This window comes from Pelodiscus sinensis, chromosome 9 (genome assembly GCF_049634645.1).
Source record: "Pelodiscus sinensis isolate JC-2024 chromosome 9, ASM4963464v1, whole genome shotgun sequence".
Classification (NCBI taxonomy): Eukaryota; Metazoa; Chordata; order Testudines; family Trionychidae; genus Pelodiscus; species Pelodiscus sinensis.
Genome location: NC_134719.1, coordinates 8,749,709 through 8,972,066, shown reverse-complemented (window position 1 = coordinate 8,972,066; position 222,358 = coordinate 8,749,709). Strand labels below are relative to the sequence as shown.

The 222,358-nt window shown below is 44.1% G+C and overlaps 2 protein-coding genes across 6 annotated transcripts; one reads left to right on the top strand and one right to left on the bottom strand.

The window, feature by feature from the left end:
- Nucleotides 1-2,509: 2,509 nt before the first annotated feature.
- On the top strand, nucleotides 2,510-49,763 carry NRDC (nardilysin convertase). Its single transcript, XM_006126447.2, has 31 exons — nucleotides 2,510-2,870; nucleotides 8,174-8,483; nucleotides 9,013-9,094; nucleotides 11,125-11,278; nucleotides 19,758-19,831; nucleotides 21,309-21,404; nucleotides 22,550-22,672; nucleotides 23,580-23,637; nucleotides 27,023-27,096; nucleotides 27,329-27,398; nucleotides 27,856-27,933; nucleotides 28,762-28,882; nucleotides 28,968-29,026; nucleotides 29,674-29,728; nucleotides 31,155-31,259; nucleotides 31,487-31,610; nucleotides 32,181-32,267; nucleotides 32,861-32,980; nucleotides 34,624-34,675; nucleotides 36,375-36,525; nucleotides 39,338-39,465; nucleotides 41,003-41,165; nucleotides 42,796-42,827; nucleotides 43,144-43,282; nucleotides 44,192-44,239; nucleotides 45,200-45,252; nucleotides 45,701-45,784; nucleotides 47,837-47,927; nucleotides 48,313-48,429; nucleotides 48,768-48,857; nucleotides 49,212-49,763. Exons 1-31 carry the CDS (start codon nucleotides 2,689-2,691, stop codon nucleotides 49,404-49,406), a joined length of 3,315 nt encoding a protein of 1,104 aa, XP_006126509.2. The 5' UTR covers nucleotides 2,510-2,688; the 3' UTR covers nucleotides 49,407-49,763.
- Nucleotides 49,764-50,823: 1,060 nt separating this feature from the next.
- OSBPL9 (oxysterol binding protein like 9) lies at nucleotides 50,824-184,118 on the bottom strand. 5 transcript variants are annotated; one of them, XM_075935962.1, is made up of 25 exons: nucleotides 183,695-184,118; nucleotides 156,250-156,300; nucleotides 140,296-140,374; nucleotides 123,058-123,134; nucleotides 109,489-109,584; nucleotides 94,923-94,970; nucleotides 87,904-87,933; nucleotides 85,574-85,624; nucleotides 81,033-81,071; nucleotides 70,869-70,962; nucleotides 69,995-70,099; nucleotides 68,739-68,898; nucleotides 67,738-67,850; nucleotides 67,264-67,382; nucleotides 59,483-59,568; nucleotides 59,076-59,250; nucleotides 57,981-58,065; nucleotides 56,968-57,078; nucleotides 56,476-56,539; nucleotides 56,233-56,373; nucleotides 54,942-55,020; nucleotides 54,329-54,420; nucleotides 52,117-52,252; nucleotides 51,442-51,516; nucleotides 50,824-51,321 (listed from the first exon to the last, which is right to left on the bottom strand). In XM_075935962.1, exons 1-24 carry the CDS (start codon nucleotides 183,803-183,805, stop codon nucleotides 51,442-51,444), a joined length of 2,217 nt encoding a protein of 738 aa, XP_075792077.1. In that variant the 5' UTR covers nucleotides 183,806-184,118; the 3' UTR covers nucleotides 50,824-51,321. The 5 variants fall into 5 exon arrangements, with proteins under 5 accessions (XP_075792077.1, XP_075792079.1, XP_075792080.1 ...); XM_075935964.1 differs by lacking the exon at nucleotides 81,033-81,071 and having other exon boundaries at nucleotides 50,824-51,516; XM_075935965.1 differs by lacking the exons at nucleotides 123,058-123,134; nucleotides 140,296-140,374; nucleotides 156,250-156,300; nucleotides 183,695-184,118 and adding an exon at nucleotides 120,032-120,207 and having other exon boundaries at nucleotides 50,824-51,516.
- Nucleotides 184,119-222,358: the final 38,240 nt, after the last annotated feature.

The following is a 222,358-nucleotide window of genomic DNA, read 5'->3' as shown; positions in this document are numbered from 1 at the left end:
GATTTGCATGCTAGATGCTGTTTGTGAGCAATCCAGGCTAGAGGATACAGCAGTACAGCATGGTAAAGGACACCCCAAGAGGGGAGGGGTGACACAGATACTCAGCCTGAATTGTACCCTGATATCTCAGAGCATATCATCACAAAAGAGTGGCGGGCGGGGGGGGGGAACAAGCCTCCTTCCCTTACTTGCAGGATATGCAGCCTGAAGATCTGCCATGCACACAGGTGCCCTGGAAACCTGTGAAGACACAATTCTGCCTATAACACCCTGGAGACCTCCCTGTTGTTCCTTTACCATGCGTGAGCTCCCTATTCCAATTTCCTTGTGACATGGCTCTAATTCCAACTTCAATTCCCTGATTCCAGTGGGAACCTTACTCTGATTCCTTGCTGCTTTCTACACTGATTCATAGGCTCCACATGTTGCTCTGGAAAACACAAACAAACCCAGTCCCCCCTCCCTCCCTCCCTCTTGCAGAAACAGAACCAAACCAAGCATTTTGCAACAGAGGCAATAGAAAGGGAACACGCATGCACTGACATGGATCTGGCCTGGCCTTCAGGAGAAATGCTGCAGGGAATTTCACATTGTCCACCAGAGCCGGTGAGGGAAAAATCCCAACCCTAGCAACTTACTGCTCCCCAAACCCTCATCCCCAGCTCAATCTCAGGGCCCGTATCCCCTGGCAGGAGCCCTCACCCTAACCCCTATCTCAGCCTGGTGAAAATGAGGGAGTAAGCAAGGTGGGGGAGAGTGAGTGATGGAAGTCAGGGGGTGTGGTCTCAGAAGAGGCATGGCTGGGGCATTCAATTTTCTGCAATCAGAGAGTTGGCAACCCTATACCTCTCCCTTAAACTAACTCACCACTGATTCCATCCCACCCTGCCACAGCCACATGCTCTGCGCTGCCTTCATCCCTAGTCACAAGCCAGTGCTAGCCATGACACGGCATTGGCAGGATCCCCACATAAGTCCAGGAGGGTGGGAGAAGTGCAGGTCTCTCCCATCATAGCACTTTAAAAGTAGTGTGTCCAGGTTCCCTACGGCTCCCAGAAGCAGCCACCAGGTTCCTGCAGCCCCTAGGTGCAAGCGGAAAGAAAGAGGGGCCCACTGGCTATGTGCCCCCCTCAGCCCGGGGAAGGGTGGAACAACCATATTTTGTCCCAGACCCCACCCCTCTCCTGCTTTGCCCTCCTCCTCCTCTCTTTTTCCCCATCCTTCCTCTGCCCCCACTCTATCTCTTCCTTCTCCCCCAAGCAAAATGGCCCAGAGGGAATAGCAAAGCCAAGGGCTGGTGCCAGCAGCAGCCCCTGTGCCTCCCCGCCCACTCTCACTGGCGGTGGCAGTGGAAGCGGAGCAATGTAGCCCAACTTGTTTTGCTCCTCCGCTGCGTTGCTCCGCCCCCACTAAGACCCCTGCCGGCTACTAGTCAGCCCCTTGCCCATTCCACCACTGGTGTTTGGGGGCCCTTGTCCCCTCACCCTCTCTGTCACCTATGGGTGCAGGGGGGGGGGGTCTGCACACTGGACCCACCACAAGTGTTAGCTCTGCAGCTACCAGCAGCCAAGAACCAGCAACAGGAGCTGCAGAGGTGGCATCTACAGGTGCAAGGACAGTGAATGAAACTGTCTTGTGCTTAGAGGCCAGGGACCTGAAAGCTTCTCCCTGGGGCTGCAGTAAGTGCTGCTAGGATCCTGCACCCTGCCTAGACCAGCCCTGAGCTCCCTGCATCCCAACCCTCCTGCCCCAGCCAGAGCCCTCGCCCCCTGCACCCATCCCCTCCTGCATCCCAATCCCCTGCCCCAGCCAGAGCCCTCGCCCCCTGCACCCATCCCCTCCTGCATCACAATCCCCTGCCCCAGCCAGAGCCCTCGCCCCCTGCACTGCAACCCCCTGCACCCATCCCCTCCTGCATCCCAATCCCCTGCCCCAGCCAGAGCCCTCGCCCCCTGCACCCATCCCCTCCTGCATCACAATCCCCTGCCCCAGCCAGAGCCCTCGCCCCCTGCCCCGCCCAGTGAAGGGACGGAGGGAGGGGGAAGGAGCAGACCGGGGCGGGGCCTAGGCAAGAGGCGGGGCGATCGGTTGAGTGACAACCTAACCCCACCCTCTCCCTCTTTCTAGCCTGGGTGGAACCTCCCTCGCCATTTGATTGGTGCCCTGGCAGTGCGGGCGCTTCATGGGACCAATGGGAAGAGAAGCACCGCCTCCAAACCGGCTGTTGGAAGAGTCCAACGCACGAGCGGAGGGGAGACTTAATCAATCAGCCCGAGCCCTGCAGGGCGGCAGCGGGAAGAAGCGGCGCTAATTCCCGCCGGGAGCCCGTTACGCTCAGCTCTGTCCTGCTCCCTTCTGCGCCGCCGGCTGGATGCCCCGCTCTGCCCCTCCCCGAGTCGCTATGGTTTCCCCAGCCCCCACGCCACAGGCGTCCTTTCTGCCAATCAGAGCCGAGCAGCACCGGCTGGGGCTGCGATTGGTTCATCCTGGCCATGTGATCCTGAAGTGGGCCCGCGGATTGGCCGGCAGGGGAGGCCTGCGTGAGAATCGCTGGTGCGGCCGCCGGAGCAGCGCGAGCCCGGCGGTGGATGTGGAGGGCCCTGGGCGCCCTAGCGCGGAGGAGGCCGGGAGCGCGAGTCGGTGCGGAACAAGCCCCCTCAGCCGCCCCCCTCAGGCCGCGCCGCCGCCATGCCCGGCCGGAACAAGGCCTCGTGCAGCTGCCCGGACCTGCCCTCGGGGCAGCAGGTCGGGGACGCCAAGGGCCGCCTGCTCCACGAGGCGCCTGAGGAGGAAGCAGGGGACCGCGGGGCCAAGGCCAATCTGGGGGACCCCGACGTGGTCAAGTCCCCCAGCGACCCCAAGCAGTACAGGTGAGGGGCGGCCCGGGCAGGGGAGCGGCCCCCCAGCAAGCTTGGGAGGGGGGCGCAGAGCCCTGGGCGAGCCGGGCGCGTGGTGTACACCCCCCCCTCCCCCGTGCTGAGTTATTAACCCCTAAGGATCACCCCGGCCGCAGGCGGTGAGCGGGAGCTGGGGAACCAGCAGCCGGGCCCCGGCAACTTCTGGGGTGCTGAGTTGACTCTTGTCTGAATGGAGTTAGCTGTGCCGCCTGCTGCTTGGGGGGCGGGAAGGGGGGCAGCCGCGAGGGCTTGGTTGCGTTTAGCAGAGTTATGTTTTGCTTGTTCCCCTCAGCTTTTTCTCCTCGTGAGAGGGATATTTCATAGAATCCCAGGGCCGAGTCCAGCCCCCTGCCCAAAGCAGGACCAACCCCAACTAAATCATCCCAGCCAGGGCTTTGTCAAGCCGGGACTTAAGAACCTCTAGGGATGGAGATTCCATCATCTCCCTAAGGAACCCATCCCAGAGCTTCCCCACCCTCCTAGTAAAGCAGGGAACACAAGGCAGGGAGAAGCCCTGTGGGGGAAGGGTGTAAGGTTGGCAGGATACCTGTAAGGGAATGGAGACTTGGAGTGGGGAAGTGCCTTGGAGGAGGCAATGGGAGCCTTGGGGAGCCAGCCATAAACAATACTGGGATACATGTGGAGAATGTATTAGGTGCTGGGTTTCTAGCATTACAGGCTTGATGTCTGGGGAGGATAAGAAGTTTAGAGTTGAGAGAAATCTAAGCAATGGGGTTTGGGTTGTGGCAAGGAAGGAAGTGTAGCTTGAAGCGTCTCAAACAGAGGACAGAAATTGTGGTTAGCTATCTTACTGTAGTAAGATGAGGGACTAAAACATACCCCACGGGCTGGTATGAGGCCTGTGCACTGACAAAACAATGGTTAAGATTTTGCTAATATAAAGCAAAGCAAGGCTTGAGCAAAAGGCAGGTCCTGATAACACAATCTGGAACAAACAGGGTTGATGGTGCATATACACTAATTGGTCATAGGCACAGGTTGGAAGCACAATCCAGTGAGATGATATCAAAACTTTAAGGAGCATCTTCGTAACAAAATACTTTTCACAGATAATAGGGATATACCAACCCAGGTGCAGGACAGGGTCTAAAATGACAGCATGATGGATAGAGATGTTTTTTTATCGAACCACCACATTCAAAGTAATGGGTGGTATCTAGGTAGTGTCAGAGGATGACAGCCTTATATGTCAAGAGTGATATGCAACTTGTTTGCACCTATGTATAAAGATGTCTGGAGGGGCTGGCTTTATCTGGCCTAGGGTGCCCATGTTATTAACTGCACCAAGTCCATTGTTGGGGGCACGTATGTACTAGCAGAACTACAGATATCTGATTTGGGGAGCTGGAGTCTGTTTTGTTTGACAATAAACCTGGCCTGGTGCCTTCAATCCTTATCTGATTTTCAGGTCTTTGGGGTCTTTCTTGGAGTCTGCTGGGCTGGCTACCTTTGCAGAGCTAGCACAGCATAAAACATATGCAGCCAAATGGTTATCATTAAATGGAGTACAGTATGTGTCACGTATCAGAGGGGTAGCCGTGTTAGTCTGAATCTGCAAAAGAGGCGAGGAGTCATCTGACGAAGTGGGTCTTTGCCCACGAAAGCTTATGCTCCTACGCTTCAGTTAGTCTATAAGGTGCCGCAGGACTGCTCGCCGCTTTTGCAGTATCTGACACCCCATTGGTGATTTCTGACCCACATTTATCCCTAAAAATTTTTTTTGAGGGCAGTGCAATGTCAAAGTTAGTGATAGGGTTGGCAGTATCTTGCAAGCCTTATCTGTTACTGTGTTGTCACTGTGTCTTATATTTTCAGGGTTCAAAATGTAAGGTCAGCCCTAAACTAAGATTAAGTATTTGGTAATTGCCTAATCCCCAGCTGATCCCAGGCTTCATGCTGTACTGCTGCTTTGAAATGCCAGGAGGAGCCTGAAGCCAGGCTCCCTGCAGCATTCAAAGTGACAGCGCTGCACAGAGCAGCTGACCCTGGGCTCTGTGTGGCGCTGCTACTTTGAAGTACAGTAATTCCTCATTTAACATGTGCCCGCTTAACATGTTTTCGTGATAGCACAATTTTTTTGGGGAACGTTTTTTGAATTGCACGACTTCCCCATCCGGCCTGTTTGCCAGTGGCTGCGCGGTGCTTCCCCCACCTCCCTGCAAAGTGGCGGAGGGTTTGCTGCTCGCTGCGCCGTTCCCTGCTGACTCCCCCTTGCCAGATGCCTTGCTCCCTCTCCTCCACTCCCGCTTGCAGGCCGACGGCTGCGCAGGATTCCCCTGCCTTCCTGCAAAGTGGTGGAGGGTTCGCCACTCACCACTCTGTTCTCTGGTGACCTCCTCCCTCCCTCACCGGACACAGTGCGGGTCCTGGCAGACCTGTCACAGCGGCATACTCCCAATCCAATCCCCCTCCCCTTTCCTTCCCTTCCCCAGAGCCAAACACCTCCCCTCTCTGCTGTAACGCAGTCCCCTTTTTCCTCCCAACCTTATGTCCTGGTCTCAACAGACGCCACCGCTTGAAATGCAACCCCCACCTTTTCCATTATTTCCAATGGGAAAATTGACCCCGCATAACATGTTTTCACTTAACATGATCATTTTCTGAAACATATCTATAGTGTTAAATGAGTAATTACTGTACCCTCCTCTTTCTCTCCCTCCTCCCAGCCCCATTGGCTTCTATCTCATAGAGGCAGCAAGTGGGGGGGTGGGGGAGGTGATTAGTTGACTATCCGATAAGTATTTGCTCATTGGATAGTTGACTAGTTCTTCACATCTCTATTCTAAACCAAAAAAAATTGCTGTTATAGCTGAACAAATAAACTGTCTTAGGCCTTTTCTACACTTATTGTGAAATCAGTGATGCAGGGATAGATCCCCTGGGTGTTGATTTAGCAGGTCTAGTAAAGACCTGCTACGTCAAGTGCCGATCATGCTCTCATCGATTCTGGTGCTCCACAGGATGAAGGAGCATAAAGGGATTAGATGGGAGAGTTTCTCCTGTTGCTCCCCTGCAGTGAAGACACAGTGACAACTCGACCTAATGTACATTGATTCCAGCTATGTAATTCATGTAGCTGGCGTTGTGTACCTTAGTTGGACCTTACCCCGTAGAACTGGCCTTCATGTAGATACAGCTTTGTACTTTCAGAAAGTGGGGGAAAAGTGTTTTTGGCAGTATAACTATATCAGTTTTCTGTGTAAAAGAAGCTATGTAGGCAAAAGCATGTTGGTGTAAGTTGTAAGTGCCTCTACACTAGGGATTTTGTAGGTATAGAATTGTTATCTCTCCTCCTCGCCCTCTCAAAACCAACACTGCTGATCAGGCAAAAAATTTGTAATAGACCTGGCCTAAATTTTCGAGTTTGCTAGTGACGCAGTGAAATCTAGTTCTGTCAAGCAAGAGGGAAACCAGTCTGGGGAGTGTGTGACTTAGCACTTCGAGTACCTTGCTCACATAGAGCCTGCAGCATAAACTACTACCTGATGTAGAACATGTGGAGTTACTTTCATGTATAAATACTCCGTGAATTCAGCCAGGCATTTGCTTCAAGGAGGTAAGACTGAATACTTCCGTGGACGTGGCTAAGTGGCCCTTCTAATGGTGGCACATGATATCTGACTAATGAGGCACTTTTCTGGATCTGTTTAAACTAAGAAGGGTGTGTGTGTGGCGGGTGGGGGTATTTATTTATTTAAATACAGGCACTAAATTGGGATATGGATGGTTAACTGGTAAGCATCACCCTCAACTGGTGATGCTTACTGCTTACGGTTAATTGGCGGCCCAACCTGGCTAGGATAGCTCCCTCACCCCCTGGTTGGGGGGGGGATGGGACAAAGCCCACTATGCCACGCTGGGGGTGGGGGATGCTCCAGCCCCGCCCTCTTCTGTTTAAGCAGTTAACTGGTTAAGCAGAACATTTAACCAGTTAAATAATTAAACAGGGTTTTGCATCCATAGTACCTAGCCGTTTGAAAGCCATCTTAACATCTAGTGTAGGTACAGTTTAACAATTTTAAAATTATCTGGCTGACACCCTCCTCACTAGCTAACTTGATTTTAACGGTGTTAATCTGTATTTTATGCAAGTATTAGGAGTTTCAAAAGGTGCTAAGTCCCCCATTTTTTAAAAAGCCCACCTGTCTTCCTAGTTTAGACAACACCTCAGGTACCAGAAAAGTTACTTTTATGTGTTGAGAGAAAAATGAAAGGGAGAGTCTTCCTAATAGAGTCCTTAGCATAAATGGCCACTGTCTGCATTTCTGGCAACTATCTAGGTAATTGCTGCTCACTTCCCAACCATATTTTGGCCCATTCCTGTAAATTGCTCTTTTGATAGACCCTTGCGCAGTCATAGGGGTCTGTTATGTGGAATCCCATTCACTTCACTGAGCTTTCTGGGTGTGGAGGTCTGTATGCATAAAACTAGTTTCACTATAAGCATATTTGCTTCAGGAAACTTATCTAGCATGCTGTTTATGAAGTTCTTTCCCTAACTGCAGCATTTAATAGTTGATGAATAAAAAGTTATATGAGGAAATAAGCTCATAGTTTTCACTGATTACCTGACTCTAAATTTTTCATCTGCCTTCTGCCAGTGCTTTGAGCTATTTCCATTTCTCTCCAGTAATTTTTAAAATGCTTGTCACATATAGTCTGCTCTCAATGGGTCGTCAACAACACTGGATACTTCACATATCTATATGGCTTGTCGTGCTGTATGCTACTTTATTAGACTGCGTAATTGACAAATAATGAAATATTTCACATCTGTGTCTTAAAAAAATGCTTTGCCAATAATTAATTCAAATAAAGATAACTGTCATCAAGTAATTTAGCTTAATTATTATTTTTTGTTTTCATACTTCATAAACCTAGAACTGAAAAACCTGAATTGGGGATTGGTCCTTGTAATCCATAACTGCATGTGACTTAATTATGTAGGCATTAATGTGTGCAGGCAGCTTTATAAAATTTAAGCCCACGTGACCCTACAGCGCAAATTTGATTAGATGGCAAAAAAAGTACTGGTAGATTAAGTTTTGATTTTATGTTTGCATAGTAAAACTATTCATCTTGCTTAGATCTTCATTTGTTTTGCTTTTAGCATATTTTTGATTAAGGAAGTTTAGTTGATGAGCCTGTTGTGATTTTTTTTTTTTTTTTGCAAATCCAGAAACTCAAACTTTTTGTGAGGTTTAGAGGTTTTCAGAAACAAGTGAAAGTCTTCATTCCCATACTTATTCTTTTAGGTACATCAAATTACAAAATGGCTTGTGTGCGCTACTGATTTCGGATTTAAATAACATGGACGCTGCCCCTTCTGTGGTGTCTTCGGAGGGGGAGGACAGTGATGAATCTGAGGATGAAAGTGATGAGGATGATGACTCTGGAGCAGAAATTGAAGATGACAAAGAAGGTTATGATGATGATGATGATGATGATTATGATGAAGATGACAATGGTGGCGATGATGAGGATCTCAATGACCCCGACGACAGTGAATTGGAAGAACTAGCAGAAAAGGAAGAGACAAGAAAGAGGGGTTGTGCAGAAAAGCAGGTATGTACTAATTCTACAAAGTGAAAAATTGTTATGCAGAGGACTCTTACATAGTCCCAAACTCTGAAGTACTGTGATCAGACAATCAGGATAGTCTTCCATTCCTGTGTGTGTCCCCTACCTAAATTATCTTTGTATTTACTAGGGGGCTGCGCCCTCTGCTCACTACGCTCACCCACCTACCTCTCTCTGGCCACTTTCGCTTCGCTGAGAGAGCCTATTGATGCTGATGATGTGGTGATGTCATTCTGTCGCCCAGAGAGAGAGATCTATATATATAGAGAGAGATTGCCTTCATCACTTTTATGTGAGACACTATGTCTTACCCAGGTTTGAGACTGCTTTTACTCATGTACACAGTGTTTGTCCAGTGATTGTAGCAGGAATAGCATCAGAATGAAATATAATATAGTTGTGGTACATTTTCCTCTACTGTTCATGGGAGAATAGGGTAACTACTTGGTAGGTGTGGGAGACATTGCTATCTGATACTCTTTTGAAAAGTGGCTGACTAAGGTATATTTTCTAGTCTGCAGCTGCCCTTTGTGTAGGTGTTGGTAGCTTCTCTGATCCTGAAGACCTCCCTGGATTAGCACACTTCCTGGAACACAGTAAGTATCTGCTTATATTTCATGTTTTCCTAATTAACTGAAAAATATGCAGCATTCTAGACTGCAGAATTATTTTCCCATTTCAGATAGCTTGTGCCTGAGATTTTTTTTCTCCGCTAAACTCCAGCCAGATGTAAAATACTTGCTTAAGAACTCTTAGGAAGAATTATTTTGTATAAAATCTAAAACCTTGTGATATATTATTTATAATATAAAATGCAGTTGAAGTTCAGTTTGCTTTCATATTGAAGTATAGAGTGTACTGTTTTGGAATAACCTAATTAAATAAGAGAATGCAAATATATATAGTAAAAAAGGGGTGTGTGCGTGTGCGCGCGATATAAATGTGTTGTACAAATTAACTCCTTAACTAGATTGTTATGGCCTTAAGTATTTGACAGTATGAGTAACATTAACTGAGTCTAAATGTAGCCTTTTGTATCTGTGTGACTATAGCACTCTACAGAAACTAGGGATGTGACTGTGTAACCATGTACACGGTTAACTGATGATTAATGTGCACAGTTATACACAGCAGCCCCCCATTTCTGCTTGCAGCGGGGGGGGAGGTGTTGGGAAGGCAGGTGGGAGCCCACTTTTAAGCTGGCTCCCCACACACATTGGCTCCCATCAAACTGTCTGCCCTATCTGTGTTGCTGCCTCTGTATCTTCCATGTGTGATCCTCCCCCCATGTTTTCAGTGATTACATGTTTACTTGAATAAACACATTTTAATATCTCTAACACGCCCACGCATGCCACTCTTTTTATCTGTGCACAAATAAGAGAACACTGCTTCCTAACACCTTCTCACACAACTTGATTTGATTATACTTTGTCTGGTTAGGTGTGCTGGTCTCCAGTAGAATTTTAAATTCAGCTATTGTTTTCCTTGATCTTTCATTTTAATTCAATGAGTTGCTCCATTGCAAGTGTCAAAACTTTTTTTTCTGAGAGCCATAGTTGGGTGATAGATTTTTCTTGTTGCTGTTTTGAGTATGCTTTCCCCTCTGTAAACATGTAAATTTGGGGAAGCATCTACAAAAACCATAGCAAAAATGTTTTTGTTTAGTGTATAATGAAGGTTATCTTATAAGCTTTTTGGTTTTCACAGGTGGTACCAGAAATGAGAGAAAGCACTTTAAAAAAATCCTTGGTCTTGATTTACATGATCTCTTGCTCCCATGTAACTTGACTTCAGTAGAATTACACTGATGTACATCAGGCACATGTGAAAGCACAACCAGAACCTTTGTTTTTGTTGTCATTCTTTGTGTTTTCTCTTAGGGTAGGCTTCTTCTGTGTTCAAATCTTAACTTTTCTGTCAAACTGACTTGACTAGAAGAAAATTTAGGGTTATTATGTCCCATCAATCCTGAGCTTTTTTCATTATAGCTGATCTTCCTCTCCTTTTTCTATATGCAGTGTAGTTACAGCCTTATTGGTCCCAGGATGATAGAGGTTCACAGTAGGTGAGATTTTATTGGACCAGCTTTTGTTGTTCATGGTAGGTGTACCTTTTCCAGACCTGAAGAACTATGTGTGGCTTGAAAGGTTGTTTTTCTCACTAACAGAAGTTGGTCCAATAAAACCTCTCTACTTTTCTGCGATGAGTCTACAAATAATTCAGTGGCGGTGCTGCTAGACAGCTTGCATAACTGTACAAAGGCCAGACACCACTGGGACTAGATTCAGATCAATGTAGTTGTGGCTTAAAAGCAGGATGAGTTACTGTGGTCCTAACACCTGGAATAATTTAGAAACATGACACTTGTTATCAAATATGCTTTTAAGTGCCTTATCCATGGTACAGTTATTTATATTTGAGGCAAGTTAGTGTAAAATTTTATTATTTGGCAGTATCTGATCTTATACTCACTTGCTACAGGTGTAAATGACTACACAAAATGCAAGACAGTAGAAAAATCAGGCTATCCATATGCAATTACTTCTCATTTTGAGCGGTGACCCTTTTAGGTGTCTTTCTGCAGGCAAATGCTTCAAAAATCTCTCTTATGCTTTTGTTTCAGTGGTATTTATGGGCAGTTTGAAGTATCCAGATGAGAATGGGTTTGATGCGTTCCTGAAGAAACATGGGGGCAGTGATAATGCTTCCACTGACTGTGAACGGACAGTTTTCCAGTTTGATGTACAGAGGAAATATTTCAAAGAAGCACTTGACAGGTAACTCAATCACACGAAACAAAGGTTAAAAACTATCTGCTTGAGGAGCATGTGTGTAACTTTGCATTGCTTTGTTTTGGTCTGATTGAAGGGAGTCTGCTATGGCTTAACTTCTAGGGGTCGTCTTATCACAACAGGAGACATAGATGGAAGGACTGACTTTCTCTTGCAGTCTTTGGGGACAGTAGCTATACGTCATGGGTTGTGTACATTCTTCTCGGGATTAATGTGATTTGTGCACTTGCTACAAGAGGAGAAAAGACTTAATCATAGAATCCTAGAATACTAGGACTGGAAGGGACCTCGAGAGGTCATTGAGTCCAGTCCCCTGCCCTCATGGCAGGACCAAATACTGTCTAGACCATCCCTGATAGACATTTATCTAACTTACTCTTAAATATCTCCACAGATGGAGATTCCACAACCTCACTGGGCAATTTATTGCGGTGTTTGACCACCCTGACAGTTAGGAACTTTTTCCTAATGTCCAACCTAAACCTCCCTTGCTGCAGTTTAAGCCCATTGCTTCTTGTTCTATCCTCAGAGGCCAAGATGAACAAGTTTTCTCCGTCCTCGTTATGACACCCTTTTAGATATCTGAAAACTGCTATCATGTCTCCCCTCAATCTTCTCTCTTCTAAACTAAACAAACCCAATTCCTTCAGCCTTTCCTCATAGGTCATGTTTTCTAGACCTTTAATCATTCTCATTGCTCTTCTCTGGACCCTCTCCAATTTTTCCACATCTTTCTTGAAATGCGGTGCCCAGAACTGGACACAATATTCCAATTGAGGCCTAACCAGCGCAGAGTAGGGCGGAAGAATGACTTCTCATGTCTTGCTCACAATACACCTGTTAATACATCCCAGAATCATGTTTGCTTTCTTTGCAACAGAATCGCAGTGCTGACTCGTATTTAACCTGTGGTCCACTATAACCCCTAGATCCCTTTCTGCCATACTCCTTCCCAGACCGTCGCTTCCCATTCTGGATGTGTGAAACTGATTGTTCCTTCCTAAGTGGAGCACTTTTCATTTGTCTTTATTAAACTTCATCTTATTTATCTCAGACCACTTCTCCAGTTTGTCCAGGTCATTTTGAATTAGACCCTATCCTCCAGATTAGTCGCAATCCCTCCCAGCTTGGTATCATCTGTAAACTTAATAAGTGTACTTTCTATACCAATATCTAAATCGTTGATGAAGATATTGAACAGCGCCGGTCTCAAAACAGACCCCTGCGGAACCCCACTTGTTATGGCTTTCCAGCAGGATTGTGAACCATTAATAACTACTCTCTGAGCATGGTTATCCAGCCAGTTATGCACCCACCTTTATAGTAGCCTCATCTAAGCTGTATTTCCCTAGTTTATTGATAAGAATATCATGCAAGACCATATCAAATGCCTTACTAAAGTCTAGGTATACCACATCCACCGCTTCTCCCTTATCCACAAGACTCGTTATCCTATTAAAGAAAGCTATCAGATTGGTTTGACATGATTTGTTCTTTACAAATCCATGCTGGCTGTTCCCTATCACCTTGCCACTTTCCAAGTGTTTACAGATGATTTCCTTTAATTACTTGCTCCATTATTTTCCCTTGCACAGAAGTTAAACTAACTGGTCTGTAGTTTCCTGGGTTGTTCTTATTTCCCTTTTTATAGATGGGCACTATATTTGCCCTTTTCCAGTCCTCTGGAATCTCTCCTGTCTCCCATGATTTTCCAAAGATGATAGCTAGAGGCCCAGATACCTCCTCTATCAGCTCCTTGAGTACTTCACTGGGTATGTGTGGGGGAAATCTCGTTCCCCTGGGGTACAGAGCCCCCAGAAGGGTCCGAGGCCGGAGGTCAAATCAGTGAGGCAGGAGAGAAATCTAGAAAGGAAAACTTTATTATGCATGCATGCAGGCTGACAGCGAGCCATCGCAGTCAGCCCTGAGTTACAGGTTTTGGGTTCCTTTATACAGAATGCTTAGACAGTTCAGTTGTGGATTGTTTTTCTTTAACATATCAAAGTCTCAGCAGAAGTACAGGCAGTCCCCGGGTTACATGGATCCGACTTACATCGGATCCCTACTTACAAACGGGGTGAGGCAACCCCGCACTAGCTGCTTCCCCCCAGCAGACCAAGGAGACGCGAAGCTAGCGCCCCCCCAGCAGACCAGGGAGACGCGGAGGAACTTTTCTCAGCAGACACCTCCGCTTGGGAATAAAGGACTGAGGGAAGTGAGGTGTGGGAGAATAAAACTGAGCTCTGGAGAAATGTTTGGCTAGAGTTTCCCCTACAATATGTACCAGTTCTGACTTACATACAAATTCAACTTAAGAACAAACCTACAGTCCCTATCTTGTACGTAACCCGGGGACTGCCTGTACTCTGAGACTTCTGTTCACCCCAGGAGTGCTAGAAGTAAGTTTTACAAAACAAAGGCACATGAGAATGTGGAGTGAGTAGTCTTACAAGGCAAACTGACAAAGATAAGAGTATACATGATGATTTGTGACAGACTAGGAGTATCCATGAATTTGAGAGAGACATTTGTAAGGGTCTTTGATTAGAGTTAATTTGATTTCACTCTGATACAGGGGGAGAGGTCTGGAAAACTTTTAACCCTTACAGCAGTTTTCTTTTAGAGAGTTTTGATTTCTGCACAGTCCCCCCTTTAGACACAATTGGAGTTATTTGATTTTTCTCCCACATATGTTTGCATAGCCTGTGGCAACAAGCCTTCTAGTCTGGGTTAATAGACTTGTGCTAGTGGTACTCATGCAGGTACTCTAAAAATAATACGTAGACAGCATGCTGAAGTTGTGCGTCAAGAAACAGTTTGTGCTCTGAAGTCTGCCCTCCTTGGCTTTGGAGCCTGTCCCTGAAACCCTGTCTGTGCTATTTTAAGGGCATTAGCGCAAGCCTGCTAGCCCAAGTCTATCAAACTGGGCTTTGTTTTCTTCAGATGAAGATATAGTTTTATTTTAGGACTGTGTAGTACAAGTCTCCTATTGCCATTTCTAGTTCATTCCATTTATCAGTTACTCAAAAGAATTGCGGCTAGAATCTTTTAGTGGCCTATTTCTTTTAAATATGTGCCCCCTGAAGCTATTTAACTTTTGGCTAAGTGACTTTTTAAAAAAACAAAAACCTTCGGTCTTATAAAAACTCTAGTTTGTCATTTAATATACTATTCAAGAAAGTACCTGTTTGGTGCCATGAAGATCATTTTAATTTTCTACCACTAGGCCATAGGACATGTTAAGACTACAAAGTAGGGATGGGGAACTTTTTTTGGGTCGGGGGCCGCTGACCCACAGAAGAATCAGGGGTTGCACACAAGTGAGAAGCAAAAGAAAAAAAACCTGAGGTGGCCCCCAACTGAGGAGGAGAAAGACACTCTCCATATTCCTCTTGCACATCATAGTGTGGGGCCCAGGGTAGTAGATTTTGAGTGCTCCAGTTCGGCGGGGGAGGGAGAGGACTGGAACACTAACCTTGGGGCTGGATCCAGCTCCCGGGCCTTAGTTTCCCCACCCTTGCGATAAAGCTTCATCAGTCTAACTGGATGCCTGCATCGGGGGGCGGGGGGGGGGGGGGGAGAATCTCTCTTTATGAAAAGTGCAAGTTAAATATTTGATACAGAGATTTCTTTTCTCTTGCTCATCCTCCCACAAGTGGAAAGTAGACTGCATTGCAATTAAGCATTTTTATCAAAGTCCTTAATATGTTTATTGAGCTAAAGTCTGCACCAGAATATGTACACAATAGGAATTCTGCTTTTTGGGGGAGATGAGCAAACATTTAAAGGCAGAGTTGAACCTTTTAAGAGTTGAGATCAGGCCATTTTAAAGGGGTCTTAAAACTAGCAATAAAATTATTAGAGGTATGCTAAGATTTTTCTTGTATAGAGAGAGTGAGAAGAATGGGGCTGTTCAGACAAAGATATAATGGAGGTCTAAAAAGTAATGTATGGGATAAAAGGAATTATTTTTGTAACCCTTACTCATATGAGAGTGACTGCTACTAATGACATTCAACTGCAACAAATTACAAACTAATGAAAGAACGTAGTCTTTTGCTCTATGCAAAATATGCTTATGGAACACATTCCCTCAAGATGTTACAGTAAAAAGCTGAATAGGACTTTAAAAAGAGATAATCGTTGTTTTAGTTTTCAATAAAAGATCACCTACTCAGAGCTCTTAACAGTCTCTAAAAATACATGTCTAGGTAGACTTGTTAGTTATTTCAGGATCAAATCGCATAGCTAATGGGGATGTTAACTGTGTAGTTGACACAGATTTTGTCAATTACGCAATTAATCGATAAGGGCTAGCCCTACAAGCACTCAGTTCCAGCATGTGCCAGGTTTGGTGTAACTACCCCTGCTGTGGCTCTGCACTAAGAGTATTTTAGGAGCCGGTGAACAGGCAACCAGGCTCAATCCTAGCTTGTGCCAGGTCCCAGGGGCAACCCCCAATGTGGCTCTGCAAGGAAAGTATTATTGCAGAACCACACGGGATAGTTCCTGGGATCCAGCACAAGCCAGGACTGAGCCAGGCTCTTGGCCAGCCCTCTAAAAAACTTACTGGCAGAGCTGCTGGGGAGGGAGAGGGGATGTGCATAGCCAGTAGCATTAATCAATAAGCTTTTGCTTGTAGGTTAATTGTTTAACTGACTATACTATTACATCCAAGGTTCCCCATAAGCTGTGCGCTCGTGCAGGTGTGCAGCCCTTTTCTGAGCCTGCCTGCTGTACTGGCTCCAGCCTCTACTCTGGTCCTGTTTTCTCACTCCCTTCCCCGCCCAGGGTCTGTACTCACTGGAGGTGAGCAAGTTCTCCAATCAGGGAAGCAGGAAATACTTGGGAGATCATGTGACCCAGATCATGGTGAAGCTGCCAGCTGAAGCGGAGGAGGGATTGGTGCTTCATTGCCTGCCACCAGCCAGAAAAGCTGGGTATTTACAGGCAGTGCCAGATCAAGTCAACTTCTCTTCTATGCTCCCAAATGTTCCCTGCCCTGCAAACTGCTAACAGTGCAGCAGATTTCTGCTCCTTCCTGCTTATCCCGTATCCCTCCCATTGGGGAATTAGCTGGGCAGGGATCCCCTGTGTTTCCCTGTGTCCCCTCCTCTGCTGCCCGTTCAGAACAGGACATTTTACTTTACTTCTCTGCCTCTTATTTTCCTCCTTCTCTTGCCACTTTTCACCACTCTTTCCCTCCCCTCTCTCCATGGTAACAAGACAATACCTCTCTCTTCCCCCTTCCTGTGCTTTCATACTTTCATCCCGTTTAAAATCAGGTCAGCATCTCACCAGTGAGAAGACCAAACTTCTTGCCGTTTCACTGAAAATGGAAACCCCCCCCCTCCCCCCCGTTTCAGCCATCTCTCTGATCACTTTAGCCCTCTGCCCCACATCCCCCTTTTCCATGCTTGGAAAGCTTCCTTCCCTGGCTGCCCAAAATAGGACAGTCATAGTCTATATGTGCAGAGGCTGCAAATGAGTCGGGGGGGAGGGGTCTTCCTGTTAAATCAAGACAGCTGGTAAGTGTAGGGAATAATTCAGGACACACTGGGTGCAGGTGAAAACAAGCTGAAGATTTATTGAACACCAGCGCTGGTGGAGTACCAACCAGGGGTTAACCTGGAGAGCACTAACTTAACCAAAACATACATTAGATGATATCGGCAGCAGATGAGCGGAGGGGAAGTGATTTGATAGGTTTAGCAGCGGAAATTAGATGAGCACATAAGCCAATGAACTACAAAGGTTACACAGTATCTCCGCCCATTGCCAATTAAACATGTTATCACTAACACGTGTAGTTATTCCTAACAAGCTAAATGAACCAACATAAACAAAATGGACATGTTGATGTTAACTTGTTTTGCTGAAATTGTGATGTGTCTACTGTGAGATGACTACTTTATCGCATTGGTACTGTCCTTGGGATCCAAGCTGATTTATCTGGAATTACAGGAGACAGTGAGGAAAAACTGCACAGCCTGGCTGGTACCAGCCTGGCTGGTACCAGCCTGGCCTTACCAGAGTGAGACCCCTTTGGAATGTAGTTGCCGGAGAACCAGGGTCACAGTTACTGCCTGTCTGTATGCTTCCTAAGTCTGGACTAATGCTTTAGGATTTGAGTTCTTAGTTCTCAGCAAGATACCATGGACTGCCTCAGTTTACCCCTACAGTAAGGATTTTTGGGGAAAGGGAAATAACCCCATGTTGTGAGGTGACATTGTGAGAGGTGGAACACAACACTTTGGATTGAAGTGTAAAATGATTGTGAAGCTTTGTGTTTCCTTGGAACAGTACAAGCTGGAGCCTCTGGTAAATCTGTTGTGTAGATATTATCTTAGGCAGTTAAGGGAGGGAGGACTTATTTTAGTACCATAGGATATAATCTAATGTAAAGCAGGCTACATGGGGAGGAGGGTGTATCTGCCAGCACATTTGCATGATTACATTTCAGACAAAGTTTACATAGATGTTAATGGCTTAAGGTAAGAGAGAAAAAAAGATTCTTTTAACATAATTTTTTTGAGTGTTGCAGATATCTAAAACTCTGAACTTAATGATTATTTAAAAATATTGTGTTACTAATTAATACATGGTAAACTGTCTTGCAGTGGTCCCCAACACTGTGCCCGTGGGCGCCATGGCGCCTGCTGGTGCATTTGTGTGTGCCCACCGAGTGACCAGGGCCAGTCCAAGCCATTCTTGCGCCCCGGGCACGCGGCAGCCCCAAAAGGTTGGGGATCACTGCTGTATTGCATTAAGGCCAGATCTTTGCTATCTGGTAGAATTCTGTCTCTTATGAGTCAGAAGTAGGAAGTACTAGGTGTGATACTAGCTGTTTTGTAGGATGAAACCTTATTTGCAAGATCTTTGAAATTTGTATCTGTCTGTTAGAAAGGATGATGATGATACAGTAAACTTCCGATAATCCGGCACCTTTAGGAACCAGGGGGCGCTGGATTATCAGATTTGCCGGACTGTCGGAAGGGGGGGCTATGAGGAGTCTGGGGTTAGGGGGATGCCACCCTAGGCCCCTCATAGCCCCCCCCTTCCGATAGTTGGGCTCTGCCCCAGGCGTCCCTGATTCAGCTGCTGCTGGTCAGTTTCAGCAGCAGCTGAATCGGGGACGCCTGCAGCAGAGCAGCTGGAGTGCTGCCGGGTTGCTCCGGTAGCGCCGACCCTTGGCGCGGCGAGACCAACCGGGCAGCACCCCAGCTGCTCTTGGGGACGCCTGGGGCAGAGCAGCTGGGGTGCTGCCGGGTTGGTCCAGTAGTGCTGCTCCTCGGTGCTACTGGACCAACCCGGGAGCCCCCCAGGTGTTCCCAAGTCAGCCGCTGCTGATACTGATCAGCGGCTGACTCGAGCTGGTCTGCCCCGGGCTTTCTGGAGTCAGCCGCTGGTCAGTTTCAGCAGCGGCTTAATTGGGGACAGCTGGGGTGCTGCCGGGTTGGTCCCACAGCCCCGAGGGACAGCGCTATGGGATTCAGTTTTAGCAGCGGCTGAATCGGGGAAGCCGGGGGCAGAGCAGCTCCAGTGGTCCGGCTGCCCAGAGCACTTCCGGGTTCCTGATGGTGCCGGACCATCAGGAGTGCCGGAGCATCAGATGCCGGACCAATGGAGTTTTACTGTACATATACTCCAGGGTCTCAGAGGGGTAGCCGTGTTACTTTGTAACTAAAAAAATAAACCTTTAAAAACCAACAATGGTCCGGTAGCACCTTAGAGACTAGCAAAAATATATAAATAGTATCATGAGCTTTTGTGGGCACAACCCATTTCTTCTGCCAAGGGTAGTTATAATTTTCTTTTTATTTGATTTTAGTATTACATAATCATATGTATTGCTCCTTGTTAATGATACCTTGTTTTAATATATTTTCTTCCACATGTATGGATTATTAAAAATATAGGTTTTTATTTGCACTGGTGGGTGCACATCCACACACTAACTCAATATTGTTGTTGCGCACAAATTTCAACCCGCTCAAGGATGGAAAATCTTAGAGGGAACACTGATTACATCCTTAATGGATACATTGATATTGTCATCTTTAATTTAAAATATCTATACTTAATCCCTGACTTTGCATCTGGTACTGGTGGCTGCTGTTGGAGATACAATCAGGCTAGATGGGCCACTGATATGATCATTCTTAGGATGGAAAGGCAAGATAGCTGTGTGTTCTTTATTACCGAGTTCTACCAACAGACTTCTGCTCCAAGAATGGGCCTGCCTTCTGATTTTAAAAAAATACTCATGAATTGATTTCATATGTTTTTATAAAAGCTTCAATGGGTGAAAATGTATAGTTTAGAATTAAAGCATTTCTGACTTATTGCACATTCTAAATGTAAAAACAGTGGATTTTTATCACAAATGGATTTATTTGGAATTGAAAATCTTGTTCTGCTTACTAATAAATTGTCAAAAATGTATTTTTTTTTTTTATTTAAGGTGGGCACAGTTCTTCATTCACCCACTAATGATCAGAGATGCAATTGACCGGGAAGTTGAGGCTGTAGACAGTGGTAAGAGTAATGTTCTTCTCAGCAGTATTTTCCCCCCCATCCTCTTTGTTCTTCAGAATGTTTATTTGGTGCCTGGTATAACAATATATTACAAAACTCACCACTTAAGTACTGAATTTATTTAGACTCTGATTTCTTCAAACTAAGGATGTTAAGTGTCATGTAATTGACTAATCAAATATTCGATAGGGCGATGCTGCCCTTTTGAAACTCCACTGTGGTGTTTCAAAGTGGCAGGGCTGCACGGAGCCCAGGGTAAGCTGGGGAGTCCCCAGCTGATCCTGGGCTCCAAGTGGCGCTGCCACTTTGAAATGCCATGAGGAGCCTGATGCCCGGCTCCCTGCGGCATTCAAAGTGGCAGCACCACACAGAGCAGCTGACCCTGGGTTCTAGTGGCACTGCTGCTTTGAAGTACCCCCCCCCCCCCCCCGGTTGCCTCTATCAGATAGAGAGAGAGGGGAGGGAGCAGAGTGACTAGTCGACTATCAGATAAGCATTTGCTTATTGGATAGTCGATTAGTCCTTAACATCCCTACTTCAAACATAGTCTATAGGCTCTACTTCTCATCCGCCACATATTCTAATAAAGCCAAAAGCAGTTTCCATCTGGGCAGGAAGAACCAAAGCTTCTGATAAGTCACTAAATAGAACAGCCAGAAGTATACCTGAAAGCTTTGCTAAATCAAGGAAGCAAAACAAAACTTGTACTTAATGAAAGAAAACAAGGTTAGAAGTAATCTGCAATGAGTTGAAAAAGATTTGTTGCTTTTTTCATGGTCTTCTGATACATGAGAGGGGGAGGGAGAGGGAAGAAGAGGAGAAATATATATTTTGTGCTTGTTTTTAAGTTTGGAATGATAATCTGGTCTTCCCTGATCTTGTTAGAAGACTTCAAATTTGCTTTGTGAACTTTCTCATCCCATCCCTTGGTGGGGAAGGTGGGACAATAGGATCTTTAATAAGGACCACTTTTCTCTGAAGTGCTTCTTAGGGGGCTGAGTTAAGTTTGTTATTAACAAAGTTTTATACAATCTAAGAACCATTACCCTTCATTAACTCAGTGTTCGATCTCTTAATTTCTTAATCCTGCTAGAGTTTTAGGATAGATCAATTTATATAGACTACAAAATATTAATATTGAACTTATTTGTTGCACTTTGTTTGTCAAGACCCAATTTTGCAAGGTGTCACAGGCCTTTCATTTCCACTAAATGTAAGTTGAGGGCATGTAAGATATTGCAAGGTTGTGCACTGCATATCTCCTTGCCTCCCCATTCTTGGCTTCTGAGAAAAAACTGAGGTTTTGCTCTCTGCTCTTGTGTCCATTTTGAGCATGGGGGCCACGTGGTGTAGTTTGGCTGCTTCGTTGCTACTTCATGAACCTGGTAAATGCGTGTCCCTTTCAAAGGTTAGTGTTAGTTACGTTGGAACGTTGCTTCACATGGTGATGTTTCATACAATGCTAATTCTTTAACAGAGTATCAATTGGCAAGACCTTCCGATGCAAACAGAAAGGAAATGCTGTTTGGAAGCCTTGCGAGGCCTGGGCATCCTATGAAGAAATTCTTTTGGGGTACGTTCTTCCCTGATATTTTAAGACTTAATCGACTATGGGGTATAGAAAAGGAAATAAGTCTTAATAATATGGGATTATTTGTAGTGGCAGTTGAACTAAAATTTGATGGCACTTGAAATGTGTGAAATGTGTTCTTCATTCTGAATACAGCAAAACACTTTGGGGGGGGGGGGGGAAAGGGCAACATCAGTTTAATGTATTTTCAGTAGTAGCCCTGATGTTAATGAATGATTGTTATTAGTCTAGCTAATGTTCAAATTCATGGTCATTTTGTGTTCATGTATTTGTGATGCCCCTAGGGAAGTTCTGGTTTGCATAACCTCTTTTCTTTTCCATTAAAATTCCTTGGAAAAATGTGTATCCACATGCCAAAGAAAGTTATATTTGGGCTCACAAGGACTGAATCTTGGGGTAGGAGTTGGTTCAGTCTCAGCTGCTACCGCAGCTTCTGAAATATTACTTCACTGGTACTCCACAGTCTTGTGGGTAGGAGAGAATTAACTTTATATGGTCTCTGTAGAGCTCTCCTGTGTGCTGCTGTGCATAAGTTTCAAGGTAGTGCTTATCTTAAATCCTGTCAGTTTTGGAATCCAGTCAGGTACAAAAACAGAGTTTTGGTCCATGTGGTACATCTACAGCTGAATCTTTCCTAACAGCTGATGCAGTTCTACAGTCACGTTTTCTTTTCTTTTTTTAATTACTTTTGCAGTGGGGGAGATAGTCACATATATAGGGGAAACGATGAAGGCCATACACCAAGAGCTATCCAGTGCACAAAGTGAACATGCTGCAAAATGCAGAGAATACTTTTTCCTGCAGTCTTTGTTACTTGTAACATTTCATACAGTTTTTACTTAGTAACTTCAATGTTCCTTTAACTCTCATTTTCCTGACAATTGCTTCTATGGGGTTAATATGAACTTTAACATTACTTTAAAAATTGACCTGCCTTTGTGCATTTATGGCATTAGAGCACTCTGTGCCAGATCCTGCATCCTTGGCATATGGAGAATTCCTGTTGACTTTTACTTGGAGTTTTTGGTACTCCTAGAGTCCAAGACTGGGTCCTGTGATCATATGGTAAATGGGACTCTGGCATATCAGTATCCAAGTAACTGACCATTTCTTGGAAATTTTTACAGGCAATGCAGAGACCCTCAAACATGAACCTAAAATGAATAATATTGATACCTATACCAGGCTGAGGGATTTCTGGCAGCGCTATTACTCTGCTCACTATATGACTTTAGTCGTCCAGTCTAAAGGTAACTGCATTTGTTGCTTTTGTTAGTCGGTTATATATTACTTTGAAATAGTGGTCTGTTTCAATCTCACCTCAGCTCTAGCCCCATCTGTTTACAGATATGAAGCATTATGTAGTCTGTATTTTTCTACAAACTTATCAAGAAAGCATCTGTGTGCATAGCTTTTAAACATTTAAATTAGTATATGGGAATGATCTCACCATGATTTGTGAAATACCTAACCAGAGAACCGCAGGCTTGAATCCCAGCATGACTCTTTCACCTGCCTTTGGTATCCTTACGTTGATTTCCAGCAGCTATTTTTTGTGTGTTTTTTCAGGTGAGATCTTAACACAGAGGATCTGTCTTCTCTGTGTGGAGATTAAAGATTCTGTGATTTACACCCTCCCTTTCTCCCCCTACCCCCAGAATTATGGGTTTCTCCTGGGCAAAACTGCAAGGCATACATCACAACTGAAGGCAGGTGAAAGTGATAATATTTTCAGTGGTGAAATAATTTTGTACTGTGCCTCCCCCCCCCCCCCGGCACTGCCACATCAGTCTTTGGGATAATTGCAAAATGCTTCATATGTTAGATCTGTTCAAATCCCAAAGCTGTTAATGCTTATAAATAGGCATGCCAAGTACCACCAATCTTTTAATACTGCTCTTAATAAGCATGTGGTGCAGGAGGTACAGCTCGACATCAAGACATGACCCAAAGCCAAGTCTTTATGGAGTTTGGGAAAATCCAAGTCAGCCTAATAGGTTTTGATGTTTGCACTCCAACACTTAAAGAACTGGTCTGCTGTCTCCCTAAGCTAACTTAGGCAAATGGGTCCAGATTTGTAAACTGACCTTATTTTCCTGAGATTCTGCCTTTGTCCTTCGGTAAGGTGTCTTTTTTTTTTTTCTTTCTCATTACTAGAAACTCTGGATACTTTGGAAATATGGGTGACTGAGATCTTCTCTGCAATTCCAAATAAGTAAGATTCTCGTTTGATTATTTGAAAGCTATGAAATTACATGTACAAAATTCTATGAATGCACTGTTCAAAAATGTTTAGTGTTTTTTTTTTTAAATGTCCTGTTACTTCCATTATTGAGGAAATTATCTTCTTCTGACTACTGTTTGAATTACATGTTAAAAGTTAATGTCTTTACATATGAAGTTTTGAGCATTTAAGAGGATATCTGGTATCTCTCTGAATGCTAAAACATGACTGGCCTCTGCTATTCTTGTGCTGATGCCTTGTTGCTCGCTGTAGTTGAATGGAAAACTTAATCTGCAGTTACATCATGCTAAACTTTACGTCACTGCTTTGTTAGCTAAATGGCAGCAAGTTAGAGCTGAATTACAGTTTGTGTTGCTTGTTAGCTGTCATCTTTATAGCTACAACAGATTTTGTGGCTTTTCAAACTAATACAGTATAATCCACTACAGCATGCTGTCCAAAATGGGCACATGATCCGAGTGATCTTAACCTTAAAATTGCTGAATTCATAAGGGAATATTCCCTCAATAAACAATGACTAAATGTAAAAACAATAGCTATCTGTGGGGATGTGCGTGTGGATTTTGTGACGTTCTTGCCGGCAGGTGCTCCGAACTCTGTTCCCTGCTAGCTTTGGGAGATTGTGCCATCTATAAGTGATGTGCCCAAAACTTGGAGGGCAGGGTTTGTGAAAGTAATCAGGAAACCGTTGTATGTAGTGTGTTCTTTTATTCAGGATCTGTGTGGATCTTGTGCTATAATCCAGACACACATTTAAAAGACTAGACATTCCCTAGGGCAGATGTCTGCAACCTATGGCTCCATACAAAACCAAATATGGCTCTGTAGTCATTCCTAAAATACACAACTTTTTAAATTTGACTGCAAAATTCATAATTTTAAAAACATGTAATTACTCATCTCACAATTTTATCTATTTCACCTTTAACTGTTCATTTTAACAACCATCCATCCTCTCCACTCAGTGGGGGTCATGCATATTCTCTTTTTATTTGATTGGTCAAGAAATCCTTCCATCATATGCCATAACCCCCTAAAAGTAAAAATGATGAAGAGAAATGACGAGTACCAACATTTTTAAAAGGAGTGGACAAACTTGTATGCATTTGTGGATAGGTCTGGATTCTCCACACTATCTCGTTTGTAGTGAGACACTGTTCTCAAACAAACAAACAAAATTAAAAGATTTCATGACAAAACATGCAGCATTTGCTACAAAATACCCCGAGGGTAATGCACAAAGAAAAGCCTGTGAGGAGCTGCAGTGAAAAAGGAACATTGGACAAAATAGCCTGCTGGCATGGTCCAAAAAAGGTGGGAGCTTAAAGTCCGCAAGTTTTGCGGGCTCATATAGCATTATTTGAGAGGGGAAGTCTTCCACTGACAGGGATTACGTGAAGAGATGCATTCTAAAAATTGGTCATGAACTATTTGACAAATTTTACAAGGACAAAAATGTTACAGAAAATTCAAGACATGCCATTATCAGCAAAAACAGTTCATGACAGAGTTGTGATGATGGCCCATGAAATGCAAAATTTCAGTTATAGCTTATTTTTTGTTTGCTTTGAACAAGACAACTAACACATGACATTAATCAGGTGTGTATTGTAGGAGGATATATTTGTGGAAATACTGTGCATGAAGAAATTATTGGGATATTACCAGTGAAAAATCAAACAAGGGGTGAAGACCTCCGTAAAACTGAACATTGTAAACAAGAGAGAGATACAGTTGGGTAATCTTATGTCTGTGTATACAGACAGTGCACCTCGCATGGTCGGCAATTACAGGGATTCCTTACTCTTGTCAGAACAACTGAACCACCCACTTTTGTACTTTCATTCAGTTGTGCATCAGGAGGCACTTGGTGCACAATCTTATGGAACTGAACTCTGACTGGTCATTCATGTTATGTTGTCAGTTGGATTCTTGCCTGACCCCTTAATCGCTATCAATTTCAGTCAGTGCTTGAGGAAGTACATTCTGAATACTAATCGACTAATGTACAGTTTCTTGTTGCAAAGTTTTGTCTCATTTTGCTGCCTGCATTGATGAGATTAAGTCATTTTTGGATATGAAGGGTATCCAGGTTTTACTATCACATCAACATTACTGGTCATTTGAATGAGTTGAACTTTAAGCTATGGGGCAAGGAAATACAGTCCTACCTCTGCAGCAGGCAGTGTTTGATGAAGATAGTCAATTTTGACTCTCATCCAAAGATATTGACACAGGAAGACTGGCACATTTTGAAAAATTATGAATGTTTCATGATTCGTATCAGAGAGAAAATCCAAATAGCCTTGATTTGCAGCAGCTTGCTGTATTTGTTTCTGAGCTCCTGAAGGCATTCAAGTCTTGTTTTATTGACTTTTGCAAACACGGTGCTCTGTTTAAGTTGATGATGTGTCCATTGGAGAACTGGATTTGAGAGTCTTTCCCGGCATCTCAGTCAGCAATTTTGAAATGGAAATAGCAGATTTCAAAGAGTCGGATATCTGAGTGGAAAGATTGGTCAAGCTGAATTCTGATTTAGAATGCCTTGCTCGACAACATGCTGAATTGGCAAAACTGAACACATGGATTGACACAAAGAAATTGGAGCATGATGCTCTGATTCTGCAAACTTGGAAAGAACTTCCTGACACATACAACACCATGCAGATTGTCAGCTTACACTTACTTACACATATGTGGAGCCAAACATTGTGAGCAGCCTTTCTCTCTTTTCAATCACATCAAAGGTAATTTGCACTCAAGATTGATAGGAGAGAGCCTGAATACGTGTATGAAGCTGAATTTGACCAGTTTTGCTGCTGCACATTTCTTTGATGTTTACATCATAAGTCCCATTTTAAATAAAGTCCTTGAGTACAATGTTTCATTTATGCTATTAATTTAAACACTAGAATAAAATTGCTTTGGGAGGTTGTAGAATCTCTATCATTGGAGATATTTAAGAGCAGGTTGGATAGACAGACGTCTGTCAGGGATGATCTACAGAGTCCTTGGTCCTGCTATGAAGGCAGTGCACTAGACTATGACCTCTTGAGATCCCTTCCATTTCTATGAATCTTAGATTCTATTATTAATCATCATGTCCATTATTAGTAGTATTAAGTTTTATATTTTCAGGCATGTAAATAAGCATTCTTATACTGGCTTTGTGTTGACCACTTGTTCTGAATTTTGATGTGGTTTGGCTCTTTGATTTGAAAAGGTTGCTGACCCCTGCCCTAGGGGCTTGGATTATAAGTACAAAGCAACTTGCACTTGCATCTGTGTGGCCCTGGATTGTGGCCGGTAAACATCATGCTACATACTTCAATTTTATTTTTATTTTATTTTTAAGTGGCTTACCCAGACCAAATTTTGATCACCTGACACAGCCTTTTGACACGCCAGAATTTAACAAACTCTACAGAGGTGAGTGAATTGATCTCTTCTGTCTGTATTAAGTGTTCTAAATGGGAAAAGTATATGCCACCGTGCAGATTATCCCTTTGTTTTAAAATGGACATTTTTGTTGAATTAATGTATTTACCTGATTTCCCACCATGTTCTTCAATAAATAAAATATTTTGCTACTTCTGATTATCAGACTTAGACAGAAGTTGTGGAGTGTCTGCATTTAATTAATACATTTCTTCCTGTTCAGTTGTTCCAGTCAGAAAAGTTCATTCATTGAGCATCACCTGGGCACTTCCTCCACAGGAACAGCATTACAGGTGGGGTTCGATGTTTTATTGAGGACACTTGCTTGATTATAGCAAAAAAGAGAATTTGCTAAATAATTGAGGCTCTTAGGATATGTTCATATTGCAAGTTAGTGGTTTAAGTAAAGGTGTGTTTTTAAATCTTAATAAAGTAATGTGTGTGAACACTCTGAAACTGATTTAAATCCATTTTATATAGATGTAGCTTAAATTGATGATGAATCAGTATGGGGGCTGTTAATGTCAACATCCTAATAAATTTTCAGTTGCGGTCACTAGGTCCTGTCTTCCTGAATTCCACTTGTATTTTCAATTTGATACCTCTCTTTATAGAGATGCTGTTTAAAGATGACTGCTGTGGGTGAACTAGGCAGTTATATAATAGTAGTTAGTCTGGTGTCATGGGGTCTTTCCATAAATGTTTTTATTTTCACTTCATGTTGTCATGAATTTTTTTTGTTTGTTTTAGGGTGAAACCACTTCACTATATCTCCTGGCTGGTAGGACATGAAGGCAAAGGGAGTGTTCTTTCCTTTCTTCGGAAAAAGTATGGATCAGATTGCAATATAGTATCCACAGCAATAAAGGGAAAATAATATTCTGAAGTTAGGATAATTGGGAAATTTGATTTAAGATTGAGGCAAATTCTCATGGTGATTCCTTTTCAAGTTGGTGACAGCCATGTTAATTATTGCAGGATACTCTGAGAATTTACTTCCTTATTGTCATGGTAATAGAAACAGAACACTGCATCTGAAAAATTGTATATGAAACCCTCTATTTTTGTTAGAGTTGAGGATTGAGGTGGTAAAGCTACTTTGAACGTGAACAAAATGCTTTTTAATAATGCTTATCAAATTCTAAATGTTGAGAGTAGATAGAAACTCAGAATTGCAAATTGTATGTAAAGAAATTAAAAGTGAATTATTTTTCTTATTTACCGGGGCCCTGAAATTCATTGCTTCTCCTCTGGTATATTTGGATAACACAATGTAAAAAGCACTCTTCTCTACACTTGTTAAAAAAACACAATAGACATGCAATCAAACCTCCAGGAGAATGAAGTGGTCATGATTTGTCCCAGCAGCATATTTGTTCTTTAAAGTATTTTTGGCTTATGCTAAATAAATGTCAAGAGGGTGTTTGCCCTTCTAAAATGTTTTTTTTCTCTTTTTAAATTTCTCAAAGCTCTGTATTATGTTGTGTGACTTGGTAGAAAGGTATCTTCTGGTAGCCTGTTTTGGTATCATTTTAAAGGACTGTCTGAAGGACTTTCAATTACACAAGTCAGAAATGAGCTCAAATCAGAGTACTGTTATTTCTTCAGGATAGCTTTTAACTGTAATAATTGATACTAGGTTTGATTCTTCAATAGATTTTGGGCTCTTGCGTTATATGGAGGAAATGGTGAGACAGGATTTGAACAAAACTCCACCTACTCTATCTTTAGCATTTCTGTGACTTTGACTGATGAAGGTTACAAGCACTTTTATGAGGTATACCTTATAACAGCTTGGATTTCAGATCATTTTGGTAATTTTCTTTGTCAAAAGAACTTCATCAGTTTGTCTTTGTCTTCAGGTTGCACATGTCGTATTTCAGTATCTGAAGATGTTACAGAAAAGAGGGCCAGATAAAAGGTAACCATTTAAATAATTTGTAGTGTTGCATCCTTTTACGATAACTTAATTGTTCCTAGCAGCCTTAAGGTAGACCAAGCAAGCCTGTTTTAAACAGAAATACGTGTCCACACAGCCTTTCACACTGGTTTAACTATATTTATTTTAAAACAATAGTATAGTTAAACTGGTATAACTTGGCATGTAGATATTCATTCCCTTAGTGGGAGACACACAAGCAAAAAGTGAAGAGTTCTGTTCTGAGGGAATTGTTAAAGAATTCCCTGCATGATGCATCCTTACCAAATAGTAAGCTCAAGCATTTCTGAATGTGGTATAGTAGTTAGTCTGAGACTAAAAGTCAGGAGTTCTAGGTTCTGTTTTCAGTTCTTCCACTAACTTGCTATCTCATCTTGACTGTTTCCATCTTTATTAAGGGGCTGATTTGCAGGAATATTGAGGGCAAACTTAACAAAGGTATAGTGCTTTGAGATTCCAACATAAAAGGAGTGATATGTGTATTTCAAGTACACTTCTCATCAGGTTACTAGGTCTCATAGATATCTGAACAATTATTATTGCGAAGAAACTAACTTGAATATCTACTCTGGTATCTTGTCTAGAAATGATGCAAGGTAATCAGGGAAACTCCTTTTTTCCTCTTACAGAATTTGGGAAGAGATCCAGAAGATTGAAGCTAATGAATTTCATTACCAAGAACAGGTAATAGTTAATCTTCAGGTTTTATTTTTTTTGGATAGAAAGAGAAGCCAATAACTCTCAAATTGCTGTTGGAAATTTCATGGAATAGATTGTAAGTGGATTTGCAAAATTCTGATCTCTCAACAATCTGAAAGCAAACTGAAATGAGGCAGAATGAGTATTAAAGAAATCACATTCTAGCTAGAGAAATAACGAGGCATCCCATGGCACCGTAGAGCCTGAACAGATTTATTAGGGCATAAGCTTTCATGGGTAAAGTGGGGTTTACCCAAAAAAGCTTATGCCCGAATAAATCTTTTCAGTCTCTAAGATGCCACAGGACGCCTGTATCTGCAAAAACAAGGAGAACATGGCTAGCCCTCTGAGACTTTTTAGCTATAGAACTGTTGGACTCGTGAAATTTAACAACTTTTGTTTCTTTGAACAAAACCAAAACACAGCTTGTGGGGGGCTGTGTGTGTGTGTGGTTTTTTTTAATATAGTGCTCTTGCAGCAGCAGTCATCTATCTTCATGTTTTGATCTTTTCTTGTTATAGTTAGTTTCTCTATCTTCTGATTTAGATTTAATCAATAATTTTACAACCTTGTCTTAATTACCAGTAAGGTGCTATGAATGCTTAATGATCACACTTTCCATACATTTCCTTCTTCCCCACTCTTCTCCCCATGTTTCTGCAATAGTTCCCAGGGCTGGGAAGCCACAGCGTGGCTGTGGATCCCCCTGGGGCAGGGGCAACAGGCAGGAAATAGGAATGTTAAATATCACTAAATGAATAGTCAAGTAACCTAACACATTTTTATTGGTTAGTTGACTATTCTCTAGTCCCTGGGTGCAGGGCTGGCAGCCAATGTGCTCTAGCCTCACTCCCACGGAGCCCCCCTGCCACTCCATGCTGCTGTCTCTGCACCCTGTATCAGAGGCAGCAGCGCAGGGTGCCAGGTGGTAGCTGGTCTGCAAGGGATGACAGTTTAAAAACTAGCACCCCTTGCGGACCAGCTGCCTGTTGTCCTGTGCTGCTGCCTCTAATAAAGGCTGTGCTGCTGCCTCCTGTCTGGAGTGGGACGGGGGCTGAGCTCCTAGACCCAGCTTGAGCTGGGCTGCTTGTCTGCCTGGCTCCTAGTACACTTTAAATGCAGAGCTGGAGCGGGGGGTGGTTCCACGCCTAAGACAAACCAGGACTGAACTGGGCTGCTGGCTAGCCTGCTGAAAAGCTTACTGGCTGGTGGGTGGGGGAGGAAATGTGTATAGTCTATAGCATTAACCTATAAGCTTTTGCTTATTAATTAATCGATTACACTCTTACACCCCTATCTGGAAACACCCAATCGCTTGTTTGGGACCGGTCAGGTCCCGAGGGTGTTGGACCAGGGAGGTCCAACCTGTATGTCAGATGTCTGCACATGTCACTGTTTTCCTCATTTACAGACTGATCCAGTTGATTATGTAGAAAGCCTTTGTGAAAATATGCAGTTGTTTGAGAAGGAGGACTTTTTGACGGGAGACCAGCTTCTGTTTGAATATAAGCCTGATGTAAGTAGGACTTTAGCTCTGAATGTGTAAATTGGGGAAATTTAGGCATTTGGAATGGGTTTTCTAGGTTACCTGTATCATGTCACTTTTTTAAATTTATTGCTTGCTTTAGGAGTAGATCTGTAATCTTTCTTCTGAATTTTCAGAGTAATTTTAAGTTTTTTACAGCTTGGCAGACATAGCTAAGGTTCATTTGAACTTAGATAGATGTTGGTTTATTTTTGTAGGTCATTGCTGATGCCCTTAACCAGCTTTGCCCTCAGAGAGCCAACCTGGTTCTGCTGTCTGCTTCCAATGAAGGAAAATGTAATCTAAAGGAGAGATGGTTTGGGACACAGTACAGTGAGGAAGGTAAAATGACCCTTTGAAATGTCTGAGAATTCAAAATGCTCATAGAAGCTATTTAATTGGGTGGTAATACAGCATGCAAGTACAGAGGAGTGCAGTGTGATTCTCAACTGGGACTTTGACCTTTTTTGAGTCATTAGAGCCTTAGGTATGCTTTGTGCTATTTTATAGCCACTCTTCTCTGTGGCATTGGCAGGTCCTTCTGTTACGGGTCTCTTTTTTGCAAGGTATATAGGGGACACTGAGTCTTCCAGTTCACTAAGACAGTATTGAATACAGATTAAAACAACACAGATAATAAAGACTAAGGCAACATGTTTTTCGTAGTGTGTGGTGCTAATGCACCCAGCCTTGAGTTGTAAGCATAAGTTTGCTTGAAGTGAGGTCTGAGCGGAGACCAGGAAGACCAACCAAGGGGCATCAGGAAAGGAGAGCTAGTCTTTTTTTTTGCAGACAAACACCAAGACAGACTAAAGAGAATAATTTTTTCTTTAAGGGTCAGCACCTGGATATTGATGCAATAACTTCCATGCTACTAAGTGTATCTGCTTTTAACTTTCATGTTTTTCACAGATATTGACAAATACTGGAGCGATTTATGGGCCAGTGACTTTCAGTTAAATGAGGACTTGCACCTCCCTGAAGAAAATAAATATATAGGTGGGTGAGACACTGGTATCTGGTGGACTCTTGTCACTTTTCCCTTCCCAAACATTCCATTTGCAAATAGTGGTTTTCCTAGGACATGATATTTTTTCCCTTTATTGTTAATGATTAGCTGGAATGATTAATGAAAAGATGGAAATATGTGTTCCTGAATTTTTAATAAAGCAAACTTATATAAGTTTAATTTTTTGGACTAATTTGACCTGACCGCTTGTCTCCAAAATATTGTCAGCACAAGCAGAGCAGCTAGGGTGCACACGTGAATCACTTGCCTGTAAGGATAGACAATGGTACTACTGAGAGAAAGCAAATATAGGGTTATTCCCTGCTCTGCACACCACATATTCTATTTAAGGCTCTGAATCTGTTAACCCCCCTTACCCGCACCTCCAGAACAAGATATAAAATGCCGCCTCCTCTTTACAGTGCAATGACCAATCCATACTTCACCAAAGAAAAGTGTGCAACTGAATGTACTATAGTGACAGGAGCGAGGAGAGCTGCTGCTTACAGTTTTGAAACCTGCATTTATGTTAATGGCTGTGGAATTGAGATACAGTAACCCACATATTCTGTTTCTTTATTAGCCACTGACTTTGCTCTGAAAGCACCTGATTGCCCGGAGTCAGAGTATCCTGTCAAAATATTAAGCACACAACAAGGCTGCCTGTGGTACCGGAAGGATGATAAATTCAAAATTCCCAAAGGTAATGCCTATTAACTGGTATATTACACACTGTGCAAAGCTTTTCACATGCAATAATAAGCATCTAAAATAGTTCTAGAAATGTATTTGGAGTTAGGACTTGCAGCTTAACTTTCTTCTGATTTTCAAACATCACTGAGCATCATTCCAATTGTCCTTGCCCTCATGAGCCTTTTTGGGTTTAACTCTTTGTTTAGGTGGCTTCAGGATGCTTGGTGTTCAGATTTTTACATTCATAGAGAGTTGGATTCATTCACTGCATAATCCATTTTTCCCTAGCTAGCTTCTGCTCCTTTTTCCTGCCACTCCTAGTTTGTCGGTGGTGGTGTTTGAGTTTGAGTTGTCGAATATAAGCCTGGAGGACATCCATTCCTCATTTAGGCTGTTTCATTGGATTTTGCTTGACTATTGTTTTGTAAGCCTGCTTGAAGTGATTGTTCATAAACTCTAGGTGCCACTTGCTTGCACTAGTAATTGTGGTAATTCCTAGAGGCCCTAGTGACTCAGCTCAGTTGTGTGCACACTACACATACATATACATGGTAGGGATGTGAACAGGTAACTGGTTAACTCTTACTCAGGAGCAGGTCTCCGCTGCGCTGTTGCTTCCACTCCCACACAAGGCTGCTAGAAGCTTAGTGCAGAAGCAGTGGGGCTGGAGCAGCTCCTAACTGCCTGTGTTCAATGAGTTAACTGGTTAAACTTAATGATTAACTAACTAAACAAGGTTTTACATCCCTAATCCACATATCCCAAAAAGGACAGTTCTAGCCCAAGATTTCAGCTTAGGCGGAGTATATTTCCGGGCTAGGTACCAAGAGGTCTGGATACTATGTAAAATGTAGAGCATTAGTATCTTTTAAATCAGCTCTCAGCATGCACCAGCTCCCAGGGAGCCAGTTGCTCCCCCGTGCTACTGCTTCTGTATGGGTAGGCAGGAGCTGTTATACTTAAAAGCTGGCTCCCGATGCATACCAGCTCCCGCGGAGTTGGGTGCCGCCCCGCAGTGCAAGTGGGTTTAACTGTGTATTTCAGCAGTTATACTATTACCTATTTACCTGCTTGTTAACATCCGTAGTTAGAAGAACTTTAGGCTTTTCCTTTAAACAGAAAATGTGATCTGGAATCATTGTTCCCACGTTTGAGTCTGTGTTGCCATTCTTGAATTATGTTTTCAAGCAGAATGGCATTTTAGTTTTCAGTGAATGATGGATGCCCTTTTAGGGTTTGTATATTTTTAGAAATTTTTGTACAGGCTTTACTTTGCTTTAAATAAAAGTACATTCATTTATTGCAAATACAATCTAAATGCATACAGTTTCTGCTCCAGTTCACACTCTGATTGTGTTGTCTGTTACCAAACAAATTATGCCTCTTTACAACCCTGACAGTATAAATAGATTTTTTTTTTCAAGGTTCAATTATTAGTAAGTATTTAGTTTAAGGAGTAAATGTGGAAAGAAGGAAACTACTTTGGTGATTTAATGTGGATGAAAATATTATCTCATCTGAGCAAACGTTACACATGGGGTTCAAATACAGTAACTAACTGGAAACAGCAAATGGTGTGAAGGAAAAAACAGTTGACTTGTTAAAACTGCCTGTAGTTGCTCATGTGTGTGTTTTTTGGCTCTTTTTTTCCAGCTTACATACGTTTTCATCTGATATCTCCACTGATACAGCAGTCTGCAGAGAAGTAAGAATTACCTTTCTGATGCTTATCTTGCAGAACAGTTAAAATTCCTAGACAGGGTTTTTAACACCCCCCTCCTTCCCCCCCCCCCCCCCCATCAGCTTGAAAATAGAACAGGGTTCTCAAACTGGTAGTCAGGGTCTCTGAGAGGGGTCATAAGCTGTCAACTTTCAAACTGTTTTGCCGCCAGCATTTATAATGCTGTTAAATATATTGAGTAGGTATTTTATATTTATATAGTGTGTGTTGGGGGGGGGGGGGGGAATCATAATCAGAGGCTTGCTATGTAAAAGGAGTCGTCAGTACAAAAGTTTTGAGAACCACTGAACGTTTCATCTTTCATGTTCTTTACAGTTCATTAGTTTTGGGGGAATGGTGTATTGGTGGGAGTGGAGAAATATTGGAGTGAAGAAGGAAAGTGAGATTTTTAGTGCAGTCTTCCCATGATCAAGGGCAGGGAAAGTGAGTGACAGTGAGTGACATGAGAGTAGTAGTGCATCTGCTAGAACAGAATGTTTCTGCAAAGGCTTTGTGCTGAAGAGTTACCTGTTAACATTGTAGCCAACAACTTGGAGGAAAAAGGGTTTAGATGAGGGGGAAATTAGATGGAGAGCAGCTATAATATGTGAGGATATTACACAGGCTTTGGATTACAGTTCAGCATATGTGCCTCATCGTCCCATTCAAGGCACCACTACACACCCCGAAGTGGGACTATCTGTTGTAACAAACAGCATAGCGACCTTATCAGAAGGGCACTAATAAGGAGCTGCAAAGGAGGAATGGTTTTTTTAAATATATCTTTGTGGAACTGATGTGCCTAGACCTATTGGTTAAGCTTCATGGTTAAGTGCAGGATCCTCCTCCTTGCTGCTACCTCTGTATCAGAGGCAGCAGCATGTGGGGGTGGGTGGGCAGGCGGGAGCCAGTGCTTGTGGGGAACTGATTTAAAAGTCAATTTCTTGCACGCACTGGCTCCTGCCTGCCTGTCTCTCCCTCGCCCCTCCTACTACTGTCTCTGATACAGAGACAACAGTGGGGGGGAGGAGGGGAAGGGAGAGAGGAAGAGAGCGGGCTCTGTGGGAGCTACCTCCCCAATGAGTAAACATGCAACTGCTTACTTTCAGCAGTTACATGTTTACCAGAATAAACACATTTTAAGATCCCTACTTTTTATACCTATTAGGATTTAATAACTTCAATTGTAACTCAAACTCACTCTCAGATTGCTTTAACATATTTTTATATCAACATCCTGATGATATTCAACAAACACATTTTATTATGAGCTGACATTGCTGAAAATCTGTATGCTTTATTCCAGATGATTTCAGCCACATATGCTAGACCACTTAGGTTGCTTACATGCTATCCTGATATGCCCCATAAAAGGGAATAGCTTCTCTTTTCTTATGCAAAGGTATTTTAATTAAAGCCAGAATGACTTGTAGGTAATCTTGTCTCTTAAATAAAGAGAGAAATTCATAGCTGTAGACTTAATTACCCAGAATTAAACTTCTTGCAGGATACAAATCTGTTTTTAAATTGGGTTCTATGATTTAAGTCATAAGTGTCTTTAGTTAACTAATTAAATGATTCTCAAGGACAACTCTGGGTATACCCTCAGAATTATTGACCTTATGGAGGCTTGTGGTTTTTCTCTCCCTTTCTGGTTTGCATTTTTACCCCTTTCTCTATGCAGCGTGGTGCTTTTTGATACTTTTGTGAACATTCTCACCCATAACCTTGCCGAGCCAGCATACGAAGCTGATGTTGCTCAACTGGAATACAAGCTGGTAGCCGGAGAACATGGTTTGGTCATTCGAGTGAAAGGATTCAATCATAAACTACCAGTAAGTACTAACAGCATGTTTGCTCTGCTTTGACTCAACCAGCCATCTGCTGGGCACCATTTTCTAAACGGTTCATAGTTCTGTCCTTAACTATTGGTGTCTGTTAGCGATCTTAAAGCCCACTAATGGTTTTGTATGCAGTAAAACAAAGTCATCTTGCTGAGATGCTCATAAATCTGCAAGAGCAGAGAGAGAGAATGTGAGTTCGCATGTCAGTAAGAAGGTATAGTGAGAGTGAGTGATGCTGGTAGAGGTGCAGGGGGAGTCCACCAAGCATGAAGTGCAGCAGAGGTTCAAGAGAGCTGGTCGTGGAATAGTGTTCTGTAGAGGTGATCAGATTAACTCAGTCTGGCCATGATCAGGGGAAACTGCAAAATACATTCCTATTTGATCACTTCTACCTCCATGACTAGTGACACTGTCAAAATCAAGTGTCTCCTCTTATCTCCGTCCAAAACTAAAAAGAAGAAAAACTTCTCTCAAACAAAACTTCTGATAAAAAGAAAAGCACTAGAGACTTTTGACATTCAGTAGGGATTTTGATATTGTTGGTGTATTTTACGTAGAAGGCACTCAGAGATATGGTGACAGGTGGCAACACGATAGCCTAAAACAGATATTGTCTGCGTTAATGCTCTGCCTTTCCTTCTCCTCTGATCCAAAATGAGTATTTTTAGTAAGAGTTTTTCTGCTGTCTTCCTGGTCTTACATATTCAACTGTATTTCCTGTGTCTCAAATAATCTTTACTGAATAATCTAGTTGGGTTTTTACACTCAGAAACACCAAGCACTCTTCATAGTTGTAGAGCTGTTGAGGCAGCTGTAGGCACTTCTAAATAAAACTTTGAACATTCCTTTTCACTATACACTTCACTAAGTAGTAGATAAAGTTACTCAGACTACTAAGGATGTTGGCTATCGGTTAACTGAATAGTCGACTAACCACATGCATTTTTAGCAGTTAGTTGACTATTTTGTGGTCCATGAGGGCAGGGCCCATTTTAAAAACAGCTCCCCTCACAGACTGGCTGCCTGCTGTCACCTCTGGTACAGAGGTAGCAGGATGGGGTGGCAGAAGTCCCTGTCTGCGTGGGGTCTGAGCCATCGACAGGCTGCATAGGTGGAAGGGAGTGTGGGAAGTTGCCCCAAAGTAGTCTGTCTGCAGTGGCCCAGGCTGGGCCCCTGGGGGCGCAGGGGCTGCTGCTGCGAAGGTGGAGGAAGCAGTGCAGAGCCTGTGCTGGGAATTTGGCTTTTAAGCCAGCTCCCCCAGCATCATCTCCTGCTTCTAAAATAAGTCTAGGCTTCTTGGTTAATCAGCTGGTCGACTGCTTATTCGCATCGCTAGAGATTACTGCTATAAAATTCAGTTTCCAGGTATTTTTAAGTTTTCCAAATCTCTTTTGAGCAGCAGCTTTCCACACTTTTGTGGATTTATTTAAAATGAGGAAAAACTGGTGTGGAGGATGGGTGTTAAGTATAGGACAGTGCAGGAAAAATATTATTTACATACATTGTTCATCTGCAAGCCAGAAGGTGAACAAATCAGACTTGCATGCATACTATTATTGTCTGTGAGAACAGTCTACTAGATGAACTTGGAGCAGGAGGTAGAATTAAGTTAAAACTAAGCAATTAAAAGCTACTCCTGAGTATGCTTGCTTGGATCTAAGATTTTTATTAGAGGTTAACAAATTTTCACTCCACACCTCACTCCTCCTTCTCTGCTGCTTACATAGCAACCTCAAATGCTGTTGCTGTCTGGATGCTGATGGGCATTGATGAGGGAGAAGTGCTTATCTGTACTACAACTATTACTGGGTCAAGGGACATGGTTACAACACTATTCAAACTTGTGGGGTAGACCAAAGTTAAGTTGAAAGTGTTGGACAGTTCAGATTGTAGCTGGCACTTGATTAGTAGTAGTATATATGGGACTAACACGTATTCTTTGAAATATACAGAGCAGAATCTTCAACCGAGAGAGAAGGAAAATCAGGGGTGTAGAGCGAATTGAGGCTCTGATTTGAACTGTATCCTGTAACTTTTTACGCATTCTCAGCTTCCCTTAATAAACGCCATTTTAAAAAAAGTACTTTTTTCCCCTCTGAGGAAATACAGTAGTCAAAATAAACTAATAAGGCAACAGAACATTGAAGGTGACCTGCAAACGAGGGATAATAGAATTGTGCGTGCATATATAAGATTTTTGTCCTTGTCCTTTTTACTTTAGATTCAGAATTAATGATATTTCTAGTCTTCCCTGTTGTGTCGGGGCATTGCTGGGGAATCAGAGTACTTGACTGGGAGCTTTTGCAGCCCTCCACCACAGGGGCATAAGTGGGGAATCTTTCACAAGAGGAGGTTTTTTTTTTTCCCCCAAACATTTGAAATTCCACATAATCAAAATAGACCCTGGAGATTTTAACATTCTGACTGAACACTCTTTCCCTTGTGATGTTCAGATATTTTGTGATGTCATCATAGTAATTCTGTAGTTGCCCGAAAAATATGAATTAATATATGGAGATATACCCCTCTCATAGAACCTGGAGAGATAGTCCAGTCCCCTGCCCCCACAGCAGGACCAAGTACTGTCCCTGACAGATTTTCCCCAGATCCCTAAATGGCCCCCTCAAGGATTGAGCTCTCAATCCTGGGTTTAGCAGGCCAATGCTCAAACCACTGAGCTATCCCTCCCTTCAGAAAAGGTTCTGAATTTATAATACAGAAAAAAGGTTTAGAATTAATTTATTTACTTAGTCAAATGTTCTCCAGTTGACAAAAATAATTTAGAAAACAATTTTTCTTTCAGCTACTGTTTCAACTCATCATCGACCACTTGTCTGACTTCAGCTTTACCCCAGCCGTTTTTGAGATGATAACAGAGCAGCTAAAAAAGACCTATTTTAATATCCTCATCAAACCGGAGACCCTGGCCAAGTGAGTGCCTATGGGGAGATTAAATAGATGGACTTAATCTGACCTAGGTGGAGGTACAGGCTGAGTGGAGTTTACTCTGGTTTTAGTACATTGTCCTGCTAGAACTTTGTAGCCATTGTTACAAAGAAAAATTGTGTAGTGTTCTGCCTGGCCAGTTATAAAATGACTCTGCATCTTTAATAGAGAACGGAATTTAAATGGTAACATTCTGCTTTATGATAAGTGCTGACGTAGCTGAGTAGATGATAAAGCAGAAGTGTTTTTTCATTCATACAAGGGTAGGTATTAAGTAAATTACAGTGCAAAAGAAGTTAGTATAAAACAGTTCTCAGTAATCAAGAGAGGATGGCTTGAGTGGTGTGATTTGAGACTAATAGAATCAGTTTGTAAAATTAACTCTGGACTAATATTACAGAAAGTTGCCAGTCTATTTCACAGTTAGAGGAGGGTTGGTAAAAACATTCTTATGATACATTAATACTTCATCAATTTCATGGGCCTTCATCTGACACCATTTCTATAAAAGTACATTTAAGACACTTGTGCAGGCCTATGCTTGACATCATTTTGAATTAAGAATTGTGGAAAATCTGATTTTATTCTCCCGAACAAAATTATTTTTGATTTACTGAAAGCTGCCGTGGATACCTGCATGGAGTCTCTAAAGTGGTTTTTTCTCTGCTCATAACAACAATGCAGTTATCCTTTTAAGATGACAGAAGTGAGCAGAAAAATGCCCATCTCAGAACAAAGATATAATTGTCTCATTACCATAGACCACAGATTACATTAATTTTGTTAATTGGGAATCATGTTTAATGTCTAAAACTGCTTCTAAAATCATATAGGCCTTTTACCTCCTGTTCCAAAACACAAATGATACACCATGTAAAGAGAAAATTCATCCCTTTCCTGGTGGTTGGTGCTATTAATTAAAGAAACTAGTAATAAAATGGATCAGTCTACACCCTTGGGCTGCTCATGAGCTCAAGAATGGTGTGTCAATACAGTCAGTGCAGAAGCCTGCCTCTCTCTCTCTTCCTTCCAGCTTGATATTTCTGGCAGATGGAAGATGGGTCTGGGCTGGCTTCTGCTCTTTTTGGCTGAACCCTGTAACCAACTGCCTTGTTTTGATACAGGCCAGGTCTGCTTTAGTGGAGAAAAATCAATGTAAGATACACAATTGCAGCTATGACAATTGCATAGCTAGAGCCGGCTTACCTCACATTCCCCCTCTCCCCCCCCATTCCCGGGGTGGCCCCATAGCAGGACTTCCCTTACTCCTTGCAAACATGATTTAGCTTTCAGTGTTTTCCCCAAGGACAACCCAGAGCAGGGCTACAGGAATCACAGATTACCTGAGGCATTTTGGAGATGAAGCAGGGCAGAAATCCCAGGGCAGACTGATCAGTACTTGATATTTCTAGTTAGGATTAGCTGAAATGATGCTGGTCATGGACCCTGGGTATAAGAAATTAAGGGCTGTAAATCCTTGATGGGGAACATCCTGAACTAAATATTTTTTCTTTTGTTACAGAAATGTGCGTCTCTTAATTTTGGAGCACGGCAGATGGTCTATGATAGATAAATATGAGACATTAATGAAGGGCCTTTCCATCGAGTCTCTCTCGTCCTTTGTTAAGGCTTTCAAATCTCAACTCTTTGTAGAGGGTCTTGTACAAGGAAACTTCACAAGCAGAGTGAGTACTATCCTGCTCAGCTGAAGCCAAAATTGAGTTCAGAAAGTGATTTAAACACAGTTGGCACAAACCCTGTTTCACCAGCATATGGTTTTATCTCCACTGGCAGTTTTGGAGATATCTCACATAGGTGCAGATCCCCTATTAATGTCTTGGGGAGACTTTTATGTAGAACTGGCCACTAGTGATTTTATCCATGCTGGCTACACATGCTCAGTAATTTTTAAACTCCTGGTATTGATGGCATGTTGATTTAAACACTTCAGTGCTGGTGCAACTGTGAAAGTTCTCTAAAACTGTCAGTGCAGTTAGTCTGTATGTGGCAGGATGTTATATGGCAGGGCTACTCAACTTGAGAAGCTCTAGTGGCCACAACAATATCGCCTAGGGCCACAACTTAAGTGTGGTTGCATATACATGCAAATATATGTAAATAGCTTCTTTCACACTGATGGGCATGAATACAAAGATGAAGGCAAGACTACTCAACACGTAGACCCTATTTAAGGCAGCTCTGCTGATATTAATAAAATGCAATATTTACCCGATTTCCACCCACATGACAGCACTTTTAATGAACAATGATCGTCTGGGAATTTAACTACTAAAATGTGAATCAACAGAAGACCGATATTGATTACTCTTGTTTTGGCTCCCACCCACGTAACCCTCAACTTGCACTGCAGGCTGCAAACAAATGGGCCACATGCGCATGTTGAGTAGCCCTGTTATACGGTGTCTCTGGGGTCCAATATCATTCTGGTTACTCTCTCCACTGGTACTGTAGTCCACTGTAGACAGACTAGGTCAGGCCTATGGCAGGATCAGGCAAACAAGCTTTTTAGAACTTGGATACAGCAGGGTTTGAACCCCTCCATGCAGCAACATAAACATGGCCACTGAAGCACAAAACTTGCAGTCTTCACTTTATGCCCATCAGTTTGGCCGTGGTCTGTCAAGCCTTTTGGGAAAAGGAGCACACTTGGTGGGGGTGGGGATTCTTGTAAGGACAAATGTGACCACATGGATTATAGGGGAAGTTGAGATTCAGTTATGGTTCTTACTGAGTCTTTATTTGCAATGTATTTGGTCTTAAGTGCTGTAGTTTGAGTTAAATACATTTCAGAACCCTGGATGTCCTGCAGTCGCACAGTGAGGTTCTGCAGCATTTTACCATAAGCTCTGCTTTTTTGCTCATTTGCTGGCAGTGCCCCAGAAGGGGCCCAACCTGCTCCTGCGTCGCTTTCCCACTTACCTCCTACTTTTTGTGCATATCTGTTGCTGCTAACATCTGTTAGCTTCTCTGTACAACATTTCTCTCATTTAGTTAACTCTTTCCTAACTTCCACATTGTCCTCGCTGCAAACTCCCAGAGAAGAGACTGGATTGGAGAGGTCTTTTTCCTCCCAGTGTAACACAGATCACACTGTACTGTCACATTGTAGGGGAAGAAGTGATTTGTGCTGAGTTAACCTCTGACCGAATGCTGTGATATGTGGCAAGTCTGGGGAAGACTGGGCACTTCTGTGTTTGCTGGTTCCTTTCTGGAGGCTGTAGTATATATTGGGACTGCTACCTAATAGGCTACTAATTCCATTCTCCAAAGTAACTCTTTATGCTTTATCTTTAGGAATCAAGGGATTTTCTGAATTATGTTGTTCAGTGAGTATTTCTCTTTCACCTTTTACCCCAGATGGAACTATAATTACATTACAAAGCCCTGAACCTTTCTTTTTTGGGGGGTGAGAAGAAATGTTGGAAATAGTTGGAATCTCCTGACCACTTTTTTGAAGAATTGGTCACAATTTTCTGGAAATCTGGTTTTAGTCAGATTTGATGGCAGCAAGATGTGTTTCTAATTTTTGGAAGTGGGAGGGGATTGTAATTTGACGTGGGGTATCTGGAATATGAACATGGTTTTGTTGTTTTGGTTTAGGAATGGGAGGTATTGAGTCTTTACTGTTTGGACTCTCTTTAGAAAGCTGCAGTTCAGCCCCTTGCTACACCCATGTCCTGTTCAGTTTCGAGTGGTGGACCTGCCTAACACACACCTACTCTGCAAGGTGAAGGCCCTTAACAAAGGTGATGCCAACTCAGAAGTGACAGTCTATTACCAGGTACTGTTCATTATTTGAGTAAGCTCATTTTTTTTTCTTGTAACTGCTGCTTGTTATTCTGATGGCTCTTCTAATCTAGACTTCACATCAGTTCTCCAGCCGTTATTTTCTACAATATGTTCTGAATTCTAAGTTACCCTGTAAACAGAATCCCCATGAACAAGGCCCAGGTTGTTAATAAAACGTTGTTAATGAAGTTATAGTTTGTATTATTTGGGTGAGCAATCTAGAACTATTACTTCTCAGAGGGGCAGCTGTGTTAGTCTGTAACTTTAAAAATGTAGTCCTGTGGCATTTTAGAGACTAACAAAAATATATATAGTATGAGCTTTTGTGGGTAAAATCCACTTCATCAGGTGAACTTGAGGGGAAAGAAAAAACAAATCTAAGCTTGAAGCACATAGGCTGCAAGTAGAGAAGAGGTTGCTGATCTATAATCCTGTTCTATGTTCCTTGTAGAATAAAGCTTGTTTCTGGTGGTTTGTCTAAGTGGGTCTCGTCTGAGTTGTGTAAAAAGTCACAAGGCTTCCCCTATGGGCTAGTGAACAGGAGAAGCTACATTTTTAGCTAGATCTGTTACATTGTATGCAGGTATTTCATCCTCTTCCATCTTAATACTGCCTTCCTCCCCAGACTGTCTCCTTACCTCTCTGTTCTCTGATTGCCTTGAAGTTGCATTTCCACCCTTGCAGTGATCTCTCTCTCTCCCATGAACAGACCCTTGTCTCTTGCTCAGGGAGCTGTTTTGAGCACACATCAGATGCCAGAAAGGCTGAATTCTTTTGTTGCAAATTGCTTAGCGCTGAAATCTATCCCGAGTTTTTTCTTTCTTAATGAGGCCATTCTAGTGACATAGCTCTACCCTTTCCATGAGAAAATCCTAACTGCTTTCAATTTTTTTTCTTTTAGTCTGGAGCTAGGAGTTTAAGAGAATACACCCTTATGGAACTGCTCGTGGTAAGTTTTTTTTTTTTTTTTTGCTCCTTTCCTAACATATCTTGAATGCTTATTAAGATGCAACCCCAAAAGCTCCTGCTTTCAAAACAATGGCTGGTGTCACAACACTGCTACAGATGAAAATAAATCACAGGTGAGACACATAGTGCCTGAGATTTGTTCTAATGAATCTTTTACTTCCTTTCTGGATGTTGGGGATACTGCTGTGTGCGCTCACGGAAAAATGAGCCATTTCAAACAGCATAAATGAGACATTTCACTCAGCAAATGAACGAAGCGAGCTTGCTTCCTTCCGTACACTAATGTGTCTGAATATCAGGGTCTCTAGAACTACCATTACTTTACCCTTCCCTACTTTTCTCCAATTCCTTTCTGAAATGGAAGCAGGGAGAATCATTGAGGCTTTAGGTTATGGCACTGCAGGGGTGCAGCTGTAGCATTTTAGTGAAAATACCACTATGTCAATGAGAGATTTCGTGTCCGTGTAATCCACCTCCCCAAAGGTGGCCGCCATGTCAACAAGACAGCTTTTCCTGTCCACATAGTACTGTCTATACTGGGCATTGGGTTGGTGTAACAAAGGTTAAGTCTACACTGCCAGTTCATTTTACTGCACTGCAACTTTATGGCTTAGGAAAAACACCCTCCCCCTGAGTGCAAGTTACAGTGCTGAAAAGCACCAGTGTAAAATGGGCTTCAGCACTGGGAATCATGCTCTCATATACTTGTGAAAGTGGATTATGTAGAGCACTGGGAGACCCCTCTCCCCCAGTGCTACTGCTGTGGCTGCGTTTTAAACTTTCAAGTGTAGACAGAGCCTACGTTGCTCAGGTGTGTGTTAGTGTAGGCCTGGTCTCCATCTCTTTTCACTGTTTCCTGTTTGACTCTTTTTTGTGCCAAGCCTAAACCAGAACTGCTGTACATAGCAATGTCTTCTGATGGACTCATACTTTATTTCAGATGCACATGGAGGAGCCTTGCTTTGACTTCTTGCGAACCAAGCAAACCCTTGGGTAAGTCTGCTGTACTGGGGGTACTGCAAGTTCAGCTTTTTATTATAATTCAGTTCTGTGTATCCACGCTGTATATTGGCTGTCACCTGTCAGTGGCTGAAAGTAGTGTAACATACCACAATCAAAACTGGCAGCATTCTTTGACACTATTTTTAAGTAAATGGCTTTGGTGCCCTTGGAAAAAGGGCAAGGTTGTGCACTTTCACAGATCTGGGTGGCAGGTTAAGCATCTTACAAAGCCCAAAAACGATTTGCTGAACAAGAAGAGGTCCAGACCATTTGATGCAACCGATCTGGTTTGTTATTTGAGTGAATCTCTTGCATTGATAAGACACCTCTTTGTCAATATTTGGATATAAAGTATTAGCAATGTTCTGATTTCATAGCTATGGATGGTAAATGTAAAATAGCTTGAACTAGTGGAATGACTTTCTTCTTTTGGTTTAAGCTACCATGTGTACCCGACCTGTAGGAATACATCTGGGATTCTCGGGTTCTCTGTTACTGTAGCGACACAAGCAACAAAGTACAAGTAAGTCTCTTACTAATTAAAGGGACTACATGTTGATTCCATCTTGGGGCCCTTTGAATTCTGAGATGCCTCACAGCTAACCTCTGTAGATTTTGGCTGGAGTAGTAGCTGCTTATAACCTTTCAAGTAGATAGGCCATGAAGGTCTCTCCTAAAGGTCACCAGAGCACAAATGGAGGTGGAGCACCTCATCTCTGGAAACAGCCTGGCACGCTGTTACACAAACAGGGTTCAAAGCTAGGGGTGATTTGAGAGAGCCTCCCTGATGGACTCAAGTGTTAAGAAGATGAAATAAGTGCTCTTAACTCTGAAATTGGACTGAGTCTGGTGCAGCATATAGGGCTTTATATAACAAATATGATATCTTGAAATGCATCAAAAAGCTAATTGGAAGCCATTGGAATCACAGGTGCAATGTGCTCCAGACAAGAAGCCTGGCTTAGCAAGTGGGGGCATTATGCAAAGCTTCTAGGTATAGCTACAAACACGCTGACCTAGATTCCCCCATTCAGCAAAGTAACTTTAAGCATGTGTTTTGCTGAATTGAGACCTTAAGCAGGAGCTGGTAAAAAGATGGTGTGGAGAACTGGGTATGCTCCACAGCTGAGGAGAGATGGTAACTCCTTACCAGCAAAAAGCAGCACTCCAAATTGGAATTCAAACTACAATGAAGGGAGGGATATTAACACTCATTTGATAGTGCAGTTGGTTGGAGTGCTGTTTCTCTATTTTTTGATCCCTGCATTATTCTTATGGATATTAATGCATAGCTCTTGATGATGATGAATACTGAAAATAACAATGGGGAATTTATTTGTGATGCTGTAGGAAGTGAATAGAATGCGATGAAATAATTGAAAGATGTAGCTTAAATGTAAGGAAAAAAATCTTCCTGGTGAGCTGTAACCCCCAATGTGTGACTTAAAACTAAGCTGCACAAAGAGCTAGAGAATAATCCTAGAGTAGCAGGGGTAGGGACTACTTTGTCAGGCAGGGTCCTCCGGCTTTAATAGATCCTTTTTATCTCCTATTCTAAAAAGAGTTGGATCTAGATGAAAAAGAATGTAGGCAGTGTAACTTGTGAAGTCAATCAATTCACACACTACAACTAGATCTATATTTGATCTGGTTTATGACAATGGGCAGCTTTCATTGACTAAAACAAATCTGGTGTCAGTGATTAATCCACTTCTCTGAACCACTGTAGAGCTAACAGTCTCTTCTTAAGGAACAATTGTGCTTTGAAAATCCTTGAATGATACTCACTTTAAGATTATTTCCTTTGTGTAATTTTTTGGTGACCAATAATCTGACCACACAGTTGTGCTACTAGATACATCCTTGTTTAGGGCTGGAGTACTAGGACTTATTTTCCCACTATTTGTAACTACTGAGATAGGAGATGTGTATTCATATACTCATCCTTTTGGGCCAGTTCAACAGGAGTCATCTTTCCTCATTTGCTTCACTCCCCCCATATGAAGGGGAACTATTTTTGGTAACATTGTGTCTGCCTTGGCAGATGCTGAAAGAGGCAATAATATTCTCTTGCTTGATGTGTCAGTGGCATTATGTTCCAAGTTCTTTCATAGCTGTATTTACCAAGGATAGGAAGAAACTGAAAATAGAAACATCTTCACATTGGGTACATCTAGACTACAGAGTTTTGTCGACAAAGCTTCTGTTGACAAAGAGCGTCTACACTACATTCAGTACTGTCAACAAAGCAAGCTGCTTTGTCGACATGGCAGTGTAGACGCAAGGACAGTTTACATGCAATAACACCTTCTGTCGACAGAACTCAGCGGTAGTGTAGATGAAGGTATAGTTTTGTCGACAAAAGTGCACTTTTGTTGACAAAACTCTGTAGTCTAGACACACCCATTGTGTGCAACATGGGGGGGGAAGGTGGCATGTTGTCTTCCACTAGGCCAAAATATGGGTTTCTACTTTCTTTTAAGTGTATAGTTCCTCAGACACTGCTTTGCTTTTGATATTAGAGCCCATATTCCAAACTGACTTATTTTGTTTCTACTAATTTATATTTCTCCAGTTCTGAACTTGTTGACAAGAAGATAGAAGATTTTCTTTCTTTCTTTGAAGAAAAAATCAAGCACCTAACTGAAGAAGCATTCAGCACACAGGTAAAGGTGACCAATCAATGACTTACCCCCCTTCTACTCTTTAAGCAAAACATACTATCTGGTTGGAGAAAGCAGAATTATGTAGCTACAATAATATCTGCTCCTCTCTGGTTTCTAGGAAGTGGCTGCAGTGCAGTGTGGCATCGCTGGAGGCTAGTGTCTGAATTTCAGGACATTTTTCTCTTTTGTGAATCTTCCTTCCCTCCTCCCCACAATTTGTAGTGGAGCTTAGGACACCTACTGCCTCATGCAATGGAGTCTAGGGCTGTTAAATCTGCTATACAGTTTATATTGGGTCTGTTTTAGATACTGAATTAGCACATGGGATTCTACTTCAAAGCAGATAGTCTCTTTCAAGAATACTCGCTGAGGTTTTCTTCTACAGGTCACAGCTCTAATAAAGCTTAAAGAGTGTGAAGATTCTCATCTTGGAGAAGAAGTAGATAGGAACTGGAATGAAGTGGTGACTCAGCAATACTTGTTTGACAGGCTTGCCCGTGAGGTAGTGAATTTAATGTTACAAATAAAGTTGATTGTTTTAACTGCATTAATGAAACAATTCAAATCAATGTGTGTATTCAGCTTTATATGCACATTGGACCTTGATGCTTGTGGATTGCAGAGTGTTTTTTTAGGACTTGAAGGCATTGGTTCAATGAAGGAATCTGCTCCAAGTGTCAATGTAAACTATTCAGAGCTTTTAAAAGCTCTAAGTGTATCTGTTCATGTTTCCACCCCAAACTCTTGCTTTGAAGGCTTATAAACTTGGCTGCAAATAAGTTCAATGTTGGTGTGTAGTAATGTTTCGCAATTTGAAAAATGCGCTGTTGTGTATTTTAGATTGAAGCGCTGAAATCTCTTACTAAAGCAGACTTGGTGGACTGGTTCCAAGCTCACAGAGGAAGCGAGAGGAAAGTGCTCAGTGTTCATGTAAGTATGGATGGATGCACTGCAGTCCTTCTTGTCATTACTCTTTTTAGGCTCCATATTTAAATTTTGGCTTGCACCCTTGTGCTATCATTTTAGAAAGACAACACCATTTTTAGACTAGTTGTGTTGTAGCTAGTTAACTGGAACATGTCCAGTTACCTCTTTTTTAAATCCTTCAAGGAAGGAGTTACAGGAATTCAGAGTACAGTATAATGCTTAACACTGAATTCAGAGGCTGGATTTTTTTCTACAATTCTATTTAGTCTTTTTGGGGGGTGCTATTAAAACAATTTTAATGACTGGGTCTCAAAGCTTTAATTTTCCTTGATAACAATCTGGCCTTTGGCTTTTCAGGTAGTTGGATTTGGAAAACATGAAGGGGACTCAGAAATACCTGCTGTGGTTGATGTTCAGAACTCATGTAGTGAAATACCTCAGCTAACTTTCTTGCCTCCTTCCTCCTTGATGACTAACATCACTTCAATCAGGGACATCAAAGCTTACACATCAGCTCTGAATGTTCTCCCTTACCATAAAATATTGAAATAAATGTCATCTTGCCCTGCAGTAATAGTGTGTAATTTAAGTTATTTACTGTTTGAGAATTACAAAAAGACTCTTACTACTTACCCCATTGTAAAAGCTGGGACTTCAGCTGTAACAAGGAAAATGTTCCTGCCCTAAAGCAATTGCCTATTTTTAAATAGCTTTTTGCCTTTAATGTATTTCTTTATTAGAGGGACAAAAGGTTACTTTCTGTAACTAATCACATTAAGTTCTCAAATTTACAAAAAACTATTTTAACATTCATGTGTAAGTGAACAGTGCAATAATTACTGAAATAATTGGCTGATAAAATGCTTACTCCTATAACAAATGTATTTAAATAAAAATGTTTATTTTCTATATCCAGGCTGCTGTATATTTAAGGTAATCATCACCTTTTTTCCACTCTACTACTGTGTAGTGATTGGGCTGTTTAAGGCTTGCATTTGAAGTTTAAATTTCACTATTTTAACTCATCTTAATGGTAAATACCTACATTTAACTGAGTAATTTAATTTCCCACACTAAAGAATTAAATAGGATTGTCAGTGTATGCTTGATGAAATTATAGCCTAAACCTACATAATTATTGCACTATTGTCTGGTTTAAATGCTACTTTCACATCCTCCAGCCCTTAATTAGACAAAATGAATTTTGTGTGTGCAAAAAACACTTCTCTGAAACAGCAACAAATCAGTTAACCTGCACTCTTTCCCAAAGCAACAATTAATCAATAACCACCTCATTTTCATCACTGTTGTGGGAGAAAAGACTTCCTCTAATCACAGAAGAGACAGACATGGCAATGGATAGAAGTTAGTACTCAATTTGCAGCCATGAGGAAAAAGAAATCTAAGACCAGTTCTACCAAAGACAAATAGTTACTCTTCTTCACAAGAGTGCTACAGGGAAGAGGTCCCCTCTAAAGCTCTTCAAGCAGCTCCTATATTAGATAGGTTTCTAGCAATGCTCAAGTCTTTGTACAAGCTGACAACACTGGATAATGTTTCTTCAAAGCACAGTCTTAACTACAATAGTGAATACAAACACTGTTCAACTCTTGTATATCATGCTTTTGGAAGCCAGGGCTAGCCTACAGAAAAGTCCTGTTACAGCATTCCCCTCAGCCCTTGTCAAACTGTCTCATCCTGTCCAGTGAACACTACTGGAGCATGGGCAATCGCAAGAATGTGGAGGCACACATTTCACTTATTAGAGCAGCTCAAATTAAGAAGCAAACTGATGATGGGTAAAACATTCAAAAATACATAATGCTCAAGCTACCATCTGCTTGTAAATTTTGAACTAAGATTCAGGGGCTTTAGAAGAGGGATTTTTATGAAATGATACTGACATTTCTTCCAAATGTTCCATTTCAAAAGAGTCTTGCTTTAGAAGTTTGAAATAAGTACAAGTCGATAACTTTGAAAAAAATCTATTTATGAAGCTTTAAGATACACTGAGTATTTCAATTGTAGACGAGGGTTACATTTTAATTTCTAAAATAAAAAACAAGCAGTTGAGTGAAATATGCCAAAAGTTGATTATCATACAGATGGTAAATAAGATTGATGTCATTTTCTAATCACCTGTTCAATTAAAGGAATCCTCATATTTACATATCAAAAATGTTAACGGGATTTAAAGTGAAGTCTTGCATTTTTATATATGATGCAGCTGATACCAACTATGTCCTTTACAGCGGTTATATGGAGTGTATGCATCCCATGACTTAGGCCCAGGTTTTCTTGATGCTTCTGAAGCACGGTGAGGGCTCAGCCATCATGTCTTTGAAGCTTCAATACATTATCTGAATGGTAAAGTCCAAAGCTACTACATGACTGTCAAATAGTTAAGACGTTTCTTGCTTTAATTGTCAATTTGCATTATTGAAGCCAGTATCCCTGAGAGGAACCACTGTAAATGGAAGAGGGACCAAGATCTCCTAAATAAAAGTACTTGATAGTCACAATTTATTTTGATATCCGATGTAAAATTCACTAAGCCAAAACCCATGTTTTAGGTTTTTAAAATCACCTAGTGTTTAATAGCAGCAAGTCGTTTCAATAGTGGCTCGTCGTAAACCCAACATTCGCCATCTTCATGGAATAACTAGAAGAAAAAAGGGGATAATTACCTTTTTATGGAAAAAGGTAAAAGCCTGAGGTCACAGGCAGTCCTTGCTGCAAGTTGTGTGCTCAGGCAGCCACCCAGGAAAAATTCAAATTAGGGATGTAAGGCTAATGCTTACATGGCAACTGGGGTTACCAGCATGCTTACTTGTGGGCAGCCAAGAGCAAGCTGGCCATCAGGACCAAAACCAGAGGGGCTTGCCTGGAGCAGCCCCCACTGCAAGACCCTAGTCACTCTGCAGCAGCTGTCCAGTTAAAACATTAAAATTCTATTGTTTAACCAGTTAACTTTTTAAATGGGTTTTACATGCCTAATTCAGATGCTACCCCGCTGATTAGCAAAGCACCCACAGCTGGCAACGTGTGTTTCTAGTGGTGGTACACAGCTGCACATGCCTCAGTGCACAAAATCTGTCCTGTACATGGATGGAAAAAAATTAGAGGGAACAGTGATGAGGGCACTGGAAGAATTTTGATGGGAGGGGCTGATGATGGAAGCCATACATGTGGTGTATGTTATTACTACTACATTTTAAAGGACAAAGGCCTTTCAAGTTTACATTATTTAAATAAAGCTCACCCTTGTTTCCCATGGTGTCTCTTTCTCCTTTCTGGCTCTAGCCTCTGCTCTTTGTCTTTCTTCCAGTCTGTGCTTTGCTTCTGTGGCTTCATCAATGTCTCTGATTTTTAAGTTGTAAGTTACATCTTTCCATAGGCTAAAGAAATAGAGGCTATTATTTTTAGATACCTATGGGAGGAAGCAGTTCTACCAGGTTTTAGAAATATTTTTACTCCATCTTACCACTATAAATAAATCTGTAAAGCCTTTAACATGTTGCTACAACTGAATCAAGAAAAAATTCTTAAGTCCAGGTTTGTATGTACTTATTTGGGAAACACTAATTACTCCTGGGGAAATTCTGCATTGCTGTGCATGTAACAGAGTTCATGGCCCCCACATCCTTTTGCTTCCCTTTGGAAAAATGACTTCTGCAGGGTATGTAAAAGAAGCTACAAGAACGCAGCGTTCTAATTTTTTATGTGGAATGACTTTGATCATGTGCACCAATATGGAGGTGGTGCATCACATTAAAAAAGTCATTCCACTCGTGCACAGTGCAGCAGGGGAGGGAGAAGCGCACATGCTGAGGGGGCTCCAGGCTGGGGTGTAGGCTGAAGAGGACTATACCCAGCCCATTTTCTCCACAACTCCTGTGGGCACAGCTAGGACAAGTCTGAGCTAGGCAAGGTAGGGGCAGCTCTAGGCTGGTGCTAGGGGAAGAGGCACTCCTGGCCCCTGCAGTCAGGGCAGAGGAACTCCTGCCCCATCAGTCTTGGCCCAGAGCGGCTGCAGGAAGAGGACTCCAGCCCTACAGCTGCTCCAGGCCAGAGTGGGCACTCTGGCAGCCCTGTGCCCATGCATGGGGCTTATGAGGTAGCTGCATGGTCACACAGCTTGGAGGGAACTTAGGTCACACATCCTTCCTCTGCAAGTGCAGGCAGGTTTGGGCTCCCAAAGCAGTGGGTAAAGATGGTAAAATGACTATTGGAGCAAGGGGAGTAGGCAGTCATGTATGTGTGAGACACTTTGCTCGTAGTATGCTTGTTGAGGAGGGCCCAGGGCTTTGGAGTGTTTCTGTGTGGGGGCAGGCTCTGTTCCCTCAGACAGAGCAGAATGTAGGCACCTGCTTGCTTTGTCAATTCCCCCAGGAGTATAAAACAGGTATAAACATTTTAAGGCTCCTTTACATTGTAATAGACAGTTAGGCCTTATAAATGCTTATGGTACTTTAGTGGTAAGAACTTTTGTCAGTCCAAAAACTAACTAGTTCTCATTAGAATGTAGTTTGGTGTTTCCTACTGACCTTTCTGGACAGTGTTACTATAAATTGTGTTGTTGAGTCCACAGCCCTCAGTTGCTCTTCGGTTGCCTATGATGTTACACTCATATAGCTACATAGAATTGGACTAATAACTAGAAGTAAAGGATTACTGTTCAACCAAGTCTATGTCTAGACTTTACATCTCTCTTTTGAAAGAGAGATGTAATTAGACATGTTGAAATTGCAAATTAAACCAGAATTTGAATTTCCCATGCTTCATTTGCATAATGGCAGCCACGCGTTTTTGAAAATGGGTATTTCAAAAGTGAAACTGCTGTCTAGACACAGTTCTTTTGGAAAAAAAAACCCTCATTTGAAAGATCCTGTATGCCTTGAAAAATTAGATTTACAGGATCTTTTGAAAGATTTTTTTTCCCCTGAAAGAACCACAGACAGACATTTCACTTTAGAAATACCTGTTTTCGAAAGAATGCGTGGCCGCCATTATGCTAATGAAACACAGGAAATTCAAATCCCGGCTTCATTTGCAATTTCAGTATGTCTAATTTACATCCCTCTTTCGAAAGAGGGATGTAGTCTAGAACTGCACAACGAGGTTTGCGGAATTTCCGTCAATACTCCGCAATCCCATTCTCCACCCATTATACTGTTTTTTAAATAAACTACCAAAATAACTGAAACCAAAGTGACAATACTGCATGTTAAGAAATAAAATATATAGAATTTTGAAGAATTTTAAAATATAATGTACAGAATTATTTTTTGTACAGCATTCTCCTTGGAATATTTAATTTAGCACCAGAACTGATCAATGAACTATCAGCTATAGCCTCACAGCGCTGATTAGTTTGAGTAAATTTAATTCAAATCAGCTTTTCACTGAAGTTTTATTTTTAAAAAACCCCTCAGATTTATGAACCAGATAAGAAGTCTTCATTTGTCACTTACCAGCGGGATTCATATTCCTCTTGGTCTTCCAGTTTCCTTACCTTCTTCTTAATTGTAGGCATTTTCTTGGTATCTATAAAGACTACACTCTCCTAAAGACAGAAAGTTAATGTGCTGTTAATGTGTGAAAAACAAAGAAAAAGTTGAAGTTTAGTCTAGGCTTTGTTGATATGTACAAACATATTTCTTAAGATTTTCTGTCCTCTGCAAAGAAATGTTAAGAGAAGAAACAGACCTTTTTTTATAGATATCTGTAGCAAAAGCCTACAGTGTTCAGCTACATGCAATTTTAATCTGGTGTGAACATTATTCAGCACTTTCTATGAATATTCACGCAGCATTCTCCCTATGCTTTTAACATCTCAAACTACTGAAATAAAGGAGTGTAAGGTGCTCCATCTCTTCACTTCAGGTCTTTAATTTTGACTTAAGATCATCATTTATAAAAAGCAGGAGTGAAACTGTAGTCTCTTACTATACAAAGTCAGTCTCAGTGTCTCTGTCTCTCTCTCTCTCCCTCCCTCCCTCCCTCCAACTGCATACTCTAATCTGCCAGCAATACCAGATCCCTGAACTGTTTTTGATACAGTAAAAACAAGGTAAGTTGCTTTACCCCTGTTGTGTATTTTGCGTACATGACACCATTCCATTCACCTTCAATTGAGCAGAAGGATTTCTTGTCATTAGGAGAACTAAATGGAAGGAAAAGTTCATTATTGCACTATAAAACCCCACTTAGAATCAGTTCCTAGTTATCTTAGGTAATACACTCCTAGACAGTAAGGCAGTGTGTGACCTATAGAAATCATCAACAGAGATGGGAGAAATGTAGTATCTCCATTTTACAAATGTGACAACAGGTGGAGAAAAAGTGGGGGGGCATTTTTTGGTTTAACTGCTCTGGTGCAATCCTCTAGATCTCCAGTGCACATTACCCTAATCTAGACAAGCCCTACATTAATAAATACAATTCACAAAGCTACAAGCAATCTCTCTGGAAAACCAGTAACAGAGGGCAAGATTTTCAGAGGCTGAAGATGGAGTGAAAATGTCCAAATTGCATTGAAATGCAATGGGATTCAGCAGTCTAGCTATTTTAGACCTACCATATGAAAATCCCAGATAGCTTGATAGTACAGCTAAAAGAACAGGACGTATTAATATACATGATGTGATAAACTAGTAGTATAATGCACAGCCCTTGTCAGCCTCCCTCTCATTAATTATTTGCGTTACAGTAAGTGACCAGTCAGGACTGGACCTCTAATGATGCTAAATGCTGATTTAATGCTAAGTAAAAGACAATATTTGTATTGAAGAGTTTACAGTCTAATTTAAGACGATGCAACAGGTGAATGTGATAAATAAGGGAAAGGAAAATGAAAATATCATTGACAGGATCACGAGCTTACACAGTCTCTCTAGCCACAATAAGCCTGAATTTAACTACACAGAAAACTTTTCTTAGTCTCCCTGTTCAGAGGCCCACAGAGAAACTAAGACACTATTCTTCATCAGCAACATTACAGAAAGGATCTTTTAGGAGTGGTTCTAAAGCCGAATAATTTCTATAATAAAGTTTTTGCTGCTATGTATGTAAAATATAATTTGTTTTTGGTATATGGGCAGGATCCATCTCTTATTGCAAAAGGAATCAGGAATATTTTTGGAGGAGGGCATGATGGATCCAGGTTCAAGTGGTTTCTCTTCCATCCTAATGCACGTCTTCTGACTTGACATGCCCAAATAAATCATGGCTCACAACTGGGAACAATGACCTAGATGTCATCTTTTGCTATAGTTGGAGATACCAAGAACAGCCAACTAAGTAACCCTTTCTTTGAAAAAAGAGTTGTGAATATTTGCATGAATGGAGCCAAACTGAAAGGGAAAAAAAGGCTTACAAAATTTCAGCTGTAATTCTATGCTTCTTTCCTCCATAGAAAGGTTTTGTGTGGAAGATGATGCTAGCATTGTAGCCTGTTTTTGAGCAACTAATACTGCATTCTCCACCCAGTTCTATCCATGGCACTGTGAGAATAGATCTGCAATGATAAAATAATTGCACTTTTCAAAAATTAAAAGAAACAGGTGCTCACTGCCATCTGAAAAACTTTTAAAGACAAAGAGATATAGCATTTACTTGCCTTCCATAACCATTGGGGAAAGTCAAAATATAGTGTTCATCATAATCTAGGCATGTCACACAACCTGTCAAAGAAAATAATTACTACTATTCTAATAATCATGAGCACTTTTAGAGCACATTCATACAGAAATCTCAAAGCACTTCACAAGAGCAAATACTAAAATAATGAAGAGATTAGGCCCCATTTTCAGAGAGGTCGAGTATTAATTCCTACTGCTTTCAATGTAAGGTGGAGACGTTCAGCACTTCTGAAAAGTGGCTCACTCAAGGACAAACTGAGTCTGTGATACGCTGAAAAAGGACCATGGGCCTCTAGCCACTGACAAGAGTTTTATAATATCTACTTAGTCAAATCATCAATTATTTTATTGAGCTTGAGGAATACATCACAAGAAGTTTATAGAAATTGCTTTTGCTACACAATTAAAATGGAGCTAACAGTTTCCGAATGCTCCAGTGTTTACCTTTTAAACTACATGCACACACTTACCTTGCCCTATATTATGAACCCCAATAGACATCCCTAAGAATTTTGACTTGGTCCAGATGTGAGCATTGAATTGTATTCTCTTGCTAAAACACTCTGCATAAAATGCTGAAACTTAAAAAGAAGAAAAATTAAAATACAACAAGATACAGGTTGTACCCCCCAAAACCAGCACTCTCTGGTCCAGCAACATCCATCATCTGTCAGGACCACAAATGCTCCTGGGCCAGAGAGCCTACAGGCAGGAAGGACAGCTGGACCCAGAGCAACAAGGTTAGAAGTCCAGCTGGGGGCAGCATGGGGCTGGGCCAGAATCCTTTTGCAGCATGGGTCAGAGCTGGGCTGGTGCCCTGCAGTAATCCCCAGGAACTAGTGGCTATGATAGGAGCCTCAGGGCAGCGTGGAACCCACAACCCCCAGCAGCTTCCTGGAATGCAGGGCCGGGACACTGCAGCAGCCCCCAGGAGTGTGGGACTGGAGTCCCACAGCATGCAGGGCTGAGGCCAGAGCCCTGCAGCAGCTCCCTGGAGCATGGGTGTGGAGCCATGCAGCTACCCCCAGATGTGCAGGGCTGGAGCAAACATCCCAGACAGGTTATGGGTGGGGAAGCGCGAGGCAGGATGCCTGCGGGGGGCAGCCTGCCAGCAGCAGGTGATGGGCTTGAGAGACGGTAGCAGGAGACTTCCCCTTGTCCGGCAAATTATCTCATTTGGGACGGGTCAGATCCCAACTGTGCCAGACCAGAGAGATCCAAACAGTATTTACAGTAATTGTAAGTGATTTTTACAACCAGATAAATTACAGGATATTTCACCTCCCCTGCAAAGGGTGGAAAAAGCGCTACAGAGAATTTGCTATTTACTTCCCAGAAAAATGGTTTAAGGAAAGAGAGGTTTCAGACTGAAAATTCCTTTCTAAATAGAAAATATTAATTCAAGGTCACAACTTAAAAACTGACTTCACTGTTAATCAGTTTTTGTCCAATAGCATAAGACTCTAGTATCATATCAACTTACTTGGAGGGTGGTGAGAGACCTGCTCTGCTACAAATGTTACACTGTTTTTGGTAACCCAAGGAATTGGTCCCTCTGAAACAGGCTCCTGCAAGCAAGTTAAAAGTTAACTTATTTTAACATGGCATATACAGTTTTCAAAGAGGTCCGCTGAAGTAGCTTCTAATGAATACAGTTTCTAGAATCCCAATATGGTTGTCAGTTTCTTGGTTTCAAAAGGAAAGGTCTGAACCTAGCTCTGTATGTGTGTCAGAGATAGAGTGTGTGTGTGTGACACACACTGTATGTATGTATGTGGAAGAGGGCACATATCTAGGATAGATTACTTCTGAGTTCACACCTTGATATCTAAAATCCCTAGGAAACATTTATACCTTCTCAGGCTGGGAAAGTCTGGGTTTACTAGAAGGGTCTGAGAAACCGGCAAGAGACTAGAAAAATGACTACATCTGCCATTCTGAAGACCAAGGAATATACAGGCAGTCCCTGGGTTACATGGATCCGACTTACATCAGATCCCTACTTACAAACGGGGTGAGGCAACCCCGCACTAGCTGCTTCCCCCCAGCAGACCAGGGAGACGCGAAGCTAGCACCCCCCCCAGCAGACCAGGGAGATGCGGAGCGGCTTTTCTCAGCAGACACCTCAGCTTGAGAATAAAGGACTGAGGGAAGTGAGGTGTGGGAGAATAAAACTGAGCTCTGGAGAAATGTTTGGCTAGAGTTTTCCCTACAATATGTACCAGTTCCAACTTACATACAAATTCAACTTAAGAACAAACCTATAGTCCCTATCTTGTATGTAACCCGGGGACTGCCTGTATCCTTGGTACTGGAAGGAATTAAAACAGAATGATTTCTGCATGACAAAGGGTTCTTAAGAAATTAACTACTGAAATTATGTATTGTTTGCAAAGTAACACACATTTGAGAAGTTGTCCTAAAAAGGAAGGTCGGGAAACATCCGCTAGGAAAGGAATCACAATATTTTACATGGTTTGCTTCTGGGTTGCATATCCCATGTAATTCTAGTCAGAGATGTGGGGAATTATTAGAAAATATTCTAAGTAGTAAAAACCACCACCACCACCAAACTAACCAAATTATCTTCATTTTCAGCATTTGGTAATATCCAATGACACCGGAAGATCTCGCCCAAAATCGGATTGTAAGGCTTTTTAGCAACAGATCCTTTCCTTCCCGCATGAAATGCTGAGAGGTACCACCTAACCACTTGAACCATTCGGTCTTTTGGGTCCTTCTGGTCACTAATACTGGGGGAGGGGAAGATGAGAGAGAAAGTATCATTACTAAACAGTGAATTAAGTCATTGCTATTTGAAATAGGAATAAGACATAAAATTAACACTCCAGTGCGTTTTGGTTTAAACAGTTTGAGAAAAGCTTTTTCAACAACGAAATGCAAACGATGATAAATAGATGCATTCTGTATCATATGGATGAAGACCAAAAACATTCTTCAAAAAAGTCAAGTATTCTCAAATACCTCACAAATAAGTCCGGATGTGCAAAAAAGTCAGCATACATTTCCAAAAGAGAGCGTCTTTCCAGAATAAAAGTTGGGAGAACCACCTAGAAAAAGAACAATACCTCAATATTCTTAGAATGCTAGTATTTTAGTAGCTAGATAAACATAACTCTACAGCATACATGGTTTTCTATACAGTTAAGACTAGCAATTAGCATTCATAAAAATACTTGGAATGTGTAACACAAGGGGTGAGTATTATTACTGATGACACACAACTACAGGCAGTCCCCGGGTTACATACAAGATAGGGACTATAGGTTTGTTCTTAAGTTGAATTTGTATGTAAGTTGGAACTGGTACATATTGTAGGGAAAACTCTAGCCAAACATTTCTCCAGAGCTCAGTTTTATTCTCCCACACCTCACTTCCCTCAGTCCTTTATTCTCAAGCTGAGGTGTCTGCTGAGAAAAGCCGCTCCGCGTCTCCCTGGTCTGCTTGGGGGGAGAGGGGGGGCACTAGCTTCGCGTCTCCTTGGGGGAAGCAGCTAGTGCGGGGTTGCCTCACCCCGTTTGTAAGTAGGGATCCGATGTAAGTCGGATCCATGTAACCCGGGGACTGCCTGTACAAGAAAAGCCTTATTATCTGACAGCTACTGAATAAAAAAAACAACCTTTCCAATCTGTGAGGTCTGTGATGGATTTGCAACTGCTCTATGATTACTTATGGACAATGTATATTGACCAGGTTATTGGGATGTTGACTGTATGAATGCAGGTTTAGTTTAACGAGAGCATTAATGGGAAACCAACACTCAAGATAAGCCACCCCACATTACACATAACAATGCCAAAGACATTGGAAGCTTTGGAAGATCACAGAACTGAAATGAACCTCAAGGTCATCAAGTACAGTCTCCTGCACTCATGGCAAGGCCAAGCACCATCTAGACTGGGTTGGAGAACTGGATCAGGCTCACTGCTTAATTTGATCGGCCCACAGCAAGTCTGCATCGCTGCCTGAAGTCCAGAGTCACTTCCCCCCGTGGAGCTAGTGTTAGTGAGGGGCAAGTGAGATGGGATGGTTAGGATTTTTTGGCTTGTCAATGACACCCCCCGGCCCATTGACTTTTCTGTGGCTCAATGGCCCTTGATGGAAAAAACTTTCCCCACCCTAGACCACCCTGACAAGTATTTGAATAGTCTGCTCTTAAAAATCTCCTATGATGGAGATTCCACAACCTCCTTAGGCAATTTACTGCAGTGGTTAACCACCTTAACAGGAAGTTTTTCTTAGTGTCCAACCTAAACCTCTCTTGGTGTAAGCCCATTGCTTCTTGTCCTACCACCAGAAGTAAAGGAGAGTATTTTTTCTCCTTCCTCCTTGGAACAACCTTTTACTTACTCGAAGTAAGGATGTTAAAATATGATTATTTGGCTAATTGTATAGTCGATACAATCTGTGGACATGGGTTTCTTTGCAGCAGTGTCCCCTATCCCCCACCCTTGCTGCCTCTGATAGAGGAAGTGGGGTGGGCAGCACCCCAGAGATAGTGCTTTTAAGCTGGCTCCCCCCAGCACCGGCTCCACAGAGAGCATGGGGCGAGCAGGGACTGCTTGAATCCCTGCTCGCCCCGAGGTACTTCTGCTTCTGAAATGTACATTTCAAAAGCAGAAGTGCTCGCAATGGGAACCCGTGCAAGAGGGGACTGAAGCAGTCCCTGCTCACGCCGTTTCCCACTGTGCTTCTGGCTCCCTTGCCCACCACAGAGACAGTGCTGGGGGGAACTGGCTTTGACATGTGTGGTCTCTAGTAGGCATGTCAAAAAGCAGTTTTTTTGGAAATGCATACCATTGACATTTTCCTGCCTTGCTTTCCCACCCCCGCACCCCGGTGCTGCTGCCTCCGATACAGAGACAGCAGCAGGGGGAGGGGAGGAACTTGTGTGTAACCGCGAAGGTTAGTTAACCATTTATCTATCTACACTATCACATGCCTAGTCTTTATGGGTACGTCTACACTTGCTCCCTACTTCGAGCTAGGGATGCAAATGTAGCCGACTAAAATTGCTAATGAAGCGGGGATTTAAATATCCTGCGCTTCATTAGCATAATCTCGCCCATGCGTTATTCCGCTCAACAGCTGATTCGAACCAGGAAGTGCACTCCGGGACACGTTAGTTTGAATCAAACCCCTTGGGTCGAACTAACATTACTCTGCACTTCCTGGTTCGAATCAGCTGTTGAGCAGAATAACGCACAGGCAAGATTATGCTAATGAAGTGCAGGATGTTTAATTCCCCGCTTCATTAGCGATTTCAGTCAGTTACATTTGCATCCCTAGCTCAAACTAGGGAGCAACTGCAGACGTACTCTATGAGTACTATTCACTGTGGGTGCTCATGCACGCAGTGTGCCTGGGACCAGAAATTCTTTAGTAGTGTCCACTGATTTGTGCCTGCACCTCCCTGAGCTGCAGAGAACTCCAGTTACTATAAAGGAATTAAACTTATTTTGTTCTTCTTCAAGTGGTGATCCCTATAGGTACTCATAGTGGGTGTCTCTCAAGCAGAAACTAATAAGGAAGCGGCTGGGAAGACAAGCTTTGTATTGCAGCTAGGAGGATCGTTGAAGCGAAAGAAACATCCCCGTACAGAAGTTTGAATCAGGGACAGTGCTTGGTAAACATGTGGATGAAGATCCAGACTGCAAAGATCTCTGTGGGACCTTTTGCAGGGATGCCATTGAGGCTGCCTGTGCACCGACCCAGTGAGCCGTGACAGGTCGAGGAGGCGATCTTACCTTTTCATATTAGAGAAGGCTATAGATAAAAAATAATTTTGAAAGTCTCCAAGAGGAAATAGCCTCTCTGCTATGGAGAGGAAGAGAGATGGAAATTTATAAAAGCCTTCATCCTATCAAGATAAAAAGAGAGAGCTCTATAAACATCTAGGGAGCAAAGCTTCATGTACTCATTCTTCTGAAGCTTCAGATAAAATGCAGGTAAATGGACAGTCTGGGTTAAGTGCAAATCAGAAGGAAGCTTGGGAATGAATCTGAGATGCACCATAAGAAAGGCAACTCAAGGATGGTACAAGTCAGATCCGCCATAAGAGCATCAAGTTGGCCTGCTCGTACAGCCTAGGCGACAGCTGTGAGGAAGACTCCCTTCACTGTTAAATGGGAGAAGGAGCAGGAGGGGGCCAGTGGCTCAACTAGAGGATTTGCTGAGGCAGAGAATACTAGATTCAGATCCCAAGCCAGTGCTAGTCCTGACAATCTGTGGGAATGTTCTCATGATACTTTTCAAAAAGTCTATTGTGAAGGGTGAGTGAAAACTGATCCGTTTTCTAGCAGGGAATGGAAAGCATTAATGACTGCTAAACGTACTTTCAGTGAATTGAGTAAAAGGTCTAAAGATTTCAGTGAGAGGAGACAGGCAAGAACAGAGGGAATTCCAGCTACCTTTGGAAGCAACTGATGCTTGTAGCATCACAGGGAAAAGAGCTTCCATTTGACAGCATAACACTACATTGCAGACAGCTTCCTGCTATTGAGAAAGATGGCCGGGATTTGTGTCAAGCAGGATTTTTCTGTTGGTCTCTCATGCAAAAGATAGGGTGTCAGATGGATGGATGCCATATTAGGAGAGATAGTCCTGACCCCATTCTGTTAAAAGATTTGGAAACATCCATTAGGTCGGATAGACAGAATACCATTTACACGGCCTCATTGTCCCAGGCAGGTGCAATGCAGAGAGGACGATCTGATGTTGGCCGTACCAATTCCAGAGCTATACTGCCTCCCTGCAGAGTAATGCGGTACTTGGTCTGCCCTGTTTGTTTATATAATAAACTGATCATATTATCTGAGTGAACCTGGACTTGAGTGGACTGGATGAAAGGCAGCAATTGCTTGAATACTCTTTATACTGCTTGACATTGCAAAGTTCCCTGAATGTTGGGGAAATAAGGGGGTCAGGGCAGGGAGCAGGAAACCCCATATGTACTAACCGAACTACAACTATTAATACTACCTATAAAACTAGGAGAGTAAAGCCAACAAACTACTTAGGATATTTTTACATGAAAAACAGATTTACAAAGCTAGAAGTTATGGAAGAGGATTTCATCCCAAAACAAAACAGCTTTCTCAGTTCCTTTTCTACTATCAGCCTATGCTACCTCGTATGCCCTTGTATGCAGGACGAGGCAGTGCCGGCATGGACCAATGGACACTGAAGAGTTCCTAGGCACATGGAATACATGTGCACTTACAGCGAGTACCTATATAGACCAGCATTAAAAAAGAACCACTGCCAGAACTAAGTCAGAACTGCTAGGTAAGCATGGTTGATATATAGGGTGGAGTATTTTCCAATCCAATAATTTCCTAATAGAAGCACCTCCCATTAATTCTGATACATATGGGCTATTTCCCTCGAGTCTGCATTTTCTCAAGGCAGTTGGAAGCTACAGCACAGCTTGTGTTAGGCACGTTGGCTTGCTGCCAAATGATTCATTTCAGAGCTGTGAAAAACTATTACAAAATGGTAAGTAACAACAACAACAAACTTCTATGCCAATTAATTAGGTATAGCAGGCCACTTCTTACGTTTCTGATCTGTGAATGGCTGTAAAGCTAACCAGAGTTGCAGTATTGTGGAAAAGGTGGCAAGCAGAAAGGAAATTATCAGGTACCTAATTTTTAGTTCTGTGGCACCAGCATCTCCCATGATTTGGATATGTATGAGAAGTATCAAACTGTGAACAAAGGAGTGCGGAGGGATGTAAAAGTGAATATAATAGGAGACACCTCTGCCCCCTTTGAAATGTTCAGATAGCAGCAGGGTTAGATCTGGACCACCACCTGCAGCACCTTCTGGCCAAAGGAGGCCTCTATGGAGACAAAGTCCACCTTGCACCTTTGACAGAGGTGTTAGCTGATGACCATGTGGCTTCTCTCAGATTTCTGCAGAGGAAGTGTGTGCTCTTTTGGCCCAGGAGGTAGCCGTGCATGTGCACCCAAATTCCTTCCAGAACAGATGACTGGATGACGTGTATGCCTCCAAGATGCATAACCTAAGCCACCTATTGAGAGGTTGGATACTTTAAGCAACATGGGCTGAAAGAAAGAACAGGGACCCCAATCTCTTTGGGGATTCCACATGCTTGAGATAAGTCTTCAATGCTCTTCTAACATCAAGGGTGCACCGCAGCTTCTCACTTGAGGGTTCTGGGAACAGGCAGAATGAAGGAAGAGGCTCAAAGGGATGAGTCGTTAGTGCTTTCACCATCAGATTTAGGAAAGATCTGAGCAATCAGACTGGCCAGAAGGATATGGATGCCTGATGGTTCTGTCAAGCTGGCTGAACGGAGGATAGGCAATTCTGAACTGCTGCCAAGCTTAAGAAAGCTTCCTCACATACAATATTGCAGGATACTTGTGCATCTGCTCTGCCATGTCTGAAAGGGTATAGAGGAACCCAGCAGAGAGGCACTTCAGCAGAAGCTCCAGATAGCTGTGACCACCATGTTCCTAAATTCCCAAACCAGGAGAAAGCAAGTGTGCTTGAAAACAAATAAAAACATGTTTGCTGCTCCCTCCCTCACCCAAAAAAAAGCTAAAAATAACAAATCTAAAAGAAAATTATGGGAGAAAAATGAACCAGCATTTGACTGATGCCACAGCTGCTTGCAGTAGGGATGTAAGCGAGTAGTCAAGTAGTCTGCCTCACAATTCTGACATGCATGGGCCAAGTCCTTGCTGCCTCTGTATTAGAGGCAGTGGGGGGGATGGAGCAGGAGCCAGAGCGGGGGAGGAAGGGGGCAGCTTAAAAGCAGCAGTGTGGCAGGGAAGTGAGGCCGGGGAGGCTGCCACAAAGCAGCCTCTTTCCCACAGTGGGCCCAGGCTTGCCACAAGCAGAAGCTGCTCCACATCCCGTGGAGCAGCTCCTGTCCACAGGGGTGCCAGCGGGGAGCTGGGACACCTCCGTGGACAGGGGCTGCTGCCAGAACAGTCTGTGTTTGTGGCACAGCAGGCTGTAGCATAGACTAGCCCACAGACTGGAAAGGGGGGCAATGGAGCAATTAGACCTGTAGCAGTCACAATGTTGATAGGTTTTTCTTCCAGCAAGAGAATACAGAAGCAGCAACTAGTCCTTTTTTGTGGGGGGGAAAGGGTTAGGGTCAGAGACGGGGACGACTAGAAGTCCACAAATAGCCTGCCTAATGACTTATAACAGAAGAAACCAATAGTCTTTGCTAACAAAAGTAGCAGCTCAACATGCTTTTGAAGCCAGTTTAAGTCAGTGTAAACCTTCTGCCAACGAGGCAAAGTAATCCACCTAGTTATTGAGAGATTCAAGATAGCATCTTTCTTCTATCACTTCTTACTGAAAGAGGATTTCAAATAAAATATTGCCATGGGTTTCAAGTACTGACATATTGCTAAACAGCCATCAGGTTCAGGGAAGTAGAGAAGAAAATTTAAGATGAACCAATATACTTACTGACCAATAAAGGTAACTAAATTTATGTACAAAAGGAAATAAAAACAAAACAGACTTCTATATATCACTAGTACATGGAGACAGTTGTTAACACTATGTTACATACATCAAGTACACTTAAAAGGTAACTGCATAAATTTAACATGCAGGCTTTACAAAAATGTAAATACATGAGCCATAAACAGTGTGGAACCTCAAATCAGTGCCATGAAACTACAATGAAGATAAGGCTATATTAACAAAAGCATCTGAAGATAAATCACTTCTCTATTCCACTCCCATGCGGAGAGACTGGAAATCATGGATTATTAAGCATCTAACCACACTTTTAGTGTTTATATAGAGCTGGCTGGAAAAAATCAATTAAAACATTTGTCAGAATTTGCTGATTCACTGAAATTAAATCCTTTCATGGAAAGTGTTAGATTCTAAGGAATTTCCAAAAAAGACTTTAGGCAGGTTTCTATTAGACAACTGACTAGTTTCCTGCCAGCTTGTCCCCAAGCTTCTCAGATGCTTGCTAAGATAGCAGCCTCACAACTTCGTGGCCAGTTGTCCTAGACTCCCCTTCATCCAGGCAAGCAAGCTGCCAAGGATCTTGGATTCCTGGCTCCCTGGAAGCTAGCTCTACCAGGGCCTGTGAAGTACTGAAGACAGAGCTACCCAGATCACCAGCAGTCCCTCCAGCTGGTTTGCCATGATGTCACATACTCCAAAAGCTTTGGCAGCAGCAGACTAAAATGGATTTAATTCTTGTCAGTTTCACAGTTGCTTAAAACTGAACAGCAATTCTGAAACTGATCAAATACTTCTTAACTTGACAAGGACACTATGATCTTGTACATCTCTGCTTTGGGCTGTGAGGGCGAGAGGGTAGCAGGAAATACTGCCTCTACAGAGCTTTCTTCTCTTATCCCAAATTCATAGGCAGTTTAGGGAATAGGACTCAGTTGCATAGTAATAAGCAAATGATCATTTTGCTGGCTAATTGCTTCCACAGCTCATCAGATTTTAGCAATTTAATTAATGTTCTTAGCATTAAATATAGCCTCTTTCCCTCCTCTACATTAAGACATATCCACTCAAGGAATAGAAAGAGTAATCTATAGAGAGGCTAAAATAGTTAAAACATGGTATGAAAACAACAAATGTACAATACAATAATATGAGAAGTGTAATATCCTAATGAATACCCTCATTTATTAAAATCTTCACTTAATACATTATTGTAGCATTATTTCACTACAGGGCATTCAAATTTTTCATGAAGTACTGCCTTTCAGTCTTACCTTTGTTAAATCCATTCCTAGTCTAACCTGTGATAAAAGATGCATAATAACACTCTTATGTTCTTCCACTGACTCTCCTTCACCATCATCATCTCTATCATCATGAGGATCAAAGAGATCTGAAAAGGAAGGCCACTCTGCTTATTATATTTCTTAAAATACTCTCAACATTCATAATAGAAACGTATGTCAGTAAGTCCTAACACATTTTATTTAGCATACAAATGGATTTTCTTTATTGTTTCATTGAATAAAGCCCTGCTGATAAAAACTGAGATAATAAAATATTTTAGCATATAAATAAAAAAGCTGAACTTACACATGTGCTGAAATACTCTCTTTTAAGATTATGAGACAGACTGAACCCTCTTTTTTGCACAAACAGCCTATTAGAAACTATTTAGTTAAGTACTACATTATACCTGGATTCATGCGGAGAACTTTCTAATAAAAGAGCTAATGCAATTATCTTACCAGCATCATTTGTTCCATTAGACATAGAAGAATTAAGGGATTCTGTGGTGTCTGGGCGTTTCAAACTACTTCCTGTGCTGCTGCGAGTCAGGACTGCTGCAGATCCTGAGGAGCTATAAAAGCAAGGTATCAATTTCTCATGATTCAGAACCTTTATTTCAGGGGAAAATATTAGGATTTAACTAAATTAAAACATGTATGGAGAGCTGGTTACTCAAGAAGTGTATTTACAGAGAAATGACAAGATATTGGAATATTCGGAAACTGAGACAATATATGCCGCTTCACAGAATACAATATTTGGAATGGAATGGAGCTTAATGATTGAGTAAAAACTCGTAAGTCGACCGTTCGCAACTCAGGGACCGGCTGTACATTATCGACGGTGAATACCACTAATTTAAAGAGTTAGTTTACTCTCAAAATTCCCCAAATGGCAGAAATAAATAAAAAAAGAAATTACTTAATTTGAAAAATACTGAGGTGCATGGAAAAGTGGGACAATGACTGCTTATCAACTGCTGTAATATACATCAGGTTGGGCATTTGACCAGTCAAAAATTAACTGGTCAATTGACAAGTCAAATATTGATCAAAAAAACATCAAAAATAGTCTCATATTTAAAAGTGTTAATTTATTGAAACAGTAACAAAAAAGAGTGAGACTTCATTGTCTCCAATAGATATAGCATTAAATGCTATACCTAATTAAAAACCTTTAACTGAGTTATTTTAACTCAGTTTGTTTTGCAATTTTTCTAACTTCTAAAAAAAATGAAAGATTAGCACAACAATGCTATCAAGGCAGGCTGGCCACTGGCTATATCAGGGCATTCTTGCGGATACATTTGGCAGTAATCAAATAAGACAGTAAACTGACTGAGCCATTGACCAACTTTCTAAGCCAGGCTTTCAGGATTACTCCCAAATGCCCACACCAATAGCTTCTTACACTTCCAGGAACTATGTTCAATAGTGCGCTGTGTTCTTTTACTACTTACTCCATGCATTGCTTTGGGGAAGAACTGCTCTGATAGAATTCATCAGCATCATAGAACTCATCTTCACTGCTGGAGTAAGAAAAATCTGGAACTGTATTTGGAGACAGATTGACATGGCTTGGCGAGGTTAAACTGCTGCTGGGTGCCGACTGCCCACTTCCTATGAAATTAAAGACATCTCTAGCTGTGAAAATTATTTACTGCTTTTTAAACCACACATTTGTAATCAACTAACTGAATTGATTAATTTGATAAAGATATCAACAGAGTTTAGAAACTAGAATTAAAAATCAAAATCAGTAATGTACACATGTAATTTCTCACAATAGGTAACATAAAATACAGTACAGGGAATGATCAATGAGATAGAGTACGAGGCCAAAATTTTCCAAAACTGTGCATGAAGTTAGGCTCCTGAGTGTATGGCAAGCCTCCTAAATAAACATGATCTAGTTTTACAGGTTTTGACAAACTTGCAGCTCTTAAAGAAATCTCAGTGAAGTTTATGGGAACTGCATGGCCTCAGAATCTTAAATAAATAAATAAATCAGGCCACATTTATTTAGGAGCCTAACTATGGATTCAGGAGCCCAAGAACCAACATCCTAATAAAAGATACAAAAATAGAGTGCAGCTGAGACAAAGAACAGCTAACATAAAATAGGCACATATGTAGGGGCTACCTATCCTTCTGTTTTTTACATTTTTTCTATGTTACCAGCAAATATACATTTTTTTATTATACATTTCAAAGTAATTTTAAAAAAAGGGAAAGAGAACTTTAGAGGCCAGAGAAAAGAAAGAAGATAAAAGCATAGTTGAGGATTTTGCTAAGTCAAGGTATGTGATAGCCAGGCAATCCCTACAGAGACAGTCAGATATAAATGTGTAGGAGATACAGGATGCTAGTTCATTATAAAATATAGTGAAGCAAATATAGTCTCTATAGTAATGTGATGAATGGACTCCTCTTACTTAAGTGATACACTTAAATTTAGTTTAAATAATCCTAGAAGTTGATTTGGGTAGGATTAATACATTACATTTTTTTAAAATTATGTCCAATTGAATATTAACAGGATTAAAATGGTAGTTAGTGTGGAAGTTTAAGACAAGGGAAATGTAGCTTGAAATGGTGGACTATACAATGTAACTTTCAATTTTAGGAATACATCAGATATAAATTCTACAAAATTCAATTTAGATTTAAAAAAACCTAATACTTTAACATGAAAGATAGTCACCCAGAAATATACCTGTACTATTTGGTGTTGAAATCTGATGGTGTCCTAGTGATGTTACTACAGGTCCAACTGGCAAGGATGAAGGTCGCTGCTCTGATTTCAACAACTGAGCAGGTTCTAGAAAATATTTCAATATGTAAAAACAAAAACAAAAAACATGCAAGTGTCAGATCCCTGCTTTGGTATGGAAGGAGACTCCTAGCAGTTTTACAGTACCTTTGATAGCCATGATTTAGATAATTTTTGCCATTTTCAAAGAGAGTAAACGATTATTTCCTTCTTTGCTGTTAATCTTTTGTATTTAACAACCTGTGAAGCTGGTTAGAGAGTCTCGTTTCCCCCCACCAAAGGAAAAAAACCTTTATAAATTACTGGCTTATATATTTTCATATTGTATTGTTTCTGTAATACAACATATCTAAAAAAGGGACATAGTAAGAGGACTGCCATAGAGAAAAGGAGTAAAGAAGAAAGGGATAGAAAGACGTTTAGTCTCTAATCAATAGCTGAGTGCTACCCACAACCTTTAAAAAAATTGAGATGTATTCTCTCTCTGAAGTGTATATGTGGGGGGGGAGGAGGAAAGGGGCATTGGGAGGAGAGAGGCAGACCAAAATGAACAAAGCCAAAGTTGCACATCAGCAAAAAACTATATTTTTCGTTAAGGATCAGTGAGAGCCACAGTTACATGGACTATATAACCCAGTTCACAAGCCACTGGTGTACGCTGACAACAGAACCCAATAAAGAATAAGCCTCTGTCCTTGTTTTAGCTGTATACAGTTTTCATTCGTAGCTATGCTAGAAAGAATAAGCCAGTGACTTAAACCAGCTGAACGTAAAGAACACAAATAACTTTATGAAAGCATCTATCTGTGTACTGTACCTGGAGGTAAGACAGTCTGGGTGGGCATTGTAGTGATCACTGTAGGTTCCAAAGGACTAGGCTGATATATTGCATCAACAGGGTTAATAGTACTCTGAGAAAAATAAATTAAAGGTTATTTTTAAAATAAAGTAAAATGTGTTCCACGTATGAAGATGCCCAAATGCAAGACAGCAAAGTCCTGAGAGAGAGAGACTTGACATACAAATTGACAGCTGAAGATGTGAATTATTTTTCAATTGAGAACACTTTTTATAAAAATGCTTAATTAAAATATACTAAACTCAATTTGATGTAGATCTGAATTCTCCTGTGAAAAAGTCTAGTTCCTCAGCTTTAGTTTCTATAGCTCCCATTAATGGCCATTGTGTACACAAAGGAGAAAGAAAGTGAACCTATTTTTTCAACAACACCATCAGATATGTATACTATCATTTAGAAAACAAACCACTATCCAGACTGCACTAAGGTACTACATTACACTGTAAAATCACAACATTTATAGGCATACCTTTCGTGGTTTTACAGAATTCATCTCAACACAGGCACTCTGATCCTAACCCAACTTCCATTAAAGTCAGTGGAACTGTATTGATTTCAGTAGGTATGGATCAGGTTCTAGCAGAATAACCATCTCAGAAACATACAATGCAAAAGGCTTTTGAGTCAAACAACATGTATGATTATCCCTCACACTTCATTCTATAATATACCTATGGCTCCCTGCCACTACACTGGACTGTTATATTTAGGTTTGGAAAGATTAGACTTCTTCAAAAAGACTGGGGGCAGATGCAAGGCCAAACGGTAGCACGTGGTATTGAAAATGATCGTCGCCGATAGTGAAGAGGAGGAAATGCCTATGGGCTGGATGGATCGCTATATGAAAATACGCATCTTGCAAGTCAAGGGCTGCAAACCAATTGTTCTTTTCCAATGACGGTATTATTGTGGAAAGGGTAACCATTTCAAACCTTTGTCGGCAGAGATATCTGTTCAACTTCCTGAGGTCAAGGACAGGCCTTCACCCTCCGGTGTTTTTCCCTGTGAGAAAATACTGCAGTATAGAACCCTCTTCCTCTGAACTAGGGAGGAATGGCCTCTATTGCTCCTATGGACAACAGATGCTGGGCCTCTTGCTTCAACAGAGTCTCATGAGATGGGTCCCCGAAGAGGGATGGGGTTGGTGACTTTGTCAGTGGTATGGTTGTGAAGGGGATGGTGCGCCCGGATACCACAAATTGTAAGACCCACAGGTCTGATGTAATAGCCATCCATTGAGTTTGAAAAGGTCATAGTCAATGGTGAAAGAGATAGGTGACCTGCTGTTTCGCCACTATTGGAAGGACTTGCTGCATGCCCTCAATGAAAATGTCAAATCTGCTGTTCTGAATTTTGCTGGTTGGCAATACAGGGGGGGTTGGAGTCGTCTGTGCTGCAGACGTTGCCTTGTGCGCGACTGGTCTATAGGCCGTTGTTGCCTCTGGAAGGGGTAGTCATACCTCCTGATAGGAATAGTATCTTCTGCACCTAGAGGGAGGTGTATACTTCCCCAAATTGTGGAGCGTTCAGCAGGAATCCTTTCCCGAATGGAGGACTCGGCTGTTTTGTCCGCAAATAGCTTGTTTCTATCAAACGGGAGATCTTCCACTTTCGCTTGAAGCTCCTTGGGGACCGCCGCAGAGGTAAGCCAAGACGAGCATCTCATTGGTATTTCTGTGCCTGTGGTGCAAGCTGCTGTGTCCGCCACAGCCAATGAAAATTTGCAAGCTCGCTTGAGCTGCTGCAAAACCCTCTTGCACGTAGGATTTCAAGAGAGAGTGCTTGGTTTCCGGTAGATACTGAAGCAGTTGTTCTATCTTCTAATAGTTATCAAAGTTGTGATTAGATAACAAGGCAGCATAGTTCACTACGCGTAAGAGCAAGGTTGCGGAAGAATAAACCTTCCTACCAATTATGTCTAATTTTTTCACATCTGGCGTCGTCTTATACTGTGGTGTTTTGGCACGTTATTGGGCCACGGAGTTTGGCTGTGGGTGATTAAACAGGAACTCCCAATTTTTGAAAGGGACAAAGTATTTCTTGTCCACTCTTCTGCAGGTCAGTGGAACTGACGCTGGTGTCTGCCAAATGACCTCCGCAGCCTCCATGGTGGCTTCGTCTATAGGGAGTGAAAGTTTTGCACTCTGTCAGGGGTGAAGATTTTTTTAATAGCCAATACTGCTTTGTTTGCACCTCTATTAATTGGACCTCCTGGGACTGAGCCACCCATTTGAAAAGGTCCTGAAACTGTTTGAAGTTGTCCGGCGGAGACATGTCCGCTGGGAACACCGCTTCGTCAGGAGAGGAAGATGAATGGTCGGGAATTGGGATCTCCGTCTGTTGGTCCTCCACTTCCGACAATTGGCCTTCTTCCAGTTCAGACTATTGTGTGGTTGCGCCTGGACTGCATACAAGAGCGGTCGGCTGATGATTATGTTGCAACTGTGGTGATGTATGTTGCGCTGGCGGCCAATCAGAGCATAGAGATTGCTGATGTGTGCGCTGGTGATAGCAATAGCGTGAAAAATAAGGTGAGTTATGACAGTGGTCGTAGTAACGGTCAGATGGGTGAGGTGACGAGTACCTGGACGATCTGCAACTTGCATATCGCCTCTCGTAACTGGCATGCGGGGATCGAAGTGGAGAATATGAATAATGTGGCAACCGCCTGTGTGGCAGGGAGTAGGATCGTCGCCTGTAATGATCATTGTAATGAGGACGAGATCTGTATGGCGAGTAGTGAGTCCTGTGGTAATAATGATATCTTGGACTATCATGACGGTAGAGACATAGTGGTGACCGGTATAGCGGAGGTGAAGGGGAGAGTCCCAGTGAGAATGTTAGAGATGGAGAATAGAGACTCCCCTGCTTCTGTGTTTTCCCAGCTGCTTTAGTTGGTGCTGTTGCCTACGTCAGTGCCGGCGCTGGCACTTGACTCCCCAGAGGCTCTGTTGCCTCCGCCGGAGTCATCTGCACCGCAGGATCGCCACGCGGTGCTGGCATGCTTGTTGGTGCTGGCAGAGTTTCCTCCGGTGCTGATCCTGCCCAACGGGGTGCCCGTTGCTCTGGTGCCTCATGCAGAGTCAAATAGCACGGTGCCAGCACCTTTGAAGCACGGGCACCGCTTATCGGCACTGATGCCGCTTTCGGGACCACTCAGGGGCTGTCATTTTTTTATTTTGTGACAGACCCTGGCACCGAGGGTTGGGGGGGTAAAGCCAGCGGTACCCGGCTTATCTCCTGCACTGATCCTGTTTGCAGGATCAGGAGGCAGTAATCGCACACGGGATGCCTTCCTCCTTTTTTGCGAAGCCGGTTCAGGGGAGGAGACTCTTCGTTTGTGAGTCCCTTATGGTTGGCATCCTGCAGCTGATGTGCCTGGCTCTAGTGCCTTGTCAAATAACATTCTTAGGCACATCTCTCTGTCCTGGCGGGCGCGGGCCGTAAGCTTAGAGCATTGCCCACATCTGTGGGGGATGTGAGCCTCCCCTGAACAGTGTATACATGCTGAATGGCCATCCGAACCCCGCATGGGTTCCCGGCAAAGAGCACACTTTTTAAAGCCTAGGGATCTAGGCATCATTTAGTTTTCAATTATGTCAGTTTCGTGTCAATTTCACTCAGCGGCTAAAGCCGCTAACCGCAAGAAGCCGCGGCAGTTCAGTACTTGTTAAAACAATCCTTTTTTTTAGGTAACAGAAGAACATTGAAGAGAAAAGGAGTAACCTATTTACAATTAATTATATACAGATCTCCTGAGGGAATTCAAAGAAAACGCTGAGAAGAGAAGAGCTCCGTCTGTGGCCGAGGATGGTTGAAAGGGACTGAGCGGGGAGCCGGGTGCACGCAACGATCAAAGGGCGCAAACTGTTGATCGTGCATGCGCGGCCCGGCTGAACACAGCTATTGAAAGTCTCCGAACTGCGGTGGCAGGATGAGCCCGACACCATCAGTGGAGCACCCACAGAGACCACTCAAAGAAGAAGATTAGACTTATTACTAAATATCAGTAAATATCAACTCACTGTACAAACAAATCAATGCATTCTTTCTACTGATAATTGAAATTTATAGATAGAAAGAAAAATGCTACTTGAGACCTTAGGATCAAAATCTAGTGATTTAAACTGCTGAAGTAGGCTAGTTACAAATGGACTAGAGAAAGTACAGTAAACTTCCAATAATCCGGCACCTTTGGGACCAGGGGATGCCGGATTATCGGATATGCTGGAGTATCAGGAGGTACTCCGAAAGGGGGGCTATAAAGGGTCTGGGGAGGGGGTAGCAGGGGAAGCCTCCCACGCAGCCACCAGCGACGGGCCAGCTGGGGCTGCAAGCGGCAGCGGCGACTTAGGAAAGTGGCGGGGCAGAGCAGCTGGGGTGCTGCTGGGTTGGTCCCGCAGCGCCACCCCTCTCCTGAGCTGAACTACAGGACCAACCCAGCAGCACCCCAGCTGCTCTGCCCCACAGCTTTCCCAAGTCCACCACTGCTGAAACTGACAAGCTGCGGACTTGGGGAAATGGCGTGCAGAGCAGCTGGGGTGCTGCCCTGGTCCCGTAGCGCCGTCCCTCACCCCCTAGCTCGGTGCCCGGCAGCACCCAAGCTGCTCTGCTCCACAGCTAACCCAAGTCCGCCGCTCGTCAGTTTCAGCAGCGGCACGGAGCAGAGCAGCTGGGGTGCTGCCGGACACCTAGCAGGGGGGTGAGGGGCGGTGCTGCGGGACCAACCGGGCAGCACTCCAGCTGCTCTGCGTGCCACTTCCCCAACTCCGCCACTGGTCAGTTTCAGCAGCAGCAGCAGACTTGGGGAAGCAGCACGGAGCAGCTCCAACTATCCAGCTGGCTGGAGCACTTCCGGGTTCTAGTTGGTGCCGGACTACTGGATACCAGACAATTGGACTTTTACTGTATAAAGTAAAATAAGGTTTGCTTTCTGATTTAAGAATATTTACTTCATGTATTGTGACAGGCAGAGCTGACAATTTATGTCTAAGCAGTTTAAAAAGCTTTAACTTTTTTAATTTCAATGTCTACTGTGAAATATTTCTCTTGAAACTGTCAACTGTACAATTGCCTGAAACTGTAAACACTTTTTGATCAAATTAAATTTTCAAAGACTACTTAAACTTTAATACTGTCAAAATTATTTAAAAAAAATGAATTTTGCCAAGTTTAGCTATACTCATTTTTCTTATTAACTGGATACATAAAGTAGATCCTGTCCCTAATTCCAAATATTTGTGCTATTTAAGGTGACACAGATTTTGTACTCAAGACCTATGCATGGATGCCAGATCCCAGACTAGGGTCTAACTAAACAAGGACCAGGGACAGGTGCCAACATGAGATTACTCCGTTCCTACTTTCTTTGCTTACATATATTTTTCATCCTTCCTTATTTACCTTTATACGTTTTCTTTCTTTTAAAAAACTCAACACTGCTTACTTTCTCATTTATGTAAGTCTAACCTTTAATCCTACTCTACTTTCAGATCATTTTCATTACCCTTTGTGAAGTGTATTGCGGTTGCTGTGTTTTGTTTTTACAAATGCCCTATTTAAAAATAAAGATGTTAAAAAATAAATTACTGCCTGTGCTCATTGCTTTAGCTCTGATACTTCCCTCCTCTTTATGTTTAAGGACCTTCATGTTCTGATACAGGCTAAATGTGGTAACAGCTTTCCCCCCTTCCCTATGTAGTGGTACAAGAATCCAATGGGAATTAATTATGTTACGTGTCAGTGGACTACTGAAGAAATGAAAGTTAATTCATTTTCAGATATTTAACTGGCTCTGATGGAAGCTGTAATAGGAAAGAACAAAAAGCAAACATCTAATTTTCAAACTCTTAAGTCATCTTTTGACTTCCTCTCATTCAGCTTACTTTCCATTTTTATATGGATAATATGGATATCAGTAGCATCAATAAAACATTTTCCCCCTTTCAAACAAGCTAAATCAAAATTTTAACCTGTCAAAATTCTTTGGAAGCCACAGCACAATAGTAGAAAATTTAACTCAGTAATTCCAGTGTCTTTCTTAACTATGAAAGAACTACTTAATATTATAAACAGCAAATTTTTGAAGTGAATATTTTTAATGTGTCAAAGGCTCTCCGCTGCATGTAGCAAATTAACTATCTATATCTAGGACTGCTCATCTTTTAATTTCCATTAATTATTCTGCTATCCCCCAAGAAAGCACATCAACAAGTGAGTATTTGACAGCTCAGCAACAAATATGGTCAACTGGATTTGAAATATTAAATTAAAATATGACAGTTTAATCGAGACTGACAATATGGGTCACATGCCAACCCACTCTGTTTCAAATGGGTAAGATATTAAAGTTCGGTGATCAAAGTTTGCAACAGAAATCCTTAATCTGAGCAAAAAAGGTGCTAAATTGTTCTCAATGAAGGTCTTAGTGTACACAAGACAATCCCTTATGTAGATAATGCTAAAAACCTTTCATAACTAGGCAGAAAATACAAGCTTTCAAAATGAATAATAAAGAAGTGCACTGACGGTTTGTGCACTGACGGTTTCCCTTTCAAGTGCAGATTTGAATGTCTTCTGAAAATCTGTCTTCAAATCTGCACTTGAAAGGGAATCCTCTGAACTGGCATTCATGCTAAAATTCGACACTCTCCACACTGGACTTAACAAAGACCCCAACTACCTTACACATTACAAAGATAGCTTCCCCAATTATCACCTCTAATACTATTTACTCACAGACATTTCCCCTTCCCCACCTCTAATATCATTAACTCACTGGCATTCACCTTCCTTTCCCCCCCCCCATCCCCCTTCTGTTCTGTAATGTGATTTGTCCTTTTCATGTGTGTTCATTTTTTTTAAATTGTATCCTTTGGTATATATGGTTGTGACTATTTTCTTCCATTATTTGATCTGAGGAAGTGGGTCTGGCCCACGAAAGCTCATCATCTAATAAACCATCTTGTTAGTCTTTAAAGTGCTACATTGTCCTGTATTTTGTTTCAGCTACACCAGACTAACACGGCTACATCTCTATCACTATTCTTTTAGTTGACTATTCTACAGTTCCCAGGGGCGGGACCGGCAGTCAGTGCACTCAGGTCTCACTCCTGAGGAGCCCCCTACCACTCTACGCTGTATCAGAGGCAGCAGCGCAGGGTGCCAGGCAGAGCTTGTCCACGAGGGGAGCCAGTTTAAATACTAGCTCCCCTCGCGGACTGGCTGCCTGTTGCCCTGTGTTGCTGCCTCTGATAAAGGGGCAGCAGCATGGGGTGACAGCAGCCCTGTTCGAGGGGGGAAGGGGTGTCTGAGCTCCCAGACCTGGCACGAGCTGGAACTGAGTCAGGCTGCCTACCCACACAGCTCCTAACACACTTTAAATGAAGAGCCGCAGCAGGAGTAGGTCCCGGACCTGTGGCAAGCCAGCACTGAGCTGGGCTGCTGGCCAGCCTGCTAAAAAATTTACTGGGGAGGGGAGGGGGGGAATGTGTGTAGTCTACAGCATTAACCTAGAAACTTTTGCTTATTGCTTCATCGGCTACACTATTACATTCCTACTCTACATGCCACTGTAAGTGTAGACCTTGCCTTAGGGTGAAAGCCTGCTCTCATTAAAGTTAATTGAAGTCAATGGCAAAACTTCCATTATGTCAAAATTTCACCCTTGGTATTCAATACAATGTTTGTTAACATGTGTTCTAATGAACCAATTTTCTAATGTAAACAAGCCCAAGGACGACTGGCATAGCTGTTACTACAAGCTCAAGGCTCGGACTACAAATAAGTTGCCAATATCCCTACCCACTATATCCATGTTGGGGATTTTTGCCAGGGGATATGCATAGCTGCAAATCCACTGTCCACAGCTCCAAACCCTCTCAAGGACCACAGAGTGCTGCTATACAATACTGCTGCACGACTCCTCTCTCTCCTCCATTCCATGTTCCAAAACTGTTCTGCTACATGTACAACAATATCCCCTCCATGAATATAGGAAAGGTAATTTACACTCTCACTCCAAAGTTTAAACAGACACTTATCCACGTACAAAAAACATTATATAACTGGCATTCTTTTAGCGCCCTTGATCACATACAAAAAAAACCAAGTAGACATAAAATTGGTCTACCCTTCCACCTCCAGAAAGAGTCCTTCCACACTGGAGGGGAAATCAGAAGAAACTATTAGACCTGATCTATAGAGGAGAACCTCAAGGTCCTGTCCCATCAATTTGGCAGTGTTTCCTAGCACTAAATTTTGAACTTTTCCTTTAAAACTGTAATTTCACCTTCAAATCTAGATGTACATGATTACCAGATGATAAACATTTCCTTTCACAATTAGAATAACTATTGTGTTGGACCACATCTGCTCTTTATTGTCATGAGATTAAGTTCCCCAAAACAATTCAAAGTTCTGATGAGCTTACATGTAAATACATTTCCAGATCTCAAGCATGTTGACAAGGGTTGGTCTCTACAGTTTTTGTAAATGCTACATTTAGAAGAACTGTAGAAATTCTACAGCTAATATTGATGTCTACTTGAGATACTGCCTCTCCCCATGCCATGACAGATGGGGTGTTCTTTGTGAGGGTTCTTTGGCTCTGGAATTCACATTCCACATTGGTTTGAGATAGCCTGAATGTTTAGATCTTCAGGACATACTACAAAAGACATTAATCTGATATGGCTTTTGGGGATGGCTAAAGGGAGGGGTCTAGGTGGTATACTTTGCACCTGCATAATGACTTCTATGTTGTATTTTTTTCTGTTGAGTTATGCTGTTGTCATGATGCCTCAAGCTTATGCATGCACTTTTTATATGTTGAACAGAAATGTACATTATATCAAGAGTAGAATCCATGGAAGGAACAGATTAAGGGATCAGAAATAACAGTCAATAGTCATGAAAATAAACAATAAAAACTCCAAGTTTTTAAGGAAATCAAGTTTGAGAGCCATAGTGTCAAACCAAGTCAGAAGCAGTTGTCACTACAGTGGCTTCTGCTATAGCAAGCTAGCCACACTCAATCAGCCAAATAGCTACATTGTTCAAGCCAACTAGCCACACTAAATGGCTAGTGGCTAGCTTGTTGGACACCACAATTCAAGAGGAACCAGTCCCTTATCAACAGGGATGTGATTCATACTCAAACAATGACAAAAAAGAAATAAAGGACTGAAAACAAAGATAAACAGGAAAAGTTATATTAAAAATGAAATATGGTTGAAGCAAACTTGATAGAATCTTTTTTCATTTCTGTAACTCAAATGCAAAATACCATACAGAAAATATCACCCCACTTACAGCATATGTAGGGATTTAAGCGACTAGTTGACTAGTCAACTATCCAATAAGCATGAGCTTATCGGATAGTCTAATAATGACTCAACTAGTCGCGCCCCCCCCCCCTCCCCCCACACACACACCTTGCTGTCTCTATCAATAAGGGGAGCTCGAATACATTTAAAAAGCAGAAGTGCAGAAGGGGGACCAAGCACGAGCCGGGAATTAGCTGTCCTGGCTTGTGCCTGATCTCCCCATGCTGCACTTCAGCCTTTTAAATGTATTAAGAGCCTGGTGGTTCTTAATACATTTAAAAGGCAGAGCTGCAGCGAGGTTAGCTACCGGGGCCGGGAGCTAACCCCGCTGCAGCTCTGCAGTTACCCCCCTTATCGACTAATCAATGGAAATTCCATTGACTAATTGATTAAATGCAATTTACCATCCCTAATAGCATGTGGACAATAAAACATATTCTATTTATAAAGTATGTCAGCCTTAACATAATAAGCTTATTTCTGTCCCAACCATTTCCCCTTATATTTGGTTCACATGCAGATTTTCAATTTGTTTAATAAAGTTTAAATAAACAAGGATACATTCACAATACAGCTCTTTAAAAGGATAAGTAGAAAACCTGGAAAATATTATTGTTCCTAATGGAAATGATGGATGGCCAACTGCAGAAGTAAAGTTTCAACAGATAAAAAGCAAGACATTTGAAGCAATGAATAAGAGAAAGAAGGAAGCTTGCTGTAAATGAGTGGAAATTCAGGTCTCTGTTCACATGTTCTGCAGAAATAAAGGGAGATGAAAGATTAGATTTAAACTTACTATAAGTCCATCTGCGTGCTTCTCCTCATTACTTTGATCCTTAAGGAAAAATGTTAAAAATATTAACATATCAATCTTTTATAATTAATTCAGTTATGTACTGTGACAAATATACATATTGTGTGTTTCTCTTAAGGATGGCTCAACCTGTGATTAAAAACATGAAATGACTTTTGAAATTAACATTTAGATGAGATTTTTCAAACACTTTTATCACAATTATAATAGATCATAGTTGTTACCAGGAGGTAAAGATTTAGCATGACTTACATTACTTGTGCAGGTGAAACTTTTTACCTAAGAGTCTGTAATATAAGCATAAGCCTTAGGGAAAAAATATCCTATACACACAACCATGGGAATAACACTAGCCACGCTGCTACCAAAAAAAAATCTGCAATGAAAGGCACAGGGGCATATGCACACCTGAAGTGAAGTACCCATAAGGACACTACTCAAAGAAAAAGTCTAAATTTTTGAATACTGTGAAATGCTATGCTTAGTTTAATATAACCATAGTACCATGGTCTCCTCATATTAGAGTAGTTGTATATCTTTGCTAGGAACACAAGTTATATAGATTTATTACACATGTGAAAGACCAAAGCTGGGCAATTTGAGTTGTCATGTATACGGAGGACTCTTCAATCTATCAGAGAAAGGTATAACAATCCAGTGGCTGGAAGTTGAAGCTAGACAAATTTCATATTAGAAATAAGATCTAATTTCTTGAGGGCACAAGTAATTAACCATTGGAACAATTTATCATGGGTCATGGTGGCTTCTCCATCTCTAGAAACTTCTAAATCAAGACTGGATGTTTTTCTAAAAGATGTGCTCTTGCAATTATTATGGGGAAATTATATGGCCTGTGCTATCTAGGAAGTCAGAAAAGATAATTTCTGGTTTTGGCCTATGAATCTACAAAAAGAAATTAGCCAGCTTTTGCCTTTGTGGCTTTGGAAAAAGAATAATGCTGGAATCTCAAATTTTTATAGAACAGACCTCTAAACAGAAAGCCTAACAGTGCAATCAATAAGCAGTTTCAGGGCAACCAGTTCATAAAGTGGCTTTAAGTAAATGATAAGAATATAAGAATGACCATACTTGGTCAAACCAGTGCTCCATCTAGCTCAGTAACCTGTCTCTTGAAAGCAGCCAATGCCAGATGCTTCAGAGGGAATGAAAAAAAAGGGCAATTATTGAGTGTTGCCCAGTCCCAGCTTCTGGCAGGAAGAGGTTTGGACCAAATCAGAAGATAGGATTATGTCCCTGACCATCTTGGTTAATAGCAATTAATGGACCTCAATATATAATGTAACTGACAGAACTACACAAAAATTCCATTGCTATGAACAGGACCCATTGCTAATATTCAGAAATTCATTCAAGAGAAGATTTATGTAGCTTTACAAAGATTCAGAAATACTGGGCAGCCACAAATTATAATTACATGTGAATGATCTTTAAGATGGTAGAGACAGAACTAAAATGTCTTGTAGTCAATAGTATATTTTCTCTGTGTTCAGTTAACTTTTCCCAGTTTGTGTATAAACTGAACATTTAAACATTTAAAACATTATCTCTTAATTATTTACAAAAGCCACAAATGAATGTAAATGTACATGCTGGCAAAACTAAAATATAGAGTAATTTTTTTTTTTTTCCTTTTTGTTAAGCGAACACCAGGTACCAAAGGAAGGACTTGAGGGAACATTGGTCCAATTCAGTAAAGGCAAACAACTACATTTGTAAGCTCACAGGAGCACAAATTGTGTCTACCACTATATCTGTACAGCACTCAGAACAACAGAGCCCTAATCCTTATGAAGGCTGTGCAGCTACTACTACTTCAGGCTTTTCAAGGGCCAAGAAACCATTTACTAAAACTTAAAATGTTTATATTGGTATCAATTGACGATTATAGGCCATATTAGTCCTTCCTATAAACCTACCTTGGACATGAGAGAGATCTGGAAATTTTATATTTAAATGAGGACAAAAAGCCAACACAGTCACTGTGACAGACTTTGAAGATTATGTTTCAATATCTCCTAGGGAGAATCTGCATTAGGAAATGTTGCCCATTTTTGCAGCTATAGTGCAGTTACACTTGTGCTATTTACAGTGAAAAATGTAACATAAGCCAGGCATAGATGGTTCATCACCATGTCAGCTAACTCAGAACAGGATTAGATGACATTGTGCTAAATAAACCTGTGCATGGAGACTTTACATGACTGATAGCAATTGTAAAGCTACACTGGGATGAAAACCAGGTACAAAATTTTGTATATACTGAACCTACCTACATGACAATAGCAAGCTACCTTAAATTATGCTTAAACCATTTTAGCACACCATATTTAGTTTTGAAATGAAAGATCAGAAGGCCACATGGAACAATGTTTCTTCAAGAGATATCTGGACGTTAAAAGCTTACATTTCTTCACAAGGCAATAGGAAAGTCTAGATTTGTACTAAATTTAATCTATAAATAAACCCCCTCAAGAAATAGGTTGTTCTAGCTCCAGGTTTACATGGAACGAATTGTATGTGCCCTTTGAAGCAATTACAGTACTACAAATCCAACATGAACTATAACAATGTTTTTAAATACACAAAATGATATTAAACACATTTAATATATTTTGTAACTTTTAAAATATTATTATTCCATATAAACATGTCAGCTAACACAATTCTCCCCCAACTGAACAGTTTTCCGAAAACAAGTTTGACTGTATTTTGTTAGGTTAGTAATTAAGGACATTCTCACTTTATCCCCTCTAGGACAAAAAATAAAGATGTTCTTCTATTATTCTTCAAAAAAAATTTCCCCCCAAAAATTTAACTGAAACAACAGTTAAGCATACCGAATCTCACATAAATACTGGTCTGGCCCTAAATATACAGAGATCTGCTCCCAATTCCCAATGGCATCAACCCATCACAGGATGTACTCAGCACTACAAGATAAATCCCAAAAAGGAACACTATCTTTAAAAACTTTTTAAAAATAAGTTAAGTCTAGAATACAACTGCTTCCTTTAAACTATTCAAGAACCACATTACAAGTTGGTGTGCTTTGGTTGCCAAGATCTCAGTCCTACAAATACTTCTGTAAATGCTCAACAATTTGCAGAACAGGGGCCTGCATATTATATCCCAGCAAGCAGTAACACAGTAAATTGGACAATGTTATAATTAACATATTTTAAATAGAACAAGTCCCAAAAAAGTAAAACTTTTGAATATATTTTAAAACACTTCTTAAAGTGATATGGAAAAGCCTGAGAGCATTCCCTGTATCTTAATATGATATAATATATTTTCTACTTCAAAAAGGCCCAATGTCAACCTGGAAATCATTTTTTTAAAATTTGTTATCTGTGTTAAGGGCTTGAAAGAACCTTGTTGAATCTAAATTTGGATATTAAAAGGGATTTTAAAATATAATTTATTTTTTCTTTCATCATAGATCCTGTTTTCATTATTGTCCAACCTGAGTGAAATGCAAAGTGCAGTTGTCAGTTTCACTTACTTTTCTTGTTTGTTTAACTTTCTGGGTATCCCTGCATGTTGCATTAGCCAAACTGCAAGCCCTCTTCACTGAAATACTTTTAATATAAAAGCTGAGTGGCAATTTAAAAGGTTGGGTTTTGTAAAACCTACATTTTGGGCCTAAACTACCTGAAAATACCCTCTCAAAAATTAATAGGTTGGGAGAAGGTGTTTTGTTCACGTGTACCCCAAGGCAAGTATAGAGGACAAAGAAAGAGTATTCCAGGTTACCTGCAACTCAGAAACAAGTTCAAAGCACCATCAGTGACAGTGACTTGGGGCTGCAGCAGGTTACCACTCTGTTCCTATTTGAGGCAATACTAGTAGTATTACAGTTATTGTGGTATAAAACTCTAACGATTGGTTTTATAATGGGTACTCTGAACGGACAACCCAACAGGTTCTTCACCAGAAACAGAGATTAAGCTCCGACTGGCAGGCAAGTGAAAACTACTGTTGCCCTCCCTGCTGTTTATCAGATAAAAAATCTGCACTCACCAGAAAATAATTTTAGCTGTACTTCCCTGATCTACTGGTTACACTGCCATTATTACTTTTACTAATGCATTCTGAGATTCAGAAACAATAGGAAGCAAACTTTATGACAAAGGAAAAAAAGTCACCCTTGGCTACTATCTTCTCAAGGAACCTTCAAATTTAGGAAGTGCTTTCTTCTTACAACATAATAAACGTTACCCACGTAACTAAGAACATTTGCAAGACATTGCAAAATAAAACTGGTTCACATCTAAGAGCTTAAAAACTAATAGTTTATAATTTTATAATTATGATTTACTGGAAAAAAGCAAAAGGACTACAGTAACATCTGGTTTTCAGTATGAACTGCACACACATTTCATATAACCAGAAATATTTCAAAGATATTTATTTTAAACAGATGTAAAAAAGGGAATACAATTTTACACAACTGTGGGAATACCTTACAATATGAAGTTCAGAATAGACAGTATACTTACTTTAGCAATCTGCAGCAACACAATGCAGTGTTTTATTGATTCTACCATAATCTAAGAGAAGGAAATAAAATGTTTAATATCTTTCTGTCACAAATGGTTTAAATATAAGCCATTAAAAACTTCTTGCCTATGATGAATGTTAACGAAAAAAAGATTTTGGCTAAAGAGTTAAGGGCCACTCAAAGTTCGCAGAGCCACGACCTATTGTTCTCCTCTCCCTGTTTACAAAGAGTGTGCAAAAACGTGTCAATCTGGAATGTTAAAGAATCTGTACTAGCAACATGTACACAACACTGGAGCAAGGGGGAAGGAAAATCAATTTCAAGCAAAACATTTAAAGACATATTCATAATGTAAATGTCATACCAATGCTCCCCACATCTCCTTTGTGATCATGTCAGATTCTCCTCACACCACTGCCCCACAGGTCTATTCACCGGCTCCTGTCACTTTCCTAATAAAGATGAAGTTTGAACGTTGATCCTGCTTGATCTCTCCCATCACTCTCCACTGCCAACCTGTAGTGTCCCCACCTCCTTGCTTCCTTCATCATCTTTTCCCTCTCACCTTCCTGTCATTTTGACATGCTGCTCCCCACAATAGACAACACATCCCTGTTTTCTTTGATAAGTTTCTTCACACTTCTTCAAACCCACTCCTTTCAATTTGTTTTCCATGTCAAAGACTCTTAACTTTAACTGCTGAATCTTGGAATACCGAAAACAGGGGGACTGGGAAAGAAGTGAATCAACGATTTAACAGCAGGGAAAAGAACAGATTTTAGAAAGGTTAATAGAAACATCAACAAGATTTGGTGAAATCCTGGTTAGGATATGAGAAGTAGCAAGGAAGAAAGTCAAAGGTAACCTCACAGCTTGACAATTAGAGAGCATAAGAATATTTGTTTGTCAACAGTCACTGAAGAAAGGAGAGCACAGAGAAAGGGAGTTGGGTAAGAAAGATGACGTGATCAGTTTTTGTCATACAATAAAACTCCAGTGGTCCGGCATCCAATGGTCCGGCACTCCTGATGGTCTGGCACCATCTGGAACCCGGAAGTGCTCCGGGCAGCCGGACAATTGGAGCTGCTCTGCCCCGGATTCCCGGAGTCAGCCACTGGTCAGTTTCAGCAGCAGCTGACTTGGGGACTCCTGGGGCAGAGCAGCTGGGGTGCTGCCGGGTTCTTCCCCTAGCGCCGCCCATGGGCGCTGCGGGACCAACCCGGCAGCGCCCCAGCTGCTCTGCCCCAGACTTCCCTAAGTCAGTCGCTGGTCAGTTTCAGCAGTGGCTGACTTGGGGAAGTCTGGGGCAAAGCAGCTGGGGTGCTGCCGCGTTAGTCCCGCAGCGCCGAGGGGCACACCCCCCCCCACTCCACCCCAGACCCCTCATAGCCTCCTCTTCCGATAGCCCGGCATATTTGATAATCCGGCACCCTCTGGGTCCTAAAGATGCCAGATTATCAGAAGTTTACTGTATTACTTGTAAAGCAGAACATGCATAAGGAGACAAGTAGAAGAGATGCCCAGAAAGAGCAAGCAGAAGTTAAACACACAGATACATCTGAGTGTCTGAAGAGTCACAATGACAGATCACTATAAATAGTTGAAGTTACCCAGGGTAAGTACAAGAGGAAAACTGGAGAGGGAATAAGGATGGATCCATGAAGAAAGACAACAGAATAGGAAGAAGGGAGACAACCTAACAAATAGCAACTATTAATTAAGTGTCAGCAAGACTGGAAGAAAGCCAGAAAAAGGACCACATGAAAAAGCCCAAGGAAGATCTAGAAAAATGGGTTCTTTATTTGTCATCAAAGTTTTACAGAGTCATCCTTATTGACTCTTTAAAAAGGGGTAGCGGGAGGCAGGCAGAAATGCTTGCTAAGGAAAGAGTAGCACACTGGTCAGAAGTTTTCTGATGGAACATTCTTTTATTAGAGAACACTGATCTTTCTATTCAAACTCTTTGGAATAGACTGCTTCAATTTTCTGTTCATGATATTTTGTTTCAAGTTTTTGGTTTCATTATAAACTATAAAGTAAAAATCCCAATGAAACTTTTTAAACGTCTAGAAACAAAAATGTTCAAAATTAGTGTTTTCGGGAAATGTTTAAATTTTTTTCTTCCCTCCTGAATTGGAATGCAAGGTTTCAAAATTGTGAAAATCCCCATAAAACCAAAAAGCTGATTCCTACACAGCTTTAAAAGAAACAAATACCTTTTCTGCCATCATATTTTTTAGAACTTTAAATGTTTAAAGGATTAAAAACAAGATCTTTCTCTGTACAGTCTACAGAAAAATAAATGGAAAAGTTATTTTTAAAACTTACATTGGTTGTTTCTTTGAGATCTTCGATTTTCTGTGAAAACAAATTAAATAGTTTTAATAATTTAGCTAAAACAAGAATTCTAGCCTCTGGTTACTCCCTTTATTAGCTACTGGTATAAAATACTATGCATGTTAAATACCTGAATGAGAAAACAAAACATTTTAACTTCTGTATGTGTAGACATTTATGAAAAATGCATATTATCTGTAATGAACAAGAGAAAATCAAATTAACAATTAAACCAACAACATGATCAGGTGAGAAAGCTATCCACGTACTATATATCCACCATCTACAGTAATTCCTCGGGGTCTTAACTCTCTCCTGACAAGACTTACACTTGTTCATTGCAATATAGACCACTGAAAATTTTAACCTGGTATAAAAGAACCCAGTTTTATACCTGGAGCTAGTTCCTATTGGCTAAAGCACAGATATAAAGTAAGTTATAGGAATAAGTTAAAATTGTAATGCAAAAAGCCTATAAGCCAAAGCCTGTCTAAGACAATAACTTCACACAGTGACATTCAGACTTCAGGACTCTAATTAGTGACCTATATTTCTCAAAACAATCACAGTAGTGTGAATTCACTGTTTCATTTATTATGGTGCTATATTATTCATTAGGGTTGTCAACTGATAGCAGTTAACTCAAGTTAATAATTAAAAAACAAATTAATTATATTAAAAATAGCCACAATAGTAATTTTAATCAGTTAAATATTTTATTTTCAAATAGTGATTTCAATTACAAAACAGAATAAAGTGTACAGAGCTCACTTTATATTATTTTTCATTACAAATAGTGCACTGTAAAAAGAAAAAAAATGTCTTTCATTTCACCTCACACAAGTACAGTACTGCAATCTTTATCATGAAAGGGAGACTCACAAATGGAGAATTTTCAAATTTTATTTTTACATAACTACATTAAAAAATAAAACAATGTAGAACTTTAGAGCCTACAAGTCCACTTTTTCCTACTTCTTGTTCTGCCAATCGTTAATACTAGGGACGTTAGCATGTTCACACCATTAACTGATACACCTGGACTCATCAGTTAATCCTAACAACTGCATGCATCTCCCCCTTCCTGCCTCTGTATCAGATGCAGCAAGTGGTAGGAGGCAAGAGCGGGTGCCTGTGGGGAGCCAGATCCTGCAGAGCCGTCTGCCCCTGGCACTACTGCTTCTGATAGGGTATGTTTATACTTCAAAGTTAATTCGGAATAACAGACGTTATTCCAAATTAACTTCCATAGCGTCTACACAAGCAAACTGCTTTTTCGAATTTAATTCGAAATAGCAGGGCGCTTAATTCGAAATAAGCGCTGTGTAGACGCTTATTCCGAATTAGCTGACCTCCAGACCTTCCCAGTTGTCCCTGGTGGCCACTCTGGGCCAAACCAGGACAACTCTACTGCTCCCTGCCCCTCCCCCCCTAAGCCCCGGAGCCCTTAAAGGGGTAGAGTCTGTTTGGCCACTGGGCCCGTGCCAGATGCAGCCCTGCCAGCCCAGAGCCTGCAGGCGCTGTCCCTGACGCAAGTGCCAGCATGAGCCAGCAACTCAGTGCCAGCCAGCCTTCCACAGCTCCCCAGGACCAGTCTGGCAGTTCCTAGGAGCCTGCCAGGGGACGGAAAAGGTGGGCGCCATCCGGGTCCAGTGCGGAGATCATGGACCTAATTGAGGTTCGTGGGGAGGCCTCCAATGCCCATGATCTCCACACTAGACACAGGAACCCAGCCGTCTACCGACGGATGGCTGACAGCCTGGCCACCAAAGGCCACGTGCACATTCAGGAGCAGGTGCGCACCAAAATTAAAGAGCTGCAGCAGACCTATGCCAGGGCCACAGCGGGCAGCTCCCAACCAGGGGCAGACTCAGACTCCTTCCCATATTTTGATGCCCTGGACCGCATCCTGGGGGATCAGATGGTCTGTGCCCCCCAGGTGGTCATTGACGCAGGGCACGGAGGAAGAGGAGGACGATGGCCAGGAGTCCCAGGAGCCTGGAGGGAGCGTGCCGGGCACCCCGGAACCCAGAGCCATGCCAGCAAGCCTATTGCCTGTGTCGTCCAATGCTGGGGAGGCCTTGACATGTGAGTGCCATCACTGTCACCTTATGTGCGGGGGGATGGGGAGCGGGAGCCCAGGGACTGCGCATGTGGTTCTTGCTGACCACGGATCATGCAAGAACATGTGCATGTGCCGCGCCAGCCAGGGTATGTGGCCCCAGCTGGCTGCCACACAGGAGCACTGGCCTGTTACCCACACGCATGTATGTATGAAGGCACATGACATGCTCCTGACCCCGGGGAGAGAGACTGCATAATGCCCTCCCTCCAGAAGCACCCTCTACGCAAAGGCAGGGCACATCTCCCCTCCCACACCTACACTAGATACAGCACAGAGGCATGGGTGCAGTCCCGGGCCAGCTCACACTCCCGGGGACAGCAGGACATAATGGTGCAGAGACCTGCTGTCCTTGTCTTGCAGAGCGGGGCTGGGTTTCCCCCACTGTGTCCCCAGGGATAACAGAGCACATCTCTGGTTTCTCCACAGGTCCACCAGCTGAGTGCGCAGAGCGCACCACCCTGGCCAGGACAGCCTACCGCACCCAGGCCAGCAGGATGACCCGCCACCTGGAGGAGTACCACCAGCAGCACCTGGCACTGTATGCTAGGCAGGTCCGCTGCCAGGAGCGCTGGGTGGAGAAAGACCTGCAGCTGCGGCGGGAGGGCTTGCGGGAGCTGCTTGCTCAGGGCCGTGCCATACGGGATCACCTGCAGACCCTGGTGCATAGATTGGTGCCTGCTGCTGCTCCAGCCCCTGTGGCCACCCCAACTATCGCTTCTCCTCCCACTCCTGCTTCCCCTCCCGCTTCTTCCCCCTCCTCCCGCCTGCCATACCCGCTCCCCACCAGGAACACCAACGCCTCCACACGTGCAGTGCTGCGAGACAGGAGGGCCAGCAAGACCCCCAACCCTGAGCTTCTCCTCCCCCTTCCTCCCCTTGCCTCCCCCTTCCAGCTCCCTCCTCCCAGATGTCCCCCTCCCCTCTCCCACTCTCTCTCTTTGCCTCTCCCACCTCCTTTCCCGAGTCTCACCGGGGTGGTGGTGATACATGGAAGCGGGGGAGAGAAGGGCAGGATCCGGACTTTGGGGACGAGGAGCAGCTGAATTTCCTAAAGGAGAGTCACATGCGCTTCTTCCAGCGCTGCCTGCAGATCCTGCCTGAGAGATACTCGTTCCTGGAGACCAGCAGATACCAGCCAAGCTGCTCCTGCCCCCTGGTCAGATACCCACCAGTGCCCTGCTCCTGCTGCCGCTCCCCATGGCTATACACCTATCCCCAGCTTGCTCCTGCATCCTACCTCCCATCCAGATTCTGCACCCCCATTCCTATCCCATTCTCTGGCAATTATGTCCCGCACATTGGACCCCTCATTTTTGTGCCCACCCCAGAGCTTCAGGGGGGCCCACAATCCACTAACCCTGGAACCCCAGAAGAGTTTATCAGTCCCAAGGTCCTGAGAACCTCAGTCCTCCCTGCTTTTCTCCCCATGGGGCTGGAATACAGGGGAGTGAGGTGTCTCATTTGGGGGCCACATCAGTGAGGGTTGGAAGTTTTTGGAGGGATTGTTTTTTGCTTCTCACTTGTGTGGTCCCCGACTGAGCTTTCTGTGGGACAGTGGCCCGACCCAAAAAGGTTCCCCAACCCTGCCATAAATAAAGACAATGCTGAAACCTTGTGTGCTGGATATAATATTTTACTTTATTTTAAAATGAAGCCAGGCCAACAAGCCCCCAATTGGGGACCAGCCCGACATGTGGCCACAGTATCATAACACTCCTGCATCCCCCACATTTCCCAACCATGAGTCCATCATTCACCTGAACCCCCTGCCCTGAGCCTCTCCTACCCCCACATCCACAAACTGCTGCACCTCCACATCCCCAGTCTCCTGCCATAACATTTCTGCACTATCCTCACACCCCAAACCTGTGCCCTGAGCATCATCATATACCCAAACCCCTGCACCCTCACATCCCCAGCCCCTGCCATAAGACTGACAGAAGACAGACTGAATGCATGCATGAAGTTGGATTTGATCAATTATGTAAGCTTCCAAGAAATGTGCAAAAAGATGCTGCAGCAGAAGTCCCATTAAATAAAGTCTGTGAGTACAAATGTTTCATTTATGTTATTTTTAATAATGTCAATTATCAATAATATTATCTGTATATTTTCAGTCAGCTGCTGGTCAGTTTCAGCAGCGGCTGAATCAGGGAAGCCACGCACAGAGCAGCTCCAATTGTCCGGCTGCCCTGAGAACATCCGGGTTCCTGATGGTGCCGGACTGTCAGTAGTGCCAGAGCATTGGATGCCAGACTAATGGAGTTTTACTGGAATTTATTCAGAACATTCCTATTTGCCATAAATCCACAGCAAAAACTCAAGTAAAAATTTAAATCTATTGCTTAAAAAAAATTCACAATTCCCTAACACAAGAAAAGGCTTTGGGGACAGAACCTATAATACCTGAAACTAAAATGAAGAAGCAACTGTCATTTTAGGGTTCAGTTACAGTAGCTAATTGTAAGAACTGGTACATTACTTGAAGAAACAGACAAAATCAGTTAAAGATACCTTCCAGAATAATTAATTTTTAGACTTGCCACTAAACTAACAATTAGGACAATATATTTAAATTGTTACTTTGCATCTAGTCTTCAATAGGTGAAGAATTCAAGAGTTGCTTGATATTGTTTTTAAAAGCGGATTACTGAAAAACTGAAGTATAATTTTGCCTTAGGGTGAAATCCTAACCACTGTGCAATCAGGATTAGGGATGTGCAATCAGGATTAGGGATGTGAGTAGTCAACTTCTCTCATTTCCCCCCCCCCCCCGCCCACACACACACCTTGCTGCCTCTGTGTCAGAGGAGGGGGGGGGGGGAAGAGGAGCTGAAGGGGGGAAGGGGAGAAGCAGGAGCTGGTGCTGGGGGGAGCCAGCTTAAAAGCCAGTTCCCCCCAGCACCATCTCCACAGAGCTGTCTGCCCTCCCCCCCCATGCTGCCACCTCTATCAGAGATAGCAGCACAGGAGGAGGGGCAGGGGAGGCTGCTGCAAAGCAGCCTCTGTCCACAGCGGCCTGGGCTGGCTGCAGACAGAGGCTGCTCCGGCCGGGCAGGCAGCCCAGCTCAGTCCCATCTCGTGGGACCTAACCCTGTTGCAGCTCTACAGTTTAAATGTACTAAGAGCTGAGCAGGCAGGCAGCCCAGCTCACACCAGGTCTGGGACCTACCCTCACTGCAGCTCTGTAGTTTAAATGTACCAAGAGCTGGGCGGGAGTAGGTCCCAGACCCAGCACAAGCCAGAACTGAGCCAGGCTGCCTGCCCACCTGGCTCGTAGGAGATTTAAACTGCAGAGATGCAGCGGGGGTAGGTCCCAGACCTGGCACAAGCTGGGACTGAACCAGGTTGCCTTTCCTTAACTAAAGCCAGAGCAAAGCCTCAGAGGCGCGGGGAACCGCCGCTGCTGCCGCTTCAATCTGGGTGCCTGTGGTCTGCTGGGGACCGTCCCCAGCAGACCACAGGCTCCCAGATTGAAGCGGCAGCAGCGGAGGTTCCCCGCGCCTCTGAGGCTTTGCTCTGGCAAAGCCTCAGAAGTGCGGGAACCCGCCCGGTGCCCCTGGTCTGCTGGAGACAGTCTCCAGCAGACCGGGGGCACCGGAGCAGCTTTCGCCCCGACTCATTTCCTACCCTAGGCTGCCTTATTTCCTACCCTAGGCTTATACTCGGGTCAATACTTTTTCCCAGTTTTTTGGGGTAAAATTAGGTGCCTCGGCTTATATTCGGGTCGACTTATACTCGAGTATATACGGTATGCTCTTGCTGTTTGTTCAACTACAAAACTGAAAGGAAGAAACTTATCTTTTAAAAGCAGGGTGAGAATGGGTGAAAGACGTACACAAAATTTCCAAAAGCTATAACTTTAATTGTAATTCCCTATTTCCATATATTTAAGTTCATTAGGGTTTTTTGTTGTTTTTGTTTAACATTCCTTCCCTTTCCCCACTCCCAAGGGAAAAATAGTAATTAATAACATATCTGTCTTTCTGAAAGATCACAATTTGAGTTGCTTTGTCCTACTGCCACACTGTCAAAAATGACACTGAATGAGTACAAGAAAATACATCAGTTTTTAAACTGAGCTCTAGCCTGGCTGAAAGTTGCAAGTTGTTTATTCTCTAGATGACACCTTGCATTCTGAAGCATACAGTTCCAAAGCAAGTGAATGTGTTACAGACTGTACATTTACACAACCCTCCCTGACCAAAAAAACCCCCCCAAAAACCAAAAAACCCTTTTGTTGTGGGTTGGGTTAAAAGAGAAGGGGAAAAGAAATAAGTGAAGACAACCAAAATGAATGTATTTCAGCATGATCAAAAATAAGACTAGCTAATCAGATTTTTCAGTAGGTCTCTCTGAACGTATGGAGAGTTCCAAATATTTGGAGCTCAGCACTTCACATATGTGCACTACTTAAAAAACAAAACAAAACAAAGTATCAGTGAGCTATAGTTGCATGCTTTTCCACTATGCTCGTTCAACTTTCAAAAATTGATGAATGAACCAAAATTTTAAACCAAAATTTCTTCAAACACATCAATGACAGTTGTGTTTCAGAAGATTTGGTGGCTTTAAAATTATGCTCTGTTGTCCAAACATCTACAAAAGGTATTGGAACTGTTTCTTACAAAATAAAACTTTAAAGTTTTAAAACAAAGATATCCCTATGTCATAAAACTTAGGCCTCTCATATAAAATTATATTCACCGAGTTATTCAAAATATGCAACTCCTGTAAAAATCCTATGCAAGACAGATCAAGAGTTTATTTTTTAATCAATTGCAGACCCTAAAAACATAATTCATAACTATGAGATCAAATAAAATAAAATAAAAAATGTCAGAAAGGAAAGCCTAAACATGTAAACAAAATAAAGTGTACTTGCTTTTCTCTGTTCTTCATCTATGCAGTGCTGAAGCTTCTCATCCAAGAGCTAAAAGAAAACAGACTTATGAAAATACTGCAAGTTGTTTTCCATAAGTCAACCAGTTTGAAACTACAAACAAAACACTTATTAATCATCCAGAACTTTTCCAGAACTTGTTCTTCAAGAGGTGTTGCTCATGTTCATTCCAATATTGGTGTGTGCATGCTGCATGCACAGTTACCATAAAGTTTCTCTCAGTGGTATCTGCCAGGCAAACTCTGGTGCCCCAGGAGTTGCACCCTCAATGTGCCAGTATATATGGTTCTGCTTTTTCTTGCTGGCTAATTCTAACAGAAGATTAGGAGGGCGAGTTGTGAAATGGACATGAGCAACACATCTAGGAGAACAGCAGTTACAGAAGGTTAGCAACGGTTTCTTTGAGTTCTTGCTCATGTCCATTCCAATGTAGGTGACTTTCAAGGCAGATGTAGGTGACAGGTTCAATAACAAGCAGACAGTAGCCAAATACAGCATTGTTTCTAGCCTAATGAGCGATGCCATTATGAGTTGCAAAAGTGTGGACTGAAGAAATTTTGCTGCTCTACAGATATCCTAAATGGGAAACTGCACCATGAATGTGGCTGAAAATTTGGCTAGGTTGTAGCATGCATGAGTACAAAAAGAGATCCACAGTGAAATTCTCAGGACTGACACAGGGAAACAGGGTGGATAAAAAACAATTATTTAAAAAAAAAACAGATTTTTTAAATTTAAATCGGATGTTTAATGTTTTAAAATCAATACTAAATTTCTCTAATTTAAAAAAGCTACAATTAAATTTAATCATAGAGATGCTAATCTTACACTTGCAGTCTCATAAAAATGAATTAATTGCTGTAGTCTGTCCAGCCTATCAACCCTTGCTTCTTGAAAGTTCTGGGCTTTTGGATTCTGTTTCTCAACGGACTAAAGTCACCTGTGCAAAGAAAGACAAGCTGGATAGGACTATTGTTCTGTGCTTATGTGGTGATGAAGTTGGCCCAAGTAAAGTAGAGGAGTTAGTTAAGACCTTGTCTTAAGACAGACAGAATAATAAGAAATGATAGAGGCAGAAGAGAAAGGAACAGTGGAGTGAACTGCAAAGAAAAAGAGAAGACATTATTCAGTACACACTAAGGATGTTCAGGACTAATCAACCATCTGATAAGCAAATGCTTATTGGGTAGTTGAGTTGACTAGTCACTCCCTCCTCTCCTTGCTGCCTCTATCAAATAGAAGAGGGGTTACTTCAAAGCAGAAGTGCCACATGGAGCCCAGGGCATGGGCTCCATGCAGCGCTACCACTTTGAAACGCCATGGCTAATGAAGCTAATTTTCATTAACATGGGTCCTACAATTGACAGGTATTTCTTTTGCTGTTATATAGGTCTTGAATTCTGTTATTTTCACTCCAACTCGTCTGATGAAATGGGTCTTACCCACAAAAGCTCATGATCCTATATATTTGTTAGTCTCTAAGGCAGGGGTGGGGAACATAAGGTCTGGGGACCAGATGCAGCCCCCAGCTTGTTTGGATCTGGCCCCCAAGCTCAGGGCTCCCCTACCAGCATTGGGGAGCCCACACTGGTGCTGCAGCCCCCCTCGCTATCCCTCCTGCAGGGCTGGCACACACAATCTACTAGCCTGGGTCCCCTTAGGCTCCGATATGTAAGGGGAATGTGGGCAGTGTCCTTCTTCTCAGTTGGGGGCAACATCAGTGAAGATTTTTTTTTTTTTTGTTCCTCACGTGTGTGTGGCCCCCAAGTGATTTTTCTGTGGGTCAGCAGCTCCCAACCCAAAAAAGTTCCCCACCACTGCTCTAAGGTGCCACAGAACTACGAATTGTTTTTAAAGTTACTGCCTAACAAAGCTACCCTTCTGTGATTTAACAATTCCCAAGGTGTTTGCTGTGTTGGATGTTGCTAGTGGAAAAAAGTTAGCTTAGCTAATCCTTATGGTTACTTTCATTAACTAACTAGGTTTAGAATCTATCCAAGCATAGATTTAGAATCCAAGCATACATTACAGAAAGCTACAGTGAGAGAAATCTAGAGTTGCCAGTTGCTGTCATTTTCTTATATTACACTAGCACATTTACCTCATGTTGCTCGAGTCCTTAAGTCACCCCTGAGCTCCCTAGCCACGGTGTAATGCAGCAAACTCTGCACTTTCTCTGAATCTCTGACAGTGATGAAGGAAAACAGTCAGCAATGTCCCTGTAGAAATCTGGGGAAAGGGGAGCTTCAGCTCCTTCCTGCCTAAAGGGCATCTGTGGAGTGAGAAGCTCGGGGTGGGGATAGTCGTGGATGAGGGGTGCCAGCCCCTTTCATCTGCCTAGTGATTCTGTCTCTTTTCTGTATGGTTTTATAAGAAACAATCCCATTCCAGGGACATCCCACTTTCCTGGCACAATCAACCCTAATGTTGCTTTAAGTTATGATAAGAAGCAGCTATATACTGAATTTGGTGGTCCTAGCTCTTACTGTTTAGGAAGAGTTCTTGAACAAACAGGGGATTCTCTCAAATATATAATAGAGAAGATGGTAATACATGCTCCTTATTTTAGGGCATCGTGGCCACAGATTGTAATGATGCCGCCATAAGTCTATTCCCTATTTTACTTCAGCATAACTCAGCTTTGCCATGGGAACCCCATCCTATACTTGTTTTCTCAAAAAACAGAAATGCCAGTGAATTCAAAGGGGCTTACTTCAAAATTTAGTACACTCTAAGTTCAGTCTTAGGTTTTGGGGTAATTTGGAATTGAATCTGATTGCTGAAAAAAATCGAATGATTAACTGAATAGCAGAGTGAGAAGAACTGAAAACTATTCAAAGTCATTTATAAATTCTGTTTCAGAATCCCATTTAAGCCTAAGAGAGTTAGACAGTCCATCTGCAACAACTTCAGAATGATCTATTGGTACTTTTAGCAGCAGTGCTGTGACTAAACATACTGTCAACAACAAAGTATCAATAGCAAGCAAAAGATTTCAATCATCCAGTAAAACCACCACCATGGGATGGTCTGCACTCTGCACTGCTTGACTAAAGCCAAGAAATAGGCTCTAGATTTCTGTAATATTAACTTCTTGAACAGGGCTGTCACTAGGGATTTATGGGGCAACCCCCCTATCTGATCCAGGTGCCATCCCATCTCTTCCTGTCATTGCTCCATCCCCATCTCTGCTCCAGCCCCATTGCACCACTTTCACCAACATACAGCTTGGGTGCAGCAACAGGGTTCCCCACACTCACATTGGGAAGCAGAGCAACCCAGCAGCCTACTCTGCCGCCATCTCGCAATCAGGTTTCTCTACTTGACGGGAAGTTGAGTGACCAGGTCCCAGCCTGTCATGTTCCCCAAACCCCGCATCACTCACGGGACTGGAGTGGGAGGGGGGCCACTCTACTTCCTAATGTCATGGTGAAGTTGAGCAACCCAGCTGGCATATGGCAGCAGAGAGGAGTAGGATGCTGTGCTCCTGCTGCCCTGGTGAATGGGGGTGCTGCACAGCTGAGCTGGGGGTCAGCTGTTCATTGCTGTCCTTTGAACTCCGCCTCGGTGTTTCAAAGGGGCAGCTCTGAGCTTCCCCAGCTGATCCCGGGTTCCGCTGAAATGCAGTGCAGAGCCTGGCATTTCAAATTGGCAGCGCAGCATAGAATCTGGAGCCAGCGTGGGACTCTGAGTCTCCCGCTGACCCCAGGCTCCAGGAAGTTGCTTGCCTTTTAAGTACAATTGATCAAGTTGTTAAATTTAATTAAATAACTGACTAGTTGATGGAAAACCCATCGATTTGTCGATAAGAAGGGGAGCTGCAGCAGACTTAGCTTCCACCCCGGGTGCCAACCCCGCTGTGGCTCTGCCTTTTAAATGTATTAAGAGCTCTTAATAAATTTACAAGGCTGAAGTACAATGGGGGGGACCCAGTGCAAGCTGGGACAATGATTCCCAGTTCATGCCATGTCTCCATCCCACACACCAGCCTTAAAGGTAAAAAGGCTGGAGCGGAGCGGGGGACCTGGCGTGAGCCAGGAATCAGCAGTCCCAGCTCGCGCTGGGTCCCCGCTGCACTTCTGATTTTTAAATGTATAAAGAGCTGGAAGGTTCTTAATACATTGAAAAAGAAAAGGTGCAGTATCTGAGACTGGGAAGCCAGGAACCAGCTGATTCCCGGCTCGTGCCTGGTCCCCGCTACGCCCTGCCTCCCTTGCCCCCGCTGCGGAGCGTAGCCAGACAGCTCCCCCCATCTCAAACAATCTTGCTTGCCCTCTGAGATGTCTGTATACAGGGCAGAGAAGGAACAATAAGAAAATCAGCATAGCCATTAAGCTTTGATCTGCTTTGATGCAAGACCAGGATATGCGAGTTTCTCTGACTCTGAGTAACGATTAAGGAAATAAACTGAGCTCGAGGCTGCAAGAAGTGCCCGGCTGGCACCCATGTTGATTCGAACACACACAGTCCCTGGGAGAGGAATTTCCCACTGAGAAAAAGAATGTCCAGTACTTCCAATTTAATCCTCTCAATTCTCTCTTACAAGTGTAAATTAAGTTCACACCTCCCTTGTAAGAACTGGTCTCACAAAAGACAGACCAGCATCATTTGGCATTACAGATAAGAAAGAGAAAATACGTGACCCAACGGATATATAAGGTGGTACAGCAGCACACTCTCTTTTGAGTGTCAATCTGCCCTCTATCTGCTGGTCGGGTTAGGTGTTTGACCTCCCGAGGTTCCACGGGGACGCCCACCTCGTATTTTCGTCTTTCCGAGGAATTGAGGGACCGATCCTGGCCTGACACGCTGGGATCGAGTGACACAGAAGGGGGTAAAAATTGTACCTGTATGTGTCCTTTTGTTATAGTGCATGCATAGAATAGAGCTCTTTAAAGATTAAGCTGTCATTTGGTACCATTATTTTCTATTTCCTATCTTTATCTTCTTTGTAACCATTTTTTTATATATGTCAGCAGTTAAGAAATAGAACAATAGCCATTGCAACCATATGATTTATAAGCTTCCTCAATAAACCTGTAAATGTTTAAGTTTTAACCTGACTCCTTCAGTTGCTGTAACAGAACCAGGCACAATTTAAAAAGAACTTCAGCCGGTCATTAGGGACAGATACAGGGAGAGCTTGGGCGTTTGGATTTGTGTCACACCCAGGTGGCAAAATCCGTTGGGGCATTTCTCAGCCTCCCCGAGGCTGCCCGCTGCGAAGGAATCACAGCTTCTAGCAGCTAAAATCTGAAGTGTAATAAGCTCTTCCTGTACACTTATTGGGGCGCCCATCAACCTCTTCCAGGTTGCCCACTGCAAGGGACCCCGGTCTCAGCAGCTGAAGTCTTGGGTGTATAGTGTATATATACACACACACACACACACACACACTGCCCTGACCGTCGGCTGACACGGAGACTGTGCTGGGGGAATCGGTTTTTAAGTCAGCTCCCGCCAGCGCTGGCTCCTACTCACCGCCCCCCTTCCTGCCTTTGAGGGGGGAAGCAACTAGTCGAGGGACTAGTCGATTAGTCACTTACATCCCTAGTGAGGATCCTGTTAGGACATGTACAGTTCCTGTCCATCAGGACCTGAAGAATCCCGCAGTATCAGGTTGTGACTTTCAGTGCTGGGCTTGCTACCAGGTCCTGATTCCTGTACTCAGGGAGGTGACAAGGGAGCTCTACCCTCTGACACAATGGCATAAGATCTCCTCAACTGAGACTCTGGATTGGATGGAAGGCTCAGGGATTCCAGAAAGGCCACTGCATTAGCATCTGACACTGTACTGGCCAGCCCATTGGTGGGAACCCTTGGCTGTCAGGTGTCAGAGGTCAGATCTGTTTTACCTCCTATGAGATGTACAAGATTCCACCTCAGAGTCCAATTGCGAGAAATCTCTTCTTAGTGGCCATAGAGTAGTGGCACCAGGAAGGAGGCGACTGGTGCAGTATCATCAACAGCGTCAATTTTCCCTTTATGGCACAGGGGCCTTAGTACCATAGCCATTATCATCTCCCCTGCCCACTCATGCATAGTGCAGGATGGCGATACCAAGAGGGACAGTAAATCCCTTGCTGCCTCAAATGCCTCTGGCATAGATGGAAGCACCAAAGCTGCATTCCAATAGCTCTCCCTTGGAGAGGACTCCAACAGTACCGGACTGGATGGGTCCCTCTCCTGGGCAGGAGTCAACAGTAGTAGATCAGCAACCACAGAGTTCAAATGGCCCAGCACAGGTCTCAGTCTGCCAGCTTCCCTATGACCTGTTATCAGAGCTCAGGGCACCGCTGACCATTTTTCTTTGCTTTTTCCTTGGCTCCAGTGACTGGGATGAATAATGAGTAAGGCATAGATCTCCTCTATTACACAGTGCCCTAACTATGCAAAGACTCTTGGGACATGTACAAGGAGTTCTTCTTGGGTGCTGGAGGGGCCAAACTATACTGCCTGTCCCTCAGAGAAGCCAATGCACTGCTCATCAAAGCAGAGGTACTCTGTGCCAAATCTGCATGACTTGGCTTTGAGCATCTCTATGAATCTCTGGTCCCTGTTCTTTTTGGCATGGGGTTTTAACACCTTTCAAATTCTGTAGTGCTCCCACAGATGAGACTCCCCAAATACTAAAGGTAGCAGAATGGGTGGGTCACTAATTGGCATGAGTTTATGGCAAGCCTCACATGACTAAACCCTGGAGACAGAGACATGCTCTGGTGCTGGGGCAATCCTGGTAAGCATGGACCTAATATAGTTACTGCTACCTAACAATTAATTCTAAGCTCTAACCACTATTATTGAAACTATAGATAGGAAAAGAATCAAAGAACACTGAGGAAAGCACTTTTGTGCCCTGGGACTTCACCTCGCTGATCGACTACTGGCCAGATGAAGGATGGTGACCTTGATTCCATTTCAGAGGCTTCAGGCATGAAGGGGGCCCTTTCTGGGTGATTGTATTAGCCCTGTTGTTGGGTGTCTTGCGGCTTGAACTGCTTCCTCTCAGACCCGGGGATGTACAGGCCCAGGGTTTTCAAGGTAGCGCGGGAGTCCTTAAGCCTGTGCAACCTTGTATCTGTCTGTTCTGAGTACAGGGCTCCCTGTGTCAAACAGCAGGTCCTGAATGGAGTTCTGTGCCTCTGGGGACAGACCCAAAAGGAGGAGCCAGGCTGCCTACCTCATACAAATGGCTGAGGTCATGGATCGAATGGCTGAGTCCGCAGCTTCCGATGCCGCTTGTAGAACCACCGAGAAACCTGCCTCAACGAGGGCCTAAACTCCTTGCGAGATGCTTCGGGCAAGGGTGCCTCAAATTTTGCCAGCATCCCCCAGGTGTTCACAGCATGTCCTGCGAACAGGGCCTGGGGGTTCACCACCCTCAGCTGGAAGCTGGCTGAGGAGAAGAGCTTTCTCCCGAACAAGCCCAAATATTTGTGGAGTCTTTATTCTTGGGGGTGGGTACTGGCCCTGGCATTTCCTGTAGTTCATGGACACCACCACAAGAAGTTGGGAAGTCGGTAGGTATAAAGGTAATCATGGCCCCCTACCAGGTCAAAATACTTCTGCCGGAATGGAGGAGTGTGCCTGGCAGAGCACCTTGGTAATCTTGGCCACTCCCTCATGCAGGGACAATGCCACCCTACCCAGGCCCACCTGACCCAGAACCCCGAACAACAAGTCCGAGGATTCTTGCACTTCCTCAGCTTGTAGGCTGTTGGCTACCCTCTTGAGTAGATCCTGCGAGTGCTCCTAGGGTACCACTGGGGAGGACGCCACAACCACCTCATCTGGCAGTGAGGAGGAGAAGGCCAGGACCAGCTGGGCTTCCTCACCATGCCGTGACTGGTCCCCTGTGCCTGCCACCTGTTGCGGGGGGGGGGGGGGGCAGGCATGCCCATGTCCCCTTGGGGACTGTGAGGCCCTGGCAGCACTGACAGGGCTTGGGACGCACCAGCAACTAAGAAGGTAACCTGGGGCTGACCCGGAAAGCCCTCAGAAGTCCATAGGCACCATTAAGCCTGCCACTGTGACTGTGGCCACAGCATGCCCTGTGATGGTGCCAGCAGCACCAAAATTGACGGTACCATCTGTTGTGCCATTTTCTGGCTGGGGGGGAATGGAGGCTGCTGTTGACATGATGCTGCTGGAATGGATACTTGCCGATGCCCACAAAGACAAGCAGGAGTAGTGACCTTTCCGGTGCTGGGCTCCACAGTGTCAGGAGAAATAGGATGTGCCTCTGTGGCTATATGAGCTCGGTGCTGGCCAGTATCTGTGACACAGCAAATGGTGCCGGTGCTATGGCGAAGGGTCCCTCCGATGGCAAGTAGAGAGAATCACTATCTACTCGATGCCTGTGGGGCCGGGGGCACATGCCTGCACAGGTCTGCGCACCGAGTCCGGCAATGTAGAAGATCATATATTGTGCCCTGGTGTCTCATGTGCAGACCTATTGGGACTTAGCAGTGTTCTCCTCTCAGATGTGGGAGGGGAATGGGAACAGACTATACTGGGCAATCAAGGACCAAATGGTGGTTTACCCCAGTGCCAGAGCCCCGTTGGTTTCGGGGTGGAACTGGCATGGCACTTATGTCAAGTGCAGCCTGGAAGGCCTCCAGAGTGAAGGCAATACAGATCTCCAATGACGAAGACCCGGACGCCAGGCTTGCTGACCTCTGACCTATCTGTGGGTTGATTGCCCTCCCACCCCCCTTGTCTTTATGAGGGAACTTGTCTCTGCCCAGCTTCCTAGCAGGCCTAGCTGTGGCCGACGAATGGTGCCAAGCCATCAATAATGGAGGTGCACTGCGCACCAAGTCAGTGGAATCCGGTGCCGAGGCCAACCGCTAGTCCAATTATGCTAGCGTGGACTCCATCAAGAGCACTTTAAGCCGAATACTACGCTCTTCAATAGTTCTGGGACAGAAGGACCTGAAAATGCAACACTTGTCCAACACAGCAACGTAAACAGTCAGCATACAGGTCACTAACTGGCATGAGCCTGGGATACCAGAGAATGCGGGACATGCCCAGGGGCAGAGTCTTTCCAGGAAGTTAACAGTTCACAGGTACCTCAGAGTTCGTTAAGGGGAACTTGAATGCAAAGGGAGTGCTTGCTAAAGCCAAAGCTGGAGCACGCTGTTCCAAGCACCTTCTCTGGCAGTAAGAAGGAACTGAGAAGGGCAGAGATGGGGAGTGCCCTATATAGCACGGTATGTGTGCACCACTCCAAGAGGCGCTGGGGACCCCTGCCCCTACGGGTATTGCTTAGGGAAAAACTTCTGGCACCGGTGCACATGGCAGGCGCACACATGTACGTTGAATGGACATGAGCAATCATTTGAAGAAGAACAGGTAACATATTACTGGACAAACATCACTGACATGGTATTTTATAAAATACACTACAGGCAGTCCCCAGGTTACATACAAGATAGGGACTGTAGGTTTGTTCTTAAGTTGAATCTGTATGTAAGTCGGAACTGGCGTCCAGATTCAGCCGCTGCTGAAACTGACCGCCAGTTCTGACTTACATACAGATTCAACTTAAGAACCCCAAGCTTCTCCAAGTCAGCTGCTGCTGAAACTGATCAGCGCTGATTCCAGGAAGCCTGGGGCAGAGCAACTCTGCCTCGGGCTTCCTGTAGTCAGCGCTGGTCAGTTTCAGCAGCGGCTGACTTGGGGACGCCTGGGGCAGAGCAGCTGGGGTGCTGCTGGGTTGCTCCAGTAACACCGCTCCTCGGCGCTACTGGACCAACCCAGCAGCACCCCAGCTGCTCTGCCCCAGGCGTCCTGATTCAGCCACTGCTGAAACTGACCAGCAGCGGCTGAATCAGGACCTGGGGCAGAGCAGCTGGGGTGCTGCCGGGTTGGTCCAGTAGTGCCCAGAGCGGGCGCTGCAGGACCAATCCGCAGCACCCCAGCTGCTCTGCTCCAGGGTCCAAAACAAAAGCCTGGTCTGCTGGGGGGGGCACACTAGCCGCGCCCCCCCAGCAGACCAGGGACACAGGGAGCAGAGCCGCAGCGGCAGCGGGGTGCCGCGCCTCTGAGGCTTTGCTCTGGCAAAGCCTCAGAAGCGCAGGAACCCGCCCGCTGCTGCAGCTTGAGTCCCGGTGCCTGTGGTCTGCTGGGGACCGTCGCCAGCAGACCACAGGCACCGCGACTGAAGCGGCAGCAGCTGCGGGTTCCCGCGCTTCTGAGGCTTTGCTCTGGCAAAGCCTCAGAAGCGCGGGAACCCGCCCGGTGCCCCTGGTCTGCTGGAGACGGTCTCCAGCAGACCAGGGGCATGGGAGCAGCTTACGAACGGGGCTCTCTCGCCCCGGAGCTCGCAGGTAGCAATCCGCTACCTCGACCTCCGGGGCGAGAAAGCCCCATTCGTAAGTGCGGATCCGACATAAGCCGGATCCACGTAAGTCGGGGACTGCCTGTAAAGTACATCTTGAAAGCAGTAAAAAATGCAGTACTCATTTAGTAAATCGATGTAGTAAGCAAGGATGTTAACTAGCGGTTAATTCACTAGTTGATTAGTCGATGGAATTTCCATCAAGTAATCAATAGGCACTTCCGCATTCCACCTTTGAAATGTACAAAGGGCTCCTGTACATTCCAAAGGAGAAATGCGGAACTCTGAGTGCAGCACAGGACCAGTGGGAAGTCCCCCGACACCTGGCTGCATGCGGGCCAGCTTTGAAATGTACAAGAGTCCCCAGCATTTCAAAGTAGAAGCACCCTCCGGAGCCTGGGGTAAGCAGGAGTCTCAGAGTCCCACGCTGGCTCCGGGTTCCATGCTGTGCGGCCAATTTGAAATGCCAGGCTCCGCACTGCATTTCAGCGGAACCTGGGATCAGCTGGGGAAGCTCAGAGCTGACCCTTTGAAACACCAAGGCGGAGTTCAAAGGGCAGCAATGCACAGCTGATCCCTGGCTCAGCTGTGCAGCGCTGCCGCTTTCAAGTACCTTCTCTTCCCCACTCCCCCTTTTGTTGTCTCTATCTGATAGAAGTAATGGGGGGAAGGGGATGGGGGGGGAGGGAAAATCGATTAATCAACTGACTATCCAATAAGCAGGGCTCAACAAATCCGTGTATCTACTCGCCCATGGTGAGTAGATTTCAGCCAGTCGCCCTGTTCACTGGTGGCGTGCGCATGCGCAGTGAGGGTCTGGTGCATGCGCAGTGCGGGGCTGGAGAGTGGATTTTGCCACGGTTTGTCAAGCCTTGCTGATAAGTATTTATTTATTAGATAGTCGACTAGTTCTTAACATCCCTAGTAGTAAGTAGGGATGTTTACAGATAACTGGTTAAATAGTTACCCAATAAGCATCTCTCTTTATGGGGGATGCTTACCAGGTAACTGTTACCCAGTACCAGCCCCACTGCCTGCTGCCCAGCCATGTGTGCAGAGCTGCTCCAGCACTGCTGGGGCACCTGTGTGTGTGGGGATGTGGGGGGGAGCCATGGCAATGGCAGCAGCCTCTGTGGGGGGGAATTGGGGTAAGGATCAGCTGGGCTGGAGATTCTAGCCTGGCCCCAGCGAGCATGGGGGCCTCTCCAGCCTCTGAAGCGTGCCCTCCCTCCCCCGTTTCATCAGTCATATGTAGTGTTAGCAACCAATTAAACAGGATTTTACATCCCTTGCTGTAAGCAGTTTAAGACAGATATCTGTGACTCCTGAATATACTTTTCTGCCCCCAAAAGATATACTCTTGAAATTATTTTGAAGACGTTCTATGGTCTATTATACAAAAAATCAAACTAAATGATCCAAGTAGTCCCTTCTGACCTTAACATCTATGCCAAAATGCTAAACAAAAAAGAAAAAAAGGAACGGCACTTTGGCCATTAAACCTCACAAATCTGACTTATGAGAAAGAGAAAAAAAAACTTATGAATTCTATTTCAAGACCAAATGACACCTCACAAATAGAATTCCACTTATGCCCTAGAGACAGACAATTCTTTTCCTTTAGATTTGAACTTTCCTGTTCAATGCTTAGAACATTTGCATGACCTTACAATTTTATACTGTTAAGTATTAATCTGCTCCTACAAAGTAAAAGAATGTAAAGGCAGCTAATTTATATTATTACTAAGAGTCCAAGAATGCACCTAATTTGCATACAATCTTAATTTGTCGATATCAAAAGGGAAAAAAAGTCATTTGCATTTGTAACTTCCTTAAGAGATTAGTTAAAATTGTTTATTTACATGCACCAGCAATTAAAACTGGAGGTTAATCACAATTGTTCTTACTCTGCAGAGAGAGAGGGTTAAGAGGGACAAAGAGTGCATTTTATGTCTCAACTGATCAACCTTTGCTTTCAGACTGCTTTTTATATATTACTACCACACATCAAAGATTTACTCAGCCACGCACACCATGTTCTCCCTGAAAGAGGACTGGGAAAGCAGGGGGGGAAGTCTGAAAATTTTTTGTTTTCTATGTTACTTTCAGGTACCAAATTTAATAAGATATTGAAAAGAAACATAGGAACACCAAATGCAATCTTCTGTCTAAAACTCAATGTGTCACTTTGCCCATCTTTACCTCTTCTCTGGTGCCATATCTCTCTTTCCCTCAAATACTGATATCTTCTTCTGAAAAACCCTTTGCCTTTGTTTCTGGAAGTCTCTCCCATCCTTTGTTTCTGTTTTGCTTTCCCTCAACTATGAGCTATGACAAAAGACTGAAAGAATTTTAGGAGGAGGGAGAAAAATTGTTCTCCTTGGCCTCTGAGAATAGAACAAGAAGCACTGGGCTTAAACTGCAGCAAGGGAGGTTTAGGTTGGACATTAGGAAAAACTTTCTAACTGTCAGGGTGGTCAAACACTGGAATAAATTGTCTAGGGAGATTGTGAAATCTCCATCACTGGAGATATTTATAAGTGGGTTAGCTAGACATCTATTAGGGATGGTCTAGACCAGCATTTCTCAACCAGTGGTACGAGTACCCTTAGAGGTACTCGAGAGAAGTCTGGGGGTACATCAACACAACTGAAATTTGGAGAAAAGTGAATTTTTGTTAAGTTTTACAGAATTTTATTATTTTTGTACTTTTTACACCCAAAAATTGTCATCGCCTGCCCAGCTATGATTAAATTGTTTAAACAAATGTGTTGCAATAGTAGAAAAAAAATTGTGCATCTGAAAACTGTAGGTACAGAGGGTACTTTTTTTTTTTTTTTAAAGGGGTACTTTATTAAAAAAAGGTTGAGAAACACTAGTCTATATGGTGCTTGGTTCTGTCGTGGTGGCAGGGGACTGGACTCAATGGCCTCTCGGAGTCCCTTTCAGTTCTTGTGTTCTGTGATTCTATGATGTGTTTCCATCTTTTCTTCAGTCACCCTCAGGAGGTCACTGAAGAGAACAATCCTTTCCTCCAAAGATAAGGGCTGCCTGTGATGATCTCTGCTGACACAAGAGCAAGGAGCAAAGCTTCATCCTAAATTTTTAGACCTTGGGCCAACTCTTACTCTGTATGTCTCCCTCATCCAGCTCCACCGTAGTAGTGCACATACACCTTTCTCTACTGCAAAACTAAATTTGTGCTGATGGTCTCACACACAGAGCTTGCCCAGTAATATCAGCAAGAGAAGCAGAACTTAAATGAAGCAGCGTTAATCAGTTTTATCTGCTGGGTTAGGGGAAAATGTTGTAGGCAGAAAATGTCAAAAGTGTCATCTTCTGCTGTTTCCAATAGCGTGGTGGGAGATAGGAGTTTGTCATTCCTCATCTCTAGCTCCTAACTTCAAAAACACATCAGCAGAAGACAAGTAGTCCATATGTACTGCTCCTACTTGACGAAGGGTAAATTGCTCTATCAGAATCACACAAATACAGCAGCAAAATGTTCTCAGTTGCCAGCAACCCAAGTTGAGCACTATGTGCAGGAGCAACAGCAAAGGTGGGATTCCTCTACAGGGGAAAAATTAAATGTGATGGGCAAGATGATAATTCTAAGAATTCCACTACAAATTTAAACTCATTTATTTAAGCCATCTCTGCCAATTCCCCAACACTGAATTTAACAGAAAGCAGATTTTCCTAATGATTGTTAGACTACCTGTTTTGAAAGAAGTCTACATTTAAAGTTTGCTACTCCCATTTTCTAACTCAGTTTTACTTGAGTGATACATGGTTCCAAAATATCCATTCATCTCAAATTCAACATACCGGTAGTTGTTATGTCTGTCTTTTCATTGTTACTTTTTGTAATTTTCTTTTTTCCAAAAAACATATTCCTTTCTACGGCAGATCAAGAGGAAAAAAGAGCTTTGTCATTAGCAAGCTCCAGGGATGAAAAATCCTTAAGCGTCTGACAGGCTTCTCATGTGGTCACATACGCCTTAACTAATCCATTCCATCTCTTCTACTTTTTCCATGTCATAAGACTGTCTTCTCTGATACTGCATTGCAGTTCTGAAATATGGGAAATTCCCCACCACAGCTGACAAAGGGCCTGACTGAGACAAGTTCCAGAGGAGACCCAAAAAAGTACCCAACATTAGCCATTCTCTTTATAGGTGCACAAGAGTTAATTCAACATACCTTCAATTGGTCTATCAAGATCTGTAAATAAGCATCAGCCTCTGTAAGTTTCTTATCAAAATCCTGAACACTGGGAACAAATCCTGGATCCACACCCTACGTATAAGAGAGAGACACACAAATCAAATCTATAATAGTGTTTGAGCAATTTACTTATTATATTTATTCATAACTGAAGAACAATAAATGAAGACTACCTTATTTCTGTATATCACATTGCATACATGTCAGGCTACTTCAAGCACAAGATAGTTTTCTTTTGTAATACAAGTGATGCACAACATGGTAACATCCACCGATTACCATTACTCTTCTCTGGTGTATGTAAGATTACTGTATGACCATACTAGCAGATGTAATTATAGTTACTAAAAGATTTATTTTTCATGTAGACATTTCAATTTCATTTGAAACAAAAGTATCAAAGAAACAAGTTTCCCGTTTCAGTGCCAAATATATACCACCAAATACCATTACACTGACTATGCTAGTCAACCAGTACAGCTGTTGGATAAATGTCCTTATAACAGCTGAAGAAGTACTTTTAACAACCAAAAGCTAGCTTGATTCACAGATGAGTAGCCAAAGAATGAAAAAACATGAATACTGAACTAACCTCTCACTATTAGAAATGGTAGCTCCTGAAAAACATTTCAGCCTCAGTAGGACAGCTGGGAAATTTAAGTCCAATTGTTAACTCCTTCTGAATGTGTAGTAATTAGTGTAACTATTACCGTACATAAAAATTCCAATTGCAACAGACACATGTAAATGTATTTATTTTTCCTGACTTCTGCTTTTAATTTGTCCACTATGAAGTTAAATTAACTAAGTTCATATTTAATATTTTTCTTTCTTAAACTGAAATGGGGTTAAAATAACTGTTCCAAACTGAAATACCACATATTTAATGGAAAAAGGAAAGGCAAACAGATTTGTGACATTTAGTACTTCTCTTTTTGTGCACGTGACAGATTTACACACCATGCGTTTCTTCTCTCCCACCCCTCCAGGTAGAAAATAAGCTTTTTCAGCATATTGAAAGAGTTACAACTAGCAGATTTGATGGTGCAGAGTGTGTTATTTTTCCCAACCGTACCCAATGTAGAAAGTTAAGCCTGTCCCAAAGTTTTATTTATACATCATCATCCTTACAGATCGACAAGAAAACATACCTAACCGGAAGAACTTTACAATGTATACCAAGACAAATGACAAAAAATTAGAAAAACGTGGAGGAATAGGAAGAAAAAAGGACAGACAAATGTTACTACAGTAACATAATATGGAAGTTGTGATTACTAATTAATAGCTCTTATTAAATCCACAACCATAAAAAATACGTCAGACTATGAAATCTGGTCTTGTGTGCTTTTAACCTGTAGTATAGATTGTTGCTGGGGGACGGGGAGCAGTGTGTCTCAAACTGGGGGTCCTGACCCAAAAGGAGATATGGGGGGATACAATATTATTGTAATGGGGGTTGGGTATTGTCACCCTTATTTCTACACTGCATTCAGGACTGGATAGCCAGAGTGATGCCAATAAAAAAAACTTCAAAACCTCATAACACAAAGAAAAGAAATAAGTGAACAATGTCAATCTTGGCGTAAATCAGTACAGGCAGTCCCCGGGTTACGTACAAGATAGGGACTGTAGGTTTGTTCTTAAGTTGAATCTGTATGTAAGTCGGAACTGGCATCCAGATTCAGACACTGCTGAAACTGACCGCCAGTTCTGACTTACATACAGAATCAACTTAAGAACCCCAGGCGTCCCCAAGTCAGCTGCTGCTGAAACTGATCAGCAGCTGATTCCAGGAAGCCCGGGGCAGAGCAACTCTGCCTCGGGCTTCCTGTAGTCAGCGCTGGTCAGTTTCAGCAGAAGCTGACTTGGGACGCCTGGGGCAGAGCAGCTGGGGTGCTGCTGGGTTGCTCCAGTAGCGCCGCTCCTCAGTGCTACTGGACCAACCCAGCAGCACCCCATCTGCTCTGCCCCAGGCGTCCTGATTCAGCCGCTTCTGAAACTGACCAGCAGCGGCTGAATCAGGACCTGGGGCAGAGCAGCTGGGGTGCTGCCCGGTTGGTCCAGTAGTGCCCAGAGCGGCGCTGCAGGACCAATCGGCAGCGCCCCAGCTGCTCTGCCCCAGAGTCCAAAACAAAAGCCTGGTCTGCTGGGGGGGGGGGAGCTCACTAGCTGCGCCCCCCGCCCCCCCCCAGCAGACCAGGGACACAGGGAGCAGAGCCGCAGCGGCTGCGGGGTGCCGCGCCTCTGAGGCTTTGCTCTGGCAAAGCCTCAGAGGCGCGGGACCCCCCCGCGGCTGCGGCTTCAGTCCAGGTGCCTGTGGTCTGCTGGGGACCGTCCCCAGAGCAAAGCCTCAGAGGCGCGGGGAACCGCCGCTGCTGCCGCTTCAGTCTGGGTGCCTGTGGTCTGCTGGGGACGGTCCCTAGCAGACCACAGGCACCCAGACTGAAGCGGCAGCAGCGGCGGTTCCCCGCGCTTCTGAGGCTTTGCTCTGGCAAAGCCTCAGAAGCGCGGGAACCGCCCGGTGCCCCTGGTCTGCTGGAGACGGTCTCCAGCAGACCAGGGGCACCGGAGCAGCTTACTAACGGGGCTTTCTCGCCCCGACCTCCGGGGCGAGAAAGCCCCGTTCGTAAGTGCGGATCCGACATAAGTCGGATCCGCGTAAGTCGGGGACTGCCTGTAATGGGATTTACTTGTGACACTGATCTGGTATTTTCTACAACTTTAATAAAAAAATTGCTTCATGGCTAAAGGAAGAAGACACTATCTAGCAGACAGTACTGCCTTACAGTAACTCAAACATTCTGAAATGATAGTTCATGACTATGTATCAAACTTAGTTGAGCTACAGAAGATTTCTGGTAAAGACACTGCACTACTATATACCTTTAACATGACAGCACAGAATACTGTGCAAGAGTAGTCTTTATATCACTTACAATTGCTAATTTTACTGCAGTCGCAATTCAAAATATTACAATGTGAATAGCATGGTATTTAGATCATTACCTATGCTGATAGGAAGAGCTGTCCCATTGTCATAGGTAATCCACCTCTCAAACAGGTAGTATCAAGGTCAATGAAAAAATCTGCAGGACATACAGCTGTCTACACCAAGGACTTAGGTTGGTATAGCTAAGTCTCTCAGGCGTGCGGATTTTTCATTACCTTAATTGGAGAAGTAAACTTTCTTGCTAACATCATCTCAAATTTTGCATACCAGAAGACAAAGGAGGCAAAGTATGTGCATCAGCACCACAAACACACTGCTTTTATGAGCAGCTTCATACAATCCTAGGAGGACCAAACCAATCCTAGCTAGGGGGGACCCAAAGCAGTCTGAGAATTCCAACTAAGACACTCCTCTGGCAGCCTCGGGAAGCAGTGTGAAGGACGGTGTGAATGAGCAAGGAGGAGGAGAAGGGTCAGCAGGCGAATGAAGCATTCAATCTCACTGACAGCCAAGACCTTTTTATAACTTTGGAGACAATCCCCTCCCTCCCAGGTCATCTCACTGTCGACTCCTGATGGCGGGGAGGGCACTTCTGGTGAGTTCACATTTTTTAATTGTTACAACTGAGTTAAGGCAATTGAGTGTGATCTGTGGCTGCCATTCTGCCTACACAGCAAGGACTCCCTGGAACAACTTGTTAACATGTCTGACAAAGAAGCGGGAATCCTCCCTACACCTCTCCATAAAGCCGTGCTCACCAACCGGTCAATCGCGAGGCCTCAACCAGTCGATCGCGAGGCGTTTGAGCCCCCCTATTTCCTCCCCACCCCCGAGAAGCCCCACTATCTACCTCCAGCGAAAATGGAGGTAGTGCCGGTTTCCCACAGGGTGGACAGAAGTCCTGCAGCTTCGCGCCACTTCCAGGTGTTCCAGAAGTGCGCTGTCTCCTCCCCTCCCTAAGTTCTTTGGCATGCTGGGAACTTGCCGGGAGGGGGAGGGGGAGTCCCCAGAGGAGGCACACGGGGGCTTCCCTGTGCCGCGGGAGGGGGCGTCAGCCCTGGAGGAGGTGTGGGGGGGGGGGGTTTCCTGCGCCACGCGAGGGGGAATTTGGGCCCGGAGGGGGCCCGTGCGCGTGTGGTGGACAAGGCTTCTCTGTGCCGCAGGAGGGGTGAGTCGGTCCCAGAGAAGGCGCACGCGGGGGCTTCCCTCCTCTGCGGGGCAGGGCGGAGTCCTGGGAAGGGGGGCTTCCTGCCCCCACTGGCACCCTGTCCCCTGTTGCAGAACCCTATCCCCTCCACCTGGCACCCTCTCTCCTGCTCCCCCCTCGCACCCTGTCCCCTGCTGCAGAACCCTATCCCCTCCACCTGGCACCCTCTCTCCTGCTCCCCCCTCGCACCCTGTCCCCTGCTGCAGAACCCTATCCCCTCCACCTGGCACCCTCTCTCCTGCTCCCCCCTCGCACCTTGTCCCCTGCTGCAGAACCCTGTCCCCCTCCCCTCATCCCCTCTCTCCTGTTCCCGACTGGCACCCTGTCCCCTCCCCCCAGCACTCTGTCCCCTACTGCAGAACCCTGCTCCCACCCCAGCACCCACTAGCACCCTTCCCCAGTACCATGTCCCCTGCTCCTATCAGCATAGTTGGGACCACTTTAGTGAGCCTTGGGGTTTTTTGGAGAGGAGGTTGGGTTTTTTTGCATCTCCCTTGTGCGGCCCTAACTGACTTTTCTGTGGGTCAGTGACCCCTGACTCAAAACAGGTTCCCTGCCCTTCTCATAAATAAAGACAATGCAGAAACTTTTTGTGTTTAACACAGTATTTTATTTAAAAATGAAGCCTGGCCAAAAAAAAAACCCCAATTGGGGCCAACCCCCCATCTGGCCACAGCATTATAACACTCCTGAACCCCCCAGACTCTAGATCTGAGCCTATCATATACTGAAACCCTCTGCCCTGAGCCCCTCACATACCCCAACCCAAATTCCTGCATCCTCACAGCCACAAGCCTGTGGCTTGCTTAGTACTGCAACCTTCCATCTGACCCCAACACTCCCCAGCATGGAGTCCCCTCCCCGAGCCAGCATCCCCTTCACCTCCTCCTCCTGCATCCAGATTTCCTCCCAGAGCTTGCTCCTCTCACCCCTTCCCACAACCAAATCCCTCATTTCCACCCCAGAGCCCACACATCTTGTCTCAACCCAGTGAGGGTATGGCTAGACTGCAGGAGTTTTTCCAGGATTCCAGATATATCCTGGAAAAACTCTTCCGCATCCAGGGATGCATTTGTTCTTATGCTCTTTCAGTAACCCCTATATTCCTCATTCCACGAGGAATAAGGGGGATTCCAAAAGAAGGGTTTTTTCTAAAATTTGGTCCAGTCTAGACAGGCCAAATGTTGGAAAAATCTCTTCCTACATAAGAATTGGGAAAAAAGTGGCAGTGTAGAGTGTATAAGGGCTGTGGATAGCAAGTGATGGAGAGGAGGAGAATAGAGAGGGCGGGGCTTCAAGGAAGGGGTGGGGTCTTGGGGGAAGGGTGGGGCAGTAGATCTTCGCTTATTCTGAGATTTAAAAAGTGATTTTGAGTGTAAAAAGGTTGAAGACCACTGCCATAAAGCTTTCATAAAGGGAATTCTTTCATCCCTCTCACAAGGTTTCTGGGGAGGCTGCCCTATTCCATCCTCCATAGCAGGACCTCTTTCCACAAGCCAGCAGTAAGTGGCCTGGTATCATTGCAGCACAAAACATTGCAGTATAAAAGTCCAGGTTTCTGGCGCATACACTCTCAGTCCACATGTTTCGGAGAAAACTGGTATCTCCAGGGCTGTTGCTACACTTCAAAGGCAAAAGCGATGCAAGGAGCACTGTGCCAGCGGGAGACTGACTGAGTCCCCCGCTGGGTCCTTGCTCTCCCCAGCGTTTCAAAGCGGCAGTACCGCGTTGAACCTGGGGTCAGTCCCCCGCTGACACCAGCTCCACGCAGCACTGCCACTCTGAAGCTTCCCCTCTTCTTCTTTCTGATAGAGGAAGCAAGGGGGGGAAGGAGAGCAACTAGTCAACTAGTGTATCAATTATCTGATAAGCTTTTGCTTCTCAGATAGTAGACTAGTCTTTCACATCCGACAGTAAACCTCTGTTTTTTCATTCCCAATGAAACATGGTTTGAGCCCCTGCCCTGCCTCTAGTCTCCTACCTGCAGGATCCTGTGGGAATAGAAAATTGTATCCTTCCTGGCAAACAACGGGTGACAAACACATGGTCATCATGTGAGTTCCTGCCCTGCCACCATGGTACCATGGGCCCGCCTCTGCAAATGCAGATACTTGTCTATCTGCAGGAACTACTATTTGCAAGCACTGTCACATATGCATTCGAAGCAGAAGCAAGAGGGTGAGACCTGACCTCCGCCTTAACATGCCTGTCACCAAACTGAGACAAGCTGCTCCCAAGATCTCTGACATACCTGCTGCATAATGGGTACTTAAAAACGTAACTGTGGCCCTGTACATAAGACATGACTATTGTCTAGGGACAAGACTTCCTTTATGTTAGAGATTAGATTCTACATTCCAAAATGTACCTCCTGTAAAGCCTGCCCTTCACTTTTCATTACAGCAGGAACAGCAGTACGCCTGCTGCATACTTACCCAGATCTGGCTCCTCCAACTATTAGGCTACCACACATCCATTTTTGGTTCAATGAGCAAATGCAATCTGCACACTTGGACAGGGCACGTTTAAGTGAGTGGAGGCAAACACTGCTGCAGGAGATGTGAGTGAAGTATGAGGACAAGAGAGCTTGGAATACGAAGTGAAGACACAGGAGAATACCTTGATGGACGTGACAGAGCTGATGATGCGCATGGTGGACTTAAAGGACAGTCAGATGCACAGGTACCCCCTCCGGCCTATGCTGACCCATGTTCCCTCATCACCAAGTTATACAGTCTCCTTTCCCAGGGGCCCTAGAACATGGTGTGTCAAGGGCAACCTCACACTCAACCCCCAAGGATATGCTCTGGAACAAAAGGCTGTCCTTCTCAGACTTGTCTGATTGCTGCACAAGAGGACTCTAATACATCGCCTTCCCTACTCTCTCTCCTGAAGATCCCAACCTGAACTCCTTTATTGCCCGTTTCCTGTCCTCCCCCCCCCAAAAAAAAAACCCCAACAATTTATCAACAACAGTAACTTTATTGCTTCTGTTAAAGGGGGCAGAGAGTTTACAGGCAAGCACATTTAATGCAGTGTGCACCTCATTAAGAGCAACACACATGACTGTCATATCACTGTATGGCCATTCACAAAGCTGTTTTTCAAAGCCTCTCTGATTTATAGCAGTGTTTCTCAACCTTTTTTCATTAAGTATCCCTTTAAAAAAAATTATAAGTACATTCAGTATCTACAGTTTTCAGACACTTTTTTTTCTGCCATTGCAACACATTTGTTTAAACAACTTAAACATTGCGTGGGCAATGAAATTTTTGGGTGTAAAAAGTATATAAATAATGAAATGCTGTAAAACTTAAAACAAAAATTCACTTTTCTCCAAATGTCAGTTGTGTTGACATACCCCCAGACTCCTCTCGAGTACCCCTAATGGTACTCATACCACTGGTTGAGAAACGCTGATTTATAGCGCCCCCTGATGTGCTCTCTTTATTGCTCTGGTGTCTGGCTGCTCATAATTACTGGCTAGGGGCTGTGCCTCAACCTCCCCTACAGCCTGCCATGTATCCTTCCCCTTTACCCTCACAAATACCATGGAGCACACAACAGGCTGCCACTAAAATCGGAATGTTCCTTTCACTGAGATCTAACCACAATTAACTGCAAAACCTTCCCTTTTAAGTGTCCAGAAGCACCTTCTACCACCATTCTGCACTTGCTTAGCCTGTGGCTGAACTGTTTCTTATTGCGGTCCAGGCTACCTGTGTACTACGGATGCCGATGTGTAGACAACTACACAATTAACCAATAAAGCCTCATCTTATTGGTTCATCTTGTTGACTACACGCATTCCTCCCCCCTGCTGCCTCTGCATCCCACAGAGCAGCCTCTGTCCGTGGCAAGCCTGGGCCCACCACAGACAAGGGCTCCTGTCATGGAACAGCCTCTATTCATGGGTAGCTCTGACCCTCCACGGAAAGAGGCTGCTGCCACCCTGCACTGCTGCCTCTGTCTCAGAGGCAGCAACATTGGGCAGCCAGCAACTTTGAACTGGTTTTTAAACTGACTCCCCTCAAGGACCAGCTCCTCCCATCTGCCACCCCACCCTGCTTCCTCTGATACAGGGCGGCAGGGGGCTCCCCAGGAGTGATGCCAGAGTGCACTAGCTACTGGGTCCATCTCCGAGGACTATCGAATAGTTGTGTAACCATTAAGACTTCATGAGATTACACACCTATTCAATTATACGACATCTAATATCCTTACTGCGTACAGCTTTATGAGGCATGAACAAAGAGTAGGCTGTGTTGCCAAATATTACTATTGGCATTTCAATGCCTCTGGTGGTAATTTTCTGGTCTGAGAAGAAATTTCTAACTTGCAGTGTTCTGAAGAGGCAGGAACTCCTAAAGACGCATGCATCATTCACCATTCCGAACCATCCCATGTTGATGTCAGTGAAATGGCCCTTGAGATGCATTTCAGCACATGCAGCACCATCGTAAAGTATTTCTTGAGGTTTACGTACTCTTTGGCTAGGCTGTCAGGGTGCCAAGTTAGGGATATGCATTCCCATCTATCATCCCACTGCAGTTAAGGAACCCCATCGCAGCAAAGCCCTTCACTATTACCTGCACATTTCCCAAAGCCACTACCCTTCCCAGCAGAAAGATATTGACTATATTAGCTACTTGGATCACAGCAGCCCCCGCTGTAGATTTCCCCATGCCAGATTGGTTCCCAACTGACTGGCAGCTGTCTGGCATTGCAAGATTCCACAGCGCTATTGCCATTTGTTTCTTAGTTGTCAGAGCCGGTCTTATGCTGGTATTGTTGTGCATCAGGGCAGAGAAAACAATTTGCAAATTTCCATGAAAGTGGCCTTAGGCTACTGCTGATTGTCCCCCAGTCACATAACTATACGGTTCCACCAGTCTGGCATATGCGCAGATAACCAGGGATAAGAGTAGTCTATAGACCACTGAACAGGTAAAAAGACAGCATAAACTAAGAAAGAACTGAGCCATGAACAAACTGAATAAACAAATTCTATCCTGATATGTCAGACAAACAGCAATACTTTTAAAAAAAATTCTACAGAAGGGAGAGGATAAAACTTGTGTATAATTTTTTCATAAAGTTTTACAGAAAAAATATTCTAAAATTATTCCCATACTTTATCCCCAACACATGGTGTAAAGGAAGATGAAAAAATTGCACTGACAAGACTAACATCAGGCCAGGTCTACGCTAGCACATTAGCTTGGCATAACTACATGAAAAATTCACTCCTCTGAGCAGTGTGGTAATGTCAACAAAGCCCTCATTTAGACGGAGCAATCTGACATGTAGACAAAACCTAGTTATAACCTCTCAGGGCTTGTCTGCACTGTCAAGTTAGCCAGCTAAAGCTTCCTCGCTCAAGGGAGTAAAAAATCACCCCCCTGCACACAGCAAGTTTCAGGAACTTGCCAGCACAGACAAGCTCCCAGTGCTGGGAGCTAAGCCCCTCACCTACACACCTAAGCACTAGAGTGATGCTGCTGTGTCACTGTAGCGTTTTAAGTACCGACAAGCCCTAAAACACACTTCCCCAGGTCTCTCTCATCCTCTTATGCTTGTTTCCTTTTAAAGGTTTGTGCCACTAGTAGACATTCATACCTAGCTTTTAGTGTTAACTTTTCAGAGCTCTATAATAGGTACTGACTTTTTCCACTTTGCACAAAAAGCTCACTTCTGGCATGGCAAACTTGAAGAATCCTGAGTCAAAAATTAAGTAAATGTTTTCTGCTTTATTAAGACAAGAAATTAAAAGTTGGATTGAGAAAGAGGAAGTGTCTAGTAGACATAAAGGGACACTAGGGCAAAAAATAAGTTTTTAAAACAATGTTTTTATTAAAAAAAAATCTTTCCACATTTAATTGTAATTTCAACTAAAATAATTCTACAGCAAATAATCCCTCATATGCTGTTTAAAAGCCAAACTGAAAGAAATGCAAAATGACAACAGTGCACAGATAGTCCCTAAAGCAAAGGCATTCCTTGAAAACAAACAATCGCTACCACATATCTCCTTTACGTTCACAGAACACCCCCTTAAATACCGAAGCGCGGCAAAAGAAACCCGGCAATAACTGGAGCCGCAAATGAAAGTTATTTTCCCAGGAGTTCCTACGAGCGGAGGAAACACTCGGCCCCGGTTTTCTTCCCGTGTCGAGCGGGACCAGCCGCACTCGCGCCTTGTGGTGAGCTCTCGGGCTGGGTCCCTCCTACCTGACAGACTCGCCGCCCGCCAGCTGCGCGGGGGACTGGCGGCGAGAGCTGCGCCACAAGGGGAGCGGGAGCTGGGGACCCCCGCACCTGCAGACCCCGCGGCGGGGGCAAAGCCCCCCCGTACTCACAGCGGCCATTCTCCGCCCGGCGGCTCCGCCTCCCGCTGGGCGCGGGGTGGGGAGCAGCCCCCGGCCGCCGCCACACGCTGCTCGGCGTTGACCTCGGAAGCAAGGCGGCTCCCGATTGGCTGCGGGTCAGACGCCTGCCCCCACCCCGAGCGAGCGGCGGTTGGGGGAGGGGCGGCGGAGTTGGCCGTTCTCCCCCCTCCCCCGACCCCGGCGCGCTCCCGGCGCAGGGCAGAGCCCCTCCCGCCCAGGAGGTGACATCCGGCTCCCCTGAATCCCGCCGGCGACTGCTCCTCACACGGCTGAGCTCAGGCACGTGACTGGGCTCCGCGAGCGCAAACCGGCCCGCGACAGAGCCCGGGCCCGTCGCTCCCCGCGCAGCAGCGGGGTAACAGCGAGAAGCGCCGCCTGCGGGCTGCCCGGGGTCCGGCCTGGCCTCCACCCGCACCGAGCGCACGCGGCCTAGGCCTCCTTTCGCCCTTGCCTGCGGGTGGCGACAGAGGCTCCGCCCCGGCTGTTTCCCGGGCACGTTGCTCTCGCCCCTGCCCTCGCTACGAGGGGAGCTGCGGCAACACAAGTGGGAGGAGAGGGACGAACATCTGCGGTACTTGTAGTTGGCTCAAGCACCAACAGGAACCCCCTAGCCGCGCTCCTCCCTCACCCCCAGGTCTCAAGAAGGACCACAAACCGAACGAGGTGTAACAGGCCAGAGAAGAAACTTTTCAATAAGGGGGTGTCCATAAATGAGGCAAGCGGGAATGGAAGAGACCTTGTGTGCATGGAACACAAACAAGGGTAGTCGGTCTTGGAAAAAAAAATCCACCCAAACGTGTTAGAGCAATTATGGACAAACAGCCTGTAGCGATATCTCAGGGTTTGCTACAACCTATAGGAGCCTTGTCTGCAGTTAAGACGTAAAGCTTTGTTAGATGTGGTAGTTACCTTGATCCAATTTACATAAACCACCTGAAAGTCTGGACAAACAAGACAAGCTTCTTTAGCAAATGCCTAATTGGTCCAGTCCAGTTGAAGTGCTTGATAAAGTATTGCATGTCTGCCTTTGTCTTGAGGAGCTTTAGGAGATGTTCCTTAGATCAAGTCAGCAAATACAGTGTGACAAACCTTTAAATCCTTATGTAAACAGAGGCTAAAGCAGGGGTGGGCAGGATCTGGCAACAAACAAAAATGACACCCTGCAGAATATTCCCTTCCTGACACCTACAACTAGGTCTCTGAAAACCTGAAACATGAGCTTTTAGCAAGCTAGGACAAACTGAGACCCAGGACTGGGAAGTCTTGTCTGCTACTATCACAAGCACCACACTCATTCACTGCATTCAGAAATCTGTCCAACTCTCTTGAAATTAAATTCTTGGGCCTCACAACTCTTGGATGGTGAGAAACTCTAAATTTCCAGCTAAAATTTGTTCATGGCCTGTTCTTGTGCACACATTATTCTTTAGCATACATAGCTTTTCACCCTCCCTGATATTTACCTCTGTAGCTTATTTACAGAGCGTAATGGCCTTATTTTTTGCTATACTAAACTAGCCAAACTTTTATAGGATCTTCTCATTAGATAGATCCTCCATTCCCCGATCATCCTAGTAACACTTCTCTGCACCTATTTCTATTTAAATTCATCTTCCTTGAACATGGGTGATTACAATGGTACACAGTATTTCATGTGTGGTCTCATCAGTGCCTTGTGTAGTAATTTTATATAGTATAGTAATTCTGTATGGTTGTTAGAAATGCCTCATGGGATACATCCTAGGATCCCATTTGTCTTTTTCACAGCCGCATCACATTGGTGGCTCACAGCCATCCTGTGATCAACCCACACTTCCAGCTTTCTCTTCTCTGCTATCACCTTCAACTGATGAGGTCCCAGTTTGTAACAGAAATTATTGTTAATAGAACATAAGTGCATGATTTTGCACTTTATACCACTGAATTTCATCCTACTCCCCACTCTCTTTAGAGCATAAGAACGGCCATACTGGGGGTCAGACCAAAGGTCCATCTAGCCCAGTATCCTATCTTCCAACAATAGCCAATGCCAGATGCCCCAAAGGGAGTGAACAGAACAGGGAATCATCAAGTGACCCCTTCCATCACCCATTCCCAGCTTCTGATAAACAGAGGCTCAGAAACACCATTCCTACCTAGCCTAGCTAATATGTATTGATGGACCTAACCTCCATAAATTTATCTAGTTCTTTTTTGAACCCTGTTCAAGTCCTGGTCTTCACAACATCCTCTGGCAAGGAGTTCCACAGGTTGACTGAGCAGTGCATGAAGAAAACCTTCCTTTCGTTTGTTTTAAACCAGTCACCTATTCATTTCATTTGGTGACCCCTAGTTCTTATGTTATAGGAACAAGTAAATAACTTCTCCTTATTCACTTTCTCATACCTGTCATGATTACATAGACCTCTATCAGATCCCCCCTTACTCTTCTCTCCAGAGCACTCTTACTCTGGGAACCATGGGGGGAGGGTGTTTCAGCCTGTAGTCCACATTTACAAAAAGCACCCCCCCCCCATGGAAATTCCTGCCAACAGGCCTATGATACAACACTCCCAAGTAGTCTGACAACAAAATAAGGGGGCTAAAGTTGGTAATGAGAAAGGGAAAAAAAATCTCTTGACAAACTGAATATATTATTCAGGTTGCACTATCTTGCCACTTACCTTTCTCATCTTTTTAAGACTATAAACACTTGCAGTTAGAGACTGTATTTCTATTTGCATGGCACCTTCCCTCTCTCACATCTCAATCACTGTTGTCTTAATATCTTCTCCCCTGAGATTAAGGCTTTTTAGCAAGGACTTAGTCCTTAGGCCCAATACCTAACAACACTGAGAGCTCCCAGCATTGTAACCTGGTTCACACTAGTGCTTTACAATTCACACTGGCACTGTTGCACAATGTTTTACAAGGTATAGTGGAATATCAGAAGTTGTGTCAGTCAATTTAGTTATTCTGAAAACAACTGCAGGATCAAGAGTAACAGTTAATTTTACCTGAAGCTGAAGAGTATGACGGACAATTGTTTCCTCTAAAGCATGAATCCACTTCTCTCTTTCATCAGCATCTCGAGCTGCAAAAAATATTAAAGATCTTAAAAAAAAAAGACATATAGCATTTCTAAATAGGCATCATACTTTCTCTTGGTCAGAAGTCAAAACCTTTACTCAGGCAAAACACCTTTTAGCCTCAATGGTTTATTTCAGTAAGGATGTCAGGTTTGGACCTCACAAATAGTTCCAATTCATGTATTAAATTTTTATTTAACTTAGGCTCATAAATTGACAATTTAAAAAATATATGTTTAATGTTTTTAAGATATCAATTTTTGAGCAATATCAGAAAAGGTAAGTTAGACATTAAGACTCCAATCCTGTCATCAGAAACATGTAAACAGGCCTTTACACCTGCACATAGCGCCAATGAAATCAGTGCAACTTGGTTTTGGTACAAGAATCTTCCCACATTGATCTTATTGTGAGATTAGGGCCTTAGAAGCTTTTTCATGCATTACTTATTTAAACACTGTCAACCCAAAGCAAAAAAAAAAGTTTATAATTCTTCCTTGTACACAGCTTAACAGAACCCAAAACAAAGAGGAGAAAAAAATACATTGCCTTTGCATTTTTAACCCCATTAGGAAGTCAGTTTTTCAGAGCTTCCTCAGACTTTACCTACATAAAACGGTTGCACTACTTTTAAAAAAGTGTCAAACTAAACATATTTAGTAAAACTAGTGCAAAAGATTGTGTGGGCACATATTTCAGTTTAAGAGTGGCTTACTTTGGTTTATGCTAAATGATTAATTGACAGCTTTTTACATGAGTTTAAGATGGTTTAAAATCACAATTTTAGCTAAAGAAGTCCAAGTTTTTCCACGTAGACATGCTTTCACTGGTGAACCTGTACACCATTTTGCCAAATCAGATGCTGAGCTTTTATCATCTATAACAGTGTTTCTCACCCCCCCTTTCTTTTTTTATAAAGTACTCCTTTTTCCAAAAAAAGAAATTGTAAGTACCCCCTTTCTCAAAAATAAATTGTAAGTACCCCCAGTACCTACAGTTTTCATACACAATTTTTTTCCTACTATTGCAACACATTTGTTTAAACAATTTAATTGTAGCCAGGCGGGCGATGAAATTTTTGGGTGTCAAAAGTACAAAAATAATAAAGCGCTGTAACACTTAAAACAAAAACTCAGTTTTCTCCAAATTTTAGTTGTGTTGATGTACTCCGCTCCCTGCTCCTCCTCCCCAGATTTCTCTCAAGTACCCCTAAGGATAGTTGTACCACTGGCTGAGGTTATCTGAAGAAGTGGGCTGTGCCCGTGAAAGCTCATGATACCATCTACATGTTTTGTTAGTCTATAAAGTGCTACCAGACCATTTGTTGTTTTTTACTGTTCTCTAAAGTACAGTTTTGCATTATACCAGCTATGGAGAATACACCAAGCTTTCCAATAAAATATCAGTTCTTCAGGTTTATAGTTTAGCTGTTAATAAAAGGCACTCCAGATTCAGATTAACATACACCATGTCATCTTTGATGTTATTTATATGAAGTTAAATAGGGAGATTTTGAAAACTACCATTGCAGGTTTTAACAGCTGTTTTTTCAGAGTTTTTCTACTCTGATCAAATATTTTAAAAATCTAAAGACATTCTTGCCTAACATCTCATTTCTTGGCCAGAAGATGCACTTAAGCCTGTCAAATCAGTAGCATGTGATTAATTTTAAAATGTTATATATTTAAAAACATATATCCAAAATTGGGGCATGTCTGAATTCATTTGTTCAAGAACTAGGGATGTTAGCATATAGTTGTTTAAATGATTAACCAATAAGCCTGGGCTTATCAGTGAATCCAAATGACTACATGAACACACCCCTTCTCCTTGCTGCCTCTTTATCTGAGACAGCAAGGGAGCGGGGAAGGTGGAAGCTGGTGCCCATCAGGAGCTGGTCCCTGCAGCGCTAACTCCCCCTCCCCCCCCCACTGCCTCCCACTGAGGCAGCAGCGTGTGGGGCAGGCAGGAGCAGCTCCCCACAAGCACCAGATCCAGCAGAGCCATCTGCCCTCCCCCTGCACCCCTGGCTCTGATTGAGAAGCTGCAGTGCAGAGGATGACTGGGACAGGTGGGGGCCAGTATACACAAGAAGCCATCTTACAAGTTAGCTACCCACACATATTGTCTCCCACGGAGTTGCTTACCCTCCTATGCTACTGCCTCTATATCTGAGGCAGCAGCATGTGGAGGGGGAGGCAGGCGGAATACTGGAGTCACGATTTCAATTATTTAAATCTGAAATGTCCTGGTCTTAATTGTCAGGATCCTGACCCAAAAATGAGCTGTGGGGGTTATTTGTGTGGGGGAGAGGAGTGATGGGAATGTAAGAGTGTAGCCATTTAAATGGGTACCTGGTAAGTTCATGCTTATCAATTATCTAAATGACTACCCCCAGCAGGAACACAATGGCTACTGGGAAGAAGCTCAGCTCTGAAAGCACAGCTACTGCCAGCAGTAATACAGAAGTAAAGGTGGCATGGTATGGCCCTCATTGCAGGCTATCTGGGGGGAGAGTGGCAGGGCTCCAGGGCACCCCTTCTCCCGCAGCCTTGCTGGGGCCAGGCCATGGTTCTCAACCCTGACCTTTCTTGCTTGGGGAGGGGGGTAGGATCAGAGGGACTACCTACTTGGTCTGGAGCAGTCAAGATGGCAGAGCCCCAGCCCTGCTGGCCACTGTCTTGGTAGTGTGGCTGCCCCCACTGGTCTCTCTGCATTATGGTTCTCCCCTATATGGGTTTGGGCTACTGTGGACTGCCCCCAGTGGCCACTCCCAGTATTGCATCCCTCCTCATTTTCCTGGCACAACTAAACCCTGACCTTGCTTATAGGTAAGGTAAGAGGAATCTGCACACCAAATTTGATGTCCTAGCTCTTATTTTGGAAGAGTTCTTGACAGGGATGTTAGATATTATTTTAGTAATCAAGCAACCACAACAATTTTTAGCAGTTACATGGTTATTAAAATGTTCCCCCCAGGAGGCAGGGCCACCACTCAGGTGCTGGGGATAGGCAGCCCACAGGAGCCCAAACCCCTTGTGGCCCCTGCAGGCCCGAGCCAGCACTCTCACATCCTAGACGGTGCAGCTACAGCGCCCCTGGGCTCCAGCCCCAGGGATCTGGCAGCCAGGCAGTGCAGTAGCCACACCGCCAGGCCCAAGCCCCTCCATATACTCCACTTAGAAATATAACTTTATAACCACTAAAAAATCATAGCAGTTATATGAGTTACAGACTCTGCCAAGCCTGCAGCCAGGGGCAGATGACCGTTTTGCGGGGCCCCGGGCAGCAGAATTCCGCGGGGCCCCCCCTTTGCCACGGCGCATGCGCAGTGACGCCATGCGCATGCGCGGCAGCGCCACGGCGCATGCGCAGGGCTTTCTGAAGCGCGGGGCCTGGGGCGGCCGCCCCATTCGCCCTGCTGTATATCCGCCCCTGCCTGCAGCAAAGCCTCCCTGGGAACAGGGCCAGCAGGGACATCCCCAGTCCTGCTCCCAAGGAGGCAGCTTTGGTGCAGCAGTGGGGCCTGGGCAGGGTGAGGCTTAGTGGTTAACCTTTTACAGTCATACTCCCAATCCCCTTCCTTGAGGCCCCTGCACTTCATCCCACACTTAAATTGCACATAGGTACTGTTCCATGGCAACCCCCTGCCCTAAGGCCTCTCCATCCCTCTTTCCCCCAAGAGGTGTTGAGCAAGGTTAAATTATCCAAATTCAACCTTTAAAGGCATTTTCAAAGTACACAAATGGCAATTAGAGGCCATTCCTTTAAATAATTAAGTCATCTTAGTTAAACTAGAGCTTTGAAATGCAAACTGATATTCTTAGACCATTGGAAGAAGATACTAATTGTGTTTGTGTTTACCTATCTCATTAGATATTATATAACCAAACACATCTTGTCTGTTACTGTATTTTATTGATTCAGAGATCAAAAGAAATACTAAAGTTTAGATGAAACTTGAGTACAATCATATCTGAAGTTCGTAATAAAATGTCTATAACCTGTTTAATGGAAAATTACCTTATGCTGATGAATGCAACTATTATCTGAAAAAACATAGGAAGCACAAGTTTTACTTCAAAGCCACAATGCTTCACCCTAGGAATACCTGCTGTCAAAAAGCTAAGTTTTGTCAGACATTTATAAAAGAAAGTAGAGGGAGAGAAAATACTGAAAAACCAAGAAAAAAAATCCTGTAGTCAGGTCCTTGTCAGTCCACAACAAGAGAGGCATCATAAGAAGCACTGATTCAGCCAGGCATCAGGAAAGGTGGGCATAAGAAGGGCTGAGTCAGATGAGGGAGAGGAGAGATACAAAAAAAGATTTTTTTTTTAAATTCTGATGAAGTTCGATAGATCATAAAAGGGAAGATAAAGAAGGGGTCTCATTTCCTTTGCAGAAGGACACTCAATCAATGTTCTTTTCTCAAAATACTGCAGAATGATTCAGTAGTTTGATCTTCAGATTCATCATTGTATTCTAGTACTTTGTTTTGTTTGTCAGTGCTAGAGGGACTATGTGTTTATAAACAACATGTATGTGGAAGTTTTGGGTTACTTTGCTTAGCAAAGGCTCAATGGCATTCTAACAAGAAGATATAAACAAGTTTGACATGTCTTCTAGATTACACAACACTGGCAGTTAGCATTTCTAGGTCATACAAGCAGTACATAAGGACACAATGTACAAATCCACCATCTCAAAATTAGCTCTGTAAAAAGCAGCAGCAAATGAATATGAAAAGGAACAAATATAAAATTAGTTTTTAAACAAATTGTTGTAGCACATATGGTCTCTAAGTTTAACTTTTGTTTTCATTCATTTTGACCTACTTACCAATTGATTGATCTGTCTGTAAGTAATGTCGTCTCCCTAACAAAGGGGGGAAGTCTATTCCACCCACAGAGTGAATGGGGCTAATTATGCATTCTTTATTCAGGCAAAACTCTGAATTCCTGCATTCTTTAATCTAGCAAGATCAAGCCCTGTGTTTGGTTTAGTCAAACTCTTGGGGTGAAAATCTGGCTCCACTGAAGTCAGTGGTAAAACTCCCAATGACTTCAATACAAAAAGTGATAGAAATGTAGCCGTGTTAGTCTGGTGTAGCTGAAACAAAAAACAGGACTATGTTTTGATTTGCGGAAGTGGGTCTGGCCCACGAAAGCTCATCACCTAATAAACCATCTTGTTAGTCTTTAAAGTGCTACATAGTCCTGTTTTTTGTTTCAATAGAAAAAGTATTTCACACTCACTACAAGGTAAAGTGGGAAAAGTCAGGACTCATTGAAAGGCCAAAAGGCTATTTCATGACTATGACCTTCTAGATCAGGGATCCACGGCTTGCCTGGATCCGATCCCTATGCCTCGGGGCTCTCTCTCCTCCAGCACTGGGGAGCCCACACTGGTGCTCAAGCCTCTACCGCATCTCTCCCATGGAGATGGGGAACACAAAATTTACTAGCCTGGGCTAGGGATGTAAGCGACTAGTCAACTGCTCAACTAGTCACTTCCTTCCCCCTTGCCACCTCTATCAGAGACAGGCAGCAAAAGGGGGAGCACGAGCCAATGCTGGGGGGAGCCAGCTTAAAGTTGGTTTCCCCTCCCAGCACTGTCTCCGCGGGGGGCAGCAGGTAAATGGTGCAAGCAGGGACTAAAACAGTCCCGCTCACGCTGGTCCCACTGCTGCCGCCTGCGGCTCTTGCACATTTCAAAGGATGAGGCATAAAGGAAATCCCTTGCCAGTAGGGACTGCTTTGCTCCCTGCTGGTGCAGGTTAGGCTGCCCCTCTCTCTCTTTGAAATATAGAAAAGCCACAGGTAGCTCCTATACATTTCAGAGGGAGAGAGGCAGAAGGAATACTGTGTCTCTCCCTTTAAAATACACAGGAGCCGCAGGAGGCTATTTTACATTTCAAAGGGAGGGGCAAAGCGGAATAGCAAAAGCCCCCCTTATTGACTAATCCCTCATGGGGAGTTTGCCAGTGAATTCAGTACCATCAGATCTGGTGCCTAGGAAGTGCTCAGAGGAGTGGCCATGAGTGCAAGGCAGTATACCACTGGTTCCAGATTCAAATACACCCATGCATGAATTGCTTCCTCCATCAAGAATTTCCAGAAGCAAAGTTCTTGAGCCTCCCATGTTCAAAGCAGGAATGACTTGCAGATAGTGCAGTGGATAGCAATGTAGACCCCACATAGGCAGTACAGGCATGGCTGGTGCTCCATGCTCACCAAAAGTGAGCACAGGGAAGAAGCAGTTTTTAAAGCCAGGAACTCAGAGTTCCTGTGGGAGAGGGTCCCACAAAGGGGCAAAAAAATTTACACTATCAATTAGTAACTACAGCTACATATCACTAAGAACAGCTACATACAAGAGAAACAGACATGAGAAAATAATCAGTCTTAGAGCATCAGAGAGAGGCAGCAAAGGGGGGAGCACAAGCCAATTAGCAGTGTTCTTATTATATGCTCTAAGAGCATTAAAAAACCCAGGGATTCTAACTCCAGCTGTGCAGCTGTAAAGAAGAGGGAAGTGGGGACACATCTATACACATGGCCTATGATACCATCAGCACGAGGAGATACACAGGCAGGTCAACAGACACTATTAAGAAAACTTTCTGGCTCCAGCACATGATGTGCATGCTTATCCATGTCTTTAATCTATTTATGGAAACATCACTCAAAAAGATCCTCATTATTCTGTACTAGATAATCCATGGGAATGCATTAAAAACATACACACAATTTAAATATTCTGAAAATGACAATATCAACTTGGTAAAAGCTACCTTTGGGGCTGAATCAAAATCTTTATTAAATTAGTCCAACGTCTGGCTATTACTGAATTAACAGACAGAACTTAAGTTATTCCTGCTATTCAGAGTTTTTTCCTTGTTCAAGTTTTAAGTGGAAATAAAGGAAAGTCACACAAAATGATGGTGAAACTGCTTACACTTTTTTCACCTGTTAAAAACTGAAACTAAACCTTCCTAACCCCACTTCCCACCCTTCTTTCTACCCTGTTGCCATATTCCTTCCCTTTAGGTCAGCAAAGCACTCTTCTCCCTAGAATATCTCTGATGCGTGTACATCAAATGTATTACTTCCACTGCTTTTCTCCCAGGTCTAAATTTTGCTAGCATGTGGTCGGGAATCACATACCTAACCACTAGGATATCCTGGCTAAAGCTCGTGTCGACGTATATGGACAAAACAGTGTCCTTTTGATGGTGCAGCTTATTTTGTTTGAGGAACTTTGAACTATATGGCAAAAGAACTCATTTGCTGGCAAATCCTTTCTAATGGAGGCAAGATCAGAGGAGGAAAAAAGCCTGGTTGATCTGCAGTCAAAGAAGAGGACAGAAGAGAACATATATTTTTTTTAAAATCCTATCACCTGTTCAGCAGTTTGAGGGCCCCATATTCTGTGCTCTTCTGTCATATGATGTCTGGAATTTTGCTACTTAAACAGCAAAGGACTGAGAAGCCATTATGGCCATATTTTTTGCTAACAATAAAAAACTGAATTCATGGGCCACAGTGGAGGTTGCACATCACATCATGGCTAGAAAAAAAACTAGAGTAATTATTCAGTTACTTAAGTCATCAGAGTGTGAGGAATTCCATGGTCTAAAAGAAATTATACAGTACAAGAAAGTCATAATTGTACAGACTCTGCACTCTGCTTGAAAGTTTTACTTCAGCATGATGATAGTATTGTGCTAGGGTGTGCATGTTTGTGTGTATTGATTACCACTACATTATGTTTCAGAATGTCTCTCTCAATGATGCTTCAAATGGCAAATATACCCCCAATTAATTTTTGGCATATCTGCAGTACAAAGAGAAAAAAAAGACTGAATGTAGAGGTGACTGTTCCCCTCCTGAGGCCCAGCTCACAGTGCGGGCATGCATGTGCACTTGTGTTATAGGGGGCTGAAGTGGGCAGTGCCAGCTGAAGAGTTCATGGTTATCTGATTAATGCTCCTTTAAAAAAGAGGTGAGGGGGAGGAGTTGCTACTAATGTAATCCGGGCACACTGAGAATTGTTAAAGAAAATCCGTTAGATCTCCCAATAGTGTTATGGTTCAGAACCAACCCAAGCAGTCAAAATAGTTTTAATCCCCTGTTGAAAAATTTGATCAGGAAGCGCCCAAGTTTTGCACCTGTTAAATGATCTATAGCTGTTTCCTATTGTAAACAAAGACTTGGAGTACAAATTTTCAAAAGTCAGTCAAAAAAAGAATAAAAGGCTACATTTTATGTATAGTAATTTGAGTATTGTTTAAATAATCTAATATACATGATTAGACATGATTGGACAGTTATAAGAAAACCTGGTTCACAGAGTAAGAATAGTTTCCATCACACCCAGTTGTCCACAGTACTGAAGTTTGTTATAATTTTAAAATAGACTATGAATACAAATCTCTCCTCCCTGTCCTCTGATGAGAAACAGATTTAAGACAAAAGGAAACAATCATGTAATCTGATCTCCTGGATAACCAGCTAAAGAATTTCACCAAGTAACTCCTGCAGCAAGCCCACTACTTAGTTGGTTGAATTGGATCAGCTCTTAAAAAAAAAAAAAAAAAGACAACCTCTCAATTATTCCAGTGCCTAGCCCTTCACTGAAAAAATGTGCACCTTATTTTTGTCTGAATTTATGCAACTTCAACTCCTAACCATTAGCACATATCTTTTCAAAATCCATTTACGAATACATATATTCCCTATGTACATATTTAGATAATGATCAAGTCATTTATTAACTTTCTCTTTGTTTTACTAAATACATAAAGGTTCTTTAATCTCACTGTAAATCAGGTTTTCCAGACCTCACATTTTTTAGCTCCTGAGCACTTTCCAACTTGGTTAACTTAATTTTGAAGTACTGACACCAGTACTGGAAATAATGTTTCAGAAATGTTTTCACTTAACAAGATAACACCACCTCACTACTTCTTTTGGAAACGCCCCTACTCACATGCCCAAAGATCACATCATCAACGTGACAGCTCATGTTTAAAGAAGTCAATATGAGTGCTCCATTTAGAAACATGCATGCACAATTGTGCTCTAGATCAGATTTTCATCGCCAGTGTCCTTGGCTCCACATCCTATATATCCTTGTGCTCCAAGGTGAGGGTATATAGGGGACGGTGGACCCACTGACGCTGCACTTCCTTCTTAAGCATGAATTCTAGACAAAGACTGAGGCAGAGAGGAAGGCAAATAGATAGGGGAGCACCCATAAAATCAAACTATCTTGAAAATTCTAATAATTGTATATGGTAAGAAACCTCCCCTCTGAGGTTATAATCCCCACGGGTACTCAACTTCAGGAGATTCCAGAGCAATATTTTTATTACAGAGTAGAGTAGGGAGGTGGCAGATCCAGTATGGACCATAGAACTTCACTCAAAGCTGGGTCAGCTCTGGAAACAGGCAAAAGAGCATAGCACTGGAAAAAGGTATATACTGAAGACCAGGTGATAGCCTTGAACATTTCTCTGATGGGTATGATTTCAGAAGAAGATTGAGCCTTGGTCTTACACTGTGTGAGATGGTCTTTTGTATCATCCACAAAGGCTCCTATCTCTGTAACCATTCTGGCCAACGCGATGGCTATGAGTAATGAGGTTTTGAAGGACAAACAAAGGAGGGAACACTACCCCACAAGTTCAAACTGAGATTCTCTCAGTGCATTAAGGACTACATTGGCATTCCATGGTAGAGTAGGTTCCACGTTCCCTTAAATCTCACAACTGTAGTGTGACCAAAGACTTAAATTTCTTTGGGTGGGGGCAACTGTAATTGAAGTCACATAACCTTTAATTGGGCTTGAAATCGGTTTGATCCCCAGACACATTTAGGGAAGTCTAGAATGAACCTGATCAGCATGATAGTAGTGTTGCTGCTGCTGGTGTGTGCTGAAAGATGCCCATGAGTCTCCAGTAGAGCCAAGTGGGAAGCATGGGCATAAGAGGTGGTAGCCATTGGTTAAAGTGCCACTGAGGTATCACAGGTTGTGGCTGAAGCATCTTCAGATAAAGGAGGTGCAAAAGCTGTTATAGTTGCTGGAGAGAACCTGGCTAGTGCCAGGGTGGTGTCAGTACCGAAAAGCAGAGTTGTGGGCACTGAGGTAACTTTTAGTTGGTCTGCAGATGTAAAAGAACAAGTTTGAGGCACAGATGGCAGGAGGTACCGTGCCTGTGTATCTTTTGACTTGCCTGGTACCAGGGAAGGTGCACACGCCGACGGTATCAAGCATGGGGCTTTGGTGAAACCACTATTTTATCAATAGTGGAGCACGGTGTCGGCGGAGACAGTGGTACCAGGCTTGCCCTGGGTTTTTGTGCCGCAGGGGGCTTAGGCTTGCTAGCCTGATTCGGAATTGTGGCCAGGTCCTGGGACCCTGAGGACACAGTGGGCAATCACAGCCCCAGCAAGCTCTTGTCTGGAGCCCTCACAGGGGATGGAACTGACTTGGATTTGTAGGATTGCCCTTTCTGGGGTGAAGGGGATTCCGTTAGCATCTTCATGTGGCCTCAGACTGTTTAGAGGTTGCAGAGCTCGCAGCTGAGACAGCCTTGTCTGACATGGCCGCTGTGAGAGTTTAAGCAGGGATGCAGAGGACTAGAGCCTAACACTGGTCAGATTGCTGTTCAAGTGAGATAGGTTTCCGTTTTAGCTCTCTCGCTTTGTGTGGTCTGGCTATCAGGTATCTATGATGAGCGCACTGAATCACACAGTGGTGCTTCCTCAGGCAGTGGAGATAAATGAATGCCCTGCCCTTCTGGGTGCAAAATATACAAGCAGCAAACAGATGGCACTTGAACTCAGCCCAGTTTAGTATGCACCTGAAGGGGGTGTTCTGAGGAGGTTTGAGAAAATTTTTTCCTCAGATGGAGTAAATCAAATAAAATCAAATAAAATGCAGAGGGAATTGAGGAGGAGAGCCCCTGTGAGGCGAGCCCCGCAAGGGGAAAGCAGGAGATGGGGAGCCTCTGCTTATCTGTGGCTCCACAGCTGATTGCAAAAAGAAAAAAAAATCCTCTTTAAAGTGAAAGGAAGGCGATTTTAAGGCTAAAGCTGACTAAAATACTTGGTAAAAAGGCTAACTATCTATCTGAGGAGCTCAATGTAGAGCGCACTTAAATGAGCCAAAATGTTCCATAGAATCTCTATGGATAGTAACTCCATGCTCCAATAATAAGAATATAGCAGTATTGATATATTATCAACGACCTGATCAGGACAGTGATAGTGACTATGAAATGCTAAGGGAGATTAGAGAGGCTATCAAATTTAAAAACCTCAATAATAGTAGGGATTTCAACTATCCCCATATTGACTGGGTACACATCATCTCAGGACGGGATGCAGAGATAAAATTTCTTAATACTTTAAATGACTGCTTCTTGGAGCAGCTGGTTCTAGAACCCCCAAGGGGAGAGGCTATTCTTGATTTAGTCCTAAGTGGAGGGCACAACAAGAGGTAAATATAACTGGACTCTTGGAAACTGTGACTATAATAAAAAATTTTAACATCCCTGTGGAGGGAAAAACATCTCAGCAGCCCAATACTGTGGTGTTTAATTTCAGAAAGGGGACCTACACAAAATTGAAGTTAAACAGGAATTAAAAGGTAAAGTGACAAAAATAAATTAAAAAACACAGTAAGAGAACCAAAAAGTGCCATCGTGGCCTAACCAGGTAAAAGTAGCAGTGACAGATAAAAAGATATCTTTTAAAAAGTGAAAGTAAAATCCTAATGAAGAAAATAGAAAGGACCTTAAACTTTGTCAAATTAAGTGTAAAAATAGAAGAAGAAAAGCCAAAAAGGAGTTTGAAGAACAACTAGCCAAAAACTCAAAAAGTAATAGTAAAATGTTTTTCAAATACATCAAAAGCAGGAAGCCAACTGAACAACCACTGGGCCCCTTGGATGATCGAGATGCTAAAAGAACATTCAAAGATGATAAAGTCATAGCGGAGAAGCTTAATGAATTTTTTGCTTCGGTCTTCAAGGCTGAAGATATTTGGGAGATTCCCAAACCTGAGCCATTCTTTTTAGGTGACAAATGTGAGGATTTGTCCCAGATTGAGATGTTGTTAGAGGAGGTTTTGGAACAAACTGATAAACTTAACAGTAACAAGTCCCCAGGGCCAAATGGTATTCACCCAAGAGTTCTGAAAGAACTCAAATGGGAATTTGCAGAACTATTAACTGTGATTTATAACCTATCCTTTAAATCAACTTCCATACTTAATGACTGGAAGATAGCTAACATGATGCCAATATTTTAAAAGGGCTCTAGAGGTGATCCTGGCAATTACAGGCCCTTAACTCTAATGTCAGTACCATCAGCTGAAATATAGTAAAGAATAAAATTGTCAGATACATGCATGTATATAATTTGTTGGGGGAAGTCAGCATGGTTTCTGTAAAGGGAAATCACACCTTACTAATCTGCTAGAGTTCTTTGAGGGGGTCAACAAACATGCGAACAAGAGAGATCCAGTGGATATAGTGTACTTAGATTTCCAGAAAGCCTTTGACAAGGTCCCTCACCAAAGGCTATTAAGTAAAGTGAGTTGTCATGGGATAAGAGGGAAGGTCTTTTCATAGATTGATAACTAGTTAAAAGACAGGAAACAAAGGGTAGGAATAAATGGTAAGTTTTCCGAGTGGAGAGAGGTAACTAGTGGCATCCCCCAAGAGGATGTCCTGGGACCAATCATATTCAACTTATTCATAAATTATTTAGAGAAAGGGGTAATCAGTGCGGTGGCAAAATTTGCAGATACCACCAAACTTCTCAAGATAGTTAAGATCAAAGCAGACTGTGAAGAGCTTCAAAAACATCTCACCAAACTAAGCAATTGGGCAACAAAATGGCAAATGAAATTTAATGCTGATAATTTAATGTTGTCCTGCCATGAGGGCGGGGGGGACTGGACTTGATGACCTTTCAAGGTCCCTTCCAGTCCTAGTATTCTATGATTGATTGATTATATAAATGTAAAGTAATGCACATTTTACGCTCTGCACTGAGATGGACAGAACACTGGCTATGTCTACACAGCAGTGTTATTTGGGGCGGGGCGGTGGGGGGAATATGCAATTGCCACTCCAGGTAAACAAACAGGTAGCAAACTACAGAACAACACTAACAACGCTCAGGCCCATTCCTCCTCCCCTATCTGTGCACACACTTGCCCATCATGGCTACAGTTTCACTTTTGCGGTTGCTCTTGCTGGCCACTTCCGCTGAACCAAGCTGCTGGGTTGCCTCTTCCACTATCCAAGCTTCTTGATGCTCTTTCATGGATCCCCTCCCTCCATTTGTAGGGACTGGCCTCTCCTCTCACTGTCAAACTCTCAAACACTCAACCCTTAAGGGCCAACTCTAGTACCTTGCCCTTACTTGCTGGGACTTCAGGATCCCCGTATTTACAGTGGCTGTATGTACCCACACACCAACTGTCCATGTTACCTGCTTTTCCCATGAACTGAGACTGTAAGTTCCCACCAGCACAAATATTGATTAAGGCTCATAGCTTTACCCCATACTAATAAAGTGCTTGCTCTTTTCTCTATGCACAAAGACTCTGTGCCTGTCCAGTCACTTCCTCAACTTCCTAGCTGTGACTGGAGGCATCCAAGAAAGGAATTGAGGGGCTGAAGAGGCAGTCATCTGCTTTTCTATCTCACAGTTTCACTATGGAAGCAGAAGAGGTACACAGGTGCATTTATACTTTCTTCTCACAGCACTGTTGTGAAACTATGTTAAGGGCAGCATGGGAGAAGAGGTTCTGCTGTTTTCTATGGCTAGCTAGAAAAGGCATGAGCTACTTACTCCAAGTCTAGCTCAAATCAATGCATGGCTCCTCTCTGATCTCTCAGCCTTTTATTTACACCAGTCATGCTTTCTTGCTGCAAATGCCTGCTATGAAATGATGATCTGTTCCCACATAACACATTTTAAGATGGAAGCAAGAGTGTGTGACATTGATGAGCATCTCTTCAGAGTTAAGAATTCCACAATTTATAATTCTTTACATAAATACACCAAAATCACCACCACATCACACTGTAAGCCAACAACCACCACCACCAATGCAACTGCAAGGTGCGACAAATCAATTCACGTATCAAGGAGGCAAAACTGTAGCTGGAACACTGTATTCTGTTCATGAGATGTGTTTCAAACAGTTAATATTCTAGAGGGCACTGAACAAAAAGTCATGTAAGGGGATGAAGGATTGACTTTTCAAATGAAACAATCTAAACATGCCTAGCTTGACTAAGCAATTAGCCAAATTTGTGGTGGGAAAAGGAATAATACTCTACAAGTATTTCAAGGATGTGAACACTTAGGCTATGTCTACACAGCCTCTTTTTTGCAGAAGAGGTAATGCAAATTAAGCGCTCATTAGCAACTATTCATGCTTCATTTGCATATTCTCTTCCGATGCTTTTTGCGCAAAAACAAGCAGTGTAGAGGGTCTGTTTTGCACAAATAAAACCTCTTGCGCAAGATCTTTCAGAAGGCAACAACTCTTATATTGGATGAGTTTCATAGTTATACAGGGAGCAAAACCCAATACATTTGTTCTGAGCGTGGTTAAATTTCTACTCAGGGCTACACGATTTTATAGATTCACACACATTATATATACACACTAGGGACATGAAACGTTAACTTGCAAGCATCACCCTAAATAGGTAATGCTTTCCAGTTCCAGTTAACTGTGGAGGCTGGAGCAGCTCCAGGCTCACCGTGGGCAGGGAGGTGCTCCAGCCCAGTGGGGCCTACTGCAGGCAAGGGCTACTACAGCCAGCAGGCCAGAGCAATCTCTGTCCAAGTTGGGCCCAGCCCAACCCTGCCCCCATTCTCCCACCACCACCGCCGCAGGTTAAATGCTGGCTCCCTGGGAGCAGGGCCGACAGGAGCTACCAGCCCCACTCCCAGGAAGCTGGCTGCAGGGCCTGCAGCGAAGCCTCTGCCAGCCCCACTCCAAGGGAGGCGGCTTCCCTGCAGCAGAGAAGCCACCTCCCCAGGAGTTGGGCTGACGGCCCCACTCCCAGGAAGGCTTCACTGCAGGCTCTGCTTTATACTACGAAGCCCACAGCTTGCACAGCCATTACAATTTTCAGCAGTTATACAGGTACCTTTTTAAACTTTTTGCATCCTTAATATACACACAATATGGGCACACACATATATCCTATATAACTGTGTGTGATACATTTTGTAGCAACAGTTTTTAAAAAGAAAATTTCTACAAGGCTAGGCTTGTTTTATATTGTGACCTCAAGGTATTTCCATCTTTACAGTAAATTAAAAATACAGAGACATGGGTGTACACTGATATTTTCTCTAACCTCAGCACAATTTGTTGGCTATTGGCCAATTTACATTAATTCTCTGAAGACTGCAAACACTTCTTAAAACTGTTCTAACAATAAAATTGCAGTTTCAGACAGATCCTAATTTAGAAAACAAACGTAAGAGTTTAAAACTGACCTGTATTTTTAACATCTTAAATTCTGAAGCATGGTTTATTTATGTGAATATGAATGACAGAATTAGTACTTATGGAGAAAATGTTTAAACATCCTACGTCTTATAGATTATTGTAAGAAAAACTCATATTTGTATCATATCAAAATCTTCTCTCAAGGAGGTACTGTTCCCTTTCCATAAGGAAACGATACAGCAGATGGGGAACGACAGCAAGAGGGAACTTCACAAGGGCTATTTCCTTAGAAACTGCAAACAAGAATTCTGGGTTTCACCCTTTACCTGAGTCAAGCTCTCATGCAGAAATATTTAGCTTTGCAGCAATGAAGAATGCCGGTGTTTTGTATCCAGTCATCTGCATTAGCAGTTGGCTTATCCTTTTGTTTTATCAGCTATCCTTGAGAACAGAGGAGTTATGTGTTGTTGTCAGCACAGCTTTATAAAGGGAAGGTTTATTAGGCTTTAATGCAGTGAAGCTTGAGTACAGCCATATCTCATTTATGAGATACTGTAGCATAGGAAATAAATATCCCAGTGACAACATGACTAATGTTTATCATAGGATATTCTAGAAATACACATTCTCAAATACTGCCCGTATTTCACTTGAATAATTCAAAATGCATGTTGATTTTGAAATACTCATTTGCAAATCTACACAGCACAATGAAGGTTATAGACACATGCCCATTTTTTACAACTGTAAATAAATACTGATGGTCACATATACACCCTGAAAGATCAGTTACATTTCCAACTCTATATGAGTTATGAATAAAATTCTTCCCGCAGTCTACGTTTCAGAGAAGCAGCAGGGATAGGGGAGAGAGAGGGAGAAGGACAAACAGATGTTAATTTAAAATTGTAACCGAACAGACAGATACATGATTTTAACTTTACAACAGGAGAAAACAAGTACTTTAGAACAAAACATCAAGAGAACATCTACTAATGCTGTGGTTAAAGATATGTAAGGGTTCTATAGCAACCAGAATGAGCACAATTATACAGTACCTTACCCTTTCTACCGGTGAACCATAGCATGCAATGACGAAACATAGCAGTGGCAGATGGCATTGGAGTTAGTAAATATGATTAAAAGGATAAGAGCAGAGAAATGGTGATTGGCAGACAAGACACAGAAATGCAGATGAAATGAATGCAAACTTGCAGATCTTGAAGCAAAGATGCATCTTTAAACCAAATGTCGCCTCTAGTCTCCTCAAAACTGAGTTTTAAATCCAAATGAACACAAATTGCAATCTTTACATTGGTCTTTTCACTCTTTATCCTGAAAGACTAAATCGTACATCCTGACAATGAAGATTTGGCAATGTTTTGTCAACACAACCCATCAGCAGAAGCCCATTATAACTGATTTATCCTTTAAATTTTTAATCACAGAATCCTGCTGAAGATATAGTCTTTTCTAGTACACATGTATCCACTGCAGATATAAATCCCTGCCTAACCTGCAGCACCTCTGGATCCAGAATGTTCCCTGGATGCTCATTCATGCAGCTCAGTTGCCAAACATTTTAACATCATCCATCAAACACCAAAACAGGAAGGTAAATAGCAGCAGTCGGATCTATTACAAGAAGAAAGAACCTCATCGTTCAGCTCACCCTGGAAATGGAAGGTCTTCTGATCAACAGTTATTGTGAAGGTGCTGTCGTCCTCATCGTCTATACCAATCACAGCTCCCTGTGAAACAAAGAGCAAAAATCCTGATAAGGCAAGCAGTGACATCAGCAGCACACACTATCACTACCCTACTGGAATGTACATAGCATTGACAAAATTGGAAGTAGCCTGCATACTGCAAAGGGGGGTGGGATTTACCGTATTTAGGTACAAGAATTAATAAAAAAAAACTACCTTGATTATAGATAAAACAATGGCTATTTCTATAAAGGCTTTCTAATTTTCTAAAGAATATATTTTGTTTTTGTGATAGACTTATTGACTATAACAGCATTATGAACCAAACAATACTCTGTTCTGTATTGCACACCAAAAAAAGTAAGGAATATCTTTAACCCTATCGTATATGAAACAATAGTAGTGTTAAATACATAATCAAATGAAGAGCCTCTCTTCAATCTCTCAACTCCAACTGGCAGAGACGGCCTGTCTATTGGAGGGCCCTGTGCTTTGGGGGCGGAGGGGGATGAGAGGCTTGGGCAACATGGGAGCCGGCAGCAGCATGACCAGCTCAGCTCTGCTGGCTCCCAGCATTGTTCAGAGAGGAAGGATCAGAGGTTTTGGGAAGAGGGTGGTATGGATATGGGACAGGAGCAGAAACGGCGGGGGGGGGGGGGGGGAATTGTCCCAGTCCTACACCCATAGGACAGCCCTGCCTAGTGGCTAAATTTTGCCTTTGGTTTCTCATGTGCTGAGTTACTATAAACAATAATAGATATTTAAAATGTATTTTCACTCAAGTATCAGAGAGGTAGCCGTGTTAGTCTAAATCTGCATAAACAACGAAAAGTCCTGTGGCACCTTATAGACTAACAGATTTATTGGAGCATAAGCTTTTGTGGATAAAGACCCACTTCATCAGATGCACTCCAGTGTTCATTTTGACATTGGTCACACAAAAACAACTGTATATGCTTGAGAAAAAGACAACAATGAGAAACATTCCAATCCCCTGCTGGCTTTACTTCAACTCTATTCTCCCTCCTCAAGTCATCTAGCAACAGCCTTCCTCTTTGTCCTTTCCTTACGATTGCACCCAATGAAAGAGCCTTCTCCTGTGCAACCCATAAGTCTGAAACTGTCTAGCTATCATCTCTCTCATTTAAAATTTCAATTGATGACATATTTTCTGCCCTATTACTAATTACATCTGATTTTAACACTACTGAAACAGAGATACAGCTTATATGAAAGCTGATCATACAAAAAATTTTAAGATAAAATCACTTATCCTTCCCACTCCAACACACAGACAGAAATTGTTGTGCATAAAGTGTTCTCAACAAGCAGATAGATTCCCTTTACAATCTTCTTCAATGAACTGCCCAAAAAAAGTCACCTCAAGTACAGACTCACCCCTACACAACCACTGGCTGAAAGACTGTAGAACCCAGCTATTAGCTTTTACTTAAACCAGCGAAACCTAGAATTGATCTGGATTCACTGGAGCATTAAGCATACCTCATTGTGCAGAGGTCACTATTAGCCACATGTTTACAGCAAGCTAATAACATACTACGTCATCATATAAAATACATTCACTCTTGTCTGATACCTCAGCCAACTGAATTTCCACTTTGAAGTTTGCAGTGTTGTTGAAATTACATGCTGGTCCAAGATATTAGCTACTGACCAGGTGCAAGATGTAATATCTTAAATTTGACCAATTACTGTGGATGAAAATGACATGTCTTTGAGCTAAACAGAGCTTTTCCTCAGCTCTGGAAAAAGGTACTGGAATGTGGTCCACACTAAGAAGTTAGGTTGACCCAGATATGGAAAATGCACATTTCATGAGCAGCATTTCCTACCTAAACACTAGTGTAGACAGTGCTAGGGTTGACATAATAATTCTTCTATTTACCTAGCTACCGCCGCCCTAGGAGATTGATTATTTATTCTGCTCTTTCCGTACAGATGTCTATGTTGAAGCACTTCAGCCTTGCAGTCACAGTGATACTGCTGTAATATTGTAAGCCTAGACAAACCTTCATAGCATCACAGCTAAATGAAAGGTGGAACAGATTGTTTAGCATAAGTAGTTAACACACATTTTAAGAGGCCATTCGAAGAGAAGTGGTATTTTACCTTTGCAGAAAGAGGATAAAAAAGGAAAAGTTAGTGGTTGAAGACTGTCATAACCACCCATAACTCCAGGGTCTTTATTAAGACCATGTTTTAGTATGCAACAAAATTATGAATTTAAGTTCACTAGCTCATCTTTTGAACAACTGTCAAGAAGAGTAAGTAGTCATTTACAAAGGTAACCATGTAACCACTAAAAATCTTAGCAGTTACAAGTGCTGCGGGCTCTGGAGTATAAAGCTTAGTTTTAGATTGGAGAGCCCATGGGGAAGCCTTCCCAGGAGGAGGGCCACCAGCTCCCAATGACTTTGCTTCCAGGGAAAAGGCTTCACCGCTGCAGGGAAGCTGTCTCCCCAGGGGCAGGGGCAGGGCCAGCAAAGGCTGCCAGCTCCTCTACGAGCTCTGCAGTCAGCTCCGTGGGCACAGGCCAACAGCCCGATAGCCCTGCTCTCAGGGAGCCACAGCAAGTAACCTACATCAGGGGGAAGAGCTGGGCCTGCCATAGACAGGGTCTGCTCCAGCCGGAACTTCCCCCATCTGCAGTGGGCCACATGGGGCTGCAGCAGTCCCGTCAGGGCGGGTGGGGAACTGCTCCAGCCTCTACTTGTTAACCTTTTACAGCCCTAGTTGTGAATGATTTCATTTGAGGACAAGGAGAACTGTGGAGTGATCGTCTCATGAAAAAAGTGTTCACTCCTGCGTGACCGGGTGGTTTTGCCTTGTTTTTCTATGCAAGTTCATTAGCAAACCTAGTTTCACTCATATAGTTGCTGAGGGTGCATTTAATGAACCAAATGCAGTACACCACAAATTTTGATAGGCAAGCAGAGGACCCGTGGGTCTTGAGAGATGTGTTGTGGAAGGCAATTATCACAGAAGTGGAGGTATGCCTGCAGATTTGGAATCTGTTATGGCAAAGTCTGGTGCCACTTTGATTGAGAACATCCTGGCTGTGGAAACAGGGATGTAAAATCTTGTTTTGATTAGTTAACTGGTTAAACAACAGGTGGAGGTACGAGGTAGGGATGGATGTAAGCGAGTAGTCAACTAGTCGATTACCCAATAGACAACTCACATTCCTCCTCCCACCCCTGCTGCCTCTGTATCAGAGGCTGCAAGGGGAAGAGGAAGCAGGAGCCAGTGCTAGGGGGAAAAAGCCGGTGCTAGGGTGCTTAAAAGACGGCTCCTCCCAACACCATCTCCGCCATGCCACCTATCAGAGGCAGCAGTGTGGGAGGAGGAGGCAGAAGATCGCTGTGGGCAGAGGCTGCTCCAGCAGTAGCCCCCCGTCTGCCAGGGGTCCCTGCTCCCCACTGGGACCCTCCCATAGATAGGGGCTGAGGACCCGGGATTGAGCAAGCCAGCTCAGTCCTAGCTCATACCAGGTCCATGACCTACACCTGTGCAGTTTAAATGTTGTAAGAGCCGGGCTGCACACACAGCTCCTACTACATTTAAACTGCAGAACCAGAGTGGGTGTAGCTCTTGAACCAGGTATAAGCCGGGACTGAGTGCCTTCCCTTATCAACTAATCATATAGTTTATACAAATTATATCAACCACACCATTAGCCAATTATTCGCCTCTTAACATCCTTAGTATGAGAGGCCCCATCCCTCCACCATGGCTGGACTGGCCACACCCTCCACTGGAGTAGCCTCCTGCCTGTGATGGACCTCACTGGGATGGAGCAGCCCCCCTTCCACAGTAGCAATCCTCTTTCCACGGGATGCTGCTTCAGCCCCTACCAGTTAACTGTAACCAGTAAGACTCACTTTTAATGAGGCTTAATGGGTGATGCTTACCAATTAACCTTTCACATCCCAAATTGTAGCCAGACACAAACCCCATCTTGTTTTTCCACGAACCCCATCTTGTCGTCCCCCCCCCCCAGAGAGCAAGAGAAAGGCAGTCAGCCTTTGATGCCCTGGGCACGCAGGTGTGGTGCCTGTCCCTGACTCTACCATAAACAGAAACCAGACAGTAAATGGGCTAGCTGACGATTGGGAGGCCTCCCGTCGCCCTGATGGCTAGTACCAGTAATTGACACGCCTGCACTGTCTCAGGAGAGGAATTTTCGCCCATCACATACCGGAGGTGCCCATTGTCTGCATTTTCCCAGGTGTAAATTATGCTTTGCACCCTTCATGGGAAACTTGGCATTCAAAGCCATTTTTCCTAATTGGCCACTTGAGACCAGGAAGAAGCCTATGTGACCCAAGGGGTATAAAGAGGGGTTGAGTTGCCCACCCCATTTGAGCTCCAGTCACCTACACCTGCTGGCAGGTATTGATTGTCTCCCGAGGTCCGTGGGACGCCCAACCTCACCCTACTTCTTCCCGAGGGATTGAGAGAAAGACGCTGGCCACGCCAAGTCTGGAACGCAGGGGTGAGAATTGTACCTGCAATGTGTTTTCTTTATGTGTACACTTTAATTGTCTCTGTTATAAGTTTAGTTACTTTGTTATAGTTTTCTTAAGTCAAACTGCTTCATTTCTATTGTAAACTGCCTTTGGTAAAGTGATTTAGCTATAAACTTTGGGAATAAGTGGGGTGCCCTCATTCACTTATAATATATATATATATATATACACACACACACACACACACACACTGAACCAAGTTTCTTTATTTCTTTTCTCTTTCTTTCTCCTATAAATAAGCCAGTGCGTGTCAAGCTTCTGACTTGAACCCGTGCTGCTGTACCCGAACCGAACACAAACAAAAGAACTTCAGCCGGTCAAAAGGGACAGGTATATGAAGAGCTTGGGCGTTTTGGATCGTGTCGCTTCCAGGGGACAGATCCATTGGGGCACCTCTCAGCCTCCCCAGGCTGCCCGCTGCGAAGGGATTTCTGTATCCTAGCAGCTAAAATCTGAGGTGTTATAAGCTCTCCCTATAAACTCATTGGGGCGCCTGTCAACCTCCTCCAGGTTGCCCGCTGCAAGGGACCCCGGTCTCAGCAGTTGAAGTCTCAGGTGTATAGCACACACACACACCGGGGCGTCTGAGAGCCTGTTGGCTGCCCTCTGCGACAGGACCCCGGTCCTAGCAGTAAAGTCACAGACGTTAAACTATTTTTCGGGGCGCCCTCCAGCCTCCTAGGCTGCCCACTGCAATGAGACTTTGCGTCTCAGCAGTTGAAGACTTGGGTGTAACACACACGCACACACTGCCCTGACCATTTCGGCTGACACAAATGGAGATCTTGCCTCTGATGTTCATCTTAGCGAGATTGGGAAGTTGTTAGAAGGCCAGAAGAGGGGAGTTTGGGAGAGATTTCATGTCCAACTACATGCCACATAAAGAACCACCTTCCTCCAGCAAAGAAAAGGCTTCCTCCAGACACTCCTTATATTAACCACCTCCTTCAGAACACCATATTTCCCATGGATGTCACCTCATTATACACCAACATCCCTCACAATGACAGCACTGGTGGTTGTCTCAAATATCTACAAGACGATGAGTAAATACAGTCATCCACCCCAAACATCAAATGTATCCATTTCTTCTTCACCCATAACAATTTTACACATCACCACACTTTGTCAAAACCATAAGAACAACCGTGAATACAGGGATGGCTCCCCAATATACCATCCTCATTTTGAGCCACCTGGGCAAAGAATTTATGGACAAGCGTACCACAAAATGAATGATATACCCAAGATACAGTTAAGATAAGGTCATCTGTCCAGAGGATGCAAGTAAGTCACTCAGATTTCCATCAGCCACCACCCATCCATCAAACTCTGTAAAATATTCCTGCACCAGCAGCGGCTTTCTAAACACCATAATCATCTTCAACACTGGAACTCTACCAACAACTATATATGAAAAACCCACCACACACACCTACAGAGATCCAGTAACCACCCCAAATATACCAAGAAATTTGATATCTGCAGCCAGGCCCTAAGATATGACAGAATATGCTCTGAGGAAGAACTCACTATATTTAAAGCCACCTTCGCCAAACAAGGACTCTCTACCAAGGGAGTAGCTCACATCATGGAATGGACCACCCGAATACTTGCAGAGAATCTGCTTTACTATGGGAAAAAAGCCCACAGATACGGTTTCATTATTGAAGTTGACTGTGGTGTCCATCAGCAAGACAACTGTTCCATATAACTTTATCAATGCATCTCTATCCTGATGCAGCTGATCCAGTTCATGATTAATGTTCATGAAATAGCTTCACATGTGCTGGACTTTTCAATTCACTTTGTGCAAAATTTTAGCACCTTGACTTCTCCACAGAAACATGGACAGTGACATTGCATACTTTCCTACACCAGCATATCAACAGATTCACTTTTAAAGTTGAGGGAGAGGTTTAGTCTAAAAGCCCCCTCAATCCTGAGCACCTCACTTATTCCAGTAATTGTAATCAGTATCAAACACTACTAAAATACTATTGTAGAACAGACCCAAATGTTGCCTTTTTGAAATAGTGAATGCCTACAAAGATGCCTATCTCCTGCTCCCTTGCCCCTTTTGCTGCATGCTGCCAAATTCTTTTTATGAAACTTTCTTAGCATGAAGGAGACACTGTTTTAGACTCCAATCCAGTTGACAAGTTCAAGGTGCCTCAAAAGATCATGAAAATTAGAGAGACAATATCCAAAACCAGCGTTTAAATAAATTGACGCTTAACCAACATAACCGGACAAACTTGTTAGAATTTGACAATTTAGTGTTCAAAATGTTCATGGCATCCTAGGGGCTGCAACCCAAAAGCTGAGAAAAGCTCTCTAGTCTCAAATAGATTATAGCTTTTATATGAAGAGCACTATTCCCTCCTTGAATGTTTAAAGCTCTGGGCTATGCAAAATTAGTTTTATCCAAAAACAAAACTCAATATAACTAACTGATATATGCTTTCTGAACAGTTCTTCCTACCCCAAGTAAATGAAGTGGATGTTCTGTTAATATCACAACATAACCAGGGCTAATGGATCTACAAAAAAAGAAAAAAAAAAAACAATCAATCCCCCAGCACCAGCTTCTGCTCCATCCCTTGCTGCCTCTATCAGAAAAGGGGGGGAAGAGGGGAAGTGACTAGTCAACTCGACTACCCGATAAGCCTATGCTTATTGGGTAATTGATTAGTCACTTACATCCCTATTATCCATTATCCTTTATACACTACTCTATTTCCCCTTGTAAATAAAGTGCATCTTGACTACCGGTTCATCCATTACAGAGATGTTAGAAATGTATATGTGGTATCAGATTAGTCAGAATTCCTGACCACCTCAGACAGGTAAGTGGAGTCACTGTCAGTTAGTAGCCAAGAACACACGCCACTGATACCTACCACACCCAAAACAGAAAGACACCAAAGTAAGGGTGTCTCCTGGGGTATGTCTACACTACCCCGCTAGTTCGAACTAGCAGGGTAATGTAGGCATACCGCACTTGCAAATGAAGCCCAGGATTTGAATTTCCCGGGCTTCATTTGCATAAGCGGGGAGCCGCCATTTTTAAAACCCCGCTGGTTCGAACCCCGTGCAGCGCGGCTACACGGGGCTCGAACTAGGTAGTTCGGACTAGGAATCCTACTCCGAACTACCTAGTTCGAGCCCCGTGTAGCCGCGCTGCACGGGGTTCGAACCAGCGGGGTTTTAAAAATGGCGGCTCCCCGCTTATGCAAATGAAGCCCGGGAAATTCAAATCCTGGGCTTCATTTGCAAGTGCGGTATGCCTACATTACCCTCCTAGTTCGAACTAGGAGGGTAGTGTAGACATACCCTTGATGATTAGCTGCTCATAAGGGTTTAGCAACCCATAAAACCCGCTTACACAAATATTTTTGACCACCACCAAAACAGAGACCAGCTTAGAAAATAAGTGATCCCTCATGAGGGCTCTTCAGTCTATGGCTGGATTTGAACGAGATTATAGACAAATTTTGCCAATCACGTATTTGTTTGTCTTAACATTTCCTACCCACTAACTCTGAAAGATACCACGCCACACAAGAACAGCTTACACAGTAGTGATTCTGTACTTCTTTTGGATTAGGGAAGAGGAGAAGTGAAAGAATGAGAAACGGCAATATTTTAATGCATGTTCCATTTCAATATCATCTGCATGATCCTCTTTGGTTTCCTTTAATGTTGTCAGAATGGTGCCAAATAACTTCACACTTCAGTCTCCACAGTGCCCAACTCCCTCAACAAAGCAGCCGTAACAAGGTTATGTTGTACTCAAATATTTCAGATCTTACATGTAGATTATGCAATAAGCAAGCCCTTTGTATATCTCATGACAAATTAGACGTCAACTAAAAACTCAGATACTTTCTGACCTTAAGCTCTCATAACTGGAACAACAATAAAGTGACATCATGAGAATTAAGTGAGTGAAATCTATTAAGTGGAAAGGATTTCTGAACAGACTGTTTAATAACACTTCTGTTTGTTTTTGTTCACACCTACTTAACTGCTATGATTAACAATCAATTTAAATAGAGGACATCTTTGTTGGAGATTCAAATTTACACTTCCCCTGCTCCAGACTGCCTTCATTTTCATGTGTGGTAACAGCAGCTTAAGTGACACTGAATGGGGAAAGACTGGGAAAAGGAAACCAAACAAACTACACTCATAAAAAATGAAAGCATAATAAAAAGGCCTGCTCTGAAAATCTTCAGAGAGTAATCTAATAAATACCTAGTAAGTTAATGTTCTTACTCTGCTCTTTTTTTTTTAAATAAGTAGCTGATATACTACACAGTTAACATGATAGCTATCAATGTTTACTCCTTCTCTGGAAAAGAACTTGACCCGTATCATAAAGTAGCAGTCTATGCTGTGACTATCCTCTGCACTAAGGACTTACCTTACATGCCACTGCCAGTGTAGATATGTGCAGCCACATGCCACAATGAAAAGTGGACTATCCATGCTAGGGATGTTAAAAAGCAATTCATCACGTAAAATGTAACTGCTGAAAATTTCTGCAGTTACATGTGAGGGAGCTGGTACTCCTCTACCCCAGATACAGAGGCAGCAGCATGGGGAGTAGGGGGACAGATGGCTCCTCTGAAGCCAACATGCATTGGGTCCATACAATCATGACTGGTGTGTAGTAAGTAAATAAAGAAGCGTTACTCCTTATAACGAGAACTATGGGTCAACAAACTAAACTAATAGGCAGATTCACAATTTTTAAAAATATTTCTTCATACAACTCTCAAATATGTAGAACTACTTGCAGGAGGATGTTGTGAAGGCCAAGATTATAACAGGGTTCAAAAAAGAACTAGATTAATTCATGGAGGATAGGTCCATCAATGGCTATTTGCTAGGATAGGTAGCCCTACCCTCTCTTCACCAGAAGCTGGGAAAAGACAACAGGAATGGGATCACCTGATTATTGTTCTGTTCATTTCCTCTAGGGAACATAACATTGGCCACTGTCAGAAGACAAGATAAGGGACTAGATAGACCTTTGGTCTGATCCAGTATGGCTGTTTCTACATGACCCAGCTACAGAAGCAGCAAAGAATCCATTACTGCAATGGCTGGCCACCCATAAACAGCAGCAATTCATCCAGGAGCTAACATACCACCAAGAACAGCAACACCACCTGGTCCAGAAGATGGCAGCACAACAAATCCAAGTAGCTACTGCTAACCCCTAGGTCAGGCATGTCCAAAGTCCGGCCCGCGGGCCAATTGCGGCCCGTGTTCCGGTTTAATACGGCCCCACAGGTAATTTGGCAATATCTATCTTTTATGGCCCCCAACGAATCCATATGTATTGAGATGAATACATTGTAAAATCTCAGTTAATGTCAGTTGGTCTAAATCAGTTATAAATATATTTGGACACAACATGTATACTTGGTGTTATGTTCCTGTTCATATTTTTTGAACTTAAAAGTTGACAGACAACTTTTATTACCAATAATATGTAATGTACTTTACAGTGTTCCTGACATATATTTCAGCTTCCTGGATTTTTTTTTCATCTGGCCTTCAGATATGAAAGGCAGAGTGATTTAACACCTGTTTAGATTTGTCATCCATGTGACGAAATGAAAAGTATGCCGTTTGCAATAAACTTTGCATAAAATAGTTAATTTGCATTTAATTTTAATGGTTCAAAGAATGTCAGGCAAAACGGTCAGCCCTCACGCATGTTCACTTCAACAAATCTGGCCCTCTTTGAAAAAAGTTTGGACACCCCTGTCCTAGGTAAACCTGATACCAAGAATCCCAGTCAGACTGAGAAAGACAGATCCAGAGAATGACCCTGAACCCTTCTTGGTGACATTTGAATTTTGTGGCCACCATAGTAGCATGGCCACTGAGCCACATTCTTGGCCCTATACCTGACTGGGCAAGGCCAAACAGTCTATAGGATGCTAGATCCTGGGATGCCCAATATTATCTTACATATACTGACAACTCTTCCAGAGGGAAAAACACCCACCAGGGGCCTGACATCAGGTAGTCACCTAGCACCTGAAGAATTGTTGTTGGTGCTGGTTAATCCCAGAAAAGTGCACTAGGGTCCAAGCGGTGGAGGATATGTTCAAACAATTTATCCAGGTACTTGAGGACTGGGATTGGGTCCAGAGACATCTAGAAGCTAAAGCATCAGAGAGAGTGGATTTATGGAAAATTAACTGGCTGTGAGAGTACCAAGCCCCCAAGGCATGGTTGCCAAATGTGGAAGCCCCAACACAGCTAGGACAATGTGGCAAAGGAAACCATTGGCTGGGGCGAGGCCCGAATGCCTTCCAAGGCAAAGACTACGAGGATGAACAGAGAGCTAAGGCTCCTCTGACCAGGATAACCCTAATGAGCAGGGAAGGAAGAACAGCAGCCCCAGCATCAAGAAAATTGCTTGAAGCATGGCAGCACAGTCACTTTCAATTGAACTGTCCTTTTATGGACAGTAGCTACACGCTCAGAGCCCACAAACAGGGACTGGACAAGATGATAGCTCCAATAAGGATCTACGGTCCAAAGCCATGTACTTAAGAGGGTCTAGCTGCACCTTGAATCTCTACAGGGAGAAGTTGGCTGAGGCTCATGAGACACCATCTGTCATCTTCCTACATTATTTACACAGAGATATGTGCCCAGACCCCACAAAGGACATATAGTTATCAGTGAGGAACCACAATGAGACACTCTGTGTGGGAGTCCTGTGCCAACCCAGGAGTCCTGTGCTATGACCAAGAGTATTTTCATGAAGTCTTGCAGATGCAGGAGAAAGATCTAGCCATAGGGGATTACAATGCCTTTGAGACTGGAAAAGAGATGAAGTCTGTGGAGCTGGCTGATGCTGGAACATGAGAAAAGCCAGGGGAGGGGACTTCACAACTTGTGAGAAGGCCCCTGAGGAACCAGTGAATTCAAAGTCCTGTGGACAAGAAACGGCTCATCTAAAACAAGGATACAGGGGAACAAAAGATTCCACTTTGAGCAGAGCACATCAACAACTGGCCACTGCCAAAAGGGAAGTAGTCAACCAATAGACGCTAAGACAATCGCCATGAGTCCAATTACCACCAGGTGGTATGTGACCGCCAATCATCAAACTGTGGCCTGAATTTCTGGTGCTGTGGCCCTTTAGAAGAGAGTTACTCCAGCTCACACAAATTACCTTACATCAGTCACCTGGAAAAGGAAAAAAAAAAAAAAAAGCCTTGAAAGAATTACCAGCCAATTCTATTGGCCAGGCATCTACAAAAAGTAAGGGATAATTTACTAGTTTGTCCTGCCTGGAATGTCAGTTGACAGGACCCAAGAGCACCCTAAGGAACTCCCTGATACTGATGCCAATAACACAATTCCCTTTGAGAGAATTGGCATTTGTTCAAACCCCTAGAAAAAAGCATGAACAGCTAACAGTTCATACTGGTGATAATGGATTATGCCACATGGTGCCCTGAAGCCATTCCATTTCCATAGCCTATGCATTGACCATGGCTATGGAACTCGTGATTGTCAATGTTCGCTCTAAGATTTTTCATCCATGTATGGAGTGAATTTCGTTCTGTTTACCAATATTGAGGTCATGTACGCTTGTGCGGATGTGTGCCAACATGGAATCCACCAGTTACTAGCAGAAATCTTAGATCAATGATTTTCAAACTTTTTGGCCCATTGAACTTTAGTTGCTCATGGAAACTCACCATTAATTACACAATTACGCCCGAGCCATTTTGCTAGTGCTGCAGCTAGGGAGATTGGTTTAATTTAAATTATTAAACAGATTACACGCTTTAACTTTCTCGTGTTATTTTATTTAAAACTAAGTTTGATAAACTATTAATTTATGTCCAGCACGAAAGGTTTCAATATTTTATTTATGGCATGTGTGGGGAACCTCTCTTAGGTCGGGGGTCCCCACAGAAAAATCAGTTGGGGACCACACAAGTGAGAAGCAAAAAAATTCCTCCGAAACCCCCCCAGCCCTAACTGATGTGGCTCCCAACTCAGACACCTCACTCCTCTGACATTTCAGTCCCATGTGATGAGGTGAAGGGACAGAGAGGACTGAGGTTCAGGGCTGCTTGGCCCCTCCCCCCAGACTGAGTCCCCGTGGGTGCAAAGCCCCCACCTGCCTTCTGCGTGTGCAGGGTCCTCAGGCCCAGTGTTGCTTCCTCTCACCGCTGCCAGGTGTGGTGCAGCCCAATCTGCAGCTGAGGAAGGAGGGGCGCCAGCCACTCATGCACCATGAGAGCCCACCCTGCCAGGCCAACCCTGTGCAGCCCAACCAAGTTGGGACACGCCGCTGTTACCATGATGGCAGCGTCCTTATGTGTAGCTCCGTGGCCTGCATACAGAGCACAGGGTAGGTGAGTTTGTTTTCTTCCCCACCCCTCCTGCCAGCCGAAGCCGGTACAGTATCCTTGCAGCTCTGCACCAACCACAAGGCTGCAGCAACAGCGCAGGCTCCCCACTGCACAGGCATAGGGGGGCAACCTCTGACCATGGACCACCTGGCAGGCGGCCACACTTTGAGAACCACTGTCATGTATATATTTTTAAATGTGATGGAAGAAAAAAAAAATACTGTAACAAAGGACAATTAACAAGGTACATGACTTTATTTAATATTATCAAATAAAAAATTAATACTGCAAAATTTTCAGTAGCCATTTGGTATCTTACATGTATCTGTTCCTTTGAGGCAAAAAACAAAATTGTCCATTTTCTTGACATAGCAAACAAAATATTTTATCATTAGTATCGATACATTAAATGAAATAGTTGTTCATTTTATGCTCAAAATTAAAGGTTATTTTATGTAATGGGCTCATTTCTGAGCATTTTTTTGTGCACATATTGCTCCCCATTATCTAGGAAACTGTGTTTTTTAAATATTTCATTTGTTTACATATCACAGATCTTTCATTGATCAAGCTGGTGTGATTCAGCTCTGTGTAAAGAGTGAGGAATGAAATCCTTCTGCATATTTTATTCATTTATTTGTATTTGTGCACCTAACCAGTGTCTGAATAACATTGGTGGACAGCAAGCTTCAGCATTTTAGCACCAAGTTAGCACAGTCTCATTCTCAGGTCTGGATTGCTCTCTCCTTTTGTGGGTGCTTCCTGCCTTGTACTCTCAACAGCCACCAAGCACCTCGGGGGAAAGGTGAGGGGGCAAAAGAGGCTTTTTTTTTTAAAAAAAGCAGACCAACAAAACATGGGGTTTCCACTAGAGAGAGGGAAGGGAGAGGGGGCAGGGGGCAGAGAGATTCCTGGCTGGCTGACAGGCTCTTTTTAAAGCAGCTCAAACTCTCCCCCACCAGCTTACCTTTTTTCCACTACCAGCTACAAGGTCAGGAGCGCTCTGGAAGAAGTACCTAATTAGGGCAGGGCTGCAAGAGCTGCTGAGCAGCTCTGCTAATGAGGTGGGCGGGTCTTAAATTATTCCTACACAGCCATGCAATGCACACCCTACAGGGAACTACGATAATGGTCTTTGTGAATATGGGGATGTCCAAAGCAACAAATCTGGGGATGAACTGCATCACAACTGATTATCAGTAGCTTGCAGATTTTTTTTTTAAAATCAAATTTCTAGATCATCTGTCTACTACTCCCAAACAGATGGTGTAGTCAAACACTTCAACAGAACCCTGCAAGGGATAACAGTTTGTGGCTGAAGACACTCACCACTGGGACCACTTGTTATTGTCCCCACTGTTTACAGTGCACAAGGGCCTCACTCCTCAAGTTATATAGGAGACAACCTCAGGGGATTCTACATCTGATTGGGACTAGAGAACTTATGGGAGAGGGAGAAGAAGAGGGCAGAGCTCAGTACCCACAGAGAACTAGATGTTCAAGGGCTCCACTCAGCACAGCTGTGTCTCAGCACAAGAAATCCATCAAGAAAAAGTACTTGGACACAGATATACTCAGGTTCTTTGATGCAGCTCTCTGTTTCTCCCCATTTCCTCAATTCACATTGCTCCCCACCAGCTGAAGATTCTGTGGTTTTGCCTACTGCACTCTTCCTGCCCTACCGCCCCCCCCCCCCCCCCCCCCCCCCCCCCACACACACACACTTTTTTTCCGCTCAGCGTTCTGTTTACTACCTCTGGCCAATAGCTATTTGGTGCTGTAATACCAAGCATAGCAGCACTGTCAAGAGGCAGAGATGGTAATATTTCCACTTTTTTCCTGCCATTTTAATACCATTCAATAGAGACCATATCAGATCAGAGTGACTGAAATGTACATGTTTGGTACATTGTGCTTAAGTTCAGCAGGCATTTTGGGCCTAAGCTCACTGTTTCAAACTATCTAAAAATTTAAAAGCAAAAGCATGCAGCTTTCTCATTGTACCTAGTTCAGTAGGTTCACATTACTACCTGCTTCTTTATAGAGCTCAGATAGGTCACTACCAAATTCATGGTCCATTTTGATCAGTTTCACAACCAGAAGTTTTTTTAATTAGTCAACCTTTTCAGTTGTTTACATCTGAAATTTCATGGTGGGGGTCATGGTGAGGGTCACAATCTAAAAGGTACCCAGAAGTGGGTCTAATCTTTCTGTTTCTCCCCAGCCCAGCAGAGACTCACAATTGAGAGCTCCCTGGCTGGGGCGCTCCTAGAAGCGGGGGGATATCTGACCCACCTCCACAAGTCTTATCCAGTTGCAGGAACTTCTGAGGCTCTAGCTTCCTGCAGCAGTAGGGAGGCAGAGACTCCCAAAGGGTTTTCTCTCCTACTGAGAGCAAGAATTGGCCAGTGGAAAGACAAATCCTCTCCCCTCCCCAGTCCAGCCAGGACTTGCAGCTAGGAGCTCTAGGACTGGAGCACAACCAGCAAGGGAGAGATCAGATTTCACATAGAAAGTCTTATTTCACAATCCATGACACATTTTTCATGCTGTGAAACTGGTAGGGCCCTAGCCATAGATCTCAGGGCATTTGATTAATAAGGTACAGTATCGTTATCACTGTTTTATAAATAAGGAATGTTAGGCACATAGGTCAAGAGCAGCATTCCCTGTAAGCTGAGCGACTGGGTGGTAACCAAAGAGAGATTCAAATGCCAACCAGCCAATTAGCAGAGTGCACAAGCCGGCAGCATGTGTTTCCACTGGTGGTGCACACTCTCACATGCCTCAATGCACATACATTTTATTCTGCACATGGATGGGAAAAATTATAGAGGGAACATTAGTCAAGAGATCTTGACAGTTTCTGACTCCCAAGTCGCAGTCCAATGCCCTATCCAGTAAACCACATTATCCATATTACTGTATAAGGAATTAATAAGTGTAAGAGAAGAATACTTACTCTCAGTCTCACACACCCTCTTCGTGATCCTCTCATCATTTTGTCCTTTGACTGAAAGAGAACAGATTCATTAGATTAATACATTTACTAAGAATCACAATTCTTCAAGACAATTTGGAAAGTAGTAAAAAAATTTGGAATACATTTTAGTCTGGTGAAATAAGACTACTGCTTTGACAGACGTTATACACTATATTGCACAGGAAGAAAACAAAAAAACTGTTTCCAGACCAAGAAGTGCTAAAGTGAAAATTCTCAATGTTTTGAGGGGGAGGGGAAAGGACAAGTTTGTTTTGCAATCTGTATCCAATCTGTCAAACAGCTTTTGAGGAGCAAAAATAGATTTGTTTGCTTGTTCATTTAAAATAAATTGTTGGCAATATTAATAGTGGAAAGAAAATTGCTTAATCTATTATGTACATTTAAGATGCATTTTCTGTGCAGATTTTTTTCAATACACTACCCACTTTAGAGCAAAGAAAAAAGATTCAAGATACAGCAATTGAGCAAAAATGTAAGCTACTGAAAGATAATATATTAGCCCCCGTTTTAAATCTTACTCAGAGGAATCCCTCCCCTCTCAGGCACAGAGTTAAAACTCATGCAATCTTACATTATGTTTGACAGACAATGTTTGAGGTCATCTAACTACCTGAGTCAATCTGGACGTTTGAATCTTAATAGGGCAGTAGATATGAAAGCACTATGGAGGTTGTATCTCCCTCTGGTGGATGCAAGAAGCAACAGTAGCAGAAACCTTATTCAGCCTTAAACTAGCAATCCAAATATGCTGATTAACAGGGGAGGAGGGAGACAAACAAAAGGGACTTTTTACAATCACCTCAGACTTGGGAGAGAAATAAATGGAGTATAATTGTATGAGTCCTTGTTTTAAAAATATATCTTGTGGATTTACACATGCACACAATTCTGCTCTTAAGTTAAGTTACATACATCAATATGCATCTGCAGGATTTATTCCAGTTAATAGAATAAATTACCTAGGTAATCACTGTCACTGGAGATTTTTAAGAGCAGGTTAGACAAACTCCTGTCATCAAGGATAGTCGAGATGATGCTTGGGGTTCTGCCATAAGAGCAGGGAACTGGCTTCATGACTTCAACGTCTCTTCCAGTTCTATTCTTCATTAAGGCCATGATTTGGAAAACTTATAGCCCATTTACAGACTTGAACCATTTTGATTTTTCTAAATGTATTTAAATGTAGCATTCTACCTTCTCCATACTTTACTGCACTTCTCAAAATATGAAGTTTAAAAGTCATACTAATGATTAACTAATAAAATTTTTTATTATAGAAGTTAAGGCTCTTTTTGGTTTAGAAACAGTCACTTTCAATTATCACCTTATTTGCAAATTATGGCATAATCAAGTACAGGCAGTCCCTGACTTACACGGATCCGACTTATGTCGGATCCGCACTTACGAACGGGGCTTTTCTCGCCCCGGAGCCCACGGGCGGCGGGACCGCCCAGAGCGCAGCGGTCCCGCCACCGCGTCCTCCGGGGTGAGAAAAGCTGCTCCGGGTCTCCCTGGTGTGCTGGGGGGGACTCCCCAGCACAGCAGGGAGACCCAAGCAAAGCCACACAGGCGGCGGGACCCCGCTGCCCATGCGGCTTTGCTCCTTTGCCCCCGGACTCCCCCAGCACAGCAGGGAGACAGGAGCAAAGCTGCAGAGGCGGGGGACCCCGCCACCTGTGAGGCTTTGCTCGGGTCTCCCTGCTGTGCTGGGGGGGACTCCCCCCCAGCACAGCAGGGAGACAGGAGCAAAGCCGCAGAGGCGCGGGACCCCGCCGCCTCTGCGGCTTTGCTCTGGGTGTCCCTGGTCTGCTGGGGACACCCCCCAGCGAACCAGGGACACCCGGAGCAAAGCCGCAGAGGCACGGAACCCCGCCACTTCTGCGGCTTTGCTCCGGGTCTCCCTGGTCTGCTGGGGAGGGGGCACAGCTAGTGCCCCCCTTCCCCCAGCAGACCAGGCTTTTGTTGTGGACGCCTGGGGTAGAGCAGCTGGGGTGCTGCCGGGTTGGTCCTGGGGGGACCTACCCGGCAGTGCCCCAGCTGTTCTGTCCCAGGCTCCAGATTCAGCCGCTGTTGAAACTGATCAGTGGCTGATTCCAGGAAGCTCGGGGCAGAGCAACTCTGCCTAGGGCTTCCTGTAGTCAGCCCCTGGACAGTTTCAGCAGCAGCGGCTGAATCTGGAGCCAGTTCCGAGTTACGTACAAATTCAACTTAAGAACAAACCTATAGTCCCTATCTTGTATGTAACCCGGGGACTGCCTGTAATTGCCAATGACACTAAAACAAAACACTGTAGCATTAAGCAGAAGCCTTGTTTTAAAAATGCAAATTTTATCTCCATCCAAAATAAATTTTTTACTACATGGAGACTGAACTTTTTTCGAGGCATGATGTAATTATTTTGAGGCTAATGGACTTATGTGCAGATGTAGTGACAAGGAAGTATATAGTTTAAGATACAGCTCGATCACTATGTATAAGAACCAGCATAGAGGTAAGACTTTCCATGCAGTGAGAGAGCACAGTTTCTTCCAGAAAAATCCTAACAGTGAACAGATATTGTACAGTTTTTCTTCCAGATTTAGTGTTACTTTTGACCCACACAAAATCTAACCCTAAGTACAGAATCGGTCTAATTTCTGGCATTTTGTCAACATTTAAGATTAAAATTTAAGATTAAAAATTATGGTTTGATTTATTTTTAAATGGTTTGATTTATTTTTAAATTCCTTTGAAGTAGGAATAAGAGCCTCCGGAAAAGGGCACTTTTTCCGGAGGATCGGGGCCAGTCTAGACGCTCTTTTCCGGCTTTTCTAAAAGCCGGAAAAAAGCGGCGGACATTTTTATTTAAATGCCGCGGGGGATATTTAAATCCCCCGCAGATTTCCCTACGACGACTAGTGAAATTTACATGCCCCTTCCGGAAAAGGGGCCAGTGTAGACGTAGCCTATATGTATAGGGTTACTGCTGATTTCATTGCAGAAACTTAAAATACCATGTAGAGAACTATATTTCAGTATAATACTCTATCACTAAGTATACCCCATGCCATATCCACACTAAAAACTTACCAAGTCAAGGCTGTCAGTTAAGAATATGAAGTGTGATTCCTTAATTGATAACTGTGCCAATAAAGCCTACTCATGCAGATAATAGTCACCCAGGCATAGCTGCACTTCTTCCTGTTATAGATTATTTTGTGTGGTGGGGCTGTAATAAACTGTCCTGGCAAAAGCAGTTTTGCTAGTATAAGCTGCATCCACACTAGGAAACACTGGAAGTACTTCAATACCAAGCAAGAAAGTACCCCACTTCTATTTCCAAAGTAAGAACATCCATGCAGATTTGCAATAAAACAAAAAATATTAAATCAAGCTTAGTTATTTCAGTGTACACCTTTATGTAGAAAAGCCCTTAATGAGGAAGATGAAGGGATCCACAGAGCTCTATCAGTGTTGAAGACTCAGGGTATGTCTACACTGCAGTGTTTTCCCAGGGAAAAAAAAGGCAATTTTTCCAGAAAAACAATACTTATGTCCACAGTGCTATTGTGTTCTTTTGAAAGAGTCAAAAGAACAAACGGGTTTTTCTGACAGCATTAAACCTCTTTCTAGGAGGAAAAAGCTTTTTCCACAAAAGACTTATCGGAAAAAGGCGTGTGTGGACGGGGAAGAGGGTGTTTTTTCAAAAGAAAAGGCCTCTAGGAAATAACACAGGTGCCCTGGCGGTCACTCTGTCCCAACTAATCAGAACTCTATAGTTCCTGTCTCCTGGCAGCTCTTAAAGCTGCAGGCACCTAGGACAAGGCTTGTGTCAGGAAGCCAGGCCTGGGAGCTACACCTTACCACACAGCTCTGACTGCCACCCACATTTGCAGCAATGGCCCAGCCACAAGCCCCCTGGCCCTCACAGGGAACACCACCAGGACTCCCAGGAGCCAGCCAGGGGCACAAAAAGACGAGCACCCTCCTGGTCCACAACGGAGATCCTGTCCCTCCTCAAGTTCAGGGGAGAGAGGGAGGGAAGAGACCCTGCAGGATATCTCCACTCCCGGCCAAGAAATGCCAACATCTGTGGCCAGACGGCTGAGGCTCTGGCCAAGAGGGGGACACACCCCAGACACTGGAACAGTAAAAGAGCTCTGCCAGGGCTATGCCAAGGCCAGGGAACACAGCTCTTGCTCCGGGGCAGAACCCCACTCCTGCCCCTACTGCTAGAAGCTCCACCAAATACTGGGGGTGGTGAAGCCATTTCCCCACCCGTAGTGGAGGAGTAGGAGCTTGAAACGCCCATCATCACCAGCCCAGAGCTCCCCGCTGAGAAGCAGAAGGAACAGCAGCTGCAGGAGGAGGAAGACATGGCCAGCACAGTCACCCTCACCCTGGAGCCGGTACTCCAGGCCCTGGAGATCTCCCAGGCCTCCTGTGACGACGGAGAGGGATCATCAGGTTAGTGCTCTCAGTCTGTCATACACAGAGGGCAAGGGAGGCGGGCACAGAGGGAATGGGGTGCAATCATTGCTCGGCCTGGACATCGTGCTGCAATCCGTGCATGTGGAACCATGTGCAGCGCCAGTCTGCACGACGCAGCCTCAGGAAGCAGACCCAGAGCACCCCTGGGCTCCTGCTCACAAGTTTGGGGAGGCCCCACACACGTGATACCCTGGGGGGGGGGAAGCCCTCCCACCACCCACCAACACTAGAAGCAGGGTGGTCCCAAGGGCGTGCACACCACCTCACTCAGCCCGAGGAGTGCCACACACAGCACATAGGGATGCCTGCCCACGCGAGGCACCACTCGCTCCTGCAGACAGTGCTGCCAGGCGCAAGTGCATGTGTGGGCTCCATGGAAGGCCAGGCTACTCCAGGTGCCTCTCCCACCCATGGAATCCCACTGTGGCCAGACACCTCCCTTGCCTGGCTTGTCTGTGGGATGGTGAGGAAAGCAGGAAGCATGGTCCTCTGGGCACCTTGGAACCCGTGAGGCACAGCCAGCTGTGCAGGCTACACATGGGCTTGGTCCCAGGACCTCCCCGTCTTGTGGCCCAAAGACAGTTGGTCGCAGCTCTCAGAGGAGGGCATGGCCTCAGGGACAGTGTTTGCATGGATGACCGACCGCCTATCCTCCTTTGTTCTCCACAGCCAGACCAGCTGTCGTAGAGGGATGATCACCGCCAGCCGAGGCAGCCGCCCAACCCCGCGGGAGCCGCAAGTGCATGAGGGTCCAGGAGGACCTCATAAGGAAGCATATGGACGTCCTGTGTGACATGCAGCAAACTCTGGCCAAGAAGATCTGGGAGGACACCGAGAGACAGAACCGCACGCAGAACCAGCTTGCGCAGCAGACTGACAACATGTGTGCCATCATCCGGGGAAACAATGGCACACTCAACTCCTATCCTGTTCCTGCCCCCCACACTCCTTCCCCCCCCGCTATGCCCATGCCCCCACTCTCTGTCCCCCATACAATGCCTATGTCCTCTCCCCCTGTCATCTCTGACCCCACTCCAGTTCCCCCTCCTGCTCACCGCTCTGTTGTCCCAGGCCACACCCAACCCCAAGTTCGCCGAAGTCCCTGGACCTGAGGTGGCACTTCCAGCCGCACCACACGCCATTCCCAGCCCCGAGAGCCCCCCTGCTCCCTCCCCCATCCAGGTTCTCAGCCCCCCCGCTCCCTCCTCCTTCCCAGTTTATTTTATTATAAAAAAATACAAAGTTGTTTTGTTCAAATAAAAACAGATGTGTTTATTCAGAGTTCAGGGAAGGGAGGGGTTGTGATGGGAAAGGTATAGTAGAGAAAGGTACTCCCCCTAGTGGAGAGGCCCTGGGGACAGTTACTGGGGGCCTTGAGAGAAACTCTCGCTCAGGGCCTCCCGGATGCACACCCCCAACTGACAGGCCTGTGCATAGCTGTTCGAAGGCCCTCCGTTCGTGACTGGCCTCTGACCCCCATCCCAGTAGGAAGGTCTCCCCCTTCCTCTCCACGTTGTGGAGGACACAACACGCAGAGACCACCTCAGGGACATTGTGCTCCCCACATCGAGGTATGTCAGGAAGTATCTGAACCTCGCCTTGAGGTGCCCGAAGGCGCATTCCACCTGCATGCGGGCCCGGCTCAGGTGGACACTGAATTGTCCCTGCTAGGGTCCAGGTGGAGACGTACAGCTTCATCAACCGCAGCATGAGGGGGGAGGCAGCGTCCCCCACAATGCACACTGGCATCTGTAATTCCCCAACCCCAAAGTCACACTGGGGGAAAATGTGCCAACCTCTAGCTTCTGGTAGAGGCTGGAGTTTCTAAATACGCGGGCGTTGGTCATCCTGCCCCACCACCTGATGAAAATGTCTGTAAACTGTCCACGGTGGTCAACCAGGGCCTGCAGCACCATCGAGAAATAGCCCTTCCTGTTGATGTACTGGGCGCAGATTGAGATGTGGGTTCCATCAATGACTCCCACACAGTTGGAGAACCCCAGGGTGGCAAATCCTGCAGCAATCGGGTCCAAGTCTCCCAAGTGGATGACCCTGTGCAGCAGGATGGAGTTGATGGCCCTCAACCTGAAGAAGGAGCAAACACACAAAACAGAGTGAGAGGGAGTGCCTGAGCCCTCAGGAAGTGCCCGCCCTCTCCCATCCCCTCCCAACATTCCAGGAGCTACCCTCTGAGGCTGCCCCTTGAACAACAGTGCTGTGTGAGGGTAGGCCAGAAGAACCCCCTCAGGACTTACCTCCCACCCACAGTCTACCCCCACACCCTCCCTTTCCAGGACTCCCTCTTACTGCAGGGACTGCAGCCCAAGAGCACCTTACCTCCATGAGGAGGGCCCCAACGGTGGACTTCCCCACGACGAACTGTTTGCCCACTGACGAGTAGCTGTATGGGGTGGCAAGCTTCCAGACGCTGATGGAGACCCGCTTCTCCAGGTGAGTGTCCCATCGTCGGAGGACAGGGGCAAGCCAGGCACACAGCTCGATAAAGGTGGCCTTCCACATGCCGAAGTTTTGGAGTCACTGCTGATTGCCCCACCCCTCCATGACCAGCCAGCTCCCACCTGTTGGAACTCGTGTCCAGCCTCGAAAAGCATCTCTCCACTGTGGGGTGCAGTTGCAAGGGCACACAGGGAGAAGGTCTCAGTGATTAGCTTGTTGTTGACCTTGTGCAGGGCCAGGAAGGCAGCCTGCACAAACTGCTGTAGAAACTGCAGCATGGCCATGTGGGGCCATCGCATACCCAGAGGCAGCTCCAGCTCCATGGCTAGGAGTATGCTGTGGTGTCCAAAAGCTGGGAAACCAGAGCACACACTGCTAACGCTTTGCTGTCCCTCAGAGAGATAGGCAAGCATGCAGCAGAAGCAGAGAAACAGCTGTGCGGAGGTGGGAGGGAGGTCCCTTTAAGTGCATGTCTCACCTAGCCTTAGACAACAGCACTCAGAAGCAACTGCTGACTTAATGCCCTGCCTGAACTGGTTCTGGGTGGCCTTATATGTGAGATATAGCATCCAATCAATGTGGAGGCTCTTTCAAAAAAACAGATTGCTTTTCTGTTGTGCTTTTGCTGTGTAGACTCTCTCTTTCGAAAAAAGTTTTTCCAGACGATCTCTTGCGGAAAAGCTTCTTCCGAAAGAAGCTTGCAGTCTAGACAGAGTGGATGTGTCTGAGGAGGTGGAGTGAGCATGAGAAAGACAACTGTTTTCTAGGCTATGGTTCCACTGCAGAGTTAGCCTATATGATTGGCACAAACGTCTGAGAGCTCAGACCAGCCCAGCCAGGGGGCGAGCATCCCCACAACAAAACCATACCCATGTTATTATGGCATCACTGTTTCTGCCAGTGCCCAGATACATGCATGAGGAAGAATATCCCACCATTCTTTTTTTCTGACCCATTCCAGAATTCTTTTCCAATCATTTGTGACAAAATTTGTCTGTCCTTTGTAGAGACCTGAGGAAAGGGTATTTGAAGACAACAACACTTCACTGCTTTTTGCCTATGCCTTCTCTCCAAAGTGGGCTGTTTCGAGCCCAAATAGGATTTATCTATTACTGGATTCTGCTCTATCTCCCCTCTTCACCCTTCCAAAGCTGGAAATCTAGCCCAAATTTAAGGCACCTTTGAACTCCGGTCTAAGGGTTTTTTGTGCATACAATGGTGAGGATTAAGCCAAAATTCAGCTAAGTCGGAGTTAATTGCGAACACGGACTCACCCTTGTAAGTCATCGACAAATAAGCTTATCTATGCAGTCACCAGACATACTCACTTATCTGTGGAAGCAACAAACATAACTAAAGCAACTACTACAGCTAAAGTTGCATTATATAATCTAAACCATCATTTTCACAATTCTAATTTTTCCAAACAGTGATCTTTATAACAAAAGCTTTCCTACCTTAGCCTTGTGGCAAGACTATTTTTGCGTTAGAAATTAGGAAAGAAATATTTTAGCCATTTGGGAATACACAGAGTGAATTCTGAGTGCCGCACCCATCAGAAGTCTGCATATGGGATCCCAAAAATACATGGTACTTAAAAATATAGTACACAGAGACCACCAACTTCTGCTAATTTAATTGTTTCATCCCCCTGAACTGCACCTAAGGAAAGGTGTGCAGCTAATTGAGAATATGTAGAACATGCCCTCCAAGTCATTAAAATACATTGCTTAGGGGGAAAAAAAAAAACTATCACAAAGTTCGTATTTTTAATCAATACTGTTTTGCCTGGGATTACAAAAACTAAGATCAGCAACAGGATTGTTTTGGAAAGGGGGAGGGAGGGAGAACAACTGCAAGTGAAAAGTCTAATTTTAAAAAGTTTAGAAACTTAAAATATTTAAACAGTAGTCCTGAATCCCATTCTTCATTGATTGACATATATGTAAATCCATACAAACTATCTGAAAAAATTGAATTGTTCCATTGTCTCTGAAAATAGATTTTGGCCTAAGTACAGAGGAAATACGGGAAAATGCAACCAACCACATTTGTCTCCAGGAAGTAAGGATTGTTCCATTGTGTAGGCAGATACAGTCCCCCAGGAGTGGAAAGAGGTAACTAGTGTGATCCCCCAAGGCTCTGTCCTAGGACCCATCCTATTCAACTTATTTATAAATGAGTTAGAGCAGGGGTTCCCAAACTTTTTGACATGGGGACCAGTAAATCCATTCACAAACTTTTGGAAGACTGGTAATGTTCATTTGCATATTTGCATATTCATTAATCAAATGCTGAATATTCAAATAAGTTGTTTCTGGTCCTCCCAAAACCCCCAGTGCCAGCTTTAGCAAAGCTTTTGATATGGACACCCACAATATTCTTGCCAGCAAGTTAAGGAATATGGATTGGATAAGTGGACTGTAAGACAGACAGAAAGCTGGTTAGACCAGGGTTTCCCAAACATTTTACTTTAGTTGGAACCCTTTTTTTTTCCCGTACTGCTTTTTGCAGCCCAAAAATATAAACACATAAAAAACAAACTGAGAAAATACCAGACATATAACATGTCTGGTATTTTCTCATTAGGTAAGTTGTACTATTACTAGATGTATCAGTTTGTAGTTTCAAGCTGCCTGGCTGGCAAATGTGCTCAGGCTGCATGAGTGTGTCTACCAGCCAGACAGTTCGCAACTACTCGAGGGGGGGGGTGTGTGGAGAGGGGGGAGCAACAGAATCCCCGGGCCGGACTAACTCATGCTTTTGGGGGGGGAGAGAATGGGGGCAGCGCCCCAAGATCTACATACGGCCGGGTCTGTCCCACTCCCCGCAGGCCGATTCATTCCTCTCCCCTGCTCCCCGCACTGCGCCTCTGGCCAGCCCCACTTCCCCCAGCCCCCTCCCGGGCAGCCAGTTCTCCCCCGCTTCTCCTCTCAATCTCCCTTGGCCAACCCCGCTGCCCGCATCCAGCCTTCCTTCCGGCGGCCGCTTCTCTCCCCCACCACCCTCCATCTTCCCTGACCAGCTTCCTGCCTCCAACCTCACACTCCCAACTATACATAAAATATGATGGGGACTAATTTAGCTACAACTACTTGACACACAGATATTTTGGAGTCATTGTGGATAGTTCTCTGAAAACATCCACTCAGTGTGCAGCAGCAGTCAAAAAAGCAAACAGAATGTTAAGAGTAATTAAAAAAGGGATACAGAATATGACTGGGAATATCTTACTGCCTCTACATAAAACCATGGTATGCCCACATCTTGAATACTGCATACAGATGTGGTTGCCTCATCTCGAAAAAAGATATATTGGCACTGGAAAAGGCTCAGAAATGAGCAACAAAAATGATTAGGGGTTTGGAACTGGTCTCATATGAAGAGAGATTAAAAAGACCTGGACTTTTCATCTTAGAAAAGAAGAGACTAATGGGGGATATGATAGAGATCTATAAAATCATGATTGGTGTGGAAAAAGAGAATAAGGAAAAGTTATGTACTTAATCCAACAATATAAGAACCAGTGGTCACCAAATGAAATAGGCAGCAGATTTAAAAACAAAGTTGTTCTTCACTCAGCACACAGTCAACCTCTGGAACTCCTTGCCAGAGGATGTGGTGAAGGTTAGGTCTTTAACAGGGTTCAAGAAAAGAGCTCAATAGCCATTGATGGACGTAACCTCCATGAATCTATTAGCCAAGACAGGTAGGAATGGTGTCTCTAACCTCTTTCTGTCTGGAAATGGGTGACAGAAAAGGGATCACATGAGGATTGCCTGTTGCGTTCCCTCCCTCTGGGGCATCTGGTATTGGCCACTGTCGGCAGACAGTATACTGGGCTAGATGGACCCTTCTTATGTATGTTAACTTTCTGCAGCAATAAACTCTAAACAACTGTTAAGAATCTAAAGTAACCCTTTTGTAAATTATCAAAACTATCAAGTTAAAAACATGATATAACAAATTAGCTTAAAAGATGAATGCAGAAGGTTGAACAAACATAGGGGTGCTTAGTGATAGAAATGTAGCCATGTAAGTCTGGTGTAGCTGTAACAAAATACAGGACTATTTAGCACTTTCCCTGTTTGAGTGAGGCTTTAGAGAGGGAGTTCTCCAGGTAGAGGAGAAGCAGATATAGGAGTCTTGAAGGAAGTGGGTGTTGTGTCTGGGGCTTTCTTGCTGTGTGCTGAGCTTGTGTTTGTGAGTGAGGGTTGGTGTGTGTTCTTCTTTGTTTTTTTGTTTATTTATTTACCCTTGTTTGAGAGTGAGGTTTCCCCCCCCCCCCCCACCTCCCCTCTGCCCTTGCCCTCCCCCTCCCCTTGATTGGCAGGTGGAAACTGTTGGCTTCTAATTAAAGTTTGAATTCTAGAAGCCTCTGCTGATTGGCTGAGCCTTGGTAGGGGGAGGGGCTTTATAAGGCAGTGGGAAAGCGACCAAGGAGCTTGTGAACAGGTGAGTGCTAACAGGGAGTTTTGAGAGGGAGTTGGGAAGGGCGGGAGGTTCTCTTGCCTTTTCCAGGACAGCAGCGATGGTTGGTGATGGGTCTGCTGTTGTTACCTGCACAGCGTGTGCCATGTTTGTCTTCCTCTGGAAGAAAGAACGGATTTCATCTGCACCAAGTGCAAGCTGGTCGACATTTTGGAAGAAAAAGTTAGAGGACTGGAGGCCCAAATGTCGACCCTACGCATGATCAGAGAGGATGAAGACTTCCTCGATAGAAGGCAGCATTTAATCCTTCAAGCACGGCAGGCAGAAGAGCCAGAGAGGGCAGTACGTGACCAAGAAGAGAACTGGCAGCATGTAACTTCTAGAAGGAGAAAAAGGCCAGCACGGGAATTCCCCGATGCTATAGAGGTAAGCAATCGCTTTCAAGCTCTCTCCACAGGCTCTGCAGTGCTGAAAGCTCTGGAAGGGAACTCACAAGGAAGAAACCAGAAGGGAACACCATCTACTGGAAGGCATGGGATGCGTAGTCCTACGGATAGGGGTTCCACGGCCACCACGCCCAAAAGGAAACAATGGGTGGTGGTGGTCAGGGACTCCCTTCTAAGAGGGACTGAGCCATCCCTCTGCTGTCCGGAGCTGGAATCTCGAGAGGTGTGCTGCTTACCGGGAGCTCGCATTCAGGATGTCACTGAGAGGCTTACCAAGCTAATCAAACCTTCGGATCGCTACCCCTTCCTGCTTCTCCACGTGGGAACTAACGATACGGCCAAGAATGATCTTGAGCGTGTTACTGCAAATTATGTAGCGGTAGGAAGAAGGATCCCAGAATTTGGAGCGCAAGTGGTATTCTCCTCCATCCTCCCTGTTGAAGGGAAAGGACTGGGCAGGGATCGTCGAATTGAGGACGTAAATGCGTGGTTGCGCAGATGGTGTCACAGAGAGGGCTTTGGTTTCTTCGACCAGGGGACTCTGTTCCGGGCGCAAGAATTGTTAGAAAGAGATGGGATCCACCTAACGAAGAGAGGAAGGAGCATCTTCGCAGGCAGGCTTGCAAACCTAGTGAGGAGGGCTTTAAACTAGGTTCGTCGGGGGACGGTGACCAAAACCCTGAGGGGAGTGGGAAAGTTGGATACCGGGAAGAAATGCAGAGAGGAAGGGGCAAGAAAGGAGTACCCATGTTTCGAATGGAGAAGATAGGACGATCAACTGGTTACCTGAAGTGTTTGTACACTAATGCGAGAAGCCTGGGGAACAAACAGGAAGAACTGGAGGCCCTGGCCCAGACCAAGAAATATGATTTAATTGGGATAACAGAGACTTGGTGGGATGACTCGCATGACTAGAGCGCTGTCATGGAAGGGTATAGACTGTTCAGGAACAACAGGCAGGGGAGAAAAGGAGGAGGAGTTGCACTATATGTAAGAGAGCACTACGATTGCTCTGAACTCCAGTATAAAGAGGGAGAAAAACCTGTTGAGAGTCTATGGGTTAAGTTTAAAGGAGCAAACAACAGCATCGATGTTGTGGTTGGTGTTTGCTACAGGCCACCGAATCAGGTGGATGAGGTAGATGAGGCTTTCTTCGGACAACTGAGAGAAGCTTCCAGATCGCAGGCCCTGGTTCTCGTGGGGGACTTTAATCACCCTGACATCTGCTGGGAAAGCTATACGGCAGTACACAGGCAATCCAGGAAGTTTTTGGAGAATGTTGGGGATAACTTCTTGACACAGGTGCTGAAGGATCCGACCAGGGGCCGTGCGCAGCTTGACCTTCTGCTCACAAACAGGGAGGAACTAATAGGGGAAGTGGAGGTGGGTGACAACCTGGTAGTGATCATGAGATGGTAGATTTCAGGATCCTGACGAAAGGAAGAAAAGAGAGTAGTAAAATACACACCTTGGACTTCAAAAAAGCAGATTTTGACTCCCTCCGAGATCTGATGGGCAGAATCCCCTGGGATGTTAACATGAAGGGGAAAGGAGTCCAGGACAGCTGGCAGTATTTTAAAGAAGCCTTATTGAAGGCACAGAAAGAAACCATCCCGATGCGTAGTAAGAGAAGCAAACATGGTAGGAGACCGGACTGGCTTACAGGGGAAATCCTTGGTGAACTTAAGCACAAAAAGGAAGCTTACAAAGAGTGGAAGCACAAATGGAATTGCGACTGGCTAAGGATGTGAAGGATAACAAGAAAGGTTTCTACAGGCATGTTAACAAGAAGAAGGTGATCAGAGAGGGTGTGCGGCCCGTAATGGATGAAGGAGGTAACCTAGTGACAGATGATGTGGGGAAAGCTGAAGTACTCAATGCTTTCTTTGCCTCTATATTCACGGACAAGGTCAGCTCCTGGACTTCTGCGCCAAGTGACGCAAGATGGGATGAAGATGGACAGCCCGTGGTGGGTAAAGAACAGGTTACGAACTATTTAGATAAGCTAAACGTACATAAATCCATGGGTCCGGACTTAGTGCATCCGAGGGTACTGAGGGAGTTGGCAAATGTCATTGTGGAGCCTTTGGCCATTATCTTTGAAAAGTCGTGGAGATCGGGAGAAATCCCGGATTACTGGAAAAAGGTAAATGTAGTACCCATCTTCAAAAAAGGGAAGAAGGATGATCCAGGGAACTATAGGCCGGTCAGTTTTACCTCGGTTCCTGGAAAAATCATGGAAGGGATCCTTAAAGAATCTATATTGAGGCACTTGGATGAGAGGAAAGTGATTAGGAATAGTCAGCATGGATTCACAAAGGGCAAGTCGTGCCTGACCAATCTGATTAGCTTCTATGATGAGGTAACTGGCTCGGTGGACATGGGGAAGTCAGTGGATGTTATATACCTTGACTTTAGCAAGGCTTTTGATACGGTCTCCCACAATATTCTTGCCAGCAAGTTAAGGGATTGTGGATTGGATAAATGGACGGTAAGATGGATAGAAAGATGGCTAGAAGGCCGGGCCCAGCGGGTAGTGATCAATGGCTCAATATCAGGATGGCGGTCGGTTTCTAGCGGAGTGCCCCAAGGTTCGGTTCTAGGACCGGTTTTGTTCAATATCTTTATTAATGATCTGGATGAGGGGATGGATTGCACCCTCAGCAAGTTTGTGGATGACACTAAGCTGGGGGGGAGAGGTAGATACGCTTAAGGGCAGAGATAGGGTACGGAATGACTTAGACAAATTGGAGGATTGGGCCACAAGAAATCTGATGAGGTTCAACAAGGACAAGTGTAGAGTCTTGCACTTGGGACGGAAGAATCCCAAGCATAGTTACAAGCTGGGGACCAACCGGTTAAGTAGTAGTTCTGCAGAAAAGGACCTGGGGGTTACAGTGGATGAGAAGCTAGATATGAGTCAACAGTGTGCCCTTGTAGCCAAGAAGGCTAATGGCATATTAGGTTGCATTAAGAGGAGCATTGCCAGCAGATCCAGAGAGGTCATCATTCCCCTTTATTCGGCTTTGGTGAGGCCGCATCTGGAGTATTGTGTCCAGTTCTGGGCCCCCCACTACAAAAAGGATGTGGACACATTGGAGAGGGTCCAGCGGAGGGCAACCAAAATGATTAGGGGGCTGGAGCATATGACTTATGAGGAGAGGCTGAGGGACTTGGGTCTATTTAGTCTGCAGAAGCGAAGAGTGAGGGGGGATTTGATAGCAGCCTTCAACTTCCTGAAGGGAGGTTCCAAAGAGGATGGAGAGAGGCTGTTCGCAGTAGTGACAGATGGCAGTAGTGGTGGGAGAGGTCCAGGTTGGATATTAGGAAAAACTATTTCACTAGGAGGGTGGTGAAGCACTGGAATGGGTTACCTAGGGAAGTAGTGGAGTCTCCATCCCTAGAGGTGTTTAAGTCTCGGCTTGACAAAGCCCTGGCCGGGTTGATTTAGTTGGAATTGGTCCTGCCTAGAGCAGGGGGCTGGACTTGATGACCTTCTGAGGTCTCTTCCAGTTCTATGATTCTATGGTTTATTAGATGATGAGCTTTCGTGGGCCAGACCCACTTCCTCAGATCAAATAGTGGAAGAAAATAGTCACAACCATATATACCAAAGGATACAATTAAAAAAAGTGAACACATATGAAAAGGACAAATCACATTTCAGAACAGAAGGGGGGTGCGGGGGGGGGGAGGTAAATGTCTGTGAGCTAATGATATTAGAGGTGGGGAAAGGTAAATGTCTGTGAGCTAATGATATTAGAGGTGATAATTGGGGAAGCTATCTTTGCAATGGGTAAGATAGTTAGTGTCTTTGTTGAGACCAACACGTAGAGTGTCGAATTTTAGCATGAATGACAGTTCAGAGGATTCCCTTTCAAGTGCAGATTTAAAAGGCTTCTGAAGCAGGATGCAGGTAATTAAGTCGTTGAGACAGTATCCTTTCTGGTTGAAATGGCAAGAAACTGTTTTTTCTTTGTGATCCTGTCTAATATCTGTTTTGTGGACATTGATCCTTTGGCGAAGTGTCTGAGACGTTTGTCCAATGTACATAGCAGACGGACACTTTCGGCACATGATAGCATAAATTATATTTCTGGATGCGCAGGAATATGTATTCTTGATCTTATAACTCACTTGGTTAGGCCCAATAATGGTATCAGCAGAGTGAATGTGTGGACAAAGCTGGCAATGGTGCTTGTGACTCTGTTTTAAGGCTGTCTCTCCTCCAGGTGTGTAGCTACCACATTCCAAACAATATATTAGTGTAGACTTAAACAAGCTTTGCAAGTGTTCAGATCTAAAACAGAGTGCTTAGAACCATTGTGTCCAACCAGTTCTGAGCTATAGCGAACTAGCCACACTCAATTGGCCAATAGCCACATGTGGGCTTAGAATATATCAGTCCACGTGCCAATGCCACTCCTTGAAATGCTGGTCTAAATAAAGTCAAAGAATGCGGCCATACTAGAAAAAAAAGTGTTTTCTTACCACCTTAGCTGACAAGTGGTGACTAACTAACACGAGGTGAATTCCTAGTGAAGCCAAAGCCAGTTTGTCTTTTGCATAAATTGCACTGCATGTTAGTAGCCACATTAGCTAATATGTGGTAAGAACAAAGTTTTTCCCTCTTGCATGAACAATGCCTAAGAATACTAACAGTGGATTTTATAATGTTCTGCTAGTGTTGAGGACATGTCAGAAGATAGTAAACATTTGTATCACCTTTTCTTTAGTAAAAAAGAAATTTACAAGATATCTTTATTTCAGAGTGGAAAAACAATGATATATCACTTTTAAAGGCAATATCAGAAAAAACATCTGTACATTTTGAAAAGAAAATGTTCTCTAGTGTAGCATGTACCACTGCAAGACAATGACAAGCAAAGATATTTGGGGACCTAAGAAAAGAAAATGAAAATGAATCCCATCCTAAAATGAACAAACATACTCAAGAGCCAAGAAATATATATTCCTGCTCTCACTTTTGCTGGGTTGTTTTGGGGTTTTTTTATGTTGGTAGGCTACTGGGGAAGCCATACATCCAGTTCAGTGTTTTTATATGCATTTTTGAAGACTTACAATTCAATTATACCAAAGCATAATGCACAAAATCCTGAGCATTAATTTAGTCAATAAGTGCAAAAAATATTAGACATTCACTATAATTCTTTTTATATTTCCATAACTTAAACCAGATTTTAAAATACTACTTGCTTCTTCATCTTGCATATTAATCTCATATGAATTTGTCAGTTTATTAACAACTCAGTCTCACTTTTGTTTTCACTACCTGTAACCAGAGGTAAAAAAAAAACCAAAACCCACAAATGGTCTGGTAGCACTTTATAGACTAACAAAATATGTAGGTGGTATCAAGAGCTTTCGTGGGCACAGCCCACTTCTTCAGGTGACTGGAGTTATAAGTAGGGAATATGAAAACTCTAAATAAATAGGGAAAGGTAAGAGGGAGGGGGGGTAGAGAAAGATGCTCTGTCTCCCACCCCCCTTCCTGTTTACTGGAGAATGGGTGTTAGACCAAAGCAGATAAAAATCAAAGTCAATAGATAGACTGCTAAGGCAGGAAGGATACCATTCAGAAAGCTGTTAGCACTTCAGTGATAAAGTCCCCACCATCCCAAGTCTCAATTAAGCCCAGTAGCATGTGAATTGAATTTGTGTATGAATCAGTGGTCCCCAACGCGGTGCCAGCAGGCGCCATGGCGCCTGCCGGGGCATTTATGTGCACCCACCGAAACATCTGGGCTGGCACCTACCCCGGGCGCACAGCACAAGCGTGGTGCCGGCCCCGGGCGCAGGACGCGTGGGCGGCCCCTGCCCCGGGCATGTGGCACAGGCATGGTGCCGGCCCCGGGCTCAGGGAGCATGGGCGGCCTCTGCCCCGGGCACGTGGCACAGGCGTGCTGCCGGCCCCGCGCTCAGGGCACATGGGCGGCCCCCACCCCCGACAGCCACTAAAGGTTGGGGACCACTGTATATAATGTAATTCCAGGCTTTCTCTGTGCATTTGGCTTGAGGAGGCTAGTAACTAAAATAAACAACAAATGGTCTGGTAGCACTTCATAGACTAACAAAACATGTAGATGGTATCGTGAGCTTTCGTGGGCACAGCCCATTTCTTCAGATGACCGGAGTTATGAGTTTGGGATGTGTACGCTCGAAATAAATAGGCGAAGGGAAGGGGAAGGGGGAGGAGACAAAGCAGCAGTAAGTATTTGGAGAATGGGTACTTAAACTGAAGCAAATAAAAATCGAAGTCAATAGACAAGATTCCCATGTCAGGAAGGATACTACACAGAGAGCTCTTCGATGGTTGTTAAATTGGTAGCATCCCAACCAACTTTCATCATGACTGAGTCTATTAGCACGAGAATTGAATTTGCTGATGAACTTAATTCCAATGTTTCCCTGTGGATCTGGCTTGTAGAGCTGGTTTGTGACAAGACAGCTACTTGGAGATCTGTCAGAGTGTGATATGGAAGGCTGAAATGTTCCCCAATAGGTTTCTGTACATTTCCTTTATATATATCTGATTTGTGCCCATTGATTCTTTCCTGCAGAGACTGTCCAGTTTGTCTTGTAACCCTTCTGCCGGGTAGGCCCGGCAGCAACTGGGGCCGGGTTCAATATCTACGGGTTCATCTCACACAGAACCGGCTCGAGCCCTGACCCAGTAACCTGGGAAATTCACACACCCTTGGGTGCCTCTGAAAGGCAATGCTTCCCCGCTTGTAAGCACAGAGTCTGAGTGTAGGAAAGAAACATTTAATGAAACAGAGGAACAAGTCATATGGCATTAACTTGGGAAAATACCACAGAGTTCATAACCGAAACCACAAGCTAAGGCCTCCCCCCCACCCAAGAATCACCTGACGCCCCAAAAGTCTCTGTTCCTGGTCAGTGCCGTCCAGAGTCCAAAAGTTCACCTGCAGGGTGAAAAGAGGGGTGGGGGGACTGATGGGGCACCTTACATGGTTCGAGGCAGATGGCCCCACCTCTCAGTAGGGTTCTGCTGCAGTCTTTAACGCGAGCCACTACACCACGCTCCACCAGCTGTCTTGGTCTGCTCCTACTGGCCATTGGTCGCCTGCCGCCGCTCCTACCGGCTGCACCGCTGGTCGCCTGGCGGTCATTCACACGAGCCACTCCACTGGCCACCGCCACTCCTACCGGCCGCCCACCAGTCATTCCTGCCAGCCACTTCACTGGCTGCAACAGGTCTGGCTCCCAACCAGGTTGGGCCAGTCTTACAGCTCACACCGGGCAGGCGTGAAGCAGGCTGACTCAAGCTCTTTAACCCTTCCCCTCAGCTCAGTTCACTCAAATCTGGAAGGGGGGAGGCTTGTTCCTTGGAGACCTCTTACAATGATGGTGTCTCTCCTGCAAGCACTGGTGTCATGTTTTACAGTTCCATTTAGGGGTAGCATGATTTGTGACCCCCCACAACAGCCCCAATTTATTTACAATACATCACATTCCATTCCAACACTGATCCTCCATCAGCCCTGGCTGCATTGCATTTACATAGCCACACCTCGGATTCCCTCCCCCTCCTGGAATGAGCTATATTTACATATCAACAGTTAATTATCTTGCAGAGCTAAACAACTGGAGTGGGCACACCCACGCTCATGGCAGCTCTCTCCTTTTAGCTGGCTGATAGCAAGCAGCAGGTTAGTCCCTGCTTACAGTCTAATATATATAGCAGTGGGGCACTGCTGGCATTTGATGGCATAGATCAAATTACTGGATATGCAATCATATGACCTTTTGATTTGGTGGCTTATGTTGTTTGCTCCAGTGATGAATGCGCCAGTATAGATATGTGGGCCGAGTTGGCATCTTTTTTGGTTGCAGGGCTGGGTTCCTGTAGGCTTATGATGTGGCTGTGTGGCATGGTTACCAGAAAGAATTTGTTTCAGGTTAGGGGGTTGTCTGTAAGCAAGAATAGGTTTTTCTCTCAAGGCCTCTGAAAATGAGGGATCATTTTCCAAGATGGGTTGTAGATTGTGTATAATGCGTTGGAAGGGTCTGAGTTGTGGACTGGAGGTAAAAACAAGAGGATTTCTGTTATTTTTTCTTTTGGATCTGTCTTGATGTAGTTCATGTCTGGGTACTTTTTTGGCTCTGTCCATTTGTTTTTTCACTTCTCCAGGTAGATATTTCAGTTTTAGGAATGCTCTGTAAAAATCCTATAGGTGATTGTCTCTGTCTGTGAGGTCGGAGCAAATCCGGCTGTCTCTTAGGGCTTGGCTGTATACAATAGACTGAGAAATGTGTCTGGGATGGAAGCTGGAGGCATGAATATGAGTGTAGCAGTTGGTGGGTTTCCAATACAGGCAGTCCCCGGGTTACGTACAAGATAGGGACTGTAGGTTTGTTCTTAAGTTGAATCTGTATGTAAGTCGGAACTAGCATCCAGATTCAGCCGCTGCTGAAACTAACCAGCGGTTGACTACAGGAAGCCCGAGGCAGAGTTGCTCTGCCCCAGGCTTCCTGGAATCAGCCGCTGATCAGTCTCAACAGGCTGAATCTGGACACCAGTTCCGACTTACATACAGATTCAACTTAAGAACCCCAGGCGTCCCCAAGTCAGCTGCTGCTGAAACTGGTCAGCAGCTGATTCCAGGAAGCCAGGGGCAGAGCAATTCTGCCTCGGGCTTCCTGTAGTCAGCGCTGGTCAGTTTCAGCAGCGGCTGACTTGGCGACGCCTGGGGCAGAGCAGCTTGGGTGCTGCTGGGTTGCTCCAGTAGCGCCGCTCCTCGGCGCTACTAGACCAACCCAGCAGCACCCAAGCTGCTCTGCCCCAGGCGTCCTGATTCAGCTGCTGCTGAAACTGACCAGCAGCGGCTGAATCATGACACCTGGGGCAGAGCTGCTGGGGTGCTGCCGGGTTGGTCCAGTAGCGCCCAGAGCGGCGCTGCGGGACCAACCGGCAGCGCCCCAGCTGCTCTACCACAGGCGTCAGGAGCAGTTGGTCTTATCCTCCTGCTTTCTTAGCTAGCTCAGAAGTTTTACTCACTTTTTGGGAGGGGGGGGCGGGGCAAGCTGTTGCTGCTGCTTCTCCAATGTGAGGCAGGTGTGTGCGGAGGAAATGAGTATTACTGAAATCAGATCTCTCATGTGTCCCCTAGGGAAATGAGTCACAGCAGTTGATGTCTGGCTGGATGGTTGGAACACATTTACCTTCTTCCATTCAATTCCTAATGACCTATCCACACCCTCAGGTTTTGTTTATGTTTTCACCACAAGTTGTATTTATCAGTACACTGAAATTTATCAGGTCAGGGGGCCTTGTTGAAGCTGTTTTTGAGCAATGTTGTTATTTCATTAAGATTAACAATAAGGAAATTTTCTTTGCTCCTGTCTTAACCTGCAAACCTTCTTCATGCTCTGTAAGTCACTGGGTTTCCTAGTGTGAGAATCTGTAGAGAAGGTGTGATTGTTGTGACTTGCAGTTTCAATGAGGCACTAAAACTCAGAAGAACTCATTAGGAATATAAGCTCTTTCCCATCCCATCTACTGTGTAATGCTTCACCTGGCTGCTCTGGCTTATAAAAAAGCTTGGTGGAAGGGAGGGAAAAAATCAGTTAGGGGCCACACACACTAATGAGAAGGGGGGGACCCATAACCCTCACTGATGCGGCTCCCAACTGAGAAAAAAAACATTCCCATCACACACTACAGCCTTGGGGGGCCAAGGCTAGTATATTTTGTGTGCTCCAGCCCCATGGGAAGATGTCAGGAGGTTGGAGCATTAGCACGGAGGGGAAAGGAGCAGGAGGGGAGGAAGCCCTGAGCCTCAGGGTCCAAATCCAGTATGTGGGGAGAAAAGTAGCACAGTGCCACATGCTACTGCTCATCCTTCCCCCGGCTGGCGGAATACAGGCAGTCCCCGAGTTAAGCGGATCCGACTTATGTCGGATCCGCAGTTACGAACGGGGTTTGCTCCGCGTCTCCCTGGTCTGCTGGAGACCAGAAGACCAGGGAGACAGGGAGCAAAGCTTCTGAGGACGCTGGCAGCAGGACAGCCGCGGCGCGTCTGGGCAGTCCGCTGCCCCCATGCTCCGTGGCTTTGCTCCAGACGCCTGTGGTACAGCAGCTGGGGCGCTGCCGGTTGGTCCCGTAGTGCCGCTCTGGGCACTACTGGACCAACCCGGCAGCACCCCAGCTGCTCTGCCCCAGGCATCCTGATTCAGCCACTGCTGGTCAGTTTCAGCAGTGGCTGAATCAGGACGCCTGGGGCAGAGCAGCTTGGGTGCTGCTGGGTTGGTCCAGTAGCGCCGAGGAGCGGCACTACTGGAGCAACCCAGCAGCACCCAAGCTGCTCTGCCCCAGGCGTCGCCAAGTCAGCCGCTGCTGAAACTGACCAGCGCTGACTATAGGAAGCCCAAGGCAGAGTTGCTCTGCCCCGGGCTTCCTGGAATCAGCCGCTGATCAGTTTCAGCAGCAGCTGACTTGGGGACGCCTGGGGTTCTTAAGTTGAATCTGTATGTAAGAACTGGCGTCCAGATTCAGCCTGTTGAAACTGATCAGCAGCTGATTCCAGGAAGCCCGGGGCAGAGCAACTCTGCCTCGGGCTTCCTGTAGTCAACCGCTGGTCAGTTTCAGCAGCGGCTGAATCTGGATGCCAGTTCCGACTTACATACAGATTCAACTTAAGAACAAACCTACAGTCCCTATCTTGTACGTAACCCGGGGACTGCCTGTACAGTGCTGGAAACTGCTCATGAGAGTTTCCCCGCTGCTATCATTGGCCAGATTTTGGGGCTACATCAGTGAGGGGGTTTTGATTGTTTTTTTTTTGGGGGGGGGGTGTTGCCACTTGTGACACCCCACCTGATTTTTCCATAGGACAGTAGCTCCCAACCCAAAAAGGGTTCCCCACCCCGATCTACAGTTTTCCAGAAGGAACATCTTCTTCATCAACGGCTATTGTTGTTTCACGCACACATATAAGTATATATGCATATATATAAATGCACATTACATGTTTGAAAAATAATAGTGCCTTACGGTAACTCGGGTGGTTAACCATAGATTTCCATAGGATGGCTACTTTTTACTTCTGGATACTTCAGTACAATTAAAATGTGATACTTTTGTACTTTTAATCAAGTAGTTTTCCAGAAGGATACTTTGACTTTTACATAGTTACATTTTTTTCCCAAAGTAGCAGTACTTTTACTCAGTAACTTTTTGGGGTACTTTATCCACCTGTGCCTGTAACCTATTGCCACCTGGGAATGGAATGCAATGACCTTAAAGTTTATTTATCAAGTAATATTTTTTCCTCCTAAGATGAGACTTCTGAAGTTTACTTTAAAAACTGATTTAAAAAGTCAAAGCTATATGTGAACTTACAATTTCATATTTGTTCTATTTAAAAGGACTCTAGTCATATGGTTAGTTTCAGAAGATTCATTTGCAATATGTCAATATTCTTCATCTGTATTCAGTTTAGCCTCCTCGGGTTTGTACAACTATAACGAAACTCAGGCTATACTTTACCTACATTTGCTTCTCCAACAAACAGCTCTTTCAATGAACAGCAACTAATTTCTCTAACTCAACACATCAGCAATTAATAGCTAATGCTTTCTGCTCAATTAGAGTGGGAATATCCCAGAAAAAATTCTGCACCAAAGAGCGAGCAAAAAAATAAAATAAAAAAAAAAAACACACAGACACCACACTATCTTGCCTTCATTTTTACAGAAATGCAACCCTTAAATTCCTGTTTTGAAACACTGCTCTCCTATTCAGCAATATTTCTGAACTCAAGCTTTATAGTTACCACATCCCTGTGGTACAATAGGCCCACATGACAAAATACATTTTTGTCAGTCTGTAAGGTGCCACAGGGCTACTTGCTTTTTTTTTTTTTTTTTTTTTTTAAGGTTTTTTTTTGTTTAAGATGTGTAGCCTGCTAAGAAAAGAAAGAAAGAAACAAACTTTACAAGCAAAGACTGTCTCCTCATCTCCCTCTCCCTCATCTCCCTCATCACTCTTTTTGTTATTAACAGTTTCCAAAAAACTCCGGATTTTTTGGCTATATTATTCCACAAAGTAAAAATGGATAGTTCCACACTTCTTCTAAACTGAACGGGTTGCTGATTTAAAACAAATAAATCTGTAACCAGTTCCTTAGTGACTTAGTTATAAGACTATAGGCCTACTGGAAGCTGCTGAATGTTACTTAAGGTGTTTATCAAAGTTCATGGCATCTGATGGTCCGGCACCATCAGGAACCCAAAAGTGCTCCGGGCAGCCAGACAATTGGAGCTAAAACTGACCAGCAACTGAATCGGGGAAGCCGGGGGCAGAGCAGCTGGAGTGCTGCTGGGTAGGTCCCATACCGCTGCCCCTCCGGGCTGCGGGACCAACCTGGCAGCACCCCAGCTGTCCCTGATTCAGCCGCTGCTGAAACTGACCAGCGGCTGGCTCCAGGAAGTCAGTATCAGCAGCAGCTTACTTGGGTAAAACTGGGACAGAGCAGCTGGGGTGATGACGGGTTGGTCCAGTAGTGCTGCACCTCAGCGCTGTGGGACCAACCCGGCAGCCCCCCAGCTGCTCTGCCCCAGGCATCCTGATTCAGCCGCTGCTGAAACTGACCAGCAGCTGACTTGGGGACGCCTGGGGCAGAGCAGCTGGGGGGCTGCCGGGTTGGTCCAGTAGCTCCAAGGAGTGGCACTGCGGGACCAACCCGCAGCACCCCAGCTGCTCTGCCCCAGGCATCCCCAAGAGCAGCTGGGGTGTTGCCGGGTTGGTCTCGCACCGCCAAAGGTCAGCGCTACCGGACCAACCCGGCAACGCTCCAGCTGCTCTGCTGCAGGCATCCCCGATTCAGCCGCTGCTGAAACTGACCAGCAGCGACTGAATCAGGGACGCCTGGGGCATAGCCAGACTATCGGAAGGGGAGGCTATGAAGGGTCTGGGGTGGCATCCACCCCACCCCAGACTCCTCATAGCCCCCCCTTCCGATAGTCCGGCATATCTGATAATCCGGCACCCCCTGGGTCCTAAAGGTGCCGGATTATCGGAAGTTTACTGTACATGTATGTTGATATATAAACTAACTACTAATGTCCAGTCTGGACCTCCTGTGACTGTGAAAGGCTATTTGTCTAATTAAGTCTGCCACAGGAAAGAAGGGTCTTATATTAGGGTTGTTGATGGGTTCATTAAAGAAATATACTATAGTATTTCAAAATCATTTTGAACTTACCATTCCAAAAAACTGAAGTATTTGTAATCAGAATTAATAAAGTGCAGAACTTCCATAGTCTGCTTTAAAAAGTCAGCCTAACACAAAGATAAGAGCTCTCATTTGTAAAAATCATTAGTAAAGTTACTTTACAATCACACCTATGTATTCTGGTTTTACAGGTTTGTGTAACTATGTCCATATGCCTATCGGTTTTCATTACACTGCTAAAACAATCTTTTCATTTAGAACAGGAATATCTACAATTTTTAGTCCAAAATGCTACATGAACTAATTTGAATGTGACATATAGCAGTTTACTGTGCCTTGTATTTTGGAATCAGCTTTAAAGGTCATTTTAGAAATCATCAACCAAAATACAGGTTGTACTTCCCTTAACCGGGACACTCTGGCCGGCCCAGCAACATCCGTGGTCCAGCATGACCAGGGATGTTCCTGGACCACAGAGCCCAAGTATAAGGAGGTCAGGCCATGGGACAGGAGCATCGTGGGGGTACCCGCAATTCTCCTGAGAGCCTCATCTGTGAGGGTAGGACATGGAGGGGAGGGTGGTGCAGCAGAGAGTTCTGTTCCCTGTGGCTGAGAGGTAGCAGTGGTCTGGCAGTGGCTGTGGAGCTCCAGCCGCAGAGCTCGGGGTATGGCAGCAGCACCTAGTGAGTTCCAGCCTGGGAAGCCACAGCCAGGCACACAGCAGCAGTGTCGGGCTGGAGCCCTAGCAGGGGGCATGAATTCAGCACAGATCATGTTAAGAGACCCCTCCCCTGGTCTGGCAAATCCCCTCGTTCAGGACCAGTCAGGTTCTCAATGTGCCAGATGAGAGAGATTCAACCTGTACTGCAAAGTAGAGGTGGGCAAAACTCAGCCGGCAGGCCAGACCTGGCACATCTAACATTTCTGTCTGCCTTACAGCACGCTCAGTCAGGCTAGCTGCCAGAGCAACCCACTGTGCCATGGGGGGGCCACCTGTGGTAAGCTCCTTCCAGCCACAGCCTGCACCTCACATCCCAACCTCAGGTCAGAACCCACTCCTCCACACAAACTCTCCGAGCCTGCACCCCTCCTTCATTAATACAGCAGAAATGTGCTGTGCACAACTTACCAAAATTCATAGAACGGCATCCCTGTGAAAACTGCCCACCCCTGCTACTAAGTATAGAAAATGCAGTTGAAATAGCATACAAAAGTAGCTGAATTGTGTAGAATTAATGTTTGTTTTAAAACAAAAACTTACCAGAAAAAAATAATGCCAATAGTCCTACATACAATGATATAAAATAATGGTCTCCACTACTGCTGGACCAGTATTTAATGATGTTTTAACCTTTATTTCTGGTGAAAATGCCTAAGTCAGAAAGTATGGATTGACTTTGTGATCCCAGCTTGATTCACAAGGCTGCTGCAAATCTGTTGTGTCAGTGAGGGGGCCAGTATTCCACAATATTTACAGAACAAGCAAACCAATCTGAGTAGCAAACATCCTTCACTAGAAATAAACGGAGAAAAAAAACACCCCCATTATTCCCTTCATTCACGGGTTTTAATGGATTGGCTACATAAACATTTGTGTACTCCCACATTTCAAAGGCGCAAGCAGTGGTAGAAACACAGAAACTCTCTGAGCAAGAGTGTAAATGGGCATCGTCTGTTCTCGGCGTGGCGCACTAGCTCCACCCTAAACACTTAAAAACAACAGTCCAGTAGCACTTTAAAGACTAACGAAACATGCAGACTAACTCGGCTACCGCCCCTGTGATCCGTGGAGCAGGGTGCGCCAGGAGGGCAAAGTGCTTTACAAATGCGTCGAAACGCAGCTTCGCAGCACCCGGGGCAAGTCAAAGGAGGCCCCGGACGCCCGTTCTGCAGTCGCAGGGGACCAAACCCCGCAGCTGCGGGAGCGGGGCAGGAGCCAGGGAGCGCGGGCGCCTCTCGCCTAGCGCCCAGTGCAGCAGGGGGCTGACCCGCAGCAGGGCGAGCCCCCCGCAGGCCAGGGAGAGACGGAGGCTCCTCCTCCCGCCTGCCAGGGACACATCCCCACACTTTCCCCACCCCCGCCCAGCGACGGCGGAGCAGCGGCCGCTCCCTCAGGGCCGGCGGCGAACAGGCGGATCCAGCGGTCACACGCGGGGAGACCCCCCCGCCAGCTCACCTCGCCCCCCGCCTATCCCCCGCACGCGGCTGCCAACGAGAAAAGCGTTTCTCGCCCCCCCCGCCTGTAAATCTTTCACACGGGCCTCCCCATTGGCCACCACCGCCGTCTCCTCCCTCCCCATTGGCCGCCCAGTGACCAGTCCCCTCCCCCGCCAGCCACAGCCCGCTCCCCCCAGCGCCGCGGCTCGCCCGGCTCCTCACCGTGTAGTAGGAGAGCAGCCCCGCGTTATAGTCTAGCACGAACCAGCGGTACTGCCAGCCCTTCATGACGTTGGTCCACTTGCTCAGCGGCCCCTCCATGATGGACGCCATTTTGGGAGCCAGCCCGGCCCCACAGAGCCGGCCCGGCGGGGAAGGGGGAAACGGCCGCCCGAGCGGCCTGGGGCCGGGAACAGGGACTAAGCAAACCAACGGGAGGGGCAGTCAGGAGAGGCAGAGAAACAGTGGGGGGGGGCGGGGCTTGCTCACGCAGAGCGGGGCGGAGCCAGGCCGCCAACAAAGGCAACCCGCGAGGGCGGGGGGAAGAGCGAGAGCGGGAAGCTTCTGCATGGACACACGGGAAATGGGAAGGGATTTAGGGAGCCAACGCCTCAGCGGGAGCGGGGACTACAGCCCGGGGGGGGCGGGGCCTGGCCGCTCAACGGAAGTGGCGGAGAACAAAGGGAACGCGGCTCAGAGGGCGGGCTCAGCTATTGGTTCCTCACCCAGGCGAGGCGGGAAAGCAGCGAGGAGGCGGGGCCTGGCTCCGGGTTCTTTCTCTGGGCAGTGTCTGGAGCGTTGGGGGCGGGGCCTGGCTCCTCACTCCCGGGCTGGGGCGCTCAGAGGGGGCTGGGTTGCCCCGCAGTGACGGGGGGGAGCCATCGTGGGCGGTACCGAGGAGGGTCCAGCCGGGGGAGGCGCAAGGCTGGAGACGGGCTGCAGTAATGCTGGCTCCTGCCCTCAGCGCCCACCGCCCGTACACACGGTTCCCGCAGTAGTGTGCGAGTGGGGCTGATTTCAGGGCTGAGGGAAGGTGCGAGAGCCGGGCAGGGGGTCAGAGTGACAGAAGCTAGTATCCCTATGACGAGAGATTAAAAAGACTTGGACTTTTTAGCTTAGAAAAGAATTGACCAATGGGGGGGATAGGATAGTGGTCTATAAACTCATGGCTGGTATGGAAAAAGTGAATAAGGAAAAGTTAATTGACTTATTCCCACAATATAAGACGTTAGGGGTCATCAAATGAAATGAATAGGCAGCAGGTTTAAAATAAACAAAAAAGTTTTTTTTCACTCAGCACAGTCAACCTGTGGAACTTCTTGCCGCAGGATGCAGGGAAGGCTAGGACGTTAACAGGGTTCAAAAAAGAGCTAGATAGCTATTCATGGACCTAACCTTCATGAATCTATTAGCCAGGATGGGTAGGAATGGTATTCCTAGCCCTGTGGTCTCCAACCTTTTTACACCCAAGATCACTTTTTAAATGTTAGAACAAGCCAAGATCTACTGCCCCTTCTTTCCCCCAAAACCCCACCCCTTCCTTGAAGCCCCGCTCCTTCTTCTCTAGTCTCCTTCTCTCCATCACTTGCTATCCCCAACCCTTATACTGCTGCTTTTTCCCCCAATTCTTCTGTAGGAAGAGGTTTTTCCAACATTTGGCTGTCTAGACTGGACCAAATGTCAGAAAAACCCTTTCTTTCGGAAGCCCCCTTATTCCTCGTGGAACTAAAAAAAGTGGAAAAATAAATGCACCCCTGGCTGCGGAAGAGTTTTTCCGGTATATCTCTGGATTCCTGGAAAAACTCCTGCAGTCTAGGCATACCCTCACTGGGTTGAGATAGGATGTGTGGGCTCTGGGGTGGGAATGAAGGATTTGAGTGTGGGAAGAGGTGAGAGGTGCAAGGTCTGGGGGAAATTTGGATGCAGGAGGAGGTGGAGAAGGGGACATGGGCTCAGAGAGGGGTCTCCAGGCTGGGGAGGGTTGGGGTACTAAGCAAGCCACAGGCTTGTGGATGTGAGGGTGCAGGAATTTGGGTTGGGGTATGTGAGGGGCTCAGAGTAGGGGGGGTCCAGTGTATGATTGGCTCAGATCTAGGGTCGGGGGAGGGGCAGGAGTGTTATGATGCTGTGGTCAGATGGGGGCTTGTTGGCCAGGCTTTATTTTTAAATAAAATACTATGTCAAACACAAAAGTTTCTGCATTGTCTTTATTTGTGAGAAGGGCAGAGAATCTGTTTTGAGTCAGGGGTCACTGACCTATAGAAAAGTCAGTTGGGGGCCACACAAGTGAGATGCAAAAAAAAATTCCTCCAAAACCTCACTAATGTGGCCCCAACTGTGCTGATGGGAGCAAGGGACATGGTACTGGAGAAGGGTGCTAGTGGGTGTCAGGGCAGGGGACAGGGTGCTGGGTTGGGAGCAGGGTGCCAATGGGGGACGGGAGTGAGGGCAGGGTGTCAGTGGGGGTCAGGAGAGAGAGGACGGGGGCAGTGGACAGGGTTCTGCAGCTGGGGACAGGGAGCCAGAAGGGGCAGGGGACAGGGTGTTGCTGAGGGTAGGGGACAGGGAGGCTCCTGCCTTCTCCCAGGACTCCTCCCCCTGCAGAGCAGGTAAGCCCCAGCGCATGCCTCCTCCGGGGCCAATTCCCCACTCCCGCAGAGCAGCGAAGCCCCGGCGCATTCCTCCTCCGGGGATGACTCCCCCCTCCCATAGAGGAGGGAAGCCCAGCGTGTGCCTCCTCTGGGGACTTCCCCATCCCCTGCAAGTTCCCGGCATGCCACAGACCTGGGGGAGGGGAGCAGCCAGCACACTTCCGGAATCCCCTGAAGTGGTGCGCAGTTGCAGGACTTCCGTCCACCCCTCAGGAAGCCAGCACTACCTCTATTGTCACAGGAGGTAGGTAGTGGGGCTTCTTGGGTGTAGGGAGAAATGGGGGGCCCTGAACGCCTCGCGATCGACTGGTCAAGCCCTCACAATCAACCAGTTGATCACGATCGATGGGTTGGTGACCATAGTCCTAGCCTCTGTTTCTCTGGATGTGGGTGACAGGGGAGAAATCACGTGAGGATTACTTGTTGTGATCCAGTGATAGAAATGTAGCCTTGTTAGTCTGGGGTAGCTGAAGCAAAATGCAGGACAATGTAGCACTTTAAAGACTAACAAGATGGTTTATTAGATGATGAGTTTTCGTGGGCCAGACCCACTTCCTCAGATCAAATAGTGGAAGAAAGTAGTCACAACCATATATACCATATGTTGTGATCCCTCTCTCTGGGGCATCTGGTATTGGCCACTGTTGGAAGACAGGATACTGGGCTAGATGGACCTTTGGTCTGACCCAGCATGGCTGTTCTTATGTTAATGCCATCAAGTCTGTGTTCACTGTGCAAACTTTCATATGGTTCTGAACACCTTTTGTACCTACTTTCTCCTGTACATTTAGCGGACATGGTGGAATCCTTGCATAAGCTGCTCAGTATGCTGGAACTTGAGTTTATATTGCTAGGGCTGCACAGAGTCACTATGTAAGATCTTATTAGACTAGAAAACTGTGGGTTCAGTCATCCCCATGCACTTCTCATGCCTTTTAACATTAAGAGTAGCTCTGATGGCTGTCTATACGTGAATTACGCCAATTTACAATGTTATGAGGCGAGACTCAGGCTTCATTCTTATTTTTCTATGTAATGCAAAAACATCCATCCTTGACTTTAGAAGGTAACAAATACTATTTGTAACTTATCCTGCCATTTCACATGTGACTGCTCTAAAATGTCACACTGGATGCTACTTTGTTTCCAGCTGCAATTTGAGCAGTTTCCTGTAATATTTCTGGTAAGCACCAGAGGGTACCCTTACACACAGTCTTATACATTCATTCTATTGAGGTTATGAACAGAATATTAAATCTAGCAAATGTTCATCAGTTGTAACCAAAAAATAATAATAAAAAAAATTAGCAGTACGTATCTCCACTAAAGTCTGTTTACTTCTTTAGTTTCTTTAAATGGTGAGTTGCTGCCTAACTATTGTTAAATCAAAGCTTACACCTTAATTTCAGCATGTCTTAAGAGTCTGTGGCCAGTCTGACAGGATTAAGAATCATTATTGTTTTGAGCATTTAAAAACACAAAAAGGAAAAGATAAACATCTAAATATAAAACATTAATACACTGTAAATAGTGGTCAAGTCTCAGCACCTTACAGCATTTTTCAAATCGATTTTCATCAAATTTGTGCCGTGTTCATTCCAGACCCTCTCTCTTAATATGATATAAGATGAATTATCTTTTTTCACATGTGTATGATCATTTCATTATTTATCTGAACATCTTTTATGCATATATTTGCCAAGCTAATCAAGTTTATTCAGCTGGATCCCACTGACAGAGATTATAAGTGCCATGTACAATGTACTTCAGTAAGTTGGTACAAACACTTTGGTCTTTTTATATATTTAAAACTCACATATCAATAAGTTGAATTCTGCCATATCTACTGTATGACCCATCCATAATTATTTGTATATATATCTTCAGCTTTGAGTGAGCAGTGGCTTGAAAACAGAACTTAGCAGACTAGTTGTTCCTTAATTAACACTGCTAACCCTAACCCTAACCCTAACCCTAACCCTAACCCTTTCCATGTTCATGCTTTGGCTGGGTTAAAAGTATTTTAAAAATATGATGGTTTGTGCATCTGCAGACTGGTTTCTTGTGACAGAGTCCACCATAGCTGCAAAATAGAAACTAGTCAGACAAGTCCGTTTTACATAATTAGGTAAAATATTATGTTTTATTATGTCCATGTGCAAAATGAAAGTTATGTGCACCAGTATGAAGGAGATGTGAGAAACATCTCCATATTGGTACACATATAAGAAAATTCATTCATGGACATGTGTAGTGGGGGTGATGCTGAGGTGTGGCAGGTGTTCAGGGCTGGGGCAAAGGGTTGGATTGCAGGGTGGTGAGGGTTCTGGCTAGGATTGTGGGCTCTGAGGTAGGGCTGGGGATGAGGCATTTGGGATGCAGGCTGCTCCAAGGGGAGAGGACTTTCCTCAGCCCTCTGTCACCACAGCAGCTCAGGGCCCAGTGCAAGGTGCCATTCTATGTCCATAGCAGCCTCTGTCTGCGGCTGGGGTGGAGTGGGAGGGGACCGCTCCAACCCAGCCATGGTGGGAGAAGGGACACTGCAGGCCAGCTAGACTGGAGCAGCCCCTGTTCCCTATTTAATCAGTTAACAAGTTAAACATCGTATTTAACTGGTTAACCAATTTAAGCAGGATTTTACATCCCTATTTTGAAGTCTGGGGATAAATAGTAACTAAATATATCAATACCAAGTGTTGTATACAAGAGTCTCCTGCCTCCCTTCTCTTCCTGATGCCATACAAGGGTGTTTTACTCCCTCTTTATGCAAGCACAGAGTACAGGGAATAGCAGGGTGGGTGGAGTCAGTTTCAGTTTCTGAGGGTGTGGGTGACTATTGTTTAAGAATGACATTTGTTGTAGGAATTTGTGAGGGGACAGATATATGCATGACAAACACCCCCCTTCAAATACACATCTTTGCGAGGAAAGTAAAATCCTTTATTTGCTGGCACATATAATAATAAAAATTAATATTGTGATGTTTTTGTTCTGGAGTTATTTAAATAAACAGAATGATTAAATCAGCCCTTGCAGCAGAGAGGAGAATAGTCATGGGTCTTGTGTGTCAGTAGTTTTGAAATAATTCAAAGGTACTCAAATTTTCTTTCCAATGTTTATAGTTATATGTTCAAAATAAATAAAAGGCACCAGTAATAAATCTCCCTGTATCTGAAAAGTTTCTCCCTGCACTCCCTTTTCTTTACTAAATATGATTTATTCTTCTATTATTCTTCTAGGGCCATGGTTTTAAAACTGAGGTATGTGTACCTGAGCATTCATCAGCGGGCATGCGAGATAAATCTTGTAATGGCAGATAAGTCATTTTATTTAATCTCAGAGGGATAGCTGTGTTAGTCTGTAACTTTAAAAACAGCAAGTGGTCCTGTGGCACTTCAGAGACTAACCAAAATATATAGAATCATGAGCTTTTGTGGGCAAAACCCACTTCATCAGATGAATTGGACAGCAACAGAAGTACCAGCCTACAATTGACAGGTACATGAGCTGTTTTGTTTTATGTTATTACTCATGGTTATTTCCCCTCCAGTTCATCTAATGAAGTGGGTTTTGCCCACAAAAGCTCATGATTCCGTATATTTTGATTAGTTGCATAGGGCATGTCTACACTGGAGAGAAGATCAACCCTCTGCTCTGATACCTCTGGAAGTCTATCTCCTAGTATTCAATTTATCAGGTCTGAAGTAGACCCATCAATAGAATGGTGAGAGCAGCCCCTGCTGTTGTTTGGTACTCTTCGATATGCTATGAGTAGGGGAAGCTGATGGGAGGGTGTGCTCGTGCCGGCCTCCTGCTCCGTGGATGCTGCTATGTCTTGGTTTAAGGTAAGCCAATACCAGCTACACATTTTGTGTAGCTGGAGCGGCATATCTTAACTCGACCTGCCTGTTCTAATGTAGACCTAGGCTAAGGTGCCTCAGGACTACTCATTGCATTTTATTTAGTTGAACCTGATAATCTAATCATAGATATATCATGACCTTGTCACAGATAGGCATATGCAGTAAACCACATATCTGAAAGGGATACACAGCCTAAAAAATTTGAAAACCACTGCTATAGGGGGAGTATTTATAACTGTCTGAACAATGTTTCTCTAGAAAAGAGATGAAAGGGGGAAATCTTACATTCAGAAAAGAGAATTATGAAGATTTAAAACTTCTTCTGTGCTATTGTTTTCCATCTCCAAGCCTTCTTTTTCCCTCATATCACATTGTGTGGATATTTTTAGGATGCGTGACTGAGCAATAGGCTATTTCCCTCCATTTGTTCCATTTCCCAGGATATGTGCTTTTTACATAGTGAGTTTATTCTGGCACAACATGTTCAATCATTTTTATGAAAAGGGGAAGTGCCCTTGCAATATTTAGCACCCTGACTGAGATGCTGCTCTGAGAATGTTTTTTGAGATTTGGCTGATTCATCTGTTATTTATTTAGCCCCTTTGAACAATGCTGGTCCCATATCCAGAAAGAGAAATCATGTAAAAAGCAGACAAATAACTGAAAATGAACTAAGTGCTGATGATTTCTTGGGACTAAGAAGAAATTGTCTGGTGGGGTAATGCAAGTTAATTGGAGAATATGATGATCCTCAATTAAACATTCCCGAGTGGCTCTCTTCTTTATCAAATCTAATTACAGGTTTCTAGAGAAACACATTTAAAGGGACACTTTAAAGTAGTTTAGCTTTATGAAGTTTGTATAGATTTAAAGATTTTTTAAAATGGCTCTTAAAAGGAGGAATATGATGGGTTTGAGATGTCTGCCTTGATTGTACATTAGCTACTAGATGCAAAAAACCTAAAATACACATTTTATTAAATCAAAAATCGATTTCTCACAACATGCACTTCTCAGCTTGGTGATGTGATCTGGCATTGAGAAATTGGAAAATCTGTTGTAGGCCTTTCATTTGGAGGAGAGCCGAGTGCTCATACAAAACTTTCATCTGGATACTTCACATTACACAGTTGGGATCTGGTACTGCAAGACCTGCCTGTCAGTAAAAGATTTTGCACAGAGTTTTCAGGATTGAACTATTTAGGAACTAAAATTGAACAAAACAGAAATATCACTTATAACCAAAATACAATCTAAACAATATCAATCTTAGGAGCATTCTACAATGTTCTTATATGACTGAACTCTAATCAGGTAGCATATATTTTAGAATACATGAACATTAGGCTGAATTTATTCATTGATGAAAATGATACAACACAAGTCCAGAAAAATGAACAATATCTGGATACTGTTCTGTGGTGTTGTGCATACTAGGCATGTCATGATAGACCAGATCTTCAGTAGATGCAGAGGGAGGGCCTTAGTGTCTCACTTAGGGTTGCCAACACTCCAGAATTCTACTGGAGTTTCCAGGAATGATAAGTTAATCTTTATTTAAAGATTGTCATACGATGAAAAAATTAGTGACCCTATCCTCCATGCAGCAGTTTACTCATGTGTAAAGAGGGTACAATAAAATGAACTTGCCTCTTTAAGGTTCAGTGATAATTAATTAGCTAATGTTGTAAAGTACTTGAGTTTGTGAGAAGTCCAAAATATTATAAATTAAATTGATCTAAGTTTGCAAACATCATACACATGTGGCCTTGATCAACAAAATTACAGGTCTTCCAAAAGTCATATGCCTCAGTGTGATGGGGCCATATGGCCCCGCACTAGCAGCAAAGCCGCCGCCGCCGCTTTCCCAGTGGGCGCGGGAAGCCGTGTGGGGGCGGGGACGCCACACTGCTCATGCAGGCCCTGCTGCCTGGGGACGCCGGCGGGGAAAGAGAACGGGCTAACACGAGAGGGGGACGACGTGGATGGACGTCATGACGCCAGCACAGCAGAACATGCGGCCGGCACGCAACATGGCGGGCCCCTTCAAAAAGGCCAAGACCAGCAGAGCGAAGGGGAAGCGGGGAGTCCTGGAGCTTCCAAAGGGAAGAGGGGTCTTCTCAACCCAGAGCTGAAGGGGAGGACGGACCAACGCGAGAGGACCACCGCCGCAGCGAGGGCAAACCGGCCTGGGAGAACCCGGTAGAAACCCTGGTCAGTGGGCATAAAGTCAAAGACAGCAAAAGGGGAAGGAAGCAGCCCGGGGCAGGGCAGTATTGGTTCCCGTGGGCTGACGAGTTTCGGGGTCATGCCCTGTCAGCCGGCTAGGGGAGTACTCATCCCTATGCCTTAGGGCCCCCGGGCTGGGACCTGATGGAAAGGGAGGGCCCGGGTCCCCCATGTCCCCTTCCTGGCGCACAGGTGTCTTCGCTATTTACGGGAAGGGATCATAAAATCCCATATCGGACTATTGAACGTACGGACGCAGGATAACAAAAGCTCACAGGAATTTGGGGACACTAAGGCAGCAGAGGGTGGGACCCTGCTCGGACACAGGAATAGGGGCTCCAGACCTGACTGAACCGCCACACTCAGAAGAAAACAGATACATAAATAGTTTATCGGAAGTCCTTTTTTATAACCAGCATGCATTTTTTAGGCATTTTTAAGATTTTACTAGGTTTAACCTAGATTCACTGGGAGATGGTGATCTAAGTTCTCAGATAAGTGGGGAAGTGGGATACTGGGAGGAAACACAAGGAGGATGCAACGGGGTAGCCTCTTGATTCATATTGAAAAAAATGGAGCAATTGGATAGTTATCTTAGGTGCCTGTGATGAAGTGGTCACCAACCAGTAGCTCGGGATCTACTGGTAGATCTTGGTGCCTCAGACAGGTGATCTTGACTATTTTGGCCAAGAGTCTATAGAGTGCCAGCACTTCAGCTGCCCCTCCCCCTACTACTGCACATCTCCTGCTCTTTCCTGGGAGCCTCCAGCTTTCTGAGCAGGACAGGGGAGGAAGCGGAGGGGCACTGATGTCAAGGTGCCTCCTCCCACTGTATCCTTTCTCTACAGAGCGGGAGGGGGCACAACAGAAGTTGGGATGGAGTTTGCTGGCTGCTGTAGGGAATTGGGCAAGGCCAGACAGGGATGAGCCTTTCTTAGCCCCACTGCACCACCAACCAGGAGCCACCAGCAGTGCCCAGCTGAAGCCCATATCCCAAACTCCTACTGGAGCTGCCACATGGCTCCCAAGCCAATCCCCCTGGCTCTCAGCTGCAGTACTGGCCAGGTGGGCCCCTTACCCCAGGAGCTGCTTGCCAGCTGGCTCGGAGTGCTGGGCAGCACAGCTCCAGCTGCCCCCCTCGTCCACTGGTTGAGGGAGCTGGGAAGCCCATCCCTAGCTCTTCCTCCCATAAAGAGCTGCCATCTGACCCAGGGTCTTTATAGGTATTTATATTTGAGGTAGCTCTCGGACTTGCACTTAAATTCAAAAAATGATCTCGTGCTCAAATAGGCTGTGATGTGATTGGAATAACAGAAACTTCATGGAGTAACTCACATGACTGGAGCATTGTCATGAGTGCATATAAACTGCTCAGGAAAGAAAGGTGGGAGAGAAAATGTGGAGGAATTGGACTGTGTGTGAGGGTATGTCTACACTTCCACCCTCTTTCAAGAGAGGGATGCAAATGAAGACATTCGAAATTGCAAATGAATCTGGGATTTAAATATCCCTTGCTTAATTTGCATAATCATGTTACGGTGCTATTTCAAAATAGTGCTATTTCAAAATAACAGACTCTGTTAAGACGCGGTTATTTCGAGAAAAAACCCTTCTCTTGAAATAACCCTTATTCCTCATACAATGAGGTTTACCAGTTATTTTGAGAGAAGGGTTTTCTCTCGAAATAAACGCGTCTTAACAGCATCTGTTATTTCAAAATAGCGCTATTTTTTAAATAGCGCCATAATGTGATTATGCAAATGAAGCATGGGATATTTAAATCCCGGCTTCATTTGCATTTTCGAATGTCTTTAATAAAAGACATCATTTCGAATGTCTTTAATAAAAAGGCTTTATTTTTCCGAAAGATCCCGTCTAGACTGGCGCTTTTCTCCAGCAAAGCCCTGAGCCGGAAAAAAGCGGCAGTCATGTTCATGCAAATGCCGCGGGGGATATTTAAATCCCCCGTGGCATTTGCAATTCCGACTTGTCTCATTAGCATCCCTTTTCCGGAAAAGGGTGCCAATGTAGACACAGCCTTACAGTTTGAGAACATAAGAGATTAACTTCTGCTAACATAGTGAAATCAACAGATAAATTAGTTTCTTCTTAACTTGTGCAGATTTTTATCTCTTTTTTGTTTAGACGACAGATGATTTTAGACAGGATGGAATCCTTATCCAGGACTCCTCTTATCCAAGTGTTGTGTGCATGTTTGTAAAGCTAAATTATACATGTTTCAGCTGTTTCAACCAGTGTAAATGCTGTTGTAAAGTAGCTTTATACTTTTCAGTTTCTTACATTGTTTGGAAATTTGTTATGTTTCAGAACAGCAAGAAGACATCCCAACAACTGAATTGCTGCAAAATCTCTTCAGCGTGTCTCTGTTCCAATGGATATACTTCTATAGTTGTTTGCTCTCTCTGATTGTGGATTCTGCTACACTTCAAATATATATTTTAAAAACTATCTAGTTAACCAGACATAAAGTTCTCATGGATGAAATCATGAAAATGTAGGACTGGAAGGGATATCAAAAGGTCATCTAGTCCAGTCTTCTGCATTCAAGGCGGGACTAAGTAATAGACCATTTCTGACAGGTGTTTGTCCAGCCTGTTCCTAAAAAACTTCAATAATGGAGACTCCACAATTTCTCTAGGCTATTTTTTCCAGTGTTCTATTAACCTCACAGGCTAAGAATCTTTTCCTAATGTCCAACTTAACCATCCCTTGCTGCAACTGAAGTTCCTTGCTTCTTTTCCTACCCTCAGAGGGTATGTCTACACTACAGTTTTTTGTCGGAAAAACAACTGTTTTTCTGACAAAACCAGAGTTACGTCCACATTGCAATCATGTTCTTTCTAAAGTAAATTGAAAGAACAGAGGGGGTTTTCCAGCATTGGTACTCCTTTTTCAATGAGGAAGAAGCCTTTTTCCAAAAGAGCTCTTTCGGAAGAAGGCATGTGTGGTTGGAGAGGAAAGTTTTCTTTTGAAAGAAGAGGCCTCCGGGAAATAACACAGGTGCCCTGGTGGACACTCCATCCATACTAATCAAAACTCTATAGTTCCTGTCTGCTGCCAGCTGTTAAATCTGCAGGCACACTGGACAAGCCTTGTGGCAGGAAGCCAGCCGAGAGCAGCACCCTGACGGCACAGCTCTTCCTGCCATAGGCCTTGCCACCCATCGTGGAGCTATAAGCCCCTTGCAACTCCTCTGGCTCTCGCAGATAGCAGTTCCAGGACCCACCTGCGGGACCAACAGGCAGCCTTCTGGTCCGGAGCAGAGATCCTGTCCCTCCTCGAGCTGTGGGGTGAGGAGGAGACATTGCAGGATCTCTGCTCCAAGCGTCGCAATGCCATGATCTTTGAGCACATGGCTGAGTCCCTGGCGCAGCGCCGACACCTGCCCCGGACCTTGGAACGGGTCTGGAGTAAAGTGAAGGAGCTCCATCAGGGCCAAAGAGTGCAGCTCACACTCAGGGTCAGGGTCCCACACCTGCCCTTATTACCAGGCGCTCCACCAGATCCTGGGGGTGGGGAAATGGCTGGAAGCAGGCTAGCCCAAGGGTGCAGGCATGACCCCAGACACCCTGAAGAGTGCTGCTCCCACGGGCAGGACTGTGAGCTGCAGGTGTGTGTGCGGGCCCCAGGGAGGGCCAGACTGCTCTCGGCTTCTCTGCCGCCCATGGAGGGATCCCACTGTAGCTGGACACTTCCCTTGCCTGCTTGTCTGTGGGCCTGTGGGGTGGGGAAGGAAGCAGGCAGCATTGTTCCCTGGGCCCCTGTGAGGTAGGGCATGCTGTACAGCCCACACATGACCTTGCTCCCGGGACATCCCCTTCCTCTGGCCCGAGGACGGTTGGGGGCTGCTCACAGAGGAAGGCAGGGCCTCAGGGATAGTGACTGTATGGATGACTAACTGCCTCTCCCTCTTTGTGTTCTCCACAGTCGGGACTGAGGGGCAAGCCATGCCACCCGTGCCAGTTGCCACAGACTCTAAAGTGTGCCAGGGTCCAGGAAGATTTCATGCGGCAGGATTTCAAGCGTCCTGTGCAACATACAGCAGACCCTGGCGCAGAAGACCCGCAAGGATGCTGAATGACAGAACAGTATCTGGGACCAGCTCATGCAGCGGTGTGATAGCATGTGCCATCATGAGAGAAATGATGGCACATCCAGCTGCTGTCACTCCTCCTGCCTACCACCCTCCTGCCCCCGCACTGTGCCTATTCCCCCTCCCTCTGCCCCCAATGGAATGCACATGTCCCTTCCCCAAGTGATGCCTATGCCCCTTTCCCCTGACCCTCCGCCATCCCTGACCCTGCTCCAGCCCCCCCATCTGCCCACCCCCCTGCCATCCCTGGACCCACCCAATCCCAACTCCAACAATGACTGTCCCACACCTGAGGTGGCACATATAGCCACCCCCCATGCCACTCTGAGCGCCCCCCCCTCCAGGTTATGAGCCCCTCTCCCCCTGCCCACCTTTTTTAATGAAAGATAAATACAGACTTCACTTCCTTGGAAACCACACAGGTGTGTTTACTGAGAGGTTAGGGAAGGGGTAAAGGGAGGGACTGTGTTGGGAAAGGGATAGTGCAGCAAGCCAGAGGCTTCTGTTGGGGATGCCCTGGGGAGACTTACTTGGGTCTCCCTCCCAGATGCACACCCCGGCCTGATGGGCCTAGCGGATGGCAGCTGTTTGTGGCTGCTCGAAGGCTCACCCCTAGCATCTGTCCCCCACCCCAGGAAGAAGGCCTCCCCCTTCCTCTCCACAATGTTGTGGAGGGCACATGCCACGAGCACCTCGGGGATGTTGTGCTCCCCCACCTCCAGGCGGGTCAGTAGGCACCTGAACTGTGCCTTGAGGTGGCCAAAGATGCACTCAACCTGGATCCTGTCCCGGTTCAGGCAGGCATTAAATTGGTTCCTCTGGGGTCTAGGTGTCTGGTATGAGGCTTCATAAGCCATGGCATCAAGGGGTAAGCCGTGTCCCACATGATGCACAATGGTATCTGCATGTCCCCAACTGTTAGTTCACAGCAGGGGAAGAATGTGCCCACCTCCAGCTTTCTGTACAGGCTAGAGTTCTGAAACACACAGGCATCATGTGCCCTGCCTGGCCACCCGACAAAAATGTCCGTGAAGTGTCCATGGTGGTTGACCAGAGCCTGCAGCACCATGGAGAAGTAGCCCTTTCTATGAATATACTGGGCTGCTTGATGCTCCGGTGCATGAATCGGTATGTGGGTCCCATTTATGGCTCTAGCGCAGTACAGGAACCCCAAGCAGCAAATCCGGCCATGATCGAGTCCAGGTCTCCCAGGCGGATGACCCTCTGCAGCAGGATCGAGTTGGTGGCCCTCACAACCTGCAGAAGGAGACAAACAAACGAACGAAACAGAGAATGAGAGAGGGAATGCCTGAGTGGCTGCCCCCTCCTCTTCCCTCCTCCAAACACCCCAGGAGCCACCCCCTATGAAGCCACCCCCCCCCCCCAGCAGCAGGCTTGTGTGAGGGTAGGACTGCACAACCCCACAGGGGCAGGGCTTACCCCCACTCCTTCCCCACATCCCAACCCTGCTTTCCTGAGGGACCCCCTTTTCTAGGACTCCCTCACCCCCTGAAGGGACAGCAGCCTGAGAGTGCATTAGCTCCATGAGGAGGGCCTCGAAAGATGGACTTCCCCACACCAAACTGGTTGCCCACTGACGGGTAGCTGTCTGGGGTGGTGAGCTTCCAGATGGCGATAGCAACCTGCTTCTCCAGGGGGGATGGCGGGCTGCAAGTGGGTATTGCATCTCTGGAGGGTGGGAGCAAGCCAGGCACACAGCTCCAAAAAGGTGGCCTTCCACATGCAGAAGTTCTGGAGCCACTGCTGGTCATCCCACCACTCCATGACCAGCTGGTCCCACCAGTCCAAACTGGTGTCAAGCCCCCCAAAAATGCCTCTGCACTGTGGGGTGCAGTTGCCAGAATGTAGTCCCGAGGGAGAGGGTCCCAAGAATGAACTTGGGGTCAAGCTTGTGCAGGACCAGGAAGGCAGGTGACACAAAGTGCTTCAAAAACTGCAGCATGGCCATGTGGGGCCATCACATGCCCAGGGGCAGCTCCGGCTCCATGGCACCAAGAGAAAATCTGCAGCATCCAAGTAAGCGGGGCAACCACAGTAGGCACTGCAAGAGCTTTACTGTCCCTCAAAGAGGTAGGCAAGCACACAGCAGAAGCAGAGAAACAGCTGTCATGGGGGTCCCTTTAAGCACCTGTCTCTTCAAGGCACCAGCACTCAGAAGCAACTGATGACCTAAAGCTCTGGCTGAAGAAGTTCTGGGTGGCCTTTTATGACACAGCTTCCAATCAGTCTGGATGCTATCTTTCAAAAAAGCAGATCACTTTTGCGATGTGCTTTTGTGTGTGGACGCTGTCTTTTGGAAGAAGTTTTTTCAGTAGATCTCTTCTGAAAAAAGCTTCTTCTGAAAGAAGCCTGCAGTCTAGACATAGCCAGAGTTTAGGAATAATTTTTTTTAGCCTCGTTCTTGAAACAACCCTTCTACGTATTTGAAAACCTTTATCATGTCTTCCCCCCACCTTAATCATCTTTTCTCTGGACTAAAATCCATTTTTTTTCAGTCCATCTTCATAGGGCAAGTGTTTCTAGACCTTTAATTACATTTAAGTCAGCATTAAATATACCTTGTATTAGATTTCCAGAAGAAAAAGGAAGAAATTGTTCATCTGGTTGCTTCGGTGTAATCAAAGTACATGCTGGGCTTGACTTTACTGCAAATATAGCTCAAGTTATAACTTGAATGCTGCCCCAACTCAAATCCTGTCCACACACAGAAACTGTTAATCTGATTATGGTGTTGCTTTTAATTTAAATAGGTACAACTTGTCATAAGCTGATACAATCATTCTGTGTTGCTCAAGTGTTATCTTGCAGTGTGGCCCCTCCCAGTTTAATTTTTACAGTATGAAGTGAGCATACAACTTGATAACAAACAGTATTGAGGTAGTGAATGCACAGAGTACTGAGCCAGATTCCCTCGCTAAGATGTGCAGCGTGAATGGAAAACACACATTTTTCCCAGCTAGGGATTCCCTCAGCATACAGGGAAGTCCCTAGTGGACATAGAGGTGGTATAGCCACCAGCTTTGAAACCCCAGTGTCAAGTGTGTGTTGGGGGTGAGGGGAGGCAGAAATGCCTTGGAGACTATCACTGTCTCTATATCAGTGTTGGAATAGAGCTGGCCAGAAAATCTGGGATCTGAAACCAGCTCTATAATGCCTCCATCTCTTGCTGTGTCAAGTTTATCCGGGTCACAGAAGGGAATCTGGCCCATACATTTTAATAGTTTGTTAAGTACAGGCTTTGCTTTGTTTTTAGTATTCTGGTGGCATTTCTAACATTTTCCCATGCTAATTAGTCATTGGGTTTTTTAGCCTATATTTTTGGTTGTTGGTATGGTGGGGTTTTTTGTCCTTGTTCTTCTTATTCTTTCCCTGTCCCCGTATCTCCTGCTCAGTTACTTTTATGTTTTAGCCAGTTTCTGGGCTTTATGTACATTTCTTGTCTAACATAGATTAGAATGTAACTTTCCTCTTGAAAAACATAAGCATTCTGTGGCTCACTAGCTACTGTGCTGAATAACAACATCCCTAGATGTTGGAGGTGGAGTATATTTAGTTACCACTACTTACAGATATATGGCCACATCCTCCTTCTCTCAGTAATACTGATGTAGTCCCATTAAGATCAATGGAATTAAACTGGTGTAAGGGACAGGCAAATTTGACCCATACAAGCTTATGATGGAAGTGATAAATTATTTAGAGCCAGTACGGACACTAAAGGGACACGTAATTTTATGTAGAGGTTTTCTATATTTATTGTTTAATCTTATTTTGTTTCTTCATTATTGGTCTTCAGACTAACCAGGATGCTGGATTTATGCATTATCAGCAAGATGTGAGCCCATTAGTAATGAGGGTCAGACTTTAGTAATTCAGTTTACAGTAAAACATGAACAGAAGATGACTGTGGTGATAGATGTATTTAACTGTTTCCTGCAGATCTTAACCAAGCGGATATGCATGGAGAGGTCTAATTATTACATCAAGTTTGGTAAGGTCTCTGAAAATTCTGTATCTGTTAGAAATGTTTGATAGTACCGTATTCATTTGATAAAATAATCTTATAATACATATGGGTAACTAACTATAATCTCCTATTTTAGGAAATTTAAAGTATATAATAAATTGTTGTCACGTCTATTTTCCCAATACTGTCTGATCAACTGGGATCAGTTTGACCTTGACTTAATAACTCTGTTGCTGCCTCAGACAGAATAGAATCCCACTCCTTCTTTCTTAGTTAATTTAGCTCTGTATGGGTGAAAAGAATGCAAAGATATTTTTGTCCAGTCCTCAAGGAATGTATGTGTGACTCTGAGTACGCACAAGGAGTAGATGTATTGCATTATAAACATGCCGTTTTACATAGTCATTTTTCAAAGACGCACCACAATTCAAAAGAAATAACAAAGTCTAGATTGATTACAAAGTAACAATGATTAATGTTCCAGTAAAGTACAAACATTTGAAGGTTGCAAATTCCAGTGAAGAATTGTGAAAGGTGATTTAAGGGGTGTAATAAGGAATAACTATTTGAAAAGGAGAATTTGGGCTGAATACCAGAAACCTTTTGTTAACAAGGAAGTTAATTAGATTGTAGAATAGTTTCTCAAGAGAATTGGTGAGAACCTTCACTATTTGGTCTGTTAAAACTGGACTTCACCAAGCATTGTGCTTCTACTGCAAGAAACAATATTGCCTTGGCAGCGACATGGACTAGATGACCTAATAAGCTCTTTTCACCCCTAAATTCTCTGCTTCTGTGTTTTGTTTGTGCCTTAAAATCTGACATGGTAAAATTAAAATCAGTATCATCGTTTTCTAATGTTACAATGTATTGAAACAAGCACTATGGGGCCACATTCCAATGCCCTTTCTCAGGGTTATGTTATACTCTGTGGCTATGCCCTTGTGCTGCAGCTGACCATGGTTGTAATCCCTGTGTACCCTGGAACACTGGGGTTGTCCTTTCATGCATTGCCTGAAGTATAAAACACCCAAATGGGATGGGGAAGAGTGGGAAGAGGCTGGAAGATCCCTGCTCTCTCCATGTACACCCTAGCACTGAACGGAGGTAGTAACAATCACATTCTTCTGTGTACTACAGAGTTCCAGGCTGAATTTTGCCTTCCTGAAATCCCTGCAGGGATAGTACTGTTCTGCATCCTGCCAGCACAGGGTTGTGTCTGAATGAACAAATGAGCTCTTATTGTTTACCCAGCCCTTACTCTGTCAAAATACACAGAGCTTAATATGGGGAGGTGCTGAGTAGCTGAAGCTCCCGTTGAATCAAACCATCAAGTCCTTAACTCTGGTAAACACTGAAACTCTTGAAACTCCCTTTGGATTCATTATCAGGGTCTGTCCCACAGAGAACACAATCTTATGAACCTAATTTAACAGCTATCACATTTTACTTGTGATTTCTCTAATTAGACCAATGGGGGATAAGCTACTGCTCTTATTTCTGCTCGTATCATGCCCATCATTTACAGGGCATATTGAGCTTCCTAGTACACCATTGCTTGGTACAAAATAAAGCATCTCCTGATTGTATTCCAAATTTTAAAAGTGTGGTTCATAATCTGTTTACATTATAACAATACACACAGCAGGCACAGTGATTTAAAATTATGGTATACCACATAGTAATAAAGATCATTAGTCAACCTATAAATGGCTAGGTTTACATGTGAACAGCTTAGAATGACAAAAGAAAATGTATGTTGTATGTTCACATTTTTCTGTGTACTTTTTGATGTTCGTTTTTCTGATTGTATATATAATATCTTATATAAGGATGCTTTAGCAGTCACTAGTGTTGTCAGTGTCACTATTACATTATATATTATTTCTAGTGCACTAGCAACCAAAAATACACACATATGTAGAAAGGCACAGGGCCTTTCTTACAACAGTTATATGCCATTGGGCCTACATCTCTATTGCCTTGCATCTTGGGCAAATCTTCAGCTTGTTTAAATCTATTTAGTGTAGCTTCATTGATTTCAGTGGAACTATGCCAGCTGGTATCAGTTGAGGATCTGGCTACATATGAAGTTATTTAAACGTGCAAGGGCAAAGTGAATTCAGCGCAAACCACTGTCAACTCAGAATTGTGTAAGACAATGGAGAATCAGGTCCATTGAATACAAGGGAGATGTACCTGTGAGAGACCAAAATCAGGCACTCAGACCTTCCTTCAAAGAGTTTACTTTACAGTATAAGATTAGCAAGAGATTAAGGGTTGAGGAAAGGACAAAATTTTATATGCAAACAGGGCACCTAGACTTGAACCTTTTGATCTGCAGTCAAATCCATTCCATTAGTATATAATTGAGCTTGGCAGAATTTAATTTTTATTTTTGATCATTATGATAGATAGTATAGGTTTTTTTTATTTGTATCAATTTAATTTTTCAGTTGCACAAAATTATGGATTTTAAATGTTTTAAAATATATTGCTTTAAATTTTCACAGTTGTGGGATATTATGGGGAGGTAGTAATTATTTAACGACAAATAGACTTTAAGATTAAAAAAGTTAAATTTTTATAACTGTTAATTACAAATTGTCAAGTTCATATGTCAAAACATACAAAATAAATATCCTTCAATCAAACCCTGCTATGTTCTCAAGTAGCATTCTTCTTAATTTGCCTATCTGTATATTTTGATTACTGTTACTTGGAATCTTTTTTTATTTGATTTGTGTGTGAGTATTGAAATTTAATTGTTACTGACATTTACCAATAAAAATCTAATCCTTTTTGTTTATATATTTAGAACACTAATGCAAATTGTTTGGCTAATTGAAGCTTTATGATATTCTTTATGCTGATATATTGCGGATCTGGAATAAAGGAGGAGGTTATCTTTAATTACAAAGAACAAAAACTGCTAAATCAACAAAGATAGCAGATAGCAGGTATAACAAGTGTATTTTAACATTGAAGAGACACTCCCAACTTGCAATCTCTTTAATTTAAAAAAATGGATGAAAAGCAATTCCAGTTATTATTATGTAAACCATTATGTAAACAAACCATTATGTAAAATTTATGTTGTGTCTTGGCCACAGCCCTGGCTATGGAGCACAATATAACTTCATTGCCTCAGGAGGAGAAACACACACTGTACCTTAGAGACACTCCTCTGAGAACTCTCTTTTTTTTCTCCACTCTGGAGTCAGTGTGCTGAGTGAGCCCTTTACAAAACAAAATACACTCCCTATAGAGCCATAGGTTTGCTGTGTGGGTGGGTGTGTCAGTCAGAGAACTCTGAGTGTGAAGCCCCTGGTTTCTCCCAAGCACCTAGAATTGCAGCCTGAGAAGGTCCTGTACAGCCATGTATGAAGTAGCGTGTATACACAAAGGGTACATCTACCCTGCAGTAAAAGATGGCAGCATAACTGCAGCTGGCCCAAGCCAGCTGCCTCACGGCTCAGGCAGCAGAGCTAAAAATCACAGCATAGATGTTCGGGTTCAGGATGGAACCTAGATTCTGAAAACCATGGGTCTCAAAGCCTGGGCTCTAGCCTCAGTCCAAACATCTACACTTCTATTTTTAGCCCAACAGTTGGAGCACCCATGGGAAAAAATTAATGGGTGCTTAGCACCCATAGGCAGCCAGTGCCCTCCCAGTGGTTCTCACCGGCTGGAGGCCCCACCGATTAACTCTTCCCCTTCCTTCACATCCCCTACTGCCTGCAGCAATCGGCTCTTTTGCATCATGCGAGAGCCTCCAGGAGGGAAAGGGAAGAGTAAGGAGAACAGGTTGCATTCAGGGAAAGAGGCAGAAAGCAGTAGGACAGGACCAGGAAGAGGAACTTGGGGGAAGGGATTTGGGAAGGGTCTTAAGGGAAGGAGTCAGGTGGGGGCAGAACAGGCCTGTTCCAGGAAGAAGCTGGCATCTGTGGTGGCACAGGTTCCCTAAGTCAGCCTTTGCACCTCTTTTCCCCATAGACCTCAGAAACTGATCAAGGGGGCTGTCAAATGTATAAGGACAAAAAATGTACATGGGGAAAAAAACAAAAAATCCCTCTTCTCTAATCTTTCTTTTATTATAATCATAGGTTTTACTTGTAATTTGACAGGTGCAAAATTTTCAGACAGAAGTATACTTTTTAAGTTGACATTGTTCCCCTAGTGGTCCAGATGCTGTCATCAGTTTCACCTGTACAACCCCCCTGAAGTCTTGTTTCAGGTAAGGAAACTTAATCTATATTGACCTCTATCAGTATGTGTACAAACACCACAATGTGCCTGATGGAGTTAAAAGTCAGTACCGGACCCAGGTAGCTCTGCCCCTCCACATCTGCAGACCATGCTCCAAGTGGAGAAGATGTTGAAAAGGGAGCAAGTCAGTCCAGAAGGGGAAGACTGGGAAGGAAGATGGACCTACCCTGAGGGCTCCTGGACAAGAGTGTTAGACAAGCCTCTGCAGGAAGAACAAGACCATACACTAAACCCGCTGTGGCTTAAAGTTTAGTTTTCTTCTTTTTCTAACCTTACTTTGGACCTGGAGCTGAGGGAAAGAAACTGATCTAACTCAAAGCACTCTAGGTGCCAGATGTAGTTGACTCTGACTATTTACATTTTTAATAACTTTGTCTAGACTGGTTGACCTGTATTAAATCTACCATGCCAAATTATGTCTTCCGATAGATTTTTTGCTATTTCCATTGATGTCAATGGGAGTTAGAGCTGTATGTCTGATTAATTTGATATATGTATACTCTAGTGTATTTGGCTTACATTTCTCTTAATTCATGTAGGCAGGATGGAGTCCTAGACATTAATGATGGAGAAGACTATTAAATCATTTAGTCCACCTCCTGCATATATAAATACATAACAAGTCACTAATTCTGGCTTGGTCATAAGACCTAAGTAAATAAATGGCACACAAATAGTCATGATCACGTTTGAGTTTCTCTTTAGGGAAACTGCTATTTTAATAATGTCAGTGCTTTCATTTTGGAATGGGTATGTTTTCCAGGAGGAAATTAAAAGTAAACTATTGTGATAGTTTCAGTTTGGGGTTCATAAGTCTTAGAGTCATAGAATCATAGAGCTGGAAGAGACCTCAGGAGGGCATCAAGTCCAGCCCCCTGCCCAAGGCATGATCAATACCAACTAAATCAACCCAGCCAGGGCTTTGTCAAGCCAAGACTTAAAAACCTCTAGGGATGGAGATTCCACCACCTCTCTAAGTAACCCATTCCAGTGCTTCACCACCCTCCTAGTGAAATAGTTTTTCCGAATACCCAACCTAGATCTCTCCCACTGTAATTTGAGACCATTGCTCCTTGTTCTGCCATCCGTCACTACTATGAAGAGCCTTTCTCCATGGAACCTCCCTTCAGGAAGTTGAGGGCTGCTATCAAATCCCCCCTATTCTTCACCCATGGTGAGTAGATTGTATTATTTGTCGAGCCCTGCCCATCACTATACTGTATTTTTTCCATCTCATCTTCTTCCCTGGTTTCAGAGAATCAAATGGAAACTTTATTTTACCTGTAGGAATTAATCTGCAGACTAAACAAACCCATATCCCTCAGTCTTTCCTCATAGGTCATGCGCTCCAGCCCCCTAATCACTTTGGTCACCCTCTGCTGGACCCTCTCCAACGCATCCACATCCTTTCAATAGTGGGGGGCCCAGAACTGGACACAATACTCCAGATGTGGCCTTACCAGAGCCGAATGAAGGGGAATAATCATTTCTCTGGATCTGCTCGCAATGCTCCTCCTAATATGCCAATAGCCTTCTTGGCTACAAAGGCACACTGTTGACTAATATCCAGCTTTTCATCCATATGACTGTGTTTCATCTTGACTGTGTCTGTGTTGATGTGTCGTTATTACAGGTAATTATGATGGTCAAATGCTAAATCTAGAACAATGTAACAAAATTCAGAATGACTTGTTACTGTTGGACAATGCATGGTAGCAACACTTTTACAAAGACCTATCTGGCATTTAGCACTACTAGTTTCTCATGGTGGAACTCCTACATATGGTGCCAGTGAGGTCAACAGATGCCCATCACCAGGGCTCACTGAACTGCGGCGAGCCCCACTCACCAGCTGCGCTGTCTGGTGATCTGCGCATGCACAGATCATTCTGCTCATGCGCAGATCGCCCAAACCCAGCTCATCTGGGTTACAATCTGCTCGCCCGTGGAGAGTAGATTGTATTATTTGTCGAGCCCTGCCCATCACTATATGGTATTTTTTCCATCTCATCTTCTTCCCTGGTTTCAGAGAATCAAATGGAAACTTTATTTTACCTGTAGGAATTAATCTGATTTTCAGATTTAATTTAATCAAAACTCAGGATATTGGGGATAGGGGGAAACTGGCACTTCTCCAGATAAAAATATGTAAGTTAATGAAGTTACTGGTTAACTCAATGAACAAACAAATCTGTATTGTGATCAAAGGCACACATTTAAGAGAGAATTGAGTATTGTGTAAACCTGTTCCCATCTGAGCAGTAGCATTTCCCTGCAATTAATTCACAACACATATTTAGAGCTGTTAGACTTTGACACATAAATACAATTTTAGGACTGGGACCATCCAAAACACATTCCTGACTGAGATGTCAAAAAGCCACATGACTGGGATGAAAAGATTCATGGGGAATGGGAACCTGATGATCTCAAATCTGGATTAAAAGGAAAACATGGATGCATATCCTTACTGTGATTAAGGATAATAATGGATTCAATACATAATGGAGATAATATCTTGTTCGTAAAATGCTAATCCTAAAACTGCAGAAGAGGCAGTACACATTTTTCTAAATCTCACAGTTAATGATTAATAAATATTGAAAAGAAGGCACTTTATCACTTATAGGTCTTCAGTAATTCAAATATTCTAGAGTAAATTTGGTTTGAATAGCAACTTTGTAATATACTGGAAGAATGTGTAATTTGCTAGTTTTTAATCAAAGAAGCTACATCTAGCCAGCAGGGCTATTTTGGGATACCAGAAGTACTGTACACTGAAATAGCAATTCCACATCTTTAAACGCACATGTTATTTCAAAATTTGTTTTGAAATAATGTGCGTGGTATTCTGGTGTCCCTCTAACCCTCGTTCCACAAGGGTTAAGCAACTTGTCAGAATCGTCCTTTATTTTGAAATTTGGTGCAGTGTAAACAGTGCCAAATTTCATAATAAACTATTTTGAAATTACTGTACCTTGAAATAAGCTATGCAATTTGTGTAGTGCAAATTACGTGGCTTTTTTCAAGGTAAGGGTGCTGTATGCACACACCCTCAGACAACTTGTTATAGTCCTCATAAAAGTTATTTTCGCAGAAGCATATCCTGTTTTCCTGCAGTACCTACTTACTTCTACAACAACCATGATCTGGCATTACTTGGGGTCTGGCCTCTGCCTTTCCTAGATTCTGTCATCTTTATTCATGTTAAAATCACCAGTGATTTGAAAGTCTAGCTAAGTTCTTTCCTATTTGCAGATCATCATCCATAATTTTCACCCGTCCATCTGAAGTTTATTATCAGTAGGTTAAAATTCACCATGCTTTCAGTAACACTGTAGATATAACTTTTGCACACTGCATTTGGTTTATGGGTGATAATGTGTAAATAGGAAAAACTGATGTTCACATTCCAGTGTGAGTTTTTAGTGTTGGCAGAGGTTTTAAAATTACTGTTTTATTTGTAACTTAAGCAATTTGACCTGAAAGCTATTCTGTGATAATAAATATGGAGCTTCAGGACCTGGTTTTCACATTGTCACTTTTCAAGGGAGAATCACCTTTCAAATATTTTTTGCTGTGGTTGCCTTAACAATTAGAATGCTTTTACAGTTGCCTGTAGAAATTCATACAGGAAAAGATAGTCATATTTTATGAGTGGCCTTCTGATCGTTAGGTATAGCTGTCCAATTCCAACTGGTGACATCTAGTACAATGTTTAATAACTTGCTTACTTCAGATTATGAAAATTATATTGAAAAGGTTTAAAATGAAACATGGGGAATTACAAAGGTAAACAGGTCCATGTTACTGAATGAAACTTAAATTCCAGCTTTTATGTTTGAGTCTAGTCAGCCATGTGTGACCTTCAAATGGCCCCATAAAAGCCTGAGTCAATCGGTTTTATTTTCAGGTTAACTTAGAGAGAGAAAATTAAGCAGATATGCACAAAGCACATTGTTTTTGTTCAGTGGCTTCCCATATTGGTCCAATTAGGTGTGTGTTTGTGCGCCATAAAATTAAATGTTAGCTAGCCATGCATACATTTCTTGAAATAAAACAATAGTATCTATTATTCATCTCAGCCTTGAGTTGTGACAGAAATATTTGCTATGTGAAAAGTAATCATTTTCAGCCTCATAAAAGTACTTTAGTTAGATGCCATCTTGTCTGTCCAATTACCTTACTGGTCAATCGGATGATATGACGTAATAAAATGATGCACCGAGAGAGGCAAGGGGGAAGAGTTAATCTTTTATTGAACAAATGTCTCTTGGTGAAAGAGACTGGCTTTCAAGCTCCACAAAGCTCTTCATTTGGTTTGGGAAAGGTAATCAGAGTGTGTTAGGCTTTATCTACACTTCCATCTCTTTAAAATGGCAGTGTGGTCATGGCTCTAGGTCAGGGGTGGGAAACCTAAGGCCCAGGGGCTGCATTTGGCCCCCAGCTTGCCTGGATCTAGCTCCCATGCTCAGGGCTGGAGCACACAAAATCTACTAGGCTGGACCCCGACTCTGGTGTGCAAAGGGAATGTGGGGAATTCTTTTCTTACTCAGGGGCCACATCAGAGTGGGAGGGGTTTTGGTGGATTTTTTTGGTTTTGTTTTGTTTGTTTGCTTCTCAATTGTGTGTGCCCCTGACTGATTTTAATGTGGGTCAGAGGCCCTCGATCCAAAAATGGTCCCTCACCCCTGCCCTAGGTATACCACCTCCATGTCAGGAGTAGCTAACAGTGTTGGGAGCATGGTTCCCTGGGAACCTGTTTACACTGGTGCTATACCATGTAACTTGCTGTGCTCAGAGGCAGGAGAGGTGTTTTTTCACACCCTTAAAGGAGAAAGTTACAGCACAGTGACTTTGTCAGTGTAGATAAGCCATAAATTAGTTAAAAACAAATCTTTAAGCATAAGAAGGGAACAGCTGTTGCAAGAAACTATTCAAAATGAAGTGGACAATGAACACCTTTGCAATCATAGGACAAAAGAGAGAGAGTTAGTTAGCAGAGTTCGTTGTAATGAGACACAAAACCAGTGTCTATTGAATCTCTTCTTTTTGGTGTTTAGTGGATGTGACAGGTTATATCCCAGATGTTTCCCTGAAATCATGCCTCTGAGCCTGCTGGTCTGCCCTCTGGGGCACCTAACTACTTTGTCCTCCTGGGCCAGAAGCTCTGGTCTCCCCAAGCAAAGACACAGAGTACAGGAAACAGGCCTCCAGCAGAACAACACAGGTACTGAACCAGTTCAGCTGTGGGAGAGCTCAACTAAAGGAGTACACCCAGGAGTACAGCCCCATTGAGCACCAAAACCCCCAAATAAATCCATCTTGCTCTGTATAAAAGTTTTACGCTGAGAAAGTTGATAAGATTTGCACTCTTTATCAGTGAAAGACAGATATTCACAATGGTTGCTTCCCCTCTCTGTACCAATTATTTACACTGGGTTTGATAATAAATAAAATGGCTTTTATTAAATATAAAAAGAAGGATTTAAGTGATTGCACATGATAACAGACAGACAAAAATAAATTACTAAGCAAAAAAAAAATAAAATAAAGCACGCCGGTTAATCCTAATTCATGAAGAAAATTGTTACATGCAAATTCTTAAACAACAGTAATTTTAATCATATTTTTCACAAGCTAAGCAGCTTACTAGCTTGGGCCTGATCTTTCTCCCTATTCAGTCTTAGATGTTTCCAGCAAGCATTCTGGGTGATAAGTGGGCGGGAGCGGGGTGTCTCCTGATGTCTGGCAACAGGAACTCTTGTTGGGTTTCCTACCATTATATCCCCTTTGCCTACAGCAGGAATTCTTTGTGTTCAGTTCAAACTTTTCTCACATTGAGTGGAAAAATTACAAGATCCAAAATGGGTTCCAGCATCAGGTGGCCTGGCCACATGTCCTGGCAGGACCAACCACTGTCCAGGTTTGCAGGAAAAACAAGATTATTCACAGGTTGTTGGTTTGAGTATTGAACCATTATGCTTCCAGAGCACTACTAATGGCCCTCATTAGCACATTTAGATTTATAAACAGATGTATATTTCGTATTTCTAGCTTCATGTACAAGAATGATAAATGTACAGAACACACATTTAGCAGATTGTAACTTTAAAAATGATATGTCACGATGCATTTTGCCTAAGGGGTCTTCATAATGTTATGTATATTCATATTCATGACCCAATTTTCATAAAGAAGGGAGGGGACCCAGTGACAGTCAAGTTCTGAATTTAAGCTCCGAGGTTTGTCTTTTGAAGATTTTATGCTAGTTTCCTTAGAAGAAATTGTTTTGTGTAAAGTGTTTTCTCACGAGTCCTAGACTATGTCTACACTCGCGGCTTCTTGCTCAAGAACATCTTACACAAGGGTTCTTGTGCAAGAAGTCTTGCGCAAGAAAACATCCACACTGCCATGTGCGCGCTGTGCTTTTGCACAAGAGCTCCCATGGCAGTGTGGATGCTCTCTTGCGCAAGAAAGCTCCAATGGCCATTTTAGCCATAGGGCTTTCTTGTGTAAGAAATCCCTGCTGAGCATCCACATTGAACTCTTGCACAAGAGCTCCTGCACAAGAGGGCTTACACCTGTTAAAAAAGAGTGTAGCTCTTGCACAAGAAGCCCTCTCTTACCATGCTGTACTGTAAATTTCCTTGCACAAGAGTGGGTGGGCAGTGTAGATGCACTGCGGATTCTTGCGCAAAAATGGCCACACTTGCGCAAGAAGCCGCAAGTGTAGACATAGCTCTAGGGTGGTCTTGTCTTTTATCATTTTTCTTTGTGAGTTCATTCAAAAGCACAGTGATTGTTTAGTTTCACCCACATAACTGTTGTTGTGGCATTTGATGTACTGGATGGAGTATCCCTCGTGTTGTGCTAGACATATGTAAGATCCATGGGTCTTGAAAGGCATAGTGTGGAGAGTATTGATCAGAACAGCAGTGGAGATATGGCTGCAGGTTTTGCATTTATTATTATGGCAGGGCCTCGTGCAATGTTGAGTCGATGTGTCTTACTCTGCCGGGAGCTTGATTTTGATGATCAATCTAGTGAGGTTGATGGATTGTTTGAAGGAAGAAGCATAAACACTGACTTCTTCTCTAGCCTCTGCAGCCCAGACCCTGCCCCCACTCCATTTTTTCCACAAGACCTGCCCCCATCTCTTCCTGCCTCTGCTCCATCCCCCTACCACTTCATTCCCCCATGAGGCTTGCCTCCCCCGCAGCGGGAAGCAAGCGCTGGTATGCAAACCTCATGGCGGGGGGGAGGGGATGCACAGGGTTGGAATGCAAGTGCAGGCTCCTCACTGTGTGTGTGAGTTGGGCAGTCCTGAACCCATGGCCCACCTGCAAGACAGTCGTCCGTAGACCACATTTTGAGAACCACTGTGCGAGGGTAATCCTCCCTGGGTGTCCTTGAGGAAAACATGAGAAGGGAACAGTCAGGCTTTCGTAGGGGTTTCTCCACAGTGGACCACATTTGTGTGTCACACATATGACCAAAAAGTGTAGTGATACAAGATCCCACTATGTTTGTTGTTCATTGACTTAAAAAAAAGCCTTTGACTTGGTGGAACAAAATGCAGCTCTAAATGCTCTCCTTTTGCAGGGTGTCTCCTCTGTGTATGTTAGAATCATGCAAGATTCCATGATGGAGGCAACTATGGAAATTACACTTTTTGATGATCCCTTGATTATTGAAGTTAAACAAGGAATAAAGCAGGGGAACATTTGTTCACTGAAGTTGTTTGCCAGCATCCTGGATAATGTCCTGCAGATGGTCAAAGTGAAAGATGGATTTCTGATAGGTGACGAGATTCTTCAGCTGCTCCTTTTCACAGATGACATTGTCCTAATGGCGTTGAAATCTGAAACATTGCAAACCTTCTTCAGTGACATCAGCAAGAATGTGAAGGAGATTGGCCTGAAAATCCACAGTGGAAAAACAAAGTGGATGAAAAACGCATATTGTCCAGAGTACGTCATGCAGCTGGATGGACAGTCCATCAAGTTAGTGGATCAATATGTATATCTTGGACAAGCATTGCAGATGGACAATGAGTTGGGCCTGGAGTTGAGCAGCAGGAGGAGGAGGTCAGATTAGATTGGATTGCCTTTGGGAGTCTGCGCAGTGTTTTTGTTGATTCCAAACTTTCCACCACCGCAAAAGCCCATCTTTTTAACACCAGTGTCCTTCCGGTAATGCTGCATGGCTGCAAAACCTGGAAAACAACACTGAGAAGAATTAAAGCTGCAAACCACTGAAAAGGCAATAGAAAGATGCATGGTGGGTGTAAATAGGTGACAGCATGTTACTATCAATGATTTTGTGCAAGAAGCGGTGACAACGATATCATTCAAGTTATGTACAATCAGAAAAGGAGATGGGCTGGCCATGTAGTGAAACTGAGAGATAACAGCTGGGCAGTGGGTACATTCCATTGGTATCTATGAGACATAAAAAGAACAAGAGGAAGGCCTTCAGCATGTTGGGTGGATCCTTTATGGAGGCTTCATGGAAGGACATGGACAAGAACCACATAAAACAGGATGGCATGGAAAAGTTGCAATCTTCATTGGTGGCGAGACTGTCTGCATTGATGAAATCACGGACCTTCCAAGTATTCCAAGTAAATGTGCTATTTACTTCCTACGTGCAGATGTCTTCTTTCCTTAATAGATATACCCTCCACGGGTACTGGTTGGAGTTATCTAATGTGGTATGAACATGAGCAAGCACTCAAATCAGAAAACACACCTGTTCTGTAACTGGTGTTCTTCAGGATGTGTTGCTGACATCCATTCTATGACCCACCCTCTTTCCCAGCTGCCAGAGTCTCCAGCAAGAAGGAACTGAGGGTGAGGAGAATGTGTGGCACTTCTTATACCGCAGCATGAGGGCATCATTACAGGGATCACCAGAGGTGTTCATAAGTACTGCTGATGGAATAGCTTCTGGCTCTGGTGCATGTGATGAGCATACACACCTAACATGGAATGAACATGAGCAACACCTCTCAAAGAGCACGTTACAAAAAAGTAACTGTCTTTTCCCGGGATGGCAGTTGGCGTTTACAGCTTCTTGGGTCAGAAATGTCTCAGCATGTTGTTTTCTCAAGTTACATGGATGGAGCCCACAGAGGGAAAGGTGGTATTACTACAGTCCAAAGATAATAAGCAGAATCTTCAGAATGTGAGAGCTGACAGTGGGAGGAGGCAGCTGGTTTTAGGTTAGACTGAGTGATTTGAGTTAATGTTGTGTATCTGTTAACTGTGTATCTAATACTGACTTAAGTTACTAGCAATGAATTATTAGCACTAGTGGATTACTTTAATATAAAACAAATGAAACATTTAAAAAAATTAAAAGAGTTTGGAGGTACCAAAATCTGTGGAAGTTGAAACCATGGAGGCATTCAGACACAGATTCTCAAAGGTATCACTGGGAATTAAGTGATAAATCACTGGGAATTAAGCACCTAACTACCTTTTCAGGATTAGGTCCTCAGTACCTTAGGCTGTGTCTAGACTACATGGCTCCGACGACGGAGCCATGTAGATTAGACAGATAGGCAAAGGTAAATGAAGCCGCGATTTACATGAGCCGCGCTGAGCCGACAAACAGCTGATCAGCTGTTTGTCCGCTCAGTGCGCTAGTCTGGACACTCCCCTGCCGACATCAAAGCCCTTTGTCTGCAGCCCCGTTATTCCTTGTGGGATGAGGTTTACCAGGGTTGCCGACAAAGGGCTTTGATGTCGGCAGGGGAATGTCCAGACTAGCGCGCTGAGCGGACAAACAGCTGATCAGCTGTTTGTTGGCTCAGCGCGGCAGCCATGTAAATGTAAATGAAGCTGCGATCATTTAAATCGTGGCTTCATTTGCCTTTGCCAAAACAACAAATCTACATGGCTCCGTCGAGGATCAGGCCATTAAAGAATATTGCTAATTATCTGTAAATAGGAGAAAAACTTAGAATCATAGAATCATAGAACTGGAAGAGACCTCAGAAGGTCATCAAGACCAGCCCCCTGCTCTAGGCAGGACCAATTCCAACTAAATCAACCCAGCCAGGGCTTTGTCAAGCTGAGACTTAAACACCTCTAGGGATGGAGACTCCACTACTTCCCTAGGTAACCCATTCCAGTGCTTCACCACCCTCCTAGGGAAACAGTTTTTCCTAATATCCAACCTGGACCTCTCCCACCACAACTTGAGACCATTGCTCCTTGTTCTGCCATCTGTCACTACTGAGAACAGCCTCTCTCCATCCTCTTTGGAACCTCCCTTCAGGAAGTTGAAGGCTGCTATCAAATCCCCCCTCACTCTTTGCTTCTGCAGACTAAACAGACCCAAGTCCCTCAGCCTCTCCTCATAAGTCATATGCTCCAGCCCCCTAATCATTTTGGTTGCCTTCCGCTGGACCCTCTCCAATGCGTCCACATCCTTTTTGTAGTGGGGGGCCCAGAACTGGACACAATACTCCAGATGCGGCCTCACCAAAGCCAAATAAAGGGGAATGATGACCTCTCTGGATCTGCTGGCAATGCTCCTCTTAATGCAACCTAATATGCCATTAGCCTTCTTGGCTACAAGGGCACACTGTTGACTCATATGTAGCTTCTCATCCACTGTAACCCCCAGGTCCTTTTCTGCAGAACTACTACTTAACCGGTTGGTCCCCAGCTTGTAACTATGCTTGGGATTCTTCCGTCCCAAGTGCAGGACTCTACACTTGTCCTTGTTGAACCTCATCAGATTTCTTGTGGCCCAATCCTCCAATTTGTCTAAGTCATTCCGTACCCTATCTCTGCCCTTAAGCGTATCTACCTCTCCCCCCAGCTTAGTGTCATCCGCAAACTTGCTGAGGGTGCAATCCATCCCCTCATCCAGATCATTAATAAAGATATTGAACAAAACCGGTCCTAGAACCGAACATTGGGGCACTCCGCTAGAAACCGACCGCCATCCTGACATCGAGCCATTGATCACTACCCGCTGGGCCCGGCCTTCTAGCCATCTTTCTATCCATCTTACCGTCCATTTATCCAATCCACAATCCCTTAACTTGCTGGCAAGAATATTGTGGGAGACCGTATCAAAAGCCTTGCTAAAGTCAAGGTATATAACATCCACTGACTTCCCCATGTCCACCGAGCCAGTTACCTCATCATAGAAGCCAATCAGATTGGTCAGGCACGACTTGCCCTTTGTGAATCCATGCTGACTATTCCTAAGCACTTTCCTCTCATCCAAGTGCCTCAATATAGATTCCTTAAGGATCCCTTCCATGATTTTTCCAGGAACCGAGGTAAGACTGACCGGCCTATAGTTCCCTGGATCATCCTTCTTCCCTTTTTTGAAGATGGGCACTACATTTGCCTTTTTCCAGTCATCCGGGATTTCTCCCGATCTCCACGACTTTTCAAAGATAATTGCCAAAGGCTCCACAATGACATTTGCCAACTCCCTCAGTACCCTCGGATGCTCTAAGTCCGGACCCATGGATTTATGTACGTTTAGCTTTTCTAAATAGTTCCTAACCTGTTCTTTACCCACCACGGGCTGTCCATCTTCATCCCATCTTGAGTCACTTGGCGCAGAAATCCAGGAGCCGACCTTGTCCGTGAATATAGAGGCAAAGAAAGCATTGAGTACTTCAGCTTTCCCCACATCATCTGTCACTAGGTTACCTCCTTCATCCATTAGGGGCCACACACCCTCTCTGATCACCTTCTTCTTGTTAACATGCCTGTAGAAACCTTTCTTGTTATCCTTCACATCCTTAGCCAGTCGCAATTCCATTTGCACTTTCACCTTCCTGATAACCCCCCGGCATTCTCGAACTATACCTTTAAACTCCTCCCTGGTCATTTGTCCAAGTTTCCACTCTTTGTAAGCTTCCTTTTTGTGCTTAAGTTCACCAAGGATTTCCCCTGTAAGCCAGTCCGGTCTCCTACCATGTTTGCCTCTCTTACTACGCGTCGGGATGGTTTCTTTCTGTGCCTTCAATAAGGCTTCTTTAAAATACTGCCAGCTGTCCTGGACTCCTTTCCCCTTCATGTTAACATCCCAGGGGATTCTGCCCATCAGATCTCGGAGGGAGTCAAAATCTGCTTTTTTGAAGTCCAAGGTGTATATTTTACTACTCTCTTTTCTTCCTTTCGTCAGGATCCTGAAATCTACCATCTCATGATCACTGCTTCCCAGGTTGTTACCCACCTCCACTTCCCCTATTAGTTCCTCCCTGTTTGTGAGGAACTTGTCTTCTTTCACACTGTTTGATAGTCTTAACAATTTAACTCATCTGAAGGAGAGGGCAACTAGCAAATTATTCAATCATATGATTCAACTCACAGTCATCTGTGTATGCTCTCTCATAACTAGATATGAATCTTAAGCCGTGGTGTACAACCAGTTCTGCAAACTAGCCACACTCACCTGACCAAATAGCCACACATGGATAGTGGGACACCATGGATCTAAAGGTATGCTCTAATGGACCTTTTTGTTCTCTCAGGACATGATGGTCTGGTTTCTCAGGGGACCAGGTTTAGTAAACACTCAAATTCACAGTCTGTACCTTCCTTTTTTCAAGTTCAGCCATTTTCATTTTGCAAATTACACCCAAGTGACATCACTGACCTTCAGCTACAGTAAGGCACAGAGCCTTGCCATGCCAAGCATCTTAAATGATTATGATGTCAGAGGCAACTCATCCAATCACCATCTGTAGTCTTCAGCTAATTTCTATGCAACAATTTCATTGCTTATATGAGTGAGACTGCACAGATGGTGGGTTACTTGACCCTACTGCTTCAGTTCTTCAAAACTGCACACATAACATCACAATCAGCACACCCAATAACTCCAAACACACTCAGCCCCTTTCTGCAACACACATCCTTCTTTCATCACCCACACAGATCTTCCAGGAGTGTCACTCTGAAGCCTAGAATATCTGTTGAGTTAGGGTGAAGTGACTGAAACAGCTACAATCATGGGCAAGAGCTCTTTGTGTTCAGAATATAACCAGGGCCAATTGTCACAGGGCCCTGTGACTGCCAGATAAAATGTTGGAACCAAAGGTTCTGTGGTGGCTGGAATGTGACAGAGAAGATAGGAGTAGCATCTATGTGGGGTAACACATGACTATGCCTCCAGCCTGAGGGCAGCTCTGTGCACAGACTTGGGGAGACATTTACAAGCAGCTATTTTCAGCTTTTTTATAACAAGTTCCACCCACGCAACAGTGCAGACTTTCCGCTACTTGTTGCTTATGTGGAACAATTTCTCACCAGCCTCTGTGACTGTCTGTTTCTCCATCTGAAAAATGAGATATTATTACATAGACAGCCCCGAAAAGCGCTTTGAGACCATTAGATAAAAGATGCTTTCAGTGCAAAGCCTTAACTAATGTTTTATTATTCTCCCCACTCCTCAGAAGTACTCCTTCAACAACTTAAGTACGGTAACATGTCCTTGCCTAGTAACAACAGGGTTGACTCTTGGCTTTGTGAGCCCCTATTCAAAATAATACAGTGTCCTCCTCATTTATAAGTAAATTCTCCTACATCTCTGTCAATATGCCCATGACATCCCTCCATCTACTTCTTGCTTCATCCCTCCAGTGCTTGAGGTCCTCCCATTTGTTGGTGAGGCTCTGTGGCCTCTGGCTACCATTGTCTATGGACTGGAAAACCCAGAGGTGGAGCCAAAATACAACTTGCTAAGCAATCGAAGACTAGGAAATTAAATTTTTGCCATGGTCAGAAGCCACACAGGACTCCTGACAGGTAACCAGGAATGTCTCTTCAGCTTCTGAGCAAGTTGTGTGCATGTGGCCCTGAATTAAACATCAAGTTTGCGGTGGGGGAAGGGAGATGCAGCTGGAGATATGGGATAAGAATCACAATAGCCACTGATTTAAATAGGTGTAGATTCTGCCACCCTTACAGTGAGCAGGCTACTCATCACATATGATATTATTTAATATGATAAAACAGTACAGATCTGGTCCAACAAGAGCAGAATTGAGTTCAATGTAGTATGTTGGGATGGGGTGGGGAGAAAGGTAATGAAAAAAGGGTGCTGAAAAGTAATGATTACAAGATAATGATATATCACAGCTTTGTTTATATGAGACACCCACTGAAATTCCTAATTGTTTCCTTCATTTATACTTAAGGTTTTAAAGTTTGTATTTATAGTAATAAAGTTGTTCATCTGTTTGGCTCTCTAGACCTGAGCACTAAAATGACTCTGTTCATCCATACAGCTAAGTAAATCATACCTCACGCAGGCATGCAGGAGTGAATCATTTTTCCAATTAGCCTATTGAATGTTAGATAGTTTTAATAGTCCTTTTGCCTACAATTAGCAGGACCAGTCATACCAAATACGTAGGTGTAGCGTTGGAAAACTAATGAGGTTGCTGAGGCTGGATCCATGGCATAAACAAAGCTATAATAAAAGAAATGATAATCATTAAAGTTAATATTTCCAGGGAGACCAGAAGATATCATATAAAGTCATTAAGACTATTAAAGCTGTTATTTAGGGACAACTAAAATACATGGGGATATAGAGACCTGATTTTAATTTACAACAAGGACCCACTACATTGCTTTGATGATGCAGAGGTATCAAACTGGTGTAAGTTGTGCTGATGCAAGTCGTTTCTTATGCCTGGGCAGCATATATACTATTGGGCTACGTCTACACTGGCCCCTTTTCCGGAAGGGGCATGTTAATTTCACCTATCGTAGTAGGGAAATCCGCGGGGGATTTAAATATCCCCCGCGGCATTTAAATAAAAATGTCCGCCGCTTTTTTCCGGCTTTTAAAAAAGCCGGAAAAGAGCGTCTACACTGGCCCCGATCCTCCGGAAAAAGCGCCCTTTTCCGGAGGCTCTTATTCCTACTTTGAAGTAGGAATAAGAGCCTCCGGAAAAGGGCGCTTTTTCCGGAGGATCGGGGCCAGTGTAGACGCTCTTTTCCGGCTTTTTTAAAAGCCGGAAAAAAGCGGCGGACATTTTTATTTAAATGCCGCGGGGGATATTTAAATCCCCCGCGGATTTCCCTACTACGATAGGTGAAATTAACATGCCCCTTCCGGAAAAGGGGCCAGTGTAGACGAGCCCTTGGTCTATACCTGACCAATTATATTGGAATAGTTACACTGGTGCTAAAAAGGCAGGGTAGGAAGGCCTCAGTTACTTTGACTTACCAACTTTTATTCTCAATGCACTTGTTTTATGTGTCCAGTGAAAAATTAAATTGTGTGTACAGTAGTGATTTGTATATCGTAAAGGTAACTCCAGAACTAAACCCCTCACCTTCTTCCCCTGAAACAGGAGGAAAGTTCAGATCTGGATCCAAACTTTGAAGGTTAGACATATGTATGCTGCAGCATTAAGGTATGACTACACTACAGAGTTTTGTCAGGAAAATGGCCATTTTTCCGACAAAACCTAAATAACATCCACACTGCAATCACGTTCTTTCGAAAGTAAATTGAAATAACAGAGGGTCTTTTTCGGCGTTGGAAAACCTCTTTCTACGAGGAAGAAGCCTTTTTCCTAAAGATCTCTTTTGGAAAAAGGCATGTGTGGACGGGGAAGAGGGAGTTCTTTTGAAAGAAGAGTAAAGCGGAAAAAGCACAGGTGCCCTGATGGTCATTCTGCCCATAGTAATCACAGCTACATGAGAGATAGCATCCATTCAGCATGGACGCTATCTGTCAAAAAAGCAGATCACTTTTTTCATGCACTTTGGCAGTGTGGACGCTCTCTTTTGGAAGAAGTTTTTTCAGAAGCTCTCTTCCGGAAAAGCTTCTTCCGAAAGAAGCCTGCAGTCTAGACATAGCCAAAATGAAAAAATTCCATTGAGTAATTCTTTCATACTCTCAAACAAAAGCATATTACCAACTCTTCTTTCTACGTCCTTCACATGATGAACACTAAAGTAAACTAAAGAGAATTAATATTGAATGGGGAAAGTTAGAAATTCAACCAAATAATTGAATAAAGTCTTCATGGGCATTCTGATTCTCTCTTGCTGAATCATCTATCATGTCAAATTGCACATCTAATACCCACAGAATCTGTAGCTTTTAGATCAGCAAATGAGTCCTATGTTTATCTCTATAGCATGATTCAAAGCTTTCTCAGATGATACAGTACTACTTGGCTCTGATTCTCCATTGCCTTATACATTATGCAATATTATACATGAATGAATGGAAGTGTAAAGTGGGTGTAAAATGCTACCAAACCAGAATGGCAACATTTTATTCTCATATTGCCCAGATATAAATGACTGTCTATTTAGGACAGCTCTGGAAAAAGAAAAGAAGGGTGGCTCTTAAAATCATCCTTCCTTAGCCAGAGATCCATTTTGGACCTGGTCTGACTATGGATTGCTCTATGTTACAGTGGTGACAAGTGATCCTATAAGGATAGCTGTTCCAGCTGACAACTGGGCAGAATGCCATGTGGTTGAGCCCCCCGTTGGCTATGCCTCTGATTGCCTCTCTTGTGCTACACCCATGTTTTAAAATAGCTCTTTGGAGGTACCCATGAACTCTGCTCAGAAAGTCCAGCTAAAATAGACTCCTGTTCAGAGACATTTTCCCCTCTTCAAGGATTAAAGTGTAAAGGGTGATTCTAAGGATCTTACCAGAAGATTGACAAGGAGTTTTACAGGCCTCCTTCTAAGGCTTAGTAAATAAAATACATCACAACGGTTATTGAACCAATATCTCTTTATGTACTAGGGGGAATGGGATAAATGAATACAGGGAACCAAGGTAAGAAGGAAAGGGAAGGAAGGATGAAAATGGAGGGCTAAAACTGTCATTTCTTATACCTATGCAGCTCATCTACCCTATGGGTCTGAATCAATCCAATTATGTTGGCATAGCTACACTGGTGTTAAAAAGGCAGGGTAGGCCTGAGAAGGTAAACAGAAAAATGGTGGAAACTTTCTAGGTTGCTTCACGGGTGTTGGTGTTGTGGACTGCCGGCAATTACCACCTCCTCTGAGGTGACAATACTGGATGTTGACTGGAAAGAGTGATAGATCAGGATTCCCTAACTAGCTTCTATCCTAATACTCTTTGTACTGTACTATCTTGTGTGTGGGTGAGTCCTACTGAACCAAAATAAATCCGTGATAATGTGTGTGATCCCCTATAAAACAACAAACACCAAGATATTCCACTTCAACTAGTAAGCAGCTGCCTCAGGCTGACAGCTACCACACCCTTTTGGACAGAGAGAAAGACAGCTTGCCTCAGAAAGGTGGCTACCACATGCCCACTTCCTCTGAGAAGTAATTTGGAGAACCACCGAGTGAGAGCAAACGTCCCCTTATATGGATTCCCATCTCCTTCTCCTTCCCTTTCTTCCCAATTCCCTCCTTCTCTTTCCCTTTCTTTCTGTCCTTCCTGCCTTTTTCTCCTCTGGGAGGAACATGAACACCTCCCAACATGCTGGATGGACTTTTGTAGTTATAACCAGACAAAATGGCGATTACATCTAACAAACATAACTGAATCCCCCTTTCAATGGACGTACCTCAATTTAAACAAGGAAACTGAGTTGTTACAAAAGCACACAAAGAAGTATTTGCAACGACTCCAGGTAGCCTTTTCAAAAGTGTAAGGTTTATTAGTCAACTGGCACTGATCGATTGGATGACTGTCCTAGCCAGTCTTCAGCTCCACTGCTTAGTCTTTTGTGTGACTTCCCTAGTGGCTAGTAGGGTCCTCAGATAG

What these genes read in the sequence shown, in the direction of transcription:
- NRDC (XM_006126447.2), top strand. Translation starts at nt 2,689, where the DNA reads ATGCCCGGCCGGAACAAGGCCTCGTGCAGCTGCCCGGACCTGCCCTCG. An exon ending in TGAAGAAAATAAATATATAG is followed by an intron (nt 32,268 to 32,860) that starts GTGGGTGAGACA and finishes TTTCTTTATTAG; the next exon opens with CCACTGACTTTGCTCTGAAA. An exon ending in AAGTGACAGTCTATTACCAG is followed by an intron (nt 43,283 to 44,191) that starts GTACTGTTCATT and finishes TTTTTCTTTTAG; the next exon opens with TCTGGAGCTAGGAGTTTAAG.
- OSBPL9 (XM_075935962.1), bottom strand. Translation starts at nt 183,805, where the DNA reads ATGGCGTCCATCATGGAGGGGCCGCTGAGCAAGTGGACCAACGTCATG. An exon ending in TCTTGATAGACCAATTGAAG is followed by an intron (nt 94,971 to 109,488) that starts GTATGTTGAATT and finishes GTTTTCTTTTAG; the next exon opens with CTCTTGGATGAGAAGCTTCA. An exon ending in TAGGAATGGATTTAACAAAG is followed by an intron (nt 59,569 to 67,263) that starts GTAAGACTGAAA and finishes TTCTTTTTCTAG; the next exon opens with GTGGTTCTCCCAACTTTTAT.